This window comes from Athene noctua, chromosome 1, assembly GCF_965140245.1.
Source record: "Athene noctua chromosome 1, bAthNoc1.hap1.1, whole genome shotgun sequence".
In the NCBI taxonomy this organism is placed as follows: Eukaryota; Metazoa; Chordata; class Aves; order Strigiformes; family Strigidae; genus Athene; species Athene noctua.
Window position 1 is genome coordinate 85,175,251 of NC_134037.1, and position 248,095 is coordinate 85,423,345.

The 248,095-nt window shown below is 39.9% G+C and overlaps 6 protein-coding genes and 1 non-coding gene across 27 annotated transcripts; 2 read left to right on the top strand and 5 right to left on the bottom strand.

Annotated features, from left to right (window-relative positions):
* Window positions 1–26,697: 26,697 nt before the first annotated feature.
* Window positions 26,698–39,988, bottom strand: TOMM20 (translocase of outer mitochondrial membrane 20). The gene is made up of 5 exons (XM_074896754.1): window positions 39,755–39,988; window positions 34,781–34,827; window positions 34,017–34,098; window positions 33,592–33,734; window positions 26,698–32,471 (listed from the first exon to the last, which is right to left on the bottom strand). Exons 1-5 carry the CDS (start codon window positions 39,876–39,878, stop codon window positions 32,427–32,429), a joined length of 441 nt encoding a protein of 146 aa, XP_074752855.1. The 5' UTR covers window positions 39,879–39,988; the 3' UTR covers window positions 26,698–32,426.
* LOC141956613 (small nucleolar RNA SNORA14) lies at window positions 38,889–39,023 on the bottom strand. Its single transcript, XR_012632984.1, has one exon. It is a non-coding gene; the product is annotated as a small nucleolar RNA SNORA14 (small nucleolar RNA).
* A 421-nt stretch (window positions 39,989–40,409) lies between the features above and the next one.
* Window positions 40,410–47,658, bottom strand: RBM34 (RNA binding motif protein 34). Its single transcript, XM_074899351.1, has 10 exons — window positions 47,416–47,658; window positions 46,804–46,952; window positions 45,510–45,729; window positions 44,873–44,932; window positions 44,256–44,299; window positions 43,685–43,768; window positions 43,412–43,475; window positions 43,262–43,304; window positions 41,541–41,659; window positions 40,410–40,777 (listed from the first exon to the last, which is right to left on the bottom strand). The coding sequence occupies exons 1-10, from the start codon at window positions 47,656–47,658 to the stop codon at window positions 40,472–40,474; spliced, it is 1,332 nt and encodes a 443-aa protein (XP_074755452.1). The 3' UTR covers window positions 40,410–40,471.
* A 4,074-nt stretch (window positions 47,659–51,732) lies between these two features.
* Window positions 51,733–144,656, bottom strand: ARID4B (AT-rich interaction domain 4B). Of its 5 annotated transcripts, none has more exons than XM_074896758.1 (24): window positions 144,411–144,656; window positions 143,168–143,229; window positions 113,852–113,962; window positions 108,263–108,328; window positions 107,577–107,667; window positions 103,264–103,343; window positions 100,225–100,316; window positions 97,878–98,016; window positions 94,219–94,298; window positions 92,825–92,898; window positions 91,912–92,057; window positions 86,233–86,305; window positions 85,046–85,140; window positions 83,891–83,988; window positions 83,408–83,675; window positions 82,215–82,387; window positions 72,425–72,673; window positions 65,818–65,902; window positions 64,791–64,983; window positions 61,178–62,389; window positions 59,225–59,335; window positions 56,982–57,197; window positions 54,560–54,706; window positions 51,733–53,509 (listed from the first exon to the last, which is right to left on the bottom strand). In XM_074896758.1, the coding sequence occupies exons 2-24, from the start codon at window positions 143,171–143,173 to the stop codon at window positions 53,379–53,381; spliced, it is 3,936 nt and encodes a 1,311-aa protein (XP_074752859.1). In that variant the 5' UTR covers window positions 143,174–143,229; window positions 144,411–144,656; the 3' UTR covers window positions 51,733–53,378. The 5 variants fall into 5 exon arrangements, with proteins under 5 accessions (XP_074752859.1, XP_074752856.1, XP_074752858.1 ...); XM_074896755.1 differs by having other exon boundaries at window positions 91,903–92,057; XM_074896757.1 differs by lacking the exon at window positions 144,411–144,656 and adding an exon at window positions 144,028–144,052 and having other exon boundaries at window positions 91,903–92,057.
* Window positions 144,657–145,027: 371 nt separating this feature from the next.
* GGPS1 (geranylgeranyl diphosphate synthase 1) lies at window positions 145,028–170,984 on the top strand. 5 transcript variants are annotated; one of them, XM_074896775.1, is made up of 4 exons: window positions 145,028–145,154; window positions 149,808–149,900; window positions 158,990–159,060; window positions 162,615–170,984. In XM_074896775.1, the coding sequence occupies exons 2-4, from the start codon at window positions 149,834–149,836 to the stop codon at window positions 163,374–163,376; spliced, it is 900 nt and encodes a 299-aa protein (XP_074752876.1). In that variant the 5' UTR covers window positions 145,028–145,154; window positions 149,808–149,833; the 3' UTR covers window positions 163,377–170,984. The 5 variants fall into 5 exon arrangements, with proteins under 5 accessions (XP_074752876.1, XP_074752877.1, XP_074752880.1 ...); XM_074896776.1 differs by having other exon boundaries at window positions 145,107–145,211; XM_074896778.1 differs by lacking the exon at window positions 145,028–145,154 and adding an exon at window positions 145,949–146,008.
* Window positions 145,057–196,321, top strand: TBCE (tubulin folding cofactor E). 8 transcript variants are annotated; one of them, XM_074896764.1, is made up of 17 exons: window positions 145,057–145,154; window positions 172,424–172,557; window positions 174,479–174,563; window positions 180,654–180,846; window positions 181,939–182,023; window positions 182,692–182,791; window positions 185,687–185,789; window positions 190,449–190,525; window positions 190,778–190,873; window positions 191,040–191,104; window positions 191,191–191,255; window positions 191,754–191,906; window positions 192,594–192,747; window positions 193,337–193,405; window positions 194,462–194,521; window positions 195,844–195,935; window positions 196,183–196,321. In XM_074896764.1, the coding sequence occupies exons 2-17, from the start codon at window positions 172,458–172,460 to the stop codon at window positions 196,273–196,275; spliced, it is 1,590 nt and encodes a 529-aa protein (XP_074752865.1). In that variant the 5' UTR covers window positions 145,057–145,154; window positions 172,424–172,457; the 3' UTR covers window positions 196,276–196,321. The 8 variants fall into 8 exon arrangements, 7 of the variants coding, with proteins under 7 accessions (XP_074752865.1, XP_074752864.1, XP_074752863.1 ...); XM_074896763.1 differs by lacking the exon at window positions 145,057–145,154 and adding an exon at window positions 171,919–171,934; XM_074896762.1 differs by lacking the exon at window positions 145,057–145,154 and adding an exon at window positions 171,943–171,959.
* Window positions 196,322–197,530: 1,209 nt separating this feature from the next.
* Window positions 197,531–225,523, bottom strand: B3GALNT2 (beta-1,3-N-acetylgalactosaminyltransferase 2). 6 transcript variants are annotated; one of them, XM_074896769.1, is made up of 13 exons: window positions 225,346–225,523; window positions 214,747–214,894; window positions 213,310–213,410; window positions 212,208–212,401; window positions 210,772–210,867; window positions 206,365–206,475; window positions 206,183–206,260; window positions 205,621–205,699; window positions 204,205–204,385; window positions 202,376–202,501; window positions 198,492–198,651; window positions 198,030–198,086; window positions 197,531–197,669 (listed from the first exon to the last, which is right to left on the bottom strand). In XM_074896769.1, exons 1-13 carry the CDS (start codon window positions 225,446–225,448, stop codon window positions 197,535–197,537), a joined length of 1,569 nt encoding a protein of 522 aa, XP_074752870.1. In that variant the 5' UTR covers window positions 225,449–225,523; the 3' UTR covers window positions 197,531–197,534. The 6 variants fall into 6 exon arrangements, with proteins under 6 accessions (XP_074752870.1, XP_074752869.1, XP_074752875.1 ...); XM_074896768.1 differs by having other exon boundaries at window positions 204,205–204,388; XM_074896774.1 differs by lacking the exon at window positions 206,183–206,260.
* Between the last annotated feature and the right edge of the window lie 22,572 nt (window positions 225,524–248,095).

Here is a 248,095-nt window from a genome sequence, read left to right on the forward strand (position 1 = left end):
CATGACCATAAGGAGATGGCTAGAAGAGCAGCACACATGCCTTGGAAAGTGAGAAAGCAAGCAGAATGAAAGGGCCAAACTTCAAGTCAACATGAAGACATGCAAGTGACAGATCATCCTTATGGGATTGATCTTTGTTCCCCAAATACTCCAGACTGATCAGCATCATGAGCACAACCAGCCAAATTCCCAACATTTATGCACAGCCACACTTCTGAACTGCCTTAAAGCTTTCTGCATTACTATTTTACTTGCTACACAGAGAGGGGTCAGCTGTGAAAGTCAGATCTGGACCGTGCTCCAATGTCCTCATATGGCTCCTTCTGGGGAAGAAGAGGGGAGTCGAGCTGGGGTTGTGTCCTGGCCCCACTCTAGTTGTAAGACCAGATGGAGGAGCATCTGTGCAACTGAGGTAATTCCTTTCATTTGGTTAGATGATTTTAGGGTAGGAAACCTCAATGCACAGGCTTGTTTTGGATAAACGCTAAAAAGCAGTTTGGGAACCTGGCCAAAACACGCTGATTCTCCAGAGTCTGTAACACCACTAGAAAATGCGGGTAAGTGCTTACCTCTGCTATTAGCAGCTTTCCTGTAATAGGTTTTCCCTGTGCTATATGGGAGCTCTGGGGTACTCAGGACTTCTGCAGTGCTTCTACCTCTGAAAGTCCACTGCAGGGTCAGGAGCCTGCTGAGGGAGGGAGGATCTGAGCTCTCACCTCTTGGGCTCCCAAAAGAAAAGCTCTCTGAAAATGAATGTATCTTAACACTGTGCTAACTGCCTTAATGGCCCTGGCATGTGGGCACCCAGCAGCAATGAAGGCCTGGTGAGCTGTCAAGAGCCGAGCAGCAGGAAAGGCAACTGGTTTGGGCTCAGATAGCCTGGGATGTTCAAAGCAGCCACGTGAAGTCAAGAATGAAAAATATGACCAGTCCTTCACGGCAGAAGGGACAGAGTCATGCACAGGAGATTTTAGTCGAGAGTGCGAAGCTCAGAGCTTCCTACCAGCAGTCCTCCCTGCTAAGGCCACCTGGAAGAAAACAAACCAGTGCCCCAGGGAGAAGCAGCCCCTCCGCATCCCCCACAGCTGCCTGGTTTCCAGATTGCAGAGTGGTGACATGAAGCAGAGGCACTTGCTCCTCTCCTCACCCATCCCCACTCTAAGAGCACTCTGAGGAAAAGGAATTAAATTGTGGCATCACATTCCTCTGCAGCAGACAGGCTCCATCGTGGACTGCTCCTGCCCCGAAGTGTTGCATGCACACTGCACCGCAGGCACAGCTGTCTGGCTTCCCCTTGCGCTTTCACATGTGTAAGTGCAGCACTGGTCACGGGGAGCAAACGAGCAGCCCAGAGCCTCCCAGGTCTCTGCAGGATGAGCAGAGAACAGCCTGTGCCACCAGAAGTGCAATGGTCACTGCGTTATCTATGTCCTCCCACATGAAGCGCAGGGACTGAGGGACCTGTGCTGGGGCTGGAAAGAAGACTGAACTCCCGAGGGCTCAGGAGCAGAGGGAAAGGGGTGAAACCCCCTCCCCAGCAGGCTGCATGAGCTCTCACACGCAGCCTTGGCACTGCGCCTTCATGTTGACCAGGAAAATTGGCCGCCGTTGCGTAGAACCCCATTCAGCCTCCCAGCTCCATTCAGTGCATTGCTGGTGGGTGGAACCATTAACAGACACCGTGAGCACTGCACAGCCAGTTCCTCACATTCACTACCCACCGGATGGGATATCCGTCAGCGGCTTCAGGGAGAAAGGCCCTGCGTGTTTGCCGGTGTTTGTTACAGGAGCCCAAAGAGAAGAACAAAACTGTGAAGCAAGACAATACTTCTAATTTGAAGGGGAACATTTCTTCCTCCATTAATTATTTCCCATGCTATTCCTGGTGGTGACCTTCACCGGGAAGGAAAAAAACTTCAGATTTGTTTTTATATCTTTATATCCAACTTCCTATACTAAAGCCTCTGGCTAGAATGAGTCACATTTATATCAGCCATCACATTATATTATGCTGTATCAGTGCTGCTACCTGTCTTGTCTTCCTCACCATTAGGGTTTGTTAGCATTAAAACAGGCAATTTGCAGCTATATTTAAAGATTACTTGCCTCAGTGGTGGTACCCATAATACCCTTGTTTTATCTTTGGAAGTAATACCAGGAGGATTACATTTGAGACTGCTGGCAATCTGCCCTGGATTGAAGGGAAATTATCCTGGTTCTCTGCAGGAAAGTGTTTCCCTGGTGCAGAGCAGGCATCTCTTCTCCAACCACTTACTGTGAAATTCCGTATGTGCACCACTGCCCTTTTACACATCCACTCACCCCTTTAGAGATTGCTAACGTTCTTTCTGCTCCCTCCGTGGAACAGAGCTGCATGCTGAAATCACAGCCCTGAGAGGCAGAGTGTGTCACCTCTTTGGGTGGGGGAATGGCCCTCATGGTTCCTTGTCAGCCATCAGCCCAGCTTTCCCTGCCCAACAATTTAAAGGGTTGAGAAGAAACTCCACCAGGGAACTCTCAGAGACTCATGCCCCTCTTGAGAGGACTTCCCACAGAAGGCAGTGGGCTGGTCCCTGGACTCTTGTTTCATTCATGCTTGCTTTCTTCCTCTGCTTTATAAACACAGTGCTCGCAAAGCATCATCTTTCGCATGAAAGGGGCACTTTCAAGCAGGTTAACCTCCGGACATTTGGGGTTTTTTTAAAATGTGCATTTGGATTGAGGCAATGGCCTAAATCTCCTCCCAGAATTGAAGCTTAACCATGCCAGGAGCTGTGTGAGTGTCCAGGAAGAGCCCTAGCCCTCAGGTGCTTTCAGCCTAAAAGTGAAGCAGTCAAAAGGTTGAAAGAAAACCAGTATATTAGAGGTTATAGCATAATAATGTACCTGAAAAAGTTTGATCTTCATCCTACAGAACCTCGAGGAATCCTAGTCAAAATGTAGGCATCCCACAGAGACTGAACATTTTTGTCTCCCACACAAACACTGTTGCTATGGGTCCTCTGTTGCTGAAAGATCCCTGACCTGCAGTATGAAGATGAAACAAGTGCTGGCTGCTGGCCATGTAGAGGACCTGTTCTACCTCTGAGCCATGGCTCATGGCATGCCAGCTGGGCCAGTGCAGAACATACAAACCTCTTTTTTAAAGCAAAACAGTATCACGTACCTCGGTATGAAGGCAACTAATTTAAGGCAAATTAAGTCAGCAAGCGTGACAAACAGCAGGAGGTAAGGAAGACTTAAGGGTACATCATAAAATTACATTTATTTCACTGACATCCCCAGAAGAGGTCATACTCTGGAAAGGGCTAAATGTTTTCAACAGCCATTGTTCTTTCTAGTGCAGGTCTACTTGATTTTCCATGACATGAGAACTAATCACTGGGCTTGAGGCTGTATCACAAGATTTTAATTTAAAAACAAGCCCAAGAGAGCCACTTTCAATATATATATATTCAGGTCTCTAAATAAATAAAGAAATGAATAAGACACATGAAAATAAATAAGGTTTTTCTTTAAATTTACTGCTGCTTCCATTACACCATCAGAAACAGACATGGAATATTTTCAGGGGCTTATTCTCATTCTGAAATAATAGGTATGCATTAGCATCCCTTGCAAAACCATCTCTTGACATTTGTAAGCTTTGTTGATAGAGGAAAGGAGGCACACAGGCCCTCCCAAGCAAGCTCTTATTCACAGGTACAAACCTTTTTTCAGTGAGGAATGAATCCTTTCAGAAATGCTAATATCAGCACTTATACAAGATGGCCAATGTAAATAGTAACTGCTCATCCACTGTCCTTTTTGGATCCTTTGTCAGTTTACAGAACTTCAGAGTTAGTGTTGAAATAGGCAGTGTTTTGTTGGAAAAGAATGAAAATGTATTTCTGAACCAAAATCTACTGATGGGAATAGATGACATTACAACACCAAGAAAGGGCTTCCCTGTGAACCCAACCAGTGTGAGAGAGGAGAGACAGTAAGAAGGTGGGAATTTTGATACTTGGATCATATCTCACTGCTTGCGTTCCCCCAGCAGATTTAGTACTACCTCTGAAGGCAGCAGCCAAAAATATGCTTTGATGTGTCTTTCATCTGAAGCTATCTATATTGATAAATTATGTTTGTGTGGTTGAAGCAATGAACCAGAGATAGGGTTTTTGTTTCCACGTCTACCACAGGCTCTTGGTGTGTCCTTGGAGAAGCAGTGGGCGTTCGTGTGCCTCGCCTGGGCCTCTCTCAGCCAAGCAGAGGAGAGACCACTTTCCCACACAGCCAGCACGGAAGAAAGCTCTGTGCATCATGAGATGGACAGGTCCCACCATAATCAGTCCTCCTCAAACCAATGAAAATAAATTGACGCTGGTCAGATTCAAGCTGCCCTAAAATTAATCATATGATTTGTTAGGAAACAAATTATTCAGTTCAGAAAGTACCAGCAACAATCTTCTCTTCTAGGCTTACTGTTTCCACAGCAGAGCCAAATAAAGAACTATTTGAAAGGTTGTGATTCATTTCAGTGCAAAGCAACCGGCATTGCTTTGATTGCAGGGGAATGTGACTTAAATTAGGCCAGCTGACTTTGTCCTGAAGAGGACTACAGTTTCTCACATGATCCTTAGCAGAGCCCTACTGTGGCCGGTGACCTCTCTGGCTAAAGCCACAGGACATTGAACTCTGCCCTAGAACATTTGCCCTGATAAAGAGAAAACAGACTGGATGGAAGTGGAGTTACCAGAAGAAACAGTTGAGGGCAGCAATAGGATTCCAGAAAAAAAGCATTTCCTCAGATCACAGGGGATGATCATCTCTCATTACTTGCACTCTTCTCCCCCAGGTAACTAAGCACTGCTGGATTAAGTTAGGGGACATGGGGGGGGGGGGGATGGAGGAGCAAGAAGCAATCTTTTTTTGGTAAGGGAACATGTACAGTAAATAACAGCTGCAAAGGCTCCCTCGTGCATTGAAGACATTATAATTCGGGGGTTTTCTTCGCAAAATCAGGCTTTAATGGGAAGCAAGTTTTCACCCTTTCTAAAGGAATACTCTACCATAAGCTTGTTAAGCTTGGAAAGTGCTTTGGGAGCCCCTGGGATGAAAGGCGCTCTAGGAATGAAAGATGATATTTACGATTATTGCTTGAAAGGAACAGAGAGGAACACTAATGTAAAATATGAATGGCTGCTGGTGCTGAAAAATGTATCATTGACTTGGTGCCAAAGAAGATAGTCCCAGCTCTCAAACCTTCATGACAAGGATTTAGGAGGTGCAAGAAGTGGAAGAGACTCCTGCAAATAACAGCAAAAGCCAACCTGATATGCAGGGCAAATAGGTGTCTTGTGGGCTTTTCTTTTCTTCCTCTTAAGTGCAGGTCATATGATCTCACTCACCCCAGCTCTGCCAGCCAAAACAGATGCCCATTAACCACCACCATAAGTACTGCTGGTTTGCACTCCCCTTGAAGGAGGAACCTAAAGATCCCTTAGGACAGGAAGGTAGAAAAATATCCTTGGTAAGTGGTCAAGTGTTATGGATTGGCCTGAGTAGATTCGTATCTCACTCAAAGGACTAAGAAGCAGAAGCACTCCAGGCTAATGTAAATTGAACTTCTCTATTTGAGAAAGCTATGAGAGAAGAGAATCAGGCTAACAGGTTCTCCTCCTGCAAATACCTACCTGCATACTCTCAGCTTAAATCTCTTCTGCTGATTTTACATTGGGCATCTGGCCCCTTAATGTGGCTCTACAGCTCCTAGAGAGGTTGTTTTTCCATTCAGACCTGGTATTGAGATGTCTTCACCTTAGTCTCCCACTTTTCCCTGAGAAAAGCTGAAAGAAAACCCTCTGAGAGAAAGAATTCTGGTGCTTCACTTCTTCAAAAACAAGCTCAAAAGTAACTCCAGCGCATAATAAACCTTCACAGCAAAAACCCACAGGATCTCAAGAAGTGATTATTTTTTCTTTAAATATAGCAGAGAAGAATACAGCACGCACCAGAGGCTGAACACTAATACCATACACATTTAAATTAGATATAAGGTGCAATTATTTTTTTTTAACAAGCAAGCGTGATTAACCATTGCAATGAATTAATAAAAAGGGCTTCATTCTCTAATTCTCAGGCTCCAAATGAAGATGGGATACCTTTCAGAGGCATGCTTCAAGGGGACTAGAAGAAATGGAATGGCTCTAGGCACAGGGAGTTCATCAATTAACATCCCACCCAGGGTAGCAGCCCTCTGTGTCACTTGTGGCAAGCCTTGCAGCCTCTCTGCAGGCTAGTCTTGCACTTTCTAATGTGACTATGCCTCACATCAGCCAGGAGAGTGCTGTGACCAGGCTCTCTGGGTTGCTGAAGGCTGAGCAGTGCCCTAGTCTGGCCTCTGACTCTGGAGAAGTACCATTTCACAAGATCAACACTAATAGGACTGGGCTGTACTAACGGCCCCTCTCCAGTGTGCAGCTGCTGCGCTGGCATGTTGTAAGGGGGCGAAGGTCCCCTTGCAGCATGTGCTGCTGGTGGTACCCCAGCTGGGGCTGGGGTGTGGAGCACATTCCTGCAAGCTCTTCTTCATCAGTGCCGCTTCCTCTTCCTGGCACCGTCTAATGCTGATGGATCTGTATTAGAAATAACAGAAAGTCCTTGGCCTTTTTTTTCCTTTCTTTTTTTTCCCCTTCCCTTCAGCTATTTAGGCCAACTCTGGCTAATCACGCTTTCTAACTTATACTCAGTCACTGCCATGGCAACCATTTCAACGTGCAGTTCATAGACTACCTCTGAGATGTACAGCCCCTTTGAGAAACACGTACACCTTGATGCTTCAGGAGAGGCATTAAGAAAGGAGAACTATCATCTGCTACGCTGACACATTTTTCAGCAGTCTTACCTCTGGCAGCACAAATCTCTTCTTTTAGCTCTGAATAGCTCAGCACTCGTTCTGTCACCTTTCCCTCCCCCCAAAATAGGTTCTTTAAAAACTGACACAGATTTATGGAGATGAAAAAGAAAAGGTGTAGGAAGGGAGATGGATTTGGAAATTCCACTCTCTGGCATCTGAATTCACCCTTGCAGGAATAATGTAAAGCCTGTCCTGTTACTGCTTCGAAGGAAATCCTGTTTTGTTGTGTCACTGTGAAAAAGGAGAAAGCTTTGGGGGGCTTGCTTTCTGGTTTTCTCAAAACCCAGGAGAGAGACAGCAGCTTGGGAGTAAGGTAGGTGCTGCTCCTTCCTCCTTTGCAAAATGGCTCCTGTTCAGAAGTGCAACTGCCCGCAGCAGGCAAAACCATGTCTGCGTTTGTCCAAGTGTAGAGAGCAAGATTTGAACAGTATTGAAAAAAGATCTATCTCGAACATGTAGGTGCACTTTTCCAACAGTCACCTCTGAGGATCCTGCTCAAGATGTACTGTAACTAGGTTTGCTTTTGACTAGTCATGATGCCTACCCCTGACACCCAGCCGGCATAGGAAGGTGCTGCAGCGAGGTGCTACACAGGTGTCTGCCATGCTGGTTACAAACGGATCATTTATTCTGCTCACACTTAACACACTCTTCTCCCAGGCGCAGTCAGAGGGGAGGCTCTGACTGCCAGCTCCGCAGTATAAAAAAAATCCTTTTTTGTTTCTTTATGTAATTGCGGCTGCTCTGTGGAAGAACCTGATTCTTGAGTGTTTTCTTTTATGTGTTTGTGTGTGTAGGCTTCAAATACGTATATAGCACATGTAGCATCACGCTGATCCTTATCAGGTGTAATTACACTATCCATTCCTTTCTTCCCATCTTTTTCTGTTTTTATCACTGTCCATTTTTAGCTGGCCAGTAGCCACAAACAAGACCTGCCCCCACCACTACCACCTACTTGCCATTAAGAAGAAAAATGCTTCTGCTACTGACCAAGGGAGAGAAGAAATCCAGACGCACCCACAAGCAAGCAAAGGTTGGCACATCTAAAATAACCTGGGTGGAACATTTGATTTCAGTTTAAATGTACCACTTAGCCCCTCAATGCTAGCCGTAGGAAAGCACCCTCAAACACAGTTCCTCACAGCAAAATTTTCTTTAGGAACGAAATCTGAGAGACAAGAGCCAGGAGGCCCTAAGGCAGGCAGATAAATCTGAGCCTATAGGTAAATAATATATTACAGTCACCTTTGCCCTGTTATTTAAATGCACGCACATGCAGACAGGCACACTGTTTCATAAGCCCTGCATATGCACTTCTCAATCAAGTATCATTTATATATACTATCTTCCACCGAAATCAAACCTCTGAGACTGCTGAAGTTAGGAAACATGTCGTGTGCTCAGAAAGAAACATCATGTACAATCTATCAAATCTCTGGGACTTCTTGACTGTGTATAGACTGCTTGGGGGGCCCCAGATCCTCAGCTGTCCTTTCTAATCAGCAGTCTCAAGTCAAATCAAAGGCTGGCAGGAGGAGAATATAGGACACAAGTGACTGCTTTTAGTCCACATATTTTAATGCTAATGTATTTCTCTAACTGTATTATAAGCAGGGACAAAATTACAATAGGTCTATGAACTGGGAATACCATCCTTATGGCTCAACTCTTCACTGAATCAAATTTCTATAAATCCCTGCAGTGAATTTGGACTTTCACATCTACCACACTCCACTTTCCCAATGTACCCAATTCTGGCAGTCTCACTGCTCTGTAGGTAAGGATGCACTCTAACCCCCACATGAGAGAGGGCACGAAGGGATGAAGGCCAGAAATGAAACTGGAATAGTCTTCTATTTCCTGTATCATGCATTAGGTGACTTGCCTGACACCAGCCACACTGGCAGCATCTAGAGCAGAAATCAAGCCAGTGAATCAGGGCAGGAGTGGGGAGCTCAACCTCCAACCCTCCAGCAGTCCCAGGTATAATTCTGGTCCATGACAATCCGTGCTCTCCCAAACCGTTCCCAAGCACAGTCCAGGAGTTAGCATGGACCAGGACTGTTCCCAATAGGTAGTCTATATGCAGCCACATGGTTTTGGGGGGCAAGAGGGTTTATCAGTTACACCATGGCCAGACAGTGTTACTCAGTCACAAAGGAGAGCACAGCTCCTGCCCCTGCCTGGTTTACTAGCACAGACACAGCCACATGCCACACAGGCTTGTGCCTCAGGCTTTGGCCAGTGAGCCACCTCTGAGCCAGCTGTGCAAGTCCTCTCGTCCACTTTGTTCCTGTACAAAGTAACTTTGGCTACAGGTGGCTTAAGCCATCGCATCTGACACTGAAGAAGCTGAGCGGCGAAGTGTGGATGCAGCCAGCACCAGCTCCCAGCTGGGAGTTGAACCTGCTCCCAGGAACATCTCTGCTTTGATCCACAAGCCCAAACACCACCAGGTGAGCACCTGGGAAAACCTGAGTTGTAGACAGGGGGTAAAATAGTTCCGTGGTTGCCTGTTTCTCCACTGCAAGAGCTCCATTTTGACCTCACATTGCAGCAAGCAGAAGAGGTGCCTCACTGGGCTGGCATCCCAGCAGCAGCAGCAGCAGCCCAACCCCTGTGTCTGTGGCACAGTCATGAAATTAAGCTGGATGTCCTGAGGCCACTGATCCTCCCTTCCTTAGCTGTGTATTCCAGTGAATATAAACCAAACCTTGCAATGGCAGGAGAGCAGTGGCATTCAGTTATTTTGTTTTCATTTGATAAAAATGAAAAGACAAGGGTGCCGGCATAGCTGAGCTGCTGCATTTTACCTCCTGCGTTCTCCCACAGAGAAACTCAGCCTCTCAGGAGACTGCATTAGTAAGCACCCCACCTCAGAGGCAGCACCCTATATTCCTTCTCCACCACCTGGGCAGCACAGCATCTTCTCTCCACAGTACTGAGCTGAGGAAAGCCTTCGGTTTACAGGCAGTGCAGAAACCTGTACCATGCGCTCTTCTCATTTCCTTTGGAATCCAATGTTCAGCATTGTCTTGCTTTCCAGTAAGATGTGAAAGAGGTTAGGAAGAAAGTTAAAGGATGTTTCTTATATCTACTTAAGAAACATTCAGGTCCTGTTATGTTCCAAAGGAGGGCACTGGCACAGGAGAGAGATCAGAACTGTTCCAACAGGGCAATTCCTACGTTTCCAAGCAGGTCAGGAGAGATTTCAGAGAAAAAACAAACATTGCAAAAACCTCTTGCAATGCAAAACTCAACAAACAATTGCAAATTGTTTAAGCAGAGAAATTGCTTGAATGGATTTTGAACGCTTTTTCTTCTTTCTAATAATGAGCATTTTCTTTTTTGCAAGCGTGCTCCTGGAATGAGAAGTCTCATAGTTTGGGGATATGTTCACACTGGGAACATTCACGTGACCTTTCAGATCACATTCCTCCTATTTATAAGAGTATTAGTCATCCACTTAGAGAGCAGAACTAACACCATGTTTGTTAAATGACTAAATGTGCGCTATGAATAACCAGCAGTGGGTACTTAAAACCACAGTTATATCCAAGAGCACACAGAGAATCCATAGCTAGCACATGCTAAGACAAAGCACAAATAATACTACTGCACGTAAAATACATATGAAAGACAGATTGAAGACAGTTCACTCACAGGAAGAAAGGACTAAATTTACCAGATAGATTATTTTCCAGAGATAGTTCACCTAGTTATTTAGACATATAGGATAGCTGGCAAGAGTGCATGACAGCTGTAGCCTTAAATTTGAAAAAAGTCCAGGCAGAACTGTAAGATGAAGAGGATGGATCACAAGTCCGCTGGAGCTTGGCCATTACACTATGCAGAAAATATCAGGAGCACTGGACTACAAGTTTGCACCTTCGTCACTGGCAAAACACGAGGTTTAGGAGCTCTGAGTAATGCCTAACTTGCTAACTAACATGTTGCTCAACTTAGCTTCAGGGAAAGCACAATACAAACCATGTGCATTATTAGCCTCAACACGTTTGTGAGTCCCAGCCAACATGAGCAAACTTTCCATGCCTCAGATGTTACCAGTGCCTCCAGAAAAATGCCACAAGCAGTATCAGTTCCTGGGTCACGAAAAATGGTATTTCCCAGGTGCTGAGGACTTCCCTGCTCTGAATGCAGTAATATCAGCGCTTTGGGAAGCATTTAGCAGGACGAGATAGATGTAGCCAGTGCACTCAGGCCATTTTGGTGAAAACATATTAGTGCACGTATCTGGCAAGAGAAAATCTGGAGGAGAGGAGAAGAGTGAAGGACAAAAAGGTGGGTGGAATGGGAAGCAGGAAAGTATACACAGCATCATGAGAAACAAAAAGAGACATCAAGCTATGTGTCCCTCTATAAACGAAACACAGAAGCTGTCTGAGCTCCATGTTTCTGACAGCAGGAAAAACGGAAGTGGGAACAGCAGTGCAAAGAATTGATGAGAGTTCTGAAGAATGATGTGCAAATTATGGTCTGGAGCACAGAGAAATTAAGGACTTTGAGTTCCCACCTGCCCCTCAGTTTAGCATTAAAGTCCAATGATGTGCTCCCACACTGCACAGGATGGCACTGGGGGGGGACACTGGCATGCTTGGGCACACTACGCTTTTGGCCAAACCCTCTTAGGGTGAGGGTGGACATTATCAGCAGGAGGTGCCTGGCTGTAGTCACATGGCAGTATCAGGGAGCTGCCCCTGACACCAAACCTCTCTAGCATCAGCATGACCAGAGGGAGAGAAGCACCACGTCAGAGGCAGCGACTGAAAGGTTCCATGAGAAGGTGGCAGCTAAAGGTGCAAATATCATTTCCTCATTGCAGCCTCCATGAATGGTCCTGCCTGTGCAATACAGAGGATGTTTTGAATGGCAGAGCAAAGGCAGTGAATCATCTTATAATCACTGCTGGTGTGTCCCAGCCTCAGTGTATCATCAAGCCTTCCTTTGGGACAAGTAATCATTTGAGTCTGAATCATCACTGCACGGGTTTCTCCTAGTGCAGGCTGGCATGGTCAGTGAGCAGAGCTAATTGAATGTGCTCTCACCGTTTCACCCGTGATCCAGGAGGGCCTGCAAGGCTTGTGCTTACAGCTTTGCCGTACAGACTGTGGCAGCACCGAGCGTTCCCACAGATCATGTAGTCTGTTGGGCCCTACACAAAAGTCAGGCAGTGAATTGTTAACCATGTAAGTTATCAGTGTTTCCTTAAAAACTCCTCACAGGTCAAAGGGTTAGCAGTTTCCCGGACTAGAGCAATGTCAGTAGCAAGTCAAGGCCTCCAAATCACAGAATAATTGAGGCTGGAAGGGACCTCAGGAGGTCGTCTGGTCAAGACCCCTAAAAAGCCAGGTTGGAATGCCCCTCTCCTCATCCTCAGAGTCTGAGCTGCCAGCACAGAGGAAATGGAAACCCCATGATAGCCAAAGATGGTGGGGGTCAGCTGAGATCAAACAGCTGAGGAGAGAGCATGAAGGGGAAATCCAGAAACATCAGGTAGTACCAGAGGGCCACAGGAGAGACAGAGTAAACTGAGGAAAAGACCAACAGAACCAGCAGGGGACAGAGGGAGATGGTATGTTTACTTCCTCTGCTGCCAAGGTGGAGGCAGGAAGGGTGTTGTGGAGGCATTTCTCCTTTCTCCCAGTTTGCTGCACGTGCACCAAAGCTCATGCTGTGCAAAAGAGCCACCTTGTGACACCATGGAGGCAAAGTAAGAGCCAAGGTTGCCGCAGCTGGAAGAGGGAGCAGAGTCCTGGCTCCACCCTGCCCACAGAGTCCTTCCTTCCCAGGCCTTGAGAGGGGTGGAGGGAAGGGGGCAACCCTCATTCCTCTCTAAGCCAGATGGGGGAAGGACTCACTAGGTCTCACCCCCACCCTGTCACTAATATCAAATAATAATAGTATTTAGCACTTCCATAATTACCTTTGCACTCTGGTATCACAGACATAGCTGAATTGGAAGTCATTAAGATCATTATAATGAGCTTCAGTGGATCCTTTCAGTCGGAGGCATTATTTAGCCAGCCCTCATTTTTGTGGTTACATCTGAATAAGCACTCTGCATTGAGGTGAGGTTCACCGATTAGACACTTCGGCATAAAAGCAGTCTCCTACTTGCAAAGGCAGAATAAGTGTCATTATGCATCGTGTTTCACCAGACTTCAAAACGCCAAGGAAGGTAAGTCAGGTTATAGTTGACTCCACCTTCAACCTGTAAGAGCTGCAAAACTCTTCCCATGGACTGGCATTTGGGGAAGGTCTGCCATGACCTCCTACACACGGCAGCCGTTTCTCAGCAGCTGCCATTCTGGAGGCTGTCAATGGTCAGTACAAGCAGCCACCACAAGCCCTCATGCAGACATTAGTTCAACAAGAATTCTTACTGGAGGGGGCAGAAGGCCAGCAGCTCTGGGACCACCTTGTACCGGGAACAGGAGAACCGTGCTAACCTAGTGAAGGTGCTGGCGAAGACCTGGGCTGCTGGCCCGAGCTCAGGCAGAGGGGCACATGGACATACGGCTGTGCTGGACTGGGCACTGCTGGGGCCCATGAGCAGAACCGTGTTCAGAGCCATCTGCAGAACAGAGACATGCTGGTCCTGGGTCTATCTGTAGCCTCACTGAAGACTTCTTTCTTTGGCCTTTTAATAAGAAGGAATTAAGTGCCCCTTTGACTGTGGTTACTTCAGTTCCCTGTTCATAACTGCAAATAAAGGCACTTAATTTCTCCCATTTTTGTTTGTCCTTTATGTTTGGGTTGTGAATCCCTTGGGAAAACATCAAGGGCTTCTAGGTGTACCTGTCTTATTAATAATAAAAGTAATGTGCTGGTTTTGTCATTGAAGTAGGCGGAAATGTAGGCACACGGAACAAACACTTGCATTGCAATTTCTTATGTTTAAAAAAAGAACAAAAAGATAATAGAGTGTAATACTTTGACCAAGAGCGAAGGTAAAATCACAGCAGCTGACTCAGTGTAACAGAAAGGACTTAATAGAGTTGGCAATGTTTCAGCCTGCCTTCTCAGGAACTTGAACATGAGAATATGTTAAGAGTAGCATAATATTATATATCCAAAACACTGCCTGAATGAAAAAAATAAAGAGTTACTGTTGGGCAAAAGCATTATTTTCAGCAGCAAGGAAGTTCTTCTAGCAAAGCATGAGCCCTAACTTGTGCTTATTTCTTGGTGTTCAGTTACTGTCAACATTACAAATAAATGCAATCAAGGCAGAGAAACTAACCCTGCACTGCCAGCCCCAAATACAACTAAAACACTCCTCTCCAATGTGTTTGTCACCTAACTGTTCAATCCATCCTCCAGAAACAGGTAAAAACCCAAGAACTGGGCAAGACCCAAACAAGCTTCAGTGCAGTTTAGAAACACAGTTAATGCTTCTCTACTTCAAGACAAACTGGCTGTTACAAAAAACACTTGAGGAGCAATGACATTTCCCGAGCTCTGGCTGTATTTGCAGTGGAAAGGAGTTTCCCATGCCATTTCCTTAATTAGCACAAATATGCTGACAACCTTCTCCATGCTGAAATCAAGCCATAGGCCACTAAAAAGTTGATCTATCTACGCATCCAAATCTACCACATGCTGAGCCAACATGTTTCAATGCCGTAATCAGTACCCAGATTATAACATGGCTTTGTCATGCATCCAGTTGCTGAAACAGACTGATGTCCCAATACGAAACCTATTTGTCCTGCAGTCAGCAAACAGGAAAAGTGCCAATATATACATTTGATGTTTTGCAAGTGCTGGGATTGTGTGCTGGCATTTATTGGATCATTTTGACCACTACATGAATTTATAAATATGACCCAGTTGAATTATAGAAATAACATGATCTGAAGACCAGATTCTAAGCCTGTTTAATCTGAAATAAACAGGGAACAACTCATATGGCATCCAGTAATTTACTCTGATTTCACCGATCAAGGCCACAGTTATCTCTTCATGCAGTTCGATCTGAGTTTAGTCCTTGTCAACAGGACATGTTATAATATGATCACGCAGCAGTCGAACAGAAAAGACAGTATGCCAATAGAGTAAATATTGTAGTGCCAGCCCTAGGGAAAAGTTTAGCAACCTTATGACAGGTAGGGTTTAAGCATGTGAACCCAAGCCTTGTTCCTCAGACAATTTTTGCTTTGTTGGTAATGCAGCTGGCAGGGCTAACTCTAAAAGCAATTTATGCCTGGCCAGCTCATAGCTAATTCTGAGTGAAAGCTATGACAGCTAAGCTGTTTCCTCCCAGCCAAGGCAGCCAATTTTCTGTGACTGGTTCAGTAAGGTTGCTGCCTGCTGTGCAGACAGGACACTGCAATGTGCTGGTGTGACTGGTCTGACCCCTCCTCCCATGTTTCAGTTGTCCCTTCAGTAGCACATCCCACGGTATGCTGCACCATGGGCTGCTGCTCTTGGTAGGTGTCTTCCAGGAATTCACCTCCATCGTTACTGGTCTGTGGCGTCACTGCCCGCATTTTCCCAGAATCATTTGACACCAACATGGCCGGACAGCATGGCAGGGAGCCCTGCCAGCATAGCTGCTGCTTGGAAAATCTGCCCTGTGAATGTAAGCTGAGCATCTCAGTAGCTACCCACCATAACTGTTTTAGCTGGATACAAGGTCATTGTTGTGAGAGTAACAAGAATGTGTCTTTGACGACATTGACATAAATTACCTGTAGTTTCATGCCAAAAAAAAAAAAAAAAAAAGAATGCCAGAAAGTGATGCCCCATGAAGAACAAATTAGATCCTATTTTGTGTCCCTTCACCTGTAGAGAAAGGTTTGAATGTCACTGAATCCTGTGCCTGCGACTGTCACCTGGTCCAAAATGAATGAAATCAGGCTGATAGCTATATTCATAACTTCTCCATTGAGCTGTTTTCTTTCCTGAATTCTACTTTGGTCCATGTATTTATTTATTTAAATAATTGTCCTTTAATACCACAGAGCAGCTTTAAGACATAAATACGCTGTTATCAGACACCTCAAATCTTCCTTAGACACTCTCAGTAAAAACACATCCTCCAAATCTATTGTGATTGCACGGGGCATCTCCTGAGCTGGTAGGGCCAGAGGGAAAACTAAACCAAGGGCTGGTCGTGGAAGGTCCTGAGCACTTGCAACTGGCCTTGGCCTCCATTTGAGGAACAGGCAGCCGAACCCTCACAGGGGCAGCTGGACACTTCAGCGGTTACATGGGGAAAGGAGACAGCTGTCCCTGCCTGCTTGCAGAAGGACAAGAAACAACAAAGGTGTTTCCTCCTGCTCAGACTGCACCCTGAAACCCTGTTGCCATTAAACAGCTTTACTCTCCCAAAGAGAAGGGGAGGAATGGAGTAAAGTAAGTCTGACCTTCCTGGAAGAATGGACTTATTGATGCTGTGCTGGGCTGAAACCTGAAACCACTGAAACTCTAGGCCTAGAGAGAGGGAATTACCAAACCAAGCCCAGCCTGATTCAGCAATGCAAACTAAGCCTCTCACAGCTTCCTCTTCCTAACCCCATTCCTTCTCTCTGAAAGACACTTTGCATGTTTTAACCAAATGGAAGCAGTGATCTAGTCACCAAGAAAGCTTGCCAATGCCAGTCTGTGTGTCAGCACAAGCCAGAGGGATGTAAGTCAGACAAGGCACAGATAGCCAACTCATTCAGGAAGGCTTCCCCGAGGTTCCCCATTGAGCTCAAGCAGCAGCAGAAAAATCACCCACCTGAAGACTGACACACCTTTGCTTCCCACTGACCTCAGTATACAACTCAGGCTTGGAGAGCAGAACCCCATGAGCCTGGCCTCATTTACACTGGATTTTCCTCCTTGGGAAATACTGCACCTTTACACAGGTGTTCCCAAGATCAAACCTGCCTCAGACAGCGCCTCTGAGCACCACTAACATCTAGGTCTTTCTTCACTGACAAAAGGCCAACCTCAACATGGTTAGAAAGCTGTTTTTCTTCTCCCACAGTTACTTTCCATTGAAGATATAATTTAAGAAGCTCAAGAACAGGAGGGCACAGGCAGCTTGGAGCCTGCAGACCCGTCACTAAAAACATCATGCAAACCTTCCCTACAGTCCCACAGCTGCTGAGCCCTGACCAGTTGGGGACCACCAACACAAGGGAAAGTTGCCACAGTCCCCTTTCTCTGCAGGTTTTCTGCTGCACTGACATGGCTGAACTGCTGGTTTAGGATGTCAGAGACTTCCCTGCTGGAAATGAGAGCACCACCCAGCCTACACTGCGCTTGAGCTAGCACTGGTTTCTTTCCATTTTCTAGCCCTTGCCATGACAGCTTAAAAGAAGTTTTGGCCTATGCCTTGTTTACGAGCTTGGCTAAGAAAAAACCCCCAGGTTTTAGTTTGCTGACCAAAGGCCAACAGGCCTGACCCCAGTCATTATCTGTCCAGGTGATTTGCTGAGAATTATAGAGTGCTAAAACAGAAAATGCCCAAGACCGATGGCTTGAGAGGAGTTGCCCCATTTCTCACCCCACAGACAATGCTGTGACCAGTGAACATACCACAGCATGCTACACAGAAGAAAGCTTCTCCATCACAGACACTGTAAAATACCATGTTGTGGTATAAGCTGGAGCAAGGATGTGGTGCAGAAGTTCCAGACAGCCTTGGAGGTAGGATTACTAATTTATTTATCACAAAACTCTTACGAAGTTGTGTTGCTTATATTGCTACAAGGCAAGGAGGGGAGAGAGAGACAGACTTTTTACATTTCCAGAAGACTTGTTGTAGCAACTGATGACATTTGGGGACAGGATCCTCCAAACTTCCCTTAGCTCAAGAACACAAAATCCTATTTCCCCATAGATCATTAGTTTGCTAGCCACCTAGTCAGGTTCTTTTTAAAGCCCTAGGCTTTAAATGCTTCTTGGCTAGTTCTCTGCATTGCCCTCTGCCCTGTCATAGGTAACAAGACACTTACTTTATGAAATCATTTTTCATCAAAGTTGGCTGAGCTGCCTCTGCCCTTCCCCCAGGTATGTCTACAGCCAGGGTCTTGGATTGACAAGATCTCAAAGAAATAAGTAGCTTACACGGGTGGAATTAGGTAGAGAGAATGGAAATAAACACCAGCTCGACATCTGAGGAGTTTCTGTGCACTGTGTCACTTGTGTCTGCTAGCCCACAGGTGCCCTACAAGCTAAGGATGTTTCAGCTGACTTGTTTTTTCATGCCACCCTCCCATGTTTCTAAAAGCATCTTTCCTTTTAATCACATGGCAGCAGGTATGGACTTGCTTACACACACAGCAGTGTTACTAGTAACTGTGCTAAACACATGCTGCACAGGTGAGCCCTGCAATACAGTCTCTGGCTACAGAGCCACCCCACCCACACTGTCACGTTTTTCTCAGCGTAACCCCAGGTATGGCTCTATGCAATGCCTGGCCACTTTCGGATGAAAGCTTGCTCTTCCTCTCCTCCACCCATCTGAGCTCAGCAATCAGGAATACAGAGGAAAACTTCTGGCCATTTGCACTTAGGATGAGCAAACAACCAGCCCACACTCTGTCCGGCAGTGCAAATGCCAGGTTACGTGAGGACATGCCAGCAGAGTCCACATACCACTGCTGGGTTATGAGCACTTCAGATCTGACTGACTCTGCTCAGGAGACTGAAATATAAACAGCACTTTTCTGGGAGGAGCGGCTCCCATCCAAATACTCCCCCATCTTAGTCACAGGTTAAAATAAATAAATAAACAAAGCTGTACTAATCTCCCAGTTGGCCCACTTGCAGCCATGTGACTGGCATCAGCCTTCACCCTGAGGTGAAATATGGACCCAAAGGCTGGGTCCTGGTTTCGCAGTGCTCCAATGGCACACGCGGGACAGGCAGCAGCCCCTAACTGGGATGGCGCGGACTCCGGCTTGCAGCGTAAGGGAACACCCACCTGGCAGACAGCAGAGCCCAGCTGCACGCCACCTGCTCCTGGCTCCATCACGCTTACATAAGGGAAATGCTGAGGGGGCCAGGACACATTTAACCCAGAAATCCTCACGTGACCATGTGGATCTGAAGCGAAGAAGACCAGACCTGGGTCTGCTTTCTGTCCCACGCGGAGCCACATCTGGGAAGCAAAGCAAACAGGGGCCACTGTGCAGCAGGGACCTGAGGAGGTCTGGCAAGAGAAAGACTAAGGGAGTAGTTGCCTCTTCCCCTGTCCTTTGGTGAGCGAGAATAGCTGTGCTGGGAGCCAAGAGGGCACACTGGGGCAGGATCAGTCTAGTCTTGCTCTGTTTCTTGTCCTCCTTCCCACAGCATCTGCTGCTGGCTCCTGCCAGAGGCAGGATAAAGAGCTAAGTGGACCTTACATCCGGCGCAGCGCAGCCATTTGTACTCCCCTGCCTTGTGAGCTGCAAGTCTGGCCAAAAGTCCTGTGTTTGCATGAAAGACAATCCCAGCATTAAATATATTCCTCTTCTTTATCCAAACTAGAAACGGCTCCTCAGCCTACAACATCACTAGGCTATGTTAAAACATCTAAGTATAATCAGAAATGCAGCTGGAGGTCTAAGCATGGGGTGAGCAACCATGAGCATACATTTTAACAGGAACTATCCCAGTGGGCTCTGAGAGCTACGTACAGTATATCTGCCTGTTGCTAATTATATTTACTGGTGGTGGTTGGTTTTTTTTTTTTTTCAAGCTGAAGATGAGTCAGAAAAAGAAAAAAGTCCTTTATTGTTGTGGAAGCAGAAGGATGTCTCCTGAGGGTATATGTAATGCACTACTGTCACGGCATGACAATGGAAAAACTGACTGCTGAGCCAACCAAACCCCCATAAATACCTAATGATATCTCTCCTGGCCCAGATTTTCTACAAGTCGGTGCTTGAACTGCATACGAAATGACAATCGATATGAAAGGATCTCTCTTCTCAACAGAGCCAGAATTTAAGAGCCCAGCTGAGCATTATATTCCAGTTCATACAAAGAGATCCTTTTAAAGGTCTGTCACAATAACTTAAAGGTAGTGATCCAGCAAAAACATTACTAGGCCTCTCCTCACCCTCTTCCTCACGCCTCCCGCCATTAGCACAAAGAACAGCTGGCTTCAGTGAACAGGCGTCATTATTAATTACAATATGGTGATACAAACAATGTATGCTTAGGGTAGTTATCAGGCCTGCATACACGTGGGACAAGATTTTCTTCCTTTTCTTCTACTTCTCTTCGTGGCTCAGGTAGCTCTGTCGCCTCATGTACTCGGCTGGGGAGGCGGCTGTGCCAAGCACCTGGCCCAGTTACAGGTATGCGCATAGGGACAGGGAGCCTGTTGTGAGAAAACCCAGCCTTAGCAAATTTCTCTGGCCACCGGCCAGCCTCCGTGCATTGGGCAAGTGACTCTCCCCAGCCGCGGTTACATCAGTCACCACCACCTCCCTCAATGTCATGGCACGGAAGCGGCTGCCAGGGGAGAGAGAGAGAGAGTCAGTCGCTGGTTTTTGAAACTGGCTGTCCAAAAAAACATTACAACACCCTTGCCGGTTTCCAGTGGGTTTGCTCAGTTCCTCCCTTCCCGTGAAGACCACACAGGCTTCGCGAGGGCGTTTCGCCCTGCTGCAGAAAGGCGGTCTCTGGGGCCCGCTGCTTCTGGCAGCCGCTCTGCAGCAGTGTGATTCCCCTGACTTCCTCCAGACACTCTCCCATTTACACTGAGGGCCAGAACCCAACTCAAAAGCTGATATTTAGGGGAAAAAACCCAGGTATTTTGTGCGTTTTTTTGTTGTTTGGTTTTGTTTTTTTTTTTCCCCAGAGGGAAATTCTCCATACTGCTCCATCCCCAGCACAAGGGTGAGTGACTGAGAAGCCCCTCACAGCTCCTCTCCTTCCTCTCACCTGCCTCTCCTCTGCCTTCTCCAGTCCCTCACGCCCTGCCGGACTCACACACCCTCGCACAGAGGCGCTGCCCAGGTCAGCCCTGGTGGGACACCAGTACTCCCCGCCTTCCCAAGCCACCAGGCGCAGGGACCTGTTCCAGGGCTGCAGCTGGGAGGAGGAAGGCTGAAGCACCACTGCCTGCAGGGCCAACAGTCAAATCCTGCTGCTGCCCCAAAGTAAATTTAGAGCAACCCCACTGCAGCAGTGACCAGGGATTTGTTCTGTGCAAGGCGAGAGAGCAGACCCTGGACAAGGGATGGCACTTCAAGACAACCATCTGGGGCTCCGTGTAAGCACAATCACCTTATAAAAGAGAGTGAAACTGGCAAACAAAAATATTGCTCCTGATGTGCAAGTACTTCCATATTGATTCAATGCTTAAAAATGCACAGAAGTAAGGATGCCTTTTCTTCAAACCCTCCAGCAAATTCACTTTCATTCTTGACAACCTTCTGTCTCCTCACCCCTCAGCACCTTCACCCTGACAGCAGTAGCACCTTCCTACAACGGTGTCTCATCCCTCCATTGCCAGACCCCACCAGCCTCCCCTCATTCCCTCCTCTGCTTCACCTCCTGCTCAGTCCTTCTAGAAGAGGAGCTGAAATTTCTGCAACAACCATTCTGCAACCCAATGCACAACAGGCCTGACTACCCTAGAAAAAGCAGGGAGAAATAGTTGCTAAAGCCCGTGGGGAAGCTTTCACCCAAGAGGGCAGCACAGCTGGGCCTCCCGCTGCTAACCTGCCCCCTCAGCCCTGCCTCTCCCGGGACAGGAGCCCATGCAGGTTCACAAGCTGGCCAGATCGGGGTAGCTCTTCTCCAGTCAGAGACTCTGGAAGGATTATTTGGCTGCAACATATCATATGACTTTGTTCTTAGAGTTACATTTTAACTGAGAAAGTTTAACAAGTATGACTTATGGGCTTCTAAAATTGGCAGCAGAAAAATGAGCTGAGGAAGTCATGGAAAAAAACCACAAGCGAGGCCATTCCATGTTATGCACAATTTCTGGGCTCTTTTTCCAATCTTCTGTTTTTTTGGATGTGGAAAATATTTTCCAGCTACACAGGCCTGGCCTCACTGAGTACGTATTTATGCCAAGTTTATAAAAAGCAGCTGCAGACAGGGTTGAATGAAAGGATTACACTGCTGTCTGTCTTCCAGAAGGTGCTTCAGTTCACACCCTGTCCCACAGAGTGAGGCTCGTCTCTCAAATCTCCATGAAATTATGTAAAGAGGGACAATATTTGAACCGCACAATACAAGCAGCTATGGCGGTGTATGTGAATGGGCACGCATGTGTGTACATCTAGCTAGCTGGCTAGCCAGCAGCAGTTCCTAGCCACTGCTAATGCTGGCTTTTAGAGCTTGAAGTTTACCACCATTCCTCCAACCTCTTCCCGCCCTACAGCCCACTCCATCTTCCATGAATACAACAATGGGGAGAGGACTTTCAGCATCAAGACCCTGGTCTCAGTGTGCCTCTGTTGCCTGCTTCACACATACCTGCTCTCCAGCTGCTCCCACTGAAATTCAGGCTTCACCAACCTCACGTACTCTCAGGCTGCCAGTCTTGAAGGCTAGAAGGGATTGCTGTAAGCCTGCAGCCTGACCTCCTCAACAGCACACTGCCACTGAATTTCAATCAGGAACCCGGGCAGCAGAGACATAACCTTAATTTTCAGCTGTGTCTTGTCACAGCCTTGGCCTGATACTCTAGGCACAAGAGGAAAGTCACAAATAATTCTTCACTCTCCTAAACAGAATAGCTACAGGGGGTGCGGGGAGGACACAAACTGAAAGCAAATGGATATAAAAAGGTAAGGTAGGTGGTAAGCTGCAGATCGTACATTACAGATCTGTACCCTGCTGTTTTTGCAGTTGAGTATCTTAGAATAACAGTACTGAGAACGACAGTGTTACATCAGGAATATCGGTCAAGACAATATTTCCTGGCAATTGTTTGAGAAATGCTTTTCTCGCAGCTAATTGCTCCCAAGAGGCTGTGTTTTCTCTGTTTTTAGAAGGAGAGCAATTAAGAAAGAAGGTTTTTAAACCTCTGCACCCTGCTGTGGGACAAAGAACTGGGGGGAAAAACGAAAAAAAGAAAGAAAAGAAAGAGGCACAACAGCTGTAATGTTCTATGAAATGATTTTGTTCTGTTCTCTTGCCGGGGTGGTGGGTGCAATCATCAGTTTGGCAGAGATAAATACAGAAAAAGAAAGAAATTTTACAGGAAAGAGGAGTCCCAGCTGCAGGAGTACCACATTGCCATCTAGTGGCACCGGCTCTGGAAAGCTCTGGGGCTCTGCAGGCCCTCCTTGCCGTCCCCCCGACCCCCCACCCCCTCTCTGGTGCCTGTCTCTGGGAAGCAGGCACACTACCTCACTACCTAAACATGGGGCCCAGTTTCTTTCCAGTGCTTTACAAGCAAGCTTGACAACTGCAAAACCACTTGGTCTATAAAAGACAGGTGTAGGCAAGGGCAAAAGCAAAAAATTCCACCAAAAGGAAGTTTAAGACAAACTTGGCTTTGCAGGGAAAAGCTGGCATTTACACTGAGGCCTGCAGATTCCCATCTTTCATTGCTGCTGCACATCAAACTATTGCAGCCACAGCATGTTCTGCAATTGTCATATGGATGTCTTCACCAAAGTGATGGGCTGGCAGGAACAACAAGTGCTCCCTTGTCCCAAGGAGACAGGCCTGAATCCAGAGCTGATGCCCTGACCCTAATCCTGTTGGACCAAATGCCTCAGTAACTGTGTGCCCAGATGCTATCTGCAGTGCCACCCCTGAAAATCCAACTCCACTATATGCCTCTGTGATGACACATTTCCTTTGTATTCCAAAAATAATACAAATATTAACCTTTCAACACTGAAAAAAAAAAGACAAGCCAAAATGCTAAGCCCCTTAGATAGCAAAAGACAGGCACTCCACCTTTGGAAGACACCCAGCAAAGGGCAGAGAATGAATTATTTTATACGACCTTCACACAGCAAGTTAAAAAGGAAAAAGAGCTTTGGTGTATGTGAATTCTGATGTTCATTGAAAGATACTAAATTGGAAGGTTCTGGCTGCAGCAGGCTTCTATTTAGCCAGAAAACAAAAACACTCCCAGTGCCTGAACTCTTCCAGAAAAGATCATTTTGAGAAGCAATGGAAGAAGCCTTGCATCAAGCATCCAAGACCGCTCACAAAGCTCTGCCCCGTGGCAAAGTGCTTTCTGTTCTTGCACTTCCCACTGGAAATAATGACCACTCTCACACCTTATGGGCAATGAAAGGTGTTCAGCAGCAGACTGCATTTGGCCCTGGTGCAAAGGACGGTATGTCTAGCTAATCATTAGCTCTGTGCCTCTGGCCCCTGAGTCCTGTGAAACTTCACAAGAGCATGGCTGTACTGCATGTGCCCTAAACAGCCAGGGTCAACAAAGGTGATATTCTTTGATATTAGCAAAAATAATGTGTTCTTCCAAGAAGAAAGGAAAATGCAGTTAAGTTCCCCAAAATGAAGATAATCTATACTGCTCCAGTGAATCAGTTTTACAACAGCACATCTTCAAAAGCCAAGAGTGATGACCTCTACAAATACTTTGGTGACTACGAATACTCTGAATTTACAAAATCCCTGCTTCAATCAACAACAAAGCTTGTGTTGTCACCCTCTGAGACTAAACACACCACCTGCAACATCACCAGGAGCTGGGGAGGCAGCATTTGAACAGTAAAATTACAAAAAAGGAAAGGTCATGAGGGAACCTGAGTCTGAACCATTGCTGGTTCTGTCAGACTGCAATCTGTTTCTTAATTTTTTTCTTTAAAATCAGCACGAGATCATTGTTTTTGTTGAAAATGTACTGCCTGAGGTAGAAGACATCCCTCTGTGAAAAGATCTACAGTCTAATGACAAATATTATCAGACCCGATGAAAAATTCTGGGGGCAACCCAGCAGAGAAAACACTGCTCCTGACCTTGGCAGAGTCTCATAACAAACACCATTCTGGAAACAACCAAAGTGAAAGGATGGATTCTACACACGAACCAATTGTTTTCCCTGCTTCACATTTTATGACAAAAGGCATGGGGAAAGCACTGCCCAAATATCAGTACATTCCATCCCAGAGTCTCTAAGCCCTTTAGAAAACCAATGTAACTTATTAGCACTTACTTCCATGGTTGCCCAGAGAAGCCAAAGTGCCCAAGTGGTTAGCTCAAGCTCCCATTAAGAACCAGTTTGTTGGTTCTTGAGGGTGGCAGGACACATCAGTCTGATCATCTGATCTTCTGGAAACCAACTCCTTCCAGTCATATTCTCCTCTCCTTTCCAGATACTGGCTCCAGAGCAGAAAAAGGAAGATAGAGTCATCCTGGTTGACAGACAACATCTGCTCTAACCACGAGGACTCTGAGCATCAGAAGCAAGATTTAGAAGGCTGCATTGTTTTTAAGGATGGGTCAGTTGTCTAAAACTGGACTTTCTCTCAGTAAAATACCTCTCCAGTTTTCAACCGTTTTACCAGATTGTCACGTATTCAGTTTGCAACCCAACATCTAGGATGGATGCTGATTCACTGCACTGCTTTCTAAGCTGTTTGCCTTATTTATGCCTGCTTAAGACCTATGTACCAGCTTTCCTATTTGCATAATGATGTCACCGAATTTCAGGCACTACGGTGTAGGCTGATTACTAAGTTTTGACAGAACAGTGAGAGTTCCTTTTAAAGTTGCTATCAAACAGCAAGCCAGATTTCTGAAAGACTGCTTCTTACATTTACAATGCGGAAGCCACTTATGAACTGTAGGACTACCAGCAGAGTAATTAACCCAGTGCTCAACAGTTCATGTTATTTGATTTCAGGCTGGGGTGGGTTGTGCTTCAAATCTTTTCAATTATAGTGTCTTTAATACGTTTTTTCCTTTTGGTAGGTGTCATGATTTATAAGCAGGTCTATGACTGGTGGAAGTCTGATTTTTCTTGATGATACTGGTAACTAGCACTCATTAGCCAACCAGTCTAAAAATAGTATGATGTAGAAAGGGAGCAAGCTTTAGAGCTTCGTAAATAATTCAGATAAACAAAACACCCACCCAATAACTGCCAAAACAATCATACTATCCTAAACCTTACCTTCTCCCTTCCTGGGTCACTGTCCCAATGTCCTGCTCTTGACTGCTTAGGTTTCCATGAGGAAAGGACCATGCAGAGTAAATTACAGGATCAGGACCGCAGGCTGTGAGCTTGTAGAAGCAGAGACTTCATCTTGACAGATTCTTCAGAGTGCCACACACATCTCTGCTGATACAGAAGTAATAATAATAATTTCATGCTAAGAATTCTGCCAGTGCCAATGGCCAGTAGATAACATCCCTACAGAGAAGTAAAAAGGGCCCTTAGTTCTGTTAGACAACTTCTAACATAAGCCAAGGGGCCTGATGTTAAAGCCTAAAACTTTAGATGGAGAGATAAAAGCAAACAAAATGTAAATCAAATAGCAACCCCTCATAGCTATGCAAATTCAGGTGAGTGTCACTATAGGAAACACCTGAACTAGAAGAACTCAATAACATGGAGCCTGCAACCTGGGGTCAGATGGGGCTTCTCTTCCTTGTATAGGCAAAAACTTCCACCTCCTTAATTCCAGGAGTTGGTAGTCTTCATTGCTGTAACTTACAGGAACAAGCAATTACATTATACCAGGTCAATGTGTGGTGAAAGTAAATTTCCATCAAAACCAGACTGTTCCCACCAATAATGAGATACTGCTATGCATTGATTAGGCATGTACTATAAATTAAAAACACCAGGAGAGTTTCTCAAAGAACATGCTTGCTCAAGAATCCCTTTTCTCCATTTCTCCATTTAATTAGTCATTGCTTTATAATTAACATATTCATGCAATAATCATTGTCATTTTAATCATCAAAGCTGAATGTACATTCCTTCTCATTAAATAATATTAAATACAACAAAAGATGCTAACCAGGTTGTTTCAGAGCTTCAGGAAATTCTCTTTTACATACATGCCAAAACACGCAAATATTGGTTTGTTATAGCAATTTTCTGTATCTTCCAGGCTATCTTACAGGGTGTAACATATCCAGACTGACCTAAGGAAGCAGGAGAAGCATGGTTTGCAGAGACAGTATCTTTTATTAAACAGCTCTCTTTCTCTAGATACTTGCCATGTTTTAAGTGGACTTCAAAGAATTTCTTACTAACAAGGTTCAATGTTTGGAAAAATGCTGACTTACAGCTACAAGGGCTGAAAACTTCCATTTACTTGTATGGCACAAACACACACTTTCCCTCTGCAAACACAGCCCAGGAAGCATAGAAAAAACACTTCTGAGCTGTAGGAGTAGTTAAGATTTGGTTTCAGGCCAGGGTGCCCCTATGATACAAATAGCTGCCTCCAAGGCATGAGAGAGACCCCACCAGCTCACTTTGTGTCAGCTACAGGATTGCAACAGGGTGAGTAGATTTTGCCACCTTAAAATAGAATTCAACCAGCAATGAAACTGCATCCTGTCACCGACCTATAACATCTTGCCTTTTTGGTTTGTTTTTTGGTTGTCCCTCCTCACACAGGCCATCACAGGCAGAGTTCAACTCCAGGCAGAGTCTCAAGATGCAAATTTCTCTTCCATCCCTACTGCAGTTAACAAGTGCTCTCCTTTCACTCCAGCTAGAAAAGCTCATCCAGAAAAATCACAACTGAGCAGGGGAAAACTCTTCTCTCACATGCTGGGCATGAGATTCAGTTGCATTTTGTTGCAGTGTTTAAGTCGTACAATGCAGCTGGCTTATCTATATACCTGGTTTGTGCTGAGGGATGGAGCGAAAAAAAATGGAAATCCTTCTTATCATGTCAGCACAATAAACCAAACACACAGGATTGAAAAAGCCAAATTAGGTATCAGTAGAAACACATGCCACTGCTGCCCCACTGATCCTGTCTTAAACACTGTACCAAATTTGTCTGGACAAAATGCTGCATTGCATCAACTCACCAGACAGGAAGATTCTAAAAATTAGGATTTTGCAGGATGAGTTTGCACAGAATGTGTGTGCAAAACTGCCCTCTGCTGTTCAGATTAAGACCTGCTCAAATAAATGATACTGTGACCAAATCAGTTTTCAGTTGTAAGGTTCCAAGACGTGAAACAGCAGAACCATCCAACTTCAGCTGTTTTCTGCCTCCATGCACAGTAGAAATTTCATACATGAAAGCCACTCATAACTGTCTTGCAGCACGGACCATCCAGACAGATTTGCAGGCTGTAGCAACACTGTGCCAGCTGCAACAACACTCCATTCAGCAACCATCACACACTGGGTGAGCACCAACGGACATCCTCTCACCCCAAAGATGAATCAAGAACATTCTCAGGGTGTAAGGGAAATGATGGTAATTGTGAGCAAGTGCTGCAGGAGGACATGCATCCATAAACCCATTAAATCAAGGCCTGACCTTCACAAAACAGGTACTGGAACTATATGTCTGGAGTCAGAAGCTTATAGCACAGAGGTCTTAAAGAGTTCATGATTATTAGGTTACAGCAGTGATCAGAAAATAGGGTAGTGACCTTATCAAAAAGATGTCCAGTAAATATTCTGTAAAACTAGCACCTGTAAGCCCCTACTGCATGGAAAGAAGGGAGAACCTGGGTTTTCTATTCGAGAACATACAGAAACCACTATACTTTGAAAAAGCTGCCCATTATCTAGTGCCAGTATGCTGGACAGTTTGGTACAGAAACATCACAGAAGGGCCAGCTGTTTTCTATGGCTTCACTCACACATTCATACATGGGACACGACAACTTCTGCCCTTCGAGAACAGCGTCTGATGTCCACATCATCTTCTTTGGGAAACTCTGTTTTGGTACAAATGAAGAAAACAAGTACTGTTACCCGCACCAGAAGTTCAGTTTCCAGCGTGACTCTGATGAAAGCTAGCCCAGTCCTCGTGAATTAAGCACAAATTTTGGCTCTTTGCAACAGGCTTTTGGTTAGATCTGACTGCTGTGCTGACAAGTTTTTTTTGGTCACTGCATAAAGGGGACCAAAAGCTATACTGGTCAGTGTAAATACACAAATTAAAAACCAAACCAAGACTTGGGTACAACGGAAGCCTTGAAGAAATTATCTTTTTTCACATCAGCCCTTTTCATACCCGTATGTTTAAAATACGCAGAAGCATGGGTGTACAGTACAACATGCCTTTGAAACACTAAAAGCACTTAGTGACCACTTCAAAGATTCCCTTGAAGTTTAACTCATGTTAATTTTAACACAACGGTTATGTAGGGCCACTGTTCAGCCTAAGAGACTTCAAACACACCATCAACAGATGTACAAATGAAACTTTAGAAATATTCTTCTGGGTGCATAAATAACTGGAGCTTTACTTTGATGATGGCTGTCTGGCCTCCTACACAGCGAGGCTGGGACTTCTCCATTTTTCAAGTTAAGGGCAACAATAATATTCTGTCATCCCCCAGGGTAAGGAAATTAGTGCCAGATGATTCAGTGTGTGCCTGATCACTCTGGTTTTGGATTTGTTTCTATTATCTAGAAAACTTAATGGTGGGACATCAAAGGTAGTCCTGCATGATCATGAAACTAGCTGGGTTTTTTTCTATAAAAGCTGCCCAAGAAGCTCGTAACTGATGACAGGAGACTTCCCAACATAAAACTAACAGACCTCAGATGTCCTTTATGAGAAACCCTCTTAGTGCTGAAAACAAGTGCCTTGCTCTTGGAGCACCACAGAAGGGAAAATGGCTCTTTCTGGGAGAAAGATTAGTAGTTTTACCCCCAGTAAATAAGATACAGATCTTATTCACCAGCAGCTGTGATCTCAGCAGCAGCAAATCCACAACTGGAATGGCTCATTTCCACCTTTTTTTAATTTGCATAAGTGAAAAGAATTATGGTACTATGCACAGCTAATGCAATGGCATTGCTACTACTGATGCAGTAACATCCATCATTACCAGAGTACTTCCAATGACCTGCACTTTGTTATGTCTGAAACCAGTTCTAAATTACAGCCTCCTACATCTGTGGGCTGTGCATGATAGCTACACCAGCATCAGCCTGACACTGCTGGAGCAACAGCCAATTCCCATTCTAGACAGTATCTTCAAGTCTTCTGGATTATCAAACAGGAGAACGGATTTATAGTTAAGGTTTCATTTAAACTTAAGCTATCTAAAATTCTGGTTCCATCTAACTTTGCACGACCAAGAAAACTAAAAGTGGTTGGAGTAATATGTGTGTCTATGATGTTTATTAAAGCAATAACCATTTGTAGACATAATCGGACTATCACCAACTCTTCCACCAAAATCAGAAGAATTGACACTCAGGTTTGCTAAAACATACTTAGTTCAGGAAAGCTTTGCTGTAAGCTAAATTGTGAATTCAAATTGTCATCATTGTACCAAAGAGAGTAGAAAATTGTTCAGGTTTGGATGAAAGGTGCCACTTTTGTCTTACGCTGTTTGGGTTTGTTTTTCAAGGCAGGGTGGAAGTTTGATTTACCTTAAGATGTTAAAAGCTGAACCAAAAAGATATTCCACTGAAGTGACCACCACCAGCAAGGACAGTAAGTAACAGTTATGTCAGCATAACCTATGAATTCTTACTTTTTAGGGTTAGAAAGGAAAACTCCTCCAGAAAGCCTCATTAAAAATAGAAGCTTCTGCCATTTCACAGTATTTTTATTAAGTATACTAAGTCGCACAGTAGCTTTTCCCTCTAAAATAAATTCAAAGGAAAAGAGCAAACCAGTCACCTGAAGATCATAGCTACTAAGTTTTACTTTTACTTTATGCTACTAGAACAATTTAAGCACACCAAAAAGACTAAACTACAGCCAGCTGTCCCAAGAAATTTTTGTTTGTACCAGCAATTAACTTCAGTATTTGTCGCATTACAGAAAGGTTCAATAGCACCTCAAATCTTGGGAAATTGTATTTTCAAGGGGTTAAGAGGGAAATATCTCTTCCATGGCAAACCATCTAAGCAGACTGACTTAGTAACAGGCATTTCTATTCCCAAACTCAAGTTATTTGAATGCTAGATGACCATGAACTATCCACTTCACCTCAAAAATTCTGTACGAGGCGATTTCTGAAACATTGAGACGTACAGTTTGGAAGAATTGGCCTTAAAGAAACTTACACCAGGCTGAAATGAGACAAAGACAGATGGGAATGTTGGTTGAAGTGCTCTCAGAGTACCTCACTTCTACTTGGACTATGCCACCTAGTACCTCATTATTAATGTATCAGCATCATTAGCACAAACCATGAGCTGGTCTAAAAGACAGACACCTCAAAGCATTCTCCTTTCTTCTCCTTAAGTTAAAGCAAGTCACCATGCCAAAAATATAAAGCTACATTTTCAATTGTTTCTTCTGCCACCTGAGTGGTGACAGCACAAAAAGAGAGAACAGTACAAGCCAATCTGTTCTGACATTTGGAACATCCTATTCATGGAAAACTTGCTTTCAGAAATATGCTTCTGCTACTCCCTTGAGTCTGCGTATTACTTGCCTCATGTTCACTGGCAAAGGAACACTTACCTAAATTTTTTACCATATCACATCATACTGAAATTCTCCATCATCTTTATAACTCCATTAGTTTTAGCTAGCTTAGCCTGTGGATATCAAGGTCTTACTTTATAAGTGCAAATTTTTTAAGGCAAATGCCAGACTGTTAACAACCATTTTCTATGGTCTTGAAGACTAGAGACTGAAAAGTTAACTGCCTATCTTGCAAAAAGGTCTCAAGCTTTCAAAAAAAACAACCTTTGTGCTCTTACAATCTGCCCCAAGTTCTACTCCAAACAGCTTTATTTCAGACATCTGCATTAACAGAGCTTTCATGTTTGCCAGATACAGTTTTGACTTGAATCACTTTAGATGTTATAGTTCCTAACAGAAATGGATTTGTCATCCTTTCTAGAGCCAGTCATCTATTACCATTCTGATCTACATCTCTTTCTAAGGTGATCAGTTACTTTTTTAAATGATCACATCTCTGTTTTCTCAGGAAATGACACAAGGTTTTAAACTTAATTAAAAGCATTGGAAAACCAGCCATAACATTAAAATAAATTTTAATGTTAAGTCATTTTTAGATCATTTGCTCTGACACCCAAATGTTCTGAAATTTAAAGTAGTACTATAGGGACACACAAGTGCAGATAAATCTTTATTGCCATAACTTCGTTTTTTCAAAAATGAGCATTGGGTTTTTAATAGGTCGTAGTTTTATGTCTTTATATGTACAACATTACAACTGCATATTTTAATAATAATGAAGTTAGTGATACTTTGATAACTCACCACAGTGTATTTATAAAATGAACTCTTATCAAAATACACTTTTCACTGGGATAATAAATAAAATCCTGTGAAACCCACCTACACAAAGTTAATTTTAACTCTGGTAGAACCCGATGTGGTACACAGTCCATTAACTACTATGTTTGCCCCTTTATCCCCCTACTGATGCTCATCTTCTGGGGTAAGAAAACATTTTTTCCCCCTGTTGTGGTGTGACCTCATTCAACATCATCTTCAGCCAAGCACTGTGCACTTACAATTCTCTGTAAGAAGGAGAAAAACTCATTCACAATTACATAAAATTGACAGTAGGCAACTGATTATCAAGCAATGTAATTTTACACTGAATATTAAGCAGTGTAATTACTGAGAAAACTGATTAATGTTAAAAATGGTAGTCTATTTGACAAACTTTTGAAGCCAGTTCTGCAGAAATTACGTACTGTGCAATGCCTAACAATGTCAAAGACAGATAAATAATATCCTAACAGCCTCAAGTGATGATCTGTGTGGTGTTTGGCCCTGTTCTCCAAGGAAACATTTTTGCTCCACTGTTTCCCAGACATTTACAGCTTGTGTACCCAACACTTTCCAGTGCTTTTACTAACTATATGGACCTTAAACTGAACCATAACCAAGTCTGAGCTGTAAAGAGAGCTGACTGATGCACAGCACTGAGTCTGTTTTATATGAGGTAACACCATTAGGGAGTACCCTTGCATTTCCAAGAACATAACACATATTATTTATTTTACAATAGACTCACCTGCTAGCGTATTACCACATTACCTGCACAGTACTCAGGCTAAAAAGGGAGTGCATTTTATACACAGAACTACGAACGCTTTTGTCATCAGGGAAAACCCCAAGCTTCCAAAACTGTCACGTATTCTGGTGCAGGTTAATATTTTGTGTTTATAGCTGGCCCAGAAGCAACAGGCTAGCAAAAGCAACAGATTAATTCCAATGGACTTCTATAGCATTTGCAGATGATTGTAGATAGAGAATTAAAAAAAAAAGATAAAACTCAAGACCCAGTGCAAGAAAGTTACCACCTTTGTGATCCCCCAACTTGTATTTTGGAAACGGTGGATCCACTTAATAATATCAGAGTTGCAGTCAGATGTCTCTACTTTAGAAGAGCTTAGCGTACCCTACGCATGAGAGAAATTTTGTAGTTCTGTTTTAGCCTGTTTGCTATTAATGCTAGATGACATTTTTCATATACACTTTTAAATGTTTCAGGTGAAAAAAAGCTTCTTTTAATCTAACTGAATATACACAAAAAACATACTACAAAAACCAATACTGGAGACTGATGTAGTGAATAAGAGAAGTAGCTCAATTATTTTCAAAACAAAACAACAGGGACATTTCACATACCTGGCTTATTGTAGGGAGCTTAGTGAGAAGCATTTGAAACACTGGTGGTGGAAGAGTCTGCTGTAGAACTTGTAGTAGCTGCTGCGGCTGTCCACACACAGCAATGGCATTGGTCAAGTGATCAACACCTTTCTCATATTCACCTGTATGACAAACCATAATGTTATGAAATCAACCTTCTTTCACACCGTGAAGTATTTACATAAAACATCCATCAACGGTGGATTACATTACTGAGACTCAATCCACAGTTTTCTTTCCTCCTCCCTTGATGGATCTTCTGAACTCAGGTTAGAAACAAGTAAAAAGCTCTTCCTAGGTGAATTTGACTCCCCAAAGATCTTAATATACAAAAATTATCTTCTAACACAGGTAAAGAAAAATTATTTTACAACTTATCCTTCCAAACAAAATTATGCTATTACCTTGAGCTAGTAGTTCCTCGCCAAGCTGAATCTCCTCGAGGAAAAACTTCTGAACTGCTTCTGCATCTTTCAGATCAGGCAACTGTAACACACAAAGTAAAACTAAAGTTGGCCCTTAAACATAAGTTAATAAAAAAGTTAGCAGAAAACATTTTCAACTGAAATCAAACACAACACCATACTGTTACATTGAAACTGGCAAAAAAAATCTAAAATTGTTACTGTTAAGTTAAATGTACACAGAATGTTTCTGAAAATCAGACTCAGGTCTCCTGTCATCACACCACAAATCTGTAGAGACGGAGCCTGAAATGTGTCTACTCAGTTTATTAAGCACACAATTTTGTAGCGCATATAAATTCAAAGGTGTGTTATGTTTATCATAACTATATATATTTTCTTCTAGGATCCACTGGCAATAAGGAAAGAGAAATCAAATACTTACAGAAAAAAAATATCAAGTTTAGTTATAGGTGTATCCCATCAATGATTTTTAAGTCTGAAAAGTCCTTGCACATGCTACAGAGGAAAACACCATCTAATCACACAGTAAATGTACTTTCTAGTACAAGGACTCTATCTGACACAAAAAAGGAACAACCATTTCATATGGTTATTTGTGAGCACTAAAAATACCCTAAAGATTGCATATTTGCAGAAGTGTTTGTAATGCTGGAATCAAAACAGATCCTTAAACAAATCTTACAAATAATACAAGAGTAACATCTTTCAAACTAGCACTGCATTACTGAACACAGCATTACCTTGGAAAGCCCTGCTCTCTCTTTGGCAAGCTTCTGTTTCTTCCTTCCTGTAAGAATAAAAAAAAAAATCTTACATTTTTAATTTGCGATTTAAAAAGCCTTCAGATTATTATTTGAAACCTTGAAAAAATCAGTTATTTTCAAAATAAGAAACCAGTAATATATTGCAAATATTGAAGACTGAGCACAAGACTGCAACCGACTATCATTTAGAGGTCTAATGAAGGCTGGCAGCAGCATACCAACTCAAAACATCAGTTCTTCTCCTGCTGGCTATGGCAAACACCAACTGTGCAGAGCCTGCACCAGAGCACACCTCATGCACTGGAGGCATGAAGAAGGAAAGAGAAATGGAATAATACAGGATTTCTCTACATGATTTCTAATAATGATAAGCCACAGAAGAACTGTCTGCAAGTCAAGGCTGTCTAATTTTGAACTATATGGTGCACCACCACCAGGAACTTTAGCAGGCCACAGTACATAACTGTACTTTCCCAGCTGCTTTATAGCAAAGACTCGGGAACTAGTTAAATAGGTGGCAGTATCTCACCATTCCACAGCAAGCGCAACACTAGAGCATACATTTCTGAAATCTGAGGAAAGCAAACATTTACAGATTCAATTGCCCATCCTAAAGACATCAAGTTGGTCTGCAACATAAAGTTGTACTACTCCAGCAAAACTAGTGTAATGAAAATGATATATAGCTTGCTTTAAATGCAATTAGGCTGGTATAAAGATATTTTATAATAGCAGCTATTCATACAAGAAATAATAATTATAGTAATACTGGTGACTTCCTTAGAATAATCATTTTTGTAAGTCCATCAACTGACATGTTTAACCATAGGCTGTATTTAAGTTATACTGGTGCAACTAACTGTACTCTTACTATTTGTCCTCAGTGTCTGCTCAGTGAACATCTATGTTGACAAAGAACAACTGTCACACAGTCCTGATTTCTCTTTTGAGAAAATTTTACAAGCTGGAAATACTTCCAAATATGACTAGCAGTTTTGATGGCAATGAGTTAAAAAAATGCAACTGTCCACATGATGAAGACATTCAGGAATACTATTCCCTAGTAGTGATGACATTATGTGTGAAATTTATGAACAAGATCAAGTGTTCTTTATGTAAAGGGAGTTCCCATTCTAACTACAGGGATTACTCTTTTACCTTCTATTAATACCTTAGTAACCCTTAGCACCTGAATTTGTACAGCTTATTGACCTGCATACATTATTTTACAATATCGCATACAGAAAAATGTGTCATACAGAACTAAGAATGTCTCTTGAAAGTTGGTGCCTTCAATCAGCTCACTCCAATTTATCTGAAACATTTATTCGCACAAAATTTTAAATTGCACTACTATGCAAACCAATTTTGCCAACCTTAAAACTATCAAAACAAGCCACACTGCAACTGTAGTGCATTCAGTGAAAACATCAATGAAAAGTACAAGAAGTAACAGCTTAACTTTTGTACATCATTTTCAGGAGAAAACTGCATTTTCTTGGTGTGACTATAACATCATCTAAAGTAGTACAATCGGTATCACTCACCAGGTTAAATATTCAGAGATAACGGAAAAAAAGGCATGATGGAAACTATAAATATTTAATAAAAGCTTCTGACCACTGATCACACACATATGAAACCATATACTTTGACCTGAAGATAGTAAAGGAATGTGAAGAATAACCAAGATTTTAAAATTGAACACTGATCTACAGAACCTTTCAAATCTGTTTACTATACAATTTTTCCTCCTCTTAATGCATTTTTTACAGGTCTCTCTAAAAGTCCACTAGCCAATTAGAGAAAACAAATAGCTCTAGAGGATATTTAGGAATTTTTCCCATACTAGTTGGTAACACCAGTTTTAAAAAAATCTTTGCAACAACAGCCAAAAGTTACATTTCTAATACCACAAGCAAAAAGCAATGGCTTTGGGGTAAAAAAAACACATCTACATAACAAAAATTCTGGTTTCCCTAAGGGACCTCCAAGAAAATGAGAAACTTATTTCTTTTCTAAAGACATTACTGCACTTAGAAAAGGGGAAGGGCAACCCTTCACAGAAGGAATCCTAGTTAACACAGAAATGCACGTGCACCCATCCATAACAGAAAGCTAAACTACAGCTCTCAAACTGCACGTGACTTGCAGGTCTTTCAGAGGCCACAGCTCTTGTACATGCCAAGTAAATTTTGAATGGGAACCAACCGATAACCTCTCGCGCTGGCATGGGTTGCAAAAATCCCCAAGTTGCCCCAGCAGCTTCACAAGCAGTCCCTCCAAGGAACAGAATGACCAAAAAGCCATTTGCATCTTCAGCTCCCACCCGTGAAATCTGCCTACTGCTCTTCTCTCATGCAGCTGTCCAGGCAGAAGGTGCTGTGAGGCAATGTTCAGCATGGTCAGAAATGCTGGTTGTCTCTGAACAAAGAGATGAGTGTCTATACTTGCATACAGAACAGTTCTGGTTTACACATTCAAGAACATGAGTAGCAAACACATCTAAAATCTTATCATCTTAAATTTAGCTGTGGAAGCTAAGGAGCTCCAGATGTTTATAGCTTTGCTATCTTTTGGTCCCAAGATTAAATACAGACATGCCCCAAACTAGCAACACCAAAACCTGCAAAAAAACAACAAAACCTGCTAAACAGGTAAGATTAAGACATCTGGAAAACCAAAGTCCAGCTGTACTTCAAACCTCCCATTAAATCACTTTTTTTTCCCTGAAACCATCATAAAAACGATGGGCCTCTGCAACATAAACTACTTTGGTCCTAAAGCAGTCCAAAGATAAGTACAATGTAACTGGGATGGCAAAAAAAATATTTGTTCATTTGTCAGCATGTGCTTGACCAAACATGACAGCTAATCCACTAACACATTGGATCTCCTGTCCTTCCCAAATTTTGGTGACACTGCATCACAAAGACTGAAAACCAATCTTATCCTAAGAACTTCAGTGGAAAAGATCTTCTGTAAAGATGGTTTCTAGAAGTTTTTCATCAAATACCCCTACTATTGCCCGAGAAACAGTAGATCTTCATCTAAAGAGCTGCAACTGGCTGCTACATTGGGCCTTTTTTTGTCAAATATTTTACAGGTGATGCTTTTCTCTCCAACACTAAAAGCACTGTAATAATCAGATCACTGACACCATTACAGAAGCATCCATACTAAGAGATCAGTTACAGTAGCAAAAAATAAAACCAAATTCCTTAATTATCTAAAGCCTTACAACTAAAAGCAGCCCTGTGTATCACATCGAAATATCACAAGTCATATGGTGATGTCCTCCAAATGACAATAGCTATCCCCTATCAAACCACAATGGATTTTTTTCAAATTTTTTTAAAAAAAGTTAATTCTTAATCAGAGCAAGCTTAAGGCTTATTCAGAACATTACTGGACAGGAACTCAGATAATAAAAACAGTGGGATGCAAAAATAATTTTCAGTGCTTCTGCAAAAATCTTATGTAATCCAGTATTTTCTTTGTTTCATATTTACATGGCTGATCACACTGCCATGAATCAAGTTTGCTTGTGCAAGACAACCACATACCAGCTTACTATACTCAAAATTCCCCATGAATGACTTGCACCAGAGGGAAAAAAAGTACTTGGAAGACACTCAACAAGTAAGCATCTAAGATCCTACATACATGCGGCCTGAAGATTAAGTATTTGAAAGACATAATTTGCTGTGGAAGAGCTCGCTGGTAAGCATCAACACTGGTCACTCAGCAAATTCAATCCACTAAAACAGGTCAACGCATCTAAGTTACATTTAGACATTATCAGGTAAATATTCGTTTTTAACCTATGGAGTTACTGACTCTTCCATCCATGAAACTGATAATTACGTTATGTTTGCTTGCTGAGAGAGTTTACCTTAACGGTAATTTCTTCAGATTCATTATCAAAGGAATACTGTACATGTTCCCATGACAGAAACAACCCAGCAAAACAAATATCAAATTATTTTTCATGACTCGTTTGAGTACCTTGGATGAATCTGAGTACCTTGAGTACTCACACAGTTGCATTTAAAACCTTCACTAATTATTAAAACATTTAAATAAATGTTGAAGATGTGAAATAATGAAGAGCCACAGGAGAAGAGCTCTACATTTTGGATTAATCAACAGTTTTCTCTAGCATTCATTCTTATCCTGGGAGCTAATAACAGGGCTGCCAGGAGGGTTAAGAATGCAGCGGATTAAATACCTGAGGGCTGCCACTGGCTCTTGCCTTACCGCAGCAACAGCTTCACTATAAAAGATCGCGTTGTTTTATCTGATCGTCTTCCAAAAGCAAAAAAATAAACGCCACCACGTAAATGCAGTGGCGATAGCACGGCTGAGTGTGTAGGATAACAAGATTTTTTAAAAAGAGGAAGGTGAATTATTTCCAAGCCCAGCTTCCGATGCAGAAACCACAAGTTACCCGATAACCACACAAATCGCAGAAAACACGCTCCGACAAGAAGACCCGTCCCCTGGTTTAGGTAAGGGGATGACGAGAAGCAACGAGCAGCGGAGGCTCGGGGTCGGCCTCGCACAAGCCCGCCTGGGCCAACGCCGCCCGCCAGTCCGCGCCCCGGCCCGGCCCTGCCGCAGCCTCCCGGGCGCCCGGCGCGCCCTTCCCGCCCGGTCACCGCGGCAAGGCGGGCCGAAGCGCAGGACGGCCGGGCGGCCGGCGGGGGCTGCAGGCCGTTCCCCCGCAGGGTAGAGGCCGGTCGGACCGCTCCCCCGCGGCGCGGCCGGGGGGAAGAGGGCGGGGGAGGGTGGCGGCCGAGCCGCGGAGCAAGGAGGGCGCTGCGGCGGCGCCACGTGCCGCGCGCTGGCCGGCGCGGAGGGGAGGCGGCGGCCGCTGAAGGCAGGGCGCGCGCGGGAGCCGCGGGAGGCCGCCAGGAGGGGCGGGGAGGGGGCGGCCCGGACACTCACGCTCCCGCAGCCGGTTCTTGAAATTCGGGTCGCTCCGTCTTTTGCGGTCGAAGTAGATGCAGTAGCCGATGAAAAGGGCCCCGCAGAGGCCCGCCGCGATGGCGCTGGTCTTGCCCACCATCATCGTGCCCGGCGCCGAGGGGAAGGTCCCGCCGCCCCTCGCCCCCTCCCGCCCTCCCGCCGCGCGGCCGGCGCCGAGCTCCGCAGGCACCTTGGGGCGAGCGGGCGGCCAGAAAGGACCCCACTCCGCTTCCGCTGACGTCATCAGCCAGCGCCGACAGAGGGCGCCTACTCCAGTGCCTGCGGGGAGGCCAGCCACTCCGCGCCCCCCTCCCCCCCCCGCTCAAAAGACCTATGTCTTGTAAGCTGGAGGTTAACAGTTAAAAACCAACCCCCTCCCCCATCTAGGTAATGATTTGCGTATCATCACAGACTTAGTCTGCACCCGAACCCGTTTCTGCAGTCATTTTGTCACTGTGTGCAACCCCCAAAGAATTCAGTTAACCTGGGCAGTGAGACCCCGGCTGGAGACGCGTTCCCAGACACAGCAATAGTCACACGGTGCCTGTGCCTGACTAGGGTACGGACACCCACCTCGTATCGCCTTCTGGGCGAAGCCAAAAACCCCAGCATGAATACCAAGAACAACTACAGCTGTAGTAGGAAACATTATTTATGACAAAACACTCTTGTATACATCAATCTTTATAACAATAACTAACGCTTATACATTTGATTTTTATCAGAAGACAGTTTGTTTTTCCCAGCTTTATTTCCAGGAATAGCTTTTAGTCTTTTTGGTTTAGTGCTCTTCTTTAATGGGATTGCCTTTTCACCAACAAATGAATCATTAGAGCAACTCTTGTTTTTTAATGTGGTATCAACTCTGTCCTTAGGAGCACGAGACTGAACTTGACTTTTCTGTGGTGCTTTCCACTTCTCTCCGCAGCGCTTCACACGTATCTTTCTTCCCATCAGACCAGTCTCGTTCAGTCTCAAAGCAAGATGTACAGCATCCGTATTCTACAAGAACAGACATTCAGTTTAAGAGCAGCATTCCTTCCAATTGATTGCTTTCGAGTTTTTCAAGATTGCTCTTCAATTGATTTCCCTTTCTGTAATTTCTGTAAGCAAAATTTTACAATAAAAAGCACCCAAACTTCACTATTTATTCAATGACACTGCTCTGCTCAAAAAACACTTGTGCACCCATATAGCCCATGCATTGAGGCACAGACACTTGAAAATGGGCTATAAAACAGCTTACATGAGACATGGAAGACAGAGGCAGAGAGATGAAGGAGAAACTGGGGAAAAAAAAAGGCATTGGGCTGCAGGAAATAAACTAAGGAAGACGAGCCTGGGAGACTGCCATGCGAAAACAAGCTGTACCGAGCCCAAAACGGAGAGCCAGCATGCATACCAGCTGCAGGAGAGAATTCCACTCATATTTTGACACATAAGAAATGGGAGAACATTGCACTTATACCAAGCAAACTCATCTGTCCCTCCTTTAAGTCTTTGCCTTAAAGTTAACTTCTTTCACCCCAACAATTTACAACTTTTCTTTGTACACAATCTAAAATAGTTTGCTTTGTATCTGCTTCCACACAACTGGTCTTCCGAGCTGCTTTTAACATTAAAAAATGCTACCTTTTAATGTCATAAACTAATAAAAAAAATTACTAACAGAAAAAAGAAGAAAAACGTTTTCAAAGCCTAAAGGTAAATCCCAGTTCAGATTTTGAAGAATTCCCAGTGTCCTGAGCACGCCATTCTAACATACCTCAAAGAGAACGTAGCCGAAGCCTTTACCCAAGCCGGTCTTTCTGTCCCTCACAATTCGCACTGCTACTACACCTCCACAGACAGAAAAGTGTTCTCGCACAGCATCGTCACTGATGTCTGCAGGCAAGCACAATGACACAGATGCCTCTTCAGTCAGACACACAGATTTAGAAGCTTGGCCCAAATCCAAGTATTTTATATTTGCCAATTCAGGTACACAAACATAAACATTTAAAAATATCGAATACATATATATAAGTACACAAGTGGTTCAGAAAAATTCCAGCAAGTTAACAATGCAGACTTTATAAAGGGCTATTTACTTTGACAGTTACTGATTCCCTAACTTTGAAGAGTGCAATGTAAGTCATACGGGAGAATGAAGGCAAAGACTGAAATACAATTTTCAAACAATTTTGTTTATGGCTTGAAATTAAGTTTTGTGCTACATTTTTGTAGCTCATTCTTATGCCAGAATCTCTTTCTGAGAATTAATGCTTCTGATAATGAGCTTGAGCTGGCAGTTCTTGAAGTCTAATACTCATTGACTGAGCCCTGAATTTTAGCTGAATGGGGGAGAAAGGATTTACAGTTTCCAACCACAGTTGCCACACAACCATTCTGGTAATGGCCAGATGTGTGAGGCTTTCTCAGTCTCATGCCTATGCAAACAGACAAGCATCACGTAACAACACAAAAATACAGGTTATTCTTTTCTGTATAGGTACGTTTCAAATCCCTTTACACAGATATAATTGTAACCATGCTAAGGGGAGAGCTGACTTTAATAGTACAGGTTTAATTACAGCAATGGGACTTAGATGTGCTGAGAAAGGTTCAAGCTGAAGTCATTTTCAGAGCACTGCAAATATCCAAACTGTTTTTTTCTGCAGGATGCACAGAGGAACATACAGTACTGACACAAGCTCTATGTAACAGGCATCAGTAACATCACCACAATCAGATTTGTCACCTATCCAGAATTTCAGACAGGTTCAAGTTTTAGGCCAAAGTCTAAAGCCTGTTTCTTTCAGCATTACTGTCAGCAGTACATAATACTGGCTCTGCATCAGACCATGGGCACAGGGCACGCCACGATCTTGTATATTTACGCATCCACACCACCCCCAAGGAAGATGCTGTCCCAAGCTTCCTAATTCCATTAATACCCTCATATGGACCACACCTGAGTGTGATCCTTTCATCCACTCTTCAGTCTACTCAGAAGCAGCTGAATATCCACTAAGCACTGACTTCAACCACACAGTAAGCACCTCCACAAAGGTAACAACCAATTGCTAGTAACTGCCTGGACAGAGTCACTCACCCTGTGGCTCACAGACAGCATCAAAATGAGAAGCCATCACCATGTATCATTTGGAAGTACATCATAAACAGGTACCAGTACACACTGAACAGTTTAGAAAGCTATGGCCTATGCAGTTTAGTCAGATTTATTTAGAAAATATCAAGTGACAACAAGAACTGAAAGTGCTTGCAGTTCTACCTGCAATAAAGAAAGCAACCTGCAGAACTTGCCAGAAACTTACAATCCCTTTAGGCATTTCAGTTAAAAAATAAAACCACTATTAAAAAAATTCAGTCCAGAAAGATACTTAGCTACCTAAACATGCTACCCTAAATAAATAAACCCCTTAAAATGTCAAATAATTCCATAAATATTAAGTACTGACGCATAACAATCCATATTAGACTTACCATATGAGAGATTTCCCAAGAATACAGATCGTTTATTGTCATGCTGAAGAAAATAAGAGATACAAGACAGTAAACTATTTGTTACAGGAAAAAAAAACCCAACACACCAAAAAACAGAAAAAGCGTTTTCTAGTCACACATCTTACTTACCGAACTGCTTTTTGATGCAATGTCAACTCTGATGTGAAACCCACTAGCAATTTCTGTTCCGTTTCTTTTGTAGCCAAAAGCACAAAGTTTTAAAAATGAAATGAGTGTTACTTAATTTACAATGTTACTGCACAGCATTATTCCAAAACCAAATTTACTTTTAAGTTTGAAAAATGTATTTTATTCTGATTCAAGCAAAAGAGAGGAAGTAGTTTAAATATATCCATAAATCTACCTCTTCAACAGGGAACGAGGAACAAAACTGAGACTTACTCTTTCAGAGCCTTAATAGCATCACATTCTTCCTTAAATACAATGTAAGCATTAATGAACTTCGCATTAGGGTGCACCTTATGCCTGGAACATGAAAAAAACCACATGTTGTTTAAGTAATTCTGATGGTGTGCAGTGCACAAGTGCTTCTTGTTAAACACATTTATGCCTCTTCCTGCTTTGTGCACAGTAACAACTTTGTATCTCATAAAGGTCAAGCTAGTCCCTTATGTCCAAGGGAGTCTCACTGTATATCTTATACAGCCCTGATCAACCTTCCTCAGTTCATAAATATATCCAAAGGAATTAAAGACTATTAGCATCTTCCTCCTTTCTAAAATATAAGAATAAATATAAGAAATGCAATCTAAGATAATGAATTACTAGTATACCAGGCACATAATTCTTCTTTCACTTGTCAAGACAAAAAACTTAAGACACACAGAGGTGATTACATAAGTCAAAGAAACACAAAATATGAAAATTAATGTGGACAAACATGTAACAACCAACACTTAAAAATTATTTTTGCCTTGAAAAATAAAGCATGAAATTCACAAGAGGAACCTACTTTATCGCTGCTAACTTTTTGGATAAAGTATCTTCAGCTGGAACCTTTAAGATAGAAAGAGCTTTAGTTAAATAGGCCTAGTGTCAATTTATTTTAAATACTTCTTCTTGAAGACAAAGAGGAATTCAAACCAGTAACATTCCCACCTAAAGCAACATAGCCAGTACAGCGAGCAAACAATGAAAGTGGCTATTCCTAGAGATGATTAGAAAGACCTCAGAATTAGATAGCTTGCTTTGACTTCATGTTACATTTCTTGAGGTCCAAGACTTATCTTCAACTGTTTTACAGAGTACACTGGTTTACAATCAGTGTACCTTTGCCACTATGATTTAAAAACAGTTAAGTAATACCTTAGCTAAATGAGCAATAATAAAGGCATTCTTCTTCCAGACAAAATCCAGCTCTGCTACTATTAACTACTGCTACAGAAAGAGTAAAATGTGATAAAAGATGTCTCTGTGGTGCCTCTGTGTAAAATCTCCAAGGCTTTTTCTAATGGCAAAAAATACACACCCAAACCTGCTTCTGAACTAATGAAGATACAAGCCTTATGAATACCACCCTCTAATATCAAAAAATAATTTGGTTATATAACATTAGATGAAATAACATACCAAAGACCGGAATCGAATGGATTTTATTTGTCCATACTCTTTAAAAAGAGATTTCAGTGCCTAAACAGAAGATATTACAAATATTCAATACATTTTTGCATTGTAGTAATAATTATTATTGTTGAATATTTATTAGTAAGATTGTTTCTACACTACTTTCATTTTAACTATACAAGGTCTGTTAAAGGACTACTTAGAATACGCCAGTAATTTTTAACTGTTTCTGTGTTTCTTGTGGCAGTTTTCTGTCCTACAGATTGCCAAAACTGAAATCATATCCCTTATTACGGGAAGTATAAATTTAACAGATGCTATACAACAATCTGAAGTATTATTTGCATTCAAAATTGGAAGCAGACTAACTTTGTAGTCCTCATTTATTGTAATTTTTCACTGAAAAAGAAATTAACCTATCCTACTAAAGAAAGAGTAACTGCACCCACTGCTGTAAAGAGCCCAACTCCAGGAAAACAAAAGAGATTGCCTCTAAAGGTTTCTGACAATGAGCATTATTTCCTACTTCCCCAAAAAGCAATTTTAGTCACAAATACGTGTGACTCTTCAGCTGGAAACATCCACCCAAACTAAGGACTGTTGTAATTCTTATTCCTTTAGCTAACAGAATTCACTCACATACCTGAGCAGTACAGTTGACGGGCAAGTTTCCAACAAACACTGTTCTTCTGTTTACCGTTTCATCAGGCACCTTTTTTTCCTTTTGTTGTTTTACAGTAGTGCCTGTAGCGGAATTAGCAACACTTTTGGTGATGGCATGAGAAGCCCTTTTTTTTTGCTTCTCTTTGTTTTGAAACAGTTTCTGCTCCTCCTCTTCGTCTGCCTGCTCCAAAGCACGCTCTCTTATCAGAAAGAGACAAGCAAATTGTAATTGACAGGAAAAAAACAGAGTTTTTAAGGTCAAACAACTGAAGCCTCCAAAATAAATATTTTAACTTGCATTTTAAAATATTATGTTCAACACAAAATGTCAAACATTATTATGTTTATTATGCATTAAACAAACATATCCCATAACACGGAAAACTATCTGCTAGCCCCAGGTCATTGCATTTGCTATTTCATAGGAGTAATAAAGAAAGAATTCACAATGAAATAATTCGACATGCTCTAAAATCGAAGGGGGGGAAAAAAAATGTATTCACAGGCTAGAACTCAGGTGAGATTTACTTCTTCGCAGTATCCAGAACACTCAGAGCAATCCTTTGGAACCAATCCGTGCACTAACAACTCCGCATCTATTCAAACCTGCCATAACAGCATGAACAAGAGGCAGATCTGAAGAAGCCTCTAAAAGCTACCAACACCAAAAGAGCAAACAAGTTTCATGGGCATGGGAGATGCAACAACACACAGCACCAGTGAGAGGACAAGGCGTTAGCCTCGAGCTACAATCAAGCAAGCTTCATTATCCAAACTTTGCTATATGGAGACCAGCTTCCTACCTGCACTGACCGTGTCCTGGCTTAACCCGGAGTATTTACGTGAACAGACAGTGCATCGGAGCAGTTCTGTGCCACAGCAGAGGGCAAGCATAAGGACAACTAACTCTGCTTAGTACCTTGCTGCTGCTGAAACCACCTCTGCTCCTCTGTCTGCTGGACAAAGCCAGCTACAGTTAGAAAGCATCACCCCGTGCCAGAGAGCACTTGTCCAAATCTACAACCTCTGGACCCGTTAGCTCTTAACAGGGGATCTGCACTTCACGGACCTCAAACGTCAAGAAGTTGGAAGTATTTACTATCTTCTAGGGCAAACCACAGAAAATTTTGACAGTCTTCTTAAAAATAACCTTCTTAAACACACGGTTCAAGACAAATAGCTGAACAGAACTGTACTGTTTCACTGAACTCGTAATCTTATCATTAAACTGGAAGATTTTAAAATTTTTACTATAAAAACGTATCATTACTCACCTGTTTGCCAATTTTTTCTCTGCTTTTGAAAGTTCCTTTTTCGTTCTTCTGGCTTTCTTTGCCTTTATAGGAGGTTCTTGCACGACAGATGAGCTTTGGTCTTCTGACACCTCTTCCACTTCTTCTGTACGTTTTCTCTTCTTATTTTCCTTTTAAAAAAATGAATTAACTTGAAAAACAAAATTCCAGAAATACCCTACAATTATTTTATATATTCTAATCTATTTGGACTGAGTCAAGAACTGCAAGAAGCGGTGTGTCCCACACCCAGATTTACCCGCTCACCGGTGCACCCACTCTGCTGGTCTCACCCCCCCTCGTCACGGCATTTCCAGGCCCGCCGGGATCGCCGCCGGGCAGCACATGGCGGAGAGCGACCGGCGGCCTTGCGCGCTAACGAGTTACGGCTCGGCCGCCCCGAGGAAGCACTCGCGGGTATAGCCGTCCCCCTGGGAAGCAGCCTGCCCGCCCGCCCGCCCGCCCGCCATCGCCCACGGCCGGTCCCTGGCCCCGCTCTAGCACCAACGCGCAGGTAGGCGGGAACCGCTCCGCCGTTACCAGCACCGCCGGCCCCGGCACTGACCAGGCCTCTGGGAAGAGCGCGGCACTCACCCTCGCCACGGCCACCAGCACCGGCGGGGCGGCGGCGGCACTGAAGAGGCGCGCGAGCGGCGCGGCGGGCGCCCCGCCCGGCCAGAGGCTGCCCGCCACCTCCCCCACCACGTACTCCTCCGCCCGGGCACCGCGACGCGACGCGCCCGCGGCCTCAGCGGCGGCGGCGGCCCCGATGGCCTCAGCGCCCCCGGCCGCCCCGCCGCCCCCCGGCAGCCCCCCGCCGCGGCGGCGGGCCCGCATGGCTGCCGCTCCCCACTGCCCGCAACGGGCGCGGCCTGCGTCACTTCCGGCGCGCGCGGCCCCAGCGGGGAGGGCGGGGCCGCGACGGGGCGGGGCTCTCCCCGCGCGTCCCCTGCAAGGGCGCGGGAAAGGGGCGCGCTGGTCACAGCCACCCGCTGTGGTGGGGGCATGGCAGCACTATCAACACCTAAACTACCCGCTGGGGCTGGTGCACACTTGAGGGATACGTTGTTTTCGTTGTTTTCCAAGACCCTCAGCTCCATGGCGGCTGTGCTTGAAAGGAGGCAAAAATTGTCATTACCCCTGCCTGTCTTCTCAAGTTGTGTCTACTTAAAAACACCGAAGTGGTTCAGAGTGCCACACGTGGTTAAAAAATAACACTGCTGTTGTCTACAGAAAGTGGGACTGCGCTGTGGCAGTACTTCTTACCGTGTCCTTTCTTTTCTGACTCTTATCTTTGTGACTGCTATCCAGCCCCCATCCAGGATTGTGTCGTTATATATTTTTTTTTTTTTTAAACAAAAAACAACCCCTCCAAGTCCCCAGTTAAAGTCTGTGCAAGACGAGCTCATTGTCCTTGAGTACAGATTAAACGGAAACCGTCGGGAAGGTTCATCTGTGCCAGGCTGCCTCACGCTCCAGCAGCGCTGCTGCTGCAAGGCTGAACTAAACCCTACAGTTCATCAAGGTGTGCAATTGTCAGAGGGTGGGTGACCTCATGCTTGACTTCACAGGTAGAAAGCATCCTTCTGGTACTCATGCAGCCCCTTTTAAACCAGCTCACCTTGAGACAAACCTGGAAAAGGACTAGAAAACGCAAAGGGGGAAGGTGTAAAAGAGAACCCAAAACTGAACAGTTTCCATGACTACTTGGTCTGAATCAGGCTTGGTATGCATTACAAACAAAACTGGGTTACAGAGAGAGCACAGAGTTAAGAAGTTAAGACTGTTAAAGCCCTAAGAAGTTATGAGACCACCAGAGAGGTCATGCCAAACCACCACCTGAGCATCCAGTTTCCTTCTGGAGTTTCATCTGTACCTGGGATCACAGGAGGCTTATAAAGCCGGTAAAATCCATGAAACCTGGTACCTCTGGGGCGATGTGAGGACTGTATCCTGGGGGACAGGAAAAGGAGGGAACAGCCATATGTCTTCCCTCCCAACTTTGCTCTGTAGCCAGGAGAGATAAGTGCTCTGGATCACCTTGCTGCTGCAGCTACATGGGTTGGACTAGCTAACTGATCTAACTGGAAAAGACCTTTTTTTGTTAGGTTAATTCTCAAACCGATTGTTTTCCAGCCCAGGCCACATTGCAGCTGGTGCATATGGACGTTTGGTCTGTTATTAACTCTTCAAAATTAGGCACCTAACTAGGATCTCCCTTTAAGACCCGCCTGTCTGGAATGTAGTTTTAAATGCTAGCTGATGTGATAATAACTGGAAAGGCATAGACAATTACCAGGCACTTAAAGGCTGAGGCAAATACGAACAGCTCAACTGTTGTTAGATTTTATGCACTTCTGGAACTGCCAGTGTTAGCAGTTTTGTTGGCACCAATGTCCAACTGAGGGCAAAACAAGTAATCCAGCTATGGAATAAAGGTAAAAGCATTAGTCTTGACACACGCACCAGACATCCTGTGTCTGACCTTCTGCAGGCCAGGAAAGCTAGGGGCCCTCATTGATGGGGTCAGCCCAAGAAAATACACAAATTCTTAGAAATGGCAGGTGGCTGCTGCACTACTTGTATTGGCTTTTCCAATCTGCCTTCACACAACAGAGCAGTTTTTTTAGGTGACACAGGTGGGGCAGAACATGCAGAACCATCAAAATACAACAAAATTACACCTGACAAACTGAAAAGGCATACAGCCTCCAGGAACTCTGCCAGGGAGTTTGAGCCCTGTAGCAACAGGGAAGTTCCACAGCATGACGGAAATTACACAGTAACAAGTCCGTATGAGCATTGGTGGAGACTGTATATAAAGGGAGTCGGGGGCAACACAGACAGCCTGCAAGCAAGGCGCACTTTCTCTCGGCATATGCAGATAGTCTACTCTCTCAGCTGTTCTCAACACGATCAAACATGAGACATGCAAAACTCAATTCTGTTGCAGAGCCAAGGTGTAGAGGATAAAGGAGGAGTAGTTTGTCTCACTTCGCCTTTCAGGTCGTGGTCTGAGCTGGCACTCAAGGATATGGGCACAGCCCAGCAATCACTGCCAGTGGGACACCTTCTCAGCTGTACAGTGTATATGCCAAGTAGGGAGCACACCCACGTTTAAAGCTACATTACCATACATAACCTGAAAAGAAGCTCAGATTTGACTCACTGGAACATGGGATAAAATTGCTTGTCTAACGTTTGCCAAAGACCTTCCTTTGTAACCACTGGGACACAAGTAACATGACCTGGAGAGTATGATTTATAGACACACCACAGATGATGTACAATATAAAACATCCAGAACAGATTTCTGACTATTCATTAAACTGCACATGAAGTACAACAAAAATTAAATAATCTCAGCAAAAATCTATTTATGCAAAAAGCTCAGTTTAGGAGTTAGGAAGTGATTAATGATCCCCATTAAACAGGTAAACAAAAAAAATCCCCTCACAGAAAAATGATGGCCCTAAAACTGAGACCTGATCAAGAACTAGTGAGTGGATATCCAAATTTGCTCTTGCTTGCCCAGATGTAGTTTCCAGTTAAATCAATACCAGTTATGCCTACTGAGCCTGAAAGGCAGAACTGAACTATTATGACTGATTCTGCTAAACTTAAAACATATGTAAATATCCTCTGAGTAGCCCCCACTGAAAGTATTAAAATTACTCCTCTCAGTCTCAGATCACTGGTAATTTTTGACACAGTCAGTGTTTCCAAAGCTTATTATCATTTGTTATTTATCAGTCTTATCAGTAATCTATCATTTTGCAGGTGTAACAGTATTTTGGTCAACCAAAGTACAGCCAGCCATGATGTAAGCAGATAACACTAAAAGTTTTATTCCAGTTTCACTTCGACTGAATCTGAACTTGAGGCAGGTGGTACTAGAAGTTGCCAAATATCTTTGGGAGCTTGATTTTACATTTTCAAACTACCTGAATTAACGTGAATCAAAATTCACTTATTTTTTTTTTTTCCAACTTGTGCTGTCTTAATGATGTCACAGAATCACAGAATCATCTAGGTTGGAAAAGACCTTGACGATCATCCAGTCCAACTGTTAACCTAACACTGACAGTTCCCAACTACACCATATCCCTCAGCACTATGTCAGCCTGACTCTTAAACACCTCCAGGGATGGGGACTCCACCACTGCCCTGGGCAGCCCATTCCAACGCCTAACAACCCCTTCTGGAAAGAAATCCTTCCTAATATCCAGTCTAAACCTTCCCTGGTGCAACTTGAGGCCATTACCTCTTGTTCTATCGCTTATTACTTGGTTCAAGAGACTCATCCCCAGCTCTCTGCAACCTCCTTTCAGGTAGCTGTAGAGGGCGATGAGGTCTCCCCTCAGCCTCCTCTTCTCCAGACTAAACACCCCCAGTTCCCGCAGCCGCTCCCCGTACGACCTGTGCTCCAGACCCTGCACCAGCTTCGTTGCCCTTCTCTGGACACGCTCGAGTCATTCAATGTCCTTTTTGTAGTGAGGGGCCCAAAACTGAACACAGGAATCGAGGTGCGGCCTCACCAGTGCCGAGTCCAGGGGTAAGATCCCTTCCCTGTCCCTGCTGGCCACGCTATTGCTGACACAAGCCAGGATGCCATTGGCCTTCTTGGCCCCCTGGGCACACTGCTGGCTCCTGTTCAGCCGGCTGTCAATCAGCACCCCCAGGTCCCTCTCTGACTGTCAATAGGCCATGTTCCCGCACTCTGCTGAAAAAGAGGATGAATTTGAATTAATCACTAAGAGGAACATTAGGCCAATGTATCTGCTCTAGGTTATCTTTATATGCTATTACACCATATGAAACATCATTTGCTAAACTAATTCTGCAGCTTGATGTCATTATAATGACCACACTATGGTTGCTTAATTAAACTGTTAGAAACAAAATCAGGGATTCACAAACTATGGCATTTTATTTCAGAGGCCTTTGCTTACATTTGTACAATATATTACATAATTCTCCATTTTCTGCAGAACCTAATATATATTTTATAGCTTTTTTCTATAAGCTTTTCCTTCAATGTTTGTCAACAAATTTTTACAGTCCTGTACAATTCTGAATACTTTGAAACCATTTTCAATAAAATCAGTTAACCTTAAGCACACACTACGAAGACTGAAAATGCTTTTCTTAGAAAAGTCAAATGTAAAGGATTCTGACACTAGCATCTACAAACAAAATGCTTTGAATTCTTACATGTTGTATTGCCAGAAAACAAAGAAAAACATGCCAGCCCCTATTTCCCCAGGCAAAGGAAGTACACAGAACTACAATTAAAACAGTAAAACAATCTGTACAATAAAGTACTGTGTATTAACAGTGCCAGGTATTAAATAGCTTGAATGAACACTTCCGCAATATACAAATGTCTTACAAAGGTATATAATTAACCGGAGAGAGCTTGGGATCCATACAACATAAAATCAATACAAGTGAAAACAGTTTGAAGTTGGTTTTGGAATTTGTACAAGGCATTTAAAAAATTAAATGTCGACCACTCAGCTAGCTATTTATTTTAAAAACAACTACCCTTTTGTGGCAGTGTTCATATCAGCAACCACAAATTATAACCTCACACCTTACTCCATCTTGAAGTCCTCTCCTTGAAGCTCGTAATAAAATAAGCATTACAAATGAAATATTTGTTGCTTTAAGGGAAAAGAAACATTTACAAGAAAACACAAAAATATAACTGTTATAATCCATATGAATAAATATACACTTTAAACTGGCTAAATACAATCTTTATACATTAAGATTTAATACAGTTTGTTAGCCATTTTCTTTCTTTTTCATAATGTATTTTATCAAAATTAAAAAAAAAATACTGTTTTATAGAAAAATGGCAAAGTACAGTAGTTTCATTCCAATTAACGGGTTCTTAAAACCCAGAGTAACCTATTTAGGCCTAATTCAAACCTGTAAACACTAGTCAGTCTTTTTTTGTTTTTTAAAGGAATCCTTGTATTTGGTTATCAGGACTGATGTCAAACATCCTACTAACTGCAGGTTTTGAATTGAATACATGTGCTTGACGTATACAATTAAAGCCACTATAAGGTGACTTAGCAGTTAAAAAACAATTAGCTTGTACAAATGAAAATAGGTTCAATATTTGTCATAAATAAATGGAAAAATATCAAATGTTCCAGCTTTAACAAAATACCAGGGAATACAGTAAGCCTTACCACGTTTATTTAGATCAACCAAACAACTATATGCATATTGTACTGTCTCTACAGGCAGTGAACAGCCTCCATTTGCCACAGTGGAAGGCCTTCGAGTCACTAGACTTACAATTCCCAGACAAGTTGGAAACAATTATTGCTTGAGGAAAAGCAGTTTGTTGTACTTCTTCTTCATAAAAGTGCACTTAAGTGCAAAGTTAGCTTGTCAAGAAACAACTTTAAATACAAAATAGTGCTTGTCTGAATTTTGTGCCACTGTGCAGTATAAAAACAAAAAAACAAACAAACAAACGAAAAAAAGAGTGGCCCTCAGCAGCCATTAAGTGCAAAGTGCTTTGGCAAGTCCTGCTGTCACCTGCACTCAACTGACATTCCATTCTGTGATGAACTTGACATAGATGGTTCTGCTAAAGTTAACATAACTGCAGCCGTAATGGAACTAGAGGAAGGTGATGAGGAGGAAGATGACGTAGTAGCAGCACCTGCACAGGAAGAGAAAACCACAGGTTATAAAAATTTATGAATTAAGCAATAAAAATGTTTTCCCATTCAACAAGAAGCACTGGTACATACTGACTCCAGCAACTAATGCCTAGTAATTAAAAACAAAAAAGCCTCCATTCCCTATTTTTTGTGGGAAACACTTCAAGAGGAAGCTTCGGCTGTGTACAAGATGGCATGGCATTGCCCCATGCAGCCCTGGTTCACTGGTCACCCAGATCAAGGGCCCAGCCAGCGGACACCAGAGCTCATTCCTGACCCACAAGCAGAGTCAACTGCTCCCTTTCCTTCCTGTGAGAATCTGCACAAGTAGGGCTGCATCCCAGCACTGAATCTGCATAAACACCCTACACTGGCAACCAAGAAGCAACTGCAGTTCCCATGTGATGGTTGCAGCCATAAAATCTTACTACACGTGGCATTTCAGTCTTTCCTCTTATACTCAGTGCACTCGTTTACGTGCACATAAACAAGACATGGAAAAAATAATCCTTTTAATGCTGCTGGAAGCAGGCACACTAGAACATTCCCTACAGCAATAGGTAAAGCAACTTCGGGGAAATGAGGGATTTAACTGATAGTCTCCTTAAACTCAAAATAAATCACTTATCCTAAAGGCATCACTTATCCTAAAGGCAAGGCACTAACTAGACACACAAGAAATGTTATAGTCACTTTTTGTGTAACCTGAAGAAAAGTTGTAAGTTATAATAACCTTAGATACTTTGGTCACTGCTTAGAAAAGTTTATTTTTTTGTTTGTATTTTCTCTATTAAGTAGTTCTGTCTAAACATAATTAAATAGATTGCATGCCTTTTTAATGCTTTTTTCACTTACATAGTCACTGGATATCTGAACCATACCTTCTAAAGATCATAAAATAATTCTACACTGTTTTTAAAAAAAGACAAACAAAACCACACTCCTAATGGCACACATCTCCCTAAAAATTATCCAACTCTTGTTGACACCTTAGTAACTTGACATGTAATTTAGCCCTCTAAAAGTGGAATTTAGTTCCCAGCACTTACTTTCCCGCTCTTTTTTCTTTAAGCGCTTTCTTCTTCGGTCAATGGAAGCCACCTCAGATTTCAAGGACAGATAATGCTTCCTGATTTCCTGCAATTTTTCTTGGAGAACTGTTATGCGCTCGGCGCTAGTCAAATTTTCCAAGTCAGCTGCAAGTTAAAGAATCTCTGTTAATTATTGAATTGAAGCATTTACAAAAACTTCTGAATTTCAGTGAAGTGGGAAGTGCTCAGATCTTAATGGTGTGCTTTGAGGTGGCACACCGGCAAAGCCAAGAAACACAGCAACAGCAGCTGCTGTCTATTATCACAAACTTTGTTCCTTTTTTATTATTTTTAAAAGATACCACCAGATACACCTTGGGGTTTTTATTTTAAGAATTTGGGAGAAGAAAAAAATGCATGCACTCCCCTCCCCATAAGAAGGAAAAGAAAAAAAAAAAATAAGGCAATTGGTGCAGACATAGGGGCCAAAACTAGCTTTGAGCTTGTTGTTTTGAGTTCTCGCTAGAGGTCAGTTTGGCCTAATTCACCAGGAAGGTCAGTCTTGCCCAACTTGTCTTGGCTGTTACAAAACAAGCAGGTTACAAGAGGAATCAGAACAGCTGTGAGGTGGTTCTAATCAAGTCCATGGCATATGGGCCATAAGGTATAATAACTCTACAGGACCTTCTTGCTGGCATCCCACGCAGGGATGTTGATGGACACAGCCAGCACAGGAGCAGTCCCTCTGGCTGTTTCCAGCTGGGAGCTCTCCCCAGCATGGAACACTGCTGTGAGGGCACAGGTAGGAGGAACTATCTCTCTTCAGGCCCTTTCAGCCTCAGGTAAGCCACACAGGAGATACTCCATTCAAAGACATTTAAGGATCATTTAAACTGCTGTGGGGTGCAGAATGCACTTCATCAACCTATAATGAAGGTAGCACCAAAGGATGAAAAGCCACAACTACAGTAGACTGTGGGAAGATGAGGAAAACTCAGAGCTCTTAGACCTCCACAACAGCAGAAATGTGTTAAATAGCACTCCAAAGTCCAACTTCTGCCAAGCAAATTTAGCACGTGCAATGTAGCCAGGGTAGAAAGGACGGAAGGAGCAAAAGCTCTTTAAATGTGTTGGACAGGAAATCTGCCCCACAAATCTCAGCAGGCTGGTAAGTGACAATAAAGACCTATTACATTACACTGTCCTGAAGAGCAGAAGAATGGAACTTGACTGCGAAGAAGGACTAGGAGCAAAACACTTTTAAAGTAGAGTAACACTGAGATTCAGGGCTGGAGAGGAAAATAATGCAGGGTCAGATTCTCTCACTGCTAAAACATGTGGCTAAGTGGAGAATTCCCTGGGCATGAAAGAATGCTGCTGCTGCAAAAAAAAAAAAAAAAGTGTGCTGTGCCAGCTCTTTCCTGTTCCCACTTTACGTGAGGAACAGCAGCCTTCACACAGCCTGGGACAGAGTGCAGAAAAACACAGAGCATAACACTTTGAGAACTTCAGAAATACACTAAGGTCATCTGTGAATACTGAATGAGATGCTATGGATTACTTCAAAAAGTAATTTAAACCAGTCACACCACAGTTTCAATTTAACCTTTAAAAGCAAGAGGAAAACAACTCATGCAATGCTATACATCCATGGTCAGCACTAAGGACAGTTAATTGCTGACTAGACAATTAAATATCCAGATACTGTAAGAGAGAGGGATAAAAATAGCAAGTTTTTGGTTTTAAGTAATTATTTTCAAGAAAGCTTCAATCAACTACTATTTTATCATCCCTCTACTCCCTGCAAATAATGCTGCAATAGCATACACACACACACAGAAGCAATTAAGAAGATGCATTAATATTAAGGCATTAATAAGCTACTCAACTGTTTTTCTGATAGGCAAATGCATGATCCTTTCAACAATGCTCACCCCTAACTGTAACTGTATCTGTATCTGACTGACACAAACACACTGAAAGTTCTTATTACTAGAAATAGTAAACATGTCCTGGTTCACTAAGGCAAAAATGGAAGGGGGGAAAAAGTTACAAATCAATCATGTAAGTGTCTGAAAAATAACTACAGAATGAGGAGTAAAACAGCATGAAAATAGCAACACAAGAAGCACATATAGCAGATTCATGCCACAATGACAGGTCTGCACAGGATGGCAAGAACAGCAAGTCAGCACGGGAATCATATCGAAAAGCAGTATTGGAAGAGTGCAATATAGGCAGCTTCCTGCATTGCAATTGCAAAAACCCCCAAACAACTACTTTTTTTTCTTTTTTCTTAATTTTTAAATCAGGATTTATCACAAAATCAAGCAAACTGAGAATCGAATAATTTTAGGGGAAAAAATAAATCAAAATTCAGAAAACCTTCTTATACTATACCACAAGACCACATCAGGCTTGTTTTGAAGAAAGTACTTACACATTTGAAAACTCCATTTGTAAACTTTGGGCAAACGATTATTCTGTTCTTTGAGATCAGACTCTTTCTCTCCATTTTTCCCACATTTTCCTGGAGACTGTGTTCTTGTGAGTGATTTGGTTTGGTGAGATTTCATGCCAGTAGAAACCGATTTTGCTGACTGAGACTTGGACACACTTTCACCAGCAGACAGCTCTTCACTGTCACTGGTGTTTGCTGAAGAAACAAGAAGATGTATTGTTACAAAACAAAGCAAGCTTCCTGCCCAAACCAAAGCTTAATGAGAAGCTACCCCTGTGCTGATTTTCATACATCAGTTTATTTGACCAAAATCCTTTTACTCAAAAATGATATAATCCGTCCCGGTATAGAAGCTTGGCACACAGCTCTTTGCATCACTAGTGCCTAAAGACAGGACCACAAAACAGGTATAGAATGAGGCCCCACTAATTCTGGCATGCTGTGAAAGGGAAACCTTGCAGACAAGCTTTTCACTGTATTCCTAGGACATGTAGCAGAAATAAGAGTAAACATTTTGGATTTTCTGTGCTCAAATGACTAGCAATAATATGAATTTGCGTGACATGATCTACAAAAATCCTCAGACATGATGATCAAATTCTTTAATTGCAGTAAAACATTTTCAGGTGACTCAAAACAGAACTTCACCTCACACTGAAATAACTTTAACTATAAAGCAACAGGCTGAACTGAATTCAGTTTCCTAATCAAAGGTAACAAAATCTGTCTAAAAGACATGATAATCTGTCTAAAAACCATGTTCAATTAATATTTATCAAGAGAACCTTATGTCTTAGTTGTACCTGCCCTAAGTGTTGACAAAATGGACCCTGAAAGTCTCTTTTGGTGTGGTCTTTATGATCTGATATGAAAGAACGCTGCTGGCTGCAGAGCTGATGTTTTCTGCTGGATTAATCCAAAGGCAGGAGTTGAAGCTGCTACAAAAGCAACTTTAACTGATATACCTGAATTTTGCAAAAAGCATTTTTTGCTCACAACTGTCTCCACATTTTATTTATTTATTCATTCCCCTTATTACATACAACAGTGCCTGAAGTCTAACAAAAAGAGTGCGTACACACTAAACTGTACATGGTACAAGAAACAATTCTAGCTTTGATGTGAGAAAGATCATGACTTTGAAACATGAAAAAAAAATAAAAATCATGAAACATCCTGACAAAGGCATAGGTTGAGAAATAAGGGTAAATTCACCAAATCCAAGGAAACAATGGCAAGGCTAAAAAATGGTGTATTAGTTCTGCAAATTCAGTTTGTTTTGCTACTTTAATTCCTGGGGTGAGGGAAGGAATAAGGACTGTTGAAAGAGGAGATCAGTGAAATAGCATGAAAATGGATGAAAGAACGTGAAGGAGATCAATCAACGTGAAGGATGGGTGGGGTGAAAGCAAATACCAGACCAGAAAGTACAGACTTTTAGTAAAAGCTGTTAAAGGAAACAAAAGGGGGGGGGTGGGGGGGTGAAAGAGAGGAAAAAAGGCATAACATATGCTTTCTATCATTGATTTAACAGAGCTATCCTCCCAGCTTCACACTCCAGCTGACTGTTCCCTGATATTTTTTATTAGCAGTGAGATGAGACAGTAATTGATCTTGCTGTCTCCTGAACTGTGTGCATGTGTCTCTCTAACACACCTCTGCTTTTATTAAGATTCTCTGCCCCAGCACTGTGACTTCTATTCCAATTAGCTTCTACAAATACAAAAAAGCTGCAAAAACTGCATTATTTACTGAAGATGTAACAGATGATATAGGAAGAAAACAGAGACTATATTTTTCTGGAATTATTCTCATATTTGATACTGGAAGAGATATTAACCTATAAAAACTCATCTTGCAGGAAATACAAAGTACAATTTCATCCAGATCCCCTCTAAAACATGCAGCTATCATGCCACAGAGATTCCTGTCCCAGTTCTACCAAGTGTGAAATACTTGCTCCTTCTTGCTCTCTTAGTGTGCCTGAATCATGCGATATTAAGAACCTCTTAGAAATAGACCCAGAAATAACACAAGACATTTAAAAATACCCTGGCATTCAGGAAGGATAGATTCTTCACTTAAGCAGAATTAAGAATTCCCTGATGAGAACATTTTGTCCCAATACATTTTTTATTTCCAGACTTCATCTCCTACAATCGTTCAAATGAATGATACAGTACTTCCACATATTCCATTTCACACTGAACTGATGTACTTACTAGTTTTACTCTTCTTTTTGTTGTTCACAGATGTTTTGTGGCTTCTTTTCTGTTTTTTTGAGGAACTGCCTCCTCCCTGAGCATCTTTAAGTCTTTTTTGGCCTGTACAGACTATAATCAGGGAAACAAACAAAACAAATTAAATAAATACTTGCACTTGTGTTTTTCTCAGTCTTAAAAAAAACCCTCTTCAGAGCTTAAGTTTGTAGGCAACAATGCAATTGTGCCTGCCTATCTTTTAATACAGCTCAGTTTTCTACTTATATCAACAAGAGGTGGTGAAGGAGGATGGAAAACAGACAAAGTTTGTTTGTTAAAAGTGCATATGCAAGATGATCGCAAGTAACTTCCTCCTATGCATCATCAGAATTTCTTTTGAACCACATGCATTTTTATTTATTACAGTAAATTAAAATACATTTATTTGAAAAAACTTATCAACCAATGGAACTGAAAAATGTTCAAAAAAGCCTGTTGCACTTGGAAGCTGTGAGAAAAAACTGGAACTATCACTTGTGATCAGTAATTACATTAATTGAAAGTATTTAAAAAAAAACGTAGATAAAGTTAAAAAAAGCAACAAAAAAGGCAAACAAAAAACAAAGGAAAAAGTCTACTGGTATTTGTGATTACAAGGGGGAAAAGTGGAAAAGGAAGATAAAAGAACTCTAGTACACCTGTTAAAAAAGCAAATTTTAGGAGTTGTTCAAATGTTGTTCCACAACCACCTGATTTACAGATTAAAAATGACCCCTGTAATAAAACCATTTTAAATTAAGAAACCCCATTTTCTAAAACAGGCAGCTTGCTGACAAAATCAAAGAGGAAGTTAAAGTCTAATGCATGTAAAAGTAGTATTGTGCAATAGTGTAAAACTTTTTTCATGTGGCAATTTTCTTTTATATAAAAAAGCAAACAAAGTTCTAAACCTACACATATATAATTAACAAAGCAATACAGGAGTATTTACTGAGTGCTACATATTTACCTCTTCCAAACTCTCTCCTCTGTTTAAGAAAACACATTTTGTTGCATTCTTTCAACAGAAAAACTCAAACAGAACGATGACTGTAACACACATTAAGGGCATTTTGAAAAAATTCAGTTATCAACTGGAACATGTTGAGATGAAGAAATCAGTTCTGTCATCTCAGGATTATATTCAGATACATATTTTTAAAATTTATATTAATAATTTTTAGGCACTTTAACACAGTGAAAGTAGCTGTACTTTTGATGGAACTCTAAAAGAGCCAGTGACTTTCACAAAAAAAGCTTTTGGGTCCAGACTTGAAAAAAAAAGCAGGCAGCAGTACACTGACATCACCTGCACAAGTGATGGCAGTGTTTATTATCCCCTATTTTCTAGTGGTCTCAGGATAGGAACTTCAATCTGCAGAATCATATCTGAAAGTGAAACATGGCTAATAAGGTCAATGATTGTTATCAGCTTGACTTGTATTTTTTAAAAACATTAATTTCATAAGATGCAAGTTCGAAATGGTTGCCTGAGCATGCAATAACTGGCACTTTCTCCCCCTCAAATAAATGGCTTACGAAGAATCAAAATGTTATGTAAGAAACAGTATCTTCTACTTGTAAGCAAGGTTCTCAAAGTTATCCATCTTGCTATGATAAATATTCCTTATACAATGTATTACAGTTTGCTCTGGGCTTTTCTTGCTAGGTCCAGTATAAACTTTATTTTTATATACTTTATTCTGCACTGAAATCATCACAATTCCTAATGAAAGGCCAAGAAACTTCCTGGCAAATTATATTTTATTCACTAGATGATTATGCCATTTTCACACATTTGAAGTAAACAGCAGGCTACTACTTCTTCCAACTAACTTTCCAGCAGTGTAACCATAACAGAATGAAAATATATCAGCAATGCTAAAATGAGAGCTGGGTAGGTTGAAGACAGCTCTGTTTACTCTTTCCTTTTACCTTTTTCAGTATGCTCTGGTTCTGGTTGATTACTACTACTGGAGCTGACGCTGGCATCAAAACCTGTTGGAGAAATATTTCCCTCAGACTGGAGGTCTTGCAGCTCGCCTGCCACACTGTCCACCTCTATTGTGCTATCTGTTTCACTTTTAATGCTTCGTATCTCTTCTTGATTTGGTGGCAGCATCTCAGAGACAGTGACACTGGACTGATGTCTACTGGACTCCGTTACGGTTATAGATGAAGGTGACTCAGGAGTTGTAGGAGGAGTATTTAGCACTGAATTACTGCCACTGCTTGGAAATTCAACTTTCTTTTCACCCACTTCAGTGGGTTTCTCCTCAACAGGTTTAACGTCCACACTAGCTGGCAAAGATTTTTCAAGTTCAGAGCTAGGCAAAGAAATGTCTTCTTCTGCAAGAGTCTGAAGCTGCTCCTCTGCTGCAGCATCCTCAGGAGCAGCATGTGGAGGGGAGGCAGCAGCTTCTGTGTCAGAGTCTGAGAACAGTTCCTTCAGTGTTTTCTTTGGCCATTGTCCCTGAATACTTGACCAGACATCTTTTCGATCCTTTGCTCTGGTGTTCTGAAGCCTTTCATCAGAGTTATTGAGAAGCTTTATTCTTTTCTCTCCCACTTCAGAAAATCCTGAATAGAAAGTACTTGTCCGTAAAGACTTCCTTTTCTCCTCTAGTCCATTGTACTTTTTAGTTGGAGTGATTTTCACTTTAGATTTGTCTTCCTCGTCTTCATCCGAGGAACTGTTACTGCTGTTTTCTAAACTAAGCGAGTCTTTGTTCTTGGACTTCTCATCCTTTCTATTAGGTGACACAGTCTTTAAAGATTCCTCTGCAACACAGTATCTTCGTTTACCACGTTTTACCTGTGGTTTTGCTATTTTATCCACTACCTCCTTTTTCACATCCTTTCTCTTCTTTGTGGCTTCGTCTTCTCCATCAGAGTCAGTATCTTCATATAACTCTTCCATCTCTTTTCGCAGTCTTTCAGGGGATTTGGATCCTGACTTGGGCACTACTACGTCTGTCAGAGTTTTAGTTTCTTCTGGGAGGGATGAACCACTTTGTTCTTCTTTTAGACAAAGTTCATTTTTATCTTGGCTTACAGCTTCATGCTGAGATTCCTCTTTGCCATCAGCATGTACATTCAGGGCACTTTGGTCATCTTCCTGTTCACTATCATCAGAACTTTCAGAAGCTGATTAAAAATAAATTAAAAAAAACAAAAACAAAAAACACAAAACAAGAAAAGTTTGTCTTGATTCTGGTTACAAAGAATTCTTAAAAAAAAGCAACTAAAGAAAACTGTACAGATATGAACACATGCTACACGGATCTCTAGTAGTATATATTTTAAATGGTACCTCCTGAAGACCTCAAAAATTTATTCCCTGTTCTATTAGAAGGTATAAGGGCTAGATTAGGAACTAGGAAAATTCTTAATTATACAGTACATCTTCAGGAATTTTTGAAGAGGTGGAAAAAGCATAGAGTCCATCAATCCATAAAATATAAACTTCTAATTAACCAAATCAGAAATTGAAAGATGTGCTTAACATAAAAACTCTAAATATTTCTTATGGGTTACAAATACTACCATTATCTGCCCTTTTTCCAAAGCCCAGAAGAGAAAGGGTATTTTCCCTGGAGAATCCACAGTATAAAAGGACAGAACAACATCAAAGACAGTGGATAATCTCTTACAAAGCAACCTGATGACCAGCCTGGAAAAAGGAAGTGAAAGCAATCATGAAAGGCACTTGGAGAAATATATGAATAATAAGTGCAGGACAATAGTAACAAAACTCAGAGTCAAGAATAAAGAAACTGAGAAAAGAAGAACAAAGATATAATGAAGAAGGAATCAACAACAAGCCCATCCAATGGGAAAAGATATGGATACAAGGAGAAACAATGAGAACTGGCTCAAATATATAGCTAACTCCTTGATTTGTAACTCACTCATTTTTGTTGGCATAGCTAGTTTAACTCTTCTCATTCTACTTCCCATATTTCATTCTCAATTCCTCACTAAAACTCACCACCTCTTTAAATATGATCATGTAACCAATGAGAAAAAAACCCATTACTATCAATAAAATTCACGGAAGTGATCAAAGGTGAATTAACTTTTTTAATAAAGGTTTACTGAAATACGATGAACATAAGTGAACAGCACACTAACAGAGAGAAGAGGTGTACAGGACAAAATACCTTAAGAAATGTTGCCTCATATGTTCTTGGTTTATTTAAGACAGGCAGGATCTTAAATTCTACTCTAAAACTCAATCTGAAAGCAAGCTTTACACAACCCTTTTAATGTTGTTTGCTTTTTTCTAATTAAACATTTATGATAGATATTTGAGCCTAAAGATCCAAGAACTCTATCACTTAAAATGGACTTGCCTTTCTCATACCTTAGAGGAACAAAACTACACTGCTATTATAAGAGGTATTAAAATTTGCCATTTGAAATAAAAGCCAAGACCACCACATTCAGAAAAACAACCAAAAATCAGGTCCATCAAGTTTTCCTCTCAACCTATTTACTTCGCTGTGCCCTTCAAAGAAAAGATGAATACAATAGCATTAATCATTCCAGTTTAGGAAGAAAAACCTGTAGTTTTGAGAGCAGTTCCAAAATAGGAGGAAAACAAAATTGTTAAGACATTAAAGCCTTTCATACTTAAAACCAAAAACCCACAAGTAACGGGGAAAAAAATTAATCCCCAGCATGAATCTATGTGGACTTAAACAATAAAAGAATAGCATACAATTAAAAGCATTTCTGGAAATTAATTATATAATATGGAAAACATTTAGCTTTCCAAAATATAAGAGGGTGTATATCAAATTGTGCTTTTGTAATCAGAAGTTAATTACAGATTAATTATAGCACTAATAATAGTGTCATTATCATCATTGCTAATTACTTGTTTCTCATTTCCTAAGGAAACTAAGTTTAATAGATTATGTTGACTGTTGTTCTACCTACAAATTTGAAATCCAGTGGCAAATGCTATCCAAGTTCGAGTAAGTCTGAAAGATAATTAAATTCATACAGATTTCACAAAAATTGGTGGTTATCCAAACTATCTATACTATATATGATTTCTTTTTCTGGAGTCACGCACTAAAGTAAGGATGAAGGGAAGCAACTAGTTATTATAATGCTGCTGTAAATGTGTGGGAAGAGGAAAACAATGTTAGGAACAACAAACATGCTGATAGGAAACCTAGCTTTATTAATTCCATTTTTCAAGGAAAAAAAAAAAAAACAACCACGGGTCCTAAAAGTTACAGAAATCAAAAATGAAAAATTTAGAAATAATCTAGGAAGCAAAAATGCTTTGCTGTGTATCAAACAAAAAAAGGATGGCAAAACTAAGGATATAATTCTTAAGACTGTTAACATACACTGAATCCACAATACCCGTTTTCAAAAACTGAGTAGTTTTCATCCAAGGGTTATTTCTGAAGATGACGTTATAATTAGCCAGACAGACTCAAGTGTACAGTTGCATCAGATGTTCTACATTGTAGTTTACTACTGTTTATAAAGGCCATTTACAGAACTAGAAAAAGTTTAAGTACAATACCTTGTAGCCCATTAATGATAGAAGTAATTTCTATTGATTTAACCGGAGCTTGTTCAGTATTTTTGGCTTCAGTGCTGTCTAGTTTGGACCCAGTCTCTGGTGATGTGCTGGTGTGAAAGGGTGGTTTTGACAAACGGCGCAGTTTACAGTTTTTAGGAGAATACTTCTCTTCCTTCTCTTTGTCAGTTTTATTCTATGTGAAAGAAAAGATAAAAACTCTTCTCATTTGAGCATACATCTTAACATAGATTACAGTTAAGCAATGCCTACAGTTATCTTAAACAGTAACCTGTAGAAGGAAGCTTTCCTCTTTGTTTAAAAGATTACAAATACATTTCTACACCCATACCAAGACATTTATACTGACAACGGGAACTTTCTCACCACTGAAACAAATGGGAAAGTGAACACAGCCAGAGCTGTAGGAGCAGCAGCACTGCAGGATGCCAGGCTCAGCAGCGGCAGGGCAGGGCTATGACACCCTGCTCTGTCACAATGATTCAGGTTCCAAAGGGACCATGGTACCGGGGCAGGGCAGGAGCAGCACTTACATCTATAGCAGAAGGAAAAGCTTCCTTACATCCCACTGCCCACGGAATATATCATAACCTAAGCCTAAATATCAGTTTAAAAAGAATGAATTTTGAAAGAAATGCTATGAAATAAAACAATAGTCATATACACATGGTCTAGTCATAGGTTTGCTCTCCAGAATCAGCAGAGGGAGCTCACAAATTTCACCCCCCAGAGCTGGCTCTCACCACTGATGATAAAAAGGATCCTTCTTATACATGCATACATAAATTTCATTAAAAAATATAAGAAAAAAGGAAAGAGAAGTTTCCCCTCCCCACCCTGAAGTGACAAAGTAAAACCTTGATGAAAAAAGTTTTAGTTTTTAAAAGGCTAGGAAGTCACTTTTACTGTCAAGCGTTTTTAGGCCAATGAAAAGGGGAGGGTCTGGAGAGTGGGGAATACTTAAGAATATATTATACCAAAGTTAGGGAGAAAAAGGGAGAGAAACTACCTTTATTTTCTTTCGATGCTTGATTTTTGGTACATTTTTATCAGCTGGTCTCACTATCTTGTCTGCCTTTATCCATTCATCATACCTAAAAGCAAACAAAAATTGTACACATTTATGTTTTTAAGCAGATAAACATCATCACAGGAGAAATTAATGGAGGAAAAAGAAAATTATTAGCCATATAAAAAACTGAATTGGAATTTGAATAAAGTCATCATTTGTGTACTTTTCAGTGAAGTTTCTGCTAAAGTTCAGTTCTTCATATGCTGGGACATATAGGACAAAGGTTTTTCACACTGATAGGTAGGATTGAAAGCCAGTATTTTTCCAGTCTGCACTGAACAGCAAGAAATCCACATATACAGGTAAAACAAATTACCAAATTAATTCTATGTGGATCTCCAAGAGGTATACTTTGAACATATACTGTAAAACCTTAACAATAAACTATTACAACTACATAAAATGTGACCGGTTAACAAAAATAAACTCTTTTGAGCCCGAGTGTCTGCAAAGTGATATTTGACACTAACACTTTTCTATTAGTTTTCAGTTAAAGGTTTCCATTTTATACCAGTATGATACTAGACAAAAACATACTAAATAGCACTAAAATATTAACAACAGTTGTCTTATTATCTAAGGCTGGACCTTTTAAATACAAATTCAAGACCAGAGAAATACATTCTTAGTAAGAATATACTGTAACTATGGTACTGTACTTGTCAGTTTGTGTATTTCTGAAAAACCTCAAGAATCAATTCACTTTTTTTTTCCCAATAAGCATAATCTGCTATCCTACTTCAACTGTGAATTCAAGAACTGTCTGAATAAGAAATAGGTCAGTTAAAAATTAGTATGCATTAACTTTTGCCTCAATGTACAGCCACACAAACTCTGATCCCCCTAGGTAAACATGAAAACAGATGCAAAGAACCCAACTTTAAATAAAAATACCCAACCAACCAAACAGAAAAGCCATACACACTCAGACAACTAGTACAAAACGGAGCCAAACACAATGCACTCATGACCATGTTATGGGCTACCATTTCGATATACGACGACTGCTAATACAGACTCAATTCAGCTTCTTTGCAACTACTGCCAATTCTATCTACAATATTGACACAGAAATTAAAAAGGATGAGAGAAAAATATGCAAGTTTACAACTTGCTTTCCTGTATATTGTAAGTTAAGACTCATGCAAGGAATTCTAGAAGCCAAATAATGCATTTATTAACTTATATTTCACATAATAATACAGTGAAAAATGAAGCAGTAGTAGTCTCTGAAAAACCGTTTGCCAAAACAATTTCTTGGGGTTTTTTTCCCCCCCTCAACGTGACAAAAATCACAAAATCTAGCAGCAGACCAGGCAGACTACAACATATAAGATTACCTATACTGCTGTAGATACAGCTGTAACTGTACTATTACCAGGTGACATGTAGGTGAACAGGCTCAGATTTCTCTCTGAAACTGAAATACAACTCTGCAGAGTACATTCCAGTATGGACAAATCCCATATTTTGTGAGACTGTGGGAAACCCTATTTGAAGTAATCATTCTTAGAGTCAAAGAGGTGCTTTCCAGAAGGAATACTGCTAAGCAGACTATCAAATGGACTTTACAACCCACATAAATGTAAGAGTATTTCACTAGGTCCGAATGTGCTCAGGAAAAAGCAATAGGACTGGACAAATACATGGTGAAAAGCAATTATTCTGACATCATCCTTTCTGCCTCAACCACGTTACTATAATACAGAATTTGTATTTGCTTGTTCTACGCATATCCAGTAACAGAGCAATCTTCCCCCTGTGCAAAGTCTGCACACTGCATATACTGTCTGCGATTCAAAGTAATTGTAATGCCTGTTGGAGCAACAGTTGATAGACTAGAGGGCATACTGAAGTGAAGGAGAGGAAGTGCAGAATCTTGAGACAGTATCTGTAGATACCACAGGGTCTTAAATGTTATATATTAGAAGCAGTGGTCACAACTACTCATTTCAAGGAGCACAAATTGAAAACTTATGTGTGACAGCCACATTTCCTGGCCAGAGCACATCCTGCTCTACTCCTGACCACACCTGAAACTGCAGTCAGACCCTGCAAGGAGGCCCAGCATCACAGGCTAATTCCTCTCAAGGAATCAGACACCCACACTTCACACCTTTGCATGGCACAGCTCCTTTCACTACTCACATATCAGATACGTATGGTTTGCCCAAACCTGCAACAACTGGACCCCAGGCTGAAACAGATCCTGCAAAAGGGATACATCCCAAGCCACTGCTGACAACCTACCCTAAGTTACATTCTCCTCTACTGCATGACAGAGAAGCACCCTGAAAGCTGCAGAGTGAGCACACCCCATGTCAAGCTGCATCTGAACAGTGGTTGTGACTGACACTAGAGTATTATTTTATAGAACTGCACCTTATTAAAATAGGAAAACTTGCTTCATCACTAATCTTGCTTTAGACAGTCTGTTCACAAAACAAAAGAAAAACAAGAGCTTTATGAAAGTTCATTGGCTCTCATTACAAGAAGTACATGCTTCCAGAAGACCCTGCAGTGGGTCTTTCACACTTTACTGCAGTGCTGTCTTTCACACTTGCTTACCTCAACTCCCTAAAGTGAGCAGCTAGTTGTGGAGAGGAAGGAGGTAAGATGGGAAGGTGTTCCTTAAAAGAGTTTGCACGGACTTGTTTGAGAACTGAGTGATTGATAAAGAAATTATTGTTTTTTAAATAAGGCTTCATATGATAAGCTGGAATGCCCTCAGAAGACACATCCCCTTTGCCTTACCAAAATGAAGACAAAGATGAGCCAGTAAGGAGAAAAACTTTTATGCTTTTAAACTCACTGGTTAAAATGAATGTCTGTCAGAAAGGTGCATGTGAATGAGAAGGAAGGAAAAAAGGAAGAATTAAATTAATATTTACATAGCAGAAAAAATAATTGGCACTTTGCATAAGAGTATATACTGATTTTATTACATTCATGTTTACTGATTGCAGGTTAAAATAAACCACAACATATTCTCAGAGATTGCATAGTGAATCCTCCACAGAAGTACCAGAGGGGAAACAAGGAAGAAAGTGTACTTATCCAGCCTCTAGATTGATACCAGAAAAGGTACCACTTTCTCAGGAAGACAAGTGACCACAAGAACTAGCAAGCCTGGGCAATTCACTGAAAGTTCCAGTGTACTGTCTATCTGCTAACAAGGAAGAAACAAATGTTTTCTTTGGCTGTGATCAAAGAAGGAAGAGATTTAGTCTTATAACCAAATACTGGAATATTCAATGAGGACTCTGATTTTTTTTTGTTCCGTTTATTTTTTCATAATACTCCCCCCCCATGACATACACTAGTCTCAAGAAACTGAAATTTGGCAACATATGTTCCTTTCATTACAGTGGTTAACTGTTAAGTATAAAATTTGTACACTGTTAATGCTTCAAACAAACCAAGACAGAAATTAGAACTTTCACATTCAGATTTCTGAGGTAAAGAAAGAAATGTTGAAAATAGTAACTCTTAGTTTTAAACACTTGAAACATTCAAGAATAACATGTCTTATGATATTGTACCATACAACACAGAGTTAGAACAATCTAAGCTCTTTTTGAATATGCACTCTGTCTTTAATTACTGGGAACATACTGCAGAAGAAATTCACCTCAAACATTTATACAATGAACTTTTCTTTGCACTGGCAGCTGAAAATTAAAGTTATGACAGAAGGAACTGGCACTGTGGGCCCCAGGGAAGTTTTAGTTCCACATAAAGCACATATAATTCAGAATATGGCTTGGCCTGTTAGAAGAAATACAGTTTCTCTCATGAGCTTTTTCTGGTTAACACGTGGCAATGTAAACAGTTCTCTCCAACAGGGTAGGAATTTTTACCATTTCCTTTCACTACAAGTGAGGCTCCACTGAACAGTACAATTCTCTACCTTTACCAGAGACACATATCACCTGAATCTCAGGAGCTAATACCAACATCCTTTAGCATAAAGTAGTGCAGCTGTACAATGCTGCTAAGCTATATTCCATTTCTCTATTATCTATTTACTTTTTTTTAAAAAGAAAAAGTTCCACAGTGGTTAGTGTCACTGGTTCCAGAGTGTTTAAAAAATACTAAGATGAATATCAAGTTTACCAAATTCCATTCCAAGTACCCCAGGGCATGCACATGTGCGCGCACACACACACACTCACACTATTACTCTGAATTCCAGATACTGAAGTTACCTTGTGACAAGAAACATTAGCAGTTATTTAGGATTCCTGCTTAGACTTATGGTATAAAGAACAGGCCATTTAAATGGCATACTGATCAAAAGGAAAAGCAGGAAAGTCAGCTTTAAGGGGTAGGAGAATAACAGAATTAGAAAAATCTTGGATGATCAGAAAAATCCTAGTTCAGTACATCCCATGACTTAATGTTACAGTACTTGTCCCTGCTAAACGTAAACTACAATGAATAAAGAGAGGAGGGAACTGCTACCTATCCAAGTAAAGCAGTTATTTTTCCAGGTTGTGACTGACTAAAAGCCAAATCAAGTCACTACATCATACAAGACTTGTCTCCACAATATTAACACACCAAAACATTCAGATGTTGCCTTAAACTCAGGCTTACCCACTCTTACTGTCAAATCCAAAACTTCAAGTAATTTCACTTGAATTAAAACCAATTAGCCACATTTAGCAGTCCACACACAGACTCATAGCTAAATCTCAATCACTGTTACCTTTTTCAGTGAAGAATCCTACTCTCCCAACCCCTTTCAGAGGCTTTTGAAACACCAGGTAAGAATATAAATGCAAGTCCTGCTGCCAGAAAGACCAAATGATTCTCCTCACATCTCAAATGAGTGCAAGTTTACTAAAAACACTTTTCTTATCAAATATATCCTAGTCACAGAAATTATGTCTGATATCCACATATTTGTTTAAAATGCAGAGTTCAAAACACAGAATCTTGATTTCTCCTTTAAGAACCAGGGTGCTGGGATCTCCAAGGTGAAGGCTCATTTTTCACTTCTCCTTTCCTCAGATTTAAAGCAGTACTGCTCAAATAAAACTCTGATCATCTCATGTCATAGCATGTAAAATAGCATAATACTCACTAAAAAAATTCTGTGTTTACATGTAAACTCCAAAACAAGAGTTTAAAAGCAAGAAAACTCTTGGAATGGCACACAGTAATCCTCAGCAAGTAGGATGCAAATTTCAGCAATTTACGCTCATAAGGAAGTCCTCCCCAGTAATGACCAAAGTGCTAGTCACAATCCAAATCCCATCTTGAGCAGGCTGCATCTCCCCCTAGTATCTTAATTTCATAGTCCACTACGCTTACAAATGTTGCCTGAAGACAGCTTATGTGAAAGATCATGTTCCAGTAGATTGCTATGTATCTAGATCAAAATTCTACAGAAGATCAACATCAAAACCAGAAATATTGACACATTCCACCTCAGCAGTGGCTTAGATGGTCCTGGAAATCACCAGGCCTAGATGCAAAGAGGTGTATTCAAGGGAGGGAGATAAGTATCATGCTTCTGTAATTGTGACCTTTGCTAGCAGATCTTGCTGGCACGGAGTAAATGAGATTTGTCCTGCCCTCTTGGTCAGAGGTAGGATGGTTATCAAAGTCCAGATGACAGAAGAAGGTCACAAGAGCCTCAGATTTTCCAGAAGAGGAAAAATAAAAAAACATAGGAAGTACAGCAGATTTGCCTCAAACATTTTTTTTTTAAAGATCTATAAACACAGTAATAAAGTTTAAAAGATGACAGCCGAGGACAATGACCAGATACATTGAGGAAAAAAGCAGGCGACTTGGTAAATGGCTTAAAAGCCACTCAGAAGCCGTAGTTTACTATTTTCAAAGTTGCTTCAAGTTTTAAATGACAAAACAAGTGATCTGAAAGGGCAAAAATATATTAATACTTCAACTTATTTCTATTAATGCTAGATTAAAGCAATAAAAAGCATATACTCCTGCATACATTAAGAAAAGCATATGAAGCCACTAGGCTAAGAAGAGTCTTGTTTGGAAGCTTGAAGCAGCCATGGGGGAAGGAGGGATGGGAAGGGATGGAAATCAGATCTGAATGAAATGCAATTATTTGCTGCACACTAATTTGCCACTAAGAATCTTGTACTTCTCTTGTTAAATACCATACTGCTAATGTACTCTCTGCTTTGCTGAGAAGCATGTCTATACAGACTCAGCTAAGTGCACTATTCAAATATTGTATGAGATAAAATCGGCTTAAAGAGAGCCAGAGGAGGAATTTGTGTAAGAGTGAGCTGTCACTTGTATGGAGAGATAAAAATAAGATGGGGAATGAAGGAAGCCTTCTTTGAACAAGTAATTTTAAGATGATTTTCTAAGTAACTAAAGTACTGCATTTATACAGTGTTAAAAATCTAATAGTTTCATACAGTACAATGACCTTCACAGAACACCAATACTGAAAGTTTAGGACTCCAGATGTCTATTCATTTAGTTTTTTAAAATACACAAGTGTATTTTAGAGGTAATTCAAGAAGTAATCACTAGCTAAAACTCAAGTTACCTCACGTTCCATCCACAGTAGTGCACCAAGTAAAGGACTTCTCCACCTTCGATGTCAGAATCTTTAATACTAGCTTCATACATTTTTTGATTTTTCCCTCTTCCATACCGCACTTGGACTTTCATGCCTGGTGGATAGCATTCAAATTCTTCTTCCTCATTGTTATTGTTGTCTTCTTCCTCCTCCTCCTCCTCATCCTCCTCCTCTGCTTCTTCTTCATCTTCATCTTCTTCCTTATTCGTGTCATCTCTTGAAAGGTTTAAAAAATTGTAGAGTTAATATGAGATACTTCATAAGCTTTTCAGTTCCAACCCACATATATTGATAAATATTGTGGATGCACTAGAGACTGGGAAACAGCAGGCTCCAAATTTGTGAAACTGCACTATAGCCGAGTAATATCAGCAAAACAGGATATAGTAATACACACAAAATCCAGTGATTGTAATGTGCAAAAATGACTTGACTAAAAGAAAAAAATAATCCATCAAAATCTGTATGAGCAGAAGTTGTTCAAATTCATCTTTATATGATTCTTTCATGCAGTCCCTTTGCTAAATTCGTTTTTGGGTTTTTTTCAGTTCATACTTATCCTTCTCAATATAAATTTCCCTAAATTCCATTTTAAAAGTGGATTTAATTTTTACACGTTTTAAAAGTGCTTCTTGAAACATGCTTCCCCAAAAGATCCTTGCTTTATTATAACAAACAATCTCAACACCTTGAAGTGACTGCAACCAAAGCCAGATTTTAGGCAAAAAAACTCCAAAACAACCTTACGCAAGTTAGCAAATCAAGCAACCTGTGCTAATTTATGACCTTGTCACTTGTCAATTATGCTAAAAGTCTTCTAAATATAAGTCAAACTTGCATTTGATTATTATATAAATACACAAGCAGGTGTTCACCGTTCTCAAAAGTAAGCTAATTTTGAACACATTTTTAGATATTTGGACCAATTTTCATAAGCACTAAGAATCCACAAATCTTGCTAGTCTCAGTCAGTGGCAGTTACGGACTGCTCAGTGTTCTGAAAGCTATCTTCAACCAGCTTAAAGAGGCAGACTACATTACAAAAGTTAATGGGGGAAAAAAACCCAACCTTTTAATCTTAAATAGCTATACCAAAAAATGTTATTGGCCCTCACATCACTCTAATCCCACGCTCTGTGCAATACAGAAACGATTAGGGCCACTTACTAAATAACCACAGACCACTAATGATTTAAAATCTTGAGAGATGGAACAGGTATGTTTGAATGTATTACAGACTGGGTAAGAGAAGATAAGTGCTGCTCCAAGTCTGATTCATACCAATATTTAAAGTAATGTCACAAACACAAATGTCTGTATTAATAATCTAAATCTTCCAATTAAATTTTCAGTAGAAAATATTCAGATAAACCAAGCTACTTTCTCTCCGTGAAAGGATCAAATAGCATTTTAATTATTCAAATGCTTCTTTGTCGAAGTAAAACTGCAGTATTTCTATGTAATTAACTGGCAAAAGAAAATTTGGAACAATAAGCTAAATTCAACTGTAGCGTAACCACATTGATTCAATGAAATTATTTCAGAAATTAATGCTGCCATACGTATACTCTCACACACATATAAATACATAAATACATATAAATATATGTGTGCGTGTGTGTGTAAACACTGTGAGACAAATGATAAATATTCCTTCTGTTGGTGTATTAACTAAACCAAATCACATAAGATGCATCTATTCAGCAATACATAGCATGGACCAAATAGTTTTGTTCTGAAAGGCCAAGACTTTCAATATATTCTGTACTTTCAGCAGGCTCCTTTGCTAGTGAAGTTAAAACCACCAGTTAAAAATGTAACTTAAGTGAATGAGCTTTGAAAGCTTACTTCATCTCCATTACAGTCACATGGCAAAATTCACTTCCCAAGGAAATCACAAAAAAGGTCCTGAAAGACTCAGATGAAAAATTCCTGAACAGAATTCCACAGCTAACAACAGAAAGTACCAACCAGTAATTTAAATGCTTTTAAATTATACTCTCTGCTGCACTAAATCGTAACTCCTAGATAATTTCAGCTTAACAGTTATCATACAAAAGCTAAAAAAACTTGGCATTAGGAGCAGAGCCACCACTGCTCTGAGAACAAGATGAGCTTGTGATATCCCATTACTAACAAGACTTTTCAAAATTGGAACAAACCAAATTTTGACAATTTTTTCCCCCCTAGTGGCACAATCCTTAAAAGCTGTCTGCAAAGAAAAACATGCCTGTGGGGGAGAATGAGGATTTTCCAGACACTGGCAATTGATGGTGCCAGTAGAAGTTGAACAAGTTTGGAGTCTCCCTCACCTTTAATCACCCTATGGTTTTTTTGGTATCCCAACAAGAGATCCTACAAAGACTCCATGACAATACCAGAACTTCTCTGGAAGAGATGTGTGAAACCCTCACTGTGAAGTTGAGTAACGTGGATGGTCAAGTAGATATGAAGAGCAGACTGTACATAGGTGGAGAAAATGCCAAGAAGCAAAAGCAAAATGGAAGCAGAGACGGCTGCAATTAATTAAAAAGTGTTCTGAAGAGTGATTTGGTTAGAGATCATAAGCTGGAGGTCTTGGGAAACCAAACGAAAGCAAAGAACATTCATCTTTTTGGAGCAGAAAAACCAGTATACTCATATAGCTCCTGGAACAACAAAACCCAAAACATATTCCAACAGTAGCAAGGAAGAAAAGATGCTGTTTTACAAGGTCATAAAAAAGCTCAATCCTGGCAGTGCGGATGAAGGAGAAGCTATGACTGTCATGAAACAGAAGTTTGTAAGAGAAAATAGTGATTTTAGCCATCCAGCATGCACAGTCATAAGCTCATTTGTCCACGTATGTATGCATGAGAACATCGGATTTCCTTTAATGCTGTTTAGTCAAAATCCCATGGTGGGGTGGGGGGGAAGAGAAGAAAAAAAACAAACAAACAAGCCTCTTGGCAGCAGCAGCAGCTGATAATGTGCATGAACACTGTATAAGAGACACAGCAGTGCAAGTGTAACTTCCAGAAACCAAAGTACCACCAGGAAGCTTATCAGGAAGACTCGAAAGCATTTCCAATTACAACCACGGACTAAAGAATATCCTCACCCCATCTCCCATAGAATGGGAATATAAACCTTCAGAAGCAGGAAATTAATGAATTAAAATGCAAAATTAATTGTTAATAAAGTAAAACCATTAAAACATTTAGATCATACAAATATTGCTTATTATTGGTTCCAAAGGACAGTGTGAAATCATTTAAAAGGCTAAAAATACCACAAGTTTTCAAAAATACACATATGGCAGGTAACTCTCAGTCAATATAAAGATTTAACACTAACAAGCCTGTAATAAGGGTAAGTATATCAATGAATAGATGTCATTAATAGATGAAATAGGGCATGCTGTTACACCACAGAAGAAACTGCAATATCACGCAAACGTCTTTCAATTCACAATCTCTGGCACTAAACACAGCATTATCACAAAGCCCGGGTGAAACCTGTAAGACAGGGTGTGATTTGAAGCATTAGATCTACCTCCTAGGATGCCTGTTTTGCAGCAAACCTAGTTCTACCCCAGTTCACTTCCCCTGACATACCATGCTAGCACACACAGCAGGTGAGATGGCAAATGCAAGATTGTTTTTTTCAGGGGTTATTCTAAAACTTGAGGAAGCAAGATTATTTCAATTATTGGTTCAATTAAGTCATTATAGTTAATTGAACCACTAGCAGAAATAAACTCCAGTGTAATTGACACTCTAAGTTTAGCAATTAGCTTCTATTTTTGTTTCCCTCCTTTTTCCCTTTTTCTCATCCTAGAGAACCTCTACTTCATATAATACAGAGCTGGAAGATGTTGAGTCTCCTTCATACTCTGACTTCTCAATTACAGCTGCATGCTGTAAGATGCCCTTATGCTTTAAGGCAGAGAGGCCATTAAGATCTGAACTTATAGCATTCCACTAGAATTTCATCTTTAATGAATCAAAATAACAAAATCCCCCAAATTCACCAGTATTTGTGTTCCCTCTGAAGTTGAAAAGAAAACCTAAAAGTAAAAGCTCCAAGGACTTCTGTCTACACACATAGAAAATATGAATAAATGCACATTTAGGGTCCATCATACTGAGGGAAGAGGATTTGAATCGCATCTGAGAGTAGTATAGTTCACTTCAGCCATGCAAGCATGTACTGTGTTACTAGTGTTTTTCTCTGCTAATATGGAGAAGACACATTAAAGGATCTCATGTTATTGCTTCTAATCATTCAGCCAAGTTTTTTTTAAGGTATTTTGAAACATTCCTCAAAAGCATAATTAATGGTTCAGAAGTCTGGCTGAGGAGTTAGCACTTTTCATTTTTATGGCAGTGGTTCACACTCAGCTTGAAAACATCTAATATTTGATGAATGCTTAAGGGTTCACCCATGCACATAAGTCTCAGTGACAGCTACCATGGTTAATAACCTCCGTAGTGACCATAAACTATGTAAAATATGATGACAGAACCACTTTTCCCACATCAAAGACACCTCCCTTCCATTCAACATGATGCACATGCAGAACTGGTACATTTACACTGTCACTCTGACTTTATTATTGTGTCATTAGCATCTTATTGCTATATCAAAAGCAATTCTTACAGATATGTATCAGTGTATAGAACAGTGTTATTCTATATTAAGAAAAAAATTAAATCAAATAGACTTTGTTTCTGAAAACATGACTATACAAAAACTTCCTTCCCAATACAAAGGCAGCCGGAATACACAAATGGAATCCACATCACAAATAAGATCCTAGAAATATGTTCCTATAAATGAAACTACCTCAGTATGCTTCTTAAAAATGTATTTTTTTGCATACACACCAACAGTCTAAGATTCAGAGCAGATGTACACACCAACTGTGCAATGAACACGACGCATTTCTCTCCTTTCTTCCAAGCTGATCAATTCCATATAAACCTAAATCAGACTGGAGAAAGCTATCTCAATATATAGTTCTCAACACTAATCCAGAAGATAGAAGATATGCCCTCTGTATCAGATCTCCTTCACTCCAAAACATTTTAACCTTCCTGCTACCATTTTAGATTCACCACCATAAAGCTTTGATATGTCATTTTAACAGATAAAGAGCTGAAGAAAACATTGCCTCTAACAATCTGTTATCTCCCATATGTTAAATGGAGCTTTTGACTATTACATAATCCCATTGTAAATTGCTATCAGAAAAACCCCATCAAGCATTTCCAGAAAATTTAACTCTTCTACAAATAGAAGCCACCACCAGCACCGGCACAGCACGCAGTCACCCTACCCTACATGGGTAATAAGCCCCAGTAAAACCCTTCACGTGAAACAATGCCCATCTTAACCTAGTTCTCAACTACTGCTTTTATTACTCCTAGTTCCCTCCTACTGCTTAAAGGAGGGCAAATGCTCTTACTGCATGTAACAATGTATATAACAGCTCTAAGATTTTTTCCCTTGCATGTGAATGAACGGTTTAACTCCATTCAAGATTATTAGCCACAGAGGTTTAGCATTTTCTTCTTTTGATACTGTCAAAACACGACAGTACCAATTTCCAGAAAACCATACCATGAAGACCTAAACCAGCAGCATGAGACAAACAGGTTTAGGTTTCTAAAGTATTCTTTAAGAACATTTGCTCATGCATTCCTTGGAGGAAATAGAAAAGCTGGCAGTTTTCAAGAAGATAAAAAAACATAAATCCAAGAAGTTTCATAAAACCAAGTAAGAACTACTTGTGAGTACTGAAAATGACAGCCTGATGAGAAAGGGCAGGGTAAGGATCCAGAGATGGCAGCCCCTCCTGGTTGGCACCTCAGCCAAAAGAAGGAAAACACAGTAACAAAGCCTCTTGCAATCTTTCTACACTGTAACTGGGATTACTTCAAAGAATTTTGTCTGGCCACCTCAAAATTCCAAGTACTACCAATAAACAAGTGTGATGCAAATTTTTGTTGTAAAGCAAAACTATCTGGATTGTGAGCACTTAATCTTTCAGTTCAGTATAAAGATCTTGACAGTGGCCTGCCCCAGGTGTTTCAGAGAAAAGTGTAAAAAAAAAAAATATCACAAACAACCCCACAAGAAAACAAACAACAAAAAACCCCATGGAGTTAATGATCTTGGAAAAAACTTCTTACTAATATTGGTTAACTAGCAATTAACCTATTTATTTCACAAACTGTATCTGCTATGAACTTTTTAAAGACTTACTTTTTTTTATAGTTTATATTAAAAATCCCACATCTTTAAAAGAAACTCTGCTAAGCTCCTGGCCTCAGTCTCTTGGGATCATGTTCAACTGTCTACATTGTTCATTGTGTAGAAAAGTCCCTCAGTTCTTAATCTGTTGGCTTTCGCTCAAGTCTTTGAATAGTTACAATAGTTAATATTAGATGCTACAAAGGAAAAATCACACCAACTATGCAACCATACATTTGAAGGCCATTACTTCCACAACACAAAGTTAACAGGAACTTCAAAATAAGGAGGATTTTTAAACTTTCTTGTTTATTCATTGACCAATAATGAATACTTTTTTGTATGTTAGGAAAAAGGATGGGTTTAGAAAGCCAGTAAAGATCTCTCTGGGACAGTCCAATAAGAACACGTTATCAGGCTTTTTTTTTTTTTTTTTTCTTTTTTACTGTTTTTATGACTAGAAGTTGTACAAAACTGTATGTAGCACATGCTTCTTCCACTAGCCATGGAAAAACCAAGAAAAGCATGTGCAGAATAAGGGGCAAGCTGCCTTTGCATCTCTGTTCTTAGTGTTCACCGATAGGCAAGCAGGCAAGAAACATGCGCTCTCAGGAAGAAAGGAAGAGAACGACATTCAGCCTTTCTTCCTCTTCATCATGTTGTTAAAAGTCTGTGCAGAAGGGACCATTCAAGTGGTAGCAATCTCAAAGGGTCGAGATACATGGGACTGCAGAGAAACAAAACCTGTGGAAAATAAACAACCCTGACATCTGGAAGAACTTCCTGAGATCTGGAAGCTGGGAATTAGATCCAGTCCACCCAACACAAATTCAACAAGGAGAGTCTGAAAGTTTTTCTGCACTCTTGGTTCCTTGTGTCTATATACAAACAAGATACATGAAGATGAGGAAAGTCCTACAGACATAAATTCAAATAGAAAGCTCTACAAGTTTGCCTTATATTTTATTAGCTTTCATTTGCTTATTCGGTTAGGTCTGTGAAAGATAGATGGTCCACAGCTTAAAAAAACCTTCTGGGAATAAATTTTAAATACACTGACAAAAATTCAGTCCACAGTCACCTATTCTTATTAGATTTCAACTATTTTTTGTGCGTGTGCTTAGTTTTCCACCTACAAAAATGCATTTTTCATTTTGTATTTCAGTTTGAAGAACTCACACCACAGCATTTTTCCCTCTGTACAACCTTTGCCACTTATAATCCGTAAAGTTAAGGACAGGGGGAATACAATGTCTACTGCAACATTCCAACCAGCATACCAGGTTCCCAAAACCCTTTTATGGTATAAACACTAAAAACATTGTTTAGCATTTAGGATGACAGTGGCATTTTAAAAATCTCTTTAAAGTTCATACAAGTGCATTTTGTACTTCCTATCAACCTCAGAGGGAAGAAAGGAGAAATAATCACACTAACAGCACTACTGCTTACAAATACTTACGGACTCAACTGTTACAAATGTTTGTTTTGAAAGTTTAAATTATTCCTTGAAACATATCACCCCAGCAATGACCACATCACCACCCACATCTATTTTTAGAGTTATGCTTTCTATTCTAAGCAACTTGTTACAATCTTTCATGAATCAGAACAACAAAATACTAGTTAAAAGAGTTTTTACTGGATGAGTGAAGAGAAGTAGAGAGAAAAGAACTCATTCAATTATGAATAAAATTGAGGAATTTAAGAGGAAACAGCATTTTCTAGTTTTTTGTTGTTTTCATAAATAACAAACTAAGAAAACTTGTAACAACTCTTAATGTCATAAATAACCCAAATGAACATGAATAAGGATTTTAAGAACCCCAAACAATAAAGGATTACTGAAAAGCAACTGCAGCTTATAACGTTATGTACCATGTACTATAGCTGCATGGTAAGTATTAAGCCACTGTATGTTTATAAATAAACACAAAGTAATGTCACAAACATACACACATACGAATACACAGTTTAGGGAACTTTAAAAACTTCTATTCTCTAAGCAGTGCAAAGTTTTCCATCCGTTTAATTACATATTTTGAAAGTGGCATTGTAAAATCAGTCTTCAATAATTCCGAAAAACTAGGAAATCTGTTACAGTACAACTCATCTAGTTCATGCTAAGAATGACTAATATAACAAACTTCACCAATTGGTCTTCTTAGAAAAATTCACATAAAATATAAATGAAATCACATCCACAGAGAAAAGGCTCTGAGTTCAAGTAAACTTGATTTTCCTGTATTCCGCATTTCTGAGTTACAGAAATTGCCAAAGTAATCTCATGAAAATATTTAGGAAGACAAAAACATTTTACAAAAGGATCCTTTCAGAATCTGTCATATGGAAATCAAAACCCTTAATAAAGTAAAAAGAACTATTACCAATGAATCAGATATCAATATAATGAACTATGCCATTCTGTCACAACTCTTAATGGGCCAGAAAAAGCATTAAGAGTTAATGATATTTACACAGAAGATAAGACAACTGATCTACTAAACAGCAGAGATTGCTGGAATCAACAAGGGAATTAGTGGTCAGGCAACAGCTGGTATTAAGTACAAAAAAACCCATCCCTGATACACAGATTGCCATGAAAGTATAAGGAGGTGTCATTAGCCGCTCTCCTTCTTGTAACAGCTTTTCCCTTAAGCATCTGTTACTGGTTTTTTGTTTATTACAGTATCTTGTCTTCAGAGACCTTCAATCTGACCTATAATGGCCATTTATTTGTTCTTATCATTTGAAATCATATTGTATGAGGGTCCTAACTGCAACAATATAAATTGTTAAAATGCCGGGATTAGTGAGGACTATACTCAGTTTTAAATTTCCTATTTTTTACATGGCTGACAAAAACCACTTGGGGTTTTTTTGCACTGAAACAGGAAAACCTGCCCGTTTCATAGAGAAAATGAGACGTGACCTGTACACATCCAGTGATTACATGGCCCTGAGCATCCCTATTACTTCAGTCTCCTACTTCCAAAACTCCTGTCTGAAGTACTGCACAAGGGACTCTTGGCTAGTATCACGCCTCCTCAATGACAAAGCTGTTACTGAGCAATGCAAGGTACTTCCATCTTTTCCCACATTATCCATTACACACCATGGTCCAACAGGAAAAGCTGGAAACCATAAGTGATGTACCAAAATTAAGTAGACAAATATTACTGGCAATGCCTGCAATATTTTTGTCTTAAATCAGTCACCTATGCTTTATACGTTATTTTCCCACTCAGCTTATAAATACTTAGGCCTGGACCCCGTAAAACCTTAAGCTGTTTGTTTTGGGGTTTTTGGGGGTGTTTTTGGTTTTTTAGTTTTTTTGCTTTTAAATTAGATCCACAAACTTCAGTGGCTCTAACCATGACAAAGTTCAGAACACACAGGCCTCTGGAAGATATGAGTCTCATTCATGACAGGAATGTCTAATCTGAAGTTTAAATTACAGGAGTAAAATTTAATGAACACACATCAGATGCCTTAGTTGATTATAAAAAGTGCAACTTACCCTGATTTTTCTTTTTCTTCAGTATCTGCATTTACGGTAGGATTGTCCATTTCTTTAATCTTCTCTTCCTCTTTATCTTCTAGTTTGGTTTCATCTTCAGTTTTGATTACATTTAAGTCCTGTTCTTGATCTGGCTGAGTATACACAGAATCTGGCAAATTTTTTTTGTTTCCCTAGGATAATAAAACCTTTAGTTAACTTCCAAGGTGAAATAAGAATACAAAGGATTTAAGAAAAGGCAAAAAAACCACACTGAAGTTATATGAGCAAAAAAATCTAGAGCCTAGGGTTTGTTCTAAAATTACAGCACCTCCACTGTTTTTCTTCCTGAAAATCTAAAGCTAAACATAACAGACTTTAAAGTTGAAGCCACTGCCCTAACTAGTTTTGTCACAATGATACGGGCATGCTGTTCTTAGACCTGAACTGCAAAGCAGTCCTCAAGATGAACACTTCATAGGGTACACTTTCACTCTGGATGTAAGTACTGGCCCACATGGTATTCACCCCAGAGTTAGTACCAGCAGTCAGACCAGGGCTGGCTGCCATTTACACACAGAAGCATTACAGTTGTGTTGCACACTGACTTGAGGAGCTATACTGCTTCCAGAGCAAAGTGCTAAGTCTGCATAGTGCAGCACATCAGCTTACCACCCTGGGCTTCCTTTGCTAAAACCACTGAGTCAATACTGGACTTTGAAAAGCTATAAACAATTGTCTCTCTGGACCACTGAACTACGTTAGACCACTGTGTACATCATATGGCCCAGGTCTTCGTAGAGCTTCACTGGTTTCACTAGAGCAGAGAAGTAAAAGCAAGATTTATGAGGGCTTAAAAGCACAGCTAAACGCAAAATAAAACTATCAGCACTGTAGTTAGACATGAGCATGCATTACCCAGATCAGGATAAAGCTGCACACTAATTAGTCTCCATTTGACTTGAGAGGCCCCTAGACACGTGGAATGGTGCAGGTGCTTCCTAACAAGCAAGACATTTTGACACCATGATCCCCTAAAACAGGCATCTAGGGATAAATGTGGCTCAAATGTGTTGTTTTGAATTAGGTTTACAGCATATTTTTGTCTTGGTTTAAATCCATTATGGAGATTTCAATCTTGACAAGAATTCATGGCTATCAACCACCACCTGACTTTATAAACAGTATATAACATGAACATTAAAATATTTTACCAGCACAGAGGGCTTATCATTTTCTTTACTTTCATTATCACTCTCAGCTAACTTTTTTTCTTCTTGTTGCATTACTGCTACTTCCTCCTGCTTGCGCTCTTCCTTATCCACTTTTATTTCTTTTAAATCCTGCTCTGGTTCTTCACGCATCTTCAGTTCTTTTTCCTTTTCACAGTCTTTACAAGGCTTGCTCGTCACTTTCTCTGGCAATGCCATTTGAAATTCAATGTTAGCTGATGTACAATACTCTTCAAAACCATAGAGATATCTAAAAGAAAAAAATTGCTTGCAGTAAGCAAGTTTGTTTCAAGAAGGAACATGCTACCTAACAGAAGCTAAACATGAACTGTATGTTTAAAGCCTAAAAAACTGTATTACAATGAAAAAGTTACGGACTTTACGTGTATTACCACTACTACCATAAAATCACTTCAGTTCATTGTATTGCTGTTTTAGCACAAACTTCATATTTTTATTACTTACTTTTTGTATGCACATTTAACATTATATCCTGCAGCTGAATTCAATACAGGTATTCCAAGATCTTGATAAACTTGCTTCCACACTGCTCCACTTTCAATCTGTTAAAAAAAATGAAGTCATGTTTTTTTAGTTAACTCAGTGACACAAAAAAGACTAAGTCAACAAAATTTACAATTCTGGAAAAAATTTAAGTAATTTTATCTGATCTATAAAATGACTATTTATCACACACACAGTATTTTACTATAATGCAAGCTGTAGTCAAATGTAACTAATTTAAGCAGTTCAGCATTTCTGCATTTCAGTGAGCCACAGCAGGCTTTCCTCTCCAGGTGGTAATAAAACAAAGGAAAGAAAATACAAAGACCAGAAAAATCCATATATCAGTTTTAGAAAAATTAATTCAAAGCTTTAACAATACTCAGCCCTGGCAATACTGCAGCAGATACAGTGGCTACCAGTCTTTCATTGTGTCCTTAATATGCCCTTTGGTGTCAAAGTTTTGCGACAGTGTGATATGCTCATTTCTAACCATCTGTGAAGGTAAAGCAGATGTACTGCAATAACCAAGTACAAGATCCTTCCTTGTATAGCAGAAAGGTGTCACTGCACAAACATACCTCCTCAACCAACAGGCTAAATTTATGGGAAGCAGTCCAAAGCAGTAACAGAATCTGCTTGGCCATGAATTCCATATGCTTCAGTTATTGCTCCAAGACCAATCCCACTAATCCCAGTCAGCACATTCTTCTATATACTGCTCAGAATAGACAGGAATTAAGGGCCTCACATCAGACCTTAAACTAGGTTATTTATCTATGACTATTTATTAAGTAGTGACTCTTTTCACTTTCTGAGGTGACAACTCTATCAAACATTTCTTGAAATACCACAAAAACACACATGATGGCTGATCTTATGCAGCAATAATTAAACACACTGAGAAGATGTGTAGTTTATTTAGAATATAATTAGATTCTGGTTCCTGTTAAAACATGTTATTCAGAGCTACAGGGTGTCTTACATAGCTGTAGCATTCAATCTTCATATGTCTAAAGCTCCTGTGTAAGATTCTTCTTAATCAGTACTTAAACAAAAGTAAACAGCATCCTCAGATTTTTATGGGTCTGGAATATTCATCATACCGATACTCACATTATCAAATCCTCCAAGCTTGTGTACAAGTCTGAATAATTTGAAGAGATTCAAATTTCTATATCCTAACACAGGTCGTTTGTTAATAGGAGTCCCTGTGAACAAAGACAGTTATTTCAGTGGTTTGAAGTACTTTTTTCTGAATAACATGAAATCCACAGCATATGCACTACTACACTACTAAATACAGTATTGTAAACTCCTCTCTCTGACCACCTCATGCATCTGGTACTTTTTCTTCATGAAACTAAACAAACTCAAGAGTCTTAATAACCCATTTTCCCTGTAGTTCAATAATGTAATTTAGTTCATACATATGCATTTTTCTATATATTACTGAACACACACAAATGATGCAACTTTTCTTTCTACCTTTATTATACCTCTTTTCTATTTCACCCACTGAAACAATTACATCTAAAAAACCAGCACAGTCCTTTCACTACAATAAAAAAAAAAACCCAAACCAACAAACAAAACAACTCCCCAGGAACAAATCCCACAATGCTTCAAAGATCTGAAACTTCCTATGCTAATGTACTATCAGTAGCTACCACATCGTCATCTCTTGTCAATTGTCCCTCAACTCATATTCACATGTAATTAAAGAGATACTAATTTAACTAGTTATAATACTAATTTAAATAGAAACACCTTCACCCCTACCTCTACAGACACTGCACTTTTCTTGCACTGTACAAATACCTGGTCAAGACTTAATATTATAAATGCCATTTGCTTTTAAAAACAGTTCAATCTGCCTTACTGATAATGTTCATGCATTTAAGTGATCAGGATTCACAGAAGAAAATTACCACAAAGTAAATACTTTTTTCCATGATCCTAAAAAGTATTTTAAAGTTATTAAACTGAGCATACACATGAATATGACTGCAGATATTAAATGTTTGATTATACACACTGTAAGTACACAGTAGAAAATACACTTGGATATATGGAGTACTACCCATTTATTTCTGAAAGCAGGAATAAATTACTATTTTAGAAGAAGAGTCAAGTGACAGACTTCACTTCTAAATCATGGGGAAGTCAGAAGTGACGAATAGAGTCTCAGTTTCCAAAACCGAACTGCAATACACTACTAGTTTACAGACTCAATTCTTTGAAGTACTGCTAAGCAATACATCTGTCGCCAGCTTCTACAAGTTAAGAGATAAAATGCCTACCTCTGTCTTCCATGAACTTGTATAATTGCTGAAGAAAGTTCTCTCGTTCTTCAGGAAATGGCTCTATTTCCTCCTGTTTAAAGTAACGCACACAAGAACATTATCACCATTTTGAATTTCGTATGAGAAACATATGGCAGTGATAATTAATGTTCAAATGTTCAAGGCTGGTTTACTGTAGTCAGCAACAGGATACTATACAAAGAGACACATGCTCAGCGCTATGCCACATGGAAGTAAGTTTTATAAACTACAAACAGTTTTTCAAAATATATAAAACCATATCTGTAAAGACACACCAAAATTGGATTTTTGATAGATCACTGAAGCATCATAAGTGATACCACAAATCAAGACATATTCTCAATTTTGTCCATTTACGCAGGAAGTCTGGGAGACACCACTATTAATGATTAAGAGATTATATCAGAAATCTCAGGTCTATTCCTACTGCAGTTAAGTGACTCCCTAATGTCTGGATACACTATGTCACTTCCAAGGATAAAGTGAAAGAAAATGGTGCTTGCACCTTCTTAGGAGTTCTAATCCACAGTACTGACAAACTGCAACCAATGGCACTGCATGCATACTGCCATGGGGTACTGGCTGAATGTGTGGTGAGTAGGATCAATCCCAGAAATGAAATAACAATGGATATTTTGCATGTTCAGTTCATTGCACTAATAACACTTTCTATTAGATTTACTTAGATTAATAAACAGTGGAGTTTCATAAGAAAGCACTATGGCTTATTTTATAACACCTCATAATTATCTTAGCAAGTGTGACTTGCCACAATCAGTAGCAGTAAGATACTAATACAATCAGAATTCTCAGAAATTCTGATGACTAAGCTACTTCAAAACAACAGGCCAAATATAAGTTGATTAATTTTCTGTATATTTTTTTAATACAACCTGTAAAAGTTTGCAAAAATAACTAATAAAAGTTATTCAGTAAATCTAAAAGAAATTATTTCTCTTTAGTGTATTTTTATTCAGTGTTTATCTCTGCTATTCTTCAACAGTCTCCTTGTACTAAACATTATAGCTTCACCTACCCTGAAGCAAGGGGACAAAATGTATTGTCTTTAAAGTTATAGCAAAACAGTTGAGAAATCAACAGAAACAAAATATCATTATTAAACACAACAGAAAACTAAAACAAAAAAACCCCCAAAAAACTCCACAACATCTGCTGAAGATATTTAATAAAAAGATGAATGGCTGAAAAGAAGGTCAAGGAAGGCTATAACTACTACCAGTGAGTAAGGTTTTTTTCTTACTCTGTACTTCCTCTTCTTCATTAAATGCACTTGGAGGACATATCGGAGCAAACAGGCAAAAAATGAAAAAACCCAGTATTCACAATATGCTGAAACAGTTATCATTTAGGTATAATTACCAGTGGAAATGCAATGAAAATATTTCAGTCTTGCAAAGGCAATGCAAGATGAAAGTCTCTGTGAGGGGCACTATGTGATGAGCATCTATCTGATACCCAGTACACCAGCAGAGCTCAGAGCAGGATACTTCAACAAGCAAGGACAGGCTGGGTAGAGAACTGCAACCAGTGTACTAGATAACATCCTCACAGGGCAGGGGCATCAGAAATCAGGCATATCTATCTATGAGGTGATGCTGCAGCCCTGCATATAGTACAGACAAATGCCTGTTTAAGAAGAGTCTCATTTCACAGGCAAAGATGGTAAAGGAAACACTACTAGCAAGCAAAGGATTCAGCTTGCAGTCATAAAACTTGAATAGGACTATACAGAACAAAGGACTTGAGTGGAATCAATAGTTTTGGAGTTTGTTTTCATCTCACATGTCAGGTATTTGGAAGGGACTTTTACCAGCATACACTCGATCACGGCAAAGAGATCATGAGCACCTAGTTGGGTTCCTCATGTTCCTCACTAATGAGAGAACATTTGCCATAAGAAAAGGGTCCCACAGAACATCTGCAGGGGGCGGGCAGGGGAGGGGTGTCATTGAATGAAATACTGTCACTCTTTTCCCACCATCAGATCCAATGGATCCACTGGAGAGTACTCTTAAATCTCAAACATGATAATCCAGAGGTGCCAGAATGGCAAGTGTATATTTTCTTATTAATTTTCCCAATAGAGATCAAACCAACTTTTTAAGAAGTGTGCTAAAGGGGAGATCTTAAGACCCTGCATGCCTCTGAAAAGCATTTTCATTTTCTCAGAATCTCTATAAAATCAATACATGTTATACTATGCTAATACCAGTTAATAATCTCCAAACATTTATGGACTCTCTTAAATAATGAAAAAGTTAGATGACAAAGTTTCCTAGATAACGGTTTGAAGTAGGCATGTCATACTCTGTTATCTTTGCTTACTTCAAAGTTAGATAACCATGGTGCTAGCAGGTCACTCTGCAGTTTCTAATATATCTGTCCACATCACAAAGGTAAAATAAAGTGGCTTATATGTATGATAACTTTATGTGTTGCAAAAAGCATGTCACTGCTTTTCTGGATTTTCTTCACACAGTATTATAGCCCAGCACCAGAAGAGAGTCTTTGTCAACTTTTTTACCTACCATCAGATTTAGTAAAGGAAAGGAAGGCTGTTTTGCAGTCTCTTCCATTTGAAAAAAAAAGACAAAAAATGACAGCTCCTCTTCTTAGAAGAGAACTAGAGAGGATTTGCACGCCAATGCCTATCTATACAGAATAGAAGCATTTATATAGATATGATATATATATGAGCATCTATATATCTATGAGTGTGTGTGTGAATACATATATAGGATAGGAGCACCTATATATGAAGCCTGCAGTGACATATTTAAGAGCTTTTTTGGGATTTTGTTTTGTTTTGTTCTGGTTCGCAGGCACCAACACCACACAGATGGCTGAAGGGCCACCAGTGAGAATTTTCACCTCCTGGAAAGCAGTAGAACAATCTGCAGGTGGATAACAAAGTCACAGGAGCAGGCTCACAGGTCCTGTTTGAGAAGAAATGCTGCTTGATAGCCAAGAGATTTCAGGTACAAACTAATAAAAAGGAGAGGAGGCTGCAAAAACTGCTAAAAGGGGAGAGAAGGCACACATGCCATTGACCACTGAGACAGAATTGGAAAAAGAAAATTAAAAAAAAAAAAAAAAAAATTGCCTGTTTTAGAAATCTCCTAGTTCAGCAGGTGACTGAAACATTGGATACTGGAGAAGAAATTATCACAAGAGATGTCACAGTAAATCCTAAAATATTTGCCTGAGACAAGATCTTCATGTCTTTGCACATGGAAAGGCTAGCTCATACATCACATGCAACTAGGAGGAGCTAGAGAGAAGGTGTACAAAGGGTACAAGGTCAAATATTTACAAACACTGTAGCTGAAGACTACAAATTTTTCAGCTAATAGTAGTGAGAGAATGATCACTATATAAAGATTGTGTGTCAACCTGCACAGGTACAAATTTATGTATTCATCATGCCCATGGCTGGACACAAATCTGGCTCTGAAAGTTCAGACATTGTGCTGAGCGCAAGGAATTACTCCTTGCTTCTCAAAATACTAAGCAGAGCACAGCCCCTTGCAAACCGGGCTCTATAACTTTTGATCAGAGTTGTATCATCTTCTGTGAGCTTTAAGAGGCAGATTGAATTCATGAGCATGGAGAGGTGGCAAAGTTGTCACTTCACACCTTTGCAGTATCCCAAATCTTAAAATGAATTAATAAAGAATTAAAAGAAATGAATGAATGAATAAAAGATGAAACACCATCTTCTGGTATGCCAGAGCCACAGCCTCCAGGGAGGATATATTGAGAGGAAGACCATAAACCATTTCAGCTTCTTTACAGTTCCACATTGACATGAATTTCAGTATACTGCATTATGGCAGTTGTATAACAGATTACAGAACAGGTCTCAAACCCTAGTGAGAGAAAAAGTGACAATGGGCAGATAGTTTTTGAGTACCACCAGAAAGTGTAAAAGATTCAAAAGTCCTCCTTCCAGCCTCACAGCCAGCTGTATAATAAAAGTATTTCCACTAATTTTCTTCTTTCCTCCTATCTTCATTTTTTTCTGGACAGAAGACTGGGAAGGAAGACCAGATAGTTAGAAAACCAAAGATAATGTAGGACTCCATGCTTCCAAGACAAAAGAGAGAAGAAAGGAGGAAGAGGAGTGTATAGGATAATAATACCCTGACTGAAAGCTCTTTTGCTTCTTTACATCAGGGTAGCCACAGAGATGGCTTGTAGTGAAGCAATTCTTCAGCAGACCAGGATAAGAGAGAGGCACAACTACTCAGATTTCTTGCTAATTATTCTAAAGGCTTCAAAATCTCTCACTTTTCACCACTCCAAAACTAGTAAACTCCATTTTCTACAGCTAGAAACAGGGAAAGAACAGTGCAAACTACTGGCAATATCTGCTTTAGAAGAGGATCTACAGCTGTAGGCCTAGCACAGCAATTTGGGGGCAGGAATGAGTAAGGTATAAGGAAGGAGGACAGGGTGACAGACACACAAGGGAGGAGATGACAACAGCAGGACCATACCAGCCTAGTTTGATTTTTCAAATATGTCAAGAATGCAGGTCAGTAACAGCTTAGAGTTGCTTTCTCAGATACAGCTCCTGTATAAAAGGTAGCAAACTCCCCTGTGGCTTGGAATGTGTGGTAAGTCACGGGTATGTACTGGGTTAACTGCTCTATAGCCAGGAGAAAAGTTTATCATCACTTATGTGAGCAGTTATTTACAGTAGCATGATTTTAGCATGGCCACAAAGGGGAAAACAACTCAACACTGTCATAATATATAATAAACAGATGCAAGAAAAAGTACAGAGGGAAACTATACCCTTCTGCACATGACAACACACTGCACTATTCTAGAAGGACAAGCAACTGTTTATTTGGACGGAGAGTGAACTACAAACTGGAAACCCACCTGGAGTATGACTGACATTATAGCCCAGGAATTAATATCACCCTAAGAAACCCAAAGTTTTACATCACTGAAAAAAAAGACTCCTTTGCCTTCCAATACTGAAACAGCATGCACAAAGAAAAGGCCAGTCTGGATTCACATACAGTTACAAGACATAATTGCTGGTGTTTGCAAAGTAAAGAGATCTTTGTTTTAAAGCTATCAAAAATAATTTAAGCACCACATGTTCTTTATCAGAAACAAATATTCTTCTACCTACACAGATCTTCCCAGTTAGAAGACAGCCAGACCTTTGACAGTTAGCAGGTAAGTTCCATTTAGAAATACACACAAGTAAAGGAAACCTTTTTTCTTTTAGAAAACATATGACAGCAGACATCAGTATCTACCCTTTTACATCCTGCTCAGTCCCTAGTAGGCACTGCAGTCCCTTCTGCCACTGCATTAAGATCAGCATGAGAAAGATTCCAGAACAGGATCTTCCTTTGAGTTTTAATTCCTTAGTCCCTAATGACTCAGACTTTTGACTATGTGTTTTTTGCTTAGTGACTCAATTTTCACATTAACTGATCTTTGTTGAATAAAGATTTTGAAAGCTGAGAGGAAATAATGTTGCCTATGTCAACAGTGTTGCCTATGTTAACATGTTAAATGTTCACAAATGTTAAAAAGACCTACTTAAATATTAGTCTTGCTAAATTTTTATCAGCTGTGTTATCCATGCCCTTTACTAACTTCACTTGCCTCTTCCTCACTGCTGTTACCCTCTTTTTCTTTTTCATCCTCTTCCTCTTCTTCAGCTTCACTGCTGGAGCTGTCTTCTTTCAATTCTGTTTTCCAGTTACTAGGAACAGTTCTGTTTTTACGAAATTCAAGGGCTTGGTCAAAAGCTGTAAAAGGACCAGCATTTGTTAGCACTGCAGGAAATATCAGTTTGACCAAATTTTTTAATCAGAAAAAGTAGTTGGGGGGGGGGAGGGGGGGAGGGGAGAAGAAGGAAGGACTGTTAATTAACAATTCCACCCCGAAATTCAGAGAACTTCAACAACCCCAGGTTGTCCATCCTTATTTATCTTACCCAGCCAAACTGGCCTAGTGTTCTCTGCACATCAAATTATTCAGAGCTATTATAAGGATTATTACCATGCCACTGACTATAAGACACAACTAAGGATCTTCTGTATTGGGGCATATATGAAAATTTAATTGAGAGAACCCTTATTCCAACAGGTTTACACTGTGGTTTATGTATATTGAACAGGGAGAAGGAAGAAGAAATAAGCACAAGCTAGTTCTAAGACTTAGATCATGCCAACTTAAAACTTTCAAATGAATCCACAATTCCAGTTTCTTGAGAGTGCAAAAAGGCAACCTGTAACTATTATGGGTACTACGGTGAGAATAATTCTATGAAGGTCTAATGCAAAATGCTGAATACTAAACAACCAATAAAGCCAGTGTGCACTGTATGATTATATACTTTGTCTGGCATATTGACATTTAAAACAAGTGCAGTATATATATTTGTTATGCTATAGGAAATTATCCTGTATTTTAGCATTTTTAAGACATGAACCAATCTACCATAAATTTGGTCCAATTTACATAATGAAGTAAATAGATAAACGTGTGTTTTCTCATAGAAAGTTATTTTTACCTTGTTTTAACAAAGCATCAGGCTTTGGTGAAGTTTCACTAATCTCCCGAACATCTTTTCTTGGCACAGAAACACTAGATAATTTAGAAAGTGTTAAAAAAAATGTATTTTAAAGCTAAATTAGCAGTATAATACAGACCTATCACTAAGACTATAACACACTTACTAAACATACAGAATAATCATATGAACATCTTGACAATTCTATAGTGTTACTCTTGTATGGTATTAGTTGGTGGATTAAAAAACCAATTTCTATATAAATTTGGTTAGACCATCATATGCATTCACTGCATATTAAAGAAGGCATTCTTCCACTAGTAGTTTCCAGAATCTCCCAAATATATATCACTTAACAAAAACCTCATGTTAATTTAGCAAGTAACTATTCACCCACAAACAACAAAACCCTACCTTGCTTAAAACATAAATGAGTATAAATTGTCAGTACGAAATGAAAGACTTCCAAACTGAAAGAACAAAGCACTTTTTAAAATTTCTACTGAACTTCAGCTTTGGGGGGTGGGGGGTATGCACTTGTGCGTGCAAGTGTCCATGTATATTTCCTCAGTGACACATATTGATGCCTGAGTAACTATCAAATGGCAAAGTGATAGCCTAGACTTAGTAAGTAATTAAGCCACAACGAAACTGTTAAATATTTCAATATACTTTCTGCAAAAGCATTCCGTTAAATTGAACCAAGCACAATAAATAGCTGCAACTTTTAAAATAAAAATGAAAACCTAGAAAAACAATTTACTGTCATTCATCAACCCCTCTCCCTGGCCAACATGAGTTTAAGAACACAAGAGTTCCTTATTCTATTGCAAATACCATACAGTCCAGTTTTCTAGGTTTCACTATCTTCTTTCCTAATTTGAGTAGTACTACAGTTCTCCTCAAAGACGATAATATGCAGTTGTAGTCTAGACTGAGATAAACATATGCCTTACCACCTCAAAAAAAGAAAAATTATTTGTGCGTCTGCATGTGGTGTACGTGCATGCACACACAGACCCCCAACTGCTCCTTTCTGTAGCTAGTTAAATTATGGCCACATCTCTGAAAAGCAGTGCTCTATTCCAAGCAGAGCAGGAAAGAGTTTCAGGCCATTCTTGAAGTCACAAAATACAGCTTTGTTTGCCACCATTGTAAAAATGAAATTAAAACTAAGACAGATTTATACATCCCATTCTTAATAATGACAAACTTCAAGACTAATTTCATCACAATGTAAGGCTGTTAAAAGTTTTCTAAACATTAGAAAAATCTCGGCAGAAACTTACTGAGCTTACTGATGTTATCAATACTTTACCCAACACATCTCATACTACATTTCACTTGACTGGTATAGATTTTATTCAGTTATCAACTTATACATTCCTACTCACAATTTGCCATCCTTGAAAGAGCGAACAAGAATATTGTCTTTTTTCACTGCAATATCATCACTACAATCTGGACAAACCACCTGCAAAGATATTACAAATACAAAGTTCAGAGAAAGGAAAAAAAAAAAAAAAAAAAAAAAAAAAAAGAGAGAGTAATAGCATATACCAATGCTTCACAAAAACCTTTTGGGTTCATTCATCTTTAGCAACGCTAAGAGCAACTGAGATCCCTCAAAACACAGGAGTGACAACCTCCTGAGTTCCTCTCTTCCTGGAGGGAATTGACAGCTGCTGCCAGAGACTAAGTAAGAACAGAATTCTGACAGAAGTTAAGTACCTGTAATGCCACTACAGTTTATTCTACTCCTCATCCTAAAAGGACAGGAATTTAACCAAGTGCTGCCACCTGAGTTAGAGACCTCTTCTGAAAAACTTACAGAAATTGCAAGGGTGTAATCACACAGTTTCAAAAACAAAGGCATACAAGATTTATGAAATGTAATTTTCTAATGGAAGATTCTTAAGTTATTTACCTAGGAGATAAAAGTGCCTCAAGTACAAGTATTAGGTTCTTTAATTCCAGAAGTAGACTAATCAAGTCTAGCACTGAGACAACATATTAATTATTTGTTGCAATTTTAAAAGCCCCTTAAGTTTTGTTAAACCAGTATACAAGTTACTAATTAAAAAGCTTCAGGAATAAAAAAAAAAAATATATATATTGAATTTCCAGAATTACAGAACAGAAAAGCAAACCTCTCCATCACTCAGCTCTCTTCTCTCAAAACATGTGAAGTTCCCTGAAAGTTAAGAAAATTCTGGCTGCTTCCCCAAGGAACAACAAATGATCACAGTCCTAATTTAGCCCTGGTGAATACCTCTTCTCTCTTACACCAACTCCTTTCAGTCCTACTTTTTCCAAACACAAAGATACTGCATGAATGTTTTTTTCCCCTCCTTACATAGGTCACCAGCCATTCAGCATTTTAGAAGGTAAAGTCAAAAGCTCCAACTGATTTGGAAACAAGTTGCATATCACGAAGTATAGCAATATAGAAAAATAAAACTTAACAGCCTATGTCTCCAGAGTCAATGCATTCTACAGTCTCCAAAGAAATTACAAAACTACAACTTACTAATCGAAATGCAGTTTGAGATATAGTTTGCAACAGTGTTTTAGTATCAAGGCAAAAGACAGTGATTATCATCCCCCATTTGAAACAGACAGGTACAATCTCCTAGCTCTCTAAAGATGGAGAAAGGCCATTCTGGCTTTAGCTATTGGTTTTCCAGAAGCATCAAGATCTTAGTAGTCAGAAATCCATTCAGAGGTTGGAGAACAGTTTACCACAACCTCATGTAGTGCCTTTACATCAAGCAACATCACCTCAATTTTGCCTCAATCAAGTTTTCTCAATTTCCTTGCAAAACAAACTCCACTGGAGTCATAGGAGGATGAAGAGAGATGATCCTATGTAAACTCAATTTTCTGAAAACACTGCAAGCAGATTTCCTTGCTGCACCTTCCAAAAGCCTTTAAGTACACAAAACTAAGGGCTTACTAAATCACACTCTGACATAAGGAGAAACTGCCAGGCCTTTTTAAAATTAGCCATTGCTCTCACCACCACCACACTCCCCCAAAAAACCCCAACAAAATCAACCAAACAAAAAAAACCCTAGCCAGGCATGCAGAATTAAAAGAATGTAGTCAATCACTGAGTCTTCAAAATAATTTTTACCACATTTATACCTCTACAGTTTTAGATTTATAAGTGACAGGCTGTCTGGTTATTAGGACTGATACCCAAAGTAATCAGTTTCCACTACTAATCTTAACAGTTATTTGCTGTAAAGGTTAGACTAATCCCTGGACTTCTTTACACACAATAAACTTGCACAATGTCTTCTGTGCTTATACACAAAGTGTATCAGTACATAATATCATTAATAACAAAGTAATTCTGGGATACGTATTCTTCAGCATATTAAACCTGAATTTAAAGCAAAATTTATCAGTAACAGACAAAATTACTTTGCTGATGTAGCAGAAGTAACCTGCTTTCAAGGTAAAAGAACTGAGAAGCATAGCTACAGGGCAGGGGAATAAAAAACCCACAGAAACAACAAAACCCTATTTGGGGCATAAATCTATTCTTTGGCACAACCTCTCAGGTTAAATGCAGTATGATGTTTATTTGCAGAGCTATAAACCTGATTACTAAAATAAGAGTTAATCTAGGATAAGCTATTTCAGAGTTAATGAGCTCCACCCTCAAACTTTATCTCCCTACTATTTCTCATTCATTGCAGGAAGCTTTCCATGAAGAATGAGCTGTTCCAGTCTCCAAATGAAAGCCAAGAAATAACAATATGTATCTTTAGCATACCTTGGGAGCACAAACAACATTTCAGTTGATCTTTAAGGTCTGACCCATAGCTCATACTAAGTAGCACTACATCAATCACAGTCAAGCCCAATACCTACTGGAGAGGCTGCCATAGAAACTACCATCTGTCATATGTGTGACCAGGAGGGCTAACCCAACAGTGTGACATAAACCAGCTCAAGCCAGTCCTAACTGACCAGTTCTCAGAATGCAACTGTGATGTAGGCAATATTACATCAATCTTGATGACAGCTTTCAGTAAAGAAACAGCTCAATTTTCTTGTCTATCTGTCATTAACATGATATCTCCCTGCTATATATTCTGCTCTCTCCCTTGTTGTAAAAAAGACTTCAATGACTTACTCTCTCCCACCAACCTTCCAAAAGTCCTGCTGGAAAGCCTCTGCACTGTATAACAAGACACAGGAGATGACAAGCAGAGAGTTGTAACTGAAAGCTACTGCACACACTAAGGGAGTTAAATGTTACTGTATGGCATCTTCTCAAAAGCAGAGCACAAGTCTTCCCAAAATTAGATAAACAGGGAGAAATTATTAAAATATTTACAATTATTAATAAAATAAAAATTAAAAAGCATGGTACTAGAACGTACCACACCTGGAAATATGTTAACTTCCAAATATATCAGCCACTCTATGCGTGATCCTTACATTAACAGTGATATTTTATTAGAAGTTTATTTGGGAAAAAGTGTCTTTAAACCAGAATAAAGGAAGATAGAAAATATTTGTACTAAAAGACTACAATACTATTTTAAAGAAAATTTTTTGACAATTCTCTACTACCTACCACAGCAACAAAAAAAACTCCATTTGATTTTATTATCAAATGTGTTTAATATTGAATCTAGAGAAATAATATTTAAGTTATCACTAAACTTTCCCTCTCTTTGCACTTCTTTTCTTCCTTGATAAAACTTGGTAGTTCAGAAAAATGACATGCAATAGCCTATGAAAAACACCCTGAAATTTTAGTCCAAAGTACTAAACACACCGTTGAGCTGGAATCAGGACAAGCAGCTCTGGCTGTTTGGAGAAACTAAAGCCATGCCAGCAATTACTTTTTGTAAACAAACATATTTACATATATATTTCCTTTGACTATTATGATACAGTTCAATTTGAAGAAACATATTATGTTCTAATAAAAATATAGGTTAATCCATCAAAAATTTAAAAACCCACCTTTCTTTGGTGCCTAGGAAGTAAATAAAACTTTACAAAATTAAAATAAAGATGAAACTCTTACCAGGGCTGGAAACCACAGAGCTTTCTTTTTATCCACACTGAAGCAGTCCACACACACAACTTTTCCTAATAACTCATCACTTTGTTTCCTATCATCTTCATCTTCATCGCTGGAAGAGGATGAAGATTCTTCTTCAGGACTAAACAACAGAAAAAGACTTAAAACTCAACTATTCAAAACCTGCCTATTAGTTACAGGAGATCCAAAGCTAATTATCAAAGAGGCAAAAATAACAGTGAATTGTCTGTTAAGTGTTTTGGGATAAAAATGACTAGAAGTATTTGTAAGAATGTTATAACAACTACTCAAACTTTACAAACTCAAAAATACACATCTACACATAATACACAAACAAAACACCACCATGCATCCACATGGAGGAACAGAAGTACACTATCAGGACATTCAAAACATGAATACTGCCCTAATGAAACACTGTTCAAAATTACTGTTGCAGTTGTAGTTTTGGACCAACATTAAGCTAAATTGGTTTGGTTTTCCTCTTAATCGCTGTATGCTTTTACTTTAACAGTCACAGACAATAAAAAACTACTTTGAAAGAGGACTGAAGAATTTCTGAAGAAGAAACATGAGCTATGAAGATGAATAGCAAAGAGAAAAAGAAGACTATTTATCCTGAAACAGTTCTTTAAAGATGTGCAGTGAAACATTTCAAGGACTGTTTCAATTTCACATTTTACAGAGTGTTGGAATGTAAGCAGATGGGCAAAGGTGCAAATATATTTTGATTTAAAAAGGTTCTGGCTCATTGTTTTGACTGTTCCAGTACAAAGCTCCACCTCGTTTTAACCACATGGGGAGTCTAAATGTAGAAAACCGCTCCAACTAAAATTACCTGCAACTGATTAAAAAAAAAAAAAAAAAAAAAATCATGTCAGTTTGAAGGTTAATTCTCAGAAAATAACCTTACATGTTCAATGACCACAACAGACAGAATTTTAAACACTATCTTCCATTTTTCACGTAACTACAGTATAAAGTTCAGTATTAGCAGAAAACTCACAGTTAACACTCATGTAACAGAAGAGAACTGATTTACAGTCTAAGGTGAATTATGTTTTGTTTTCCGTACCCTAATTTTATGTCATTACTTGCAGTGCTAAAAGCACTGGGGTTTTCTTCCCCCCAGCATCCTTTTTAAAAAGTAGTAATTTCTTTTAAAACATGGTATGAAAGGTCTTCCAGGCTGCTTTTTGGGGTCTGCGAATCTCTTGTGGGAAGACAAAGAAGTCAAGGACCAGAGAGAAAGCCAGGACTATTTTAGAGAGACAACAACCTAGCTCAGTTATACAAGTATCTGTGCAAATTGTCTTTTTACTCAGTTGGATCAGTATTAATCATAACATAAAGATAAGTGTTGTTTCTGCCATAATGTTGTCCTGTACAGTTAGGGAAACAGAGAAGACAACAACCCAGTCACAGACACCAAGAATGCTGCGATCACATTCTCTGTAGTATATGCCAACTTTTTCCATCATTTTCCTTCAATACATCACAAATAAATAATAAGTAAGTAAATTTATAGTACCCCAACATATACAGGGCAATACTGATTTCAAGCTATCAAGAAGACAAAGCATGAAAGGGCAATCCAAGCATGAAAAGTCCCTTCCCACTGCAGCCACTGCCACCTCAAAGCTTTAAAGACAAAAAACTCAAAACCAACCAACCAAAAAACCCCACAAACACATCTTCCCCCCCCCCCCTCAGTCAATGGAGTATTTAAGTGTTTTTTTCAAGATCACAACTACCAAGAATTTTGGCACCTAGGAAATCAAGTCATGATTCTTGAACTTTATTTTTCTATCAATAAACTTTGCTGCAAACCATAATACTGTTAACCTATTTCTAAAATCCTTTCCGAGAGCCTGTAATGAGAAACCAAAGGTCTACATGAAGATTCTCCTACCGTCTACAAAGACTTTGTATCAGCTGGGCAAAGACTGCACTGTAATGGTTTTAGTTTGAGTCCAATACATTTTATAATACCAATATGTTACTACAGAGAAGCTTCTGAAGACAGCTTAACAACACATTTCCACTTGGTATTTCACTTTCTTTTTTTACTTAAAGTAACAAAAACATGAAAAAAACCTCTTGTCTATACCCAGTACTATTTCAAATACTGATTACATGAAGACTTGTAATTCTTGCATGCAACAATACAGGTAAAACTGACTTTCAGTTTGAGTGCTAAACAACACTTTAAATATAGCTTCCTGTTTTGAATAAGAGAAGCCTGAACCCAAAACTAATAAAACTCCACACACAACAAAAGCTTCAGAACTGAATACAAACAGCAGGGATATAAAGATGTTAAACTTACATATGATTGGATCTCCTTCCTCTGTTTGTTTTCTTTCCTATAACAGGAGTCCCAAAGTGTTCAGGATTTGTGAGTGGAAGCTGATCTAGTGTCTGTTGAAATTAGAAAATACATATACATACACATATAAAAAACCTTGCTAAGTTATTTTCCAAATCATAAGTTTGCATAATCTGGTTAAAGTAATTTTTGTCAATAAAGAGACTTTCTCATTACAAAAGAAATACAGCAGAGATCACTACTTTAATTTTTAAAAAAATAATATCTTTTATTTAGGCTTTTTTTTTTTTTTTTAATACTTTGTCCCCACATCCGATTAATTAACTTTTGTCCAACACAGACAATTCTTCCCAGAAGTCCTGTCTTCGGACCATTCAAACAGAGAATTAAGTATCAGCTATTCTGCTGACTTGGGATACTCCATCTCTACAGGATAAATTTTCTGCCTGTCCTACCATCAGACTAAACACCCAATCATCTACTTATAAATGAACAAAGGTCCCCTATGAAATGAAACTGCAGGATAACTCAGTAGGAGCAAACATGACAAGTTAACTGTATTTTTGTTAGCAATTCATAATTTGAAACAGGAGAAAAAGATTCTAAAACAATTTTAAACATGTTGCTATATTGATAATTGAGAGAGTGCTACGTGATGCTCTATTAACACCAAAACAAAAGAGAGGGAGAGAAAGAATGAACTTTCTCCATTCAGGGAGAATGCTAAAGGATCAACAGAAGTACTTCATGGACATGCAGTATCTTCTTTCCCTAAGACTGCTGTTATCTGTTTAAATGACAACCATTACAGATTTGAAGGCTCCTGGTACACAGAGTTTCTTGTATAAAAAACTTCTATCAGAAACATTGTGGCCAGCAGGGACAGGGAAGTGATCTTGCCCCTGTACTCAGCACTGGTGAGGCCGCACCTTGATGACTCTGTTCAGTTTTGGGCCCCTCACTACAAAAAGGACATTGAATGACTCGAGCGTGTCCAGAGAAGGGCAACGAAGCTGGTGAAGGGTTTGGAGCACAGGTCCTACGAGGAGCGGCTGAGGGAACTGGGGTTTGGGGGTGTTTAGTCTGAAGAAGAGGAGGCTGAGGGGAGACCTCATCGCCCTCTACAGCTACCTGAGAGGAGGTTGCAGAGAGCTGGGGATGAGTCTCTTTAACCAAGTAATAAGCGACTGGACAAGAGGCAACGGCCTCAAGTTGCACCAGGGAAAGTTTAGACTAGATATTAGGAAGCATTTCTTTCCAGAAGGGGTTGTTAGGCGTTGGAATGGGCTGCCCAGGGCAGTGGTGGAGTCCCCATCCCTGGAGGTGTTTAAGAGTCGGGTCGACATAGTGCTGAGGGATATGGTGTAGTTGGGAACTGTCACTGCTAGGTTAATGGTTGGACCGGACAATCTTCAAGGTCCTTTCCAACCTAGTCGATTCTGTGAATCTGTATAGGCACTTGTTCTTTGAAAAAAGGCATAAACTCCCCCAAAGTAAACATGGTCCTCCGAATTACACTTCTGAGTCATGTATGAATTTTTAGATGTGAAACATAAATAAGAATCTCAGAAGTATTACATGTCAAGCAGAACTGGATATATAAGACAATAAAACTGGCTTCTTAAATCTTAATGTAAATGCATGCTTACTTCTGAGTGTGGTGGACACCCTAAAAGGTCCCACACACTTGGGAAGTCAGAGATGAAGCTTAAGAAACACGAGAACAAGACGATACTGTGGCATTAGTCTAATTACAACAGAAACTGGAGATGCAGTTTTCCTTGCTGAGTAGCTATGCAGTCATGAGGTAATTATTGGAAATGCACAACACTCATTTCATTGAGGGCTGGTTACAATGAATTGCATATCAGTGACTTTTGACAAGACATCAAAAGCCGAGACAGTAAGAATGATGATAAAATAAAAAGTAGGAATCACATGAATGTAAGGTGTCTCTGAATCTGACAAAAGAGTCTGAGGTTACCCTTGTTTAGCCAAATGGGTTGCAAAGCAATATGCATAGACTAAAATTTTCAACCTGCTTACTATAAAGTAATACTCCTAAAACCATAATAAAATAGTATTTATGGAACAGAAGCAATTTAATTTTCAGGAATGTTGATCCTTAATAACAAAGAGCTAATCAAAGGAACAACGTAATCTTTAATATTACAGCATTTGTATCTGAACTGAGATTTAGGCATCTAATTAGGCCCTCTTCTTTACATATGTGCAATCCTGATTTAGGATTCTAGAAGGTATCTGAACCTTCACAAGAATGCAGAAAGCAAGCAACAAGCTCAGCTGACTGTAATTATAAAGCATATTTATGTGTAACAAAAACCCCTGTCTTCAGTAGCTTTCCAGTAAGCTAACATGTTTACATAAATAGGCCCATCAGTCCAGATTGTCTTACATAATAAGGAGGAATAACCCTCACTCTGAAATTTCAACTACTTGAAATTTGCTACAAATGTCTGCATACTTTAATATGCAAGTCAACTTTAAGACATGAACCAGTTTCAGAATATCAGTAACTGTCTTCAAAGTAACAATAACAGCAACTTATAATTTGCCTTTTAAAAGAAAAGTAGTGGTCTTTCAAGTTTATGAGCTATTACAAATTAGACTTGATCATCTACCTAAAATCCAGCAGAACTTAATTATGTCCAAAGATTTACATTCATTTTTTTCATGTACCAATGGAATTTTCTAATTGAATACTCACAGATAATTTTTTTATATAAAGCGAAGTAGTTGTGTGATCACAGGTTTTTTGTGTGTTCTACAATCTGTCAACCATTAATAATATAAGCACGAAAACTACAAAAAGATGATTTGTTTCTTAACTTACAGAATTTGGTGAAATTTAATTGTATTTCTTGACTTAAAAAAGAGTAAGCCAGACCCTGTAGACCGTATTTTACATAATCCCCATTTTTAGCATGGATGTACATAACATTGAAGACTAAGGTACTAAAAATATCACTTAAAATTTTTTCTAAATAAAAAGTTATTGTATAAAAATTCTTCAATTACCTCGCTTTCAGCAAAATGTCTTTCTCCTTTTAAACACAGGGAAGAGCGTCTAAGAGTCTTCTCATCACCATCATCAAATACTGTCACCAGGTAAGAAGTAAGGCAAGAAAAAACCAAAAAGATTAAAAAGATATTTTTTTTTTTAAATCACAGTATCAGTAAGTAATAGACTGAAGTCTCATAAATAATGAAACATACATTCTTGAGGCCAGTCCTTAAAACAAAGCAGTACCTGGATACTGCTGCATATCCAGTAAATCATTCGCATAGATCGACCAAATACATTACCTGCTGTCTCACCAGATCTAATCCAAGCTTGCATATGTTAAATGGAACATTAAGTAATCAGTAGTTGAAACAATTCATGGATCAGGACACAAAATTAAAAATCAATGGGAGGCTAGAACTGAAAAACTATTATTCTTCATGCATTTTCAATTTTTACAGAACTTTACTACGTAACCAGAACTACAATATTCAAATGGGAGCTACGCTTACTATGGAGAAACATAAATGGGATTTTGTGGAAAAGGTTACAGTTTAACGTTACAGGAGAGTTCAACAGCTTTCTCTAGTGACTTCATTCAACTATGCTATAAAACCACAGTGACATCAGCCTAAGGAAAATGAAAATAGTCGAAGTGCACACAATCTTCAAAACCAGCTGTAGTGAGAGGACTGTGGAGCCCCTGCCTTCTGGACTTCCTTCTACCTCTGCTATCAACAGGTCAACTGGAAACAGGTTTGTATTACAGTTGGCTTCAGCTACATACTTTATCCTCTTGAATCCTGAAATGGTCTGCACACATTCAAGGTGGAATCTTCAGAAGCTGATAAACTGGTCATATAAAATGTAAGCTTTTGCCAACTCCTCAACAGATAGTTGACAGGTGAAAACCTGGTGACAAGTTTTAACTCTTCACTATGCTTATGCTGTTCAGGGAGACAAGAATTCATCTCCTCTCCCCTTCCCAACCGTGATAACAATTATATTCTTGTTTCCACACTGCAGTGACTTTGAAGACTTTTGAGGGCACAGAACAACCCCAAGATTAGATTAAAATAATTACATTAATAGTTGCAGCAATTTCTTAACATGTCGCTTTCACCTTCATTCAAGTCTTCTCTGTCCATCAACAGTACTGCCAAGACTGATTCTGTCAGTCTCATTAGAATTCAATCATGCAGTAAAAAAATAAAAATATGGAAACACTATCACAAACAAGAGTCAAAATAACCGTGACAGGCTGTCAACTGGCAAAAGATGCCTGACAAGATTAGAAAAATTAATTTTCAGCCTCATCTGGCTTTCAGACAGTGGGTGCTATTTTCAACATTTACTAATTTAAATAAAAATATACCAAAAAAAGGTACTTCAAAATTCTTGACTAGTATTTATTTGGTATAAAAGTAATTTTTACCTACTTCTAAAATTCAGTACTGTTGATGAACAAACTTCCCCTTGCGACTACTATTCCCCAGTCTGTGTTTTATACTACAGTAATTGTTGAGTACTATTTAGTGATAAAGTATCAGTTACAGATGCGGATCTGCCACTTCAAAATTTGTTGAAAAGAATCATGGGCAAGAACGGCACAAGAAAACACACAGATTTGGAGTTGCATCTCAAATGGTCAACACATAATTAAGACCCCCCTTGGTTAAGCGAAGTAGAAGGCAGCAGGTTCCTAATTCAGTTTGTGGTAATTAACATAATAGTCTCCTTACATAAGGAGAGACTAAAAAAAAAATAAAAATTTATCCACTTCAAGAGATAAGCTGACTACAACAGCAGTAAACCTATTCAAAGCTAGGTAGGTAGCCACATTATGTATCCTACAGGGTAATCTGCTTGTGGCCTGCCAGAGGGGTTCTTAATCTTGTTCCATAACATGAATACCTTCAAAGGAAAAGCTTCACCTCCCTGAAAGGCCTGTGTGGCCAGCATAGCACATACGGCTGTAATACATATGACATTCTAATCTAATGGAACATCCTCAAAACAATCTACTGAACAGACATACAGAAGTGTAGTGCATTTAAAAACACCTACTCTGAAACTAAGGAAAAGGGAAAAAAAGAGGCAACTTAATGCAAATAAAACCACTTTGCATTCTGAGAAAAAGCAATGTAATGACAAAAAAGTGCAGAAGGTGCTAAGACTGCTTTTGAACATGCACAGTTCTGCATTTTCAGCAAACAGTCCTACAATTTTTTTTCCTCATAGTAAACACAGAGTTAAATGTTAAGAGTACCCTTAGACTTTCTAAAGACACATTTATATGAATCACAAAACAGTACCATGAATTCCTTGAGTTGAGGATTTGAACTATAGGACAGGCAAATAAACTAAGGACATTTCATGTATTTATATAACTGCGCTATGCTAATTTTGAAAGGCTGCATCAGTTGTTTGGTTTTTTTTAAATTTGATTTAGTTTCTATCTTCCTTTGGCAGGAAAGCGGTAGCATCAAAAAAGACATATAAACAAACTGATGTACAATTTCTATTCAGACAATATCTTATTAATATAAGATAGACAGGGATGCTTTTAAAGCAACCTTGCCCATACTTTAGTGTGAAAAGAGTTCCTAAGCAGCCCCAAAACGGCTATTCCTCTAAATCCTACATGCTACTGCTGCAGTGGCATAAACAGTCTTAAGTGACAACTTCTGGAAGGGTACAACTTCAGAACTATCTGTCCTTCACAAAGTTTTCGACCAAATCATAGTAATTTTATTCACAAAATAATTAAAAGCAAGTAATTAGACAGTTCTCAACAACTGCTAGAACAATATTAGGTAACTGCTGGTTAAGATGTGTACTAATTCTGAAACCTGGTAATGGCAACTATCCCTTGAGGTAGGGCCTTCACTCAGATCTGCAAAGTCATCACTGTCTGTAAAGAAAATTTCAGTCTCATACCACTCACCCTCCTGACAAAGATTTTTCTAATCGTCCGCTGCTAGAGTCACTTCTCTCTCAAAGTACATTACACAGCCAGCAGCTGTGCTACTTCTACTCATTCTGCTAGGTCAACATGCTTCTGTCTACTTTTATCTACAAAATATGGTTTTCAGTCTCAACTCTTACATCTCCTCTTCCTATTTCTCAAGTTCGGGATTTTTTGACAGACATCTACTTTGATTTACAGACTGCAACTCTGTGACACCTACCTTTAAAATTTAATCTTCATGGACTCCTATCTTATTCTTCTTGCTAACTGTTAACCTCACACTTTCTCAGAAGCATAAACATATACATACAACATAGTTTTATTAACACAGTTCTAACACCAGCTATGACATTTTGTTCTGAAAAGCTCTCATATCTGATCCACTTCTATATTAATTACGAAAACACTATCTATAATGTTAATTCTTGTCTTTATACCTCATGTTTCACCCCATCCTAACCTGATCTCTCCTCTAGTCATACATTATACTTCTTCAACAAGAAAATCTTCCAGCTCTAATCCTTTCTAAAAGGACTATGACTAGGGAAAGTTAGTATTTCCCTAGCTGTTCAACATCACTTCATCATTAACAACCCTTAATATCTCAAAACAACTAAGACTTGCTAAGGTTCTTTCAAGACCTGCTCTTTATCTTCCCATGACCCAGTTATCTGCCAGGGAGAGGAGTATGTATTGATTCTCGAGAAAATACATTTCCTGTCATACCTTTAAGACTACCAGTGCACAAATGGAATATATGTGCTAATTCTACAGTTGACCAGTTTTCCCCAAGACACACCAGAGAGTAAGCCCATGGAAATAACACCTTTAAAAACAGTATTTAAAGAAAAAAACAAAACAAAAAACTTGCAGGCATGTGGATACATCATCTAAAGTCTTAAATGTCACATGAGAAAATAGGGAAAACAAATATGAAAAGACTTTTTAAAAAATAAGTTATGTCTTTTTACAACGGTTGTTATCAGGGCTAAGTTTGAGAGCAGGGGAAAATAAGTATTGCACCTTGTGCTTTAAAAGCACTTTTCATTTTTTAAGGACATACGACAGCACATTCTGCTATAAAATATTTAACAATACTATGCTAAATATCTAAGAAGCAGTTACCAATTTTAGAGCAATTAACGAGGTCTTTATTTGGGGTCCCAATTTCACGCTGTGGGGGGTACAGTTTCTTATAAAAACCCAGAATAAGAACCTTAGGTTTTGGGGTTTTTATACAAACTTTGAACACCTATGCATCTCCAAAAAGTGTCTCACCATGCTTAAGACATGTCCAGGTCACAGGCTTATTTTTAAGTCATGAGTTTTATTCAAATACATAACTCTTTCTCTTACCTACAGTGTACCAACTTGCATCTGTTAATTTGTTGATAACTGCTTCCTGGTACGTTCCATCCGGATTCTTCACTTCCACAACAGTTCCTACCTAAAATACAAAAGCCACTTAGCACTAGAGAGCTTCTGAAACAGGCAGTGAAGTTAACACTTCTGTATTTAGCAAACAGAATTAATTTCTAACCTATTTCTATGTTAAATATACCATACAGTTTCACTTGAATATCTTTATATCCCTCAAAACTTCTTTCTTTCATCCCTCTAAAATAAATCAACTAACTGAGCTGATTATTTCCTGCCAGCAGGTGGGGAACGAGAACCAATTTGAGTGATGTCATTCTCTTGTATAAGAGCTTGCCCATGAAATCCTCCAGCTGAGTCTTCCAAATCAACAGTGACTGAAAATCAGAGTCAGCCAAACTTCTTAGTTTTAAGGCCAAAAAGAACAAGGAGGCTTGTATCAGCCTGTGTGCTACATCCACTTCAACTACAAAGGAAAAAGTTAACATGCAGAGTATACCAACTCAAGCTTGGCAGCACCACCTTTTATCCTTCATGATCCTATTTAGGCTGTGTAATAAATTGAACCTTCCACTTTCACCCTATACTGCATATACACATTTATGTCAAATACTGAAAAAGAATGCTTTTCAAAGTGTTAGCAAAATATAAAACAAATTTATTACCTTTAAGGGACCCTTTATGTGGTCATCCTGCACTTCCACTGTTGAAGAATCATGTCTAAACGTTACCTAAAAAATATAATTCAACTGACAATCACTTGATACAATTGAGCAGCATAAGCACATACAGATGTCAATAGCCCTTCTCTTACTCTCATCTTAATCATCATTCCACCTGCTGAAAACAGCTTCATTCATATATTTTAGAAATAGGGGGAGACAATTTCTTAGTCATCAAAACTTCTAAAATATTTTTTACCTTTCATAATAGAACCATTACTTCTAAAGGTAAAGTGACAACAGTTTACTGACAATGTTTAATGGCTCAGAACGACCTCTGCAGTTCTCTTAAAGATTTCAGTTGTACTGGTCTAGTACCACACCAAGAAAGGAAAAAGTTTTAAGACTTGAAAGCATAAATAATCTTTAAGAAACATATTTCAATGCTCTGAAATCAAAGTTTTAGCACCTATATCTAACACCATATAATTATTTTTTATTTATTTATTTATTTTTTGCTTTTGCTTATTGAAGTGCATTTCCCTCACTCACAGTTGAAAGACTCACACAAAAAAGTACAGGACACGATCAACGAAACAAAATGAACAACCCAAACAGCCTTTCAATTAATGTCAGCCTAACCTACACACTGATAGTTGGAAGTAAATGTACAGATGGCTGACTTTTCAGTCTTTCAAAACTGGCATAAGTAAATCCCATAAGTATTTCCAAGGTATTTTCCCATGTAATTGGCTGTGTCTTTAATGTTACACATACTGTCCTCAGAAAAAAATCGTCTGGAAATTCAAACTTACAATTAAGTTACCTGTATCAGATGCTACAGATATTCACACCATTCATTTCACTCAAAATTAACTTGGTCACACCTTTGAAAGTTGGATCTTCCTAGCAATTACAACTAAAGTTTTATTTCCGCTCTGCTTTTAAAATTCATGGAAACTGAGAAACTTCTGACATTACACTTTATGTACATCTGTACATTTTATTAATGTACACAAGTGAGCTTCTAATGTTCACCAGAACACACTTACTTGGTATAAGTATGTGTTGTTTTATTTAACATTCACAGTAAGTAAGAATGTAACATGAGAGGTACTATAACACGGCTGAATCTCAACGACAGCAATCATACATTAAATCTGAAGATTTAGTTCACAAGTGTACCCAAGGTTATGTTGTCACTATTGTTGAGAGTTTCTCCAAAGCACACACCAAAAGCAAAATTTCCTTCAAAACAACAGCATTCTCTAACACCAATTCTCCTACTTAGTCTCCATAGGAGGAGAGTTTAAGGAGTTCTGTAAACCTTGAAATGAGCAAACAGCTGAGAACAGCACCTGCAACCAGGACTAAGGAGACCCTACCTTGACTGGCTGATTAGAAAGCAAACACACTAAAATGCTTTACTACCTTGCAGATGCTATTTCATGAAACAGTCACCTTGTCTACCTTCTGTGAGAATCACAGCAATACATACTGTTGTGAAAACATATTTTTTTCAGAGCTGCATCACCCTACCTACTGATGAGAAATACTTTCTGTCCACCAAGCAGACAAAATCATACTTTGTAACCTGCAAGTCAGACAAAGGATTCAGGGTAAGAATTAACTGAGCAAAGACTACTCTTTTGAACTTCAGCCTGACAGATACAGGTATTTATTCCTCTTCTTTCAGGGATTTACCTAGAAATCAAAAGTTCAGTTCAGATGCAAAGTAATCTGAAACCTGCGGTCACAACTGGCTCATATGAAATATCAAGTATATCAATTCTGATTTAGAGACATCTGTTTTTATTTACTTTCTGCAATTATCTTAAATGTATTTTACAGCAAAAAGGAGCTCTATCCAAAACCATGAGCCAGCCACAATGTACTATGAGGAAAGATAAACAAAGCAAATTGCTATTGTGTATTCCAGAATGGCTTTTCTTTTTAAAGATGCCTCGGGGCTTTGACTCTTTTTGGGGAGATTTTTGATACCAACAGTTTTTGCTTCTTGAGATACTCATACATACTCAAAAAAATACTGGTTATTAGCATAAATATTCAAACTCCAAACTCAGTGTGACACCACTGGCCTTTCTTGAAGCTGAGAAAATTGATCTGGGTATTTGTTAGTGTGAGTTTTAATGCCCATAGTATTTGTCAGTGTGGATACTTTCTGTCTCAGGCAAAAGATTAAGACATTTGGCACATCATCAACCCATTTAGATTCAGTTGGAATTTCCCTTTTCTTCACCATCCTGAAAAGACAAGTCTTAGTAGGCTCTATACAGCAGATGCTTCACTAGTTTCTGTTTAATAAAGACCTACACAGAGAACAAGTTTCTTCTGAAACTTTGGTGGAGAGTGCCCAAATATAAGTGGGTGTGGATGATGGTGCTAATTGTTTTAGGAGACACTGCCAAAATAAACTGGTTTAAACAGTTCTCTAAGAAATGCTATAACAGATTCTTTGAAAATTAAGTGAACTACTGTAGCCCAGACAAATGTTTCTGATCAAGTACAAGGACATATAGGACGTATTTAGTCCATACAGATGTTTCTCGTCAAATACAAGGACATATAGGATGTATCAGTTAGATAAGTCTGTTCTTTAAACATCAGCAATGATTTGGTGAGGAACTTCTAATCAGAAGCTACTGCCCTTGAAGAAGAAGATTCTGAAATATGGAAGCTCATTAAAATTGTATACCATAAATCAGCTTAGAGATTAGAGTGTCCTTTGAAGGATCTTTCCTCATTATAGTAGCAAGAAAAAAAATCACATCCCCTCTCAAGATCCCTGTCCAAATAAAGACCCTCGCCCTTTAAGCTTGTACAGAAAAATTAAAACACACTGTAACTTTAAACCAAGATGAGGAATGTTACAAACCAATTAGGGATAAAGTGGTAAGAAACTAACCAATGGTCATTATAGTAAAAGTGTACTCATGTAGTCTGAAGTGCATAAATACCTTACCTTAAAGTTCTTATGTGTAGTATGCTACTTTGTGGAATTACCACCTAGCACCCATCTTTGGTGGGTCTTTTCCATATTTGCACAAATATGGAATAAAGTGATATATAGTCTGTGTCTAGGACTGGCTTTTTGCACTGGATAATGAACCCTGTTTAAGGGACAATACTACCACTCTTCTACCAAAAGTCTTGCTCTTTAATCAAAGCCGCACTGCCTTCAATACTTTTCAGAAGTCCAGGAAAATCTTACATTTTACTGCTTTCCATGACAAAGTGTGTAATGCAAGTACATTGTTAACATAAATACCGTACCATGTACAGAACCTGCCAAAGACTGCTCAGCTGTGAAATACAGTATCTATTGATACTGAAATAATAAATACATAGCACTCGCATCATATTGAATGAGGTTATTAAATTATACTGGTGATGGAAAAGTTATTAGGAAGGTATTCCTCAAAATATTCTAGGAAGCAGAATTTGACAGAATAGGTAAGAGACGCAATTAAATGTATTTCACTTCCCTGAAGATGACATACTCCATATTGAAAAAAATCCTTTTACCATCCTCCTTTTTTGACAGAGGATCTAGTTATAAATCTTAAATGGAAACTTCAAACTAAAAACTTGATGTTTCAAAGTTAACTGACTTTACTTTTCTTCTAGCAGTGCTAGCAGACCAAGGAGACTAGGCATAAAAATGTATCAAGGCCAAAATAAACTGTTAAACAAGTGGTAAATAAATGCAGCAGATAAACTACCAAAATTCCAGACACCTGATAAGAATCTTGGTTAGAGCTAATACTGGGGAAAGTCTGCATGTCCCAGAAAGAGCTAAAAAGATTTTTAGAGAAAATTAAGGGGTCACTTAAGTTTAGGAAATAGACTCATGGTCGAGGAAAGACAATGTAACCACATACTGGTACCGCACTCACACACACACACACACACACAAAAAACCTCAACCACAAATCACATTGCAAAGCAACAACAGTACTGGGGCTTAACTGCCCTAAGCTATACAGTAACAGCTAAGACACACAGAGACAAACGTGAATCCATGGGGCTTTAGGCACAGCCTCCACAAACAACTTACAGCAAAAAAAAAATAAAAAATCTATTCCATTCCATTTCATTTCAAGATCTTTTTGCAAAACACTGCAGTGACCAAACTGCAAGTAATAAATCCCTAAGAAAATATTTATTAAAGAAGAACAACCTTAAGTGCAAGTGGATGTCTAAGAAGATGGGCTGAAAGACCTCTAAAGAACTGAAAGGAGTTAAGATTTCATTGATCTAGGCACAACACAATTCCTGTACTTAAATACTGATACTTAACAGCTTAAATACCAATACTTAGTCGCTTAAACTCAATGGTGCTGTAAAGCATAAACCAGCTGATGCTGTTAAGAGTTATGACTAATGAACTGAAAAGACCACTGATTTGCTCTAAAGGCTTTTTAAAGATGTCAGATTTAAGACTAAATTTTTCTAGTTATAGTTAACATTATTATCAAATAAGTGACAACAGTCCTTCCTGCTAGGGATTTGGGGAAAAAAAGCCCACTTGGGCTTTTTCTCTCCCTCATACATACTATAGGCAAAAATCAGTCATAGCACGAGGGTAGACTCAAGCAATGCATGACAGTTTATAATGGAGGCTCTTTATAACAGGTTATCACCACTCACAATTCACATATTTTCACTTATATTTACAGTAGATATAAGAAAAATATTCTGCCACTATAACTCTGTTGCAGAACAACAATCTAATTTATTTTTCCTAAGTTCTTTTGATCCTTGCTGTTATATTTCTGTGTGAGGTTAAGAGGCAGAGCAGAAAAATAGTACCTGCTCCCAGATTAGAAGCTTTTAGGACAACATTACCCAAACAGAAATATAAGGCCATTTTGCAGTGTAGACTTACTATATATAATAAAAACAAGCCTGAACATTGTTCTCTAGTTCTAGAAATTATACTTTGAATTTTCAAGGGATGTTAAAATATATCTCTTGTATTCCCCTCTCCACAATTTTTATTTGTACTGCATGTAGCTTATATTGATTCATTCAGTCATTAACTAGTCATCATAAAGATTATGTGAGATCCCCTGCCTACTATTCTGTAGGACTCAATATGCCAAGTCTTTGTTGTGAGACAGCAGGGTTTCATCTTATTCCTGAAGCATTATCTAGCTGCCAATGCTAAATGGCAGTGGCCTGTGCTCCTGAAGTAAAAGAAACCATATAGAACTTACTTTGAGGAGTTTTAGCCATTTTCTGGTAATATTCTCTGATACATAAGCCTACATTTGCCATATTTTGATCAATTACTTTAAGGTCAGCCTATGGAATTGAAAGCCACAAATACTGGATGCAAGGAGGTGACAAAGAAGTGAAAGAAACAGAACATATTTAATTGCGTGGGGGTGGGGGAAAGCCCTTCCCTCCCAACAAAAATAAGCTTTTATTTTGAAGACTGCACTGCCAGCCTCCAAGGAAAGGACAGCCTCTTAGCTGTCTTGAGACTACAAAGAAGTTTCATATAGTGCTATTTTGAACATTGATGACTTCTTCCCCAAAAACAGTGTTTGCAGGAAAACCACATACCTTGACTTTGACAAGTCTTTTTGCTGTCTTGATCTTGGCTTCACAGAAGGCTCCTCTATACTTTGCACTCACATCAGTGCCCACTGTGAGATAGGGAGGCTCATCAATGGCCTGGAACAGAAAGAAAAACAACTGGTTTTTAATTACTGGCCACTGGCAATATAGCTGTCATGGTCTTGCTAGCTTTTGTGGACAGAGCATTACAAAACAGCCCAATAATACTTAACTTGACAACGTAGGTATATCACAGCAGTATAAACACAGAATGCCACACTAAGCTCATGCAATGACTACCATGAATATAATAAACTGACACCACACTTGTCTGCAGTGGCACCACGCAAGTCCCCAGCCTCTGCACCACCTGCAGACACAGCAGATGGCCAGTCATGCTGCAATAGTGAAGGCCAACCAAGCGTTCTAACTTCTCCTTTAATTGCCTCAAGACCTGATGAGTCTAGTGAAGACACTGGTGTTTATTTCCCTCAAGTACTTAAGGTTACTCTATTCCTTCAAAGGAAGCCCATCTTCTCTCACCCAACCTCTCCGAGTGTAATCTGGGGGATGAGATGCCAGATATCTGAACCACATCACTATCACTTCATAGAATGTGAGTCAGAAGAGAGAAGACAGAGGGTGACATGCAACAGGAGTGAGGTATGTTTCTAAGAGCTGCAGGCCTCCATACAGCCCCAAATGAGAGTCAGGAAGGGAGACCCAAGCCCTTTGCTAAATCCACATCATGTTTCTGCACCCCTACTGATTCAAACACAGCTTACAAGAGGCAACTCTGACATATCCAGGCTCTCTGTGGGAAGAATACAGAGAGAATCTCCTTCACAGGTCTCGGAGCTACTACTTGATACCGAAGTGCTTGCACTCAGCATCAGGTAATTCCCACTGGCTGTTTCCGGCTCCAATACATCAGAAGTAAAGGCATGAAAGTATGTACCTGAATGCTTCAGTGCATGATTTTCAGGACTTTTTTGACACACATGAGGTGTTAACTCCGTATTAATGATGCTTTTTTACCTTGCCTCTGTTCAGGTCTACCTCTCATTTTCAGGTAACAGAATATATTTCAGACTACTAGAAAACTGTTATCAATCTGCACTTGTTAAGATCATCAGAAACATGAATGCTCTAATGAATCCCTCCCTCTCTATCTCTCTGCATGCACAGTGGATGACTGCATGCAGAGTAGTAGGATATACTATTCTGGTGATAGTACATTCATGAACACATATCCATTCCTATTCTAGACTTAATAACAATAAAACTCAACCGAGATTAATGAGGTATCTGTTAAGACTGTTGGGACTCTGAAATTCATTCCCTCCTGGCTTGTCTGACAGTGTAAATGTACTTGCCTTCAAGGCAGGCTGCAATGCTTTTGCAACTGCACTTGGAAGGATGCTGAAACAGGGACTCAGATGGTGATAAACTTGGTTTTGCTTAGTACTCTCAGCAAAGCGTACTAAATAGTGGCTGCTTCACAAGATTTAAATCTGAACAGGGGAAAGAAGCAGTGTATTCTCTTGCAAAGTCAGTAAAGCTCTAAGAAGGACGCATCCCTCCTGCTCTCCCTGACTCTTCAGTGAAGAAACTTTCAGCACTACAATGTTGACAGTCTTTCATGACAGTTGATCTTCCAAACTTAAAAGAAAGTGTGAAGTATTGAGATTACTTTAACAAGACAGACAGATCCCAGATGGGTCCACACAGATGCACATAGCTAGAATTCTCCTAAAAACAAACACTTCAAAAGACGGTTGTGTCAGTATCAGTCTATACCTCCCTACACAGCCAAACAAATTATTTCAAAGACAAATGCATAATGTTAAGTTTAACTTACAGAAAATAAAGAACAATTTTTCTTCACTATTACTGAATATTAACTGAAAAAAAAAAAAGATCTCCAGTGCTTGGAACCAAGATAACCTGAAGCTCCAATCTTTGTCTGTTTGGAAGTTTATGGCAGAGAAACAGGCAAGTCAACAATCAAACTTCATAAGAATCTAAAATCCTGTTTTAATCACCAATATTAGTGATTATCACTACTCTGTCTTATTTTTAAAAGTTTCTTCCAAAAAGAACATTCATTTGAAGAATGAACATCTGTAAGAACAGATTTCTGTTACTACCATGTCAATTTCAATCCCTAGCCTAAATCTCCTGAAGTTACTTTTACAACAGCTAACTCCTTTCACTGGAATTAGTTAATATTTACCACTGTAAATAATTTCAAAGATTAGCAAACATATGGACCATTTTCTTACCACTGCAGGTATGTTTACTAAAAATACAGTACTGGAGTGGCTTTGAGAGGAAAATTTATACTGATGAAATGCATTTTTTTAATTACCACTATGAATCATTATAATTTTTAAAATAACCAGTGGATACATATAGAAAATTTTCCTGCAATTTTATTATTCCACTGAAACACAAATTACGTGGACTTTTTTTAAAAAAAAAAAATCACTTAACTAAAATTTTCAAAATACTTCTGTCATTCTGACTGATAGTACCAGCTGAAAGAAGTAAGTTAAAACAACTAGCAAGATGTGATGCATCAGAGAATGCAAACTAGAAAAGTTAACAGTAATGATCAAAGTCTGGCATTAATTTCAGATAATCCTTACCACGGCTTTGTCATTTTCACCAAACCTCAGTGAGTCACCTGTTTTCAAGCAGGTTTTATTCAACTGCATCAAAATTAGAGAGAGATTAAAAATAAGTATACAGCTATTTTTACCCTTCTGTTATCCCTTCTCTGCTTTGTGCTTACGTCATTTAATAGACATCCTTGCACTCAGAGTGAATGTATCTTTGCCTATTTAATTTTGACATGCTTTGGCAGGATTTGTTTTTATTCTTTTTTTGCTTTTCAGTGCAAGTTACCAGAAAAAACAAAAAAACAACAAAAAAGCGCAGTATGTTAAAATGGAGCTAAAAATCTGAGTAATCTTGGAAAAGCTATTACAAGTATATTGAAATTATCTTAACAAGTAGCACTGCAATGGTCTTTCAAGGGAAAGAGGGGGATGCAACGTTGTACCACCCTACACTAAAAAGTTCTAAGTTTAAAATTACTGAAGACCTCATTTTGAGAGAACTCTACTAGTCTCATATGTTGCTGCCTCCAAATGTCCGTGCTGCAGTCTCAGCTTTCATTTTATTTTAAAACACAAGGTAATCTGATTTTGCATTTCCATTTTATACTGGAACATAATGAAATAATAATTTAATAATCTTGCACTTTATAATTTGTAAGTAAGAATCACCTTTTTCAGCACCATATCATATAACCATCAACAAACTTTTGCTCAACAGGAAAACTGAAAAGTATGCCCAGCATAAACTATTGTTCATTTATAACGCGATCATGAACTTAATTCTTTCAGAGCAGCTCCAATATGCACCCCAGATTTATTCTCAATGTTTCTATGTCTCTCTACCCTCTCAAAACATCTTTCAGCTCACACAGGAAGAAAGGGAAAAGTGAAGCTGATGGTGATCTCCAGGTTTATATCTTTTTTTTTTTTTTTTTTTTTTTAATCGACAGAAGATTGTTATTTAAGCTCCTCGTGGAAACCACCGGCCATGCGAGCGCTTACACGAGGGATCACTGTTTCGTTTGCTCGCATGACTGGGGCCGGGCTACCAGGAAGGGCGCAGGCTCTCGCCAGGTGACATCAGGAGCGGAACATCCCGCGCTCCGAAGGGAAACCGGCAGGGCTGTACGGGAGGCCGCGCTCCGCGGGAGCGGGGGGCCCCAGCCGAGCGGAGGGCACGGAAGGGCCGTTTTGGAAAGAGACTGGAGCGAGACCTTCCCCAGCACCCGCTGAAGCGGGGTGCTGACTGCTGAGCGTTACCAGCGATTCGAGCAGCTCACCCGCAAAGGGTGCTCCATGATTTAGCTCCGGTAAGGCTGCCGGAGGAAAACAAACAGAGCCCGGGTGACTTCGCTCGGCCCACCAGGGCCGGCGGACGAGCTGGCCAGCAGCCGCGCTTCTCTGGGGCCCCCCCCCGCGAGGTGCGGGGCCAGCCCGGCTGCCCGCGGCGGGCCCTGCCGCTTTAAGGGGAGGGGCCCGAGCCGGGAAGCTGCCAGAAGTTTCTGGCCGCCCAAGCCAGCGCTGGGCGCTGCCGCCCGCCCGCGCTCCCCGGAGGCGCCCGGCGCTCCGGCAGATTAAGCGCGGATTGCTGTCCAGCTGAATCTGTCCCCTTAAGGCGATTGCCGGGCAAAGCTGCACGCAGGGCTCCCCGGCAGCCGGCCGCTGCTTGGAGCCGTGCCCCGCCGCCACCGCGGAGCGCCAGGGCCCGGCACCCCGGGTCCGCCCGGTGCCGCCTCGGCCCCCCTGGCCCGGGGAAGCCCGAGCGGCGGCGGGCGCCGCTGCAGCCGGCACCGGGAAGCCGCTGCCGGCGACTTCAGCGCGGGGCGAAGCGGCCGCGCCGCCCCGCCCCGCTCGGCCCTGCTGCCGCCGCAGGAGCTGCCGCCGGGAGCCGGAGCCCGGCCCGGCCCAGCGCTGCCGCTGTGCCTGCAGCTCCTCCGAACAGTACCGAAACGCGTATTCTGGTGTGTGTCCTGCATCAACAGCCAAAACACAACTTCAGTAATTTCTGGCATTGTCCTGGGTGAGCAAGAAGGGATAAAAAGAAAAGGCCTTCCTGCAGTTTTGTACTTTCCGTTAGGAAATCCAAACAAGTGGGCAACCGCCATACTACTACTACTACTTAATTGTGTTATTCATGGAAGTCAGATGAATAGTTCCTTTGCTATCTCAATTCACAACTGCTGTGGAGTACAGGATTTTCTATATGCAGCAGGCTGCCGCAGCTGAAAAGCTGGTTTACCACTTAAATAAGGAGCAGTCTCTAGGTGACCAGTCAGCAATTTCCACCAATTCAGTGGCTGAATTTTCTTTGGCAGGCAAAGCAGGCTGCTGGAAGGGTTCCGCTCCAGCCTTCGAGCTGATTATACTTGGAAGGACTGATAAATGGCTAGACGCCCACATCATAAAACAACCTGTACATCTTTGGAACTTGGACATTTACATCTGTATTAATAGTTCTGGTCTTACAAGTGTGAGGGAGGAAACACACAAACCCCTCCAGCACCCTTTGGAATAAATATTTTAACACCGCAATCTAAAACGGTAGCATCATGCTTTTACGTACCTTTTAAGGCTGTTGAAGAGGTCAGGTTTCCAGTTTTTCTAGGCATTTAGATATTTTCCATCTACATGCGATGAAATCATCCTCACATCATCTCTTTAGACTGTGCTGCATTACTATATTCAAATTCCTTTGTAAAGTCTGTCATGCCATACAGCAGCTGATAAAACTGCTTTACACTGTCCCTTGCCTATAAGCATGTCTAATACAGCATGTGTGAATATATTATTTCTATCTCCTAATCTGTATTCCTCTGCACCACACATAGGATGTTCCAAGTAAACCACATGAAAACAAGATTAAGCATTCAATCTAGAAACATAGCAAACATGTTTAGCAGGAAAGCCTGCAGGACTGCTTTCAGATTAATATGCAAAGAAAAAACTGGGTCTGTACCTTCCCTCTGTCTTTCATATATACAAAGCTTGAAGAGCCAGGATTTCAGCCTATATTAAACATTCAAAATTCAGCATTTATCTACTCTACAAAACTCCTGAGTCAAGAAACTGGTGAAACATTTTCAAGAAGCTAGAAACACCCCAACAATCCCACAGCTACTGAAAAGAAACAACTGGTTTTAGTTTTTAAATGCAAATTTAACAGCTGTTTATTTTCAATAACCAAGGTTCAGAAAAAGCTTGTTAATGATTCAAGACCCTCCTCCCCCACCTGGCACCCAAATTAATTGTTGTGTTTAAAAAAGAAACATAATAAAGCTCAACATCCAATTTATTTTTTCATCCACAATAGCAAGAGAAACAGTGGCTAAACTTTTTTATCATCATCTACAGTACATTGAAGTTATCCTTTCAGAGGAGTTGTTTTCTCATGGTTCGCACATCTTCCATAAGTTAAGATGTAAGCACGCAGTTTGCAAGCAGAACCATCACATACGTACTTGACTGTTCCAATTACAGTCATCTTCAATCCCACAGATTAGTAGGAAAACCCACCAATAATACTCTACTACTTGAACCCAAAACGCATCCAGATCCATAAGTCTTCTAATAAAGGACAATAGCTTCACATAGCCCATGACTTAAAACTCCCATTCCACACTGCAGAATTAGCAGCCACCCCAAAGTCATTCAACAGGGAGAGTTTCAGAAACTTTTGGGGCAATGAATGCTTAAAAAAAGACTCAATTTTCAAAAATAACATTTTTTTGAAAACAAGTATAAATCCAGTATCTCCTAGACAAGTTCTGAAGAACTATTTTCATTAAAAAAGGTGAAAAAAAACTATGAAGAAACCATTAAAAAACTTTCTCCACAATTATAAAGATATTTAACTTAAAGATTATTACCCTAAATATTTTCAACTGCAGTAAGTTCCACCCAGTAGCAGAGATCTGCCCACACACTGCAGAATCAATCTCTTAATAAAGAAAATTACTGAGTGTAAGAGTGGAAGATTTTGCTTACAGCTCAACCTTGCTGTGGTTAGGACACTCAACTTTACAGTAATAGCTAACATCTTCAGGAAAAAACTACTACTATAGCACATTTAATATACTCCAATTGTCAGATAATAATATATATAGTTGATTTCAAATACATTCCTCATGTATTTTCAGAGTGACAAAGATGAGAAACTTCTAAAACCTTTCTACAAACCTTATGTTACTGAGGCACATAACTCCTCAGAGACAAATGCAGCATCTGAAACAAAGACTGAAGCTCAGAAAACAAACTTCGAAAGAGTAAATCCGTTAGCCAATCTTCCACCTCCCAGAAACAAGAACAGTGCAACAGGAAAAAGGAGAAATTTTTCTGGAAACTTCCAAACTACAATACAGAATGAAGGGCAGTGATTTTTTCTTTCCACATGAAAAGCCTATTACATGAAAGCCCAAGAGTAAGAGTGTGCTTTGGGCAAATTTTCTTCTGGCTGAAAAACAGATTTTGGCTTGATTTTTTTGTTTTGTTACTGTTGTACATTTCAGAGAAAGGCAAAACTAATAATTTTGAAATTTCTGAAGGAAAATGGTTCAATGTTATCAACATTTTGCTCACAAATCAAAATTATGGTAGCAACATCATGATCAAATGGAATATTTCTAAATTTGAAGGGGGGGGCTTCTTATCATGAAACCTATTTCAAGTTTCACTTGAAAATCTACAGGAAGTTTCACATAACACCTCACTAGTCTTGTAAACAAACGTTATACAGCATATATGCTGCTGCTGCCCCCCACCCCTGACTTGGAAGTTACCATAACCTAGTACACAGATGCCTGGAAATACTAAACCAACTTCTGATAACTTTAGCATTCTTTACAGGTGCAAAGGGGATATTTTCTTTATTTCAAATTATTCAGTTGAATGCCTAGCTTAAAGTTCTTAAGAACTTGAAAAGGTGCAAAAACTGATTTTCCTCTCTGAATAAAAATGAGCTATGTGGAAAGGATTTACAGGTTCTAAGATCATGAAGGACCAAGTGACCCAAAAGAAGAGGTTTAAGTCAGTAACCACAGGTAATACTTGCTTTATTTAATATATCTGTTCTAAATGCAAATTGGATTTTAATTATTTTTACTTATCTGTGTAAAGTTGAATTTGTATGGAACTAGTAATCCCATTATTTTTGGGTTTGGAACTACACTAAATTGATAGATACAGAGTTATAAAAATATTTTAGTTCTAGTTTACTCAGAAAAATGGGAAAGATTTCAAAGAAAAAGATTTCAAAGTCATTCTATCCTAATCATTGTCAAAAAGCAACTTGATTCTGCAGCAATTTACCGAGCAGTGTAATTTCCAAGCATTCAAACTGGAATTACCTCATTTCTTATTCAAAACAGCAAATCCAGAAAGGTGACTATGCTTAAAATAAAAATATACAGTATTTAGAAATTTTTTTATCCTACCACACTGAATAAAACCCACCGAATTCTGATTCTGTTCCTGATTTGGTCACAGACTTCCTGCAAAATGATGCAACCCAGCAGGCATGTACCAACTTTCAAGTCTGCAGAATGGGGCTAATGCATATCTTACTCAAAGGCGAGTACACATTTGATGTTTCTCTAGTACTTTGAGACCTAAGAATGGAAATCTATATTCTTTCTATCAGTACAGCATATCACTCTTAAAATGTTTTATTTAATGAAACACCCCAGAACTACTGATCCATCTCTATAAAAATAATGCCAGTTTCTTTACAATTCCTTCTGCAGGTCTCTTCTCTTGTTCTGTATTGCTGAAAGACCACATGAAGGAAAGATATTTTGAATGCCTGCTCCTGCTGTTTATCCCCCTGAATATAAAATCTTTTTTTAAGTCAATCATTGCCATAGCTACCAGATTTCAGTTTTTCTGCAAGGTTTAACTAAATATTCAAACTATTTAGCATTATAGTTCAATACTGCAAATGGTACAACTTCATTACTTATGGTCAGACTTTTTTTGTATGTTCCAAGCCAAGTCTGAACAGTGTTTCTACATATGTACAGATTAAGAGTAATAATTAACTTGAAATAAGGAGCTTCTCACTGAAGACTTTTTTTTTTAGTCACAGTTATTTGAAAGACTTCTTTCAGATTTCGTGCATTTAGTGCAAGAACCAAAATGTATTCATGAAGAATTTTAAGTCAAAAAAAGGAAGCAATTATGTGTTTATTATTAGAGGGTAAAATAATTTAGTAAAAAGGATGTCCTTGACACCTGTTTTGCACTTGAAAATAAACTAGATTATATCTTTCCAATGACAAACACTTTTTCCAACTAAAAGCTCCAGGTAATGCTTAGGAGCATTTCTGAAATTACTAGGTCTGAATAACTTGCCTCAGTTTTAAAAATGTGCCACAATTCTGTCTAGAGATGCTGCTTATGCTATAAAAAACTTGGGAAGTTTCAAAGCACTGAGAAGAATGATATGATAATGATATGCTTGTGTTCCAAATGGATTGGAACAAAGATTATTTGATAGTTTATTCAAACAAACTAGTCCAGGCTGTTCCTGAGCAAAATAATGAATTGACTAATATGTGAAGTCTGAAAAATCAACAGTCAATGAAATCTCAAGAGAAAAAACCCCACTGTTTTTAAAACAATTTAATAATTCTTTGGCAATATTTCTAGCTCCAGGCAAAGATAACTTAATGATTGTTTTCTTCTTAATAAGTTAGTTCTAAAATAAAAATAAATCAGTGTAACTATACAGATGAGGAAAATCCGTATGTGAAAGGAATTCTTTGTATTCTACAGCAAATCTCTTCTAGATAACTGATAAAAATACTGTCATTTTGGTTAACAGAAGAAGATATTTTTAAATACTAAAACTGATAGCAAGAACAAGAATGGTAAATAGAAATTAAAGTCGATCATTATCTAAGAATGTAGGTTTTTTCACTGAAATTGTAGCATATTAAGCTTCTGTTTATTATAATTTAAAACCTATTTTCTACTGTGTAAAACTTCAGAAGCAAGTTCATACCAAGTTGAAAAAAAGTGAACCTTAAAAAAATTTTTAAAACCCCCACCAAATCATAAACCATGACTGCCTTTTCTGCAAATACAAAAGAAAAGTTCTTGCTTCGGTTTATTTCCATACATAGTACACCACTTTCAAAACTAATTACGGTGAAGGAAAAGGGGGGAGGATTTATTTTTATTCCTAGATTAAGAGAGAAAGGGAAAGCTAAAGGGATGACATACTAATTTCAAAATCCCCCAGCAGAATGAGATTTCTCAAACCTTGACCCAAGTCAATTCTCTAACTACAGTTATTTTCTTAGTCTTATAATGTTTAAATATGTATTGATAAAATTATATTATGAAATTCTAATTCTTTATTTTTAAACGTTTTTGTGTATATTTGTATGAAATCATGGCTGTAGCTGATCTGTAATTTAATATAAAGGACTTTTAAATATCACATTAAAAATATCTCATAACACATTAAATTACTTAATTACACTGGCTAAAAAAAAAAAAAAAATTAAAAAAAAATCACATGTAGCCTTTGGATTTGGCTTTCTGTTGCTAACTAGGGGAACAGTGGGGGAGTATACCAAAAGTAATGTCAAAGCTATGTGCAACCGTCAACCAATATGAAACAAAAATATGTAAATACAAAATGAAGTAAAATACAGTATTTTTCTTATTGATTACGAATCAATCCCTCCTAAAGACAGATTATTTAGTAAATTAAGTACAACTGATCTACTCATCAAATCTATGCACAAATCCAGGCATTCAGGAGCTAAATGCGTGCACTGTGGTTCTAAAGACGAAAATGTGTTTGTAGCAGATAGCCAACTGTACAGTTTATCAAAAGCACGGTAGTATAAAATGGCTAACGCCATACAGCAACACAAGAAATTTTACACAGGAGAGGGGATTTTTAACTGCCATGCTCCCTAGTCATTCAGTGTAAAACTGCTGGCCAGGGACAAGACATTCAGGAAGAACTATGAAAATTAGTTTAGAAAATACCTACAAAGAGACTGAAATAACAATCTAACCACTTTATCAAAGATTCAATTAGGATGGATGAGATTCCTGGGAAAAACAAACAAAAACTTAATTACACATAAAAGGTTACCAGGGCCCTTCCTCTCAGTAGGATCATTTTAGCTGTATTATTCACAACAGATGTCTGTCATACCTATTCTTAAATTCAGGAGTGAATATTCCACACTCTGTGTACAACATATTCCAGTGCTTACAGAGTTTTCCACAGTATCTCATCTAAAAACTCCATGCTGCTGCTATTTCTTCTCTTATCAATACCACACATGAAGACCAGTGTGCTTCTGCTTTGCAGCTTTCAAGAGATGCAACTCCTTAAGAGTAAGCTCATCTGTACAAGAAGAAAACAAACAAAGAACCACCAAAGAACTTATTGTTCAAATTTTACCTATGGGTATCTTTAAGACACCCTGTATTTCTAATTGCTTTCCTCTGGAGTTTGATTTAATTACCTCATGTATTTCTTCAAGCTGGTGCCCAAAAATGGACACCAGGTGTAGCCTGATTGTGAGAGAAGCAGATTATTTCACACAATGATCAAGTAATACTTCAACATTCCAGCATGACACTGGCTTTTTTGGCAAAACTATGACATTGCCTCATGTTCCATTTATTTTTGGCTATTTTTCCCCAAGAACTGCCCCCCAGGGGAGAAGGAAATAGCGTGCAGCACATTCCATTTTCAATAGCAGCAAACTGTTAATGTGGCACATACCATACCATGAAACTCTAGCAAGTGTGCTGACTGTTGATGGCTCCCCAGTTTAGCCTGTTGGCTGTCTTCAACCCCAGACACTAGAATCTTACATTAAAAGGCAGCCAGTGCAGAGTTCTCGATTCTATGTCCTGGACATCTTGGCTTATTGAATAAAGCACCTGTCTCAATCCTCCAGAGGATCTGGACTACTGCAAATCAGTGATATCAACCACCATAAAGGAAATGGGATGCCTGAACGAGTCATGGGAGCTTGCAGGTAGGTCCTGTGCTAACCATCCAACAGATTCTACCCTACTTCATAATGTGCTCTTACCTGATTTTCTTTCTGCCCAGCAGAGCATCTAGTACCACATGCCTACATGTTCATAATATCAAAGAGACTTCTGCAGTGTCATCCCTTGTACTGAGAAGTATCACAAACACCCACAGGTTGTCTAGCTACAGTCTTTCACCAAATTTGGCCAGTAAGTGTCAGACTAAAGTGCTCTTTGGTTGCATAGGAAAGAAGCAATGTTGCGAGATTGTTTACTCTTGCAGTCTAGGACATTAAAAAAGCCTATGGCTTCAGGATGAACAGAACTTTTAGGCTGAAAAAAAAAAAAAGTTAATATTTGTGTAACTAGTTACTTGAACAGATCATAAGGGTTGAAATAAATATTCCATATCTTCAAGGCTTTAAATCAACAGTCAATACACATTAAAAGAATGATCAAGCAAAGTTCAAAGTAGTTCAGACTAAGCCTAATCTGGCTATAGGTATTCACATGCAAATTCTGAATCAACAAGAAACTCCCACAATTAAAGCAAAATATTGTGATAAAGGCAACTACAGAACAGGAAACACTTCTGAAGAGTTATCTGTGCTTTTCAAGATTCTGTGAATTACCTCACGAAATAGCCAAAGTGATCAGGAAAACCATTCTATGCTTTTCCAACAAAAGAAATGCCAGCTTTACCACTTCTGATATGTGCTGATGAGTGTCAAAACTAATTCTTCCACCCCCAGGCACTTCTGCGATGTCTCAGACAGAAAGGAAGTATGCACATGGTTTCATCTCTGGTTAGAGCTCAACTTACTTATCATAATACTAATTTTAAAAATACACTGTACACAACCCTGCTCAGCAACAATCTGTTCCCTTCTTTAGTTTTAAAAGCTCAATTGTTGCAGTCAGTCCCCACTTCCTCTCAACAAATTATCTAGGCCAAAGCTGGCTGCCTTGTCCTCATATTCACTGCTCTGAAATCCTGCAATCTTGTGGCTATTACAGCTGTGTTTTTTCTAGCCTCAAAGGCATCCCATTATAATGGATTAGAATTTCATAATGCATTTTTCTTAGTACTTACAAAAAACCTGGTAACACAGCTTGTAGTTAATACCGTTACTTATTAGATTTCTGAAATGGCAATATTCATAATGCTTTATCTGTTAAAAGCAACAGATGTAATAGGCCCTTTGGTTAAATTCAGGAGTGGAAGAAGAAAAATGGGGGCTATTTAAAGAAAAAGGAATCATTTTAAATGACTAACATACACAGTTTTACTGTATTTGCAACCCAAAATACACAACTGCCTATATAAGAATCAAAATATGAATTTGTCTTGTATAGACCTGTAGGAGCCGACAAAATAAACAGCAAGAAGCAAAGCATCACAACAGCCCTAAATACTACAGAACTGACAGGAAACTTAGAAAAACTTCAGTGTTTTAAGACCTAACTGGTACAAAAATATTATGCTAGAAATCTAATCCAACAGAACTGTTGTGAATACAAGTCACATTTGTTTACTTTCTTTCCTGGTAACTTTGAGTGATCATCAGATTGCAGTTTCGATCATTATGTAAAGTTAGAAAACTAGTCTAGTAAAAAGGGTTGAACCAATTCAGTCCTTCAGGAATGAAGCCAAGAATGCTAGGATAAATATTCTAAGTTGTCTACCTGCAGAAAACAAAACAAAGTAGCCATCAAAAATAAAACAAATAAAATGGGTTTAAACAGTCAAAGTTGGTGACAGACACTACCTACTGGGAACAGTAGTTCTTCCTTTCTGAAATGGGAGGGGTGGGTGGGTAGGAGCAGAAGCTGTGTGCTGCTACAGGATCACCCATCAACAATTAAAGAGATGGTGTGTTCTTTCATGTTTCTTTTGTGAGTTGAATTAACAGCTCACGAGTGTGAAAGGGGAAGGCCCTGGCCCTCCAAACTCAGATCTACATGAAAGATGCCTCTCCCTGTCCATCCTTCCCTTTGCATCAGTTCTGGTACATCTTTGATTTAAAGGCTGAAGTGATTCAGTTCACCAATTCAACAAATAACTGTTTCTGTTACTTTTGCTAAACTAGTTTTCTTCCACTTTAGTGAGTTGGATCATTTCACTGTGAGATCAAACACCATACTTAAAGTAGAAGAGGAGAAATCAATGGGTAAACTGACAGTCTGCCTCAAACCACAACATGAAGTAGCACTCCATAATCACTGTTTGGAATTTGTAAGGTTTTTGCATAAAATACAGAAATTAAAAAACTAGAAAATATTCCTCTCCTCTTCCCCACCATTTCATGTGATAGCATTTTCGATATTTACCTTTCCATTGCATGCTCTAGATTTCTAACTTCTTTTTTTCCAAATTCTAAAAATCAAATGTATGAAGCCCCCAGCTGGACAAGGAAGATGACATTTACTGCACTTTTTTTTTTTTAAATAACTAGATAATCAAGCTCACTACCTCTTCTTCAAATGATCCTCTAAACTGGGTTTCATCCCTAAATGCAAGTCAGAGATGTGGGAGTCTAACAAACAGCTTTCAGTCCAACATCTCCACTAAATCCCTGAAGTGGCTTTAAACTGCTGAAAGCACTTCAGTACTGAAGTATATGCAAAGTCAAATGCAAGTTTGTATTTGAAGTCTAATCTACTTGGATAGCACTCAAAAAACCAGTTTATGTTAAGTTTTATATCCACTGCACTATTTGCAAACAAAGCAGGTATTAGCTTTTCCATAAAAACATTTTTTTCAGATGTAAAAATACTGATTCAACTGAGCATTCTGTAAGAATAGACTGAATGCTGACTTTTTACAGGAAACTAGCAAAGCACCATTACCACCTTATTACATAACCAAACAAAGTAGGGTTTTCCTTATTAATCTGTTTTTATAAAATAAGAAGCCCAATCTTAAACGGAGAATTAGTTTCAAGATGAATTTTTTAAAGAATTAAAATTTCCCACAAAATAGAAACTTGGCTTAATTCAATTTATAAATGGGATCGATCCTGTCAAAAATAATATGTTTGGTTTGACATTTCAGAAAGTGTGATGTTTAATGACTGGACTACAGAGAACTTGTACCAAGATGATGACCCAGTGTTAAGACAATCTTTAAAAAGCCTTCAAGGAGCAGAGATCTACAGTCGAACAAAAAAACTCTCCAGAACCATACAGCTGGACAAGCAAGATTCCACAGACCTCCTCTTTCAATGGTCTCATGGTCCTGTGTGGACTTAACTTGGGGAGCCCATTAGCATCATTTGACACAGCACATGCACTCAAAGATACACTACAGTTACAGGAAGATGGCCATGCAGACTTCCTCCCCCCTTCACAGAGCCTGACATTGCTATTAAAAAAATTCAACTAAAGGAAGGCTAAATATCATTACACGGGTAATTTCAGTCAATTATACCTCTAGCATCTAGTTTCTTCTGCAAAAATCAGACTTGGTGGAAATAGTCATCTAAATTCTCATTTCAGACTATATTAAATTAAAAGCATATAGCACAAAGATACCTTATCTACAGAAAAAAGTTCTGTTCTTTCCACCAACTTGCCTTCTGCTTTTCCAGACAAGTTGTTTTCATCTCAGAAAAAGCTTAAGGGTCAGATTCACTAAGATCCAAACACAAGTAACGTAACCTGAAGATGCACTTCAGAACAGTCAAACCAGGCTCTCCTTCCCTTTCCAATGACTTGCTCTGCAGAACTGTCCTCAAATTTCTCCTCTGGCTTCAGCAGATTTAGCATACACAGACCAACAATCTTTCTTCCCTTTTAGCTCAGCACCAGCAATAACTTTTCAGATTCACATTTTGCAAACCAGCCAAACTCAAAGATTTTTCGTTTTTTTCTGGGGTTTGGATGATCTTTGAATTCAACTAGATATACACTAATCCTAGACTTCAATTTTAATGTAAGTGAATCCTTATTTGGAACATTTTGGTAGATCTTCACTCCTGGTCTAAAACAGCCTCGTATTTCTAGTCAGTAACCTGCTACATCTCCAGGAGAAAACATTACACAAGAGCTAACAAAACACATCTCATTTGGATAAAACAACTAATACACTAAAAGCACAATATTTTGGATTAAAAATAGTTAGCCCTTATATTTGTTTTTCCTGTAATTCCCTGTGCCACAATAATGCACTTAAAACAGCTAATAGAATAAAACTGGAATGAAATTCAAAGGCAAGCTAGCCAACAACCTTTTGAAGAACTGTAGGTAATTTCTAGATACGTGTTGGGGTGGGGGGTGTGTGTAAATAATTAAATGTCACCCTGACCACTAGTACTTTTCCAGCATAAATTAGAAGTATTACGCTTTATAGGAGTATCTATACTGATCTCTCTGCAGTGTATTTGGCATGATACATTCTCGATCTATTTTTCATTGTACTGAAGATCCTTTCCTATGTTTTTTCTCTTTCACACTTAGCAAATACTGATTTTTCTCTCCAGGCTTCCAATAAATAGGATTCTTCTTCCTAATAAACAATTATTTAACATTACATTAGTTAAGATACAAATGGCATAAAATAACTATACACATGTGGAACATCAGTAGTACCTTAGGCTTAGTCAAGCAGAGGCTATCTTTTTATGATGTATGGAGTACATACAGACTTACCATCCTTGAACTGCCTGTAGGTCTTACTACAATACAAATATATACCTGCATAACATCATTCTTCATAGATATAGATATAGATATATCTATGTATCTTTATAGAAAGATAGTACATCTTTCAAAATAGCCAAGTAATCCTTCAGCTTCCTCTCTCAGTAAAAAAAAAGGGAGGGGAAAAAAACCCATAGGAATTTAAGATATCTACTACTATTATTTGTACAAAGAAAGAAGGGAATATATATAAACAAATAAATATAATTACAAAAGAACAGCTGCATTAGACAAAGTTTTTTTCAAACTTTTCAAGGTACTGGTTTTCCCCCAAAGTTCTAGTGAAGCTGTAGGTCCCTGAATAATGAACAGATCTACCAACAAGCTTGCTTGTCTTAATGATCTCCTTAAAAGCCCGCTACAGAACCCACAGCACCTGCTGATCACTGGTTGAAAACCACTGCATTAAAGACACTCAGAAGACAGCTTTTGGAGTCAGACACAAGCAAGGTTGAAGAGAAGTGAAGTATTAGCATAACTGTACACACACTTGCACTATGCAGAAGCATCCAAGCAGCACTAAAACAGATTCAAATTAAGTTTAGTCTACCACTACTATAAAATGGTTGGTTAAGACCACAGAAGGCTCCCAGTCAGGAAGAGCAGAGAGTAGATTGGTTAAGAATGTAGCTATATAATCCACATAACCAATTATCTGAGCCTAGAAGAGAAAAGAACATTATTTACTGTTAAATCTACTGGTGTTTTCTTACCAGTACCTTCTGGGCTACTGTTGACATATGATATATGTACATTCTTGCAGAACATACATGCCTTAACTAAGCTGGACACTGGCTAGCCACGGCAGCAAAGAAATTATTACAGTGAGTAATTTACCTGAAAAAAACTATGGTATACTATAACTCATGCTGAGCTTTGTACTCTGACAAGCAGACAACTTCCATACCGGCATAGGTATCTTTGCACAACATTGCACTGTAAACTTCACAAGAGAAGCAGCAAGTAAGAAAACCTGAAGTTATCCCAACAAAAATGGCAATGCTGTTTTCCCAAACTGTAGCACAAGGCAACCCACACCTCAAATGAACTTCTGGTTGAGCTGCTATGGGTGATGCTAAATTTAAAAAGCCTTGCTGTGGCAAAATACTCTACTGAATAAACTTTGTTTTCACTAATGTAATCTGCCAGAAAAAATATAGACAATTGTTTTTCACAGTGCACTTTTCTTTCAGACAGTTCCTCAAACTGTTCAGTAAATTGTAACAACTCCCCCCTATCCTCAAAGTTGTGAAAAGCTAATAATTTATCTGCATATCCCACTTCCCCAGAATAACAGAGAAAGAAATATGAGAACTATGTCTTCTAAAGGAAAACTTAAGTAACCCAGTGTAATTTTACATGGGTAAAAAAAAAGTTATGACTAAAATCTTAAGTCCATAATTTTTATTTTTTGCCTTTTTTTCTCATAAAAACTATAGCGTTCCTTTAAGAATATTCTTCTATGAGCTAGTTTTACAAGTTTCCTAACTTGTAAGAACACAATTCATTACTTAGAGAAATCTAACAAATATAAGCACACTTACAAAGTCCTTTCCGATCTCATTTTCTGAGAATACAACTGACCAAATATTCCTGTATAGTCAGTAGCAAAGATACTACAAGAAAAATTATCATTTCTCTTTTTTATCCCTCTCCACAACAGCATTCATCTTCCAGAGTTGTTCTTTACCTAAATGAAAAAGTTCAGTATTTAGGTTTTATGTTTGTGAAAGGAGGTTTTGGGAAAAAAATAAATATAATCAATATGGCAATTATCCAAAGCAGAGATACAAGCTTTTCCTGTTCAAGTAAGTTCTACTATTTGAAAACCCTTTGAAGAATTTTCCATCAGAAAATACCCATAGCAAACCAAGAGTGCAATCATTAAAAGTAACACAGATACTAAGAGAAGAGAAATAACCAGGTGAAGATAAGTTGAAAAGGAGATTTGTCAAATGCTACATAACTACAAATAGTTTTAGCGTATTTTAGATGTGTACTACATAGAAAGTAAAAGTGCCACTGTAGCACTATAGGAAGTAAGAACAAGATACAAGCAGGTAGCATTCAACTAGATTACCTTTCAAAAGTTAAGGAATTAAAAGACCTAAACTACTCGTTTCATACCTTTTATCCAATTTAGCTACCCAGAATGCTTCAGTTTCTTTGGCTACTCATCGCTGCACCTGTTTCCGAAAGATCTTCAGCCAGCTTAGCCTGTGACTAATGGCAGCCATTTCCAGGGAGTGGCTATTTAAGGAAAGATCCTTGATCTGCTTCCACAAAACTCTTCAACATATTGAAGAACAGAAAGTAAAATTTTTGAAGTTGCACAGGTGATATAAGACTCTATTCACTCCTTTCAAGTGTGCTGAAGTTATTCTGTAAAGCCCAGGGTTTTTTCTTAAAAGTCTTTAAGCCTCTTATACTAAAACCTTCATTTTTTTAGCCTCTTTTCAAAAAGTAACATTTAGGATTACTAAAGTGAAGGAGAAAAAGTCTAAGTTTTACTTGATAGTCTTCTGCATGTCAACAATTCTACTGGCACTTCCCACATGAAACCTTGTTCTGTTCTCAACAGTTCAACAAGAGGCATCCCAAGAGGGCCTCAGTACCCAACACAACACAGCATTTGCACAATGCCTATCAATATAATATCAGTGCCTCTGTCAAATCAGCAGGTTACAGTATCAACTACATATGTCAATGAAATCCTAATTAATAATATTTTTATGATCAACATTTTTTCCCTAAGCCTAAGAAGATAATTGAAGAGAAATTCTGAAATACACAGCTTAAAGAATAAATCTAATCTTCCAATATTACCATATGACTAAGCAGCCCACTGTAATATCTGCTTTCATGGAAATATTGTGCATCACCAGTGCAAAAAGCAGAATATCCAGATAGAGTTCACACTGACCCTTCTAAGCACTTGATGTGTGCCCACATGCTCATTCGTGTACTTGGCTGGAGAGTTGTTTCAGTGAGCACAAAAGCTGTATTAAGAGAAACTGTCAGACAAAAGAAAAGATGCTGGAGTTCCTTTAAGACTAAGTAGTTTTCCTGTAAACACAGGGTAGTCCCATTTACAGATGGCATTCAAGTATCACAGTGTATTTTTTTCTTCCCAAATTTAATTCTGAGCTACAGCAACAAGATGTTCTGGGGCTATATCTGCATATGCCTGGAATCCAGCACCTGAAGTTTACAATTTTCTTTTTTTTTTAATATGTATATATTTCTATGAAGATCGTTAAAGCTGATTTGCTTCCTCAAAATTCCAACTAAGTGAATACAATATACACAACTACAGAAACTTGATCAGGCCAGCTTAAGTATCATGAATGAATTTTATTCCACATAATAGATGCTATGTTTGATATTTATTGTCACACCATAATTAAGATTTTATTACACCATTTCAAATGTTCAATTAAGTGCTACTGCACAACAAGTTATTCCAGTCAGAAACAGGTAGGATTGTTCTCTATTTTAATGAAAAAATAGAGTAAGTATAATTTTACTGAACTGAAATCAGTGCTACTGAAGAGATAGAAATAAAAACATTCCACTTGTTTAAAGCTGACCTACTGCCACTTGAATTGCTATCTAGATGCTACCGATGCCACATACATTACCAGTGAAAAAAGCCTGTCATAGCAGGACATACACCTATCTATCACTGATATATGATTATTATGCTGACATTGAGAGTTTTTCTTACTATATTGAATGTAACAAAAGCAACCCATTTACTTGCCTCTAAAAAGGTAAATCACCCTACACTAATAAGTGTACATATAAATATATACTCTGTATTATCTGAGAAAAGTCAATGTATGAAATAAAGACATTTATTTTAATACAGTGAAATACGTTTAACTTATCAATACAAACATTTCGGCTAGCATCAGGCAAAGTAAACTGGAATCAGAATATTAGCTCAACAGCCAAAGAATTACGAACAAAGAAAAACTGAATTACTGCAGATAGACATCTAATATACATAATAATACTTTCTGGAATTTAATGTTAAAATTATTTCAGGGAAGACAATTAAAACAGCAGCCTGTTTTAATGGATCAAGAATAGCAGACCAGTAGAATACACCTGAAGTGTGACTGCAGGTTCCAGCTCATGTATCCAATACTGTCCATCATCAGGTGACATCATCTTTTGTAATACTTGATTTTTAGGAATGTAAAATCTGTACTAGTAATCTGTAAGTAAAGGAATGAATCCAAGCTTTTAAATTGTCCAACATTGCAGGCAAATAGGCACGAAATTCCACAAAGAAGACAATGACACTGCACTGCTACCCAAATCATGTCCTATGGGTAAGCATATGTGGATTGTCATAAAGTTCTGGAAGAGCACCTCAGAATAAACCTGCATTCACAAAATGGAAATGACTTAACATTGAGTTATTGTCTCCATTTTTGTGTCTGTTCCAGACAGCAAGGTAGTGGTACATATCACACTCTTAATTTTTTAACTATAGTGCGGTTTTACTTATGCTGAAGTAGTTCACTATCTCCCTCGATGCACACATCTAGCATGACAACCTTCTAAAGAAATTAAAATGGAAATTTATAAAATTATTGCTGTTTTCAAAAATGCTTTTATATTTATGGGAATGCAAAGATTTTTTTATTTTTTTTTTTGCTAAGTTTAGTGATGTAATTTGCGGTAACATTCATTTAATATTAGAGCAACGTCTATCTTTCAATAAGGAGTGCAGCAAAAGAAGTTAAAACTTGAAAACACATATTCCATTAGAAATTCCTGAATGCTGAAATGCTGGTATAACATGTACTCATTTCCAAAATTTCTCAATCCCTTATTATTTCTCCCAGGAAAAGAAGTTACATTAGCCTAAGTGTCACAGTATTAACAAAAAGATTAAGCTAAAACTCTTTCACTTAAAACATGCACACAGGATATTGGAAAGTCTGTCTTCCACCATTATGTATTAATTTAAAGCATTCTTTGTGATCTTAGAAGAATGTATTCTACATGTATCTTTAAGAAAACATGAAGTGGACTATTTTAAATATACAAATAAAAGATTTAGCACTTGCAATCTGCTGTTGAGAGGAGAGCTGAAAATGTGAAGGGAAAAAAATTATCACAATGGATCAGGTTGCCCTGCCACAAACTGAAACACTTTTTTCAGATCAGAAGAGAATGTGAAAAAAAAAAAACAAACAAAATTACTCTCTATCGCATTATTTATTACCAGCTGAAACCCTGCATCAGATACACTCGGTTCTGAATTTTGCTGAAGTCAAATCCCACTTCCCTGCCCTTGGAAGGACAGTGTAAACAATGAATAATAGTAAGTTAGAAGGGCATCTAAGAGGGAAAAGGGAAAGGATCCCAGACGAAAGGTCAATGAGAATGCCAGTTCTTGGAAAGGAAGATAATGCAAAAACTGAGATGACGGTTGTTAAAGTTTCTGGTAATAATGAGAAATTGTTATACACCTTACTCTACCATCTACATCTGGCACTAACTCCTTACTGTCACTGGGTCTCCAGTAATCTACCCATAAATATGTGGGTCTTCTTAACATACAAAGAATCAAAAGCTTGACTTCTGTTCTCTTCAATTTCCTTATCAAAGTAAGAGTGATGTATTTTCTCCCCAAATTATAATTTCTGACTGTTTTACTTTGGAATAAAGGTAGCACAATTGCTTAATTCTTCCATCCATTGGTAAAAATACTTATGTTAATACATTCTGCCAATAGCTATTAGTTACATGAAGACTGCCACCTTTACAGGATCGAAATGTAATATTTATAAGTATTTTTCTGTAGAAAACTATAATACCAACTGTTTCTATAGTTTGGATGGGGAAGACATTATTATTAATAGTATTCTTTCTAAGTATTAAATAAGAACTCGGGGGAAGCAGGGAAGCAAAGCTTATGTTGGCCTCCTTAAAAAATACTTGAAGTACTCTATGGTCCAGTTCCATCTCTTTTTTAAAACATCTCCATCTTTTGAACTTGAAATTAATGCTTATCATACCAAAAAAAAGTATTTGTCACCTCAGGCATAGCACCAATTCAATTTAACCTTTTCACTTAACACCTAGAAAATGTGGACTTCAAACCTATAGGAAAGTGCAGGGTTCTAGTTAGTAAGCAAGCCTAGAAAAACCTCTACGGCAATTTCACATGTAGACAGTTTACAAAATGTTTAGCCTAATGACTGCAAGCTGCTAACTTGGCAGAGGGATAGGGAAGAACGTGTGTTCACAAGCATTTTAAACTAATTCAAATCAGTCTCAGTGCACTTCTGCTTTTCTCTCCTTCCTTCCTCTGCCTCAATGGTAGGCATCAGCCAGGTCAGGGACTGGCTGCAACTGAAGAGGATATATATATGATTATTGTTAATTTCAGTTAGATCTGGTCCACTCTGGGACCACGCAAATGGACTGCTGGCTCAAAAAACAAGAATAAACAGCCAGGAGTGGAAGGAGACAAGACAGCATTCTTCTATGACCATACAAGTTTGACAAACTGCTTATGAAACCAAATCCTTTGCTGTAGGTTGCTGGGGAACAAACCAACAGATTAAACAATGAGAAGAACAGCAAACTCACTCTTCTGCCCAAGAAGTGTTATTCACCAGGTAGCCCAACCTGGGTCACTGCTCTGCAACACAGCTCTATAGATGTTGCATTCACAGCTGAATTGACAACTGATGAATGCTGTCTCTAAATAGCATACTCCTTAAGGTGGTCTGCAGATGTCACCAAAGACTATGTAATTTGGGAGTTCTGGATGCTTAAAGATGTTTTCTTTGGCGTACTGACTACCCTCTTTGCTCCAGAGCACAAAGAGGCTCAAAGACAGTAGTAATGCGAGCAAGTAACTCCAGGTTAACTGGAGACGGCTACTTATTTTGCTCACAGGAAGGAAAATGCCTTCTCACAGTTAGGTACTACAATGTTTCTGCTTAGCTCATAAGAAAAATCTTCTTCATAGTGCTCCCCACAGGTTCAGGAAACCTCAAAACAGAATACTCCACATTAAATGAGCATACACTCATTCAGGAAGTCACTGTCACACAGTGGTCGCACATAACGCAGGCAGGTCACCTCAGTCCTAGTTTTCTACAGGTAACTCAGCAACACCCTCCACCACCCTGCTCTGACAGTCTCGCAGCTGCCTTTCCAGAGCTTGCTTACAAACACTTCTTGCTAAACAGGTCATGACTGCTTTACATGCTGCCTTCCAAGCCAAAAAAAAAAAAAAAAAAAAAAAAAAGCACAACAGCGCTTTATCGAATTTCGTCCCTGGTTCAAACTAATCTTTGGAAGGAAAATAGATGTCTTGTCAGGTATAGAATATCAAAGTGGCTTCCTGTCTTTTCCATACTTGAATTCCCTGAAATATTCTCTCATCTGGTCACTCCATATTAACAACAACAACAAAAAACAAACAAAAAACCCCAAACCACCTGGATTTACGACTTTCCACCAAAACCTTTTAAAATAATTATTCTGATGCTTATTAAATCACTAATGTTTGGTTCATGCATAGGGCTAAACACTTTTCCTTAGTTCCGTAGATGCCTTTTGAAATCTGAGTGTCTTTAAAAATCCATTCCATGCACACACAAGCAAATATCCAGTGAGGGATAGTAAGCACAGTAACCGGACAACACTGGAAGTGTTAAATAGGAAAGGCAGAAAATAAGTATTTCTTACTGAAACACATCAACGAAAAAGCGACCAGCCATACAAGTCTTGACTTACCGACATTTCTCAACTGTGATCTGAATCACATTTAAGGCAAAATCAGTTCAAGATACACATTTATTCAGATTTGTACATTTCTGTAAAAACCGCTGAAGTGTCTATTATAGTAAGTAGAACTGCAAAGAACCTAATACTGCATTTCACAACACGTTAACTACTTTCAAGTAAATATGAAGTGATAAACAATCTAGCATTTGGATGGCTCTGTATAACATTAGGGTGCCAAGTAAATTTAAGCTCTATTTTTTTTCTATAAAACATGTTACCTTTTTCGAATGAGCAAATCTCAAGCTCCCTTTATTTTTATTCTTCAACCTAATATAAAAGCATGTATTTCTAAGGAAAATCTGTAGGGTTTAAACAAAAATTTGAAACCAATTTGCAACAGTATCATTTCCACCTTTCTCAAAGTTAGCCCTGTTTTTTCAGTTTATATGACCAGTGAAGCGCTCAGATTATTTGACGATTGTAAAGCTTAATGCCTCAAAACCACTGCATTTTGTTTTGAAAGACTTCTCAACTACAATGCAGAATTTATTTGAAAACACACACACAGTGTGTATCACAGCATGCTTCTGCACTGCATGTATACTAGTTTCAGATTACAAAGTGAACTGAATAACCACCTCAAAGTTTTCTAGTGAAGATATGCATATTCATCACTCTATTAACATTTTTCTTAAGACAGTATCCTGATACAATAGCCTGTGTCTACAACACAGTCTACAACAATGTTGTGAGAGTGTTGATCCAAAAATCCTTCAACTTTGAAGACAGTCATACAGGCAACTTAACTTTTCTATTGCTCATAGTTTATTACAACTTCAGTCTTCTCAGTCTAGCACAGCCTTTTTTCCACTAGGTGGTCTAATTAACTTTGAGTCCTTATCAACATACTCAACTACTGAGTTCAGTATCAACATACTAAACGTTCAGATTTAAGTTCAAGACTTCCATGTTGTTTAGTCTCTGTAAAATATACTAAGATTGGCATTTCAAAAGTGCAAATAACCAATTTCAAAATAACATAGATTATTCCAACATGACTTGTAATTGCTTGGTGCAAGTGGTGTTTGCTTTCCTTTCTACATAATTATGCAAACATGAGGCAGTCAATAACTGCCTCTGATCACTTGTTCAAACTGAAACATCAGAATTTTAAAATATCATCTTTCATAATGCAAAAACAAACGACAGGGTAAAACTACCTCTTAAGACTTACCTGTTCTCCTACCTCCAGTATCAAAACTAGTGGTAATCTTCCTTTATAAATCTCCATTTCTGCTGTAATTCAAATAGTTAACCAGAAAGTGAAAGGTCACTGCATTCCATGACTGGTTTCCAGCCTGCACAAGAGCAATAGGACTTTCAGCTGACTTGTGCTCGAAGTTGGAAATGAGTGACTGAAAAGTTTACTAGATATTTCACTTTTGTCCTCTGCTATACTGGCAGAGAATACGAGCAACAGACTGACTGGCTTTAAGGGAAAGCAGTTACAGCATCAGTGTGCACCAGCGATCTCTGTGGATAGCTAGAGAAGTCACTAGGAAAGACTACTGAAAAAAAAATGTAAATTCAGGATGAATTGAAAGCAAAACAAAACAAAAATCCACCATAAACTGTACACAGTTTCCTTAATTTGTTAGCACGGCAGCTTTGAGCAAGCACTCGGGGGACATCTAGGACTACCAAACAGAAATATCTACAACCATTAAATATTACATATTTTGCAGACTGAAAAACATTAACATGCAAATAGCATCAAAACATTAAAAAAAAAAAATTCAGATCATTTATTTCATAGTGTATTGCTTTAGCTTCTGGGGCATCCACTATTTTTATCTCCAAGTCAGCAGTGAACTTTTTAACCACAGTGGGTATATTACCCTCATTCACATATTTAAATATCAAGCAAATGCCGCTATACTTATTAAAAATCTCAGGAGCATTTACAATAGTTGTTAGTACAAATCATTGGTGAAAACAGAGCTTGTGTTTATTTCTTTCTTTAAAAGCAGAACTCTGCTTTCCTGGAGTTTATTTCCTGACTTTGGGGAAAAAATAAAAACAAAATATAATAATGTTTTTATACATACCACTACCCACTTAGTAGGTAGTAATTTGATGGCACGCAATTAGTTTCCAAATAATCAGATTTTACATGCTTCCGAAGCATACTCAACGCAAAAAGACCTTATGCAGAAGGTGCTTAAGTTAAACAAAAAAAACAAGCTTCACTACAACATGCGACTTGTCCTAGCCATTATCCATACAAGTGTATTAACTCCTATCAGAGGTTATTCAACACAGGAAAAAGCCTGATTTAGTGGAACATCAAAATAATGAGCACAATTATGTTAAGACTTGAATATTTCTTGTAAGATTTCAAGATATTTCAAGACTGCCTTCAAGAGGACTACTTCACAGGCTAAAGTTACTAGTTCACACAAGGAACTTTATTTACTTGGATTGGATTAAGTTGGGTTATTGCAGGGAGAACAATTACACCAACAGCTTTGGAGGTATCAATCTCTTAGCAGGCAGCACACCTCTCTTGTCTCACAGGGTTCTGAAATCTAAGAGCATGACTGACTTACAACTTTCTATCAATACGACTTGGTGCTCTTCCTAAATATACTTCACTGTGTTTTACAAAGTATGATAAATATTTTCTCCATACTACACAGATAGGAAAATCTAGTGAATAAAGCTAAATGAGTTGTTTGAGTTCATCCACAGAGACAAAGATACCGAGACAAGGAATCCAGTTCTAATGCTCTGTGCACCAGAATACATAACCCTCTGCACCTGAAAGAATGACCAAGGCATAAATCAAAACAGAGGCCTCAATCGTGCAGTCGGCAGCAAGTCTGCAGTCAGCAGACTCAAAGTAAGACTAGGCCTTAAAGCATTAAATCCTCTACATGCTGAAGTGTCCTTGAGGCATACTCTTTCAATAACTTAGAAAATAAATGCACACAAACATACAGTCATACTTAAACAGTATCTTGATCTAGTACAATCAATGTTACATTGAGGTGATACAAACAGAAAGCTAGTAATTCTCTTAAACACTCTCCCTTGCTGCTTCTTATTGGACTACTTTATATCCATGTAAGTTTAGAAAATAAATTACAAATTTAAGCCAGGCAGAAAGTCTAATGCACTGTGTTACTCCTAAAATCTTAAAAAACAGTCTTGGTTAGACTGTTGAATCTTAGAAATTTCTGTTTAGCTACAATTCTGTTAAAAGTTTCACTGTAATAACTAAAGCTTTAATGTAATGACTTACAGATTAACCTCACTTAACATTACAGGGCACAGTAAATAAAGTACTGGGGAGTTATCTCAAGTATATGTAAGTTTAACGCCACACACACACACACAAATTGCAAAAAGTGCAGACTTAAACTTGGCTTTTGAACACTGGCAGAATTAATCCAGATTTTAAAAAATAAATAAAAGTGCAACAGTAGCACAAAACTGATCAAAGAATAAGTAAACTGGGATCTTTTTTTAAAAAAATATGGCTCTGTTAACAGATTTCTGTGTCTGATACCTCAAATTTAAACATTTGCTGTACATTCAATTCAGCCTGAAGTGGGTCTCTATCACTATTTTACAGAACACTTTGCATTCCACTTGTGATCCGACTTCCTCATCCTCCCAACTGTCTATCTACATATTTATACAGCTCTATCCACAGAATCTGAACGTAATCTCTATGGTAACTGTAAGATTTGTTTACATGGAAAAAGAATATTAGAAATGTATGAAATTTAACTGTCATATAAGTAAGTGTTTTTCATTCTGGAGGAAAAAAGCTCCCTATACTGCCTCCTATTCTCTTGCTTCCATCTCCTGCATCTCCACCAGGCAACGAGCCACATTTGGAAAGCTCCGTATCATACTATTTCAACAGCCTGTTGTTGTAAATTCACAAATAGTTTACTTTTAATGAGAAAGACATGCGAAGTATTTTAGATCTTAGCACTTGTTAAAGAGACATCATAGGGAGAGCAATTAAAATATGATTTTTTAAAAGATACTGTCATTAAGTCACCAAATAAACCCCTAAAACCCCCCCCACATGCTAAACCTTTAACAGCTACACAAAAAGACTTAGTTTGCTACTCAGTAACTCAGGTCAATCTAGAAATTAAACCAGTCCATATCATTTACCATTTCCAGCAATGAATATAGCACCAGCTACACATTTTACATAATACTCATTCACAGACAACAGGAACAACTCTGATAGTGCAAGACCCCACATACAGACTGCTCTTTTTATTAATAAATAGCAAAGAGATCATGTATCACAGGTTTGTAACAATTTGGTTTTTATAAGATTTACAGTATTCTGAAATTAGATTTACTGCAGCCCAGTAGGACTGGGAGCTGAATTACATGGGGGTCATGGTAACACAAACGGCAGTTTGAGCAAGGCATATCAGCAACATGATAAAAAAACCTAACAAACCCAGTTGTTAAGAACTACTTCTAGGTACACAGATCTTTGCCACACACAGAAGAAATCATTCTATTCCACTGATATGATTTTTTTTTTCTATAAAACTTGCATAATATATTGAAAATAAGTAGTCTAGAAAGGCCTAAGAGGAGAAAAATCAGTGACAATGAGGTATGTGATTACTACACGGCACTGAGAAGAAAACTAGAACCTGTTTGAAAATCTTTCTGCACCTTACAGCAATCATTTCACTGCAGAGAATCTCTTACATGCACCCTCCGTGATCATAGCAAGATTATTCATTCGGCAAAACTCCTATTAACAAATAGAAAGTAAGTAAATCTACCATTTACCCTCTATTCAAGTAAACGCAGCATTTTCCCTGCAACGCTACTTTCTCGAGCAGGGTGACTGTCCCCTGCTCCTCCATGAAGCAAGCTCAGCCCAGGCAGCCATGTCCTTATTCTCCTACGAACAATGTTTCTGAAGGAGAACAAGCCCCACTCAGCGAACTTCCGGGCTCCCCCAGCGTAACGCGGCAGAGCAAAGCCTGCCCCACCGTCAGCAAATGAGCTAAGGTACCAAAACACAGCAGTGGGGGCGAAGCAGCCCGCAGTCTGGATCTGCACCAGCACCGAGCCTCGCACCGGGGTCGGGACAGATGGACTGACAGATAGGACAGCATTTCTTCATGCAACCCTCCCTTCTTTCCCCTCCCAGGCACGCAAGCGAGTGTTTTACCTTCATGATGAGCTCAGGCTGCGGTAAAAGCCTCGACAGGGGCTGAGCGGCCGAGGCTGGACCTGGAATTTAAAACAAAGCGCTAAGGCACCGCACCAGCCGCTCGCACCGGGCGGGGGGAGGGGAGGCAGGGATCGGGGTGGGGGCGCTGGGCTCCTCCCGAAACTCCCCCTTTCCTTCCCCGGATCCCCCCTTTCTCCCCGGTTAACCCCCTCCCCTCCTTCCTCGGCCGCTGCTTCCCCTCCAGCTCCCACACACCGCGGCTTCCCCTACACTCGCTGCCATTGACGCCATTTCTGTCAGAGGAGGAGAAACTTGCCACAACAACAACCCACCCCCAGCCTCCCCGGCTGCCGCGGAGTGGGGGGGGGAGGCGGCCCCGGCTGCCTCCCCGGGGCGCTGCGCCCCCTCCCCAGGCACCAAGCGGCGGGAGGGGGCCCGCGGGGGTCCCAGCCCTAGGAAGCCCCCGCTCCCCACTTTACGGAGGCAAGAGGGGAGGAGGAGAGAGGAAGGGAGGCTCTTCCTCCATTGTACGAGGAAGAGTGCCTGTGTGCGCGGCGGGGGAGCGGGGTGTCGGTAGCGGGCCCCCCCGACACACACACGCTTTTTGTAGGGGCTGCGGCTCTGGATCGCGGCAGCTCCTCCCCCCCCCCCCCCCCCCCAATAAAGGAAAGCGCTGACTCCGCGGCAGGAGTTTCAGCAGCAACAGCCGCAACTCCCCGGCTCGGCGCAGCGGGTCCGGGCGGGCGGGGGGAGGGAGGGAGGGAGGGCGGGAGGCGGCGGAGGGAAAGAAAAGGAAGAAGAAGAAAAGAAGGGAGCGGGGACGGAGAGGGAGGGGGGCGGGGAGAAAGGGGCCCGACCTGCTCGGCGGGGACACGGAGCGTGTGTGCGTGAGTGTGTGTGTGTGTGTGGAGGAGGGGGCTCCGTCCTCTCCCGGCGGAGGGGGCTGGAGGAGCCGCCGGTCCCTCCCGCACGCAGGCGGCACCCGATCCCCCTCCCCCCCGCCCCGCCGCTGGGTGTTCGGGCGGGGGGGGGGGGGGGGAGAGAGAGAAGGAGGATCGGCGAGTCCCGCCGCAGTCTCGCTACGAGGAGAAAAACAACCGCCCCCTCCCCCCCGCACGCACGCCCCGCCGCCGCCGCCGCCGCCGCCGCCCGGCCCCGCGCCCCCCCTGAGGCCCCGCGCCGCCTCCCCGCCCGCCGACGGCGGGGCCGGGGGGCCCCTTTCCCGGCTCGGCGCCGTTACCTTTGTTCCACGGCGCCCGCCCGCCCGCCCGCTACTCCCCCGACCCGAGGCGGGGGGGAGGGAAGGGAACGGGGCGAAGCCTCCTCTCAGCTCCAGGCCCCCTCGGCCGGCCTCAGCCCCCGCTCAACGCTCCGGCAACGGCTCTGCTCGCGGTGCCTCCGCGCGGCGCGGCCGATCCGTCCTGCGCGGACCCGGCGGTGGCGGCGGCGGTGACTGTTGGGCTCGGAGCCTCTCGGTCCCCCTCCCCCTCCCACACCGACTGACTGACGGACGGGCGGACGGACCGGGCACGCCCCTCTCCCCGCCTCCTCCGCGGGGCCCCGGCCCGCAGAGCCCGCCCCTCCCGCACCCCCATTGGCCGCCGCATCGGAAATACTGACATCATTTTTCTCCACTTCTATGGAAACTGAGACTCGGCGCCGCGGGGGCTCGCGGGTGGCGTTGTTCCCGCCCGCCGCCCGTCCCGGCTCGCGAGGCGGCGCGGCGCGGCTCGCGGACTACGCCTCCCAGGGCGCACCGCGCGCGGCCGCCGCGAGGGGCCGGGGCCCTCGCCGAATGCTAATGAGCCGGGGGGGCAAGGCCGGCGCCTGCGCGGTGCGGCGCTGGTGGCGCATTTTCCCCCAAGAGGGGAAGGTGGCGCCCGGCGGAGCGGAAGGGGGCGGCGCTCCGAGCGCTGCCGCCGCCACTCCTGCGAACGGAGGCTGCTCGGGGAAGCGGGGCGCGGCTCCGGCTGGCGGCGGCGAGGTGAGCGGCGGCCGCCCGGGCTGCGGTCGGGTGCCCGTTAGCTGGCCTTTGCTGGGGGTAGGCGCTGTCGTCGTCTGGCGCCGGGTCCGGGCGGGGGAAGCGGGAGGGGGGGGGGCGCCCTCCTCCGCGGAGCCGGTCGGGCGCCCTCCTCCGCGGAGCCGGTCCTTCCCCGGCGCGCAGGGTCGGGCGGCGAGGGCCAGCCCGGCTGCGGGGGGAGCGGGTCCCGCGGCCGCTCCGCCCAGGAGGGGCTGGCGGGCTGCCCGGAAGGGGGCCGGGAAGGGGCGCGGGAGAAGGGGGGCTGGAGCCGGCGTCCGCCGCCGTCAGTGCTGGGCGGCGCCGGCAGGCAGCGGCGCCGTCGCCGCCGGGGCGGGCTGACTGAGCGCCGGGAGGCTGGAGCTGCGCCGGACTGGCGGCGGGCGGCGCGTCCCTCCCCGGCGATCGAGCCCGGCTGCCGGCAGCGCAGATCAGAAAATGGGGGTGGACGGCGCGTAGGGGGAGCGAGGGGCCCTCGGCTCTCGGTCTCGCTTTATCTAAAATGGCGCTGGCGAGGCTGGGCTGCTCGCCTCGGAGCTGTGGAAGCAGCTAGGGAGGCTCTGCCACCTCCGTCGCGTTTACATCTCTTAAGTTGAGCTCTGGAAAATTAATTAGCTTTCCTTTGGTTTGACACTGGTGTCTTGGGCGGGGGTTAGCTACCAACAAGTTGGGTACAGAATGGCAATTTTAATCTGAGAAGCGATTCAGGAGTAGTCATGGTTTCTACCTGCTCGTTTTCTGTCTTCAGGTCAGCCTGCAGCTTAAAATCCCTCCCTGCCTGTGACCCGTCACAGCATAGCGCAAGGAGTTTGACAGCCCAGGTGGTGTTGTCTGGCTTCTGTAGCGTTCGTGCTCCGTTGTATCTGGAAATCCTATTAAAATCGAAGCACAATTCCATCAATACTGTGTTATTGCTGTTCTGGCGTTAGTGTTGAAATTGGAGCTGTGGAAAGCTGCTTGTTTACTTAGCTGCATCTGCGGGGAAAGTGCGTGACTATCCTTACACTTGTGGGAAGTTGCCTACCCTTAAGCTGAATACAAGGTTTTGTTCGATATCAGCCTACGAAGGATTGTAAAGAGGACTTGGTTAATTAGAATGAGAATGTGGACTAAGGTGACAAGCATCCTGCCCAAATCACATTTGGATTGAGGGCCTTGATAGCCTTTTTGAAACAATACACATTCAGAGCAGTTTCTGTGTATTCCTTCTGAAACTCACTTTCTCACTCTTACATCCCCCTATCTGGGGCTTTCTTTTTCACTGGTTACAATGAAACCACTGTCTCCACGGTCTAAATCCTGTGATGGAGCCGATTTAGGAACTTTCTGGATGGTTTCTGTGCACTTATGGCTCTCTGCTCCTATGGTGGATCTCCTTTATTTTCTGTGAAACTGTACAGTGGTTGGAGCCACTGTGAGAACATTGCTTTTTAAAATACCATCTGTATATTTAACCCGGACAATTTCAGTGATCGTATTCCCCTAATTTGGAGGAGGGAGAGAATATTATGCAGAATGGGTTGGAAGGGATGGGGTGAGAAGCCGTTTTACAAAGTTCCAAAGTGAAGATTTTTCTTGATGTGTAACCTAGAATTAATATTATTTGCATCCTCTCTAGAAAGCTCCTAGGCCAGATCACAGCTTCAAGTATATTTTTAGAGTAGTTCTGGTTTATGGAAGCCTGTGTCACCATCTTAATCTAGTGTCTTGTGTATTTTCAAAGAGATCGAGAGGTTTGTTGCAGTCTGAAACAATTCTGGGGGCTCTCTGTGATGGCATGGCCTGTGCCCATAACAGCTGTTCTGTGTGCTTATGTGGGGATACCGAGAAATAACTGGAAAAATAACTTAGTCATGCATAAATTGAAATGTGTGCACTGGTTTGAAAGGCAAAATGGCCTTAACTGCTTTAATCCTTGTATGTGTAATCAATTCTTGCACTTTCACTAACAAAAGGCTTTGCATTCCCTTTCATTTACTGCTTAACTCCTGGCAGTTCTACTTTTTATTAGGAGGTGCTGACTGAGATCTTCCCTCTAAATGTCTTTGCTGAGAAGACTTTCTGCAACAGTGTAACTTCCATAGTCAATTGGTCAGTCATCTAGGCAGGAAACCCTTAATATCAAGCATTTCCCAAGCGTGTCGAAGAGGAGTAATACTACAAGTCTCATGTCGTATTCTTGGTTACAGGCCTTTATAAGCAACATCATTTACATACTGCTTTAAGTGTCCCTTTCTTTGTGTAAGTTTGGGGGAGCTTCTGCTCACTGTTCTGGTTTTGGTGGGTGTATTAAATACGTAGCTGTCTGATGAACAATCAGACTGTTTCTCTTTTCCTTAGTGGAGGAGGTTACCTATCACTTCATTTAAAGGTAGCATAGCAGTCTAGAAAAGTTGAACTCTGTAGTGATTTAAGCTAAGTTACCATTCACTCTTTGTCTTACTTTTTTGCTTCCCTTTTATTAAAAAAAAATAAAATCTTGGGACTTCTAGGGGAAGTGCACACCTAATTTTCTGGTGATAAGCAAAGCAGCATTTCAGGTAGGCTCCTATTAGTTTTTTGCCAAAAGATGCAAATATTTAGTTTGATGCTGTGTAATACTAGTGAATTTCAAGTTAGTTGGGGATTCTGATATTGACTTAGTGTCCTACAGACAGGCAAGAAACATCCTAATTACCTGAGGGGAGAGGAAGAACTTTAATATTAAACTTTTAAGCAGTAACTTTTTAAAGAGAAGCAATTCCAACCCTAACATCTCTTCCCAGCTATGTTGGATAGCTAGGCATTTTCAATTCTAAACCATCTGTGTGGCTTTTTGACAAATAATAGTCACAGGAGAGCTGCTAAGTTGATAGTATGTCCTTATATCCATCTCTACCAGCTTCTTTCTGCTTAAAACATCTGGAGGTGGACTGTGATAATCTTTTTGATTTCACTTCCTCAGCAAAGTCCTTTGAGACTTACGCTTGATATGTAAAGGTACAGTTTGACAGCTGACTCTCAGTGGCAGTACCGGCTTAAAAGCAGTTCCTATCCCTTCAGTTCTACCCAGAAGCTGAAAACAAAACAGGGAGTCAAGGGTGTCAAATCTGATTTAGATTACTGTGTGGCCTGTCAGCTAGTTCTGCTGGCACACCATGGGATAGGATGGAAAGGCTGTATTCCTTATTGTGGCATTGCTGCTAAGAAACTATGCAAAGGTTTCCCAAAAGGGAAAGTCTTATGAGCGTTCTGTTGGCAACTGAGTTTGCTTAAATAGCCTTCCCTGCCCCTGAAGTGCTGATCCATTTGGTTAACATACGCAGTGAAATGAATAAAGGAATTAATCCACACCTAAGATTGGAAACTAGTTATTAATGCAGATTGGTTTCCAAGTCTGGACTGCTACAAATACTTAAGGGTGTGGTGAAAATGGGAGTAGACAGGAACTGTCTGAGCTGTACTGAAAGGGGAAGGGTCACGATGAATGATGACAAATACCAGTGTGTCCAGGTAGCTCAAGTGGAAGCAGTAATCTTAACGCTGTTCTTTTGCATTTTTGATGGGAAAGTATTTCTGGATTATTTTGGGCAAGTGTGGAACACGGTTTATTCCACTCACGTTAAACACTCCTCTTAGTGTACCTACATTAAAAACGATTCAATCCATACTTATATAAATTATCCATAAAAATAATTATTTTAAAGTCATATTTATAACTATTCAGTTTCTCCGGGGGCAAAAAGTACATCCTTTCCAGCTAAGTACACAGCTAAGTAGCTGAGAAATGATGCTGAAGTAGCATGAGACTTTATGCTACTGCTGCAGTTCCTGTCTTAAAATGACATTAGAAGAATTGTTTTGAGCTGCTGCATCTGCAGTGCAGTAAGGAGGGCTAGAGGTGAAAGGACAGAAAATCTATTCTAGAAAACAGTCTGAAAAAAAATCCAGATATAGATGACCAAAGGTATGTGAACTGAAACATAATCAATAGAAAATTTTTGAGCTATGTAGGGAATGGATGCTAAAAGATCATAAGAGTCTGATGTATATAGGAAAGTGTAAAGGTGACTGTATGCTTAGACAGAGGTAAGAAAATGGTATATTCCTGTTCTGCCTTTTAAAACAGGACTGAGGAATTCTATCAGAAGGCTGAAGCTAGTGTTCAACTTGTTTAGGTTGCTTTGGTGTGAGGAGTATTTTCTGCTCTTAGGCATCTCCACTTTTGTATGGGGAAAGCATCTAGGGAGGTCTAATCACATTAATCATATGAGGTTTTGTATGTGCTGAGTGTCTTCCCTAAAGACTTAGTGAAGCTTTATTGTTGGGAATGCTAATGTTTTAGATACTTTATCATGTAAGTAATACATATAAAAGAGCAAACAAAGTCCAGGACTTGGTTTAAACATTATTTATGAATAATGAAAAAAACCCTGTATTTAATACACATACTTGTTTCTTTTCTAAATGACATCCGGAAAACTTTTTTATGTATGAAGGTAGTATTGACTAAAGGTGGCATGTTCAGAATTGGAATATTTGCACCTAATCTTGAAGTCAGCTGGCTTTATTAATTGTATGCATCTGTTTTACTTCCCTTATTTTTGATCTAAATAGTGTTAATAACACTTTCTTTAACAGTGAACTACCTCTCACAAAATAAAGAAATGGATGAGATGGATGAAACATCTAAAAGAATCCTAGAGCCATACCAGTATTTACTTCAACTACCAGGCAAGTTTCTTTGTACTGTGTTGATTTTTAAATATAAAAATTGTTTTTATAGCAACTTTTGTCTCAGGAAGTATAAGCCAATAAGTTTATCCATTCTTGATTTGTGGATTTAAGAGTAACTGGAAGTAACACTTCTCAAAATTTGTTCTTTTCTTTGTCTTGTAGAACCACCCTTTTTAGTGAGATTGGTACAAGAGCTCTTGAGTCTGTTGCAGTATAAGTAGTAGTTCAGTTACTCTGCTCTCCATTCAGAGTAGCTGACTTGCTACTTTTTAAAACTGGTAAGGGCAAGTACTGAAGACTTGATCCCATTCTTAAAGAACAAAACGTTGTCAGCCCTGTGTTTATCTGCTGACTATACTGGACTCAATGGAGTTGTGTGGGTTGTTTGGGGTTTTTTTTAATAGTCTTGTTCTTTTGTAACTTCTTCTCCCTGGTATTTGTAGAGCCAGGTGTTCTTACAGCCAATTTTGGCTGTCCCTGGATTGCTTCACTTTCCAGAGGATCAACCAGTCCTTGTGTGGTATCAGGTCACTAGCATCACATTCAAATGTAGTTTTCATTCTTGAACAGTACCTATTTTAGTAGAATTTGGGAGGCAATTTGATAGAGAACTGCTGTATGGATATGCCTCTGGGAAGCTTCTTTGACTAAACAGACAGATTTTTTGCTCTGGCTTTTACTTTACACCTAAAGCATAAGGAAGACCATACAAGCTATCAAAGTGACTAATTTTGTAAAAATGGTGGTGGAACAACTTTGTCATTTGAACTATTGTGTGGTTGCATTCTGTCCAGCTTATACTGCATATTGGTGGAGTTAAGGAAGGTACAAAATGTGGTAAATATTAAGGAAAATAATTCTGACCTAAATTATATGACTGGGGTAGAAGACCTTCTGTCTAGACAACTACCATAATGAATTACAGGCATAGTACAAAGTAAGTGGCTTTTGCACATCTACAACAAGACCTGTATATCAGCAGGGTGGATCTTGTAAGTCCTAATTCATTCTACCTGTGTATAATAAATTTCATTATTAATCTCTACAAATAGCCAGGATTGTCTTGTCTACACTAGTGATTTCATTTGACTTGGCAGTTAGCACTACTTGAGTTGAAAAATAAGAAAAGGAAAGAATTTGGCAGTACCATGCCTTTTTAATGCCAGAAAACTAATTTCCCATTTCTTTACAGTATATTCCATTTGGCTATGTTGAACTGGGTGATGGTTTTGCTAGGGAGCTACCTTGAGAATGAGTCTACGATATTCCGAAGAGCCTTCTAAGAGCTGGTCCTGAAGAAATTTACTTTCTTCCAACATCATCTTTAAGTGTACTTTTTGTTTGGTTAGATTATCTCATATAATCACAGTATATTGTAACACCTCTGCACCTTTAGTTGCTTTAGCTATTTTTTAAGCTATTGTAGGTACTAGCAAAAGAAGCTCAGCTTCCTGGTAGGAAATATACAACAGGCAAAAAATGCCCAAAAGCTTCCATGGTCAAAAGTGCTTGACTGATCTCTTCAGTTAGCTTTTGCTTTAAATGATGCATCTAGGATATACGCTTAACCTTCCCACCTTGACTCCTGTGGCTAAATTCCTATACTTTGAGTGAATTCAACCTTGATCACTCTATGGTGATGTTTTACTTACTGACAGTGCAAGCATTTTACATCCTCTCCTGCTAAACTATCATAAATCTGATTGTCCACTTCAACATGTTGATCTCTTGTTTATTTAATTTATCTTTTGGGGAAGGTGAGAGATAAGATACTCTTCTTTCTATGCAGAAGTGATGATGTGATTCAAAAGGGAAGACTTCTCTTAAACCAGGCAGGTAAAAGTGGTGTGTACCTGTGGAAAGCTTGTACCTAGTAACTGGTTAAGCAGTGAAGGTTCGCAATTGTATAGCCAGATGTTTACTGTTTCTGAAACACTGGCTTTGCCCAAAGTCAGCTATGCCAAGTACAGATCAGTAGGAGGCAGTTACTTGTGTGAACCTTGGAATCAGTATGAGTGCCAACTCTGGATGAGAGGAAAAAACTGGGCATATGTTAGCTGTTCATAATTAGGGTGGAGCCCAAATGAGATGCCTGAGCTTAAAGAGGCAGTTTCATTCCATCTTCCTTGTGCTTCTGGCATATTCTCCTGCTTCTTAACTGGTGCCAGTTCTCAGCTTGCTAGCCAAATGATTAAGTAGTATCAATCGCCCAACCTGCTGAAAACTTGTCTAGTTAATTTTCTCTTGTCTTGTTAGTGATCTGGGACAAGGAGCTGTTTGTGCTGGATCAGCCTGAGCTCTGAGAGGCTCTTGCAGAAAGCTTGTCTGAGTATCAAATACATACACTTGTGGCCCTACAATAGTCCACTTGCTTATCTTTTAAGACTAGTTAAAAAACAAACTGTCCAGATGGTTTAGTAACCTATGAGAACGTGAAAGAACTTAGATACATATCAGACTTTGTTTACATAAAAAGGGATTGTGTAACAGTATTAAGGTTGTTTGGGAAAAAGAAAGTGCCTGGTAATGTCTGTGGTGTAAGAACACAAATTTTTATAACTGCTAAGGATTAATTCCTCAACACTGAAGCTGATTACTCTGCTTCCCATTAATGAAATGGGACTTTTAATAGTAACAGTTTGGGGGTGATACTGAAGCTAAGCTTGTCTGTTTCTTTGACTTCAACAGCACTAGGATAGAAGCTACTAGGTTTAAGGTTTTTTTACTATGTGACTATTTTAACTGCTAGTATGGTGATTAATGTTTATTCCTTCAGTAACAATTTAGTGCTTGAGAGAACATACCTTCTGAAACTAACTTTTCTTGTAAAATCTTACTGTAGTAGAACAGTGCAATATTAGTTTATAGTGGTGTTCTGCTTAATCTAGTATTCTGTCCTTCAGTTTTGTAAATAAAGTGCAATAAATAGGACTAATGTTCACGAATTCCAATATGGTTTGTCTCAAAAATGGCCTGATTCACACATGATGAATCTTTTATCTCCAAATGGCTGGGTTAACAGCAGTAGCTGTTTTGCAGCACTAAGGAGTATGGGGAGATTCAGTTGCAGTAAAACTGACATAGAAAACAGCTTGCTATTGAAAGGGGTAGATTCTGATCCCATTGATGACTGTGCATCTTCCCTTTCATGTCCCTCTAGTCTTGGCTGCAGCCTTTCCTGGGCTTGTTCAACAAGCTAAACAATCAAGAGTGGCTTTTGTTTTTCAGCTTTTTTTTACTGGGTTGTTGCATTTGACCAGCTTGGTGAAGGAGGTAAGTAAGCATTGCAGGGCATGATCCCTACCACTGGCACAACTACACCTGGTGCATCAGAGGCCTCAACTTGGGTCAAGTTCCTGAGAGAGGCTGCAGCTCTCCAGGTTCTGAGCTGCAGGGATGCCTGGGGGCATCCACTGGACCAGAAGAAAGTGATGTCCCTGCCCCTAAAAGGTGTGCTGTGGTGGAAAATGTGTGTCACCATGCAAAGGAGCAGCAGAAGCGGGTCATCTGCGCTGTCTTGCTTTTTGTAATTTCTCATGCTGTGCAAGAGCCTGAAACCTCCAGGTATATTGAAGGAGCGGCAGGAACAGTCTGTGTATATCAGGATGGGAAATACATACTCCCACAGTGGTGAAGGCTGGGAGCTGATGGCTTCTAGCACCAGGAGAAAGGGTCCTGTTCCTTGAGCAGATGTATAATTGTCAGATAAATTTAGTGCACTGGAAGAAGACACGTGGCTGGAAGCTCTGTATACAACAAAGCATTAGTGGCAGCAGCAAGTTATAGTAGTGAGCTCTCTGAGCTTCTGTCCTAGGGAAGTTAGCTGCTTGTGGGTAACTGATCAGGGATGTTACAGAGGGACTGCCAAGGTGTTTCACCCTCTGACTACTTAACCCTGCAGCTCTTCCTCTTGAGCACATTAGGATATAGCAAGGGGATGCCTGGAGCTTATCAAGCATGGCTTTTGGAATGGGGGCCAAGGGCACAGGAAGCCAGGTGACTTTTCTCCATGATCCTCAACCCCCTTCCCCTCACCATCAAGAGGAACAGACAGATCCTGCCTGTCCACAGCTAGTGAGTCGCACAGCTGATATTGATAGAGATTTGGGTTTTATGACCATGGAACTCCCTTTGTAGATCAAGGACTACCAGGAGAAGATAGCATCCACCTACCCAAGTCAGAGCAAAAGTGTCTCTACCAACAGGCTGAGCAACTTGATGACAAGGGACTTAAAGTAGAAATTACAATAGAGGGGAATGCCTACACACAGTCAAGTAAGGAAATGGTAAACTTACAGACAATGGGTGTAGGCTGATGTGGACAAGAGACACCTGAAGGCAGCCCATCCCAGGTGGATGCACTCAAACAAGGAAGTGTGAACAGAACAACATGATGGGGGAAGCTCCCACTTTTTCTGGTGATCTGCAGGATTGGGTGCCTCTCTGAAGTGCCTCTACACAAATGCATACAGCATGGAGAATAAGCAGGATGAGTTAGATGGCTGCAGGCAGTTGCAGGGCTGCAGTTTTATTGGGGTATCTGATGTGGGATAGCTCACATAGCTAGAGTCCTCCGAGGTATTGGTATGGACTGCTTAGGAAGGAAGTCTGGAATAGCAAGGAATGGGAGTTGCCTTTTATGTGAAAGACCAGCTGAACTGCATGGAGTTCTGCCTTAGGTCAGATAAGCCTGTTGAGAGTTTATGGGTTAAGATTAGAGGGCAGATCAATAGGGGTGACACTATAGTGAGTCTTTGCTACAGACCACTTGAGCAGGAAGAAGTAGATGAGGCCTTTAGACAACTGGAAGATGCTTCATATTTACAGGCCCTGGTCCTCATGAGACCTCAGCTACCTTAGTATCTGGTAAAAGAATCAACAGAGCAGGGAGCAGGCAACCCAGGAGGTTTCTGGAATGCACTAGTGATCACTTGCTAACACAAGTGATAAAGGAGCTAATGAAGGAAGACTTTATGCTGGACCTCACACTTAGAAACAACAAAGAATTGGTTAGGACATGATGACCAGGGCAACCTTGACTGCAGGGACCATGAGATGATAGCATTCAGGATCCTGAGGAGAAGGAACAAGACAAAAATCAGGATCACAACCCTGGAGAGGTTAACCCCATTTTGAATGGGTTTGAAAGAGTTAAGCTAAACAAATCTACATTGACCTTGATCTGTCATAAGTGGCTGCCCAGGTTTAAAAGTGTATATGGCTGCTCTCTTTGCTTCTCTTCCTGCAGTTCACTTATGCTGGCTATAGTGTTCTTGTAGCTGTGTAGGGAGGTCTGCTTGGGGAATTTATCTGTTTAACCCTAATCCATCAGAAAACAGAGCTAAACATGAAAGTGTACAATATAGCTGAGGTAATACAGTAGCTTGCTTCCTCCAGAAGGGGAATGCCCCCTTCCCCTGGCTCTCAGCATCTGCTGCTTACCCTGTACTAACTCTGGCAGATCTACTTCACAAGCTGACTCAGTATAAAGCTGGCAGAAAGCTAACCTAGCAAAAAGCAGACAGTTTTCTGCTGGGGTAATGAGGTGAATTAGCTTAGTGAGACTCTAATGAGGGCTAGGTTAATAGTCCCTCTGCTCTTTACCATGCTGTTCTAGCCCTTTTATGTACCCTCACTGTAAGTGGGGTGCTGCCCTGAGGGCATAATTTATGGTCACTTTAATGCAGCAGGAGTGAAGAAATACTAATCAGGACCCTGTCCAGAGCTGAAGGTCTGTGGGTTTTAGGTCTGTACCCTGTCACAAGAACAATTGCGTATATAGAAAGTAAGTCAGGCTGATTTTTCTTTTTTTGAGAAGCATCTTATCTGTCTGAAGGGGTGGGAGGGATTGTCCTCAGTACAGCATCTTTAACTTGATCTTTGTTTCAAGGATAAGGGTTTTACATTCTTATCTGTAGAAGGAATTTTGTCAGTGTTAGTCTGTTAGCTTCTGAATATTTTTTTTCCTCACCTTTTACCTCTGGCATTACTAAGGAGAAAATCTTCCCATAGTTGCTGTTTGATTTGGGTCATATTGAGGTTTTAAGTAGATTAAACCAAATGCATTTAGCATAACTTTGAGAAAAGCTTGGTGCAGTAATGTCTATTATAGCTCTATACAGTAGGAAGAGCTTCTAATTTTGGAAGTCAGACCTCTATATTCTTCAGTTTTACAATAGTCTGCTTAGAATAATTAACAGAGCAGTGACACATGACAGTGAAGAAACTGTATAATTCTGCCAGAGTTAAGTTTTACTCATTTTACTTTTGTCCTAGTGTCCCTGGATTGTTGTCCCCTCTAGTTTGGGGAGAAGAGAGGTGTATTAAGGAGTGGAGGCTTCTGCATCTAGGTTTTTGAGACCAGTATTAGAGGGGTTTGGTCTTCTGCCATCATAGCATGGCTGTAGGCATAAAACATGCATACAGAAAATTACTGTAATATCAAGTAAATTGGGTAGAATTGACTTCAGAACAAGATAAAATAACATTTATGTAGAAATAATGTCCTTTAAAGGGGCTCACGCAAGCAAATCTGCACCTATAAAAGGAAAGATGAATGCTTTGCTATGCAGGTAGTGGTTTTTCCTTGAATAGTCAGTGTCTAGACAGCCTTGTTAGTCAAGGTAGACAAGTCTAACAATTCAAATGCTGCCTGTACTAAGGAACTGAAGTGGCTAAATCCATTGTGCATGTTAATAATCCATTTAGAGTGTGTGCTAGTAGTTATGTTCCCCCTGACGAAATAACACTTGTTGCTGAACATCCAGCATTCTGTAAGCATATTTTCTAGGAAACACATTCAGAAAAACAGAATTAGCGGCTTAATGTTAAAAAAAAGTAGGTGTTGTCTGTATCAATGTAATTTAGAAGTGAATAAAGAGCTGAAGATAAGGTACACTTCCTTAATGTGATACTATCTGACTAGTTTTCTTTATGGATGTACTGAAATACTTGTTAATACTTAACTGGCAAGCCATGTAGTTTGGCAGATGTTTGTAACAGTTATTATCAATTTTTGAGCAAAATTTCTCCTCAGTTATGCCATTATTTTAAAATAAAATATTGAACCTCTGATGCAGGTTATTTTGACCCTCCCCTTACACAGTACTTATGGTCACAGTTGTGCAGTGAGTCAGATCAGGGAACCAATCTGGCTAAAATCTGGTCTAACCACATCGAGGAAAGGTGGGAAGTCTCAGTGTTTGAAGTGTTACAATCTACAGATGTTGTCAGAAGCTGGTCTAACTTGAATTAATGGTAGTCCTTAGTTAATGTAAGAGGTTTTTAAACTCTTGGGTAGTACTCTAAATCTTGAATTTAAATTTGAATTCTGGTTACCTGTGTTAAAATAGTCAATTTCTAAGTCAGCAAATTATTAATTTTAAATAAACAGGTTTTGAAAAAATAATTTAGAACCAGTTATGTACTTTCCTGATAGAAAGAAAGCCTGCTGTGAGGATCTTAAAATATCTGTTCTGATATTTGACACAAAACAATCCCTCCCTTCTGCAGAAATCTGTTAGTGTTTAAAACTGAGCCCAGAAAGCAGAAATGGAGAACACAAGCCCAGGTAAGAGTGCCCTTTCGTACAGGACAGAGCCAGAGGACAAAGCTGTTAGAGGAAAGAAGACACACCTTTTCGTTAGTCTCTTCTGATGAAAACTAAAATATGGCAGTGATAGGAAACAGTGGAAATCTTTGAGAACTGAGGCAAAAATTGAAGCCCTCTGAGCCAGGAAGGAAGGTTATTGCCCTTGCTACAGAGCCCAAACCACAATGCTATTGCTAACTTGGTGGTGACTTAATTAGAAAAGGCAAAATCCTTAGTCTGGTTTCTCCAGGGTATAAAACTGCTAAATCTACCCATTTTTATTACTCTGTTCTGTATGTGCTGGTCACACAGTGATAAGAGAAGCCTTAGGGAAAGAATCAAATGTAGAGATGTCCTCAGTGCTATGGGCAAGATGCATCATCAATGTGAGGACTAATATTGCAGAATCATTAGGTCAAGTCTACATTAGTGTTCAGTCTACATCTTTGGGTATGGAACCCACTGTCTAAGTCACACTGCTTTGAAGTTTATGTAAAACTCTTTCCAGAAGCCTTGTTGATGTGAGCTACGTATGCAGAGCTGTTTGTCTAAACCTGTCTTGCAGTTATTCAGAGATCTTGTAAGTAGCTGAACTTCTCAAAGTTAAAAGCAGCAATGTCTCAGTGTCTGTAGGGGTCGACTTTATTTCATATTGATCATCAGTAGACACTGAATTTGTACATGACTTCTGGCAATTTATTAAAGAAAGCTGGCATCAATAATTTATAGGCATATAGGTTAACTTCCATTACACTTTACAAGGCAGATTTAATCTTATCTGGTTTAATAGTAATGCTTATTTTAACACTGAACTTGGATTTTTGATCTTTCATTCCTATGAAACAGGGTGACTGCTTGGTTCCACCAAACTAGAATTAGCCAAAGCAGAACAAATCCTGTTATTTGTAGGTAGGCTTTTCGGGTATAAATGTCTGAATTCTTGGAAAGTTCTATTCTGTTTGGAATGTTCTGTTCAGATTTGTTAAGAGTTATTTATTAAGTATATCAAATGTCACTTTCCTGTTTTACAAATTATGAATAGCAAGTGAAGAGTACTACAGGAGAAAGACCTAAAAATGGATGGAAATAGATACTCAACAAATATCTGTATCTCCAACTAATAATGAATCATAATTGAAACTTCTTAATCTGTATATATACAAAATCAACATGCCTGGCAAACTAGGGCTTACTTTCAGATGTAGTAAGCTGATCTGTACAGGTTACCAACATTCTCAAGACCACTACCACTTACTAATTAAACTGCCACAACTAAATACAGTAACTGGTAAATGTGCTTTGCTTATTACTGTGAAATGTTTAAAATGGAAGTTGCTGATAACTGATGTTTATACAATGAGGAAATAAGCTACACACTATTATGTATTTTCTGCTTTCAAGTTATCACACTGATCAGTTTACTGCTCTCAAGTCAGCTATTGTTGTTAAGACAAACTGCTGGCCCTAATAATGAACTATAATATTTTTATTGTAGGTAAGCAAGTGAGAACCAAACTGTCACAGGCCTTTAATCACTGGCTGAATGTTCCACAAGATAAAATACAGGTACTGGCTAACTATTTTTAAAGGGCTGTTATCTTTCTTCCAAGACTACTGATAACAGATAATTCTCTAACATAGCATAAATGATCAGGAATCTTAAATGCACTAATTTCTGAATATATTAAAGCAAAATTTCAGGAAAACAACTTTAGGGCAAAGCTTTGACTGTGATGTAACACTAAAGAAATTACTTGTCTTATGTAGAACAGTTAGTTCTTTCCAAGTGTGCTCAACCTTCTAAGTTATAGATAAGCAGCTACCATTGTTACCCACTTAACATCACTCAGTTATTAACAGAGTTTTAAATTACTTACGAAAGAAGCTCGACAGTTACCTTGTAAACTACACAAATATAGTGGTTGAAAATAAAAATCTTATGGCTGTGATACAAGAATAACAGACAGCAGTTAAATCAACTTCACAGAGCACTTCATATTCTGGACCTAAAACTGTGGGTTTATCATACAGTCTAGAGTCCTCACTCCCTAATGAAAAGAATAAAACTGGGAATTCTCCTTCCCTTTTGCTTTTCTGTTGGACAGATCTGTGCAAGATTTGTAGCTGTGTATTTAAACTGTGTCTTGTCAAATGAAACATTATCTTCCTGTATAGACCAACAGTTTTGCTAAACTGGATATGGGGAGTGCAAAAGATTCCCTGTGCCCAAGACAATGTAAGGAATTAAAATAACCACTTATGTTTTTTGACTCCTACTCAGCTGGTCCCTAGTTAATTTCATAAATTGTTGACAGAAGTATCTTGCATTTGTGGAGTCGTCTTTAGGTGGCTTAAGAGAGGAGGCTACTTCCTAGTCCTCAAGTAACAAAATGGTTTAAGTCATTTACACAATGAAGGAAGAAGCTGCATTCATCTAGTAACTCTTATTTTTTCAACCTGTCTCTATCTTTAGCCAGATTTATTCTGGCTTCCAGCTAGACACATCTTACCCTTTGTGCTCAGCTACATACTCAAGTAAAATGTATTATATAGCAACCTGTGTATTGTATGCATGGATTTAGTCTTAATATAGATCAGAACTCAAACTGGAAGAAGCTTCTAGAAATTATCTAGGACAACCCCCTGCTTAAAGCAGAATTTCTTCATAGCTACTTTAGGCTTCTGGGGGCCTTGCTAAGTTTTGAAAATCTGAGGATGTGGATTCTTCAGCCTCTCAGGGCCTGTCTTTCTGTGCTGAACCCCTTCCATGATAACAGACTTTTCCATTCTGTCCGTTCTGTAGCATTTCTTATGCTGCAGTCTGACTGTTGCCTCTCGCTATTTTGCTGAGCACCTGTGACAGTATGGGTCCATCTTTTCTCATGTACTATACTAAATTAAAGATGCAGTGCCTCTGAACAGAAGTTACCAGTTCTACCTGTCAACTTTAAACTGATAATCATGTAAGCATTATTGAAAACTTAGACCACTTGTTTTGGTTATCTTTATGAAGAAAAACAATGCTTTAATGTTTCCTTTACCACTTAAGCTGTTGTGATAAAACTTAATATTTTTATTCTTCAGGTCATTTGAGAACAAAAGACCCTGTCATCTTTTAACCTGCATCCTGACACAATTATTAATGATTTTGTGCATACTTGTACTAATTATAATAACTTAAGCTTGTTGAAGTCTGGAGGACCACCTCTAGTCATCTTTGACATCTCTTGTAATCTGCTTAAGACATCCCAGGTGTCCAGCAGCCTGATTCCCTTCCTGCTATTTGTATTTCTTATAGTAAAAATCTGAATTCTGGCACTGGTTATGGGACTTTTTTTTGCCTTAGATCTTCATGTAGCCTGTTTAGATGATACAGTTGAGGCTACTTGGTAGTTGATTTCACTATTGGCTGCCACCATTTCACTTTTTTCTCAGCCAAATTATCTCTTCCCCACCCCCCAACTTACTGCATCTCTAGTACCCATCTGATGCTGCACTGAGACACTCAGCTTGTTGAATTAGAGAACACTGGGTTTAGCAGATGAGCTTTCTTCTGAGAAGGCACTGAAATGGCCTAGTACAGGACAGAGCAAATTGTTAAGGTATTGCAGGTAAGGAGGTAGAAATCTGTGTTGAAGTGATAGTGCAGCAGCTACTGATTAGATAGGCTGAGGTTGTAAGAAAGTGTAAGATTCTGTACTGGTTCTTCAGCTTTTGTTATGAAAATCAGTCTCTTCATTTCCTCAGGCTACTTCCTGTTTTATAAATAAGCTTTTTCTGCTGTCTGAACTTTTTTGCTCTTTACTTTCAATTCTGTCCTCTGATAAAATCAGTGGGCGACAACATATCTTTACAGGTCAAAGTAGGGCTCACTTCTAACTGGTAGATGAGTCATTAGTGCTATTTAAGTAGGTTGTTCTTGCAGTCATATCTTAGACAAACAATTAGATTGCTGGGTTTTGGGTTTTAATCTTTGGGACAGTAGTCACTGAACACTAGGGTGGCTTGCTGCTCCAGAAAATGCTTGCTGTGAAGTCCTTTTTACTACTTGCTATGGCACCCACCAAATAGGAATACTAGGAATACCCAATACTAGGTACTTGTCACTATTTAATGGTGGCCTTAGTATTTTTTTAGAAGCAGTTGTTTTAATTAATGTTGACTGAGTGTGATGTTTGTAGCCACCAAGTGTAACTGGTTCATTAGCTTTCAAATCATGTCTTAATCAGGGGTGTTTTGCAGTGAGTTCATGAGGTGTGCAGTTTTACGTGCTTAAATTTATTTCCGTTTAAGCAAGTACTGAATATACCTGTTCCTTCCATGGCAGTTGTGTAATAAAAACAGTATATAGTGTTAAAACTCATCATTTCTTGTTGAATTGTCCTGCTTTGGAATCGTTAGGGTTAATTTTTAGTCAAATGCAGTCAGCTACAAGCTTGATGTTCTTAAGTTTGTGTACTTCAGGTGGTGTATGATATTGGTCTACCTAGTAACAAGTAGTAAGTGCGTAGGAACTTCCCAAAAGAAGTTGTAGCTGTTACCTTTTTGCCAAGAATTTTTCCAAATGACGTTTCAGAAAGAATGGTCTGTCCCTTAAGAGCTCAGTACTGAAAATAACTACACAAAGCGTGGGGAAAGAAAGATGAACTCTCCCTGCTTATCAAAACAAGGTTTCTAAGATAAATGTGTTAATGGATGATACCTGACACTCTCAAGAACTGACTTAGGAAGATCTCAGGTTAGTGAGTCTAAACTTGTCCCAACACTGTGTTACTTTTCTCTTCCCCTATTCATGTTTCTAGTAACAGTTACTGCATGACTCCTAGACAGTGGCATATTTTAGAACTGTAGCAACAATGGAGCATGCAAGGTGAAATACTTCAGTAAGTTCACTTTGAAGCTGAAAACATTACACAAGAGAGACCACATGATCCAGGACTTAGAGCAAACTGGCTGATGAAGAGAATCACAAATCTGTATTGACAGTAAAAGCAAGTGGTCTAAAGGGGAACCTCAATGATAGATAATTCTTTAAAACCTTATTAATTTTAAATAAAGTTTTGCAAAACCAGAGGTTAAATTATGGTGGGAGACTTAATAACTTTCTTTTCTTGTAATAGGTTATAATTGAAGTGACAGAGATGTTGCACAATGCAAGCCTACTTGTGGATGATATTGAAGATAACTCAAAGCTACGACGGGGCTTTCCAGTGGCACACAGTATCTATGGAATTCCATCTGTAATCAACTGTGCTAATTATGTGTATTTCCTTGGCTTAGAGAAGGTTTTGACCCTTGATCATCCAGATGCTGTTAAAGTTTTTACCCGTCAACTTCTGGAACTCCATAAAGGTCAAGGCTTGGATATTTATTGGAGGGATACTTACACCTGTCCTACAGAAGCTGAATATAAAGCTATGGTTCTGCAAAAGACAGGTGGTCTTTTTGGATTAGCTGTAGGCCTCATGCAGCTGTTCTCAAATTACAAAAAAGACTTAAAGCCACTTCTTAACACACTTGGCCTCTTCTTCCAAATAAGAGATGACTATGCCAACTTGCACTCCAAAGAATATAGTGAAAACAAGAGTTTTTGTGAAGACTTAACTGAGGGCAAGTTCTCATTCCCAACCATTCATGCAATTTGGTCAAGACCCGAAAGTACTCAGGTGCAAAACATTTTACGTCAAAGGACAGAGAACATAGATATAAAAAAATACTGTGTACATTACCTTGAAAATGTGGGTTCCTTTGAGTACACTCGAAATACATTGAAAGAGCTTGAATGTGAAGCCTATAAACAAATTGAATCACTTGGGGGAAACCCTGAGCTTGTAGCACTAGTTGAACACCTGAGCAAAATGTTCAAAGAAACTGAAAATTAAAAATTTAACTCCTGGGGTGGATTAAAACTCTTTTTAAAATGGGGGAATAACCACACTATCTGAGAGATGTGATAATCAGTCTTGCTTAAAACTTTCTCTTGTAGCCACGTTACAGAAATTATTATTTTAAAACAATTTTTCATTGAGTATTGAAATATATACCCTATTATCTATACAGTCTTAACTGTAACTGCTTACAGATGGCTTTGTTAAAGCAGATGTACTAGAACTGAAACAAGTTTTGACTCTAAATGTGATCTTCTTTGCACAATCATCAGCATTATTTCAGGCTTAAGACTCTCATCTTTAACCATGCTACTGTAGGTTTCTGGCCAAAATTCTGTGTTAAATTAGGTTGACATGAGTATTTTGCATTTTCAAACAATGCTCTAGTAAACCAAAATGTACAATGTTAAATAACAAAAGATACTTGCTGCCACAATGCATGTAGAACTGCTGTGTGGTATTTTGAAGTTAGACTTGGGAATATCAGATGGATCAGCTTACTAAGTTCAAAGTTAATATCCTATCCAGCTTCGGGGGATATTTGTGGCATGTGAATTAAGGAAGATAGTATTTTATAAGCAAGTAAGACTAATGTTTAGTCTGAAATAGTAACTTTATAAAGATTTCTAAGTACCTTAGAGAAAAGATTTCATTGCATCAGCAAAGCATAAATTTGCTGCTGATGCCAGCTCTGCAGTGAATAATTTTGATCTCCTGGTTTTAGATTTTTAAACTGAAATATTTTGTAGCCAGGGAATTAAAGCTATGCATTAGAGCTCATACATGTAACTGTAAATAGCAACATAGTAAGCTGCTGCTAGAAACGGATTTGGATTCACACCAGGTAACTTTAGGGCACCATAACTGATGCAGGTCTCTAAGCTCTGCTTATAATTGAGAGGGGCTTTTCCAGGAGCTGATCCATAATTCATACTTTATTCCTGTTCTGAATTGTTATCTGGAGGCATGTTACAGGTCTCTCCAAAGAGACAAGTTCTGTAATTTTTTGCTAAAACAGAGTACAGCATCTTGTTCTACAAGCTATAATACCATTTCAGTTTTGTTAATTGCTTAAATAATGCTTTAAAACTTATGTATATAGACATACAGAAATAGAACTAGAACTCAGAGGGATATTGAGAGGAGGAGAGCTGATAAGTGACAAAACTCTCTGCTCATCTGTATATAAATGGATATATATATAAAGGTGAACAAAGTGTAAGCAGAGGTGTTTGTTTCTTCTTGGCTGGGCTGGCTTTAATCAGGTTCAGTTCTCTTAGTCTTCACAGGCATATAAAGCTTTGCTTTGGTGTAGGGAGGTAATGGTTTGGATCAAAGGTAGGACTGGTGCTACCAGCAGTGGTGCTAGCTCAAGCATACTCTCAAAAGAAATGGCCAGAAGTACTTGGCTTCTGACAGCTAAAGGATAGTTTTATGCAGGTGTTCGTTTACTGTACCTGGAAAGCAGGGAGAGTCATGGTCTCAGCCGCAGAAAACCAACTGAAGAAGGTTGCTGTAATGTCTTCCCTGGGCAGCATTAAGATTCTTCTGAAAGTGGTCAAGCATGAAACAATTCCAAATGACTGCTTTCAGTCAGAGACATTATGCAGTTATGGATGATAGACTATCCCTTTTATCTACATGCTGAGGAGACATCCTTGTCTGCTCTGTGATTAGGCACAGAATAATAGCACTTTCACTGAATGGACCTGGTTGCCAGGGCTGAATAGCTTAGAGTTGGTGAAAGGTGTCTTTCCTTTAATGTTGAGAGTAAAATGTAATACCTTGTTCATAACTTCCAGTGCTTAGTAGTAAGCCTGTTAAATCTTTAATATTTTATGAGAAAATACTATCTGCAGTGAAGTACAATGTTTATTTTGTGCCATGTCTCGGGAGTTTCTAAACACTGTTGCAGCTGATACTGAATGAGGGAGAGCACTGGAAAAACTCTTGTTGTCAGGAAAATCTCCTAGTTTTACTGTAAAAGATACCTTGTGCCTATCAGGATATTGTAACTGACACATACAATATGCAAAGTGCACTTAGTACCATTTCATGTCTGCTTAGTTGCTGGATGTAAACAGTTTTGTGTAATCAAACATTTTTAATGAGCTACCTTTTCTTATTTTTGTATAAAATCTCTACCATCTGAGACTTCTATGTTGTCACTTCTTTGGTTCATTCTGGCAACTCACACCAGTATTGTTCTAATACCATATCACAATGTGCCTGCATTAAACTTAGGAGTAAGTACATTGGAAGTTTTCCAGCTGTAGGCCCTTTAAACCGCAAATGGGTAAGAAGGGAAAAGTGCCCCTGGAAAAGAAAGCTGAACCAACAAGAAACCATGCAGCTCTGTCTTACTCTTCTGCCTTCAAGGCTTTTGATATCAGTGTTCAAATCATACCCTGATGGTATATCTCAAAAGGCCCAGAAGCAGAGTATCATTGCTCTTCACTTTGGTTAGGATGAACTGAGGCCTCTGAGGGTTTTTCTTGATGTATTCAGGAGTTGGAAGAGGCTGGGATCTTTCCCCTTCATCTGTTAAGCAGGTAGAACATCTTTAAGTATTAAGTATCATCAGTGATGATACTTCATAGTCAAGGTAGATTTTGTATTTGGTGCCATAAGATGAGGCTGTGCATCCTCATCAGTATTCTCCAATACTGGCTGTGGTACAAGCTCTTGGTGTTAAGAAATGCTTTAAGAAACTGATTTTCCTAACAGCATGAGAGTTCTCATGGCTGCAGAAATTAGTTTAGTTGTGTAAGTGCTGCTCTCTGTTGCTATGCCTCCCACAATACAGGGAGTAGGGGTTTTTTGTGATCTTCACAAGAGCTGCATTGCTGTGGAATGGAAATCTGAGTTGCAAGTGGAAATGTCTATGGGTAAACAAAGGGGATGCTGTTTTCAATGTCAGTCTCTGAGCCAGAACTGTTCCCCTCATCTTCCTACCATTTCCAACAAGTTCTACTTTGATCAGGTTACTACTGCATTTCCTGGGGCTTTAGCTCTTGCACTGTGTCTAAAGAGAAATGCAAATATTCATCAGTCTCCAGCATTTTCCCCTACCTCAGTCTGTTTTCAGATTCTGTGCTTGCTTGGATGTAAGTGAATGCTGTTACCTGTCCTTGAGTGGCCAGCCCTTGGATAGGACATCTGTCTCTGCTTCTTCAAAGGCTGATGTTATCCCCATCAATTATACTGAAGATTGCATCATTTCAGTACCTTCGTGAGAAGGTAGCTTGTCTTCCTTTGAACTCAGTCTCTTCAAGTACCCACTAAGAGCAACTTTGTATGTATCAGCCAGTTGTTGATACAAACAGCCTGAAAATGTTAATGGCAGTAGGAAAGTAGCTGTTGATAATTCTTTATGCTTTTAAATTTATGGCTGATTTTTCTAATTATTAAATATCTAAATGCCTCCATGTGGAGGCAGGGAGGAAATATAGGAAATAGGGAAATTTCCTGTATTAATGGCTCCTTTCCCCAGTTATTGTTAAAATGCTAACATGATATAAAACATGGCATCTGGGGGGTTTTTTGCACCTTCCTATGTAAAACTGGTTTGAACCCCTGAATTGGGCCAGGCTTTTATTTGTATGCAAGAGCTATATAGGCATCTGTTGCTCTTCTCTGTTCTGTCTTAATCTTATTTTATGTTTCAGGTTTGATATTTACTATATTCTTTGTATTATTTGCTCAGCACTTTCATTGTAATTTCTTTTCTCAGATATATTTCTATTCTGCTACTAATACCATAGCACACACAATACCATCAAACTCAGTTTTGATCCTGGACAAATAAAATAGCCTGAGTCTGCTTTTGAGACATTAAGTCTTGCCTCATCCTCTGAGTTCACAAAAGTAATCCAAGATTTTCTGCAGTCTTGAAATGCCTGGAACCTTTTTCCCAAGTGAAAGACTGTAATGTATTTTATACTGCCATAAGTTATTTCTGTCCCATATAGCTTGAGCTCCTTTCCCTCTCCTACCCATTTCCTTTCAATACCTGTTATGCTTTGGTGATAACTCTTGTTAGGCCTTTTTGTGAAAGAACTCACTACCCCTGGGGAAGAGAAGTTAATTTTTGTCTGGGTCAGCAAGAGCCTGATCAATGTCAGAGCTGGCAGGTGGACAGAGGCAAGAACAGACCCAGGGAAAGGATTTGAGAGAATAAGAAAATACATTTTAGGTTCTCATGTAATTTCACCTTGTCTTACAGCATCTCCTTCACTTTCCTAACAAAGGCTAAAGAGTGTGGTTATTTTCCCCGAGCTTCCCTTTGTGCTTCCCAAACAGAATGTAAGAGATACTTAAAATTTATTTATTCTGATGGTTATATAAATAACTTGCATATATCATCTCAAAATTTTGATTAAAGGTACAGCTAAAACAGAGTACATTGTTTCATTACTGTATTTTTTTTCCTCTAACAATCTTTCTATTCTTGAGGCCAGTAAACCATAATCTATGTGCCTGCTTGATTTGATTGTTACCTCACATTGACATCCTTCTCAGATAACTTTTGGGAAGCTCATAGCTGAGCACCTGTGTTCACCTCTTCTGCAGCATTTTCTTTGTAATTACTTTAAAAAGCACCTTTGTGAGGTGTGGCTGGGAATAACTCTTAATTCATTAATTCAGTGTCAAGCGTATTATCTGCAAAATTTATACTAAAGATGCAGGGTAAACATAAATCCTGATAGTGTTCCTCACCTGTGTGCCCTATGGAATAAGTAAGTTCTCACTTAACTCATTGAAAAAGGTATTTACTGAGCATCTCAGTTTACTACAGCACAGAGAACTGAGGGATACCCCAAGAAGGCCTGTCATGACACTTCATGGAGACCACTGCAAAACATGGCATGAATTTGTGTGGAAGACTAACTCTGATGTGAAGGGAAATCACAGATAACTTTCTGCTTTTGAACTCCATGAAAATACTCTCTGCTCTGTTGGTATATGAATTATAGGCTGTCAGTAAGCAGTTGTCTTTTCTGGATCACAGTAAATTATTTTCACTCTTCATGATGTTTGAGTTGCTATTTCTGGACCATATGGTATAAGTTACTTATTCTTTCAGTAATTATTGAAGTCTGTAAAAAGGGCAAATGACAAACACATACATTTTTGGTTATGCTGTTTTGAAATACACAAACTGGCCTGTTCTCTTGCTGTAATCTAGTATATGTTTTTCCGCAGTGAATTTGTTAGCTGAGCAAGGCATAATAACTTTTCACCACCCCAAGTTGTTAAAATCAGACTGACACCAAGGTCATGTGAACAAATTAAAAGAAAAAACGAAAAAAAGTATTTCCAAGGAAAAAACACAAAGTTCTCTAAAAATAGAATTTCAGATAATTGTAGTGTTAATACATGAAGCATAGAACTAACTGCTATAGTTTTTCTGTGGCTTTAACTGAAGAACCTATTGCCACTTAGGCTCTCTTTTTTGGGGGCATGGGATGGGGTGTACAGGTCAAAGTAAAAATTGTATGGAGGAATTGTCATTGCTATTCCCAGAAACGTATAAACTGTGCTATAAACATAACCTCTTATTTTACACCAACAGAAATGAATGTTCAATGAATTCTGAAGTTAAATCTTTTTTCACTTACGTGCTTATAAAATGAGGAAGCTGCAATTCTGGGTCATGAGGTGAAAATGTTAAATTGGTCTTGTTTTATTGGCTTTGAGGCTCTCCTGTTTCCTGTCAAGCACATTGGATGAATTGTAGCTATTGATTACAGTACTAAAACAGAAGAAACAAGAAATGCAACAAAATAGAATATATGAAGTTATGCTATTCTCATGATCATTTTAGAAATAATAAATACAACAACAGGCATGTAAATTCTGAGAATAGCTGAATTACCTATCAAACATGCTGCTGGGGTGTAGTGAAGAGTATGCTGTTTTCAACACCTTTCCTAACATACAGCCAGACAAAGTGGAGCATGCTCTCAGGTTTGTACTTGGGAACAGTGAATGAGTTGCAAAAGGAGAGCAAGAGGGCTTACTGCCATTGTTTCTCCTGCCATACCACCATCTGTGTGGCTTCGGTATCGTTTAAATCCAGAACAGATCATTCAAATGATGCCCTCAGCAGGAGATAAAGGGGCTCAGAAACCCAGATGAGACAGCAACACCACCAAAAGCATGGAAGAATAATTAGGGTATTTTTTTTTTCCCCCCAAGATACTAGTTGAGCTAAGAGAACATACTACCTTCGGCAAAGGAGGGCTCTAAGGTAAAGACTTCACTCTATCTTCACTCAAATGCTCCTCTGGGGAGCAGTTGCTTAATACCAGACAGTAAAGCATGCCCTCAAAGCCTGTTGCTTGAATATACAAGCCATGTGTCTGTCAAAGAATTTGCTTATTATCTAGGTGCCTGGATTTGCCTATTATCAGGCCTAGCATAAAGGACACAGCCAGCATAAAGATGAACCTATAACCAAATTTTATTTGATACAAAAAAGTCAGTACATGGGTGAGCACTGGGGGTACAAACAAGTCAGATTATACATAATAGACATCAATCCCACTGACCCCAACAATGACACCGCACGACCAACAATGGGTGGAATAAATGGTGAAATGCAGTCTCTCATAGAAGGGACGGGAGACAACCAAGTCAACAAGCCAAATACATAAGACCAAGGAAGCCACATACTGAATCTCTACACAGCTCACGTTTACAAAAGCCAGACCTGACTGGAGCCCAGTTCCACGGAGGCGGGAGGTCCTTCCCCAACAGGGAACTCTGCAAAGTGCATCCACCTCACAGACAGACACTGCCCCTGCCTGCAAGTGGTCCCAGCTTTTACCCCTCAGTGGGACACCTGACCCTTGGTTACTTAATGCAGACACCCGGGGCTCATTTACCCAGTGGCTCTCCCTGCCAGGCCGCTGCACCCTGGAGGGAAGCCTAAAGGCAAACTCACCCCCCTTTGTGAAGGGCTGTGGGAATCACCCATATGTCAACCTTAATTTGGGGCTTGGGGTTGAAACCCCAGAATTTCACCAGGTTATTTTGATTGGAATATATTAGTGTTACCAAATATCTGTACTTGGTTTCTGTAATCAGTATTACAGCAGCACAGCAAAGAGTACTAATATGCTGCCTGCCAAAAATGTGTATGGAATTATTCAGTGTAACAGCAGCAGAGACACAGCACTGAAATAGCTTCTTGATTACTTATTATCATGCTTGGTTCAGTCTGTGGTCCTAAAATTCAAATAATATTGTTTGAATTAAGTTACAAGACTGAAATATGAAGCACATCAGAGATGAACAAATGTGGAAAAAGTCAACTAGGATACTTTGATTTTATAACCATACAACTGTGAACGCTATTGGATCTTGTCATATCTGTCTCTATGGAACTGAAGAGCCCTCACTAAATTTCTGTTCCCCAGCAACTGCTACTTGAAGAGTGCAGTCAAGTCTTTCAGTTTTTGCTTGTAATCTACACACGTTGGACACCTTGATTCTTTTTTTATAAGCTGTTTTCTGTAATTGTTATAGCTCTTCCAGTTCAGTGATATTTTTCTCAAATAGTGTATGTTGAAATAAATGCAGCAATGCTAAATACAACTTATCTGTTGTGTATGCTTGCTTATGAAAACGCCAGCAGCACACTCGCTCCTCTGGCCAGGTGCTGCTCACCAAGGTGCCCATAAGTTCTCCTTCGTCGCTGTCTCCCTGAGGAGTGCCCCAGCCTTTAAATGTGGCCTGCCTGCCTTTGTTCAACACACAACTTGCATTGAGGCAGAAGAACGTCTATTGCTTGCTTCTAAACGTGCTAAGTAGGATTTCCGTGACATTAGATTAAGAAACGCTTGGTTTAATCCCAGACGAACCCAGCCAGAGTAGCCTAGCAAGATCAAGCCCTGTGAACCCGTGTTTGCTTTTAATTATTGATCAGCCACGCGCTTAGTTATTATAGAATCTTGCTCGCTATCAGACTGGCAGTTTGTATGGCTGGCTGCTTTACCACGTGCTGCTTTAAAACATGAACACGGCAGCAGTTTCCTGGGGGAACCTCCCTGCCTCCTTACAAGCCCACCGCAAATCTGTGGCTACTCCCAGGCTGGCCGAGGCCCCAAGGCCCGCGCACGGGGCCCTGCCAGCCCTCGACCCCGGCGCTCCGCCCTGGGCGGGCGAATCTCCCTCAGCGGCGGCCGGTAGCGGCCGGGACACGGCCTCCCTGCCCCCCGCGCAGCCCCTCCTCCCAGCGCCGCCGGGCTCGCCCCATCCGAGCGCCCTCCTCTCGCCCCACGGCATGTCGGGAGATGTAGTCCAGGGGCGGCAGGGCCCCGCGGCGCGGGCGCCGCGACGCACTGCATTACCCAGAAAGCTCTGCGGCAAAGACGCCCCACGGCCATCGCCCGTGAAGGCGGTGACTTGAGCGGGGTCGAAGGCGGGGGTAGGCCAATAGCGGCTAAGCTAGGGCGGCACTAGGGGTCTTGAGGCCAATGAGAGCGCGCGGATAGGCCGGAGGGCGGGGTGATAGCTGTCAGTCCGCGCAGGACGGAAGAGAGGAGGTTGGTGCGGGCCGTCCGTCTGCAGGCGAGGAGGGGGGGAGCCGGCGGGAACCGGCGGGTGGGCCCGGCTCAGCTCGGCCCGCGGCTGCTCCGCCCACCCGGTGCGGAGCTGCCCTCCGGCTGCTTCGCCCCCGGCCGAGAGGCGGTGCCTTACTTTAACGCCCGCCCGAGCCTTGCGCAATATCGGTCTCCCGCGGGGCGGGGGGCGGCTGCCCCGGCGTCTCTCAGGCAGTGCCGTGGCGGCGTGGGCCCGCCGCGATCCCCGCCGCTGTGCGGCTTGAAGGCGCCCCCGCAGGAGGCTGCTCCGTAACGGGGGCCGCTCCCGAGGCAGCGGCAGCGCTGGGAGCGTGTGAGAGCTGCTGGGAGGGCAGACCTGGCCCTCAGGAGGCCGGCGTGCTGCTAGGCAGCGAAAAAAGCACCCCGAGCAGGTAGGGGGATGGTGGAAGCGGTGACTTGAGTGTGTTAAGGGTATTACTTCTGTCTCTGCAGGTCTGCGAGTAGCTCAGGCGTCAGTATTCCCAGGATGACTGCCTGGGTGCCTTCTGATGCGCTGGGGCGCAGAATCCTGTGTGGCACGGAAAGTGCAACTGTGCGCTACGTTGGTAGTGTTCCTCCTACAGCAGGTAAACATCGCAATAGTAAATAACCTTTACATTTAACAGTGGTTTTCAAAATTCTACTTACGTTCTTCTTAATTTTTTTTTTTTTAAAAAAAGGTCAGGTAGAATGTGACAATCTGCAGATTGTTTTTATCGTTGTTCTTGGATGAATATGGCAGTTTATAATCTAGAGAAATTTTGGAGGTTTTTTAGAAGTCAGAGTTATCAAAGGAGTTTACACTCTTCACACAAGTACTTTTGGCTGAAATCGGTTACATTTTTTCTTAAAGGAGGAAGATCCTGTAAGTATCCACAAAAGGATGCCTTCCCTTTTCCATTAGTTTTCATGATCAGTGTTCCTTAATATCTGTTTACTGGCATTGTGTGAAAAGGAGAGAGACAGGCAGCAGCAGCAGATAAAGGGACCAGGCTATTCTTTGATAACATAATCAGATTTGTGGGGACAAATAAGACTCAACGCAGCTTGATGAAAGATCCAACTAGTCTGATTGTGAGAGCGCTATATGTCATATTTGAAAAGTTGTGGTGACAGGGTGGGGAGACTGCTGATACTTGGAAGGAGAGTAGCCTTGCATACAGCTCTAGAAGACGCACGGAGGATAACCAGGGAACTGTAGACTCATCAACCTCATTTCAGTTCCTGGAAAGATCACGTAGCATGGTCCCTTGGAGTCCATTTCCAAGCCTATGAAGGGCAAGATGGTAGCTGGGAGTACTTGATACTTGTACAGAAGAACAAGTTGCGCTTGGCAAACCTTATTACCTTCTGGGATGATATGACTGAGAATGTGAGCAAAGGGGGAATGGGGGATGTAACATTCCTTAACTTTAATAGGTCTTTTAACAGTGTCTCTATAAAGAAGCTTATTTGGAAGCTGGAGAAGTACAAGCCAGATGAATGGACTGTGAAGTGGGTTGAAAGTCTGCAGGTCTGTCAAGTAGAAAAGTGACTTGATATCTGGTAATGCACTAGTACTACAGAAATAGGTGCTGCTGTTTAAGATATTCGTTAGTGTCTCAGATAATGTGCAGTATTCACCCTTAACTGGCTGATGTGACAAAAGGTAGAATTGCAATCCAGAGTAAGCTTTATAAATTTTAGATTTGGGCCTGAGGGATTCGAGAAGGATAAATTTCTGCATGTAGTGTGAAATAAACCCATGTATCAGTGTAGACAGGGAAGCACTAGCAACCCACAGGGTCTGTTGTAAAGGGCTTGGGAGTTGAGGTGGATACTGTCATGAATGTGAGCCAACAGTGAGCTCTTGTCACAAGCAAGATATGTTTTATACTGGGTTACCTTAGAATGATGAACATGGCCAACAGATCAAAGGAAGCTGTTATCCCCCTCTGAGGGCAGGGGTTCTTGATAAGGTTGATCTTGGAATACTGTATCTGATTCAGGACTGTCCCAATTCAAGAGGGATGTGGATAAACTCGAGAGGATTCAGTGGAGGGCTGCCAAGGTGGTCAAGGGCACAGACCATGTAAGTGTGTTGTGAAGAGAGGTTAAGGGATCTGGGTTTCGTTACTGTGGTGAATAGGAGTTTAAGTGCCTGCAGCTGTTTGACAGATGGTTATGAAGATGACAGAGCCACATTCTTCTTATTAGTGTTAGTTTATGTAATAGGGGACAACACCCACCAGTTGTGGCTGGAAAGGTTCAAATTAGACAGCAGGAAAACCTTTTTTTCTACAGAAGTAATGCAGCACAGGAATAGGATGTCCAGATATATTAGAATCTTTCTCTCCTTGGAGATTTTCAAGATCTGGCTAGATAAAGATTTACCTGGCTTTAGTGCTGGTGATAATCTCCTGCTTTGAGAGAGAAGGTTAGGCTAGATGACTTCAGAAGTTCCTTCCAACCATGATTTCTATGGCTGTGATGCCATAAATTTGAAAATGTGTCTACCATATTTTTCAGGAATTTGGCTTGGCGTGGAATGGGATGATCCTCAGAGAGGAAAGCATGATGGTACCTATGAAGGAACACAGTATTTTAAGTGCAGGTGAGTCGATTCCCAGTGTTGGCATGTCATGTGACAAGATGGTCATGTGAAAATGGCCCTTGGCAATTTTTATGGGAAACCCTTTTTGCTATCAGGATTTATTAATCCAGTTATGGGGATTAGAATATGGTAAATACTTAGAAAATGCAAGGCATGTTTTGAGAGGTATGTAATAAAATGCAACTTTTGGATGTTACTAATATTACCTGTAGTAGGTTTAGACCTTCTACCTTTGTAAGGAAATCAGTGTATCCTACTTACCTTCCTTAGGTAATTCTGAAGTGAAATACTGGTCCATATTAAGTGTCTCAAATATAGTTTGAATTTGGGCTTAAGATGACTTGCATGTATCTTGTTAAGGGAAAATACCAAGTTCCTGATAATGATTTGGATTATATTTGTATCACTGAGGAATTTCTAAGTATGTTTGCTTGCATTTAATACATGCAAAACACAGTGTAGCTGTTCTTTCTTAAAGTATACACATGCATTACATTTAAGCTTGAAGACTGTAGCATGTTTGAAATTGGAGACTACAGTACTCTAGGGTTGATGCTAACGGCAGCAAGCTGTTGATTTCCATGTCAGAGAACACTGCAGCAGCTAAAAGTTTGTGAGTTAAAATGAGCGGATAAATTTACAGAAGAAAAGTCATCAATGGCTCTTAAATACTAAAGGCTGCTAGCTCAGTAAGTTCCTGACCCTTGAAGTGGTGAAGGATGAGAGAATATTCTGTGGCTATATTATTAGAATACTTGACCTGTTGTCATACTTTTCCCAACCATTTTCTACTGGCAGCTTTTGGAGAAAGGATGTGGTGTTACATGGATGTTTGTTTTGACCACTGGATCACAGCCAGTCTTACATTAATGAGGTGAAACGGAGAGATTTCTAGGTCTTTTTCCACCTCCTACTTTCCAAGGCTGGTAATAACTATAAAAGGGCGGTTCGATTACAGTTTGTTCCTAGCAGTTCAAGTGTTCATTCAAGTGAAATGAATCTAATATAAATCAAATCGTGTGACATTGAGCACTCAGAATTAATAGAAGGCTTTTGAAAGTACGAAAAAAAGTGACACACCACAAAAATAAATTAAAACTTGTCTGTGGTATTCCTTTTGGATGTGTTTTTGCTTTAATTTGTTGGAAAATGTAAGAAGACTTTTCTCTGAAATTAGTTCCTCATGTTAATTATCTTGAAAAAAGCCGTCAATAAGAGGATAAGCAAATAATCTTTTTTTTTTTTTTCAACTTACATGGAAATGAATGTCATAAGAATAGCTGGATGAAGTCAGTCCAGAGATTTGTCTTGCTTAGTTTCCTGCCTCTAACATTGGTTAATAGCAGATGACTGGAGAAGCGTGAAAGAACAAGAAAAGTACATAGTGGCAGTTTTCCAGAATCTCACTAGCTTTGGCTAGTCGTGGTTCAAAGATTTTTCCAGAGCCAGAGGTAGTGTATTTGTACATGTACTTTGTTTTGTTCTCAATGGATGATTCAACAGGAAAAATTTGTTAGGAGAATTTCCTCTAAGAGAATAATTGAAGGCGTGTAGTAACAGTGCATGCATTTGCTAGCCTTTGAGCATGTGTTTTCATCTTGTGAAAATCATGATAATTTCCATTTTCATAAGTAGAGGCTTGTTACTTTATCCTAATTGAATAGGAGTATGGTACGGAAGTGACTTAGAACTGTTGCTGTAAAATGTTGCAGAGAAGAAAAAAAAAAAAAGTTTAACATTATTATTTCTGCATTGTGGGGAAAGCAGGTCTAATTTTGTATCTGTCAAAAGGCCTTCTGGAAACAAATGGAGTTTCCTGAGGTAGCAAAGGAGGCTGCTGTGTTTATATTGAGATCTGACAGCAGTTCAGGGCTTGTTAAAGAATATTTATTTAGTTATTTATCTGTTAAATAATCCAAAATTAAAAAGTAGCTATTTTGAAATCCTTTCTGTGAATACAATTTTTTACCTGTAGCCAAGCAGGCATAAGCAGGGAAGGGATAGATTATGTTCAGTAATGCAAATCTGGTTTGACTTTCACAGCAAACCAGGGAAATGGAGGGAAGTATAGTAAATCTTGTTTCTGTAATGTTTTGAGCCTGGCAGAACTTCAGTTCTTTCTCAGATCTTTGTAGCCTTTTTTCCGCCTTTTTGTTGTTAAGTTTTCTTCTGGTGGGAACTGATTTTTCAATACATGTGTAGTCCTGAAATGCCAGGTTATCCTGGCAAAGACATTACATGTTTTCAGTTTTTCCTTTTTCAGTGAGTTTTATAAGCTGTGTATGGACAGGTTTTAAAATCTACAGACAGCAGTTGTTACCAATCAGGTGTTACTGTTTGCATGAAATTTATGTTCCTGCCCAAAAGAAGATCTGTTTATATTAAATTAGACTCTCCTTCAAGAATGACAAGTTTCACCTCCAAGGGTGTCTACTTAAAGCACAAACAAACTCTTCAAATACATGAAGATGTCAGTATCATTTTAGTGTCTACAAGGAAAAAGCGACTGCCATTTAGCAAGGGGAGAGAATGCATTCCCAAGATTCCTTTTAGTCTCAGAAGGTCCTGGTTAGGAAGTTTGGATTGTTTCACTGTATCACTGTACCCATCAGAGACTTCTGCTCTCCGATGTCAGTAGAACAGTGTTGAAACAAAACTGTTGTCCCTAACTGCTATTCAAACGTGTCCTGTGTACCACAGAACCTTAAGATAGCATCTGGAACTGCAGATGTCTATCTTTCTTTCCTTGTTTTGTGAAAGCTCAGGCTCAGCCTTCGTGTCTGTTTGACTAAGGTAAACTTGCAAGAACTTCAAGTACTTGCTGATGCTTGCAAAGCCTCTGCGGTGCAGTCAGGAATTTGATACACCATAGCAGATTAGTGTTAGATGTCACTTACAAGCATTGTTTGATGTCACAGCTGCCAAAGGCTGGTCTAAGACTTGAAGTGTTTTGTATACTGCAGTGTGTAGATTCCTCTAAAAGAAGTCTGGTCTGTTGAGCACCTTCCCTAAAGAAAACTGTTCAGAGCCTGTCTAGAAAACGTGTGTGTGGATTCAACTGACTGTATTTTATGACACCTTATGAGCTTTGTAGTACATGTGCCCCAGTCATGATAATAATTGCCTTCAGATAATCATTGCAAACAACCCGTACTGGGCAAAGAAGCCCTTCCATCCATCTTTACTATCTAGGCTGATAAAGCTGTCATCTCTCTCCTTGGCTCAGAAACTTGCTTCTGCAGTCAGACAGCTCAGGTTTGTAACTGTTGGCAGAATATAGTTTATGCATTATTCTTCAGGTACTGAGAAGTGTATGTGTGTGATATTTCTCTAGCATATGAAGAACCATCATGTACCTGTAATGATGAGCAGTACCACCACTTTGTTTTACATCAGCAAAGAAGAATGATGCCAGATTTCACCTTTATTCAGGGAAGTGGCTAATCAGTGGAAGCTGATAGATAATCTAAATTCTAGTTAATATCTTTCAAGGGCCCTGGGCAGTTATTGCTTCAGGCTACTGATTTATGAATAGGAAGCGTCCTACAAACTGACTTCTGAGATTGGGGTCAACCTCTCTATTTTAAGTCAGTTAAAGTGTCTGTGTTAAGTAGAGCCAGCTGTTTATCAGAGTCCCACTTGGGAATATGTCAGATTTTCTGTTTAAGGAGATTGAGGCATATCTTCTACCACTTCATTTCTGCACGTTGTCCTGGCTGCATGACATTTTACACACATGGGAGCAAAATCCTTGTTATCACTTCTGAATGTTCAGCTTAAGTCAGGTTGATCAGTAGTCTGCAGGTTCTTCCACCTCATGATATGCATGCTGGATGACTCTTTGGATTAGGATTTACCTGTTTACTTCCCAATTGTGGAGACCGATTGCTAATGGGTATGCTTTTTCATGAGTCCAGGTGCTGTACATTAGTTGTTTGATACGTAAATATAGTTTGTGCAGTTCATATTCCCTAGTGTGAAAGCTAATACAGGCAGTGTGTTTTAGGGAAAATGAGTTACAGGTAAGTGACCTATCTCCTTGAACACACATTTTGCCTGAAAATAGGTTCCTATTGCAGTCTCTTTTTCTGTCCTTCTCTGTGACAGTTCTTGAAAAAGTAGATCAAACTAATAGAATGGAATTGAAAAAGAAACTTAGGCTGTGGAATGGAATTGAGTATACATTAGTAAGGTAGCATGCATAGTACTTGGAAGTGATAGGAGCAGGAGAGAGAAACCCTATGATCTTGCTATGATCAAAACAAAAAATAGGAAGCGTCTTGAGAGAGAAATGCACCATACTTCTCTTGTAGCTTCAGATGGTAAGGGGCAAGGTAGCTCATTTCCTTTGCATTTTTTCCTTCTGCGAAGACAATGAGGAAGGAGATGCCAATAGAAATGATGACCTGAGAGGAGAGAAGATGTCAGAATAAACATACAGCAGGGCCTAGGGTAAATTATAGATAGACAAGAGTACAAGTTTTCTTTCCAGAGCCCCAAGTAGAATACTGCACTGGCTGCCATGTAGAAAGCTGTTTGACTTAAATACAGAAGTGATGTATTTCACAGGTAAAAGATGTTATAGTTAAGATGGTGAAAATGTCGTTTACTGTTTTTAAGAAGTGGTGTTAAGAAAGAGTCACATAGTTTTTACATTTGAGGAAGTTTAACATTTCAACTAGCCAAATGTTTGAAAGCTATAAAGAACTTCAAAGGAATGGAACAAAAGACTTAAGGGTAGTTACTAGATTAAAAATGTAGAGAATTGAAAATGCTTGTCAAACATGGAAGTACACACTGGATTTACATTCTCTAAGATTATACCTTTCTGCTTGTATTGTAATCATTGCTTGCTACAAAACTAGACTGAAAATATTTTTAAAGTAAATAGTATCTAGTTTCTACCCAGATCCTTCTTTAGGATATGAGAGTACTTAAATAAGTGTAGAAATGTTAATGAATAAAACTGGCACAGGCAATTTCCAGTACTGATTTTTTAAAATAAAAATGTGAATATATTCCATCTACTTGTAATAGGTCCATAGGATTCAGGGTCTCTCGTTACTGTTTTTCTGAGAGAATTTTGAACTCTCTAGTGTTGGTGGTTCATATTATGGTTTGCTAATTAGCCACTTGACGTTTACATGCTGTTTTGAAAAGAGGAGTTTTCTTTACATAAGTGATTTCTTCCTCCTGGGTACTTTCCAACCAAAGTCTTCTCAGCTGGAAGGCAGGCAGGTAATCGTAACTACCAATTTTCTTCCTACTGTTTTCTGGCTGATCCTCCTATCAGATCCTCCATCTGCTCTGAGATACCATTCCCACAACTTGTCTCTGCCAGATCTTCCTAGATACTGTTTCCTTGCTAACTTTGATAGAAATTGTCAAAGCAAAGTTTTTTCACGGCTCAAGAAAAACTAAGAGATTTCATAGGACTGTGGAATATACATTAGCTGGATAATTCTGCTGAATATTCAGTTTCAACATTGTTACTGAGTTAGTATCAGAATTTTTTAAAGTTTGAGTTTGTATAAGAGTTCCAAGTGGTACAATTTGGATCTTGTGTCATTTGTGTGGATGGAAGGACAAGGCTGCATTCTCTTAAAATTAGAAGTTAATTACTCAAGTCAAATATAATGAGGCAATGCCTATTCTGAGTATTCCTATGGGTCTTAGGCTGTGGTAAGACACCAGATGCATTTGTTGTGTGGTTTAGGTAACTTTATGTCTATCTATAGGTAGAAACTTAATTTTATGGAAAAACTGAGTTCAGAATGAGTTTGGAAATGACAGAGCAGTTATTTCTAATAATGGCACTGACACTGTAATTTTGATTTGTAAGTACATTTGGAAATCTGGTGCTTCAGTTCTCACGGCATCTCACAATGTGAGCTTGTTGGGTCAAATACCACAAAAGATACTTTGCAAGTCTTATCTGGTCTCACTGAGGGGAAACAGGGATGTCTAACCCATAGGATTGCCTTTTGACTGCTTTAGTTCCCAGTATTTAAAAAAAATAATAACTTCTGAGACTAGCCATTCTTATGATGACTTTTCATATTTCACCTTATTCTGGCTGCTCTGTTCTAGGCATCCTAGAGGAGGATCATTTATCCGGCCAAACAAGGCAAATTTTGGAGTAGATTTTCTTACTGCAGTAAAGGATCGGTACGGGTTGAAAGATGAAGATGATGTTCAACATGGGACAGAGAATACATTAGTATTTGGAAAGAAGACTGTGGAATTTGTTGGCATGGATTCTATTGCAGAACAACAAAGGCAAGTGTAATATAAGAGAATCTTAAGATACGCTCTTAGCGATTGATTAGTTGAGTAATAGTTCAGCTGCAAGGAAAGGAAGCTTTCTGCCTTGCATATAATATTGTCGTATCTCTAAAAGTAAACCAAGCTGTGCTGTGCTGGAAAAAAAACAAGAAATCTTCCTATTGTGGATTCATAATTTACCTCTTACAGATAGGAACTGGGATTATGTCATGCTCACAATCCTCATTGTGATTTCACAGAGTAGGAGGTGATGATATTTGGGGAGGAATGAGTGAGATAAATTAGCATGATATTGGCAATCGGTCTATACATGCATGGTCCGTTTAAAATAAATGTATTTTAATATTTTCTTAATATTGGACAGCATTATTTCATCTTTGTTTACTCTTATCAGTAATGACTTTGTAACTGAGAGAGGGAAGGCAGAAGGTCACTGTACTTCTAGTGAAGAAGTCTTTTAGTCAGCTCATGTCACGTTCATTTATCTGGAAGGGTGAGAAAGGAAGTAACTTAATGATGTGTAGAAGATTACAGTTTTAATGACTTCCAGCAGTAGAGAGGTATCAGTTCAGTTCAGTAGGTGGCAGTCTCCTTCTGAGCTGATATTCCACAACTATTCTCCCTTTGTCTCTCAGGACATACAAAGCATTGAAAAATACTTATTTTTCATCTTTTTTGATAAGTAATACAAAGAATGCTCAAATAACTTGTAATATGTTTTGCAAGAGGTTCTAAGAAACCTGTTTAACTTGGAACCTCTAATTAAATTTGAATTTATATAGCTATGTTTTGTCTGTCTTACCATTTCTTTTCAGTTGGATGAGGGTTGGCTGGTTTTTTTTGGGGGGGTGGGGGTTGTGGTTCAACCAGACCTATTTTGTAATAGCAATGTAAAGGCAAAAAAAATTGAGGAGATAGGTCTGGTTTTGGGTAAGAAAGGCACTGCAATGTAGCAATCCGCACATTGCTAATTCTGAAGGAGACAGTATGTATTAAAATGATATTATTTAGTTGTAACAACCAGGTATTTGTATAATGTACCTACTTCTGTTTGAAAATTACTTAACAATTTTCTTTCTCATTCAGCCAGCTGAACCGACTTGTAGATATCTCAGTGCGTGAGTGTGCAGTGAGCCATGCTGGTCAGAAAGAGGAAATCAGCAGAACGTGTGCTAGTATCCTTTTCTGCTATCTTGCATGATACCACAAATAAAGTACATATTTTAGTGTACATATCAATGAATGATATTTGTATCCTTTTACTAAGAAAAAATGCTTAAAATTGCACTTTATGTTTAGAAGCTTAATGCAATGTTTACAGAGTTGAAAAGTAGATGCCTACAATTTTTGAGAGGGAATGTGACTTGTGGATAAAAATAGAAACATCGTAGATTGCTACTGCCACTACAGTTTTGAAAGGCTCCAGCAATGGGATTTTTAAAAAATTTAACTCCCCATAAAAATACAGCTGATATGTTCTGTAGGCACCAGAGGTCTCCAGTATATAATAAATAATGTATTTGATACATTGCATGTTGTAGTGATGTTACAGAAATACAAATCAGGTATTACTTGCTCATTTGTAAGGACTGGTAAGAGTTCCTGTCAATACAGAAATTAATCCATTTTAGGATTTGTAGAGTTAAGCTCTTTTATAAAACTATAAGCCATTTCCATACCACAAATCAAAGTAAAATTTGCTGTAACTTAGTAGTAGTATCTCTTAGCCCAGACAAGTGTAATCTGGTTTTGTTTATTTGATTCAAAAACAAACTCTTGTTCTAATTTCTGGGAAAGGAAATTCAGATTTGAGAAGTTTGTTTTTCTTAATGTAAAATTTCAGATATCAGGCATATAAATCTATCAAGAAATCTGATATCATCTTGGGAGACGGTAACAGCTATTGCTTCTCAAATTCAAAATCTGGAAACACTTAATATCAGGTATAATATTAATATTTGGGTTTCTGTTCGTTTGTGGTAGGCCCAAAAAAGAGGCGGCTTTTTTAGATATGGGGTCAGCTTTCTAAAGGTAACTAAGTGAATGTTTCAATACTTATTTTAATGTGAGCTAAGGTTTTTTTTAATACTTTTTTTTTTTTAAATCTAGTCCTGAAACAATTCGTGTGTGTGCTATATTTTTCAGACAATCCTTTTCAAGGAAAGGCTAGAACCCTAAGAGTTTAGAATCTCTGTAAAACTAAATTCTGGAGAAGTGCTTGGAACAGACGGATGTTGACTGGAGTTTTATAAAATTAGAAAAATCAGTTGTCTGAAAAATAGAATACAGATTTCAGCCATTAAACTTTTACAGGAATTAAGGCATTTGTCAATGTGTTCTACGTAACAGACTCTTTAGCAGTTAAACTGAAGGTAAAAAAAATTACTCAGAGTACATTCTAGAAATGAGGAAACAGGGAAGATAGAAACTTAGGTTTACAGCATCTTAAGATGCCCTTATACACTTCTGTGACACCTAAGACAATTAATACTCTTGATTTTTAAAGCTTAGTTTGCCCCAAGGCAGAACTGATTTGATGTGTGTATGCATTCACATTACACGTGTGCAGTGGATCTGGTTTGCAACAAGGAGACCAGCTTCACAGCAGACACAGCCAGGTTTGCTGTGTGTGTGTGCAGCGGGTCAGACACTGGATACTTGTGCGTGGGGTCTGCACGGCACTGGCAGGGTGTGGGGACTCTGCTGGCAGATGGACCCCTCAGAAGAAGCCAAGACCTTTTAGTGGCACTGCTGCAGGAGTTCGCAGCCTGCCTGTGAAAGCACTAGTAACACATCCGTATCACTTAAAAATCTCACTTATCACTTTTTAGATAGGTTTAGCAGTAGCTATCTGTTTGCCTTCTGGGTTTGCAAACCTGTTTGTTGTTTGTTTTTTTTTTTTTTTCCATAAGCTCAGAAATTCTTTTTCTGCATAGAAAAGCTGTAAAGTAAATATTTTCATTTTCTTTTCAAGTCATTCCAAGTGTCTTAAAACTTTATCTTTGTTTTTTATTATCGTTGATATATTTCATTTGCCCAGGCAAGTCTTTATTTAGGGGCCCACTTATGCTTAAGAATGTTGCTTTACCAACAGTGTCTTGGCACGAAACTAAAATATCCGTAATGTTTTAACCAAACATTAAGTATCCCAAGACCCAGTCTGTTCCTGTCCTGAAATGATGCTAATAAGAACTGTGGATCATGGTGACAGATCATGGGGAAAGTCTCTTGTAGAGTGAGGACGTTGAAAAAGAGGAGGGAGGATGTTCTTAAAGGAAGTTGCAATTCCATAAAAAAAAGAAAGAATTCACAAAATAATTTCAAAATAAAGAATATTTCTAGTACACACCTATATGCTGTATCTGGCACATGCCAGAATAATTTTCTGGTGTGAAATAACACAATGAATTAAAGTTTATGAATAGGTAAGAGCTTAAACCACTAATTTTGAGAAATTAATGTTATAGCTGCAGCTTTAGGAAGTTTGTTTTCTGTCAGGGTTAACACTTTGACTGCTGACTGTCCAAGCAGAGTTATTTAGCTGTTTTGGAGGTTGTACTAGCCCTTGGGGACAGCAGCAGGGCAATAGGACTGAAGGTAGAAACCCAGAATATGACTTTTGTTTTAGAGTCTTGGAGATCTGTGTTGAGATTAGCAGCTTTCAAAGCCTTCATTGTACAGTCAGTACACACAGTGTAGCTAAAACAGTTGAAAGTGATGTAAGCTAAATTGAAATAAATACCAAATTAATTTAATAAAAAAGTGACCCCAGTTTTTGTAGTTGTTCTTATAGTTAACGTGACAAAAATGTATTTTTTAAATAGATGTAGGTGTTTTGTTCTCTTCAATACTTAGCACAGAACAGCTGTTTGCAACCTAGATGCTAGTAGTAAACCTAACTTTGCCTAGAGCGTATGTTGTTGAGATTATTATTAGTATGCATAAGAATATAGATAACTTATTTTAATTCGCCTAGAATACTTCTTTAAGTTTTTTGTTGCTGAGAAGTCTAGTCTAGGTGGAAGGGTTTTCAGAAGTTATTTGTGATAAAATTGGAAAGCAAAATGGCATCGATGCTGGAATGTGATGCTTATGACTACAAACGGAAATATTCTGAATTTGTTTTTTATTGTTTGGACCTTCTGTTTATTTTTTTAAAATAAAGACATTAACAGATAAGTCTGTTACTGAATTTTTTTGGTGCAAGGAATATTATAAGAAGAAGAATAGAAGTGATTAACCATTCACCAGCTCTCTAAGAGCATCAGTGGGGAAATTTAACCCCTAAGTATGTAAATATAACTACACTGAGAGGTGTTTATCATAATATGCAGGTAGATCAGACCTTAGGAAAAAATAAAAACTCTTGTTTGGGGATGAGTAATGAAAACTAATTTGAAGACTGCAGATTTGAGACTCTTAACTATTTCATAGTGGTATTTTGCTATTGAGAGTGGATTTTACATATTTTTGTTTTACTGGGGTCTGGATTGTCATGTAGGCTCATTATTTGCAATCGACACCAAGGAGTTTAAGCCTAGCATCTGACTTTTAATATTATTATTCATTTAATATTAATGCAAGTCATGCTTTTAATATTCAAAACTTGGGGTAGGAAAAGAGGAGGAGGCGGCCACAGATGAATAAATACGCATTCATGAAGTAGGAAAGTAAATTAGAAAGAGTACATTAGAATGTAACTAGAAGGATATTTTATAATATTTTAAAATGTGTGACACCTTGGTGGTGACTTTTGTGTAAATTGTTTAATACGTGATTCAGAAGTAGTGACTTAAATACAAAAATTCATTATGCTAATAAGTATTGTTTTTACACAGTGAAAACAAAATGAAATTTCCATCTACACGAACTTCTGTATCCAGTGTATTTTCAAAATTGAGGATTCTGGCACTTAATCAAACTGAGATAATGTGGACAGAGGTAATAACCTTTCCTGGTTTTGTTTTTATTTATATTAGGGTTTTGAGGCAAGGAAAGAGCAATAAATATTTATGTATTGTGTTACTCTGCTGAAATGTAATCATCCTTAGAAAAGGTACTGTGGCATAACTGTATTAGTTAAGCAGTAACTAATGTAGTTCCTACATAATGTACAAAGTTATGCTGGCACGGGAGTCTAATAAGAAACATTTAACTTCATTACATTTGTAAATGACCAAGTCAAGATAAAGGAGCTGGAGTGTAATATAACTTGATGTCTCAAAGGTTTGTGTGAATGAAAACTTTTTGTTTCCTTGTTGTTAAAGGTTTATGTGTATTTTTACACATGTAAATCTTTCCAATGCAAATGGAAAGAAGGTAAGTCAGTATGACACAAAGGACTTGTTTTGGCATCACTTTGCATCATCGAGAGATTGGCTTAGTATCTCTGCACATCTTGACAATTCTTGGAATACATGATGCCTGGTTATATGCAAGACAGATACAGCACAGGATAAACAAAGCTCTGACTTGTTTCAGGGACCGAAGCATGCAAACATTTTCACTCCCCTAATATGATCTTTTATTAAGAGTGAAGTCCTGTTGTCAAATATATTAGCAGTGGGCCTTTTTTTCAGAGGTGGAGCTGATGAAGCACATCTCAGTGGTGCCATGTTACTTATAATGGCTTGTAAATTCCAGCCCATTATTTGGATTTCTCAGGGACAGATTTTGTATGTACTGCATTGTGAAATTAAATGATTTTTCAGATTTTTGCTGCCAGCCACTATCCAGTAATAGAGCACTTGCCAAATCTGCAGCTTGAGTAGAAAGAAACTTCTTCATTCTGTTCTTTTGCAGCAGGGCTAGAGGAGGGTTATTGCTGTATTTTTAAGTGTCCAGTGTGCTCTTAAACCATCAGTGGGTTTATGTTGGCACAGTTGATAATCCTTCCATAACAGCAGCAACATGAATGGAGAAGTGAAGAATTAAGTGGCTACAAACACTTTAAATGTCATCTAGTGCTCACCAGGGTAAATCTGTGCCTCGTGGTGTTGAAAATGTTGGCAGCTGCCCGCAGCCCTTCTCCGTACCTGGGCAGTGGGAAAGGCTGGTCAGAGCCATTGCTTCAGAGAGATCAGAGCTCTCGAGGGGTAACTAAGTTTCAGAGAGAAGCCCCAGGTTAGTCAGAGCACTTTAAAATTACATAGATTCTGCATTCATTTTTGAAACTCTGCCCTAGCTGATGATAAAATCACAGGTGGTAAAAACATTTTTGGTTCAGAAATATTTTCTTATAAAATTGAAATTTGTTTGATTCATTCCTTTATAAGTGGGGAAGCATAAGTGTGTGCTTAGAAGTGGTGTTCCAGGGCAGCCAAACAAAAGGGAAGAAATAAAGGGACCTCCCTGACATTAATATTCTGTGAGCAAACCACTTGATAGTGTTACTGCTTAAGCTATATGGGAGTTACTTTTAAAATTCACCTTTTTAATAGAAAATAATATGATCCAGGCAAAAGAGAAATACAGTGATTGTCAATGGGAATATAAGCAAAGTCTGAAAATCCTAGAAATGTTTTAATTAAAATTAAAACAATTTAATGGTAACAGCATTTCAAAATAACATTGCCATATGTCATGGGGGTAGTTTTAAAAAAGACTTGTGGGTTTTTTCATTTGTTTTTCTGTTTTGAAATATTTTTAACAGTAAAGGCACATGCTTAACTTACGCAATTATGCGTAACTCCACATTTATATGCCTTAAGCATCAGTCTTCCAAAATGTTCTTTCATTAGTATACTAAATACATCTGAGATTTCTATTGATATATCAGTAAAAGAGCTTATTACTGTATAATTGTCAATTGATTGTTCAAAACATAACATATAACCTTCAGGGGGGAAAGATGTACTGTAAAATATCTTACAGGTAGAAACCATTGCCTTAAGAATGTAATTAATGCATTTGAGAGTAATTAATTCATATTTATGGCTCCAAAAACATTTTTTCTTATTCAGCATTTTGATAATCATGTTGTATTTGTCATTCTGTTTTCAAACTAAGATCTTATATTTATAAAATAATATACTATTATACAGGCTAAAAGAAAAATCTGGGTTGGAGGAGAGGTACAGGTCATGTTTCTGACTTTGACAAGTAGCAGGTAGTTGGGAAAAATTCTAGGCAAAAGGCAAGCATATGGTAAGGGCTGCTTATAAAGCAATACAGAACTCTGGGGCTTCCTGAGCTGAAGACTATGTATCTGTATTTAATGAATCTTTGTGGATATTTTGTTTCATGATTTATCTAACTGTATTAAAGAATCCATTTGAAAATTTTGACATCCATATCTTTTAACATTGTTTTAATTGTGCTGCGTGAAAAAATACCCTTTTTGGGTTTTGATCTTGCTGCCTGATAATTTCATTTAATAATTCCCGATATTTTATATGCAAGTAACTGAGAACAGCTATTGTCTCTTTCATAGCTTTGATGATTCTTGTTAAGCTTCTTCATGCCTTTCCCATTTATATTACTTGCTTCCTGGCATAATAAAGAGACTAAAAATATAGGAACATCATGGACTTACATGTGACAGTTGTTTCTTGCTGTCTTTATTTCTTTTGCAAGAGGTCTTGGATTTCCATTTTCCTTTGATCAGCAGTGGCTACTCCACTGGCAATTCATCGCAACTTCCCCATCAGCTATCCACAAGCCCCACCCCCATCTTTCCTGAGTGTTAATTTGGTGTCAGATCTGTGAACTTTTGTTTCTTTTTGGAAGCTGTTTTAAGCAAAAGCTGAAAATTTGCCAATTTGAGTTTCTGAGAATTGTGATGTGACTGTCGCTTGATTTTTGGCAATTTTCTAGTTATTTGGTCAGTCTCTTGAAAAGTTTTCTGATACTTCAGTTTGGTGCAGTTTTTCAGTTCCATCCCTCACAACGCAGGGCTTTTGTGGAGGAATCTCCCCCGAGGTTCTCTGAAGCAAACATGCACCTACTTTCTCTTGACTCTGCAGGCTTCTTTTCATGCTTCCTCATTGCTAATAGATAGACTACTCTGGTCTGTCCTGTTGACGTGGGAAAAGACTGTCCAAATTAGAGATAAAATACAGATGTTCCCTGCTCTTTCTCTGGAACAGGAAAAGTTGTTTTATCAGAGTTTGTAAGTTTAAATGTTGCAGATACGGCAGCAGAATGATGTTTCATATTTTTGGGTGTGAAGCAGCCGAGTCCCAAATCATATTCCACTACTTGAAATGGTGTTAATATATATGTGTATAATGTCAGTGTTAATATATATACATTATATATGTAATATATATATATATATATATATATATATATATATATATAATGAGATGCAGTTGTATAACTTCAGCTGTAACAGAATGAAGAATAGTTAATGAAAGGAGGCTTTTTGGTGTCTAGGATAGGGGACATTTATAGGATAATTGGTTAGCTATAGACATAACAAATTGGATTTGATTGTCTAGATCTCTCAACTTCACTGCTTTGTAACTTTTGTAACCTCCTGTAAAAACAAGCTTGAGGAGATTGTGGTGTGTATGCCTATGTCTCTGTTCTTGCATCTCAAAAACTTTGAATCTGCTAACTGATTACAGACACATTTTGAAAAGAGGTGGGGGCAGAAAAATATTAATTACCTACAAGTTTTAAGAAAATAGGAATGTAGATGGAGGGGAGAGCCCCTCTTAAGTTTTCTAACCAAGGAATGAGTAGCAGGATGAGCTCACACTTACTTTGACTCTGAAGAATGCACACAAGAAAAACCTCAACAAAAGAAATAATTGGTGACTCACGGGCACAAATCTGTATAAAACCAGTCAGTTCCAGTGCTTATGGAACTCGATTTGCTTAAACTGCAAAATTTTTGACACAATTGCATACAAAACTGGGGTTTATGCCAGCAATTTCTATTGCTTTGTAGTAAGTGTTTATTTTTAAAAGTTGTGTTATCTGCTGTAGATGTTTGCAAAAAATAAGTCTTTATATAGTCAAATAATTTTTACTTAATTTCAGGACATAAGATTTAAAATAAATGCATCTTTGCTCAATTTGTAGCCTTTTTGAACTAAGTTGTTTTCTTAGAGTACTTGAAAACTTCAGGATATGTGCTGACTTAATGCAACTCTTGGTTTTTAGTTGTTTCATGTGCTGGTACAGTCCCATGACAGCAAAGCTTTCGAGCTCTGATAAATTAAGACGTTTTAAAAGTCTGTCAGAACTGATGAGATGTGCAGGATTTCCAGAACCATTAGCAGTCAAGTATACACTGCCATTTCCTCACCTCATCATAGGAAAAATCTGATCACTCCAACCCTGTTGAATTAAATAAACTCAGTTTCCAGGACGTGCAGTCAGAGGTAGGGCAGCTACTAGCCTCCAGCCTGGAAATGTAAGACAGTGCTGTGACTGTGCAAAACCCCTCTGATGTTGTCTGTGCTGGTAGATCCAGACACAGGAAAGAGCCAGCTGGAAGAAAGGGAGGGCTTAGGCAGTCCATAATACTTGTTTCTCTGTTTTGGGGAGCTATGGCTTGTTCTGAACATGTTCTGAGGAAATCTGCATAAAGTATAATTTCTGGAATAATTCTTGAAACTTTTGTTATATTAAATGAAGTTTTATTCTTAGGTTCTATTTTGTGCTCCAGAATGGCCAGCACTTGAAGAATTGTACCTTACTTCTAATAATATTACCGTTTTGGAAAGGTAAGATGAGTAATATCAGTCATTTCACTTTGCAGTACCAGTCGCATAGCAGATGCAGTTACATTCCTGTAACATTTACATCACCGTAACATAACTGTAAAATTAATGATGCAAACATCAGGTGATGTACTTCAAAACACTTCTAAATGTACACAATTATTTGCATGCAGTTATATACTTTGAAAACTAGTGTTTTTCATTAACAAATAACTTTAAATGTTCTGCATTTGTTTGTTTTTTCCAATGTGGCAGGCCTGATAATGTCCTGCAGACCCTGAAGTTGTTAGACCTTTCAGACAACCAGTTACTGGATGGAAATCAGCTGCATCTAATAGCACATCTCCCCAGGTAGCTGTTAAACAAATTTGTTAAACAAATCGTTCATTTGCCAGTGATTAGTATTGTGTCAAAAGTTTATTAATCTTTGTTAAACAAAAATAATTGAGGTAGGATTTCTTCACAAAAAAACTTCCTGTGCCATGTACAGTAAACCACTGTATCTATTAAATTTCAGATTAGAACAGCTAATACTTAGAAACACTGGAATATCTTCTATACACTTTCCTGATGCTGGATTTGGTATGTAAAAATAGCACTTTATAGTTTTATAATACTCTTTATTTGAAGTTTTCACTATTGTCTTGTAAATTTACTCTTTTTCCTAGGATGCAAGACTAAAATGTTTCCTTCACTAAAACGCCTTGCAATAAATGACAATAAAATATCACAGGTAGGTTAGCTTGTGATAGTTTCACATTTTGTAAATACATGTATCTTTGAGTAAGACAAACTTGCAATTTGCTTTTTTAAATTTTCTTTGATTGTATGTGTTAAGATCCTGAGGTAACTATTGAATACTTTGATTCAACACAGAGGTATAATTTAAAAATTGAAAAACGTTTCTTATTGGCTCAGTTAAACGTGTTTATGGTAGCTAGTCATATCCCCCTGCTATATCGTCATTCCTCTTGCAGAATTCTAATGATGTAAAATGCTGAGTAGTTTTTCAGAGTGGTTTTTTTTTTGGTTGGTTGTTTTTTTTTACTTAATTAAATGCAATGCATTTTTTTTTCCTTAGCTGAATGAACAGGATGACAGTTCTTGGTTCTGCTGACCAAAAGAATACTTTCAGTTATGGCCATTGTACAGGAAGTCAATGTTACTGTGTATTGTTCTGAAATGAAGTACACTTCATGCTTCCTCAAAAGATTGTTCCCTTCCATTTCAGTGGTCATCTGTAAATGAGCTTGATAAACTGCCAAGTTTGCAGTCACTGCAGTGTCACAATAACCCTTTCATGGACACAGAGAAGAACCCAGAGACCCTGAGACAGCTAATTATTGCCAAGATAGGTCAATTGGAGGTTTTGAACAAGTCTGAGGTGCGTGATATTTCAACAGATTGCACGAGTCTGGGGAAAAACATTGAACCAATGCCTGAGGAATTGTTTTCAGTTTCTTTTAAGATTAGTGTTTGAGTGCAGGAGAAGTGAAAATGCTGACTATTCCATCACCTAGTCAGTGGGGCAGTCACTAGGGCTACAGAGTCCAGCCCTGTTTGTGAACGCTGCTAACTCAGTGGGAACTCTAGGACAAGATTGAGGAATGTTGGGGCTTTTTTTAAAGCACCCAAGTCATGTTGAAGTTGCAGGACTGTTAACAAAAACAATACTCTGGCCAAAAAAAAAAAAAACCAACCCCCAAAAAAACAGGCAGCACAGTTGAATCTGTTTCAGTGATGTAACACAAGCATTTGCTTTCTGTAATAGGAAAACAGCATTATCTAAACCAAATCAAACTTTCAGCATATCTCAATCGTAAGAGAGTGGAAGCATTATCTGTTCCATAGCTACAAAACCCATCTTTGCATCATCATATACAGTAGCATCTTTGCTTCCATACTCATTAATGGATCAGTCGGTACATGAAGGTAGGGGGTTGTAAGATTCTTGGTAGCATTAGAACATCCTGAACACCTAAGTAAGAGCAAGGAGTCAGTGTCATTAATTAGATTTTCTTCTCTGGAAAGTTGTATAATTATATTATGTGCCATTCCTGTGTCAGTACAGATCCTTCCTGCTGAAAGAAAAGGAGCAGAGCTTGATTATCGCAAAATATTTGGAAGTGACTGGTTAGCAGCTGGTGGGAATTGGAATCCAGAGAAAAATAAGCCAAGTGAAGAATTTCTCACTGCCCATCCCAGATACCTATCGCTTTGTCTTAGTAAGTCCAAGTACAGTAAAATGAGCATTTCCTCACTTTTGGCATTGTGGTAGCACTGGTTTGGTTTCTCTTCAGTTGCCCTTCTCCTGGATGCTTTTTCCATGTGCTTCTACTACCTCAGGAAAGCCCACCCGCTGGCTGGCCTGGGGGCGAACGGCTTTTGCGTGGTGGGGCAGCTGCACTGTACTGCACCCTTCTGGGCACTGCTGCCTCCGGAATGACACCTGTGAGCGCCTGCCCCGTAACTCCACTGGTGAGCAGGCAGGAGCTGTCCCCACCGGGGCCTTTTTTAAAGCGGGAAAGTTAAGCAGCACCTCCCTGTGCCTGTCACCTGCCCCACCCCATCACGTGTGCCTGGGCACCCTCCTAAATGCTCCAGCAGTTGATTTAAGGCTCATGTCTGCACTTTGGGGTGCAGGAGCCTCCCACTTTCTATTTTTGGCAGCCCAGCTGCTGAGGGAACTGAGGCAGCAGCCTCCCCCTGATCCAACAGGCTTGTGCCTGATCCAGCACCACCAGTGCTCTTAGGTCTGTTCTTAGGTTTTAGTCTTTGAAAGGCTCATGTCTATGTGCACTTCTCTTCACACAGAATATGGTGCACCTGAAGAAGGCGAACTGAAGGGACAAGAGCCTTTGACTTTGAAAAATCAGCTTCTGAGTAAGAGGCCAGAAATGGTCAAACGAGTTCCTTCTGCATTTAAAATATCTTATGAGCTTGGTGTTTCCTAGGTGTATATGGAAAACAAAAGGTTGAAAAGCCTTTGAGACTTCAGAATTCCGGCTTGTAATTCTGCTTCTCTGAACTCTATCAAAGAGTACACAGAAGCAGATATCTAGTCAAACTCACTCTCATTTCCCCCTCAACCCAAGCCAAATGATTTTCTTAATGAAGATTTAATGGAGAGTGGAGGTAATCAATACTCCATTCTGTCACTGTGAATGGCTTCTCTGCAGAATCCACTTGAGATCTTAACCTCAGCAGCTGCACTGTTTTCTGATATTTTCTTTTTGTAGCTTCTTAACTTTAGGACAGTCAAGAAAAATATGGGTAGCTTTGGTATTTGGGGCTGTCTACATATTTAAACTAGGTTACATCCCAGACTTACAAATTCACTTAGCTTTGTTTCCCACTGAACCTTTTTTTACTCTAGGGGCAAAATAGTATTTTAAGGCATTACGTTCTAAGGCATTTAGGTAGAAGACTAAATAGAACAAGGAATCTAGTTGGCTAGACATAACAGAAACCTTTTCTTAAGGATGAATCTTTTAATTGCTATAAAAGAATTCAGCTAATAACTTCCTGAAAATGTGCTTGTACAGTGCTTTTGAGATATTGAGGGTCAAAAACCTGCTTTAAATTGAGTAAGCAGTTTCCATTCTACTGCAGGTTATTTCAGAAAGCTAACTAGAAATTAATCATTTTTAGGTACATACTCCTTTTGACCAAAAACCATTTTAAGTGCTAGGGAATCACTTTAAAATATTTTCCCTAATTTAACCAAGATGAATAAACAGTTGATTATTTTAATAAAATTAATCTTGATGATGACTAAATGCTATTTTAGCTGCTCAGATGTAGGTTATATCCTAATCTTTTTAGAAGATCAGGCTGAGCTAGGGGAAATGATTTGTAATAACAACAGGCTAGACTCAGTGCTCATGACAGAACAGGGCTTAATGTTCGTTCACTAATGCCTCACCATTCTTCCTTAAGCTTTGACAATTAAATGTCCTGAGAAACCTGAACAGAAGCCAGTAGAGAAGAAGCTACCAGGTAATAAGTCTTGGCTTGTGTTTAAGCAGTTGATTTGTAGCTCCTTTTCAAATAACTGTGTTAAAGAATGGCAGCTGCCTCTGGCTTTGTCAGCTCCTGAAGGCTCCGTCACATAAAGAAATCTGAAAAAGTAATTATTTTTCTGACCTTCATACTTACTTGCAGTCCAGCTTGAAGATTGAAAGTTGATGCTTGTCTTGACCTCTGCTGCTGGTTTCATGATTTATGTGTCTGAGGCAATCCTGGCTAATTAACTGGTGTGAAATCTGGTGAATGTGTTAACAAAATAACAAGAACTTGAAGTTGTAAGAGCCAACTATGTAGTACGCAGTTCTAGATATCAAGGTCTAGTATCTAATACATTAAGTTAGAAATCTAATTCTGACCTGTATCAAATTTGTCTTTTGAAGTTTTAGTTCCTGTAGTTGAGACTAGAATGAATGGACTCTGTTCTAAATCAAACTGATGTTTTGGAAAGATGTGTCAGAATGGAGTGTGAAAGAAAAGACTTACTCAAGCTTTATTCTAAAATAAAAATCACATTTATTATCACAAGTTGCATAAAATCAGATAGATACAGCTTTTACAAAAATGTTTGATAGAAAAATATTTGTCTAAGTACAATGTGTGGTATTACAGGAATAACTCACTATTGCTGTGCCTTTAGATAAAGCTTCAAAAGAAGTGAAAGTTCAACCAAAATATTGAGTATATCTATTGCAAATGCAGGTATCACCTCCAGAACAAACTACACTTGCTCATTCAAGATCCATTACAAAAAATATCCCTTCGTGTAACTGACTTTATATTATAAGCCACTCTACAACTCTGCTGGCAATTTGTTTTGGACTAACCAATGTAAATACCACTTCTAAGAATGGCACTAGCTCCACAGTGACACTCACGTATTGGGGCTGGGAAAGCCACTTCCTGGTAATGAAAACTTCAAGGAACAGTTGCCAGATGCAAGTAGTCAGAACCTGACTGGTATGTGTCCCAAAGGTCACTTAGTTTAACATCTAAGTACAAACTCAAAAAAGCTGAATTATGAAGCTGTAACACTTCAATTTGGTATATGGGATCAGAGCGCTTAAACTGTAGTAGCATATCCTGTCCTCTCCGCTAGAGATTAAACCATTTTCAATTTGACATTAGCAGTTATGGTTTCAGGTACAAAAGACATTATTGCAGTGTTAGAACTGAAGCAGCAATACAGCCTTTCGCTGTTGCTATAAGCAAGTACAGTTGAAACACTAGTACTTTGCTACAGCTCAGTAGTAGCAGCATTTTTCTAATAACTTTTCTTTCTTTCCCCTTGACAGAGTCTATGACTATTCAGAGGGTCAAAGGATTGCTGTATCGCCTACTTAAAATTCCTGGTTCAGAACTGAAACTGTCCTATGAAAGTTCTAAAGTGAGTTAAAAATGGGTAATTCAGTGACAAAATACTGCATGCTGCTAAAGGTCAATAGCATGTTCTAAAATACTGCCTAATCAAATAATTTCATTTACAGAGGTCAGTCTTCATGCTGTAATTTAGAACCTAATTTCATTCCTGTAGTATGACAGGTCATCCCTGACTGTAACTGTCTGCTCTATATTTGGTTTATATGAACAGATTTCAGTTTGTCTGATCAGGTTTTTTTCCTTTCTTATTCTAGCTGGAAGGAAAAGAAGTTGAACTAGACAATGACTTAAAGCCTTTGCAGTTTTACTCAATAGAAAATGGAGACTGTGTGTTAGTACGGTGGTAAGAAGGGACTCTTGTGCTAGACTGAAAGAAAAGCCACCACTGGAACTGCAGAAGAATTTACAGATGGCCCAGAGATAGTACAGACAGCCTGCACCTGAACACACCTACAGGAGAACATGGATTTCATACATGGCACCAGAGGGCTATACAATACTACTTTCAGCTCCTAAACTTATCAGTCTCCATGAAAGCATTTGCTTTTGGCTGAACTGTCTTACTTGAGAGATACCAAACAGTGCTCAAATGCTTCAATTAAATAAAACTCAAGGTAACCATTTTGCCAAGATTTTGTACTACCTTCCCACTGCTGTGGTGAGAATTTGTTTTACTGAACTGAGTACATGATTTAGTTGTGATCTTTCTGATTATAATAGGACAAAATTAGTGCTGCACTGAAAGAGGCTACTTGCACTTTTTGTTTTTACCTACTTCCAAAGGCCTTAAAGCAAACAAGAGTAAAACAGAAGTAACTACACAGCCCTAGACTATTTAAGATCAAAATCTGACAGACCTTTATTCTATCCTACAGCGTTAACGTACCACAGTATAAATAAGTTCTCAGCATCCTGCAAGGCATTGCTAGTTATTTTACATTCTTCAGTGTGCTGTTCCTCAATCTTATTTTACATTCACTTGTGTGATTCATGTGATTCATATCAGATTCATATCTGATAACACACTGAGATATCAGAAATCCCTCCTAATCAGGCCAAGTTTGCAGTACTTCAAGATTTGGTATAAGCAAACTTTGATACTGTTTTTATCTAGTATGACAATGGTATAAACATAAATCCTAACCCCAAGCTGTTCCAGCCCCTGCACAGATGAGGGCAGCCCCTCAGACAGCACCAATCCTGCTTGCAGCAAGACTTACCAGATGCCCTGGTGCTGAGCACAGCTCTCCCCTCAATCCTGGTACAGCTCTAGACTGAGTTAAATCAGTAGTATTTTAACTTACAAAAGACAGGCTAGTTGGCATTCTTATGTGCATTTATTAATTACAAGTAGGTCTTTGACTTCATATAAAAAGGAAATTTATCTTAAACATTTTGGTTTTTGTCAGGTCAACATCTATACTATAGAAAATGAATAGTATCAGTCCACTTGTAATTATCAAAAGGGATGTGCAAATATTGTTGTACTTTAGTTGAAACCCAACATTAAAAGATAGCTTAATATTCCTTATTGTTCCAAGAATGAATCCAAATGTACACTTTTCCATGATCATGACATACTACCCTGTTTTCCAAGGCAAGTCCATCATCTTTCCTCACATCTACAAGGATCTCCACACAGTTCCTTTAATCTCCAGAGTGCTCTGAGTTCCTGTGGGGAATACTGGGGGGATGAGAGCATGCCACTCTCACATGTCTTCTCGCACAACCAGAGACTATCCTGTTAGAGAGAGAACCATTTCAATAGTATTTCTTACAAAGACTTTCACTTTCAACAATCTCTTTCCAACAGTCAGGTTGTCATTGTTTTTAGCAACAAACTTTCCACACACAGGTCACTATCTAGATGTATATGTCCCTCTCTGACCTGCCAGACCTATGCAGAGAACTTGGGGGGGGGGGGGGGGAATATGTGTGTGTGCATTTTTTCTTTTTAAATACATCTCAGGATTTTTCTCGGTTTTAATCCAAAGGCTGTTTCTTTTTTTTTGGAAGAAAAAAACATTTCCCCTGTTTTATGCTATTTAGAGCAAGAGGCATGTTCTCTTTCCATAAGATCAGAGAATTTCTTCAGACCTACTTGATATCGCTTGGGTCCGACAGCTGCCATCCAGATGCCCATACTCACATCTTCACCCTGAAACAACACATTAAAATAAATAAAAAAAAACCAACAACCAGATGTCAGCACCAGGAAAGCATGAAGTACGACTTTGTGAACTAGAATAAGTTGCATCATGTTAACAGCAGTAAAAAAGTAACTACAAAAACCTACGTCTCACTCTTTTAGAGGTGTTAAATTAATCCTCCCAGCTTTCCTGTGATAATACATTGTTATTAAAAAAAGATTACAGCTCCAGAGGTTCTCAGTCCAAAACAGTTGTGCTTTGACCAAGAATGGACACAAAGCACTGCAAAAAGCCAGCATTAACCAGGAGAACCCAACAACAACACTTCAGCAATGTTCCTTCCAGCTCATCCAGTACACACGCTGCTTCCCAGACCCGTTTAAGATCGAAAAACTGAACCAAGGCCTTACTACCTGGTATGTCTTTAATCTTTCAGAGTTGCTTGCCAGCCACTGAACAATGTCTTTGGAGATCACGTAGCCAGACCCACAAGCAAAGGCTGGATATGCAGGACTTGGGTACTCCAGCTCTTGCCATTTCCCAGTTCGATCCACTGCCCAATTCAGTCTGAAACTGAAGACCATGTTAGAGATGAGATGTTTATACGAAGCCCTCTGTGAAACCTATGAACACTGCTAACAGCTGAAGCAACGTTGATGATAAACACTATTAGAGGAAGAAGTAGAAGGTGATGTTATTACAGTTTGTAGCCTTATTTCTGTAAGGCACACATCAAATCAAAACAACAGCTGAAAGCATAACCATCATTTGGTCTCAATCTTAGGTAATAAAAGTTCTCAGAACAGAAACAAACACAACACTGCATGTCTGCACCTGCTGCTGGGCTTTGACCCAGGTAAGTGCAAGCATCCTTACCTTACTTGTTCTGTAACAAGCACATCTGTGTCCAACCTCCTTTGGTTAATCAACATGACACAAAGTCAGTGCCTCCAGCAGGAACATGGTTACAGCAAAGTTACACAACCCATTTTCCTGATAAAACCAGTGACTGCTTAAAAACCAGGAAGCAAAGCAAAACATTGCTTTTTTATAGACCTTCTCAGCTGTTTTCCAGATGAAATTCAACAAAGTAGATGTTCAAAGGCTGCCATCGCTGAATCACAAAATACCTTCCTGGCAGTGGTCTTCTCTACGGAAGACTGTACCTTACTACTGGAGGCCTGCAGGAAGGCAACAGTGCTCTGTCTGCACAGTCTCTCCAGGCACTGTGGCACAGCTGAAGCTCTAACACACTGCCACACCCCCTGCTAAACTGCTGTGTCAGGTGGTGAGAAGGGTCCTGCTTTTCCTGCTCAGGAACAGGCTGGTATTGCACTCCTCTTATCTGACAAGTACTTCATGCACTCACAGCTAAGTGGCATAACTGTCAAAGCAGAAGGTTCTCCCCGTTCTTGAAAACAGGTTCAAGCGTTGCTGAACTCAGTCATGAGCAGAAGCAGTTAAAAGCTTCAGTGAACTACTAAGAATTGTCACCTCAGACAACAGTCCCATAAGGAAGGAATTACAGTTGAGTGGCAGATCTGTTATCAGACCCTACATGTTCACAGCTGAAGCTGACATGTTAAAGCCCCAAGTAGATAAAAGTCACATCCGATACCTGAATTCACTTTAGACTCAGTATCTGACTCTAGTGAGTTAGAGCAGGAGGGGTGCAACCCCCTCCAGACTGAGGGGCACCTACTTTGCTAATCGTTTTATACTTCTCTCTAGTGATGTCAGTGTTGTTCACTACACCTCACACTTGCCTTACCTGAAGACTGTGATTATTAGAGAATTTATACTTGAAGATGTTACCCCTATATAAGGTTCTCCACAAACAGAAAAGATGATGTACGACTTGCTACTTCCTTTTGTCAGTAACCTAATAAAATTACTCAATACCTTAACACACCATTTCAACAGCACGACTCAGCAAAATTCATTTTTCAGTCTGCACATAAAAGCATTATCGATCTTTCTAAGTTCATTAAAGGGCCACTCCATGGTAAGCCTAGAAATATGTTACTAGAACATGAAGCATATCTTATACCCCTGGAAAAGGGGAGGTTAGTATTACAAACAAAACCTATCTTTACAGAAAACTCAAGTATCTGAAGTCTCTTTTTGGCCTAATTAAGATCAAGAAAAGGTGCCATTCTGAACTCCCACTGCTTTCCATAGCACGGTAGATGAGCCAACTTCACTGAACCACCTTTTTGTTGACAGCATTTGTATTAGACTCAATCTCCCCTCAGAAACAGCTTGGTATGTTCTATCCCATCATAAATTCAGTCATTTTAGACAAGATCAGTGATCTATCAAAGACATCTCCCTAATGCCTGAGGGTGACTAATCTTCTGACTTTTAAGTCTGAGTTTTAAAAGAACAAAATAGCAGTAACTTAAGGTAAGTTCTCTCCAAGATAAGTCCAAGTTCTTTAGAAGGATACCTGGACCATTTGGTTTGCCAGCCTGTAGTCCCAAAATGCTCTTGATCAGCTAAATAAGCTTTTTAAATGGTGATTTTAAATTAATGAACAAAACCACCACACAAGATGAAGTGGCATCAGAAAAGGGCTATTAACTGGCAGCATAAGTACTCATCAGTCCAAAGCATTCCTTTCCCAGTTTCACTGAGATCTCATCCTTGCTTTCTGCCAGAGTAAACTGAACGCTAGTAAGTTTCTCTAAGAATCCAGGAATTAAGTATTAACAGATTATAAGGATCACCGCACAATAAACTTGACTGAATTATATAAGGTCTAGGTGAAGAATGCAAAGTTTGAGTTCAGACACATGCTCAGAGGAGCAGAAGGAAGGGAGACCATCAATAGTCACCTCAAGGGCCTGACATATTAACCTTCGGCTCAGGAAGTTAAGGTCTCCACACACCACAACCAGCTCTCAGAGAAGCCTAACGGCATTTCATTTGCACTTTTACCAATGCTCAAGTCTGAACACTCAATATTCAAGTCAAGATGTCACCGAGTTGAAATGCAGGAGATGGATGGATCCCCCCAAACCACTCAGAAGACTCCTGTACACTCAGTGGTTACTCACAAAGCTGAACACAATCAAAAAAATGTGGCCAAGGAGCAGGTCCATGGTAGGCAAAAACACAAAGGTAGGAATATCTACCATTGCATAGTAGGGACACCAGGGAGGAAGGGGACAATCTCTCTGGTATCACATCCTCAGCTCTTACGGCCAAGAACTTACTCCAGAAGAATTCCCCCTACATCAGCTGGAAGAGCAGCCCAGGCAGCTTATACCTAGTGCTGTTTTTCCTTTTGCAAGTTGGTTTCCATCTTGTCATCAAGTTCCTGACCTTTCATACTGCTAGAATGAACCTATCTTACATGCACTATTAGCCTTGCCATGTGGTAAAGGTAGTCCCAAGAAAATTTAACAGGCACCAGGCAATCAGGGTTTTTGTACAGGCTAGAGAACACATGCCCATGACTCAGATCTTTGAGATCATCACAAGACAGGCAGTATTCCACACACTTTGACACACACACTTCCACACACCTTATTAAATCACCTTACAAGTAAGCAATAGTCAGTACCACATTTGTGAAGGAAGACACTTTCAGCAGCAAAGGCCAGCTTTTTTTCAGTAAGCAGATGGCAACAGGGAAGCCACATCATGCTACTGTGCTATGTTGAATGTTACAGCAGCATAGCATTTCTGCTCTATCGGATGTGACACCAGTGTAGCAATGGATTCCATGGATGGAAGAGAAGAGGTGGGCTATTTTGACTCTCCTAGTTATTCACAATTGTAATACGTGTTTGGGAAACTTCACTCAAGAATTCATGAATCTGATCTACCATTTCAGACCGCAGCAAAATGGGTATTAATGTCTGTCATGCACAGATTTCAAATAAAGTGCAGACTATAGAGGCAATTTTGTTTCTCCCATCTACCCCATTTCCTCAAGCCCACCAGAAAAATCAAAGCAGCTTCAAAAGAAGGAATGCTTACAGTTCTAGTATGTACTCGCCTTTTAACTTTACTGCTGGAATGCTTTTATTTACTTCAGTAGCATGACAAAGACATACACAACACATTTTAAAACTAGGTAAGATATTCAGCAAGTTCAACTCATTGTAAAGGCATGCTCTGGAAAGCTATTGTAAAGGATTGATTTCTATTCTGAGATTCAAAGATCTACACATACAAAAGTCCTGCTTTTTATAGCTAGCTTCCATATGCAGAAAAGGGGAACCCACATGCAAACAGAGTTAGAGCAATAAACGGTTCACTAAAGACAAGTTAAAAAAAGACAACTCACTTTCCCCACCAAATGTTTGGCCTGTCCATTTTTTTCTGCATTATCCTGTTAAAAACAGCCTCCAAATCAATGTAACAGTCATCATCTGTCTTCAGCAACAAATCAAAACTCGTTGATTCAACTGTCCTGTAGCCAAAAAGAAAAGTGATGAGATGCTGAGCTGCAGCCCACAAAGTACAGTTACGCAACACTCATCAAGGGTTTTTTGGGAAGCAGAGGGGGAAGGAAGGAAGGAATGCTTTTCCTACCCTTGACTTTTAAATGTTTTCCCTATTGACCAAGGCTGACTGTTTGTTGTACAGAAAGGAGATGCAGCTGCATCCTACAATGATCTTACAACATGGGCTTGTGTATGAGCTGAAGAAAACAAACCTGAAGTGTTGTTCTCCAGGACAGATGGTGGATTTACTAATAAATCCATCTTAAACAGTATTGACCTCAGAAGGATATGAATCCCTGCTGATGACGGCAGCACAGCTGTTAAATGGCAGTGGCTACATGTCAGTAGCCTACTCTTCAGGATGAGACAGTTAGTTCAAGGACAATACAACTGTAGAAGGTTGTAAGAAACATCTGTGGAAACAACTTGGTATTTACTCTTCCTCAGTAAAGCACCCTTCCAATATGCAAACAGTAATCTTTAACTGTCTGAAATAGTTGAATATCCGTCACTTGTAAAATAACCAAAGCAGCTTAAGATTCTAGGGATTATTCCTAGGTTGATTAACAAACATTGTTTTGAAGGGTAATTTCTCTTAACAAGAAAGGCAATTTCCTTAAGCCTCTTATTACTAAATCTTGAAAATTTTGCTAACCTGTAAGAAATTATCACAAAAATACTGACATTTAAACCCTCTTTTTAGAACTGAAAGCATGGTTCAGTTTTTCAGTTACATTCATAACCATGAAATTTGTTAAATAAGTGCATAATCTTGCACTAAACTAAACTAATTGTCTAAACTAAAACTGTGAACTATATTTTTTACTCCACAGCAACATCAATTAATTGAAACAGTTGTCTCAGAGTAGTGGAAAGAATTGCAATTTAGATGTAATAACTTATTAGACTTATCACAGAGAATGTAATACACTACAAAAATTCTTCCCTCTCAACCTTCCGTCCCCCCTGTACACAAGCTTCCTACCCTTCCCCTCTACTCCACACTGGTGAGGCCACACCTGGAGTACGGTGTGCAGTCTCAGGCTCCTCAGTACAAGAGGGACATGGAGAGACTGGATGGAGACTCCAGCAAAGGGCTACCAAGATGCTTAAGGGACTGGAGCATCTCTCCTATGAGGAAAGGCTGAGAGAGCTGGGACTGTTCAGCCTGGAGAAGAGAAGGCTTAGGGGGAAGCTCATGAATGTGTATAAATACCTGAAGGGAGGCTGTAAAGAAACAGAGCCAGGATCTTTTCAGTGGTGCCCAGGAACAGGAACAACAGCCAGCGACCACAAACTGAAACACTAAGTATACAAGCTGTCCAAAAGCCATCCTTTAAAAGACTAAAGCTCCTAGTTCTCAGTCAGAAACAAATTAAAAGAAATTGCAAGGAGATGTGAAAATTTTCACACCTGGACTCTTAGATCAGAAGCCTGTCTTGCCAGCTCATGCTTATTTGAGGCACCAAAGGTCAGCATTCAGGAAATACAGATCCTGTTATTTTACTCACTACATGCCCCCAAAATTGTGAGACAGAAATACAACTTAATGAAGTAAATCACAGCAGGTATGTATTTCATGGAACCTCTCAGATAACATAACACACTGGATCATCTTGCACTACAAACAGCAACATTCCTAAGAGAAAATACTTTCTTTTCAACTTACCATCGGTAGAAGTTCAGCAGTTTGGCTGGAACATTTCTGTAAGTGTCAATAACATCTACAAAAACAATATCATCATAGGTACTGCTTTCTTCCTTCAATAAAGCATCTTCTTTCTCAAGATTTTTGATGTGACTTGTAAACCTTTCTGGGCGAGTATCGAGGCTTTTTAAAAGAGCATCACCTTCTGAAAGAAACAAGAGCCATCATTAAACAAAGATGCATACCTACATACATGTTTCTCTTGAATCATACATGACATAGTGACAAAATGAATCTGAAGAAATGTTCAACTCAATGGGGTTATGAAAATCCTATAATTAATTTCCATGAAGTGTTAAAAGTTGGAGAACAAAGAAGTATACATTTGCATAAAGCCTGATAGAGAAAGTTTAAAGTAAAAAGAGATTCTCTTCCTTTTCAGTAGTAAAAGAATTCAACTTTCTAAGGCTCTTTAATATAAAGAGCTGTCTGGGCCTTCATTATTACTGGTAGAGTAAAAAGGTTACTGTTATATTCTAACTATATTTATCTAGCATCAAAAAATAAACTCCAAAACAAACTAACAAAAAATCCGGTGCTAAATATAATCAAATTGGCATTGCTTTGATGTAGCATAGGTGGTCCCTGCTGAACCACATCACATAACTGACTGCAGGTAAAAGCTAAAAAAATATTGCAATAATATTGAACTTCTTGGTAAGAAGATAGTTTGTGGTACTGAAGAACTTTTTGGCAAACAGGATGGAAAGGCTAAGTTTCAGTTTAGGCTCCTACAGAGATGACAAGACAACAGGACTGCCTAATTATATTTGCCAGACCTAGCTACAGAAACACAGGAACACTCTGAAATTCACTGCCTATGATGGACCGATGATAATACATCAACTCTAGTGCTACATGGCCAAAATGTTAGACATTAGAAAAGGCTCCTACACAGTCTCTGAACATTCTGCTGAAATCGGTGTAAAACGGCAACAATAGGGGAGGAAAAGCAGGCTATGATAGGTAGTCACTGTTTGTCAGTAGTTGATATTAAACATAATGACACCGCACTTCTAACAGTAGTAGGACAGGAAAAATGTGAAAATTATCAGGAAAAGATTTCATTGCACAACATTTTTTAACTTGCATTTGGGTAACAAAAAACAAGGACAGAGAAGAGTCTAGATAAAAATGGTATTTCTGTCAATAAAAAGACAAAGGGATGCGAGTCAGCTGAAGTGGCTGACCAAGGGCAAGCAAAGAAACCACATCATGACAATTAGGCATAAAAAGCATAGAAGGAAATTAATTGTTTCTACTAAAAGACAACTTAAGGTGATCAAGTTCATAGAGATAGCACGAATTTTACTTCAGAAATGTAATTTTAAGTTCCTGTTTTATCACATCAAATTTGATGCTACATTTTGCACTTACCTTGAATAGTGTAGATAAAACCACCTGCTATTCCCTCCACACCTTCTGTGAGTTCATGTGGCAGTGACCCTTCCCCTGCCTGCTAGAGACAGATTAATGGAAAGAAATAAATTAGATCACCTCTCATTCCTGGTGTGTTTTTCCCTACAATTTTAAGGTGTGAATTTTTCTGGCAACTGAGAATTAATTTAAAGCTCTTCTGGTTCTAAGAGACTAAGCCTAACAGTTTTAACTGTAAAGTTCTGTGGCATTTTTTTGAAGTTTCACCTAAAATTAGCAGGACCACAAACTTTTAGAAACTAGCTTAAAAGTTAAGAGCAAAATGTAAAAGTTATTCTAGCTAAATTCCAACAGCATAGCATGTTTAAGCAAGCAATGTTTTGACAAGAAAATAAACACACTGCCAAAAGGCAAAGATCAGGTTTAATCCCATCAACTGGAATCTCAGCACAGGATTTTTGACACACATTTTGCCATCTCTGATATACTGATACTGCTTCACACCTGACAAAGACAATAGATGAACTTTACACCCTTCAAAATAAAAGAAAATGCCACTTACTAGCATAACTTTTTGCATGCCCTTGTCCTTTTCCCAGGCAAAGCAAACTTTCCCTCTGAGACAACAGGAGAAGCCCAACTGAATTAGCAATTTACAGAGAAACACAGGAAAGCAAAATGCTAAATACCCAAGACTTATAGGAAAAACAGAAACATGACAGAAGGGAAGGTGAGGTGACTTACTGTAATGACCCTGAAAACACCCCCTCCATCATTCACTGTGACTTTATGAAGGTTTCTTGAAACAAGGCCCTGAAGATCCTGGCTTTCCCAAACAATGGTACCTTCAAAACTCTGGGAAGAGAGCAAAACATGTTATATAGGGCATCCCAACACTTCAAAGGATGAAAAACAAACAGTTTGGATTTTTTTATTTTAAAATAGTCAACTTCACACAACATAGATTTTTACTTACATTTTAGTAAAAAGAAGTTATGCGTAAGACCTACATCTGTGAAATGCAGTAACATATAATCATGCTTTTAAGACTAATCATGAATCTCTATATTAGATCTGTTAAACTTTTAACAGAAGTCCAGTGTAAATGGCTTTGGCATTCTATCATCATTAAGATGGCATTTAAAGGTGACTTGAAGTGAATTTTTAAAAATCAACTAAAAAAATCCTGCTTTACCGAGAGAATACGTTAAAACAGACTTGGAAATAAGTGCTGCTTTTAGTTATCTGCCAAAACCAAGAGAATAGAGACTCAACTCTGATATCAGCAAAACTCAACGGTAAATACAGCTACCTTTACCCTGGCAAAGCTGTCACAAGCTACTGTAGGAGAGTCATAGAACTCTGACCTCACATCTTGGCTGGTAGGGAAAGGAGGAGAAAGACAAGCAAATATCTTCAAAATTTTCTGGTTTTAACTGTCAATTTAAGTTATGTCACTACATCAGTTTTTTATACATATATATATATATATATACACACACATATGTGTGTGTGTAATTTCTTGCATTTAAAAGCATTTCATCTCAACTTGAAACTAATCCACCTAACAGTCCAACCATTACCCATTTTATATAAGACTTTCCTGAAGACCTCTGGGAACATGCAAAGATACAAGTGGCATGTTGTACAGGTGAGAGTACTGGTAATATTACATTTTTTTAAAGCAATTCCCCTCTCATGAGAAGGTAGTGTAGAGTAGCTGTATGGCTATTATACCCCTGACTGCTAGATGAGTGCATTCCGTTTTGTTTCTCCTAATTTCATAGGAAAAACACTGATAGCTAGTGTGGACCTTGGAACAAAAAACCAACTTGTTTCAACTGTTTGTGGAGGCATCTCTGTTTCTGCAAAAAGTCTGTTTACTTATACTAACCTCTCAGCTCTTCCCCATTTTAGCTTCCTTGTACTCTAGAAACCTTCTCCAGAAACTCTCCAGTTACTGACACACCATTAAGTCTAGCTCAGAGTTCAACGCAATTTTTTGCTTTCCTCTAGAAGTAGGTCTTAACATCTGCAGCAGTCTCGGTATTTAATGACAGCTGCGTATTTCAGATGTCTCCCATTTATTATTTATAATGCCAGCTTTATAATCTAATAATGGAGCTAGTCAGTGTTTATTCAAGCCTGACTTACATGCTCAATCCCTTCCCCTTGTTTGTTTAATTTCCTTAATTACAGTTATCAAAGCAAATGGACCACTACTAACACTTCTTTTAGTGGCAGGATGCCTGAACACCCTGCACAGTAAAACTTACATGCTCAACCATTTGCAGTGGTTGTCATCTCCCATTCCAATATTTTTTGCTGTAGGGACTAGGCTCTAATCCCACTTCCGTGCCTTGTTTACAGACACAACCTTTGGTAAATTGTTTACTGAGCCTGAGACACCTTTCACTCCTCAGCAACCAGAAACATTAAAATTCTCACCACTGACTATTATTGATACTGACTTCAAACATGTACCAAGAGTCTTAATCAGTTATTACCAGTGAACCTCAGCTCAAGGTGTCCTAAAGCTGCAAATTATCATTATTTTCCAGGTTGAGAGACTTGTAAGCAAATTTTCTAATGATTTTAGCCTTCAGCTATTCTTACTCTAAGCTGCTTAATGAAAGCTGAGGCCTGAAAATGCTTAAAGCAAAACATTAGTGGCACACCTGAGACTACATCATCTGTTTTTCCCCATTTAAATTCCAGCCTTGTTGCTGCCAGAGCGCAGTGGCATTTACAGTGAATACCGAACAGGTGTACTGACATAATGCAGCCCTGCCAAACTCCTTTCCTAATGTTAAACAGTGCTGTGCTTTTTGTTCCTCCAACTACTCCCCATTAATAATACAGAGCATGCATAGTACGGAGTCCCATTTTCACCCAAGCAACCCGTGGCTTTTTGACAAAATAAGTGCATTGCTAAGACTTGGCTGTAAGAGCCCCTGCGTGACTTTTAGTTATCTGCTAGTGGTTCTGCTCTTTTGCGCTTTCAGTCATTCCAAAGCTGAATGATCGATTCTGTCTTAGACAATCTGGCCTGCCAGATGCTTATTCTAATGTTGCATTTCCCTCCCTTTCCTCGAGACAAACAGAAAGAGCAGCACTTCAGCTGGAAGATGAATGAAGCTCTTCAGCAGTCTGTACAATCCATTACTTCTTGAAGGTGGAAAGGCAGAGAATAGATATTGTCTCAGAAACCATCTTGTGACAATTAAACAGTTCACTAAATTTACTGCTCTCAAACAAGTAGATAGGAACACGTGGGCGTTCTATCTCCTCTGAATCAGCTTGTATGGTTCAGCATCCTAAGTATCACAGGAGACTACATGCTGTGCATAAGCCCTATTAATCTACATTAGAAACATCATGTTATCCTGTAAGCATCCAGCACATGACACGTATCAGATTAAGGAAGCCTGCACAAAGAAATGCATGAATACTAATATCCCCTTTCTAAATGAAATACTTCCCACCTGCCTCTCAGAAAAAATTCAATCATTTATAGCAAAATTACAACTGCCGACAATTTTAGTATCTCAGAACAAAGTCTTACAGGGAAAAGGCTTACATGTTATATTACCGAATTACTGGGTAACCAATACTCTTTTTTAAAAAGGTAAAAAACCCTGAATCCTATTGATATCAAATTAGATTGTTAAAGCATATGCACAAAATACTGCAAGAGGTCTGCTCACCCAAAAGGTCTCCTGACAGCATAACAAACTTGCATAGTATTCAGTAAAAACTGTTTAAGATGATAAACCAATTAATCAGACGCAGATTCCCCTTAAAAAGAACAGGTTTCCAAATGCATTCAGTCTTATAGTGCCAGGGGAATAAATCAGGGATTAAACTGGCCCCAAATGTCTTCTCCTTCCCCTTCAGTCTTCTCTTGCTCCATTCTTTCATAGAATTTTTTGCATAACAAAACAACCCAGACCTGAAGACAACTTACAGAAATAGCAGCAAGGGTCCAGTCATATAGAATATTTAAATGAAGGGAAACAGCCTAAAATGACAGCTGACATCTACTAAGAGATCACTGGCCCACTGGGAACAATTCCTTGTACCTTGTCTGCTGAACTAGAATTGTAACTCTGAGTCAACTTGTATTCACTAAACCTTCACTCTAACAATATCAAGTTATTCCCTGCCTATATTCTGTTCCTTCTGTGTTTAATCACCTTCCTTCCTAGGCAGCCACAAGTAGGTTCTATATCCCTATACCAAAATGCTACTCTTGGACTGCATCCCCCAATCCCAATGAGGATTAAAAAACCCCCAAACTTTAGACCCTGCCTCATTAGCTTAGCTAATAGTATCTCAGGACAAGCAAGAACACTAACACTCATTATTGTCCCAAAAGCTCCCAAATTTCTGAGGGGTGACCATTTGGAAAAAAAAAAGAAAAAAGAAAAAAGAAAAAAAAGACAACCACTTCTGCCACTGACAGGTTTTAAAAACCCAAATGTCAGTCTCCTGTGTGCCACATACTCTGTCTTGTATATTATGGAGACACCCTGCTTAAGATCTTCTTGAAGTTCTAATTCTTGATTCCTCGCATGGTTCAATGAATGAAAAATTCATCATTAGTGCTGCCAAAAAGGGAATAACCAAAATTTCAGTAGCCCTCAGTAACAGCTTCTCAGTTACAACTATTCAATTAATACTATAATTGCAAACATAAGACACAATATCGTTCTGTTATGTCCAAGACATCAGAACCAGAAACGTCTTTTCCAGCTGTTCCCTAAAAATCTGTGCCATCCTCCCCCCTCCCAATTTTGTGTACTAACATCTAGAAAAGCAGGAGGGAGAAAGAAGTGTCCCATTCTCTGGTAAACTCTCCAACAGAATTGAAGAAGGTACAATTTTCAATCAGAAACTGAAAAGGTTTTGGAAATTGCTACTATTCATCAATGTAATTTTTTAAACAATTTTAATTTTCAGGCTTTTGCTTTATAATTACTGGTGATAATGAGACGGTGAAAAAGAAATTCTGGATTTCAGCATATCCCCATAACTAACATTCTAGAGGTTTTCACTTGCCCTTTTCTGTCTCAAGCAAAGACCAGTTTCATCAGTCAGTCTCTCCAGCTGACTTAAAAGAACTGCAGGCAGTTCTGATACTGCACATACCTCTGGCAAAATGAACTGTTCTACGGGCTTGTACCACAATCTGTTCACTTGCACTCCACAGCTTGGTGGACTAAAGCGAGCACTGAAGAGAGCTTCCTGTGAACCACAGAAAAGGAAAAAAAAAACAACACACACATTAAAGGTGCTGTGAGATCATACAAATCTTGATCATCTCAGTTAGTTACAATGGAAAGAGGCTTATTGGTTGTATAAACCTTAGTGGGAGTTTTATCCTCAGAACAGTCTCAGACTCCATAGAATTCAAGGGTTGGATTGATATGATGGAAGCAAGCAACAATGGAACAAAAGTGCAAGTTCAGCTAGAATCCAACCAACAGAGCATATCATCTGGAAGACTCACTCTTCTCCCAGTCTACAGACTTTGTATCTTCTGTTTAAATAGCTGACTACTATTGCAACTGAGGATGCTGACCCCTAAAACTTAATTGCTGCTATATTACAGAGGCCACCAAATGGCTCTTAGATAACAAATGACAAAGATGCTGCACTGCCACATGCCCAGTCTTCAGAAAACAGTCCCCAAGCACTCCTATGATACTAACTTTTCTCCTTCACTGGAAGTAAAAAGTTAATCCAGGTCAAGTTATTAGGCTCTCAACATTTAGAAGTCTACCATTTAGCAAACATAAACCTTATTTTAGTATACTGTTTTTGCTATTATAAACCAAACTCTTTGGAAGTTGATCATAAAAGCCACATTTTCATATCATAAAAGTGCATTTTCTGTATCAGCTCAGATTTAAAATTCTTTCTACTGTAGCATAGCCAGAAGTCTTATACTGGCCTATCAAGTTATTGGTAGAGATAAATGCAATATACCAAATGCAACAATTATGCTCAGTGATTTTTTTTCTCCAGGTTAGCACTAAGCTATTCTATCAAACCCATAACAGCTTGGGAATGGGGGTAATTATCACTGAAGTTTGGCTACGACCTGTAAATAATACCTGTAAATACCAGTTTCTAGAAATCTTGCCAGAAGACAGACACGAAAAAATTATAGCTGTCCTGCACCTCTCTGCCTGAAGGCACCAAGTGTGTCTTTCTGCATATGTGTTTTAAATATATTAAATGGTTTATTTTTTATTCCTTAATACCTATCAATACAACTCATCTGCAATCAAAATTGTGTCTTGGATTTAGATATAAATGCTTTTTTAAAAGGGCATTTAAATTAACTCATAGCACTCTGTGAATTTAATCTTTTCCTAATCCAGGATGTGTGTGTGTGTATATATGTATGTGAAATAAGAACTTAGAACACAACAGAAGAAAAATATCATTCAAATGCTTGTCAGTTAAGTATTTCACTTCTAAATCATCCACACAGCATGTTGCTTTCTGTAAGAACTTTATCCACAGTAAAAAGACAACATGCTTTAGTCCACTTCCAAAAGATAACTACAGTACTCTACCTCATGTTCTGCCTGGTACAGTTTTACAGTGATGTTCCTCTGGAATCCCACCCCATCAGCCTCATAAAATACCCCAAGACGGGTAATGACAATGGGGTAAAGTACACGAAAGTTCACACTGACAATTCTGTCTTCAGATAGCACAGAAGGTACATCCTCAGGGAGACTGAATGCTTCAATTTCCTGATTCAAAACTGTATGAAAAAGAAAGGACAGAGGTAACGTGAGAAGACTTCATAGTTCTTGAACTGGATACACACAAAGCACACTGGATACAGGCAAAGCATTCTGATTAATTAGCACAGCTCACAAGTGCGCAAGGATAATCAAACGCTGGAGGAGAAAAAAATACAACTGGCTGCAGACTGCAGCAAGGAGAAACTCAGAGTGATGCAGCAATCTGCAGGCTACCAGCAATTGCAAGTCAATGCCTACATATCCACAGGGAAAAGACTAGAAACACAATAAATCCACAGTGAAGACAAAAATGCTATTTGACTGCATGAATATATGCATATTAAAATAATTATTCATGTATCAAAATGGCATATACCTCCACTTAATTCAGCTGCCTGCTTTTTGGCATTATTGTCTCCCTAAGCCCTAAGGTACCATTTATTCTAGGGAGATTGGTTAAACAGTGGATGTTGCCATTCAGAGAGACAGTAACAGAACTTCCATTTTATGGTGAATCATGGCTTCCGTGCCAAGCAGTCCCTTAGTTAACTTGCAGTCTGGCACTCAAGACTCTCGCCTTGCTACTTTCATCACATATGACACTAGACCAGGTCATTCCAGCTCTCAGTAACTTGATTTTACACAGGGATCGAGTAAAAATGTACGTTACATGGGAGAGACTGTCCCCTGCCACAAAGAAAATGCAAATCCATTAGAAGTCAATGGCCTCCCCTTCACAACCCCCACAGATCTCTCCCTTTCATGCCTGCACATGGTACTTACAGGAAGATTATGAAATTGTTAAGACGGCAGCATTTATTTTCAAGACTGGCTGTCTCAGTTAAGCACACCAAACTACTCTGAGAAAAGATCATTAGTTCTAGATAGTTCAGATCATAGGATGTTTAGAAGTTAACTTCTATACCTGGGTTACTGATGTTCAGAAGTTTGCAGGAGTAGGGGTCTTCTCTATCCTCCACTGGCACAGCACATCCATGCGCACCTATTATAAACTTCACAAGGACACTAAAATAATTTGGTTTTATTAACACCAGTTCTCTTCCCTCCTCCCTCCATCTTCAATAAACTTATTTCAGCAGAACAGCCTGTCTTTCACAAGATTAAGATTTTGAATCCCTTAAAAAACTGAAATGAGTCTGCATGTAGAGCAACCACGTGAATCCCCATATAGGGGCTCAATTCCAAACCCACATTAACATTTCATATTTCATAATGAGGACACAGGAAAATTGGCAACTAGGAATGGGATTCAAGACAGCCAGCACACTAAACAGAAAAAGACCTAAGGCAAAACTGAAGGATCCTGAAGACCTGCCTTTCCCTGCCTGGCTTTATTACTTAATTCAAGATTGTTTAAATATTCTGCATTCAAAAGGCAATGAAAAAAAAAAAAGAAAAAAAGACACATTGCATCAAAGGAGGAACAAGGACTCCAGACTATTTATTACAATGAAAAGTCTCAATTCTGGGTTGTAGCAAAACAACAGGTTGCTCTTCCCAGCCCCCATCATGGTTGTGACACAGCCAGGAGACAACAAGCAGTACAAAGAGCAAGAGGATCGACCTTAGCCTAGTCTTTCACCTAGCAGCTAAGTATCCTCCTGGATAATTAATCAGAATATTCCAGCTAAGCTATGAAAGGTCACATGCTGAGATGACTGAAGTAGCTGTGCGTTGCTCCAAACTCCATGCTGGCATCAAATTTGTGGATGGTAAATGGCTTTGAGCACAAGGCAGGCACCAAGATGTGAGGCCTATCAAAATGACAACATTTCCAGGAATGAACTGCAGCAGAACTTTCTCAGCAAGAACAGAGCTGTCTGTAGACTGTCAGGTCTATGCCAGCAATCAGGACAGGTTCTGCAGGTCACTCACACTGCAGCAGTGTGATGCACCTGGTTCAGTGGGAAATAAACCTGAACTTTACAGTTGAGGTCATTGTGAGAGGTTTTTGTGCTTCTCTTACCAAATGCAAACCTGCCTGCTTTCAAGTATCCTGGATTACTAAGCATTTCAAGTCACATACCATACAAAGCATACATTGCAACGGAAAAAAGGGAAAGTCTTATACATTGCAAATGAACAGTGGCAACTAACTGCAAAAATCAAAGAGCAGTTAACAGTCAAACAATTACATTTTATTCCTTGTATAAAAATAGTTACAGCCCAGAAGTATTCTTATATATTACTAAGCAGATTTTTAAAATTATGAGAGTAGAAGATGCTCACAAATAAAGAAAAAAAAGGAAATACTTTTTTTAAAAGTATTAAATCAGGATATTTAAGCATTATAGCCTTCTCCCCCTGCCAAAGCTCCAAATTACAAAACACTAGAGATTACCGTTGGCTTAGTGCAGGATGTTGTTTCAGGTGCTTGAGCCAAGTGTTCCTTATAACACTGCGCAGTTCGTGATTATGTCGAGCTGACAAAACACCTACAATAACATCATAATGTTTCAGCTTCCACTGATGAAAGAAGGCCAGTGGACCTAGAAATACAAAGCGACAAAGATTTATTATATTCACTTATTACCACAAGCTGGAGTTGCAAGCAATAATTAAAAGGTATCTCAAAAGCAAGAGTACTGGGAACCTGAAACACTAAGAACAAGCAGCAGAATTACTATTATATTCTTGTTTCAGAATCAGGGAAACATTTTCAAAATGTCAAAACTTTCACTAGCAATCTAGGAAAACATTACTGCACTCTGCACTGGTGAGGCCACACCTGGAGTATTGTGTCCAGTTTTGGCCACCTCAATATGAGAGAGAACTCGAGGTGCTGGAGCGAGTGCAGAGGAGGGCAACGAAGCTGGTGAAGGGCCTGGAGAACAAATCCTATGGGGAGCGATAGAAGGAGCTGGGACTGTTCAGTTTGAGGAAGAGAAGGCTGAGGGGAGACCTCATCACTCTCTACAGCTACCTGAAAGGACATCGTGGAGAGGTTGGTGCTGGTCTCTTCTCACAGGTGATTAGTGACAGAACAAGGAGGAATGGCTTTAAACTCCAACAGGGGAGGTTCAGACTGGACATTAGGAAAAAAAATTTTTCACAGAAAGTGTGGTCAGGCAGTGGAACAGGCTGCCCAGGGAGGTATTGGAGTCACCATCCCTGGATGTGTTTAAGGGTCATTTAGATGAGATGTTGGGGGATATGGTGTAGGGAAGAGCTTGTAGAGTGGGGCTGGTGGTTGGACTCTATGATCCTAAGGGTCTTTTCCAACCTGAATGATTCTGTGATCCTGTGATTACTGCAATGAGCTAAGCAAGTCACCGCCAGTAAACCAAACTAAGAACCTGACTCACAAAGCAGGCAAGAACATAAGCCTTGGTTTTGACTGATAGCATCTTCCATTCAAATATTTGCCTGCCTGTTTTATGAGCAAACTGCCCCCTGAGAACATGATCTTGATGGGCTTCTCTTTTCTATCAGCCACCAGAAACCTTGTGGGCAAGACACAAGGTCTTACTCTTCCCTCTGCAAAACTCTTGAGACAGCCTGGGCCTTCTGCTTGCTTACCAATACCAATACCTCCTCCAGCATGATTTATCCTACAGAAGTACCAGGCCTTCACTATTAGAATTCATCATTATTCTACCTAGGGAAAAAACGTATTTAAACAAGGCCCATCAGATTCAAAACTATGCCCATTTCACCCCTTCTTTTTAAAACTGCTGGACTACCTTTCTGCCTCACCATTTCAGTCTCGCTGTCAAGGGCTATCGTTTCTAACTTTTTGAAGTTGAACAGTACTCTGCTTTCACATAGGGTATTACACTCCTATGCAGAGGAATGCTCTGGCTTTATTCATAGCTGGATGTCACCGCCAATACTTGTAAACCATGATTTAGTTTGTGCTGTTTTAATTCAGAGATCATGAAAGCTGGACTTGATTTCAAGCAAGATTATGATCAGATAGAGACCTAAGAAGCTCTGACTTAAGAGCCTGCAAACAGTGAGGCAAGTAGCCAAAGTGAATTTTCTTAGTTTAATTTATCAGACATTCTAGAGTTGAGAGATTTATACTTAGTTTTAGCAAAGGATTGCTTTCCTCTCACTTCACTTTTTTTTTCATTAGGTGGCAGATAAAGAAAACATGCAAATGTGAGAGCCCTCTAAACTATACAACAAAATGTATACAACATAGACAAGATTTTTATAAATCCAATTTTAAACAGACCAAAAATATTGCCAAGTCTATATTGTGTACTCCCACTAGAAAGAGTTGAACTGTAATCCAGATTCTGCCTTCTGTACCAGCATTCCCTTTCTCCACTTTGAAACTGAGAAGATAGATGGGTCTTGTTACAACTGCTCACTGACTTAGGACCTCACAGCACCCACCACAAGAACTGCTGTGCCAAATCACACCAGACATCCATCTAGTCTTATGTTATTCCATCTTCAGTGTGCAGCATGCAGTGGAGAGGCCTTGGTCTTGCTCTGCTCTGTGCTGAATCAACATCAAAAGATTTCAGAACATCGTTTTTTGCTTTAGGGGCTATTGATAATGGCTTGAACCTGACTCCTTAGCCCCAAAGCCAAATAAAACAGTGCTCTGCAAGAGCAGGGAAAGCAGAGTGATGTTTCCACAAGCAAATCTTTCCCAGTCTGTTTCTCATTAAATATTCCAGTTCTAAGCATGCAAACACTGATTTTCTACAAAAAGATTAAGTTCCACAGCTATTTAAATGAATTCATACTGACAACTGATACAAGCTTATCAATAAGTTAAACTGAACATTAACCTATTAAGAGAAGTAATAATATTAACCTATTACATCAATTTATGCTCAGAACAACTTAAAAAAATAAGCAGCAAGTCACTAGTTCCCTTCCTTGGTTTTTCACCAAACTTAACTGTTACATCTCTTATAACAATCATACACTGAATAGGTGGCAAGGTTCAGGAATATGATTTGTTTGCTGACAGAACAACAAACCTACTGCCCTATATAACATCTGAAAAAACTTGTAAATCAAACACATTGCTCAATCCGAATGCAATTTTAGTTTTCCTTTATGCTGGTAAATACCAACTATCCAGAGGGTCTGTATGTCCTCAGAGGTCATTACAGAGCCACGATCCACCACGTATCCATGACAGTAGAGGTACACGAAAGAGCCACAAGTTTATAAGACCACAACATTACAGCAAATTCTTCTGTAGTCTCGTAATTCCTCCTCACACATCCCTTTTCTTTCTGTGTTCTTCTTCCATCCTTTGATTATTCTTTAAACAGCCTCTGCAGCCTTACCCACAACCCTTCCAATATAAATCTCACGGGAGGACTAACGCGTTTGTATACTGCATTAAGGTATTGTTTACACAGATTTGTTTTTTTAAGATATCACTTTTAATTAGAAGCAGAACCATTTAAGTTAAAATTAAAGAAAAATAAAACTAAGAGCAGAAGTCTATAGGCGACTTGACTTAGAACAACATAAATTGGCTTAAGTCAATTTAAAAAGAAAAACTAAAAATAAGCTACTCAAATCAAATATACTTTTAATTAGTTTATATTTTAAAATGAGCAAAGCTCTTCTTGTGAACCCTTCATGTGGGAACAACATTAACATCACAAATGCTTCAGAATTAATATCCTACTGCTTTTAGAACAGACAGCTCTTTCTTGTTTTAGGCCATCTTCAGGCTTAGTAAGGTAACATTATAGCAGTCTACATTCAGAAGATTGTCTTCTCTGTCTCAAGGGTTATGCCATTTTACCACTGAAAATGGGGGAAAAAAAAAAAAAAAAGATTACCTTCACAAAAAAACCTAATGAACAGGCTCTCTGTTTGTTGGCAAAGGTTTCTACTTCCTATGGAAAAGTAGGAATAACACTTGCTAAACTTTCAGGAAAAGTGATTCCTGTGTCTCTAACCTAGCACTATTAAACAAATGGGAGATAAAGTAAGAGGCACGGGGGGGGGGGGGGGGGGGGGGGGGAAGACTAAGGTTATTATTAATTTATAAGAATAATTCAGATATGTGCATATATATGCTCTGATGCAGCATAATTTAAGAGAAAACATTGCTGACCTCCAATTCAATAATAGCAATTTATACAAGCAATCAATACTTGCCACTGGGATCAACCTTACTTATCTTGTGTTCTATTTTTGTGCATTTTTATTTAAGTATTGGTAATAGGCTTAAAAAATACCTATTATATCACTCATATCTTGAACTGGCTCTACAAGATAGTTAAGCCTTGAAGTTTTCCAATTACAAAAACAAAAAAACCTCCGCCAATTCTGTGGTTTGTGAAAGGGAGGGGGAGGGAGGGGGTGAGGGGGTAAAAAGAAAAAAGCAACGTATCACATTCCACAATAAACCCTAAAAGTGTTGATAACTAAAGGGATGCAGGAGGAGAGGAAGCCTTTCCAATGCAAAGGTCACCCTATCACTAGTTCCCTTGCTTTTGACTTCTTACTGTCTTAAAGCAGCATCTCAGTTGCATCACGCAGCCCAAGACTTCTCAGTGGAACAGCCACAGCCAAAGGTGCAATGCCTACCCTTTAGCATCAGGAACAAAATTGCTTTCACTTTGCTGATTTGCTTGAGGCTGTTAACCCCCAGTAAAAGCTACAAAAACTTGAAAGGAAGTAGCCTTCTCTCAGCTGCTGAGATCCATGTAACTCTGTCCAGCAACTCCAAGGGGTACTTCTGTCAGCTCTAAGGCTACTGAAGTCCAGTCTGCCAGAGTCTTGTATGTCACATGGTTAATAACACGTTCCTACTTACCGAAGCCTCCATGGGCTGTGATACTTGTAAGGACAGGCTCCCATACAATTCTCTGATGTATGACCATACACGTAGTTCTATTAGTACAGTTTTTCACCTCAGTATGAGCTGCAGTAAGCTTTCACAGGATTCTCAGTTACCTATTTTCATGAAACAGACCTCCGCCTGTCTGTCAAACTTGACTGAGAACTACCAACAGATCAAAGTTAGGGAGAGACACAGGAAAAAGTAAATAAGTGCATATATAGAGGACAAAGCTGTGCCCTTAGAAGACAAGGCTAAAGATGCAGAAGTGTGTGTCTCCTACTGACTTGGCCACAGGAGGAAGTCACTGATGACAGGCAGTCTGCTGGCCCTAGTCAGATTTTAACCACCTCTGCAGCAGTACAGCTCTTGAAGTTTTTCAGAATCCCAAACTACAAAGATTAACATGCATCTCTTCTTCCTGTGAGACCGATTCGCAAGTAAAATGTCAAGTTAAGCCGTTAATTATATTTACTGTCATTATAAGGAGATGAAAAGATTGAGAGATCATTTAGCTTGATTTTGTCAACAAACAAGGTAAATATGATCTTGCTGCATGTATCTCTACTGATGAGTCCCCTACCAACTACTAAATTTGCCAGTCATTTTCAGTCAAGTTTGACATAGTGTGCAGTCCCCAAAGTGATTAAGTTCCCACGTTTCACGGAACTGGACTGGACAGAGAAAAGACTCATTGTTAGTGACTGCACCAAGAAACACAGCAGTGTAGGCTTACCGGCACTATCAGGGACCAGAGAACCTTCACTGGAGACTGCTAGAATAAGTAAGCTCCACAGAAGGCTGAGCTTTGTCTCTTCTGCTACCCATACAGCTTTTTTTTTTTTTAAAGTAAAAGGGATCAAGGAATGGAACTAAGTAGGTCAGGCAGAAGTTATTTAGAATATTCTCAACTAATCCACTTCATAAGATAAGACTAAAAAGGAACACCACCCCTCCAACACCACCACTCCCCATTCCAGGTTATCTCTGCCTATTCTTGCAACTTTGCAACCATATTCCTGGTTTTAATGCCTTTTTCTTCTGTCCTGCTTTGTGAAAGATCCAAACACACACAAAGGAAGGAATTAACCAAATATAAAGGTTTGTATTCACAGAATGCTGACAGATGCAGAAAAAGAACAAACCAAAGAGCAAAAGCAGCTCTTTTCTCCCCTCTAATCTTCTTCACTTAAAGTAATCTGCTATAGCTCATCTGCATTACACATTTCCCTGCAAGCAGAGCTACATGACCCCCCTGCAGTGCCTATTTTATACCAGAGCTAAAAATCGCTAAGATGCACACCCCTGGTTTCTGCAGGAGTACAGTACTCCTTGAGACAGACAAACCTTTAGACAAGCTTTTAAACAAGCTTTACAGATTCAAAGAGGAAAACCTCTGTAGGCAGTTACCTTTTTTTTTTTTTTAAGATCAACAGCATTCTCTTAAAGAAATAGGACAGCAGGGTCCTTTTGAGCTAGAAAGTGACAGTAGTAATACTGGTGGGATGATGATGCTCTGAACACCATTACTGATACAGCATTTGAACACTTCTAGACAAATCTGGAAACAGTGGCCAAAACATCAGAAGTGTAGACACAAAATGAATAAAGCAAATCTGATGTTTGTTTTTTTTTTTTGGGGGGGGGGGGGGGGACGGACACGACACGACACGACACAACACACACAACAGACAGACAGATGGACATAGGGCAGGGGGAGCACAGCACCTTTAACTCTGAAAAGCAGTTACCAATCCCTGATGCCATGGAACAAAAGTCTGCTCCCTAGGAAAGATACTTGCTCCCTTCTGGCTGTTCTACCCAGTGGGCAATTTAGAAGACAACTGGTGAAGAGCTTCCTTCAGCCACAAACCTTGCTCCCCAACACTGGCAGAACTGGTACTCTTCGTCCCTTACTCCAATGCCAAAACACAAAATGCAACTCCAGTGCTGCTCATTAGTAGTTTGCAATGTCTCAGACATCAGTCCACAGAATAACTGCAAACTAAAAAAATCCCAATGCAATTGGGAAATACTGTCAGTTTTGTCGTGGATTCTTTGTCAATTATTTAATGCCCAAAGGTGAGGGGATTGTTTTCGTTGGGGATGGCACATCCCCAGAAAACAATGTTAGATAGTAAGATCTCATAGATGAAGGCTGGGGAACAACTCACATTTTAGGCAGAACCGCACAGCTATCAATGCCAAACCTGACCTGTTGATGGAAGGTTTCAATTTCCAAGGCCACCAGCCTATTAGTCTTTACATGCCTACAAAAGATGAAACAACCTTGTGACTAGTCCCTGACAGACAGGCTGAACAGATTTCAGACAACATCTTTTCTTAAGAAAGTACCACATTTTGGCAGAATTTCTCCTCGCTGAGGACAGCATCACTCATAACCTCAGACGTTGTTTCTATATTTTGTTATTTCAGTACTGAAAAGCCAAAAGCAGCTTAAGCTCTCCCTCCCTCTCTCTCACCTGGCACATACGCAGGCTAGTCAATGAGGGGGACAGCCCTAATTCTGCAGGGCAGATCACTAAACGCAAGCCTGACCAGCCCTGTATATAGTTCCATCAGGCCACTGCCTGAAGTAGTACATGCTGAACCACAGGACAACAGATGGCATACAAGCAGTTCCTAGAAAATGGTGGTTTTTAATCTGTTGCATAATTATTCACTAGTAAAAGATAGACTAACAAAACCAAGAGGGCCAATTCTTAGCTGCCACACACCCCCAGAAATGTAGCAGGAATAACGTCTTAAAGGGCATCAGCATCAGCAAAGTATCAGCATATTACATTGAATGTGTGGGGCTTTCTGATTAGGCACTGTAACTGAGGCCCTACAGTGAGTAATTTCCTACTCAATAAGATTTGTGCCATCAATTAAAACACACAATTAGCAAGGAATCCACCTGGAGTGCTAAAAGCAGGTCTGTCTGTTCTTTCTCAAGTTTCTGAGGTCATTTTATAATTAGCATTTATCTAAGATTTTTACAAAAATTAACTAAAGCTTCCTACCCATCAACTTCCTTTGGATAGCACTTGTTTGTAACCAGTTAGACAAGGACTTCAATTAAACCCAAAAGCATATTCTTGCACGAGCCTTGCTCAGAAGTGTGAATCACAGTCCCATTAACTGATGAACAAGAAGGAGGAAGCCATCAAAGTCAGGACACTGAAGCAAAGGTCAGTGCCTCTGGTCTCGGAACTGATCCTATTTGTTTTTTTCCAATTAATGAGTACTGCCTAGAAGAAGTGACACCAAGGTGAAAGTGATCATGAACACAGAGAAAGTCAGAATACTGCACAGGGAGAGACATAACCATGTGCCAAAGCATGCAAGCAGACTACAGGCCTTTCATATGGGTTAGTTAAGAAGAAAGTTTCATTAAAGGAGGTACTTCCAATACAGGAAGAGAAGTAGATGGAACAAGTGAAGACTGGAACACTGTTTACATTTAAAGTCATCTGACCTATGAACAACAAAAATTAACTGCTTTCCAGGAATAGAAAGTCTGTTTTGCCAGTAGAAGTACCTGATTTGCTCAGCTTAAAAAACCCAAAGGTTTAAAACAGATAGATACCTTTGATCTCTACGGTTACATGATGGAGGTGTACTTGAGGGAGAAGAAAGGCCCTTTTAACTGAAAGGCTTAAGAACAGGGCATAAACCAGTTGCAAGTAAGTTTAGGCCAGAAATGAGAAAACATTTTTAATCAGGATATAGCAAACTTCGGAAAAGCATCTTCCTAAGACTGCTAGGAATCCAAATGAACAAAGACCCACGCCAACCCTTCACTAAATAAATGTAGGCTGCCCATCTGCCATTTTAAGACAGATATCAAGAGTTGCTTATTAGAAAAGGAAAACAGAATTGATGGCTGGAAATTTCTATTCCAGTCTTATGTTAGCAAGTCAATGATGTCAAGGTAAATAATCACTAAAACGGGTTATCAACTTTTTTAGCAAATTTCTGTTTCTCTGTGTGCGCGATGACTATTGAGAGGGGAATTAAAGTCCTCAAAAAAAGGAAATGCTGTTCACTCCGCCTTTGACCTCCGCTGGTAGCCGATTTTGCAACTCTTGACACACTACATAACTACTGAAACACACAGACACTACACAGAAATACCAAAGAATACACAAATAATGCATTTTTATGTCACAGCTATTGTAAAACACTGTCCCATGATCAGATTCAATTTTTATTCATACCAGTGATGCCAGGTAGTAGGTAATAAAGAGCGGCTGGAGCAGTAAACAAGGAAAAAAACCCCAAACATTAATAATCAAATCAAACAAGACTGGCTTTATCAGGCAGTACCAGATTCTCTTAAATAGTTTCAGATTCAAGAAGCCTTTTAATAAATAGGGACATTCCTTGCTCTTGTATATGTTCCTGAAACACTCTGAATAATTAAAAAATAGAACACATAAGACATCAGAGATAAAAGAGGTCCCTTAGCTCATCCTTCTTTTGTCTGCCAAGGCAGCCATACACCTCCAGCTTGTACATTTCACGATACTACGAAGGTGAAGAGGCAGACTTTTCCTTAAATTATCATGCAAGGATCAGGCCTACAAAGTGGCTGTGCATGTACAGTATTGAGCCTTCTACTGATGAGGGAAGCTCTCTCTGTAAGAGTCATCGGTTTTTCTCTCCTCGGTGTGAACACATTATAACCAAATAATCCTTGAAGAAACAAAGTGCACACTTGCTTTTCCAGTATTAAAAAATATCAGCTTTTTAAAATCTTAGTTATCCTAACATTATCCAGTGCAACACAGTGGCACAGCAACAAACACAAACTCCAATAATAACTGCTTGAAACGCTGAATCTCTGAAGAGCAAAGCTTCTTCCTTCCCTCCCCACCTGAGAAACTTCTGGATTTTCTTTAGAAAAGTTTGCTATTGGAAAACATTTCTGCAGGAAAGGTCATGGTGAGCTTCCACATTGCCACTTCCAACTCCAAATTAACGCACTGAAGTCACAAAAGCAGCACCGTGGAAGATGAGGAACAAAACCAACCAGACAATTCAAACGCACTTTAGGCTAACAACTAGAACTCCCGTTCTTTTATAATTCAAGTGCTCAATGGCCAGAAAGCAGACACAGACAGAGCCATAGAGCTCTGCGGCCTTCAGACTACGCAAACGCACTGACCTTGCTCTTTTCACACCTGCTTTATTAATTACCCCTGGAAACCGGCAGCCTCTCGTTTCCTCAGCGCTGTCTGTGTACACCCTGCACAGGGAACAGGCACCAGTTGCAAAGAGTGGCTTTGCTGGTGAACAGACTACTGGGTTGCTAAACTGAGTTCTAAGCAGATCTCAAGTAAAAAAAACCCCCACCATTTTTTCTTTATCGTTGTTTCAGATGTCTTGCAGAGCATTTCTTAACGTTCTCAAACAGCACCTATGGGTAGCTGACAAAAGTTTGTTCCTACAGATGCCCGTTTCTACCGGGCACACACATTTGCGGCCTGAAAACTCCAAGTCCTTTTACGAGGATCGCAGCGTAAGCCCTCAGGGGGCCTGATTCCACTCGTGTTGGCTCATACCCCACCCTCGGAACAGCTTTTCGCACCGCAGGGCTTTTAAAGAAGGCGTCTGTGGCAAACCCGGCACAGCACAAAGGGCTATTCCTAGCGGCGGCAGTGACGCGACGCAAGAGAAGTCGGCGGGCACCGCTTCCCCACGCACCTCAGTGGGAGCGGGAGGGCACCCGCGGCGCAGGAGGCGTTTGGGGGGGAAAGGGGGGCTGCTGCCTCCCGGGGGGGTGCAGCGCACCCTCCACGACCACGTGTCGCGGCCGGCACCTCTAGTTTCAATCGCGGCGCCGCCGGCCACAGACCCACGGAACGCGGGGCTACGGCCCCAGGAACGCCCGCAGGCGCTCCCGGTGCTCCTCCCCGACGGGCCGACCCCCGAGCCCCGCCGGCCCGGCGGCCGGCTGCCCACAGCCACAGAAACGCCGGAGCCGCCGGCCCTGCCCGTTTAACGGCCGCAGCGCGCCCCTTCCCTGGGTCCTCGCCCCCCGGCCGCCCCGGCGCCACCACCGACCCGGCTCCGGCCCCTCCTCGCCGGGCTCCCGGCGTCGGGGGAGCCCCGCCCGCCCAGGGTGCCCGCGCCCGGGCAGCCCCCGCCGCCCGCCCCTACCTGCCGGGTGCCTCCCGGGGCCGCCGGGGCAGCCGAGCAGCAGCCAGAGGTGCAGCGCGACCCCGACCGCACAGGGGCACAGCAGCACCAGCCAGTTTCGCATTGGCCGCCGCCGCAGCCGGCCCCTTCCCCTCCGCGCCGGCCTCTCCCAGCGGCGACGGGCCGACTCGGCCGCCCGCGGCTCCTCCCCGCGCCGCCGCCGCTCGGCCGGGCCGGGCTCCGCTGCCCCGCGGCCGCCGGGAGCTGCAGTCCCGCCCCGGCCCCGGCGGGCAGCGGCGGCGCGGGCGGCGGCGGCGGCCGCCTACAGCCCCCACAATGCCGCGGGGCGGCCCCGGCGGGCTGAGGCGAGCGGGGCCGGGGCTGCCGCGCTCGGCGGGGAGAGCGGAGCGGAGCGGAGCGGGGCGGGCGTCCTCCTTCCCGCGCGGGGAGGCGCCGCGGAGGCAGGGGGTTACCTCACGCTGAGCGGCGGCAGCGCAGCGCGGGCGGCGGGGGAGGTCGCCGGGGGCGGTAGCAGCGCGTTGTCCAGCGGGGCGATCCCCTCGGGGCAGCCACGGGGCTGCCGCCGGCCCCAGCCGCCGGGAGGGCCCTGTCCGCGGGCCCCGCCTGTGCGGGAGTCCCTGCCCCCGTTAATCGCCGTTTGTGCAACACTACGATCGTCCGCTGAATGCCCCTTCAAAAAGGCGTGGTATAGTAACAAAACCGCTTTCCAGAACAATCCTTTACTGATCCCACAGGGCGGAGAGAGTGCTTCGCTTTGGCGAAGAACTGCAACGGCATGGCAAGATGCTTCTGGGGTTTGGTTCCAGCGAGGAACACGTTACTTGACTGAAATTCCAGGGGAGGGAGGTTAGACAGTCAGTGCCCTTAACTGGGGCTGGATCATGGCCAAGAACCGCTGGTAGCATTCCTGTTCCCGCAGAAGTATGTTACGAGGTGTTAACAGTCCGAGCTCACCTTCGCACTTTACCTACAGCCACCACTCTTGAGAAGTCGGGTAGCGATGGACTGACCCGCCAAGAGGGCAACCGCCTGCTGAACGCCTGCTGACTAAACACCGCCACATAGGCTTGGATGGAGGAGAGCGCAAGATTATCGGCACCTTGAGAAGTTAGTTACTTGTCTGTGGTCCCTCTGAACACAGATAACAAAGAGAAGTGTTTCCTTGGACTCCTGCAGGGGGAATCTACCCAAAAAAGCGATGTGGATAATAAATAAGCAGAGGCTTCTCAGAAGTTAATGTATAAACTAGAAGTTTATGTGTGATAGCTGTAAGGCTTAAATGAACACTTACTGATGCTGTTGTATCAGAAACACACCATTTAGTAATAGAACCTGATACATATGAAGCGTAATTGAAAGGAAGGATTGAATTGTTACAAAAAGAAGACTAAATTCTGTTTCTTAGAATCCCCAAGCCATGAAAAGTGATTGGAAAATGCTTAAAGTCCTGTCAAACTGCTTAATTAAGATTCATTTTTCATCAGCTGGAGTGAGATTAGAAGGAAAACCGATGACTTTAACCTTTATATATTGGGTTTAAACAGCAAAAGGAAAATGTGTTGGAAATCAACTTTAGTTTGTTTGCACACTTACAATATTTAATATGCAATCGAGTGTGTACTTGTCAGCCAATAATAGTACTAGGGAAAGCATTTACACAAAAAATGCTATTGTTATTAATCACTATTTATCTTGCCTTTCAGCAGATTCAGCTGCAGAAATAATACCTGGTCCAACTGCTAATATTACTGTACATTTACCCTTATTCCTTGTAGTCAGTATGTTATGTTCTCTTCCCCGGCCAGGTAAACTGATGGGGATCGATCTTATAAACATGTCTGGGAGTGATTACTTCCTTGCAGACAAAACAGAGGACACAATTCCATTTTCTATCACAATCTCTGCAAGATTTTTAAAGCCAAAGATTTAACCGAAGCCTCCCAACTTCATCATCTGTAGAAGATGCAAGCCTTCTCACGTTGGGTATGACACTGACAGTGTGCACCTCTGTATATACCATGAGATGATCAGACCCAACTGTTGTCCCAAAAGCGGGGGTTCATCACCTGGTGTGCAGATGCCCAACTCACACGCAGGATGGAGGTATTTTTCCTTTATTACCCATGAATGTGCATGCACAGGTGCCTGTCCCAAGACAGTACACCATGGTCCCCAAAACTATGATTATTTATATGCACAATTTTTACATGTGCAATGTTATAAACTGACTTCTTAAATTTGGCTGAGTCAGAGTTTTATTTAGCAAGCGGCAACAAGCAAAACAGCGCTGGGCGGCCGGGGAGTCTCCTGCTCCAACAACGGCCCGCCACCCCCGAGCATTTTGTTTCAATCTTATACTATGAAGTGTTACATAGTCATTATACACTTATGCATATACATTACTTGAACCCGCCTATTCCCGCTTCGTATGGTAATTAGCTTATCAGTCTTTCACGCTTGCGCAGAAGCTGTTAAAAATACGGGTAAGGGTCTCCAAATTATGGGTGGTGGTCGTTTGGGATGAAGGCCGTAGGTCCTCCTCACAGTGTACTTTTCACCTTTCGCCTGGAATGTGATGATCCACTAAGTCTGCAGCGTCCTTATCAGCCTAGGCCCAGCAGTCTCTTTGAATAAGGAGATTTATGGTCGTGAACACTCTCTTGTTTGCTTAATTGGGCATCTGCAACTCTTCACACCTTTTGAAGTGCAGATGCTTCTTCTCTTGTTGTTCCCCCCCCCTTTCTTCCTGTCACAATTCACACTATCATATTAATTCAATTAAACATTTGCTGTTAGTCTTGCACAACATACAATAGATCATATACACTATCATGTTAATTCAATTAAACATTTGCTGTTAGTCTTACACAACATACAATAGTTCATATGACAGTTTGCTTTTCTATTGTCTTCTTACTGAATTTGATGAACAGACGATTTACTACCTATCACAATCCCCCCTTTTTCTTTTCACCATGTTGTTCATCAAATCTTTCGAGTGCCTGTCGGCTCAGGATGAAAGTTTCTTCCAATTTCGGTGTTCCCCCCAAAGGTTCACGCTTAGTTCCCATGATCATTGAATGAGCTGTTTCTAATCTGTTCTTAATGATCGTTACTACCCTGTCAAATACACAAGGGCCAAAAGTTAAGGTTAAAATTAAGAGGATAAGTGGCCCTGCTAAGGTTGACAGTAAGGTACCTAGCCATGAGGAGTGACTAAACCAAGATTGATACCAACTCTGTTGCTCTTCCCGTTCCTTTTTTCTCTTTTCCAGTCCTTCCCGTAGTTTAGTCATGGTATCTCTTACTATTCCGGTGTGGTCTGCATACACACAACATTCTTCTCGAAGTGCTGCACATAATCCTCCTTGTTGTAAAAACATTAAGTCTAACCCCCTTCGGTTTTGTAGTACTACTTCTGATAAGGACCTGACAGACTTTTCCAAAGCAGTAATTGATTGTTCAATTCTTACCAGGTCCTCATCTACAGCCATTCTCAATGTTTTAAACTCTTTGCTTTGTTGTACCAATGAAGCCACCCCCGTGCCTACACCTGTTCCTCCTAAAATCATTAGGGTGGCTATTGTTAATGCTGTGAAAGGTTCTCGTTTAGACAAGTGGTGGTTTTGGGTAATTTGTGAATTAAAAACAAATTCTTCAGAGTGGTAAAAGATTTTAGGAACAATTGCTACCTGAATACAATAGTCTGAGGATTTATTGAATTGTTGCAATGACAGGCAGGGTGTCACTCCTATAGTGGAACAAACCCACTTAGTGTTCTTAGCAGGTATTAACCACTTTGCAGGTCTCTCTGGTTTCTGTGACTCCTTTCTATTATTCTTGGCACACAGTTGTTTCTTGTGCGCTGGGACTTTGCCTATACACAAACCTCTTCCTGTTATTTGGGTCAATGTAATTCCTTGCTTCTCTGTGTTCCATATACACTGTGCAGGGTTAGTGCCATTTACCCGTTTGGGTCTCTTGTTTACTCCTACAGCTTCATAGAAAGGTGGTTTGATCCCATAACACAGCCAACAATGTTCAGTAAGATTTGGATTTGTTTTGTTTAGTAATTGGTAACTGACTTGTATCATTTTCCAAAGGGGGTTATCCCCAGTGGTTTCATCAGATTTTTGGGTGGTTTGATTGCTATTGATCCTTGGAATTGTTGTTATGCTTTCCTCGGTTTCTTCAACCAGTTCATCAGTTAGTATCAGATTGGGCCCTACTAGTATTGGATCATTTGGGACTGGTTTTTTTCTTATTTGAATAAAATTGCCCCTATCCTTTCCTGACTCATAAAGCCGGATTCCCCAACTTTTTCCTACGAGCCAACTAGAATCTTGGGGTTCAGTTACATTCAACATGAGATACTGACACCAGTTCTTTGGACCCTCACGAGTTGCTGTGAAACCTGGTCTCAGGGAATCCTTGGGAGGAATGATGCATTTGTCAGGTCCCCATTGTACCTTTAAATATCTATCCGGCCCTGCTTCTGGTACCCAATCTGAGGCTATAGTTTCACATCCCCAATACTTACAATAGAATTGGTCAGGATAATTGCAGTAGCTTTTTCCTGGGTTGGAACTGGGGCAAATATAAAATCCTGAGTCCTGTGTGCAAGGCATTACGGGCACAAGGGTACACAGGGAACTTATAAATGATGGTGCCCCTGATGTTATTACAGTCTGTATTTGCTTTTGGCTACCCCTTTCAGCAGTTAGGGTCCATTCAAAAGGTTGATGGGGCTGGTGGTTCAGTCCAGCCCGTGCTTGTGACATGTGTGTTATGAGTAGTATGCTCAGAATGTATTGAGAAGGGTGGAAACTCCATTTCTTTGTTATCCAGATAGTCCAATAGATCCAATAGAAGGTTGGTAGGATTCTGAAAGTTTTCACAACTTTTATAGAAGGAGGGCATTGCTCCTGTAAAGTCAAGGTGATTTGCACCCCTTCCTGGCCTTCGCTTTTTAGGAGCCTTTTTCTCTCAGAGTAGGGCTTGAAATTTTTCCCCACTGGTGTACGTCTCTGCCTCCTCTGCCTACTCTGTTGCATAGAGCAGCAGTGTGCTTCATCTTCTCGGCAGCAGTCGTATTCTTCAGGGGTACGTTTTGCCTCTACTCTGGTCTGCATAGGCCTCCCAGTTTTAGCTTCAATCTCAGACCCTTGACAAGGATTTTGACGTTGGTACTTTGTAGGCCAGTTAGGGTGAGTGTGTGTGTGTGTGTGTATATATATATATATATTTTTTTTTTTTCTCTGTTGTTTTTAATTTTAAGGCCCAGTTAGTTAACTACCGTTCTAGTCAGTAATCTTGATTACGACTAGATCGGAGGTTTGCCTCGAGTGTATTATGAATCCACCAGCCTTCTTTACACGTATTATATTATATATACACAAAAGGGAAACAACTATGGGTTTTAATTAACAAAATATTAACATCTCACTCATTGAGTTCTTTTGTGGTATCTTGTACCTTGACTTTCACAGTGTTCGTTTAGGTCTTTCGAAGAGTGACTCGCAGATCTCCGGGAGAGCTGGTCACCTGCCAGGATGAATCTTGTATAGGTCCTTTCACACGGCTGGCATGTGTCCACCCCTTCTCAGCAGTTCGAATAGCAGTTTCTGTAGTGATAAGAACAACATAGGGTCCTTCCCAACGGGGGGTTAAGGAAGATTCTTTCCACGATTTAATCAATACTTTATCTCCTGGTTGAATTCGATGCATTGTTATGTCCAAAGGAGGCCTTTGTACCACCATCCCTCGGGCTCGCAGCTGTTTTCTCCTTGCCATTAGCTGTATTAGGTAGGATATTATTCTTGCATCTTTAATTTGAGGGTGATCAGGGGGTATTTCCAAATCATAAGGCATTCCATATAACATTTCAAAGGGAGAGATCCCTACATCAGTTCGGGGCTGGGTTCTAATATTTAATAGAGCCAATGGGAGGCATTTTACCCAGGACATTTTTGTTTCTAATATTAATTTGGTAAGTTGTTTCTTTATTTCTCCATTCATGCGTTCAACCCTTCCTGAACTTTGGGGGTGCCACGGGGTGTGATACTGCCACCGTGTACCCAGGGCAGCCAAAGTTTCTTTGGCCACCTTGGATACAAAGTGTGGGCCTCGGTCTGAGTCTATTACTTCTATTCTTCCATATCGAGGTATAATTTCTTCAAGTAATATTTTTGTTACCGTATGAGCTGTGGCTCGTGCTGTGGGAAAGGCTTCTACAAAATGAGTCAGGTGATCTATTATTACTAATAGATACTTATATTTTCCTACTTTTGGTAATTCAGTAAAATCTATCTGTATTCTTGCAAAAGGCCTTTGAGCCAAATTTCTTCCTCCATGCACTTGTTTTCTTATCTGGTGTTTATTTACTTTTTGGCAAATGAGACATTCCCCCACCACTCGTTTGGCTATATCATATATCCCGATACACATATATTTACTTGCAAATTGATCTACTAACGCTTGGGTTCCCCAGTGAGTCTTTTGGTGAAATTGTTTTATTATTTCGGTAGCTACAGGTTTTGGAAGGACTTCTCGGCCATCCGGGAGTTCCCACTTCCCATTAGGTTTTTGTTCAATTCCCATTTGTTTCAATTTTCCTTCTTCTTGTATAGTAAAGCTTAGGACCTGAAAGGTTTCCCCATGTAAGAAACACCACCCAATGCCTGGCCTTTCACATACGCATTCTATGCCATCTGCTCCGAAATCTTTCCAGCAATCGTAGCAGGGGAAGTATTTATCTCCACAATTAATGCACTGCTTTCTAGCTTCTATGGGGTCGTCTAAATGTAATGTTAACAAAGCGGCTCTTTTTGCCTCTTGATCAGCAAGGTTATTTCCTCTTATGAGAGGACTTAGCCCCCTCTGATGTCCTTTTAGGTGTACTATTGCTATTTCGGCTGGCCCACGTACAGCTTGTAAAATTTGTAATATCAAATCCTGATGTACCAGACTTTTTCCCTGGGAATTAATTAAACCTCTTTCCTCCCAGATTTTTCCAAAGGTATGTACTACCCCAAAAGCATATCTAGAATCTGTATATATTGTTCCTACTTTTCCTTTCAATAATTGTAAAGCCTTTAATACAGCATATAATTCACATGCCTGCGCTGACCAGCTAGGGCTCAAAGGTCCTGACTCTATCACTTCGAAGGTTTTTCCATCGATTATGGCATATCCTGATTTTCTTTTCCCCTCCACCACCCGAGAAGATCCATCTACAAATAATTTTTCTCCTTTTTCCAATTCTTCTTCTTCCAGATCTGGCCTTATTTTAGTTTGTTCTTCTATATTATTAAGACAATCGTGAAAGAGATTTTCATTAGGTTCTCCATATAAAAATTGGGCCGGATTTTGTAATGATGTGGTTTCAAGAGTTAGGTGGGGGGATGTAATGAGAATTGCTTCGTATTTGACTAATCTCGCGTCAGTTATCCATTTGTCTGCTTTTTGTTGTAGCACACCTCTGATATTATGAGGTGACAATATTCTCAATTCACTTCCAAAGGTTATTTTATGCGCTTCTTCAGTTAACAAAGCAGCTGCTACCACAACTTGTAGACACGTGGGCCAGCCCCGACTTACAGGATCTAACAATTTTGACATATATGCTACTGGTTTCTTTTTCCCTGCCCATTCTTGAGCTAATACTCCAAATGCAGTTTCTTCCTCTATGTTAACAAACAGGAAGAATGGTCTTTTTAAGTCAGGCAAACTCAAAACAGGAGCATTCACTAAATCAGTTTTTAGTTCCTCTAACCGTTCATCATCCTCCTGGGTCCATTTTAATAATCCATCTTTAGTTATTTTATTGTATAAGAACTTTACTTTTCCACTGTACCCCTCGATCCATTGTCTACAATACCCAAATAATCCTAATAATTGCCGGACCTGCCTCTTAGTTTTTGGGCGTGGAAGGGAAAGTATTCCCTTAACTCTTTCTGGATCCAGTTTCTTAGTTCCTTGGCTTAATCGATGCCCTAAGTATTTAACTTCTTTTTCTACAAATTGTAATTTAGATTTAGACACTTTCAGTCCCTTCAAGCTTAGAAAATTTAGCAGCCTGATGCTTTCTTCTCTCACCATCTCTTCATCTTCCCCAGCGATTAGAAGATCATCTACATACTGGACCAGGGTGAGAGTGTCTCCTACTTGGTAATCTTTTAGGATCTGTTCTAGGGCTTGTCCAAATAAATTTGGGGATTCGGTGAACCCCTGAGGAAGAACTGTCCACCGAAGTTGGGTTTTCCTATGAGTATCTGGGTCTTCCCACTCAAAGGCAAAATAATTTTTACATTCCCTTTTAAGGGGGCATGCCCAGAAAGCATCCTTCAAATCTATTACACTGTACCACCGGTCATTCGGGCCTAATTGACTTAAAAGTGTGTGTGGGTTAGCTACTACGGGGAATCTGGTAATAGTTCTTTTGTTGATTTCCCTTAGGTCATGGACTAATCTATAACTCCCATCTGCCTTTTTTACAGGCAATATGGGGGTGTTAAAAGGAGACATGCAGGGCTCCAATAATCCCTGTTTTATCAATCTCTGAATTTCTGGTTTTAATCCTTGCCTTCCCTCCTGAGATATATGGTATTGTTTAATTTTTACTGGTATCTCAGGGTTCCGGATAGTCACCATAAAAGGTTCAATATCTAATTTCCCTACGGTGTCAGGAGTGTACCATATTTCAGGGTTTATTTTGGTTTCATCTTCAACCCGTAAGGGGCATAGTTTAATTTTGAGGTTATGTTCGGTTGCTTCCAAACTAATTCCTAATTCAATCATTAAATCTCTTCCCAACAAATTATAGTCCGCTTCAGGTACAAGCAACAAGGATCCTATCCCCATCTTAGAATCTGTTTCAAGGAGCACATCTTTGATTACGGGTACTCCAAACGGTTCCCCTTTTGCCCCAATCACTTGTACTCTTTCTGATGAAATTTCACAACCCTGGGGCAGTGACTGAACGGTAGATCTTTCTGCCCCTGAGTCCACTAAAAATTCTATTTCTTGTTGTTGGGGACCCACCTTTAATTTTATCAAGGGCTCAGTTTGTTCTTTAGTCCCCAGTAAATAGAGCCCCTGACACCCCTAGTCTTCTTTAAACATTTTCTCATCCATCATCCTCTTTCTACAGTTCTTCTTTGTGTGGCCTCTATCCCCGCAATAAAAACAGGTAATGGCCCTCCTTTCTCTCCCCCCTTCCGATTCTTTTGATCCCGTTCTCTGACCTTCTTGTTTTCTTCCAACCCCATCTGCTCTCTGTCCCTCTCTTATCACAGTTACCATCATTCTAACATGCCGTTTCTGAGTTTCATTCTCCCTCCGAACATAAACCTTCTGTGCTTCCCTAAGCAATTCATCCAACCCCCGATCCTGCCAATCCTCTATCTTTTCCAATTTCTTTCTAATATCTATCCAGGCTTTTGCCACAAACTGTGTTTTTAACAATGCCTGCCCCACCGGTGTATTGGGATCTACTCCTGAGTAGAGCTGGAGGTTTTTTTCTCAGCCTTTCTAACCACTCGGTAGGGGTTTCATCTTTTTTCTGGTGTTCACTAAAGGCTTTGTTTATGTTTTGTCCCCTAGGGACTGATTCTCTTATGCCTTGGACTACGATTGTCCTTAGGTCCTGCATGTGGCCTCTATCAATCTCATTCTGATTATTCCAATTAGGTCTATTCAGAGGCCATTTTACATCTGCTGCCGGACCTTGCTGGTGCTGTTGGTCCCAAATTCTCATTCCTGCCCTCCTGACCATTTCTCTCTCCTCGGCAGTGAATAATATTGCCATTATGGCTTGCATTTCATCCCAAGTGTAAGTATTCGGTCCCAAGAATTGATCTACCCGTTCTGCCACCCCCAGAGGGTCTTCCAGCAGATTTCCCATCTCTTTTTTAAATTCTCTGACATCCCCTGAGTTAAGGGGAACTGCCACGTAACCTACGCCTGGCTGGGGTCCCCCCATAGCCACCTCCCTTAAGGGGTATAAGTTGGTATTACCACCCCCCCTTCTAGTTTGACCCCGAGTTATTCTCTTTTGCTCCCTTGGAGAATCTTGCGGGGAATCCAAATCTCCTAAGTCTTCCGGTGCAGTCGGGGGTGGTGAAGGTGCCGAGGGCGGAGGTGGAGGAATGTAAGGAGGGGGTGAGGTATAAGCTTCATCCTCAGTACGTTTCTTCTTTTTTCTGACCTCCCCTCCACCCTCTTTAAGAGGGTATAATTTTACTCGAGTATCTGATGCTATCCATACATGTGCATACTCGCTCTCTTCTGAATTAAAAGGTTCCTTTGAATTAAAATAAATATTTAAAGCTTGGCAGACCCACTCTTCAAAAGACCCGAAAACAGGCCAATAGAGATGGTCTCCTCTAATTTGTTTGCCTCCCCAAACTTCCATACAATAATAAATCATTTTTACTTTGTCCTTACCCCGCCTAGAGGGGTAATTTTCCCAATTAGTTAATATCAATCCTAAAGGGCTATCCGGTGGTATCTGAGGGTACCTCGCCTGGGTTCCCACACCACCCATGGGATCAGAAGGCTTGCTCTTCTTCTGTCCCATCTTCTGGAGCGTCTGCACACACTCACACACTCTACTCCCCCTTTTCGTGGCCCAGTCCCTCGCGGGATATGGGAACCGCCCTACCGAGGGGTCCACACTCGCTTCGCCCTACTGGGCGTCTCACACACCACGCTCCAGGCAACCCAACCCCAACCGAACGGAAAACCGGCCTATACTCACGCAACCCTGTGCGTCTTCGTCCGGGACTTCGTGCACAAAGATTATGGGGTTAACCGGTGTTCTTTTGTTTGTTGCCGAATTTTAGGGTTCGTCGGTCGGGGCTTCGGTGGAGCAGTCCTCAGGCAGGGGCCGCCGAAATTCAGCGGGGCGCCTCCCCCGTATGGGGCTCCGCCTGGAAACCGCGATCCGAGTCACGGCACCAATTTGTTATAAACTGACTTCTTAAATTTGGCTGAGTCAGAGTTTTATTTAGCAAGCGGCAACAAGCAAAACAGCGCTGGGCGGCCGGGGAGTCTCCTGCTCCAACAACGGCCCGCCACCCCCGAGCATTTTGTTTCAATCTTATACTATGAAGTGTTACATAGTCATTATACACTTATGCATATACATTACTTGAACCCGCCTATTCCCGCTTCGTATGGTAATTAGCTTATCAGTCTTTCACGCTTGCGCAGAAGCTGTTAAAAATACGGGTAAGGGTCTCCAAATTATGGGTGGTGGTCGTTTGGGATGAAGGCCGTAGGTCCTCCTCACAGTGTACTTTTCACCTTTCGCCTGGAATGTGATGATCCACTAAGTCTGCAGCGTCCTTATCAGCCTAGGCCCAGCAGTCTCTTTGAATAAGGAGATTTATGGTCGTGAACACTCTCTTGTTTGCTTAATTGGGCATCTGCAACTCTTCACACCTTTTGAAGTGCAGATGCTTCTTCTCTTGTTGTTCCCCCCCCCTTTCTTCCTGTCACAATTCACACTATCATATTAATTCAATTAAACATTTGCTGTTAGTCTTGCACAACATACAATAGATCATATACACTATCATGTTAATTCAATTAAACATTTGCTGTTAGTCTTACACAACATACAATAGTTCATATGACAGTTTGCTTTTCTATTGTCTTCTTACTGAATTTGATGAACAGACGATTTACTACCTATCACATGCAATACACTGATACATATGTATTAATATTCTACTAAGTGTCTGGTCATAATCTCTACGTTTAGCATGTAAATGAGCATGCGTGCCTAGTTTGCCCTCTCCACCCTCTTCTTTTGAGTCTGGGGTGTGATTAGAGTCACTGGGTTGGTCAATGGGTTGGTAGCCTAATTACCTTTTACCTAGTCTCCTCCGAATTTGCCAGGCATAGGCAGGTCGTCACAGCTTGCTGTCTCTACTTCCCATTAATCCTGCCTAGGCTCCTGCTTTTTGTCATGCATATACAATAGCAGATTGTTTCAAGGTTTTTGTTTCTACCATTATCCTAACAATTAATCATGTGGTTCTACAGTGTTCCTAACAAAGCTGACCTCTTACCTTTAACATTCCTTTTCATAATCTCACATCACAACCATTAACCCGGTTTTCAGAAGTTCCCATTAGCAAAGCAGTTTCGGTTTGCATTCTTTAGGGCTTTTATGAGGACTAGTATTTTGGGGAAGCAAGCTGATATTGGAGGGTCTAAACATGGATTCAAGGCACCAAGTTTTAAGTAGACTTTCTGAAATGTCTTGGCCCGTATAAAAATTAGACTTTTCCAGAGATTTAAGAATCGTGAATATATACACTATGAAAAAAACAAACAGATCTGGAATATAAATTCTAGATAACATTAAATTATTTTCCTGGAAGACAGATAATTTTGATTTGGGTTATGCCAATTCTAGATATCATTTGTTCAAAAATGCACCATTTTCATTCTGTGCTTTCTGAGCAGATTTACTCTTCTGACATTACAGACTCAGGTGGTACCTCTGGCACACATAGTATAGTACAGGCACAACATGTTGGGCACAAGAGCTGAAGAGACAGAAATTTTAGTCCCCTGTCTGCTTGCAAATTTAAGATGCTTCTGTTAAATTTGCATAATGCCTCTGGATAAGCATCTCCTGTCTGAGACAGAGAAGAGATGATGGATACCAGAGCTGTAGTCATGTACCACAGCCAGTCTGTAGCATTTGTTTTTTTGATGTTTGCTCGCCTAATTATTGCCCCGAGTGGGTGACTCAGATTTTTTTAGGACACTAGCTGCAGATGAGAAGAGCAAGAAGCAGGGTAGAGCTGCATGTGTTTTAGCAGAGTTCATCCCCAGGGAGTTGTGTGTTACAGTGATCTCTGTCTGCTCCATCTGAAAGCAGAGGAAGGAGATTCCATTCTCTGGATTTGGGGCTTAACTTTCTTCGCACCTTGCAGTAATACTGAGATACTGCATTTCACAAAATCATTGTGCCTTCAGTTATTTAAAGAAAAAAATATTAAAAGAGATTACAAATCAGAGTACAAAGGATTTTATTAGAGTTTACAGGGTTGTAAATTTGCATCCCAAGAGTATGTCTTTTTTTTTTTTTTTTCCCTGGTGTTCATTACCTAAACAGATTCACTGTCTGTATTGAGGAATCAATCTTTTCCTTACCTTCCTTAGGATATTTAGAAGAAATAGATTTTGCTTATTTTGTCAAACAGAAGAGATGGCTCCATGCCTTCCTTTTTGGCTTTCTGATCCAGATGAATTGCAGATGCAGAGGAGTTCCTAGGTTCTTCAGCTTGGGCTATTAATGCCATCAGTGTCGCTGGGGACTCCTGAGGACAGACAAAGGAATCCTGCAAAAACTGATCTCTGGAAAACTGCCTGTTTTGCCGACGGGCCTGCCAGTTCGTATCATTAGCAGCAGCAAAGAAAAGTCAGTGATATGTGACCAGCCAGCTCTAAGGGCCGTGATGGACAAGCATGAAGAGAGAGGCTATTAGAAAGCTTTGGGCAGCATGCATTGTGCAGACAGTGTGGCGTGAGGCTGTGCTCATTTGTACACTGAATGGAGGCAAGAATCTAACAAGATTTTGCCCATGGCTATCATCCTTAATGGTCTCTGAAGGGAGACTTACTAGTCACTTGAAAAAAATCCAGATAGGGTATGACTACCAATTCTACTCTACTTTCTCCTTTATCAAGAGATTCAAGGAACTAAAAAAGGTCAAGGAGGCAGTATTTCCTTTAGAGAAACCACATTGATATGACTCTTTCCATCACAGTGGTTAAATGCTTGAAGGCATGGTTGCAACAGAACTTAAACTTGCAAACCCTTCATACCCATTGATCATAAAACAGCCCATAACTGGGATCTGTAAGAAAGTCTGAACCTAGAGAACTATGGGGTATCATGAGTTGCACTGAATTTTCTTTTTTGTTAAGGCTGCCCAGTGCTTCCCTGTTGAAGAATGGACTCTCTTGAAGCTATTCCACACTTTATTTCTTTGGGGATGAGGGTTGCAGTGACAATGACCTGTTTCACACTGCAATATCGGGTAAGTTCCAGCTAAAGTAATAATTTCTCAAAAGATAGAATAGAATAGAATAGAATAGAATAGAATAGAATAGAATAGAATAGAATAGAACTCTTTCAGTTGGAAGGGAAGTACAACGATCTAGTCCAACTGCCTGACCAATCCAGGACTGACCAAAAGTTAAAACATGTTGCTATGGGCATTGTCCAAATGACTCTTCAACACTTGATAGGCTTGGGGCATCGACCACCTCTATAGGAAGCCTGTTACAGTGTTTTACCACCTCCTAATGTCCAGTCTGATTCTCCTCAAATGCAGCTTTAAACCGTTCCCACACATCCTGTCACTGGATACCAGGGAGAAGAGATCAGCACCTCTCTCTCCAGTTCCCCTCCTCACAAAGCTGCAGAGAGCAATGAAGTTGCTCCTCAGCTGCCTCCTCTCCAAACTAGACAAGCCCAAAGTCCTTAGCCGTTCCTTGTAGGACATTCCTTCCAGCCTTTCACCAGCTTTGTTGCCCTCCTGGACACATTCAAGGATTTTAACATCTTTCTTAAATTGTGCGGCCCAGAACTGTGTGAGTACTGGAGGCGAGGCCGCACCAGTGCTGAACACAGCGGGACAGTCGCCTCTTTTGCCGGGCTGGTTATGCTGTTTGATGCACCCCGGGATGCGGTTTGCCCTCTTGCTGCCAGGGCACACTGCACTGTGCCGACCAGCACCCCCAGATCCCTTTCTGCAGGGCGGCTCTCCAGCCACTCCTCTCCCAGTTTATAATTGTGCCTGGTGTGACAGAATCTGGTATTTCAGCGGGTTAAATTTCATCCCATTAATCGTTGCCCAATGCTCCGGTCTATGCAGATCCCTCTGCAAGGCCTCCTGTCCCTCAAGAGAGCCAACAGCACCTCCCAGTTTGGTATCACCAGCAAACTTGCTAATGGTGCATTCAGCTCCTGCATCCAGGTTGTTGATAAATGTATTGAACAGAACTGGCCCTAGAATAGAGCCCTGAGGAACAGCGCTGGTGACTGGTCACCAGCCGGGTATAGCCTCATTCACTACAACCCTTTGAGCTCTGCCCTTCAGCCAGTTCTTCACCCAGCACACTGTGACCCTACTCAGCCTGCAGTTGGGCAACTTGCTCAGAAGGATTCTGTGAGGGACAGTATCAAAAGCCTTACTAAAATCTAGAAACACTACATCGGCCACCTTCCCTTCCTCCACTGGGTGGGTGACCCAATCATAGCAGGATATGAAATTCATTAAACGGGACTTTCCTTTTGTGAAGCCATGCCGACTGTGCCTGACGATTGCATTATTCTTTAAATGCCTTTGAACAGTACTCAGTATAATCTTCTCCATAATTTTTCCAGTTAATTTTTCCAAATTAACTTCCAGTTAAGAAAGTTAACTAAGAACATTAATTTAAAAATAGTCTTTTTTTTTTTTTCTGAAATTAGTTGTCTATTTTTTTGCTGGCCCTTTTTTTTAAATGAAGTTTTTGTATCCTCATGTCCATTTGGAGCAGTGGCTTTAAGTTTTGCTGAATTAAGTCAGCCAGTGTTGTAACTTGCTCTTCTTCCCTCATGTTTTCTGTGCAGAAGTTTTAGTAGTTTTGGCACATGGCTCTGATTTGTGGCAGAAGCCACAGTTCAGACTGACTTCTCTGAGGTCCAAGAATATTCTGCAGGGTCTTCCTTTCACTGGCATTACAAGAACCTAGCAACCAAAACAGCTCTGACATTGTATTCAGACAGAGATAACCCAACTTCCCTCAACTTATTTTCCTTTACAAAAAGGTTGAGCTTCAAGTGACATGTCCTCTCACAAAGTGGTCACTTGAGCATCCTGATAAATGGCCAGGTCACCATCCCTTATTCTAGAGAGGGGTAAATTAGAATATCCTTGTCATCTTCTGGAAAGGTGTTGATCAGTTGGATTTTATTTTTTTTAATCAGACCCAGCCCAACCTACACAAGAGTTGATGACTACCATACAAAATTGGCTTACAGGACATCACAGTTATCCAAACATACCGATACAGCAATAATAACTTTCACAGTCTTAGTTAACTCCTTGTCACGTTCATGACAATAAAAAAATAGAAAGTGACTCAAAATTGCCTGTATGGTAGCAGCTAAATCTTGACAGGCACATCTCAGAGAGCAAACAGGAAAATGTCTGGCAGAGATGTGGAACACCACCAAATATCCAATAATCAGGCAACAGCCAGCTGGTGGGGTTAGCTACCTCATGTGCAGCTAATATACAGCTTTTTTTAACAAGTGGCACAAAGATTTCGTGATGTGGGTACAGACGACAATAAGGTTTATAGGAGGTCCTGCTGAGACCTACGGCAGCAAATATGCTTTTTTAATCACATGCCTGGTAAAGAGTTAAACTGTTGGTGGGATTATAAAGCAGATTGGCCACATTATTTATCATTTCATTATTATCTATCACTGGATAGATAATATTCAGGCTATATTTCATTTAAAAAATTTACATGACTTGGTGCTATTTTTCCCTCATGGCGCGTACCCTGCTTTAGGATGCATGTACTCTGCTGGAAAATGCACCATATGGCTGCTTCATTTGTTGCAGAAGAGGCGAGGTGAATGAGGTGGGACCACGAAATCGTGGATTTTTCCCTTAGTTTCTGGGTGCTTGACTTGCAAGAGTCACTCCAGTTGTAGAGCTGAAGCTTGAGCAAATGGGAACATTGTCTGAGATGTTGAAAGAGCTAACTACTCTGAAGGGGCAGGTACTGACAATCTATCTCACCCCTTCTGTTCGGGCTTTGCCTCAGCTTCCCACTGTAAAATGGGAGCAGTTCCGCCCTCACATTCCTCCAGGACATTCTGGAGATACTTTGTGAAGCAATCCATGATGAGCACCACAGAGAAGCTCATCAGGGAATAATTCTACACCGAAAACAGAATTTGTGAGTAAATCAGGCCTGGGGCTACACAATGAATAAAGACACCAGAACAGTATCGAGTAACTGCTCATTAACTGAGCATTGCCTATACTGTGCCTTGTGGGAATTCCTGCAATGGCAATCTGGAATAGTAGTGCATACAAATGAGAGAGGCAAATGGAAGATGCATAAGCAAATTTAACTCTGACATCTCTTAAATGAGTGCTTAACTTAGCTTCTTTAATGAGCTTTTAATGTATTTTTTCCATGTATTCAGATTCTGTTTAAATATCCTCAAATGTGTTCACATCTTTGCTGCAAGTATTTGTTTAGCTGGTATGGGCCGAACTGTAAAAAAATACAATTACTTTTACAGCCTTCTAATTTCTCATGAATAGATATTTCATAGTTGCTCTCTATAGTTATTTTCCAGAGTCTAAAGCAAACTCCCAGAACAAGACATGCATGTGCTGTCTGAGAAGGAAGAAAAGACCTCAGAGAGACTATTATCTGTATCATTCTTTATATTCTCAAAGTTTCTGTTGAGGTATTTTTTCATGAGAACCTTAGCATCTGAAGTTTTTTCACTTGATCTTTTAAGGATATGACTAACATTTGTATCAGCACTGCAGATATATATATATATATATTGGAAATCTATGTGTTGTGTTCTGATGAGTAGGATAAAAGCTGGTGTGCTCTCCAGGGGAAAACCTCTCAGACAAGAATCAGTACAAGAACCAGGGTGGTGAACAGTCTTTGCAACAATAAAGTTACGAATAATATTACAGACAAAAGTCATGTAAGCCATGCTTGCCAGAGAGAGGCTGTTACACTGTAAAGATCTTTAAAGTCACTGCTACTTGAAAGGTTTTTAAAAAGTCACAATGGTTCTTTTCTATAAAGTTTGGCTCATTCCTTCCTTTCACTGAAAAAAAAATTGTGCATCTCTTCAGAGCGTGCTATAGAAAGAATGAAGGGCTCAAGTATGCAGCCTGAAGTTCAAGGGCACAACAGAATATGGTACAGTGAGAGGCTATGCAACAAACTGGTTTTGTGGAATGGGTGGTCTTTTGAAACATGTCCTTATGCCATGCCTAGTGCATTTTCCATAAATTGTTATTCTGAGTGCAAGCAGTGGCCTAAGCTCTGTTCTGGCTGTATATTTACGCAGTGGCATACAAGGAAGAAGTTGGCCTAGATGCCAATAATTGAAAAAAACCCCACCCTGAAATAAAAAAAAACAGCAGCCAGGAGCAAAGTTTGAGTGTGAAGGAATAGTGCAGCAGTCAGTCACATGAAAGCTGTTGCAGGGTTTTGCGAAGAGGAAGGCAAACAGGAGAGATTACTGGCGGCTCAGTGTGCGGGGGCCCGCTCGGCCCTAGAGCCAGGCCCTACCCCGTCTGCGGTCACCTCACCTGCTCAAGGGAGCAAAAGGCAAAAGTGTGAGAGTGGTGGCACAACTGGTGGCACAGCGGCAATGAGGAACGGGCATCCGCGTTACACGTGAAACTGGAAATGAAATTCAAGAAGAGAGTACGCACCAACTTCAACTGATACACCCCAAAATTTCCACAACTTTTTAAGTGTTTTTTAGCTAGTCACACCTGACCATGTAACCAAACCATGTATTTGAGTTTTGTCTCTTCCTAAACTGAGAAGTTTGAGGTTGAACCACACCCCAGCAGTACCACAGTGACAGGCAATACCCTACCGGGTACAGACCATGAAAACAGAAGTGCTGGTTTCTGAGAAGATGTGTATTAATTTAAAATCTCCCTTTGACGTCATTTCTAGTTGACGTTGGTATTTTTTTCGGTTTCAGTCGGCTGTTTATCCCTTCATCAGTAGGTGGCAGTAATAGACGATGCTGTGCAACTTCTACTTGTGATAGGAATTTGGGGAAGGAAAGACCCTATTTTAGGGTAAAGCTGCTCATTTTGTTTGTTCACAACTGAGTGGTGTAAATGTACATGATAAACTCAGACATACATCTTCCTCTGACAAACAGAAAAGTTGTTCCTATACCAGTTCTGGTATTTATATCTGTACTTAATTAAATAGTGCTATAAAGTTGAATTCAATTAAATGCAAATGTACACTATTTATTCCAAATATCATTCTCCCTAAAGATTAAATATGCAGATGCCTGTAACGTTTTATATAGCACTTATTCTGACAATTTTTCCCACTATTTTTCACACATGACAGTATATTTAAGTCAGTCTAATGACTTTAAGTATTATTAGTTTTCAGTACAAGAAACCTCTATTTCTTAGGAACCACTCCTCCCCCAAGTTTTCTTTAGTCTTCTTGAAGAAACAAATCCAGATTCTGATGCAGCCCCGAAGGAGAGCCATAACTATGGCATTTTCTAGAATTATGCGTACAGACTTTTACCCCTATACAACAAAGAGAGAGGAGAAACTATATAATCAGATTCGCCCAAAGTACATCTTTTGTTATTCCTTTGATATTAGAAATCCAACTGGATAAACAACTGGTATATTAAAGTTCCAGGCTTTAATATGCACCTTTACAGACTGTTCTGAAAGCGTCCTTTCCTTCTGCTGGAGCTGATCCTATTGTGAGTCACTGCAAAAATGCTTTGTTACTATGTCCTTCTGAATCAGTTGGCAACACCCCCTGTATTTACCTTTGTGTCACTGACAGCAAAGTTAATATTTATTTTCATCTATGGTGTGACCTAGAATAGCTTAATTTAAACTTTCATTTTTTTTCCTCCTTCAACCATAATTTTGTAGAGGCTATCTTAAAAATCTTGCCTATCAGTACCAGCCAAGCACTCTGCTACTAATTTAATAACATGGTGTAGGAAGCAAAGAAGGGAAATTTGGTACAATAATAGAGAGGAGGGAAATAGTTTTCAGTATTGCAGTGATAACATTTTAAATTCAAGATAAACCAAGGAGATTAATCTGAGGAATGCAAAACACCTGGCACCACAAGTGCTACTGATACATTATAGTTTACCATTAATCCACCATTGGGAAGTCTCATTTCATGGGAGCAGCAAGCTCTAGGATACAAAGAAATTATTGCTAATAATACATCAAAAACTTCTTGAATCCAACTTCTGTTCCGAAGTTCTCATTCCGTGAGATGACAGCCCCAACTCACACTGCTAGCAGTGAGCATGCATTATTTTCTGGGCCTGAAATACAAAGCAACAAGCTTAATGGCATATGAAATAAGACTGAGAGAGAGAGAACAGTACAACACCAGGAGGGTAACAGGTCTGGTCTTGTTCTCATTGAAGTTAGCAGGAATCAAATCAGGCAGTTTGATGAAAATAAAAACTCATTGCTTCAAACCTACAGGAAACCTTACTGTGAGACAAAGCCACATTTTGGAGGACTTTTTTTTTTTTTTTTTCCAAATCATGCTATGCTTCATGATATTATATTATGCTTCATGATATAATATGTATTTATTTTTAGAAAAATGTCCAAGGATTTTCAGGTATTTTTGTGTAGAGTTTGAGGCAAGATGTTTGAGCATGAAATTCAACTATCGAATAGCAGATTATCTAAACCACATAAAAGGTCAAAGCAGAAAAAAAATATTGACAAAAACATTTTATGGTTTGGAGGGGTTGGAGGAAAGGACGTTTTTTAAAATGTTGATCTGTGGATCAAGCTGGCATAAAAAAACTAGATGATGCCATTCTCTTCAGAGACTCAATGTATTGATGGTGTTCTTGAATAAAGGCATACATTCATATGTGATTCAAAGCTGTGACAATTATTTTGAACTGATCTTCCAGGTCTCCCACAGTCCTCCCCATTTTTTTACCCTTTAAATTAGCAATTTGCCAGTAGTATATAGTCATTCAAGGAACTGGTAAATAAGGCCCAATGATATTAGAGAAAGCTGTCCTGTCTTCAAGTAAGGAGTTATGCTTATACAGTTTAACCTCTTCAGATATGTTATAGACATCTGCTAAAATAAATATGCAATTTACAGTGTTCCAAGTGTTTTCTTTTTCAAAACTGGAAGCACAAAACCTGTTTAACAGATCTAATTTGTTTTACCTGATTAAATTATGAACTGGTGAAACCACGAATATGGGAGCCAGCTATTAAAGACATAAGTGACACCACCTTCACCATTACACTTCAGGAAAAATTTTGGAGAAAAACTTCAAGTCCAAAACAATGACATTCACCTCTTCTGAAAAATAATACTGGATTTTTGTAAATGCAGCTCTTATAACTATCAATGCTCAAAACTACTGTGAAATGTTTCAATCTCAGGACTTCAGATGCTAATTGGAAACAGAAAGCAAGCTGTTTGCAATACGGTAATAAGCTGTGGCAATTATGTTATTTCAGATGGGAAAGTTAATGATGAGCCACAAATGCAAGTTGTTACAAAGCCTTTGAGAATAAAGCTGTATGCCCTATATTTCCCTCCCTTGCTGTTCCAGCTAAAACCATACATGCGGAAGGACAAATGAAAATGTTGCCATGGTGATCAGAGCAGTTACCAAATCATGTACAGTGTAGGAAGGATTCCCTAAAGAACCTTATTAAGCATTTTGTTGCTCCTTTTTTACAAATATTTTCAGAAAGCCATTTTTATTTCACTGTCAATAAAATAGTCACTCAGCTAAAGCCTATTTATCTACCCCCCAAAATAAAGCTGAACTTACCACACATTAAGAAACATTCTTGTTAAAAGTTAAGAAGGGGTATCCTAAACTGAAAACTTTAAAATAGGAACCAAGGACAAACCCAGCCAAGACAAGACCTGGTCAAAATTTGAATGCTTTTCAGAATAGCTACTGTGAAACATCTCTGTGCCTATTAGACTACTGATGTCTTCAGCTACCAAAACCCAAAAATGAAAGACATCCCAAAAGCTTATTGGTTAGAAGGAATATTGGGTTTTTTACAATAACATTGCAAGAAGTAAATTAACACGGAGGTTCCATGTTAGGCAGATGTGGGGAATGAGCTGGTCGGCAGCAGAACCACAGTCCAAAGCCACCTGTCTTGTGTGACAGGACTGATAGCTAAATGCATTTGAGTGCAGCACATTGTTCAAGTTGATTGGCAAAGAAATCAAAACCCAAATGATGCAGACATCTTGTATTTCCACTGCACAAAAATTGATGGAAACTGCTAGATGTAAGCAGGTATGTGCACTTTGGACTAAATGCAAATGGCTTCATTCACCAAAGTGCCCTTTTTTTAGCATCTGAATTCAGCATTTAGCTATATCCCAAGGCCCTCAGTTCCTCAACCAGTCTTTGCCTTGCAGGCAGTGAAGGTGCTCATGGAATACAAGTTTGTGCGGAAGAAGCACACCCCATTATGGGTGGCCATTCAGAGCCTCCACTCACTAGTGCAGTTCTCCAACAAAGTTGTCTCCTGCCTTATGTGTGGGACTTCACAGGCATTTAAAAGGCGTGACATTTCCAGTATACTGACACACTGTACACACAAAGTACTGCAGTGAGGGAACTCTAATATATCAGAGAGGATCTTTCACTTTTTTTTTTTTTAAGAAGAACTTAAAAGAAGTTACTAATGTAACAGCTGTTTCCATCAGAGACCGAGCTTAATTTTACTTATTGAAGATGACTGATCAAGTCATACTCCATACCTCTTGCTGCACTTTAAACAAAGTCAAAACAAAAAACCTTCCAAAACTGCCACAAATTACTTGCTGGTAACTTATCTCACAGCTAATCTGCAGCTACAAAGTATACAAACTTAGTGGCTGTCGCTGGCACAGTAGTCTCGCTGCATATTCAACACCA

Bases quoted from the DNA above. Each gene is read 5' to 3' on its own strand.
- TOMM20 (XM_074896754.1), bottom strand. From the start codon at position 39,878: ATGATGGTGGGCAAGACCAGCGCCATCGCGGCGGGCCTCTGCGGGGCC. The intron at 34,828-39,754 runs GTGAGTGTCCGG...TTATTCTTACAG, and splicing joins CAAGAACCGGCTGCGGGAGC to GAAGGAAGAAACAGAAGCTT. The intron at 32,472-33,591 runs GTATGTGAAATG...TCCTTCTTACAG, and splicing joins AGCTCCCTACAATAAGCCAG to AGAATTGTAAGTGCACAGTG.
- RBM34 (XM_074899351.1), bottom strand. From the start codon at position 47,658: ATGCGGGCCCGCCGCCGCGGCGGGGGGCTGCCGGGGGGCGGCGGGGCG. The intron at 43,769-44,255 runs GTAGGTTCCTCT...TTCATGTTCCAG, and splicing joins AAAAAGTTAGCAGCGATAAA to GCATAAGGTGCACCCTAATG. The intron at 40,778-41,540 runs GTATGTTAGAAT...CTGTTCTTGTAG, and splicing joins TCGGCTACGTTCTCTTTGAG to AATACGGATGCTGTACATCT.
- ARID4B (XM_074896755.1), bottom strand. The intron at 83,989-85,045 runs GTGAGTATCGGT...TTTTTTTAACAG, and splicing joins AGCTTGGAGGATTTGATAAT to ATTGAAAGTGGAGCAGTGTG. The intron at 72,674-82,214 runs GTAAGTTGCACT...AAACCTTTCAAG, and splicing joins GAAGAAAAAGAAAAATCAGG to AGATGACACGAATAAGGAAG.
- GGPS1 (XM_074896775.1), top strand. From the start codon at position 149,834: ATGGATGAGATGGATGAAACATCTAAAAGAATCCTAGAGCCATACCAG. The intron at 149,901-158,989 runs GCAAGTTTCTTT...TTTTTATTGTAG, and splicing joins GTATTTACTTCAACTACCAG to GTAAGCAAGTGAGAACCAAA. The intron at 159,061-162,614 runs GTACTGGCTAAC...TTCTTGTAATAG, and splicing joins TTCCACAAGATAAAATACAG to GTTATAATTGAAGTGACAGA.
- TBCE (XM_074896764.1), top strand. From the start codon at position 172,458: ATGACTGCCTGGGTGCCTTCTGATGCGCTGGGGCGCAGAATCCTGTGT. The intron at 191,105-191,190 runs GTATGTAAAAAT...TCTTTTTCCTAG, and splicing joins CTTTCCTGATGCTGGATTTG to GATGCAAGACTAAAATGTTT. The intron at 192,748-193,336 runs GTAAGTCCAAGT...CTCTTCACACAG, and splicing joins ATACCTATCGCTTTGTCTTA to AATATGGTGCACCTGAAGAA.
- B3GALNT2 (XM_074896768.1), bottom strand. From the start codon at position 225,448: ATGCGAAACTGGCTGGTGCTGCTGTGCCCCTGTGCGGTCGGGGTCGCG. The intron at 214,895-225,345 runs GTAGGGGCGGGC...TTGTATTTCTAG, and splicing joins CCCCGGGAGGCACCCGGCAG to GTCCACTGGCCTTCTTTCAT. The intron at 212,402-213,309 runs GTATAGAAGTTA...TTTTTCATACAG, and splicing joins TCTGAACATCAGTAACCCAG to TTTTGAATCAGGAAATTGAA.